The 288,358-nt window shown below is 48.7% G+C and overlaps 1 protein-coding gene across 1 annotated transcript; it reads right to left on the minus strand.

Annotated features, from left to right (window-relative positions):
* Window positions 1-30,325: 30,325 nt before the first annotated feature.
* On the minus strand, window positions 30,326-150,947 carry FLOT1 (flotillin 1). Its single transcript, XM_069241837.1, has 13 exons — window positions 150,836-150,947; window positions 112,565-112,627; window positions 111,762-111,837; window positions 100,884-100,974; window positions 97,942-98,085; window positions 64,951-65,070; window positions 63,522-63,617; window positions 62,634-62,786; window positions 61,507-61,688; window positions 55,237-55,282; window positions 48,974-49,111; window positions 48,072-48,236; window positions 30,326-32,736 (listed from the first exon to the last, which is right to left on the minus strand). Exons 2-13 carry the CDS (start codon window positions 112,608-112,610, stop codon window positions 32,704-32,706), a joined length of 1,290 nt encoding a protein of 429 aa, XP_069097938.1. The 5' UTR covers window positions 112,611-112,627; window positions 150,836-150,947; the 3' UTR covers window positions 30,326-32,703.
* Window positions 150,948-288,358: the final 137,411 nt, after the last annotated feature.

Consider the following 288,358-nt stretch of genomic DNA (forward strand, 5'->3'; position numbering starts at 1 on the left):
TACAAGACAGTCTAGCATAGTTGGTACTGAGGTGGAGTCACATCATACAGATGATGTGCTCTCACATTACACTGTCAGCCAAGCTGTTAGGGTGGCCTCTGTAAGGGACAGGTCTCCTTCTGTTCATTCCCATCATACCTCTGTATCTAGAAATGTCCCTCCCACCAGCCCTGATGACAGATTGTTAGAAAGGGAACTCAATAAGTTGAGGGTGGAACAAACCAGACTGAAGCTTAAAAAGCAACAGCTGGATTTGGATAGACAGTCTTTAGAAATAGAGAGGGAAAGACAGAAGTTGGGTTTAGAAACCCATGGTGGCAGCAGCAGTATTCCCCATAGTCATCCTGTAAAAGAGCATGATTCCAGGAATCTGCACAAGATAGTTCCCCCTTATAAGGAGGGGGATGACATTAACAAGTGGTTTGCTGCACTTGAGAGGGCCTGTGTTGTACAGGATGTCCCTCAAAGGCAGTGGGCTGCTATCCTATGGCTATCATTTAGTGGAAAAGGTAGGGATAGGCTCCTTACTGTGAAAGAAAGTGATGCCAATAATTTCCAAGTTCTTAAGAATGCACTCCTGGATGGTTATGGCTTAACCACTGAACAATACAGGATAAAGTTCAGAGAGACCAAAAAGGAGTCTTCACAAGACTGGGTTGATTTCATTGACCATTCAGTGAAGGCCTTGGAGGGGTGGTTAAATGGCAGTAAGGTTACTGTTTTTGAAAGCCTGTATAACTTAATCCTGAGAGAGCATATTCTTAATAATTGTGTGTCTGATTTGTTACACCAGTACCTGGTAGACTCTGATCTGACCTCTCCCCAAGAATTGGGAAAGAAGGCAGACAAATGGGTCAGAACAAGGGTGAACAGAAACGTTCATACAGGGGGTGACAAAGATGGCAACAAAAAGAAGGATGGTAAGTCTTCAGACAAGGGTGGGGACAAATCTAAAAATGAGTCTTCATCAGGCCCACAAAAACACTCTGGTGGGGGTGGTGGGCCCAAATCCTCTTTTAATCAGAACAAGGAAAAGAAACCATGGTGCTATTTTTGTAAAATAAAAGGCCATTGGACAACAGATCCCAGTTGTCCAAAGAAAGGCACCAAGCCTCCTACCACTACAACCCCTACTGCTACACCTAGTGTCCCTACTAATAGCAGTGGTGGTGGGAGCAAACCTACTAATAGCCAATCCAAGGGAGTAGCTGGGCTCACTATTGGTAACTTAGTTGGGGTTGGCCTTGTTAGGGAGGCCACAGAGGCTGTGTTAGTCTCTGAGGGGGCTATTGATTTAGCCACCTTAGCTGCTTGTCCCCTTAATATGGATAAGTACAAGCAGCTACCCCTAATAAATGGTGTTGAGGTTCAGGCCTACAGGGACACTGGTGCCAGTGTGACTATGGTCATAGAGAAACTGGTCCACCCTGAACAACACCTACTTGGTCACCAGTACCAAGTAACCGATGCTCACAACAACACACTTAGCCACCCCATGGCTGTTGTTAATCTCAACTGGGGGGGGGGGGGTTACTGGTCCAAAGAAAGTTGTGGTAGCCACAGATTTACCTGTAGACTGTCTACTAGGAAATGATTTGGAGACATCAGCTTGGTCAGATGTGGAGTTGGAGGCCCATGCAGCAATGCTGGGCATCCCAGGGCATATTTTTGCTTTAACCAGGGCTAAGGCCAAAAAGCAAAAAGGACAGGGAAGCTTGGATCCTGGAACAATGGACCAAGTGCTCCCTAAAGCTAGGGCTAGTAGAAGCAAACCACTTCCTACTATCCCTCCCTCTACAGTGGATTCAACTTCAGAGGAAGAAGAATTCCCTCCCTGTGCAGAACCTACACCAGAGGAGCTGGAAGCAGATACTGCTGAGCTTTTGGGTGAAGGGGGGCCTGCCAGAGAGGAGCTGAGTGTGGCACAGCAAACCTGTCCCACATTAGAGGGTCTGAGACAGCAAGCTGTCAAACAGGCTAATGGGGATGTCAGTGACTCTCACAGAGTTTACTGGGAGGACAACCTCTTGTACACTGAGCATAGGGATCCTAAACCTGGAGCTGCCAGGAGATTAGTGATTCCTCAGGAGTACAGAAAGTTCCTCCTAACTCTTGCACATGACATTCCCCTAGCTGGGCACCTAGGACAAATGAAAACTTGGGACAGGCTTGTTCCCTTGTTTCATTGGCCTAGGATGTCTGAGGACACAAAAGATTTTTGTAAGTCCTGTGAAACCTGTCAAGCCAGTGGCAAGACAGGTGGAACTCCAAAGGCACCCCTTATTCCACTGCCTGTGGTTGGGGTTCACTTTGAAAAGGTAGGGGTTGACATAGTTGGCTCCCTTGACCCTCCTACTGCTTCAAGCAATAGATTCATCTTGGTGGTAGTGGACCATGCCACAAGATACCCTGAAGCTATTCCTTTAAGGACCACTACAGCTCCTGCAGTGGCAAAGGCCCTCCTGGGAATATTTTCCAGGGTGGGCTTCCCAAAGGAAGTAGTATCAGACAGGGGAAGCAATTTCATGTCTGCATACTTAAAGGCCATGTGGAAGGAGTGTGGTGTGACTTATAAGTTCACTACACCCTATCATCCACAAACTAATGGACTGGTGGAGAGATTTAACAAAACTCTCAAAGGCATGATTATGGGTCTCCCTGAAAAACTCCGCAGGAGATGGGATATCCTTCTACCATGCCTCCTTTTTGCCTACAGGGAGGTACCCCAGAAAGGAGTGGGCTTCAGCCCCTTTGAACTTCTTTTTGGACACCCTGTTAGGGGTCCACTCACACTTGTAAAGGAGGGTTGGGAACAACCTTTAAAAGCTCCTAAGCAGGATATTGTGGATTATGTACTTGGCCTCAGATCAAGGATGGCTGAGTACATGAAAAAGGCCAGTAAGAACCTTCAGGCCAGCCAAGAGCTCCAGAAGCAATGGCATGATCAGAAGGCTGTTTTGGTTCAGTACCACCCAGGGCAGAAAGTGTGGGTCTTGGAGCCTGTGGCCCCAAGAGCACTCCAAGATAAATGGAGTGGTCCCCACACAATTGTTGAGAAAAAGGGTGAAGTCACCTATTTAGTTGACTTAGGCACTGCAAGGAGTCCCCTTAGGGTACTCCATGTAAACCGCCTAAAACCCTACTATGACAGGGCTGATCTCACCCTGCTCATGGCAACTGATGAGGGACAGGAAGACGACAGTGATCCTCTACCTGATCTCTTCTCTTCCACAGAACAAGATGCTCTTGTGGAAGGTGTAGTTTTGGCTGATTGTCTTACTGCTGAGCAGAAAGACAATTGCATAAACCTCCTAGATCAATTCTCTGAACTCTTCTCTACTGTGCCAGGTACCACTTCTTGGTGTGAGCACACTATAGATACTGGAGACAGCTTGCCTGTCAAAAGTAAGATCTATAGGCAGCCTGACCATGTCAGGGACTGCATAAAGCAAAAGGTCCAGAAAATGTTAGAACTAGGAGTGGTTGAGCACTCTGAAAGTCCATGGGCTTCTCCTGTGGTACTTGTACCAAAACCCCATTCCAAAGATGGAAAGAAGGAAATGCGGTTTTGTGTAGACTATAGAGGTCTCAACTTGGTAACCAAAACTGATGCTCACCCTATACCCAGGGCAGATGAGCTCATAGATACACTGGCATCTGCCAAGTATCTAAGCACTTTTGACTTGACTGCAGGGTATTGGCAGATCAAATTGTCAGAAGATGCTAAACCTAAAACAGCATTTTCAACCATTGGAGGACATTACCAGTTTACTGTAATGCCTTTTGGTTTGAAAAATGCACCTGCCGCTTTTCAGAGGCTGGTGAACACAGTCCTGCAAGGGCTGGAAGCTTTCAGTGCAGCATATTTGGACGATATAGCTGTCTTTAGCTCCAGCTGGGATGATCACCTGGTCCACCTATGGAAAGTTTTAGAGGCCCTGCAAAAGGCAGGCCTCACTATCAAGGCTTCAAAGTGCCAGATAGGGCAGGGTAAGGTGGTTTATCTGGGACACCTTGTTGGTGGGGAACAGATTGCACCACTACAGGGGAAAATCCAAACAATTATTGATTGGGTTCCCCCTACTACACAGACTCAGGTGAGAGCCTTTCTAGGCCTCACTGGGTATTACAGGAGGTTCATTAAGAACTATGGCTCCATTGCAGCCCCTCTTAATGACCTCACTTCCAAGAAGATGCCTAAAAAGGTATTATGGACAGCAAACTGTCAGAAAGCTTTTGAGGAGCTGAAGCAGGCCATGTGCTCTGCACCTGTCCTGAAAAGCCCTTGTTACTCTAAAAAATTCTATGTCCAAACTGATGCATCTGAATTAGGAGTAGGGGCAGTCCTATCACAACTTAATTCTGAGGGCCAGGATCAACCTGTTGCTTTTATTAGTAGGAGGTTGACCCCTAGAGAAAAGCGTTGGTCTGCCATAGAGAGGGAGGCCTTTGCTGTGGTCTGGGCTCTGAAGAAGTTGAGGCCATACCTGTTTGGCACTCACTTCATTGTTCAGACAGACCACAAACCTCTACTTTGGCTAAAACAAATGAAAGGTGAAAATCCTAAATTGTTGAGGTGGTCCATATCCCTACAGGGAATGGACTATACAGTGGAACATAGACCTGGGAGTAGCCACTCCAAATGCAGATGGACTCTCCAGATATTTCCACTTAGACAATGAAGACTCATCAGGTCATGGCTAGTCTTATTGTCCTTCGTTTGGGGGGGGGGTTGTGTAGGAAAGTACCATCTTGCCTGGCATGTTACCCCCATTTTTCACTGTATAGATGTTGTTTAGTTGTATGTGTCACTGGGACCCTGTTCACCAGGGCCCCAGTGCTCATAAGTGTGCCTGAATGTGTTACCTGTGTAGTGACTAACTGTCTCACTAAGGCTCTGGTAATCAGAACCTCAGTGGTTATGCTCTCTCATTTCTTTCTAAATTGTCACTAACAGGCTAGTGACCAATTTACATTGGCTTACTGGAACACCCTTATAATCCCCTAGTATATGGTACTGAGGTACCCAGGGTATTGGGGTTCCAAGAGATCCCTATGGGCTGCAGCATTTCTTTTGCCACCCATAGGGAGCTCTGACAATTCTTACACAGGCCTGCCACTGCAGCCTGAGTGAAATAACGTCCACGTTATTTCACAGCCATTTTACACTGCACTTAAGTAACTTATAAGTCATCTATATGTCTAACCTTTACCTGGTAAAGGTTAGGTGCAAAGTTACTTAGTGTGAGGACACCCTGGCACTAGCCAAGGTGCCCCCACATTGTTCAGAGCCAATTCCCTGAACTTTGTGAGTGCGGGGACACCATTACACGCGTGCACTACATATAGGTCAATACCTATATGTAGCTTCACAATGGTAACTCCGAATATGGCCATGTAACATGTCTAAGATCATGGAATTGCCCCCTCTATGCCATCCTGGCATTGTTGGCACAATTCGATGATCCCAGTGGTCTGTAGCACAGACCCTGGTACTGCCAAACTGCCTTTCCTGGGGTTTCACTGCAGCTGCTGCCAACCCCTCAGACAGGTTTCTGCCGGCCTGGGGTCAAGCCAGGCTTGTCCCAGGATGGCAGAACAAAGGACTTCCTCTGAGAGAGGGTGTTACACCCTCTCCCTTTGGAAAATGGTGTGAAGGCAGGGGAGGGGTAGCCTCCCCCAGCCTCTGGAAATGCTTTCTTGGGCACAGATGTGCCCAATTCTGCATAAGCCAGTCTACACCGGTTCAGGGACCCCTTAGCCCCTGCTCTGGCGCGAAACTGGACAAAGGAAAGGGGAGTGACCACTCCCCTGACCTGCACCTCCCCTGGGAGGTGTCCAGAGCTCCTCCAGTGTGCTCCAGACCTCTGCCATCTTGGAATCAGAGGTGCTGCTGGCACACTGGACTGCTCTGAGTGGCCAGTGCCACCAGGTGACGTCAGAGACTCCTCCTGATAGGCTCCTTCAGGTGTTAGTAGCCTATCCTCTCTCCTAGGTAGCCAAACCCTCTTTTCTGGCTATTTAGGGTCTCTGTCTCTGGGGAAACTTTAGATAACGAATGCAAGAGCTCATCCGAGTTCCTCTGCATCTCTCTCTTCACCTTCTGATAAGGAATCGACTGCTGACCGCGCTGGAAGCCTGCAAACCTGCAACATAGTAGCAAAGACGACTACTGCAACTCTGTAACGCTGATCCTGCCGCCTTCTCGACTGTTTTCCTGCTTGTGCATGCTGTGGGGGTAGTCTGCCTCCTCTCTGCACCAGAAGCTCCAAAGAAATCTCCCGTGGGTCGACGGAATCTTCCCCCTGCAACCGCAGGCACCAAAAAGCTGCATTACCGGTCCCTTGGGTCTCCTCTCAGCACGACGAGCGAGGTCCCTCGAATCCAGCAACTGTGTCCAAGTGGCCCCCACAGTCCAGTGACTCTTCAGTCCAAGTTTGGTGGAGGTAAGTCCTTGCCTCACCTCGCTAGACTGCATTGCTGGGAACCGCGACTTTTGCAGCTACTCCGGCCCCTGTGCACTTCCGGCGGAAATCCTTTGTGCACAGCCAAGCCTGGGTCCACGGCACTCTAACCTGCATTGCACGACTTTCTAAGTTGGTCTCCGGCGACGTGGGACTCCTTTGTGTAACTTCGGGTGAGCACCGTTTCACGCATCCTCGTAGTGCCTGTTTCTGGCACTTCTCCGGGTGCTACCTGCTGCTGAGAGGGCTCCTTGTCTTGCTCAACGTCCCCTCTACCTCCTGGTCCAATTTGCGACCTCCTGGTCCCTCCTGGGCCACAGCAGAGTCCAAAAACGCTAACCGCATGATTTGCAGCTTGCAAGGCTTGTTGGCGTTCTTTCGGCGGGAAAACACTTCTGCACGACTCTCCACGGCGAGAGGGATCCGTCCACCAAAGGGGAAGTCTCTAGCCCTTTTCGTTCCTGCAGAAACCTTTGCTTCTTCTGTCCAGTAGAAGCTCCTTTGCATCCACAGCTGGCATTTCCTGGGCATATGCCCATCTCCGACTTGCTTGTGACTTTTGGACTTGGTCCCCTTGTTCCACAGGTACCCTAGATTGGAAATCCACAGTTGTTGTATTGTTGGTTTGTGTCTTTCCTGCATTATTCCTCTATCACGACTTCCTTGTCTTTTGGGGAACTTTAGTGCACTTTGCACTCACTTTTCAGGGTCTTGGGGAGGGCTAATTTTCTAACTCTCACTATTTTCTAATAGTCCCAGCGACCCTCTACAAGGTCACATAGGTTTGGGGTCCATTCGTGGTTCGCATTCCACTTTTGGAGTATATGGTTTGTGTTGCCCCTATCCCTATGTGTTCCCATTGCATCCTATTGTAACTATACATTGTTTGCACTGTTTTCTAAGACTATACTGCATATTTTTAGTACTGTGTACATATATCTTGTGTATATTTCCTATCCTCTCACTGAGGGTACACTCTAAGATACTTTGGCATATTGTCATAAAAATAAAGTACCTTTATTTTTAGTATAACTGTGTATTGTGTTTTCTTATGATATTGTGCAAGTGACACTTGTGGTACTGTAGTAGCTTCACACGTCTCCTAGTTCAGCCTAAGCTGCTCTGCTAAGCTACCATTATCTATCAGCCTAAGCTGCTAGACACCCTATACACTAATAAGGGATAACTGGGCCTGGTGCAAGGTGCAAGTACCCCTTGGTACTCACTACAAGCCAGTCCAGCCTCCTACACTTGGGTATAGGCGCAAGGTTTGACTTTGATTTCAGGATCAAAGTGTGGTGATTTTTCGCCATCGACTCTGAAGTGAGCGGTGGACAGGGTTGTGCAGTGGTGAAGGTTTCGACCCGCGTGTGGTTGTACCTTATGTCCCGATGAAGCCTGTGGTTTCAACACCAAGAGTGGTCTCTCTACACCCTTTGGTGGTCTTGGTGCATGATGAGGGTTGGTGCCATTTGCTTTGCACAATGCCAATCCTATGTTTAGAGAAGCATGCATCAGGGCTTTTGGCTTTTTGGGATTAGGCTGTGGACTCGATGCCTAACTTGGGAGCAGTGCTCTACCTTGACAGCTGGTGTTGTCAGGGCGTGATGCTGACCTGCGTGCACCATCAAGGTGCGGGATGTTGACTTCGTATTCAGCACTCAATTGTGCACTTGCGCTTCTCGCTCTTTGGCATCTAGGGTTTGCTAGAGAAGGCCTCTGCCTCTTACTCAAATTGGCAGGTTGAGGGACCAGCCTCGCCATCCTCTTCTTGGTGCGTCCTTTGGAGATCTTTAATGTCTGGAATATCTTCGATGCCAAAGACGATGAGTATATCTGATAGGCTTTCACGTTGTATATTGTAATGCACCCAGTGCCTGTCCCTTCAGTGTTTCAGGTTTTTCCCAATCAAATGTGAGGCGGTCCTCACAGTCCCACTCCTTTGGTGGGGTGAAAGGCACAAGCTTCATACACTATGGTGGTCGAAACAAGCATTGTCTTGCGAAAAGTGAAAAGGCAGTCTGTCGGAAGTTGGCTCTGTATATACTATCTCAAAGTAAGATTGTTAGAGGTAAGATAGTGGCAAAATTAGATAATTCTAATGCTCTATTCTGTGGTAGTGTGGCCGAGCAGTAGGCTTATCAGAGGGTAGTGTTAAGCATTTGTTGTACACACACAGGCAATAAATGAGGAACACACACTCAAAAACTTAACTCCAGGCCAATAGTTTTTAGATAGAAAAATATATTTTCTTAATTTATTTTTAGAACCATAAGTTCAAGATTTAAATTAAATACATAAAATGCAAGGTACTCCACATAGGTAAGTTAGGAACTTTGAATTAGAGCAATATCATATACAGTTTTTGTTAAAATGGCAATAAGCTATTTTAAAGGTAAACTGTACTGCCATTTGATAAAGTTTGTTTTGACCAATGACTTTGTGTTTCACCACTGCGCATATTAGTTGCTCAATGTTCACCAGTAGCACATGGTATGTTTTGTTCAGTTTAGCCGCCTATGGGCTTTGACATGCTGTATCCAGTCTAGCCGCCTATTGGCTTTGACATTGCATTCCTATTGGCTTTGACATGATGTATTCAGTTTAGCTGCCTATTGACTTTGACATGCTATTAGATATTCTGCCTATTGGCTTTGACATGATATCATATATTACATTTTGTATTCAGCTCCGCTGCCTATTGGCTTTGACATGATATCATATATTACATTTTGTATTCAGCTCCGCTGCCTATTGGCTTTGACATAATATTATACATTACATTTTGTATTCAGCTCCGCTGCCTATTGGCTTTGACATGATATTATACATTGCATTTTATATTCAGCTTAACTGCCTATTGGCTTTGACATGATATTATATATTGCATTTTGTATTCAGCTCAGCTGCCTATTGGCTTTGACATGACACTAGACATTGCATTTGATACTTAGGTTAGCTGCCCATTGCCTTTAACGTGGAGTTAGACATTGCAGTTGAGAATCCAAGCTGTATTTTTCCAAGCTGTGTTTTTGCACCAGAGAACCAAGATGTTTTTCTCACAGTAGACTAGACATGATAAGAGAGAGTACATGGGTGTTATTTTTCTTCGCTTGAGCTTGGGAACAGGAGTAGTCTTGGAGACCTGGCCAGTCTCCAAAAGGCTTGCTCAGTTTCCCAGGTCTGAGAGGAGGGGGCACACCTTTGTAACGAATGTAACAGGCTGCAGAGGGTCAGATTCGAATCTGCCGGACCTCGTGCTGGAGCTTGGCGCCAGCTGCCAGCAATCCCGTGTGGGTAGATGAATCTCTTTCTCGCGGCTGACAGGGGTCATCAGCTTGCAGACCTTAGAAAGATGAAGCTGTAGATAGTTTCCCACACGGTGAAGTATTTGTTTTGCTTTGCATTCAATATCTTATAAATATAACCTGCTGTGTATATTGCAAACTGATATATTTTGTTTGATTAACGCGGACTTGAAAGCTACTAGTTAGTCATTCATAAATATTGTGGTTGGGGAAGAATTAACAACAATAAAAGTCTTCTTTGACCTCAGAAGTGCATTTCTGTTGTGTTATGTTAGTGCTTAGAAACTAGATAAGAGGAAAGCACTACAATTGGTACCAGGAGTCGTGGGGTCGGTCATTAAGAAGTGATTAAGAGGGTGTTGACGAGTTGGTAGATTTCTAAGTGCACACTTTAAAAGTGTAATTGTTTTTTTTGTTGTTTGGAGAATTACAGAAATTGTTTTTTTGTTTGGAGAATCACAGTAGCACTGCAGACCATGTCTGAAAATGCATGTGTAGCTAAAATGCCTGATAATGCTTTGAGAAATAATTTCTGTTGTACATATGTAGAAAACGTGTGTCTTGGAAGTAATGATGACAGAAAGGTCTGGATACCTTTATCTGCTTACAGAGAAATGCAGGAGAAATGTAGGAAGTTGGAACATGAAAATAGGAATTTACGTGAGCAAATTAGCCAGGATACAATAATTCAAAATAATGCTGAAAGTTATAAAAATTAAGAATCTTTCTTTTCCCATTCCAGTAATGAGGGGGTTAAGACAGCTCCGAGCTGCACTGAGTTTCCGTGTGAGCCAGGGTTTTTGGCAGACAAAATGCATTCCTTAACTGATAACACGAAGAGAGCTCAGAATGTGATTTACGAGTTACCGTTGCAAAATGCACAAGTAAAAGGAAAGATTTTAGGGAAAGAGACACCGAGTTGCATTAGCTTGTTTGATTTTTGGAAACAGAAAAGCCCTCATTTGAGTGAAATCCTAACACTTTTGTATATGGTCACTGTGAAAAATTATATGCAGTTGCGCGCTTGTGATTTGGCAAATGAAATAATGCAGACTTTAGGTTTCTGCGCAGTGCAAGAAGGAAATACTTATGTACATGTAATTCAAGAACAAGGGAAGAAAATAGTGCCCCTAGCTAGAATCATACATTGGATCTGGTACTTGCAAGACAGGGCTAGAGTACCACAGATAAAAGAGTTACCGATGAGTGCACCATTTGAATTCGTGTCCACTGAAGATAAAAAGCATGTTTGTTTTACTAATGATTCATTGACTGAAATGTTGCTTTCTGGCACAGTAGAAGGAACAGCGTTGTATAATGTGTGTCAGATTTTAAAGCAAGAGCTACGTGAGATGTGTCATTTTTACGCTGATTTTTGGTTTATTGCTAATGTTTTAGCACCTAACTGGTTCAATTACCTTGCAGATGTTAATGAGAAAAATTCAGAGAGAGAAGTGTTCACCCAGAATTCTGCCTTAGTGGGGATGGCTAAGTGAGTGCCCCAGAAATGTGAACAGCTGAGAGAAAAAGCCACTTACAGGTGGGCAGAGATGAGAGAGATGCACATTTCCCTAGCTTTGATAAAAACTGTGCAGCACGCACAAAAGCAATCTGTCATGCAAGCAGTCACAGAGCAGTTGGGGAGAGGAAAGTTACCAGGACAGAAATGGCAAATTGATCAGGTTTTAGGGAGAGTGATTGCTGCAAATTACCAAGGAAAAATCGAAATTATGCTGATACCTAGAAAAGAATCTGATTTAGTCATACAAATTGGAGACAGAATGGCCCAAATTGGCAAAAGTGCAGTGAATGGAGGTTTGTTAAAGAAGGAGTCTGCCCCAGCCCTTCTGACAGTGCAAGAAAAGGGAAGCTGTGGCGCAGCAGATAAAAACCTCAGTGCTGATGTGTGGGCTGAAGCCCCAAGTGACCCTCCAGAACCTGCAGAGAATATAACAAAGGGCCCCAAAAACGTCCTGCTGATTATAAAACAGGGAAAGAAAGAGGAAGGGTGCAGTTTAAATGAAAAATGTTATTTGCAAGAAAAGTCATACTTGTTTCTTTTGCAGATCCTACCACGTTTCGCCACTGTCCCTGAGTGTGCTGTGTGGTCCCCCTTTCCAGTGTGTGCGTGTGGGGTCGGGGAAGGGACCGAACCCCCAACCTGAACCTGGCTGAGTAAAGTGCCGGCACCATGGATCCATTTTGCGCAAACTGCGCCTTCAGTTCAAGTTCAACTTGTTTGATTGCATTCTTCCACTGGAACTAAGCTGTGTTTTTTTTTTTTTCCCTTCTCGTATGGAACTCAAACATTTCAGGTGGACCGTGCACCTTTACATGAGTAGTACTCATGCCACATCAAATTGCTAACACTGTTGAATTAGAGACTCATTCAGAGTACAAATTGCTCAGTCTTTTCTATGTAGATGTATCTGATGTGAAAAGTTATGAAATCAATGTGTTAATTCACTTCTATTGCTTTACAGGGATTGTTTTGATCATTCAAATGTGACTTGCTGATAATGTTTTTTTTTGTGCTGATGTTTTTTTTTGTTTTTGTTTGAAACAAGAGATATGTGAAACAAAAATTAATTGGTCAAAGGGCGGAATGTACTGCCATTTGATAAAGTTTGTTTTGACCAATGACTTTGTGTTTCACCACTGCGCATATTAGTTGCTCAATGTTCACCAGTAGCACATGGTATGTTTTGTTCAGTTTAGCCGCCTATGGGCTTTGACATGCTGTATCCAGTCTAGCCGCCTATTGGCTTTGACATTGCATTCCTATTGGCTTTGACATGATGTATTCAGTTTAGCTGCCTATTGACTTTGACATGCTATTAGATATTCTGCCTATTGGCTTTGACATGATATCATATATTACATTTTGTATTCAGCTCCGCTGCCTATTGGCTTTGACATGATATCATATATTACATTTTGTATTCAGCTCCGCTGCCTATTGGCTTTGACATGATATTATACATTACATTTTGTATTCAGCTCCGCTGCCTATTGGCTTTGATATGATATTATACATTGCATTTAATATTCAGCTTAACTGCCTATTGGCTTTGACATGATATTATATATTGCATTTTGTATTCAGCTCAGCTGCCTATTGGCTTTGACATGACACTAGACATTGCATTTGATACTTTGGTTAGCTGCCCATTGCCTTTAACGTGGAGTTAGACATTGCAGTGAGAATCCAAGCTGTATTTTTCCAAGCTGTGTTTTTGCACCAGAGAACCAAGATGTTTTTCTCACAGTAGACTAGACATGATAAGAGAGAGTACATGGATGTTATTTTTCTTCGCTTGAGCTTGGGAACAGGAGTAGTCTTGGAGACCTGGCCAGTCTCCAAAAGGCTTGCTCAGTTTCCCAGGTCTGAGAGGAGGGGGCACACCTTTGTAACGAATGTAACAGGCTGCTTAGGGTCAGATTCGAATCTGCCGGACCTCGTGCTGGAGCTTGGCGCCAGCTGCCAGCAATCCCGTGTGGGTAGATGAATCTCTTTCTCGCGGCTGACAGGGGTCATCAGCTTGCAGACCTTAGAAAGATGAAGCTGTAGATAGTTTCCCACACGGTGAAGTATTTGTTTTGCTTTGCATTCAATATCTTATAAATATAACATGCTGTGTATATTGCAAACTGATATATTTTGTTTGATTAACGCGGACTTGAAAGCTACTAATTCGTCATTCATAAATATTGTGGTTGGGGAAGAATTAACAACAATAAAAGTCTTCTTTGACCTCAGAAGTGCATTTCTGTTGTGTTATGTTAGTGCTTAGAAACTAGATAAGAGGAAAGCACTACATAAACACAGTGCAAAAATCAACAGTTCCTGGGGAGGTAAGTATTGGTTACATTGTGAGGTAACTAAGACACTTACAAGTCTCAGTTCCTGGGCATAGGCAGCCCACCGTTGGGGGTTCAGGGCAACCCCAAAGTTACCACACCAGCAGCTCAGGGCCAGTCAGATGCAGAGGTCAAAGAGGTGCCCAAAACACATAGGTGCCTATGGAGAACAGGGGTGCTCCGGTTCCGGTCTGCCTGGTCCCTGGGGGGGAGACCAGGTGAGTTTTGTAGAGCACTGGGGGGGACACAAGTAGGCACACAAAACACACCCTCAGCGGCACAGGGGTGGCCGGGTGCAGTGTGCAAAGCAGGCATCGGATTTCGTATTGGATTTAACGGAGGGACCCGGGGGTCACTCTAGCGGTGCAATCAGGGCACAGGGGGGCTTCTCGGGCCAACATCTGACTGGGCTAGGCAGAGGGTCACCTGGTGGTCACTCCTGCACTGAGGTTCGGTTCCTTCTGGTCCTGGGGGCTGCGGGTGCAGTGCTTGGTCCAAGCATCGGGTCCCTTGTTACAGGCAGTCTCGGTCAGGGGGAGCCTCTGGATTCTTTCTGCATGCGTCGCTGAAGGCGTTCAGGGGGGTTGTCTCAGGCTACACATGAGGTCGCAGTCGCCTGGGAGTCCTCACTGTGGTGTTGGTTCTCTGGATCTCGAGCCGGGGTCGTCGGGTGCACAGGGTGAAGTCTCACGCTTCTGGCAAGAAGAGTGAAGTCCTTTAAAAGTTTCAAGAAGTTGCAATATTGTTGCTGTTTTATTTTCTGTAATACTCATGACTTACCCGGTCAACTTGCAGACCGAAGAGGTGTTCTCTGTCAAAAGGCATATTGATGAAATATTGTTGCACTTCAGGTTTAAAAACAGGAGACGTCCGTGTTACCATTGGAAATTATCTTGCCTTTCCTCACAGTTTCCTCCCTTCTTTCATGGTTTTGGTCAGACAGGTGTTGGGAGAGACTCTCCATTTCCTCCCACTGTGCCCGGTCATGAAGTGACAGGTGCGCTACTGAACTACTAAGCCTTCTGCCCACTGTGTCTATTTTCTTACTCTCCTTGTCTGGAGATGCATCACGTGTGACCTGGGCTAAGGCGTGTTTGCGGGCGGGTGTGGACCACTAAGGCGTCTGAAGGGGCCTGTTACTTATTGTATGTGGGATCACTGGGTGGATGGTTTAAATTTCTTTTAGTCCTGCAGAGCGATAACTTTGGCTCAAATGGGTCTACATTTTTCTGAAGGTGGATTTTAACATCCCCTTAAGCATTAGGAAGAATTGAATGGTCCGTATGGCCTTCCAGAGGGTTTTGAAAAGGAAGTCGTCCTCGTCCTGGTAATATCCACCTTAAGGTAGGTGGCAGTATACCAAGTAACCTCATGATATGAGAATGGCATTATTCGGAAAGGAGGGTTTTACCGGGTAATGGTTGAAGTTAGGATCCCCTGGTGAGTCAATGTTATAAGGGTCCCAAGCATCATCTATTGGTTCCTATCCTGCTGGGTGGTAGTAAGGGTCAAGCCAAGAGGTTGAAGGAGAATATGGTGACCTTTGTCTGGAATATGAGAGGGGCATCTGTGGGGAGTGGCTCGTGGGAGAGGTAGAGGTGGTGGAGAGTGTGGCATGGGGTATAGGACTGGTGGAACTATCTCTGTGTTTCTTATGAATAGGCTCATATGTGGAAGGCTTTGGGGCAGTCTCTTCCTGGAAAGCCAGCTTCCTTTTACGTACTATAGTTTCTAGTGGTGGAGGAATGCATGTGGAAATTTTCCCTGTGAGCGGGCCCATAAAAAGATGCTGTTGTCTTGCATCCAGTACTTGCTATAGCCACTCAAGAATGGAGGCCTTGGCCACACCTTCCATGGAGGTTGGTGGAGGCTCTGTGTCTTTCTGGTCTCTAGAGTGATGCTGCTTTGGAGCAGAATGTGCCTTCAGTGGCAAGTGAGGCTTTGACATTGATGGCATCCTGGCCCCTACGGATTTCTTCAGAGCCAAGGGTGTGGTGCTCCAGGCTAAACCCTTCAGAGCCAATGAAGTTCACGGGACCAATGTGCGGGTAGCACCTGTTGCCTTTTGAGCCGATGTAGGTTTCAGTGTCGGAGCCGAAACCTACGAGTGGCTGGCTTTTGTGTCTGTGCAGCTATCTCTGTCAGTGCCGACCAGACTCTTTGGTGGGCGGTGGCCTTTCAGCAGCTTGATCTGTCCCAACAGGCTGGGGGGGCAGCGGTTGTGATGCCCTACTCTCTTGGGAGTGGTGCTATATCTTGGCTGTTGGAGCAACCTTGTGTACTCATGATTCTCAAAGTTGTTTTCATTCGAGGGCTGGGCCTGAGGTGGGGTATACTTATGGTCGTCGTCAGAGTTGCGTGGCAGTGGAATAGTGAGTCTTTGCACAACAGTGATTACTGAAGGCACTGCTTTTTCATTCTTGTGGGCATCAAATTCCTCTTCTTCTTATAGGGGGTCTCCACAATACCTTCTCATTGCAGGGTGCATACCCACTGATGCTCCCTATGACGGCCAATGGTCTTTTTTAATCTCTATGCTTGGCATGCAGGAGGTTTGTGTCATCACGGTCAGGTGGCAGGCAGATTGTAGACCTGATGGTGATTGGTCCATGGGTATTTCGCATGGCATCCAGGGCAATATTAGAACTTTGATTGTTTCATTACCCATACTCATTATTGGAGGGTGTGCCACGTGGAGTCTTCGAGCAATGATTGAGGATAGGCCCTGATGGTGCTCAACCATGGAGCAAGAGTCTGATGTGTAACCATCTGTGAGCTAGTATGAAAGAGAATTATTCAGAAGAATGCACAAAAAACAAAAAACAGATGAACACCGGAAGGCCATACTGAAACTTCGAGCCCACGTGATGTATGTCCAAACTCGATGGCGGAAAATACATTCTAAAATGAAGTCAGTCCCCATGTGAAATTTACTTAGAGAGGAGTCACACTGTAATCACGTGACCCAATAACTAATAAGATGGCCAGGTTAGTAGTAGGCAGCCTTTATTACGTGCAACCATCAATGCTCCAAGTGGACTGAAGTCAAATTTTCTGGCAACATCACTAGATGGGCGGTCATTGACTTTCTCCATGAGGTGTTTAACTGAGTGTTTTTTTCAGAGGAAATTGTAACAGTTAATGACACCCTGCTGGTTTCCTTAGAGATGAAGGCATTCTTAAACGTTGTAGGTATCAGGCATGTCAACACATTGTTGTACCATCCCCACAACAATGGCTTGGTTGAGAGGTTTGATTGAGTGGTTAAAGATTTCCTGCAAGTGGCTCTTATAAATAATGTAAATAGGAAGAAAGTCATGAGAGATATTTTGTGGGCATACAGGCCAACACTGTATATCAGTATGGGTGTCTCTCCTTCACGATGCTGCAGGGAAGAGTGGGGGCTTTGCAGCTGAATAGAGAATGGATGTGTCTGAAGCAGGTAAATAAGGATAAGTGGAGCAAGGTACTGGTTGTGCAAAATTCTGTGCCAAATAAATATGTGGATGAAATGTCTGGAAGGAAATTGTCTGTGAAGGTGGGTGATTTTGTTTAAGTCAAGAAACCAGTTTTCACTTCGAAAGTGCATGCTCGCTTTGCATCGCCTAAGCATGTCAAGGACATGAGGGAAGACATGGTGATGATGGAAGAATGTGGAATAAGAGAGCAACATCTGTGGTTCCAGGGTCCAAATATTTTGTATACAGTAAATTTGGTTAGGGGGGTGACTCTTCCATGGTCTATTAAGGAAACAAAGGTCCTCAGGGTGAATCCAGTTTGTGACAGTGTAATCCCTGCATGCTTTAAGGATTGTATTATGTGAAGTGGGAAGTATATGGTTTATGTTGACTTTTCTGTTATGGTGCTGGTGTGCTCTGTTTATATGTTTTCTGTTAGCATAGCATGTTTTGTGTTCATTTTGTTTTGTGAAGGAATGGGGATATGTCGGGAATGTGTGTCTCTCATGCACACAACACTTTTCTGGAATGCAATGCTTTAAAACATCCCTTAACACCAAGCCAAAAATATTTTTGAAACCCTAATGTAATCCAATATTGCTACTTTAAGGAAGGGCTTTAGTACTGAAATGCAGGCAGGTGGCATGATAAATTATGATTGTTAAACAATTTCTGAAAGCAATGGACCTTGTGTTATAAAATGAATTGGGTACACTCAAAATGCTGTTCAAGTTGACATGGCCCAGCATTGCAGCACCACTACATTCAAAATTACATCTGACATGGCCTAGTGTTGTTGCTCTCTGGGTGATTTCTACAGGAAACAGGAAATGATACGCACAAATGATGGGGTGATGAGCTCCCACATACTTGCCGAGGAAATTGCTGTACGGGTACCTTCCTTACTCCTAATCTTTCTCTCCACGTCGCTGTAAGTCTCGAGCTACCACTGAGGCAGCTTCACCTCTGGCGGGTTGACTCATTGGCTGAAACACTGACATGGACACACAGCTAACTATCAGCTTCCAGTCCTGTCTGTGTCATACACCAGGAAAGAGACAGGAGCACTAGTGGTCGTTTTCGCCACTAAGAATAAGATGACCAGGTTAATAGTATGAAGTGTTGTTATAGTGACCAACAATGTTGCCAACTATGGAGTTTCCATGGTGGAGAGGGCTCCAGAGCTTCCTCAAAGCTGAGCTGACTCTTAGGAGGTCAAGTGCCTGGCACCGGAGGTTTTGGGAGTTTTTGGCCCTTCTGGGGATGGATGACTATCTGCCTCTGGCAAGTATCAAATTCGTCCTGCAGCTTCTGGAGGACAGTTCAATGGGTTTGAGGGCTGATTTTCCAGTCAGCACCAGCGCCAACCTGCATTTCAACACCAATTGCTTTGTGGGGCTATAGCGACTAAGCGCCCCTTGCGGGGTGGAAGCTTGTAGTGCTGTCTAGGTCGAGGAGGGAGGGTAAGCAGGAGCTGTACTCACAACCTGTTGAGTGGACGGGAGGTCTTTGATATCTACATCAGAGGTGGAACTCTCCTAGGATGGAAAAAAAAAAAGAGTCCTCATCAGCTGCCAAAAGCTCAGAATGATGTTCCCCCTTATGGTCCTGGGTGTCAAAGAGTTAAGGGGTATCTTTGCGGCTTCTGCGTGACATCTTTAGTTGACAGGCTTGGTGGTCTCGAAGCGTCATTTTCAACAGGAAGACCTACATGAGTTGCACAAGGCCTCAGTTGAGAGGCAAAGATTACAGACCTGGTGGAGATCGGCTAAGGGATATTTCACGCAGAACATGCCACGAACAGATGTACACTGGGTAAGTGACATTTTCCATTCGATGGCATGTGTAGCTGCAGATACACATGCTGTGCATAGACTACAAAGGAGTTAGTCCTCTCATAAAAGCGGTGGTTAGCCTGTAGGAGTTTAAGTTGTTTGAAATAATGTTCTTAGTACATACAGCTTGACCTACTGTGGCTTGCTGCGCTGCTAACACATCTACACAATAATGTTTAGTAAATGTATGTGGTGTTGACCAAGTAGCTGCTTTACATATTTCAGCCATTGGTATATTTCCTAAGAAGGCCATTGTAGCCTCTTTTTTCCTTGTGGGATGTGCTTTAGGTGCAACAAAAAGTTGTCTTTTAGCTTTAAGGTAATATGTTTGGATGCATTTTACTATCCATCTTGCTAAACCTTGTTTTGAAGTGGGGTTACCAGTATGAAGTTTCTGGAAGGCCACAAATAACTGTTTAGTTTTTCTGAATGATTTTGTTCTATCTATGTAATACATTAGGGCTCTTTTAATATCTAATGTATGCAGGGCTCTCTTTGCCACAGAATCTGGCTGTGGGAAGAAGACTGGTAGTTCCACTGTTTGTTTGATATGAAAAGGTGATACTACTTTTGGAAGAAATTTAGGGTTAGTTTGTAGTACAACTTTATGCTTATGTACTTGTATGAACGGTTCTTGAATTGTGAAAGCTTGAATTTCACTAACTCTTCGCAATGAAGTAATTGTGACTAGGAAGGCTACTTTCCATGTTAAGAATTGTATTTGACATGAGTGCATAGGTTCAAATGGTGGGCCCATAAGTTGCGTGAGCACTATGTTTAGATTCCACGAAGGCACTGGAGGCGTTCTAGGTGGGATGATGCGTTTTAACCCTGCCACGAAGTCTTTGATAACAGGAACTCTAAATAAAAAGCTGTGCTGTATATTTTGCAAATATGTGGAAATTGCAGTGAGATGTATTTTTATGGAAGAAAAAGTAAATTAGATTTTTGCAAATGAAGCAAATAGCATACAATATCTTGTATTGATGCTGAAAGATGGGTCATTTGTTTAGATTGACAGTAATACACAAATCTTTTCAATTTGTTGGTGTAGCATTGCCTGTTAGTGGGTTTTCTTGCTTGCTTAATTACTTCCATACATTCAGTTGGTAGTTGTAGATACCCAAATTCTCTGATCTCAGGAGCCAAATCGCTAGATTGAGTGTGTTGGGATTTGGATGCCTGATCTGCCCTTTGTTTTGTGTCAATAGATCTGGTCTGTTTGGGAGTTTTATATGTGGTACTACTGACAGGTCTAATAGTGTTGTGTACCACGGTTGATGTGCCCACGTTGGCACTATGAGTATCAGTTTGAGCGTGTTTTGACGCAGTTTGTTGACTAGAAATGGAATGAGTGGGAGAGGGGGAAAAGCATAAGCAAATATCCCTGACCAATTGATCCATAGAGCATTCCCCTTGGATAGGGGATGTGGGTGTCTGGATGCAAAGTTTTGACATTTTGCGTTTTCGCTTCTTGCGAATAGGTTCATTTCTGGTGTTCCACACTTTTGAAAGTACTTGGGAGTGAATCTCCCATTCGTGAGTTTGTTGGTGATTCCTGCTTAGGAGATCCGCTAAATGATTGTGTATTTCTGGAATGTATTTTGCTAATAGACGAATGTGATTGTGAATTGCCCATTTCCATATTGTCTGGGCTAGCACAGACGGTTGAGATGAATGTGTCTGCCCTGTTTTTTAGATAGTACATGGTAGTCATGTTGTCTGTTTTTATCAGAACAGTCTTCTGTTTGAGAAGGGGTTGAAACGCTTTTAGGGCAAGAAACACAGCCAATAATTCTAGGTGGTTTATGTGAAGTTGTTTCTGTTTGGGATCCCATTCCCCTTGAATGGTATGATTGTTGAGATGAGCTCCCCACCTAACATGGATGAGTCTGTTGTGATTATGGTCTGAGGCACAGGGTCTTGAAATGACCGCCCCTTCATTAGATTACTGAGATTCCACCATTGAAGGGACGAGTGCGTTTGGCGGTCCATCAACACTAGATCTTGAAGTTGACCATGTGCCTGAGACCATCAATGTGAGAGGCATTGTTGTAAAGGCCTCATGTTTAGTCTTGCATGTGGAACTATTGCTATGCAAGATGCCATCCCTAGAATGTTCATGATAAATCTTACAGTGTATTGTTGATTTGGTTGTATATGCGGGATGAGATTTTGGAAAGTCTGTATTCTTTGTGTATTTGGATATGCTAGGGCTTTTTGAGTATTTAGAATAGCACCTAGGTGAGGTTGTATCTGTTCTGGCTGAAGGTGTGATTTCGGATCATTTAGAGTGAACCATTGTGTATGCAGGGTTTCTTTTACATACTGAGTATGTTGTTGGCATTGAGTAAAATTGCTTGATTTTATTAGCCAATCGTCTAGATATGGAATGACGTGAATGTGTTGCCTTCTTAAGTAGGCTGCTACTACTGCTAGACATTTTGTGAACACTCTTGGAGCTGTTATGCCGAACAGCAAAACTTTGAACTGGTAATGTTTTCCGGCTATGATGAACCTGAGGTATTTTCTGTGAGCTGGATGGATGGATATATGGAAATATGCATCTTTGCGGTCAAAAGCATTCATGTAATCTTGTTTCTGTAGTAGTCGAATGACATCCTGTTGAGTTACCATGTGAAAGTGTTCTGACAGGATGTATAAATTGAGAGGTCTGAGGTCTAGGATAGCCCTTAGAGTGCCATCTTTTTTGGGAATGAGGAATATAGTGAGTATACTCCTGTTCCTTGCTGAGAATGTGGGACCAATTATATTGCTTGTTTTATTAGTAGCAATTGTACCTCCTGTTGCAACAGAATGTTGTGTTCTGGGGACAGTTTGTCGTAATGTGGTGGAATGTTCGGAGGGGTGGAGATTCATTCTAGGAAATAGTAATTGCGGAAAACTGATAACACCCAAATGTCTGTCGTGATATTTTGCCAATGAGTGGAATTGCCGTAGTCTTCTCCCTACAGGACATGTGTGTGGTGGAGGGGTGGGAAAGAAGTCACTGTTTGGATACTGTAGTGGCTTGTTTTGAGGCTTGGAATTTGCCTCTGTTTCTGAAATATTGTCCTCTATAGGACCCTCTAAACCCCCCACTTTGACATTGTTGCTGCTGTTGTCCCTGCTTTGCCTGGGAGGTAGAAGCTTCAGAGGATTGTGGTTTGAATCCTCCTCTAAACTGTGACCTGCGAAAGGAGCCTCTATAAGGTGTGGTATATAATGCCCCCATTGCTTTGGCAGTATCAGAGTATTTTCTTAGTTTTTAAATGGTGGTATCTACTTCAGGCCCAAATAAGTGTTTTTTATCAAAAGGCATGTTAAGTACAACATGTTGAATATCTGGTTTAAAGCCAGAGGAGCGCAGCCATGCATGTCTTCTAATTGTAATGGCAGTATTTACACTCCTTGCAGCTGTATCAACAGCATCGAGGGCAGACCTTATCTGGTTGTTACTTATGGCCTATCCCTCTTCTACAACCTGTTGTGCTCTCTTTTGGGAGGTGCTGTATGATTTCTTGTATCTGATCCCAGTGGGCTCTATCATACCTGGTAAGAAGTGCTTGCGAATTTGCAATTCACCATTGGTAGCCGTTTGCGTGGCTACTCTCTTGGCAGCAGTATCAAACTTTCGAATCTCTTTATCAGGTGGAGGAGCATCCCCTGATGATTGGCTGTTAGCTCTTTTCCTAGCCGCACTCACCGCTAGTTTGGGGGAACTTGATGTGTGATGTAGTCTGGGTCTGTAGGAGCAGGTTTGTATTTTTTGTCAATTCTGGGAGTAGTTACTCTAGCTTTTACTGGCTCACTAAAAATGTGGTCGGCATGTTTGACCATTCCAGGTAACATGGGGAGGCACTGGTAGCTAGAGTGAGTGGAAGACAGAGTGTTGAACAAGAAGTCCTCCTCTAGGGGCTCAGTGTGCATAAGCACCCCATGATAAGTAGCTGCCCTAGAAATGACCTGAGAGTAGGCAGTAGTGTCCTCTGGTGGAGAAGGCTTGGAGGGGTATAGGTCAGGATCATTATCCGAAGTAGGATCTGGGTCATATAGATCCCAAGGATCCACTGTATCTCCATGAGAGTATTGTGAGTGAGTTGGAGAAGGCAAGGTTGGTGGACTATTGTGTGGAGGTGAAAAAGAAAGCTGTGGAGAACGAGGAGGAGAAGTAGGGACAGGTGCTGGTTTCTCCTTTTGTTTTTTTAACTTTTGCTGGTGGTTGAGCAGAGTCTAATTCCTCTTGAAAAGCCAGCTTTCTTTTAGTTTTTAAAGGAGGTGCAGTAATAATTCTGCCAGTCTCTTTATGTATATAGATCCTAGATTGTCTTTCATCCATAACCTCCAATATTGGCTGAATCTCAAGGCGCTCATCAGAAGGCTTGTAAGAGTCTTGCATCGACTTCGAGATTTGTTTAAGTGTGCTCGAAAGTCCTTGTTCCTCCGTGTATGAGGAATTTTTGGTTCCGAAGTCTGAATCTTTTTTGGTCCCGAAAATGAAGTTGGTTGTTTCGGCCCCGAAGCCGGGCATCGAATCTTCGACTCCGAGGAGTGAGGACGCTTACTGGAGTCCGAGGTGGAACTTTTAACCGACTTGCTCGACTCCGAAGTGGACGGTGGAGTGGCCTTTTTCAGCGCCGAACCTGAAGGTCGGTTGACGACAGTCTTTTTTCAGGTCGAAGCATGGCCTTCTGGCAGAGGTGTACCCAAGCCCTTTGGTAGTTTTTTATATATGGGCGTAGGGGCAGACGTACTGACGTGCTGGCCAGCAGTGATAGGCCTATCTTCTTCCGATTCTTGCTCGGAGTCGGTATCTCGGCTGGAGACTGCTGTATGTACCTGTTCTTCTCCATGACGTCGAGATGTTCTGTACTTTTCGACGCCATTTCTAACCTTCGGGCTCTGCGATCTCTTAATGTCTTCTTGGATCGAAACAATCTACACGCCTCACAATCTTCTTCTCCGTGGTTCGGAGAAAGGCACAAATTACAAACCAGATGTTGGTCTGTATATGGGAACTTCACGTGGCACCGATGGCAGAATCGAAATGGAGTCCGATCCAACAGGCTTCCACGCAGCAGGCCCGAACTGGCCCGAGTCGGGCGCACGCGCCCAGAAGGGCGAAATCTAGAACTATCTGTTCGATGCTAGATGGAAAACGCGATCAAAACAATACCGACGAATAAATAGGTTTTCTGATTCGAAATCTCGGAGTGGGAGGAAACACGTCAAAACCTGACAGTGGAAAGAAAACAATCTAAGAATGTAGTCGATGCCCATGTGCACTGTAACCGAGTGGAGGAGTCACTCGATCATGTGACTCCGAAAAGACTTCTTCGAAGAAAAACAACTTGTAACACTCCGAGCCCAACACTAGATGCCAGAAGAGCTATGCATAGCATGTGTATCTGCAGCTACACATGCCATCGAACATATATATGGAAAATGTCACTTACCCAGTGTACATCTGTTCGTGGCATGAGACGCTGCAGATTCACATGCTTTGCACATCCCGCCATCTAGTGTTGGGCTCGGAGTGTTACAAGTTGTTTTTCTTCGAAGAAGTCTTTTCGAGTCACGAGATCGAGGGACTCCTCCCCTTTCGGCTCCATTGCGCATGGGCGTCGACTCCATCTTAGATTGTTTTCCCCGCAGAGGGTGAGGTAGGAGTTATGTACTACAGTAATAGTGCGCATGCAATGGAGTAAACATGTATGTACATAATGTAGTTTAAGGTGATATATTTACAAATTTACAAATGTTCAAGATCAACTTCGAAACGGCTACAGGCTCCCGGGGAGGTGGGAGGGCGCATGTGAATCTGCAGCGTCTCATGCCACGAAGAGATGTACACTGGGTAAGTGACATTTTCCGTTCGATGGCATGTGTAGCTGCAGATACACATGCTTTGCATAGACTAGTAAGCAGTTATCTCCCCAAAAGCGGTGGTTCAGCCTGTAGGAGTTGAAGTTGTTTGAAACAAAGTTCGTAGTACTGCCTGGCCTACTGCGGCTTGTTGTGCTGTTAACACATCCACGCAATAGTGCTTGCTAAATGTATGAGGCGTAGACCATGTGGCTGCCTTACATATCTCAGTCATTGGAATGTTTCCTAGAAAGGCCATAGTAGCACCCTTCTTTCTAGTTGAGTGTGCCTTTGGTGTAATAGGCAGTTGTCTCTTTGCTTTGAGATAACAGGTTTGAATGCATTTAACTATCCATCTAGCAATGCCTTGTTTTGAAATTGGATTTCCTGAATGAGGTTTTTGGAAAGCAACAAATAATTGTTTTGTTTTCCGAATTTGTTTGGTTCTGTCAATGTAGTACATTAACGCTCTTTTGATGTCTAATGTATGTAGTGCTCTCTCAGCTACAGAATCTGGTTGTGGGAAGAACACTGGTAGTTCTACTGTTTGATTCAAGTGGAACGATGATATGACTTTTGGTAAAAATTTTGGATTTGTCTGTAGAACTACTTTATGCTTGTGTATTTGAATTAATGGTTCTTGTATGGTAAATGCTTGGATTTCACTTACTCTTCTTAGAGACGTGATGGCAATTAGAAATGCAACTTTCCATGTTAAATATTGCATTTCACATGAGTGCATGGGCTCAAAAGGTGGCCCCATGAGTCGTGTTAAGACAATGTTGAGGTTCCATGAAGGAACTGGTGGTGTTCTTGGTGGTATAATACTTTTTAGGCCTTCCATAAAGGCTTTTATGAATGGTATCCTAAATAGTGAAGTTGAGTGGGTAATTTGCAGGTAAGCTGAAATTGAGGTAAGATGTATCTTAATGGATGAAAAAGCTAGTTTTGACTTTTGCAAATGTAGCAAGTAGCTTATGATGTCTTTAGCAGATGCGTGTAAGGGTTGAATTTGATTATTATGGCAATAATAAACAAACCTTTTCCACTTATTTGCATAGCAATGTCTAGTGGTTGGTTTTCTAGCTTGTTTTATGACTTCCATACATTCCTGTGTAAGGTCTAAGTGTCCGAACTCTAAGACTTCAGGAGCCAAATTGCTAGATTCAGCGATGCTGGATTGGGGTGTCTGATCTGATGATTGTGTTGAGTTAACAGATCTGGTCTGTTTGGTAGTTTGATATGAGGCACTACTGAGAGGTCTAGTAGTGTTGTGTACCAAGGTTGTCTTGCCCAAGTTGGTGCTATGAGTATGAGTTTGAGTTTGTTTTGACTCAACTTGTTTACTAGATATGGAAGGAGTGGGAGAGGGGGAAAAGCGTATGCAAATATCCCTGACCAACTCATCCATAACGCATTGCCCAGAGACTGATCTTGTGGGTACCTGGATGCGAAGTTTCGGCATTTTGCGTTTTCTTTTGTTGCAAACAGGTCTATTTGTGGTGTTCCCCAATTTTGGAAGTAAGTGTGTAGTACTTGGGGGTGAATCTCCCATTCGTGGATCTGTTGGTGATCCCGAGAGAGATTGTCTGCTAACTGATTCTGAATCCCTGGAATGAACTGTGCTATTAGGCGAATGTGGTTGTGTATCTCCCAATGCCATATTTTCCGTGTCAGGAGACACAACTGTGTCGAGTGTGTCCCTCCCTCTTTGTTTAGGTAATACATCGTTGTCATGTTGTCTGTTTTGACAAGAATGTGTTTGTGGCTTATTATTGGTTGAAATGCTTTTAACGCTTAGAAATACTGCCAATAGTTCTAAAAATATATGTGAAACTGTTTTTGCCAAGAGTCCCATTGTCCCTGAATGCTGTGTTGATTGAGGTGTGCTCCCCACCCCATCATGGAGGCATCTGTAGTTATTACGAATTGAGGCACTGGGTCTTGAAAAGGCCGCCCTTGGTTTAAATTTATATTGTTCCACCATTGAAGCGAGGTGTATGTTTGGCGGTCTATCAACACTAGATCTAGAAGTTGACCCTGTGCCTGTGACCATTGTGATGCTAGGCACTGTTGTAAGGGCCGCATGTGCAATCTTGCGTTTGGGACAATGGCTATGCATGAGGACATCATGCCTAGGAGTTTCATTACTATTTTGACTTGTATCCTTTGGTTTGGATACATGACCTGTATTACATTGTGAAATGCTTGTACTCTTTGTGGACTTGGAGTGGCAATCGCTCTTGCTGTGTCGATTGTTGCCCCTAAGTATTGCTGTGTCTGACACGGCTGAAGGTGTGACTTTGTGTAGTTGATTGAGAAACCTAGTTTGTGTAGGGTTTCTATGACGTACTTTGTGTGTTGTGAACACTGTTCTAGTGTGTTGGTTTTGATTAACCAATCATCTAGGTACGGGAACACATGTATTTGCTGCCTTCTGATATGCGCAGCTACTCCTGCCAGGCATTTTGTAAAAACTCTTGGCGCAGTTGTTATTCCGAATGGCAACACCTTGAATTGGTAATGTACCCCTTGGAATACAAATCTTAGGTACTTTCTGTGTGAAGGATGTATTGGTATATGGAAATATGCATCCTTTAGGTCTAGTGTTGTCATGTAGTCTTGTTGTTTGAGCAGTGGGATTACGTCTTGTAATGTCACCATGTGAAAGTGGTCTGATTTGATGTGGGTATTTAATGTTCTGAGATCTAATATAGGTCTCAGTGTTTTGTCCTTTTTGGGTATGAGAAAGTACAGAGAGTAAACTCCTGTTCCTTTCTGTTGAATTGGTACTAATTCTATTGCTCCTTTTTGTAGCAATGCCTGGACCTCTAGTCCTAGAAGATCCATGTGTTGTCTTGACATATTGTGTGTTTTCGGTGGGACGTTTGGAGGGAATCTGAGAAATTCTATGCAATAACCATGCTGGATAATTGCCAGTACCCAAGTGTCTGTTGATATCTCCTCCCAATGTCTGTAAAAATTGCTTAGTCTTCCCCCCCCCCCACAGGTGTTATGTGTTGGGGATTTGTGACTTGGAAGTCACTGCTTGTTTTGAGGAGTTTTGGGGGTTTGGAACTTCCCTCTATTCTTTTGGAATTGTCCCCCTCTATATTGCCCCCGAAAACTTCCCCGCCGATATTGGCTTTGATAAGTGGGCCTTGTTTGTGAGATTGTGGGTTCTGTAGCTTGTCCTCGAAACCCCCCTCTAAACTGTGTTTTGCGAAATGTGCCTCTGCTCTGTGGGCCTTGGCCGTATCAGTGTCTTTTTTAAGTTTTTCGATAGCAGTGTCCACCTCCGGCCCAAACAACTGCTGTCCATTAAAGGCATATTCAGCACGGCTTGTTGTATTTCCGGCTTGAATCCTGATGTACGCAATCATGCGTGTCTCCTTATTGTTACTGCAGTATTTACTGTCCTTGCAGCTGTATCTGCTGCATCCATTGCTGACCGTATCTGATTATTTGAGATACTTTGTCCTTCCTCCACCACTTGTTGTGCCCTTTTCTGGAACTCTTTGGGTAAGTGTTCTATGAAATGCTGCATTTCGTCCCAATGAGCCCTATCATATCTTGCCAGAAGTGCTTGTGAGTTGGCAATGCGCCATTGGTTTGCTGCCTGTGCTGCAACCCTTTTCCCTGCGGCGACGAATTTGCGACTCTCCTTGTCTGGAGGTGGTGCTTCTCCCGAGGTGTGAGAGTTAGCTCTCTTGCGAGCTGCCCCTACTACCACAGAGTCTGGTGTTAATTGCTGCATGATATACACAGGGTCTGTAGGCGGTGGCTTGTACTTTTTCTCCACCCTTGGAGTTATGGCCCTGCCCTTCACAGGATCCTGAAACACCTGTTTGGAGTGTTTTAGCATTCCAGGTAGCATAGGTAAGCTCTGGTATTGGCTATGAGTGGAGGATAGTGTATTAAACAGAAAGTCATCCTCAATCGGTTCTGCATGCAAGGTGACATTATGAAAAGCCGCTGCTCTTGAGACCACCTGCGTGTAGGATGTACTGTCCTCAGGTGGCGATGGTCTCGCTGGGTAACAGTCTGGGCTGTTATCCGATACTGGCGCATCATAAAGGTCCCATGCGTCGGGATCATCTTGACTCATTGCAGTATGAGTTGGGGATTGCATCAGTGGTGGAGTGACTACCGGTGATGTGTGCATTGACGGTGGTGGAGATGGTGGCGGAGTTGTTTGACTTGCCACCTTTGCCTGTGGCTGCTTGTCCTTTTCTTGAAAGGCAAGTCTTCTTTTCATTTTAATTGGGGGAAGAGTGCTTATCTTCCCTGTGTCCTTTTGAGTGTGGAGCCTCCTTTGAGTGTAGTTTGGCTCCATTGATTCTAGTTCTTGTCCGAACTTATGTCCTTGCATTTGGGAGAACAATCCCTGTTCCTCTGTGTAGGAACCTGATTTCGGTTCAGAGGCTGGATGTTTCGGAATGGAAACCTTTTCGGTAGCCTTTTTCGGCTCCGACGACACTTTCTTTATTTTCGGTGCCGACCCATTTCGGTGCTGAACTTGCTCGGAGCCGCTGTCTCGGGCCCGAGATTGCTATGTGCCGGTATCTCGACCGGAGTCAGATGACTTCGACACAAGCGTGCCCTTTTTCGGTGCCGATGATCGGTCACCTATTTTTCGGGTTAAGCCATGGCCTGTTGGCGGTGGCGTCCCCTGGGCTTTTGTGGTCTTCTCGTGAGTTTTATGTTTCGACGTCTTACTCACGGTTTTAGGCGTTTCTTCGGGATCGAGCTCGTCCGAGTCCGACTCCTGGATGGAGAAGGTTTCTTCTTCCTCCTCCAAATGCCTTTGTCCTGTCGGCGCCGACGCCATTTGCAGTCTTCTCGCTCTTCGGTCTCTTAATGTCTTCCTCGACCAAAACGCTCGACAGGCTTCACAAGTATCTTCTCTGTGTTCTGGAGACAAACACAAGTTACAGACCAGGTGCTGATCTGTATACGGATACTTGTTGTGACATTTTGGGCAGAAGCGAATGGGGTCCGTTCCATCAGCCTTGAAGAGACACGTGGCCGGGCCGACCAGGCCCCGACGGGGGATCGAAAAAACACCGAAGGGCCACCGGAGCTCTTCAAAAGTCGGTGTTGATCTGTTGTAACTAACCCAATACCGAACGCAAACAATACCGTCGATTTTTCCGAGATTATAACTAACTTTCCAAACGGAAACACGGAGCGAAAAGGAACACGTCCGAACCCGATGGCGGAAAAAAAACAATCTAAGATGGAGTCGACGCCCATGCGCAATGGAGCCGAAAGGGGAGGAGTCCCTCGATCCCGTGACTCGAAAAGACTTCTTCGAAGAAAAACAACTTGTAACACTCCGAGCCCAACACTAGATGGCGGGATGTGCAAAGCATGTGTATCTGCAGCTACACATGCCATCGAACATATATATATATATATATACACATACACACACACACACACACAACTCAAACCACACTACAAGATTTTTTTCGCTGCTTCATTGTCAAGAATGTCAAGCAACAGAAAGTACACAGATCTTCAAGAAAATGTAAACTGATCCATATCATACATATTTATTTCACAAGACACAGGTGATGACATTACATGTACGGCGCAGACCAAGGAGCAGGGTCGCTCTGGTGAGGTGGAGAATGGGGAAAGATAGCTGACTGTAAGTCTATTTGTTGGAGAGCAATGAAGAACCTGTGATAATCGAAAAGGGTACGCCATATTGTACAGCCAACCAAGGCGTGGTGTTCCTGAGAGACTGGGGCAAAGCCGAGGCCAGTGTTTGTGGAGACAGGACACTCCAGCCCCCCCAATACATCTAACACCCCCCAGTCCCATTAGTCCATCTTATACAGCCCAACCCCACCAACCTCCCTCTGCGCTGCATTATTTAGATCTTATTCCACCTTCCTCAGGCCAAGCTCCCCTCCTTAATATACAAGGCCTCACTCCTCCACACACCCAGTCTCTCCTTCCTTCCCTTTGGGGTGTGTAGCCCCCCTCCTCGCCACAAGTTCATTCATAGTCCCAGCACAGTTACGACCCCTTACTCCTTGTTTCAATGGTACAGTCTGGCACCACAGTCCACCTTCCCCACCATTCCTCATCTCCCCTGTGTCAAAAGGAGCAAACTCAGGTGTGAACTCTAGAGAGCAGAGAAAGGGCAGGTCCTCCGACCCTCATTCAACATTTCAAGAATTCTGTTTTTTGATCTCTCTATATTGATCTCTCTATATTGAACTCAGTAAATATAGCACATTATGTTGTAGAACAATATTCCTAACACACGAACAGTCATATACAATAATATAAAAGACATTGATACATGTAACGTTCCTTTAAAAAGAAGGCTCCTTACAGCTCCGTCACCTCTGAAGCAGCGGCGCCCTCTGGTGGATGCTCCGTATAAGGCAGGCAGGCAGAGATTCCAGCAGTGACAAGTACCTCCCCTGGCCACAAGGTGTCAGGAAGGAGGAGCGGGTGGAGAAGCCGTTCCATCCAGCCCTGATACCTAGATGGAAAGGGGATGGATGGGAACGGGGTGGCTTATGATTTACTGCTTGCTGAAAGACAGAGTTGGGGCCATGGATATGAGTTGTCAGCACCCAAAGTCAGCCAATAAAATGAAAAGGTATAGCTGCCAAGTTTACCAGGTCCATGCGTGATGTGCTACTTCAGTTCAGATTTTTCCTTTTGAAGGCCTGGACTGGAGCACACATCATGCACAGAACTGGGAAACTTGGCAGGGCTGAAAAGGTAAAGTAGGGATTCAGGCTGCAGCTTTTATAATACATGAAGCCTTATACTTTGGTGGGTGAGAGGGACCTGGAAGTGTGTGCGTGTGACAGATATAGGGGGCAAAGGTATGACAGCAAGCAAGTCAGTACTATCCCTGCCTTCTTTTGATCTGTCAGGTAAATTGTATGGCACCAGAGGCAAAAGCAGTAAAACAAACCTTCAAAAATAATTAAAACACAGATTCACATTGTAATAAGAGTGGGCGTGCTAGGTTTCATGTGACCATAGGGTAGTGGGTGTCATGTGACTCTAGGGCAATTGGTGTCATGTGACCTTAGGGCAGAGGTGTGCCTGTACATAGTAGTTTGATAGAAAATATTTGGGATTTTGGAAAGGGATATCTTCGGCCAGTAATTGAGGGTAACCAGACTGAGAGTGTTCTTGAAGGGTGACAACCCACTCTATCACTGTCAGATCCCTTGAGTGCCCCCTCTCCAGGCGGCCTGGATCCCAGTGATGAAACATGCCCATTACTATCACTCACACTGCTTCACTGATCCCTGGCAGAGGCTTCTGGGTAGGCAAGCCTTGGAATGGCCAGAAGGCAAGGAGTTTTTAGGGCAGACATTGTGTGGGATTTGTCATTCCTTCATGTTTCTACACCCTATGCACTCCTGAACCCATTAGCAGCCACGGCAGAGGGATGCACTTCATACCCGGACAGTTAACACACCATGTAGTTTGGAAAACAGAAATCCTGCAGCCCACCCCAGTTCTGGGACAGAGAGAAGAGGGGAATCTTTAAGACGAAACAGATTGGGGGTCTTCAGAAAACTTAGAGGCCACAGAGGTTTGCAACAGTTTACACCAGGTTTAGCTGAGGTAGGGTAATCCAGTAAGGGTTAAACCACCTTTGCAAGTGGGTGAAGAGGGGGAACTCAGGAGATGCTGCAAAGCCATGCACCCCCGCTTGAGTGGTAGTGTCCATCTATGACCAGTCTGATTAGAACAGCCCCCACTGGCCTGAGGGGTGCACAATAAGGAACTAGTACTTTGGGGTGCTCATACATGGCGGGGTGAACTTGAAGAAGGAGTCCAGGTACATGGAAACAAGTGCTGAGAGGGTTGAGGGGGTTGCATGCATAAAGGCACCACGGAGACGCCGCTAACACCTCCTCCATTAGGCCATCCTTCCAGGCTTCATCTGAGAGCACTGCAGAAAGAGTGAAAGATGGGAGACAAAAAAACAATTAGATTACAAAATTATATTCTGCAGACATCTTCCCTGACCCTATGAGGAGGAGAAGGATGGAAAGGAAACAGGGATTCTAACAAAGGCAATGAATCCCATGATGTAGAGCAGAAAACCCACCAAAACCCGGCTTAAAGAGGAGTTTGTGCAATTATTCCCAAAAGACTAAATATCGAAGGAAGTTAACGTGCGACACAGAAATAAATTATGCCATGGATGGGAAACGTTACATACCCTGTAAGCATCTGTTTGTTGTGTGTACTGCTGTATATTCACATGCTCTGCTTATTCCTGGCATCTAGTGGTGGGCTGAGATGTTTTCAAATTGTTTTTCTTGAAAGAAGCCTTTTGAGTCATGAGGTATTAAAGGGACTCCTCCTTTAGTTGGCAATGTGCATGGGGCACCAAACTCTATATTAGATTGTTGTTCACACAGCGGGAATGAATTGTATGGAGTGGTAAGTAAACACAGTAAGGTGCACATCAGAATTGCAAAAGGAAGCTAGTTAATAAAGGAAGAGATCCGTCATCAAAGCTACATGCTCTCGGGAAGGAGGGTGGGCGCATGTGAATGTACAGCACTACATGCTATGAACAGATGCTTACAGGGTACGGAACATTTTCTACTTTAAGCGATGCTGTAGATACACATTCTCTGCATTGACTGTAAAGCAGTATCCCCTATAAGCGGCCAACCACAGCCTGCTGCCTCGCTATGGTAACCACACAATAATACTTAGTGAAGGTGTGTGGTGATAACCAAGCTTTACAATTTCCAGCTAAAGGAATATTTCATGTAGAGTGCACCCTGGGGGTGACAAGGAGAGCTCTTCTAACTTTGTGATAACAGGTATGGATGCATTTGACTATCCACCTGGCAATGCCTGTTTTGGTGTAGAACGGCCCTCAAGAGGTTTAGCAAAGGCAAACAATTTTACTGCTTTGTCAAAGAGCTGGTAATACATGACAGCAGGTTTGACATCTAAGCTTTGTAGAGCTTTCTCTGCTACAGAGACTGGTTGAAGGCCGAGCGCTCTATGGCTTGGTTGAGATGAAAAGGGAAAAAACACTTTTGGGACGAACTTTGGGTGAGTTCTGAGAACTACCTACTTTTGTGAACTTGAATGAAGGGGTCTTGGAGCGCGAGGGCATCTAATTACTAATACATCTAAGAGAGGTTATGGCCCATCCAAAGATGTCCTGGGTGTCTTTGAAGGCTTCTCTCTACATCACCTAATGTGCACACCTTCTACAAGTGCTGGTTTCAATTCAGAGGAGAGGCAGAGGTTACAAAGCTCGTGTCCGTTGGTCCTCGGAACTTCACATGGCACAGGGGACAGTCCTGGATGGGCATCCTATCCACCACCATGTGTGCATTCTGTGGGAAGGAGTTGTTGAGGAAGTTGATGAAGATGAGAGGCACATGGCCCTGACAGTTAGGAGTCAATTTCAGTCTGTGTCCGGGAAACAGTTGCAGAGAAAAAACGATGATGAAGCCTATTTTTCGAATTGACCAGATGGGCTTGAACAGGGGCGTGAGGAATGCATCAAACTCAGAGCCACGAGACCTCAACTGACTTTGGAAGAAGGAATAAAAGAGGACTGCCCGGCTGCACTGAGGGCCAGCAAAGAGGGGCTGCACTGCCAAAGACTGCACCTGGTGGCTAGCAAAGACAGGGACTGTGCCTGCTGTGTCCTGCTCAAGGAGGATCTGTCTCCAGAGCCCAGTCAAGCCAAAAGACTCCAAAGGCCAGCTGACTGGCCTCCTATTTGTAGCACAGGTACGCAACAACTGAAGAAGCCTGCTGGGGCAAGTTGGTAGTCCAAAGTTTTCAAGCCGCCACCACTGCCGACCTGCAGCACTAAGGACCAAGCCCCAAAAACACAAAGTTGCACTTGCATTCGTTGAGCCCAGGAGTGCTGTTGGAGAGTTGTAGGGACCCTCAGAAAGGTGGGTTATCAACACAGGAAGGATTGGCCTGTGACCGCGACAAAGGGCGATTAGTAGTCCAGTGGTGACCTGACTTAGGTAAGACCGGCGAGGGCTTTGTGGGATGTCCTGCAAGCAAAACCCCCATCACTACCTTTGTGAACTGAAGAATCCCTATAGGAAGCCCCCCCCATTGACGGTATCTCATCCACAGCATTCTTAAAGCATGTTCTGCATCCTTCATCGCTTGCATCTGGACCACGTCATAGGAATCCTGTAGGAAGTTGGCTCTGTATGTGCTATTTCAAAGTAAGGAATAGCATGCACAGAGTCCAAGGGTTCCCCTTAGAGGTAAAATAGTGGTAAAAATAGATAATACTAATGCTCTATTTTGTGGTAGTGTGGTCGAGCAGTAGGCTTATCCAAGGAGTAGTGTTAAGCATTTGTTGTACATACACATAGACAATAAATGAGGTACACACACTCAGAGACAAATCCAGCCAATAGGTTTTTATATAGAAAAATATCTTTTCTTAGTTTATTTTAAGAACCACAGGTTCAAATTCTACATGTAATATCTCATTCGAAAGGTATTGCAGGTAAGTACTTTAGGAACTTCAAATCATCAAAATTGCATGTATACTTTTCAAGTTATTCACAAATAGCTGTTTTAAAAGTGGACACTTAGTGCAATTTTCACAGTTCCTAGGGGAGGTAAGTATTTGTTAGGTTAACCAGGTAAGTAAGACACTTACAGGGCTTAGTTCTTGGTCCAAGGTAGCCCACCGTTGGGGGTTCAGAGCAACCCCAAAGTCACCACACCAGCAGCTCAGGGCCGGTCAGGTGCAGAGTTCAAAGTGGTGCCCAAAACACATAGGCTAGAATGGAGAGAAGGGGGTGCCCCGGTTCCGGTCTGCTTGCAGGTAAGTACCCGCGTCTTCGGAGGGCAGACCAGGGGGGTTTTGTAGGGCACCGGGGGGGACACAAGTCCACACAGAAATTTCACCCTCAGCAGCGCGGGGGCGGCCGGGTGCAGTGTAGAAACAAGCGTCGCGTTCGCAATGTTAGTCTATGAGAGATCTCGGGATCTCTTCAGCGCTGCAGGCAGGCAAGGGGGGGGGTTCCTCGGGGAAACCTCCACTTGATCAAGGGAGAGGGACTCCTGGGGGTCACTCCTCCAGTGAAAGTCCGGTCCTTCAGGCCCTGGGGGCTGCGGGTGCAGGGTCTCTCCCAGGTGTCGGGACTTTGGATTCAAAGAGTCGCGGTCAGGGGAAGCCTCGGGATTCCCTCTGCAGGCGGCGCTGTGGGGGCTCAGGGGGGACAGGTTTTGGTACTCACAGTATCAGAGTAGTCCTGGGGTCCCTCCTGAGGTGTTGGATCGCCACCAGCCGAGTCGGGGTCGCCGGGTGCAGTGTTGCAAGTCTCACGCTTCTTGCGGGGAGCTTGCAGGGTTCTTTAAAGTTGCTGGAAACAAAGTTGCAGCTTTTCTTGGAGCAGGTCCGCTGTCCTCGGGAGTTTCTTGTCTTTTCGAAGCCGGGGCAGTCCTCAGAGGATGTCGAGGTCGCTGGTCCCTTTGGAAGGCGTCGCTGGAGCAGGATCTTTGGAAGGCAGGAGACAGGCCGGTGAGTTTCTGGAGCCAAGGCAGTTGTCGTCTTCTGGTCTTCCGCTGCAGGGGTTTTCAGCTGGGCAGTCCTTCTTCTTGTAGTTGCAGGAATCTAATTTTCTAGGGTTCAGGGTAGCCCTTAAATACTAAATTTAAGGGCGTGTTTAGGTCTGGGGGGTTAGTAGCCAATGGCTACTAGCCCTGAGGGTGGGTACACCCTCTTTGTGCCTCCTCCCAAGGGGAGGGGGTCACAATCCTAACCCTATTGGGGGAATCCTCCATCTGCAAGATGGAGGATTTCTAAAAGTTAGAGTCACCTCAGCTCAGGACACCTTAGGGGCTGTCCTGACTGGCCAGTGACTCCTCCTTGTTTTTCTCATTATTTTCTCCGGCCTTGCCGCCAAAAGTGGGGCCTGGCCGGAGGGGGCGGGCAACTCCACTAGCTGGAGGGTCCTGCTGGGTTGGCACAAAGGAGGTGAGCCTTTGAGGCTCACCGCCAGGTGTGACCATTCCTGCCTGGGAGAGGTGTTAGCATCTCCACCCAGTGCAGGCTTTGTTACTGGCCTCAGAGTGACAAAGGCACTCTCCCCATGGGGCCAGCAACATGTCTCGGTTTGTGGCAGGCTGCTAAAACTAGTCAGCCTACACAGATAGTCGGTTAAGTTTCAGGGGGCACCTCTAAGGTGCCCTCTGTGGTGTATTTTACAATAAAATGTACACTGGCATCAGTGTGCATTTATTGTGCTGAGAAGTTTGATACCAAACTTCCCAGTTTTCAGTGTAGCCATTATGGTGCTGTGGAGTTCGTGTTTGACAGACTCCCAGACCATATACTCTTATGGCTACCCTGCACTTACAATGTCTAAGGTTTTGTTTAGACACTGTAGGGGTACCATGCTCATGCACTGGTACCCTCACCTATGGTATAGTGCACCCTGCCTTAGGGCTGTAAGGCCTGCTAGAGGGGTGTCTTACCTATACTGCATAGGCAGTGAGAGGCTGGCATGGCACCCTGAGGGGAGTGCCATGTCGACTTACTCGTTTTGTCCTCACTAGCACACACAAGCTGGTAAGCAGTGTGTCTGTGCTGAGTGAGAGGTCTCCAGGGTGGCATAAGACATGCTGCAGCCCTTAGAGACCTTCCTTGGCATCAGGGCCCTTGGTACTAGAAGTACCAGTTACAAGGGACTTATCTGGATGCCAGGGTCTGCCAATTGTGGATACAAAAGTACAGGTTAGGGAAAGAACACTGGTGCTGGGGCCTGGTTAGCAGGCCTCAGCACACTTTCAATTGTAAACATAGCATCAGCAAAGGCAAAAAGTCAGGGGGCAACCATGCCAAGGAGGCATTTCCTTACACAACCCCCCCCCAAACGAAAGAGGATGAGACTAACCTTTCCCAAGAGAGTCTTCATTTTCTAAGTGGAAGAACCTGGAAAGGCCATCTGCATTGGCATGGGCAGTCCCAGGTCTGTGTTCCACTATAAAGTCCATTCCCTGTAGGGAGATGGACCACCTCAACAGTTTAGGATTTTCACCTTTCATTTGCATCAGCCATTTGAGAGGTCTGTGGTCAGTTTGAACTAGGAAGTGAGTCCCAAAGAGGTATGGTCTCAGCTTCTTCAGGGACCAGACCACAGCAAAGGCCTCCCTCTCAATGGCACTCCAACGCTGCTCCCTGGGGAGTAACCTCCTGCTAATGAAAGCAACAGGCTGGTCAAGGCCATCATCATTTGTTTGGGACAAAACTGCCCCTATCCCATGTTCAGAGGCATCAGTCTGCACAATGAACTGCTTAGAATAATCTGGAGCTTTGAGAACTGGTGCTGAGCACATTGCCTGTTTCAGGGTGTCAAAGGCCTGTTGGCAGTCCACAGTCCAGTTTACTTTCTTGGGCATTTTCTTGGAGGTGAGTTCAGTGAGGGCTGTCACAATGGATCCATATCCCTTCACAAACCTCCTGTAATACCCAGTCAAGCCAAGGAATGCCCTGACTTGAGTCTGGGTTTTTGGAGCTTCCCAGTCCAGAATAGTCTGGATCTTGGGTTGGAGTGGCTGAACTTGGCCTCCACCTACAAGGTGTCCCAAGTAAACCACAGTTCCCTGCCCTATCTGGCATTTGGATGCCTTGATAGAGAGGCCTGCAGATTGCAGAGCCTTCAAAACCTTCCTCAGGTGGACCAGGTGATCCTGCCAGGTGGAGCTAAAGACAGCAATATCATCAAGATAAGCTGTGCTAAAGGACTCCAAGCCAGCAAGGACTTGATTCACCAACCTTTGGAAGGTGGCAGGGGCATTCTTTAAACCAAAGGGCATAACAGTAAACTGATAATGCCCATCAGGTGTGGAGAATGCTGTCTTTTCTTTTGCTCCAGGTGCCATTTTTATTTGCCAGTACCCTGCTGTCAAGTCAAAGGTACTTAGAAATTTGGCAGCACCTAATTTATCAATGAGCTCATCAGCTCTTGGAATTGGATGGGCATCTGTCTTGGTGACAGAATTGAGCCCTCTGTAGTCCACACAAAACCTCATCTCTTTCTTTCCATCTTTGGTGTGAGGTTTGGGGACTAAGACCACTGGGCTAGCCCAGGGGCTGTCAGAGCGCTCAATGACTCCCAATTCCAGCATCTTGTGGACTTCCACCTTGATGCTTTCTTTAACATGGTCAGATTGTCTAAAGATTTTGTTCTTGACAGGCATGCTGTCTCCTGTGTCCACATCATGGGTACACAGGTGTGTCTGACCAGGGGTTAAGGAGAAGAGTTCAGGAAACTGTTGTAGGACTCTCCTACAATCAGCTTGCTGTTGGCCAGAGAGGGTGTCTGAGTAGATCACTCCATCTACTGTACCATCTTTTGGGTCTGATGACAGAAGATCAGGGAGAGGTTCACTCTCTGCCTCCTGATCCTCATCTGTTACCATCAACAGATTGACATCAGCCCTGTCGTGGAAGAGCTTAAGGCGGTTTACATGGATCACCCTTTTGGGGCTCCTGCTTGTGCCCAGGTCCACCAAGTAGGTGACCTGACTCTTCCTCTCTAGTACTGGGTAAGGGCCACTCCATTTGTCCTGGAGTGCCCTGGGAGCCACAGGCTCCAGAACCCAGACCTTCTGCCCTGGTTGGAACTCAACCAGTGCAGCCTTTTGGTCATACCAAAACTTCTGGAGCTGTTGGCTGGCCTCAAGGTTTTTGGTTGCCTTTTCCATGTACTCTGCCATTCTAGAGCGAAGGCCAAGTACATAGTCCACTATGTCCTGTTTAGGCTCATGGAGAGGTCTCTCCCAGCCTTCTTTAACAAGGGCAAGTGGTCCCCTTACAGGATGACCAAACAGAAGTTCAAAGGGTGAGAACCCTACTCCCTTCTGTGGTACCTCCCTGTAAGCGAAAAGCAGACATGGCAGGAGGACATCCCATCTCCTTTTGAGTTTTTCTGGGAGCCCCATGATCATGCCCTTTAATGTCTTGTTGAATCTCTCAACCAAGCCATTAGTTTGTGGATGGTATGGTGTAGTGAATTTATAAGTCACTCCACACTCATTCCACATGTGCTTTAGGTATGCTGACATGAAGTTGGTACCTCGGTCAGACACCACCTCCTTAGGGAAACCCACTCTGGTAAAGATACCAATGAGGGCCTTGGCTACTGCAGGGGCAGTAGTTGACCTAAGGGGAATAGCTTCAGGATACCTGGTAGCATGATCCACTACTACCAGGATATACATATTTCCTGAGGCTGTGGGAGGTTCCAGTGGACCAACTATGTCCACACCCACTCTTTCAAAGGGCACCCCCACCACTGGAAGTGGAATGAGGGGGGCCTTTGGATGCCCACCTGTCTTACCACTGGCTTGACAGGTGGGGCAGGAGAGGCAAAACTCCTTAACCATGCTGGACATATTGGGCCAGTAGAAGTGGTTGACTAACCTCTCCCACGTCTTGGTTTGTCCCAAATGTCCAGCAAGGGGAATGTCATGGGCCAATGTTAGGATGAACTCTCTGAACAGCTGAGGCACTACCACTCTCCTAGTGGCACCAGGTTTGGGGTCTCTGGCCTCAGTGTACAGGAGCCCATCTTCCCAATAGACCCTATGTGTTCCATTTTTCTTGCCTTTGGACTCTTCAGCAGCTTGCTGCCTAAGGCCTTCAAGAGAGGGACAGGTTTCTTGTCCCTTACACAGCTCTTCCCTTGAGGGTCCCCCTGGGCCTAAGAGCTCAACCTGATAAGGTTCAAGCTCCAAAGGCTCAGTTCCCTCAGAGGGCAGAACTTCTTCCTGAGAAGAGAGGTTCCCTTTCTTTTGCTGTGTTGCAGTTGGTTTCCCAACTGACTTTCCTGTTCTCTTGGTAGGCTGGGCCATCTTTCCAGACTCCAGCTCTACTTTTTCACCCTGTGCCTTGCATTGTGCTCTTGTTTTCACACACACCAGTTCAGGGATACCCAGCATTGCTGCATGGGTTTTTAGCTCTACCTCAGCCCATGCTGAGGACTCCAGGTCATTTCCAAGCAGACAGTCCACTGGGATATTTGAGGAGACCACCACCTGTTTCAGGCCATTGACCCCTCCCCATTCTAAAGTAACCATTGCCATGGGATGTACTTTTCTCTGATTGTCAGCGTTGGTGACTGTGTAAGTTTTTCCAGTCAGGTATTGGCCAGGGGAAACCAGTTTCTCTGTCACCATGGTGACACTGGCACCTGTATCCCTCAGGCCCTCTATTCTAGTCCCATTAATTAAGAGTTGCTGTCTGTATTTTTGCATGTTAGGCGGCCAGACAGCTAGTGTGGCTAAATCCACCCCACCCTCAGAAACTAGAGTAGCTTCAGTGTGAACCCTGATTTGCTCTGGGCACACTGTTGATCCCACTTGGAGACTAGCCATACCAGTGTTACCTGGATGGGAGTTTGGAGTGGAACCTTTCTTGGGTCAGGCCTTGTCTCCAGTTTGGTGTCCATGCTGTTTACAGCTATGACACCAGGCCTTTTTGGGATCAAAGTTTTTACCCTTGTACCCATTGTTTTGTGAAGAGGCTCTGGGCCCACCCTCCTGTGCAGGTTTTTGGGGGCCTGTAGAAGACTCTTTACTATTTTTAGTTTTGGTTGTCTCATCACCCTTCTGCTGGGGAGTCTTTGTGACCCCTTTCTTTTGGTCACCCCCTGTTGAAGTCTTGGACACCCTTGTCTTGACCCAATGGTCCGCCTTCTTTCCCAATTCTTGGGGAGAAATTGGTCCTAGGTCTACCAGATGCTGATGCAGTTTATCATTGAAACAATTACTTAACAGGTGTTCTTTCACAAATAAATTGTACAGCCCATCATAATTACTTACACCACTGCCTTGAATCCAACCATCTAGTGTTTTCACTGAGTAGTCAACAAAGTCAACCCAGGTCTGGCTCGAGGATTTTTGAGCCCCCCTGAACCTAATCCTGTACTCCTCAGTGGAGAATCCAAAGCCCTCAATCAGGGTACCCTTCATGAGGTCATAAGATTCTGCATCTTGTCCAGAGAGTGTGAGGAGTCTATCCCTACACTTTCCTGTGAACATTTCCCAAAGGAGAGCACCCCAGTGAGATCTGTTCACTTTTTTGGTTACACAAGCCCTCTCAAAAGCTGTGAACCATTTGGTGATGTCATCACCATCTTCATATTTAGTTACAATCCCTTTGGGGATTTTCAACATGTCAGGAGAATCTCTGACCCTATTTATGTTGCTGCCACCATTGATGGGTCCTAGGCCCATCTCTTGTCTTTCCCTCTCTATGGCTAGGATCTGTCTTTCCAAAGCCAATCTTTTGGCCATCCTGGCTAACTGGATGTCCTCTTCACTGGAGTTATCCTCAGTGATTTCAGAGTTGTTGGTCCCTCCTGTGAGGGAACCAGCATCTCTGACTATTATTTGTGGAGTCAGGGCTTGAGAAGCCCTGCTCTCCCTAAGTAGGACTGGAGGGGGGGAATTTCCCTCCAAGTCACTATCTTCATCCTCTGAGTTGCCATCCTCAGAGGGGTTGGCCTTTTCAAACTCTGCCAAAAGCTCCTGGAGCTGTACTTTGGTAGGTTTGGGGCCCATTGCTATTTTCTTTAGTTTACAGAGTGACCTTAGCTCTCTCATCTGTAGATGGAGGTAAGGTGTGGTGTCGAGTTCCACCACATTCACATCTGTGCTAGACATTATGCTTCTAAAAGTTGGAATACTTTTTAAGAAACTAAAACTGGTTCTAGAATCTAATTCAAACTTTTACAAACTTTTAAACTCTAAAAGAAATGCTAAACAGGATCTAACACAAGGCCCTAGCAGGTCTTTTAAGAATTTAGAAAACTTTTCAAATTGCAAAAATCAATTTCTAATGACAATTTTGGAATTTGTCGTGTGATCAGGTATTGGCTGAGTAGTCCAGCAAATGCAAAGTCTTGTATCCCACCGCTGCCACCAATGTAGGAAGTTGGCTCTGTATGTGCTATTTCAAAGTAAGGAATAGCATGCACAGAGTCCAAGGGTTCCCCTTAGAGGTAAAATAGTGGTAAAAATAGATAATACTAATGCTCTATTTTGTGGTAGTGTGGTCGAGCAGTAGGCTTATCCAAGGAGTAGTGTTAAGCATTTGTTGTACATACACATAGACAATAAATGAGGTACACACACTCAGAGACAAATCCAGCCAATAGGTTTTTATATAGAAAAATATCTTTTCTTAGTTTATTTTAAGAACCACAGGTTCAAATTCTACATGTAATATCTCATTCGAAAGGTATTGCAGGTAAGTACTTTAGGAACTTCAAATCATCAAAATTGCATGTATACTTTTCAAGTTATTCACAAATAGCTGTTTTAAAAGTGGACACTTAGTGCAATTTTCACAGTTCCTAGGGGAGGTAAGTATTTGTTAGGTTAACCAGGTAAGTAAGACACTTACAGGGCTTAGTTCTTGGTCCAAGGTAGCCCACCGTTGGGGGTTCAGAGCAACCCCAAAGTCACCACACCAGCAGCTCAGGGCCGGTCAGGTGCAGAGTTCAAAGTGGTGCCCAAAACACATAGGCTAGAATGGAGAGAAGGGGGTGCCCCGGTTCCGGTCTGCTTGCAGGTAAGTACCCGCGTCTTCGGAGGGCAGACCAGGGGGGTTTTGTAGGGCACCGGGGGGGACACAAGTCCACACAGAAATTTCACCCTCAGCAGCGCGGGGGCGGCCGGGTGCAGTGTAGAAACAAGCGTCGCGTTCGCAATGTTAGTCTATGAGAGATCTCGGGATCTCTTCAGCGCTGCAGGCAGGCAAGGGGGGGGTTCCTCGGGGAAACCTCCACTTGATCAAGGGAGAGGGACTCCTGGGGGTCACTCCTCCAGTGAAAGTCCGGTCCTTCAGGCCCTGGGGGCTGCGGGTGCAGGGTCTCTCCCAGGTGTCGGGACTTTGGATTCAAAGAGTCGCGGTCAGGGGAAGCCTCGGGATTCCCTCTGCAGGCGGCGCTGTGGGGGCTCAGGGGGGACAGGTTTTGGTACTCACAGTATCAGAGTAGTCCTGGGGTCCCTCCTGAGGTGTTGGATCGCCACCAGCCGAGTCGGGGTCGCCGGGTGCAGTGTTGCAAGTCTCACGCTTCTTGCGGGAAGCTTGCAGGGTTCTTTAAAGTTGCTGGAAACAAAGTTGCAGCTTTTCTTGGAGCAGGTCCGCTGTCCTCGGGAGTTTCTTGTCTTTTCGAAGCCGGGGCAGTCCTCAGAGGATGTCGAGGTCGCTGGTCCCTTTGGAAGGCGTCGCTGGAGCAGGATCTTTGGAAGGCAGGAGACAGGCCGGTGAGTTTCTGGAGCCAAGGCAGTTGTCGTCTTCTGGTCTTCCGCTGCAGGGGTTTTCAGCTGGGCAGTCCTTCTTCTTGTAGTTGCAGGAATCTAATTTTCTAGGGTTCAGGGTAGCCCTTAAATACTAAATTTAAGGGCGTGTTTAGGTCTGGGGGGTTAGTAGCCAATGGCTACTAGCCCTGAGGGTGGGTACACCCTCTTTGTGCCTCCTCCCAAGGGGAGGGGGTCACAATCCTAACCCTATTGGGGGAATCCTCCATCTGCAAGATGGAGGATTTCTAAAAGTTAGAGTCACCTCAGCTCAGGACACCTTAGGGGCTGTCCTGACTGGCCAGTGACTCCTCCTTGTTTTTCTCATTATTTTCTCCGGCCTTGCCGCCAAAAGTGGGGCCTGGCCGGAGGGGGCGGGCAACTCCACTAGCTGGAGGGTCCTGCTGGGTTGGCACAAAGGAGGTGAGCCTTTGAGGCTCACCGCCAGGTGTGACCATTCCTGCCTGGGAGAGGTGTTAGCATCTCCACCCAGTGCAGGCTTTGTTACTGGCCTCAGAGTGACAAAGGCACTCTCCCCATGGGGCCAGCAACATGTCTCGGTTTGTGGCAGGCTGCTAAAACTAGTCAGCCTACACAGATAGTCGGTTAAGTTTCAGGGGGCACCTCTAAGGTGCCCTCTGTGGTGTATTTTACAATAAAATGTACACTGGCATCAGTGTGCATTTATTGTGCTGAGAAGTTTGATACCAAACTTCCCAGTTTTCAGTGTAGCCATTATGGTGCTGTGGAGTTCGTGTTTGACAGACTCCCAGACCATATACTCTTATGGCTACCCTGCACTTACAATGTCTAAGGTTTTGTTTAGACACTGTAGGGGTACCATGCTCATGCACTGGTACCCTCACCTATGGTATAGTGCACCCTGCCTTAGGGCTGTAAGGCCTGCTAGAGGGGTGTCTTACCTATACTGCATAGGCAGTGAGAGGCTGGCATGGCACCCTGAGGGGAGTGCCATGTCGACTTACTCGTTTTGTCCTCACTAGCACACACAAGCTGGTAAGCAGTGTGTCTGTGCTGAGTGAGAGGTCTCCAGGGTGGCATAAGACATGCTGCAGCCCTTAGAGACCTTCCTTGGCATCAGGGCCCTTGGTACTAGAAGTACCAGTTACAAGGGACTTATCTGGATGCCAGGGTCTGCCAATTGTGGATACAAAAGTACAGGTTAGGGAAAGAACACTGGTGCTGGGGCCTGGTTAGCAGGCCTCAGCACACTTTCAATTGTAAACATAGCATCAGCAAAGGCAAAAAGTCAGGGGGCAACCATGCCAAGGAGGCATTTCCTTACAAATCCATTGTAATGCGGATGAAGTGCCTGGAACTGCTGAAGGACTGCTACTTCTGTAAAGGTAACTGTTGTTGAAGACCTTGCTGGTCCCCCTGACTAGCTCCCTGCCGGAGTTGGTCACCCCAAATACTAACTGACCGCAATGACACTTAAGTTTTCTTTCAAAACATTTCCAAGTGTCCAATTCAGTGAGTTTGCCAAGGCTTGTTGAGTGAAATTGCTTTGATTTATTATTGCGTGCAAAATCGTTACCTTTGGAGCCTTTCAGTGAATCTTTTTCATTCTAGAGTCTACATTTTTATAAAAATACAGTCTATTTTTAGGAATTGGTGTTGGATTTCTTGAGTATAGTGTTGATTTCTTCTTCAATTGATTTGGAGCTGTTTAAATGCTTAATACTTGTTCACCTGTGTAGATCTTGTAGCTCAGTGCCACAGCTACCCAGGGTTGAACTGAGGAATTGAGGCACACGACACCTAGGGGACCTAAAGGGCTTGGTAAGTGTATTTCACTGTGGGGTTGCACAACCACACCATATAATACAGCCCATTTCCTTACAACTCTGTTATATTGACAGCCCGCTGTGTTATCCGTTTGCGAGGACTTCATACCATGACCATGAGCTGGGGTTCTCCTCCTCATCTAAGCTGGAAGAAAAGGCCACTTCCAGTGATGGATGGTGGGCCACAATGTCTGCAGGTCTGGCTTTTGGACTTCTTTGCCGCCAGGGTTCTTTCCTCGAAGATGTTCAGGGTGCTTCCTGTGGAGTGTCTGATATATCTGATGATGTGCCCAGTGTCTGCGTCTATGGTGACAAAGGTTCTCTGTCACACGTGGTACAATCGTGTTGTGAGGACTAATACAAGTTACGCACCTAGTGTTGGCTGGGGTGTTTTTGTGTTCCGTAAGCGGGCAGTGTTGAAAGTCTGCCCTACAAAAATTGATTGAACCTAAATTAACGATTGCAAACCGAACAAAATTTCTTTGATTCACTTCATCATTTTAAAGACGTATTTGCTTGACACTGTAGTACTGGAAATGCTGCAGAAGCAGCTCAAGATGTGACAGATGCTTTCGTTAAAGGGTTATTGCCAAAGGTATAAGAGCAATTGAAAAATACACGTATTGGATGGCAAGAAAAATCTTTAATTGTTTTCTGTGGCTTATCACTGTGTAATGGGTTTAGTGTAAGAAAGAATCCACGGAACCCAAAACAGTGTAATTTCAAATGCAATCCTTTCAGCAAAAATTCAAAGGGGATGGGGCATTAGGAGACTGGAATGAGAGGGTGAGCCACATGGGCAGGGTGGATGGAGGCAGGAGAGTGGGAGGGCTGAAGGGCAGTGAAGGAGAAAATTGGCTCCACCTAGTAACTCCTCATGTTTCAACTGTGATCATTTAAGGAACTGGAAACATGGTTCCCAATTCTGCCCCAGAATTCTCATGATCAGTCAGAATAATTTGACTTCCTTCCTCCTCCACCAAACAGCTACCTCTCATTTTCAGTCAGCCCAAGGGGAGTATTGTGCACGCTTTCATCCCATCAGCTGAGAAAGGGTGGTATGAAATATATGTTATCAGTGGGAAGCCCACTTCCTGCCCTACTGATCCCTTCCTCTCGTGGGCAATGTGGTCGGTGCATTTGGCATTTCTCACGTCATCGACCCTGTCTCTACTTCTTTGGCTCTGGTTACACAGCAACACACCTTCCACTTCAGTCCCACTTCTCCGGCAAGCCTTCTTAAAAGGGAACTACTTTGTGAAATGAACTGTACTGTGAACTCAACAGTGGCACTCTTTATTTGTATGTTCTGATTGAAAATGAAAAGGCTACTTTAGCTGGGTTATGTGTAAATGATTTGTTCATAATAGTATGAATACGACTCCCAAAACTATGGCCCAAATTCCAACCTCTTTTTGTTTGGTCCCAGCACACTTGTGATGTGGTTTGCATTTAAATGCAGATCCTGTCAAAACGAGGTTGGACTAAAAGAAGAAGCTGTCTAATCTGCCACAATGCCAATTGCATCCTGAGGCAGAAGCAGAAGTCCCCCCAGATATTGATGCTCTTTTAAAGTACAAGATTCGGTTTCTCAATGTAAGCATCTGAAACACCAATCCTGCCTACCAGAAAGGCTGGTAAAGATACATGTCAGTTTGTGCAGACTTACGCGTTATTAAGGCTAGTGTGTGGTCAAGTTTTCCTGCTGTGCCAAACCATGCTACCATTCTGTCATGTGTTCCTCCTATCACCTTCCGGTTTACTTTGTGGATCTAAGTTCCGTCTTCTTCTTTACCCCATACATCCTGATAATCGAATTCCTTTTACATTCTCTTTAGGCAGACCTCACGTAAAATGGAATCGACTTCCTCAAGGGTATACTGCATCACATTCCATCTTTACACAAGCACTCAAGAACAATTTAGACTCTGATTTTTTATCAGTGGTTCTCTGCTGCCTGTGCATCAAGCTGGGCTCTGTTTTCTGGCCGCATGCATGTTGCAGCCATATGAAAGGGCACATCCAGTTTCGTGCCACGTATACCAGACTGAGAGAACACTCGGCTCAGTAGTGGTCTGTGCATATACACAACAGATTGACAGCTAGCCACTGCCCAGGTTGGGTACCAATACTGGGTGATACCAACCTGATTAATGCTGATCCCGGTAAGCTTCTCCACAGTGTCCGGCAGCCGGTTGAGAATCTCCAGCACTTCTCCAGTAAGTTTGGCGGCTCCCACCTCCCCGTTGCCGCTCGACACCATCTTCACCTTTTTGACTTGGCTCAAAGGTTTACTGATCTCCTCTGCCATCTGAAAACACCAGAGAAGAGGTATAAGGCAATTCACACTAGCATAAACAGCAACGAGCAGCAAAGCTACATAAGGGGCCCTGCAGGTGTAGAGCTCAGCACTGAAATCAGAGGGGTATGCAGATTTGAATTTAAGGGTATTGGTAGCGCTCTGTGGAGGCACTTGTACTGGAATACCAGAGGGTGCACAGCAGGTCTGAAGTAAGTTGAACCGGTGAGTTCTATATGGTTTACAGCGCTTGGATAATAGGGGTGCTGCCAGTTGTGTTGATGAAGTGTCCTCATAAGAGGCGGGAGAGTGTGATGGGGCATCATGACCCAGGCACAGTACTTGTCAGGGTCCTGTGCTCCTCCAGAAAAATGTATGCAAAGATTTTTAAAGGAAGACAATCTTCTTTATTATTAATAAGGCAGGTTCTATGGCCATAACTGTAGATGGTGCCAGACTGAGAACTACAGTATTTCTGTTTCCCAGGATGACAAGTATGTTTTATATTTAACATGAGGTGCTCATTGCAGCTGGCAAAAAGAACAATAGGGCCTCAAATCTAGCTTTTGCACCATGCACCTCAAAAAGGTCTGAAACACCTGAACTGAGGTGCACGGTCAGTGCTGGGCATGGACCCTAGTACAGAAATCACAGGAAGTTCTGTAGTGTAGTGCATCGCTATAGCTACATCTCAGCAGAAGGAGCTGCAGGTCACTCCACTTGCCCCCTTTAGTGCCTTGGCCTCTCACCAGAGGAAGCTTCTCGAGCAGCATGTCCACCATGGCCACATCTTTGTACTGTTGGAAGGCCTCTCCCTTCTTTGCCATCTGCTCCGCATCAGCTCTGGCCTTAGCTTCAATGGCAAACGCTTTGGCCTCTCCCTTCACCTGGAGGGAAAATTCATAGTGTCAGCTCATAGTGGTAAAAACCTTGCAGGGAGAGCGCAGCATGCAGTGTGAAGCGAACAGCGCAGCATGCACAGTGTGAAGCGAACAGCGCAGCATGCACAGTGTGAAGCGAACATAGAGTGTGGCATGCAGAGTGTGAAACGAGCAGGGAGAGCCAAAAGCAGTGAGCAGCATGCAGGCAATATTCAAGGTACTGGGAAGTGTAAAGCATGCAGGTGGTCAGGCGTCAGTGAAGCCTCCCGGCAGAGCGCCGCAAACAGAGAAAGCGTAGTACACAAGAAGACACGAGTCACTGTGGCTGGCAGACGATGTGCAGCATGCAAGGCGAGAGCAGTATACAGGAAGAAAGTATCAGTCAATGAAAGAAACCAATTACTTGCCTGCAACAATGGTTTGGCAGCTTTAACGTTTCTAGGTTCATAGTCTGCCATCTACTAGCTGGATCCGGAAGTACTCGAATACAGATATTTTTTTACACTCTGAGGTGAACATTTTTCTAACAATTTCCTCCACTACCCTCCTTCATTGGGGAGGTGTGGGAGTAACATGCTACTCCAGAAGAATTTGAACGTCCCCCAAAAATTCTTAAAATTATTGGATTTTTTGCTGCGTGAAATCTCTTATAGAATCACATGGTGCGCATTGACAGTCTAGCGGTATCACTGCCCTTGTGGAGGGGGCCTAAAGAGGGGGTGGGAGAAAACAGATGCCTCAGTACTGATTGTCCCCTTGTTTCCTCTTTGTGCATGTCTAGATCTATGCAATAGTGCCTTATGGACCTGTGCTTCCATCACATTAGCCATGAAATGCAAAGTATCTGTTTCCCTTCCGTTGGAAGGTTCCGGGGCTTCCCTTACGATGTTAAGTGTCTTTTCCGGTGGGTTTAAGTGACTGAATTCAGCTACCTCGGGGGCCAGGCTGTTAGTTGCAGGTCCCCTGGATTTAGATGCTCTGAACTTCTCCAAAACCTCCGCAGTCAGTGCAACAAACTAAAATTGTACACACATTTCCTGTACCAGCTTAACAACCGTGCATTCTCCTCTGACTGGGAATTATAACAGCTGCATGAGAAGAATTGGTATTTTATTTTCAACTGTTGCAAATAAGTCTACTGGTGCCATGCCGCACCTGTAGAACAAGTTCTCTACCAGTGACTGTTGTAGTTAGACTCATAAGAGGTGCTTGATGTCTTCTTACCTTCTCTATATGCGTGTTTCTACCCCTGGTAGATGACTGACTCCAGATAGATGTTTGTTGTAACTGCCCACCTGCAGATGCTGTGCGCTGGTCTTGATGGTGGGAAGAGACGGCGTCCCAGCTTGTTCAGACAGAACCTTGCTGTTGTGTTGTCTGTCAAAATCCGAACCCTCTTGTTTTTGATTTGACTTTGAAAAGCTATTATTACTAGATAGATAGTTTTGAGCTCTTTCTAATTGGTGTACTTTTCTGTCCCCTGAGGGCAACCAGAGACCACTATCCTGAGCTATCCCATGTGTGCACCTCAGCCTACGTGTGATGGCTCTGTTGTCATCATGGCTTGCAGAAGAGGCGTCTTGAAGTGCCTCCTCTTAAGCACACTTGGGTTGTTCCACCATATCAGTACTTTGCTGACTCTGTACTTTAGAACCACTAGATCCTCCCGTCTGCCTTGAGTTTGGGACCACTGGTTGCTCAGCTGCTCCTCTGTGGGCCTCAGAAGTTGGTCTTGTGCTTTGGAACAAAATACTGCAAGAAGGCCTCATACCAAACAACTTCATAACTGCGGTGACCATCACAAACGTCTGTACAAGCGAACTGATCCTGCAGTTCCTGAACATGCTTCATGGTTGGGTCTGATATTGCCTTCACTGTGTCCAATTCTGACTCCAGAAGCGTCTTTTCTTCACCAGTACTGGGGAACATATCTTTACTGTAAACCCCAACTGGAAAAGCACCATTACCACTACCTGAATATTCCTATTGCATTGTTTGCATGAGTTTGTCTTTACCAGCCACTCGCGCACACAGGGGTAGACATGAATGGTGCGTCTCCTGAGCCGTGCTGCTCCTGCGGCTAGAATCTTGGTAAATAATCTTGTGGTGGCTACCACTTCATGTAGCCTGGGTGAACTGGCTCCCTGTGGTCTGTTGATGAAACTGAGGAGTGTAGAGCGGTCTTCCCTGATCTCTTATCTGCGACAACCTCTTTTTCAAGGGTTCCTGCAAAGCTCATATGGCCTTTGCCATTGTGTAAACGTTCCTCCTGCTCTCCCAGGATTGAGCTACCTCCGGACAAGTGCTTTCCCATGAGTGGAAGGTCTTTGGTGTTAACCTGTACTGCTCTGTACTTGCTGTGTCCACTGATTCAAGGGCTCATTTTCGACATGAGCCGATAATGTTTTCTCCTCTTCAGTCACGGACTTAGCCCTCTTTTGGTACTCCTCTGGGGGACGCTTCATAAGATCTTCCATGCAGTGCTTAATTTGTACAAGAAAGCGTACTGGTGCCCAAAGCTCTGCTCAGAAGTCCGCGACCGGTGCAATTAAGCGCCATTGTGCCCAATACCAAAACTGGGTACTGGTGAGTTGACCTCAGGCCTCTTTAATATACAACCAAATACTGTTGCTCCTTTATATCTCTCTTGCAGGTTCCAGATTTCTCCTTTTGTGATGCTTTTCTATCCTTCCTCCATCTTTCTGCTTTGTTTACATTTTCATCTCTTGCAGAAAAATAATTGCTGGTCCTCAAAAATAAGTGCCGGTGGCCACCACCGGCTCAAATTAAGCACTACCATGTCTTCACAATGCTGAATGGCATACCTATTTAATTGTGCATTAGGGCTGGTAATCCTCCGCTGGGTGACTACAGCCCTCTTCATTTCTTACCCAATGCGTCAACCTTTTATCGACCTTGTCTGATAACGGGCCCACAGTTGCTAGTGGTTCACCTCTCTTCCTGGTGGCATTGACTATGAGGAGGTCTGACTCTACATGTGTTTTACTTACTCCTGGTCCTGCACTGATGCCCTATATTTGTTTTCTATCAGTTATCCACGGCTGACTTTCCACCAACCAGACAGAAAACTCTGATCGACCTCCCTGGTTCACGTCCCAGGCATCCACCGGAGTCGCTGTGGGCTCGACGCCAAAGCATGGAACGACCTCCCCTCCACCTCAGAACCACACACCACCTCCCGATTTCAGGAAGAAACTCAAGACCTGGCTCTTGGATGCGAGGCCGCCAGTTACACAGCGGCACACCCAGCACCTGGATACCCCTCGGGTGACTGTGCTCTACAAATGCTGATGGATGGTGTCACAGCCTTTAGAGATTACTGGCTTATTACATTCCTCCCTGCTGCCCTGAAGTATACGAAGGAGCAAAGAGAAAAACGAATTTTTCTGATGGACTGGCTTTAAGGTCTCTCGAAGGAATCGTGCGCCTGCCTTTCCAACCTCTATTTTGTCAGCAAACAGATCTGCTGCCCTCTTAACTCCTCCATCATACACTGAAATGCAATCTGTTTGCCTCTTCCTGTGGTAAGTCTGCCGCAATATCCTCCCCTGGGGTCTTTTCTTCCTCCTCTATTTCGAACACCAAGTTTTCTGTGTCTGCCTCTATATGTGTAAGAAAGCCTCATCAACCTCTTGTTGATTGTCATTACTCCAACTCTTGTCTAGGCTTCCTGACCTCCAAAGGTTTAGGTATTCCTGGGTGCTGCCATAGATTCCTCAAAGAACCTCTTGTTTTTATTACAGACTCTATTTCTACCTCGAGTGCCCTTTTCTTCCTTTGATCCGCAGCTGTTACTTTGAGGCCACCTGTATCTCCTTCCGTTTTGAAGCGCAAACGTCGGTTGAAGTTGCGCTAACGCTCTTCAGCGACACCCTCTTAGGAACCTTGTCTTTAGACCCAAGAGGATGTCAAGTAATGGTAACGTCTACGACTGAAGATTTTCTTGGATTTGTGTGATCCCTCATCTTCGCTTGAAGCTTTCGACTTTGGAGCATCTTATCAGAAGCTTCTTACTTTGATGCACTGTAGGTTTAGGTTCAGACTTCCTGTGAGATGGAGCTTTGGTGTGAGTTCCTCAAGGTCTAGGTCTGCCTTTAGCTTTCTCAGCCTTTACATCCTCTTCCTTCGAGAAACCCATTTACTCCATTGACTGATTGTTTCTCTCCTGCCTTTCCAGTTCCAATTGTCCTAACATGGTTGTTGCTGGTCAGTGAGCAAGTGAAGCCTATCTTCTAGGTACCAGGGTTTTTAAAACGCAAAGCTGTGTAGCAATCCTTAGACATTTGATTCTTTGGAAGGGAGAACCCACTTACTGGATGCTGAAGGCAAACGTCTGATGACAATTACAGCAGAACTTGAAGCTTGTGCTCATAATACTAAACAGCGCTGAGGAATCTCAGGGACTCCCATTGCCACAAAGTTTCATTCTCGGAATACAGCATAGATCTGCCCACCCCCTCCCAGGATAATCCTGAAAACCTCCTTCCAGTGTCAACCCCTTCTACTCCCTTGGGGCCAGATGTACAAAGCTTTTTGCACATTGCAAACAGCGAATTTGGCTGTTTGCGACGTGCAAAAAGCACTTTGCAATGCACAAACCCCGTTTTGCGATTCGCAATGAGGAGGGGGAGCTCCCTTCCTAATTGCGAGTCGCAGTGCAATGCAGGATTGCTTTGTGACCGCGAACCAATCGCAGTTTGCACCCTTTTGTAATGGGTGGTAACCCATTCACTAAAGGGAAGCGGTCCCCGTGGGACCCCTTCCCCATGGGACCCCTTCCCCGTTGTGAATGGCACTGCAAAAAATTTTTCAGAGCAGGCAGTGCTCATTTTTCGTTTTTGTAATGCATCTCGTTTTCCTTTAAGGAAAACGGGCTGCGTTACAAAAAAAAAAAATGCTTTATTAAAAAGCAGTCACAGACATGGTAGTCTGCTGTCCGCAGCAGGCCACCATCCCTGTGAGGGTCGCCATTCCCAAGGGGGTCGCAAATTGCGACCCACCTCATGATTATTCATGAAGTGGACATTTGCAACCCCCTTGCGAGTCGCAGATGGTGTCAGGGACACCATCCAACATTCCGAATTGCGACGAGTCGCTCTGACTCACAATTTGCGGGTCGCAATTTGGAATGTACCTACATCTGGCCCTTGATAACTTTCAGCAATTCATTGCCTACCCTATATTTGTTTTACAAAAATTTCTGGAGCTCACGTGGTGCACCTTTGAATACAGTGGCAGAAAAAAATCTAAATGTCACTTCTGGGGGAAATTTGGTCTTCTAATCAGCATCACAGTGAATCAAAGGTGTTCCAACTATGTCAGCACATATCACCTCCGGCCCAACCGCGGGATGGTGGAATAATGTATGACATTTCATGCCACAAAAGGGATTCGCGCAGGGAATGCGCACTACAGAGAGTCAGGAGTTAATAAGCCTAGGATGAGACAGTACACAGCGAGCAGGGAATACAAATGAAATCAGGCGACAATGGAGTGTGCAGCATGCAGGGACTCGGGGGACAGTTGGTTCCCAAGGCTGCACAGAGCACACAGGGCGCCAGTAAGGGCAGCAGGTAGCACACATGAAGTCAGGAGACACAAGAATCGGCAGGGAGAGTGCAGTATGCAGGACACAGGAGGCAGGGAGCGCACTTGTTCTCATGGCTCAGGGAGGTCTGCAGAAAGCCTGCAGCACCAGGGGGTTAACAAGGACAGTAGATAACACATGTGGAGTTAGAGGGCCAAAGGTGTCTGCAGCACACAGGATGTCAGGGGTCAGTGGGGCAAGAAGAAAGTACAGATGAAGGTGTATTCCAATTGTGTCTTCAGAGTGTGTGAATCACAGAGGAACCAGGCATGGCCTGCAGGGAGGCCACAGCATGAGTGGAACTAGAAACACGGCCCAAGGAAGGGGAGCAACTGCATGACATTATTTGTGGTGCTCCTGTGACAAGACAACAAGATGGTGTCTCCATTTCCAGAGAGCCAGAAAACAGGATGAAAGACCTGGGCTTGTAAACACTACATATCTGCCACCCATGGGAAGGGCTTGAAATAGGTGATGACTCTTAAAGGACCTCCTTTGTGGGGTCACTGAAGTGACAACTCACCTTGACAGACTCAGCTTCTGCCTCCGCCTGCATAATCAGCTGTAACCTGGAGAGGAGAGAGAATGCAGGTAAACGTCAGTCTTCAGTAGTGGGAGCACAAAACAGAGAAAGCTCACAAGTGTGGCGGCCAGAGACAAGTGTGGCAGAGGCTTCAGAGGGAGGCGCCTTGGAGAAAATCCAAGAGCGGGGAGAAGTAAAAAGTGAACACATGGAAGAGTGTCTCAGATAGGGGAGACAACTCGCAGGGGAGCACAGAGAAAAAAGAGAAAAAGAGGGAATTAATTCTGTTCCAGGGAGTGGAAAGATGGAGAGATGAGCAGAATGACCAGAATGACCAGACGGCTCCATGTCAAGGCAAGGGCTTCCCTTCTTTTCTAACCAAATTTGGGTGTGTAAGTTCATCTGGCTCAATGCATCAGACCAAGCATCTAAAATTCACAATGCACTGATTTTGTACAATTCCTCCTAGGACTGGAAAAGTGGTGTTTTGGTGAGATGGTGTCCCTAGAGAGGATTGCACAGGAGAGCTTCTCACTGACTGGAGAGGCACCGTCCCTGTGTCGAGGGAGAGACAGGTCTAGCAGAGGCGGCCATGCTAACTGCCTGTGTTCATGGTGAGGCGAACCACGATAAGGCAAAGCACGAGCCAACATAGATGTCGCTGGGACCCTGGGCAATGGCTGCTCACACTGCTGAGCTTCAATTGGAGGGGACCGCATGGAGTACGAGGGAGGAAGGTGCCGGCAACATTCTGTCACCTCCAAGACACTCGAGCCACACAGCGCTCTACCACAGAAATGCACACACTTCACAGCCTCCTGCATCCGTGTGCATGCTTTGCCACTGACCGCAGGTGTGAAGAATGTGTAGGTCGGCCACTTCAGTATTATACATGGCTAGAGGTGCACCGGGGTATTCTGGTTCCTCCACACACAGGGTGTCACATCTGAAGGCTGACAAGCCTAAACACAGAGTACACACAAAAGGTGATGGGAGGAACTCTTGAAAATAGACTAACCACTGGCCATCGCTCAGAAAGCATTCCAACCCATCGTTTTACACCCACTGTGCCACTCTAGACAAAGGCCTGTCTTATGCAGATCAGTACTGACACTTCTCATGAGAACAGTCCACCCCGAACTGCCAGGCGAGGGCCCCTTCAAAAGGGCCAGCACCCAACACCACACCAGTGTTAGCCTAGTAAGATCTCAACAGTAAACTATAGCTCGTATGTCACAGTGAACAAGGGACCCACATCTCGCCACACCCTTGGCCACTTAAGGCGTTTCATAATACACAGAAAAGGTGATCGGAGAACGCCTGCAAATAGTCTAACTGCTGGCAATTGCCTGCGGTAGCATTCCAATCCATCTTTTTTCACCCACTGTGCACTCTAGACAAAGGCCTGTCTAATGCAAATCAGTGCGGACCCTGCTCCTCATGGGAGCAGCCCTTCCAGAACTGCACGGCGAGGCCCAACTAACTGTGCCACTGAAGCCAAGCTAAACTTGACTAAAGAGGCCCAATCAGGCCGAAACTGGTCTTGGGTTGCTTGTGTTCTGCTTTAGAGGGGACCTAGCTTGGCAGTTCGGAACGGTTTCGATTGGAGCAGGACCAAAAATGATTTGCATATGGCTGGGTCTAATCTGATGTAGGCAAAAGTACGAGGAGTTGGAAGGCTACCCCCTAGCGTTTGCCATTAGTTCGATCTATTGCAAGAATTCACACCCGCCATCATCTTTTGTGTGTGTGATGAATAAACACATTTCGAGTCCCAGATCGAGGGATCAAGCCAGCAGGGGAAGCTATTTTGAGAAATCCAGATGCCCAGATCATGAAAGTGTGAAAAGTCTACTCTCCAACGAAGACAATGATATCAACCTTACTGAACTAATACTAGATGTTAATGGTGTGAAAGGAGAATGATACGCTGTAAGCATCTGTTCGTACTGTGTACTGCTGTAGATTCCCATGCCGCGCACACTCCTGCCATCTAGTGTTAGGCTTAGAGATTTGCAAGGTATTTTTCTCTCAGCGGGTGAGCAGAGTGAGTGCAGTGCTCTGTCAATGACAAATGTAGTGCACTGTGAATTGTAAACTAAAAGCAAGAACAAAACATCTGGGATCATCGATGGCATCCATGGAGGAGGTGGACACATGTGACTCTACACCACTACACGCTATGAAAAGATGGCTAGAGGACAAAAAGTAAAGGCTGGTTTCAAAATTGTCATTTTGTAGCACAAGTCGTTGTAGATGCACATGCTCTGCACAGACTGTAAAGCAGATTCCCTCCAAAGTGATGGGTGGAGAGACGATGATACAGACATTTGGTGTAAAGTTTTAACACAGTCAGTTCAACTAAAGCCTTTGATTAGCTTGGATGTCCGCACAGTAGTGTTTGGTACGTGATGTTAACTCTGAAGCAGCTTTACAAGTGTCTGCTAAGGGTATGTTACACTTTTTGCATGTGGAACGTGCTTTACGAGGCACAGACAGTGTGTCCTTAGCTTTGGATTTCATTTAACAATCCATCTTGAAATACCTATCAGATGGGGTGTCTTATGTGAGGTTTAGCTTAAAGTTACAAAGAGTTGCTTTGTCTTATAAAAAGGCTTAAGCCATGACTTGGGTTTTGGCGATGGGGTTAATCCGTCACAAACGCGAAGGATAGCCTGTCGCTCCTGTCCGTCACGAATGTGACAGATATCGTGTCTGCTCCTCTGATTACGATCCCATTATATCCTATGGGAATCATAATAAGACGCACAGGATATTAGGCCATACAGCGAGAGAGAGACAGAAATCTCCCTTCCACATACAGGATGATTCATGAGCTGACAAAGTCTGTTGTTAGCTGGGAGAGTCATCCTCTTGTATTGACACATCTGTCGCACGCATGCCCCTTTACATACAAAGGACTCAGCTTTGGGGTGCCCTTATTGGTAGCAGAGGATTTCCCAGAAGTGATGATTTGCTCAAGTTTTCTGCGCACGTTTTCTCTACAAGCATCTGACACCCTGACCAGACTGAAGTACTCACCTTGGTGCCTGCTCCTGGCAGTGTTTTGCTCTTGATCCTGGGCGTGGGCAGTTACTGTAAATGGTAAAACCAGGACTGCGCTTCTGGAAGCACACCATCATTGCGTGATCGAAGAAAGACCAATCATACCGGTGCTAACACCACTGTTGAAACATTCAAGTCATGCGGTGCTAAGACAGAGACTGTGGCTTACTTTGACCTTGCTCTTCACACAGAAATAATTGTTGATGTCAATGTGGTTGGTCTCTGTGCTGGACTGGCCCAGCGTAACCTGATTCCCAAAGTCCCCAGGCAACTTACTGTCTCACCAGCCACAGCTTGAAGACCCTTAAAAGAAGCCTTCACAAGCACAGAGGGCATGTCTGTCAACAGTATGAGCTCGCACACATTACTATTTGTTCATTAGGGGAAGATAGTCATGATACTGCTTGATCGTGGTGCCCTTGTGTCCATTTCTGGAGATCCCAAGACCAGGATGACTCCTGCATTGAACTGTAACTACAAGAATACTGACTAGATTGTTCATAAGACTGGGAAGGGTCAGAATCCAGCTGATGTTTTCTCACACAGATGTTGTACTGAACATGAAATTGAGGAATAATAAATCAGAAATGTAGTAAGCCTTAAGTATACACGAGTTGTGAAGTTCACTCAGGACGGTAATCAAAGTATGTCGGCAAACAAGACTCTCTTGAGACAGAAGATGTGATTTCAATGTCTAGGTAAACTGTTGAGGAAGGTGTTTGGTACCCATAATGTTCTAAACAGAGGTGTTGGTAGACCGCTTTCTTCACCTCCAGTCAATGGCGTAGCTGCTGGAGGAAATCTGGGAAGAGGCTTCCATCGCCTTCTGTGCCCCAATCACATTGGGTCAACATCATTTTGCTGTGACACATGATTTCTTTGGGTTTCCTTAAGTCATGGCTGCTCCTAGCATGGTGCTTCTGGCTCTTAAGAACATATTCTCAACCTTTTGCATTCCTTCAACCATCAAGTCTGATTACAGACCACCCGCCATCTGCAAGGCCTTGAAATGCTTCCTATTATTTATGACGTTTCATCACTGTAAGTTTCCCACCCTCTCACATCTGGTACAATGAATTCAAGGGAGCTTTATGTCATGTTACTTGAGTACTGCAGCAATCTCAATGCACAACCCAGAGGTCGCCAGCTGAACTGCTACTGGTCCATAACCTGCACACTGCTCTTCCGCTGGCCACATCCACACATAGGTGAACGGAGGCCTCATCATCATCATCACAAGAAGACGATGGAGGGCAACATGTAAAATATTCAACAGACTGGCGAGGAGACCAAGGCCTGATTTAGATCTCAGCAGACGGATTACTCTGTCACAAAAGGTGATGGAGATCCTGTCCGCCAAAATCTACATAGCAGTGTTTTCTATGGGATTTAGATTTCGGGGGACAGGATATCCGTCACCGTTGCGACAGAGTAACCCCTCTGTCGAGATCTAGATCAGGCCCAAAGTGTTAGCCTGCTCAAAGTGTTTCCGCAAGGACAACCCATCTTTTGACCCTCAACTATATATGGAAACAGACATTCTTCACAGCCTGGACAGATGGTCCCACAATCACCCTTAACTCTCCGTACATCCAGATGCTGAACTGAGAGTCTTGTGAACTTTCATCGACAGAGAAGCTGTCAAAGGAGAAGACCTCAGAAAAAGTAGCCGTTTGTGATTTTGTGATGGGCTCTATTGTTCCAGCTCCCCTTCTCTCTTCACTTCCCGTCTCTCAGTTCTGAAACTGAACCTATTTCTCAACACTCTTGCCATCTGCAAGATATCTTTTCCCCTAACATATCCCTTGTACTGTAATGGACTGACTGCAAGAAATTGTTTAGTTAGATGGAATGTATGTCACTCCTGAGACGCTGGGTTCGAAACACCTACTATGTTCATCCTTGAGGCGTGTAAACAGTAGTGCAGTGCTGGGGACAGCCAAAGATTAACCTAGCACTTGGAGAACAAGGGCATCTGCTGGCATTCCCAGTGGATGGGCGACTGTAGTCTTGTTATCTGTGTACAGTACAATCTTTGTTGATTCCCTGTTTGTAGGACAACCTGCGGAGGACTGGTTACTGATTAAGCTTTATGAATAAGTCTCTATTCTAGTTCCCACAGTATGTGATGTTTTAGATTACACAGTAAGGCAAAGATGAGACAGAGGGAGAGAGAAAAAGAGAGAGTAAGAGTGCGCATGCGTGCAGATACATTGCCCATGTTTCTGTCTCTTGTCACTAATTTGGGGGCCATCTTGTCTGCCTGACCTCTGCCCAGAATTCCATGGTCAGTGTAGAAATGCAGAATGCCTACTTTTGCATGCTTCCTTATGATTTTAAATCTTGAAAGATAGGTGCTGTGGTTGTGCAGATGCATCTATAAATGTGAATTTTGCCAGTAGTGTGTACATTTGTGCTGGCTGGCACTTGGTGGTGACAGCCCCTGAAACAATAGTTGGGAGAGTGATGCCCATGTCGTGGGTGGAAAAATTATAGTGTGGATCATGGGACATAAGTTGTTTGAGAGAGATGAAAGGATGATGTTAAACAGTAGTTCAATCTGAAATCAGCCATTTGAACTCTTCTTCACTTGATGTTTAATGAAGAGGCTTTAGGAGAGCCTATGCATTTAGGGTCCATTAAGAGGTGCATGCGGTTGAGCCAAGCCTGGAACTAAGCTAAAACTGAGCCACCATTAATGAAGGCACTTACTTGGTTGAGTTTGAGTTGGAAGGCAGATGTCAAAGTTTGAATGGTGCCCTGGCAGAAACAAAGTTTACTGATCTATCTGGCTGTCTGCACTATGATGGGTATCATCATGTGATGCTGGAATATGCGTGAAGGGTGATGTTCTGTTGGCCGAGTGGTAATGCCAGCGGCCCATATGAAACAAAAGTTTCTAGTGGCTAGACTGCCAATGGTGCCAAATGCCACTGACAGGTCAAAGCCAGTGCCACGAAGTAGGCACATCATAGACTAGAAGGGCTGAGGTTGACTCCATGGTGAATATCTCCAATGAGCTGGTTGGTGGTGCCTGCTCGAAAATGTGCGTCTGGAAGGGAAGCAGTAACTGCATTGGTTTCTTGAAAGCTAACTAGTGCCTCAAAGAGCTACCTCTGACTCAATCATGATGCACCTCCTGGGCCACCTTTTGTCTTAAGCCCATGCCGCCCCTCTTCCACCTCTCCACCCTCCCGTCTTTACCTCTCCGCTTCGGCCAGCTTCTCCAGGCGGAAGCGTTCCGCCTCGGCCGGCTTCATGATGCGCGCCTCCAGCTCCTTCTCCTTGCGGATGATCTCCTGCTCCTGCAGCTGGATCTGCTGCGTGCGTTCCACCACCTGAACCTGCATCTTCTGCTCCTCGATCTTCTGCTTTGTCTTCGCCACCTGCAGGAGCGGGGGGGACATTGACAGGAGTCAGGCGGGGGGGGGTCAAAAATCACCTTCAACCACACACTACCTGGTCATGTCACTCTGCTCACTCACAGAAGGGAGACGAGAGATGGGAAACACACAACAGCGTCAATCACCCGTGTGACAAGGAGAACTCAGGAAATCAGTCTGTGAATCAACATCCACCTCCGCCACGCAGGATCCAGAGTAAACACATTTGGACTGGAACACAGACGCGACTCACAAAACAGCCCTTTTAGGAATCCTTATTTTAATAACGCAGACTATTTAGCAATACAGAGATACTGCAGAAAAGATAAAAGCAGTAGGATTACAGAGGAGCACATACTGAATCCCATTTAATTTTTCTCAAAGAGTGACCCATATATGGAATTTTACAGATGAATTTTAGGAAGCACAGAGAAGCAGAGAGACAATTACAAGGTGGCATTCAGAAACCAGAGCAGACATGTGACATACGGACTTTGTGGCCGTGAAACACGCCAGAGAATTCCTTTCTTTCCTTTTTGGATACTGTATGTCCCGTGAACATGAAATGATCTTCAATAAACTAATTTGAAATCTTTTTTATGAAATACTTTTGAGTGTGGTGTTAAACCACACTCACAACTGTTAAATTGATATTAGATTGGGTAGTGTTAGACTTCAGTCACTACTAGATTGAGCTCATGCATGGGGTTCCGAAGAACTATCTCCCTCATTCCTGCCTGTAGTGTGATAATACATGTCTGAGTTGAGAGAAACAAGGCACATAGAGATTTCCATGAACGCTTTCTCACACAGGTATTGATAACTCACTTGACTTAGGGCCCTAAAACAAAACACACCGGTGACCCCAGCCTTCTCCCCCTGCCACAGTGCTTCATCACTGAACTCACTCACAGAGCCTCACCCTTGATTCCTGTAAAGGTTCCTCACCTGCAGCTGGTAGGCCAGGTCTGACTCTGCCTTCCTAGTGTTCACCTCGATGTCATAGGCCGCTTTCTTCAACTCGAAGTCTCGCTGGGCTTTCGCCATCTCGATCTCGCTGACGTACTGCGCCGACACCTTCTCCTGCATGGCCCTTGCTTCCTGTAGAGGCAAGGAGGAGGGCACAGATTAGAAGAAGGACTTGTAGCGAGGAGGTACCAACCCAAAGGTGAGCAGAAGAGGGTCCTCGGTCCTCTGAAGTGCCGGCAACACTATGAACTGTGCATACTTTTAAGGACTGTCGGAAGAAGTAAAGAGCAGGGGCTGGGGGGGGGGGGAGGGGGGGGGAGTTGCCTGGGTTCAGCTCTTTGGAAGTGTAGCTCTAGGCACCTAGTGCAGCTCCTAGAGCACCTAGTGTAGCTCTTAGAAGGCATACGTTCAGATTGTCTGTTTATTGGAACTGCTTGGCAGAAGGGACATATCTGAATTGAATTTTACTCAGAACAGGGTATGTCCTCAGGTTAGATTGAGGAGTTTTATGCTCCTGAGCTTTCTACATGACTGTGATCATGTCTTTGTGTGAATGATGTGTTTGCTTGCTCTCGGGGATCATTCTAGGGCTAGCCAGAAGCTTCAGAACATTTAGAATGTTGTGATGTCACCAGGGAATGAAGACAGTGAGTGAGTCAGGGTTAAAAAGGAGGCTTAGCTCACAGATGGCAGATACCAGAAGTGCTGTTCTATCAGAAGATATTACAAAATTAGACCAAAAAACGTGATAATGGCGCTGTGGGAGAAGGTAAGAAGGTGTGAGGGAGACGAGTCCCGCTCTTTTCAATGATCAATATACTGAGACGAGACGCATGCTCAATTTCGGGAGCACCTGGATGGCCTCACCTTAATGCCTGCATCACGTTTCGCTTCTGCTTCTCCCATCCTGGCATCTTTCTGTACTTGTGCCGTCCTGGCTTTTCCCAGCGAGTGCAGATAATCCTAAGAGAAGGGTGAACAGAAGCAATATGTAAACATCAGCTGAGGGAGTTCAAGCAATCCTAAGAAAGGGAAGGGCAGTGGGGCACGGAATAAGCACATATAGGATTAGCGAGTGAGAAGCAGTCCCTCAAGCGAACCAAGTTATAAGAAGAGCCTTCTACATGTATAAACCCTTCAGTGCACCTCCCTACACCTAGGTTTACCGTAGAAGCTCCACTCAAGCATCTACCTAGTGCAGTCACACCTGGACTCCAAGTAGGTGCCCACTCTACCTACTTCAAGGAATCCAAAATGTGGCAGCCATAAAACTACTATATCTTTACATGCGTGACCACAATACCCGAGACCTTCACTGCTTACTCGTTGCCAGACGCTACTCTTCAAGGTACTATGCATCACCTAAGTGGACACCTATTGCTACGTTCCTAACGCCATCCAAATAAATCCTGCAAGTTCTCCCACTCTTATACACCCCACTGACTGTCCAACCCTACAAAAAGTTATACTTCAGCAGGAACCTCCTTCTCCACACAGGCAGCAAAATCATTACACTCTCTCCCACTAAAGCTCAGAGTCCCCCAAGACCACTGGAACTCAGGAAGGTGGTAAAATCAGGCTCTTCCCTAACCGACCCCACACAGAACCCTTCAGCATCACAAGAAGAGTATGACCTGCACAGGAACTCCATCCTACCCTCCAAGATCTAGAACCAAACCTTCCCAAAAGGATGATATGGAAAGACCACACTCTCACTAAACATGGCTCCTCTCCAAGCATGTGTGCACTTACCCGACCCCAGAGACACTAGGAAGACAACTCACTGCTCATCACAGGTGACATCGAAACGTGTCACACAAAGGCCAGACCAACAAACCACATCCTTCCCGCCAATCACAGCATTCATAGAAAACTCAAAGCCGACTTCCCCTCTCCTTTTCTGTGAAACACTCAAGTGTAGCAACAAATGACAAGGTAAGAGAACCATTCCAGCCATCACACACAGCACACAAACCACCCCACAGAAGCAACACAACAGCCATGAGCAAACTACAGAGTGGGGTGGTTTCTGTTCCCAGATCACTTTGGTGCCTTGGCAACGGCATGAATAGCTTTAGAAATATAATTAAAATATAATACAGATAATCACAAGAGAGGTAGGGAAAAGTAATACATATGTGTCAGCTGAGAGAGTGCAGGTAGTATGGCTTTGAAGAACACTCGCCCCTCCCAAGAGCCCCAAATCAGATGTCTCCAGTATGACCTACACTGATGGTCATGCAGTGCCCATCTCTAGACCCTCTTCTCACTGTAGGCAAAGATGCCACCTCCCTACCTGGTCATCGTGAATGTCCTTCAGAGTGTAGCTGACAACGCTGATGCCCATGTTCACAAGATCTGACGATGCCACCTTGAAAACCTGCTCTGAGAACTTCTGCCGGTCCTTGTAAATCTCCTAGAGAGAGAGGAACAAGAAAAGGTGATGGAACAAATCCAAAAGGAGAGAAGGACGAAACAAATGTACAGAAGACCTGGGATGGACATAGAGGATGTCATGTCAATGGCTTAAGGTTAGAGACCAGGTGGAGCTCTTGGTGAGAGATGGTGGTAGGACATTAGCAGCCACGCATGGCCTGGAGGACCAAGGTGACCTGTACAGTCTCGTCATCTAGGATCAAAGCACCTAAAGATCTAGGACCTAGTGTTATTCTGCTTACATTTACAACCCACCCTCCCACATGGAAGGAGCTACACATGGCTCCCCCAACCTGTTTTTTAAGAAGATTTTGGAAAAAGTTGGCGTGAGGCGTTTGATATTCCTTTCAACCCTTCCTGATGCACTTATTGAGGCGGCACTTACAGTGAAGCTCTTTTCTGTGCTTGATATCACACGTGGTTCGTCATTACTTGGTGAAATATTGCGAGACGTGATACCATGGGACGGTCTCCAAATCCCTTTGTTTTACAATGGGAAGTAACCAGTGTCCTACTGTCTAAATCTCAAGGAAATGCAGCGCTCTGCAGAGAAGATGAACTTTGTAGCACATAATCCCATCACAGCACCACAGTTCCTCACTGTGAAAGAAGTAAAGATTGTCCAAAGAAAGCAGTATACCCATCATGAAAGAATGGCTAAGATCTAGTCTCTATTGCTGGGATACCAAGCAATTCTTCTGGTGACGCAGAAAAAGAGCACATCTCCTCAAACCTGTCTTCAGAGTCAGAATTACTGTTTGCCTCTGAAGCCAGATGTATTAAAGTTTGAGAAACAGTCTCCAGTGCTTGAGAGGCTTCAGAAATAACAGTAGGGACCAGACTCAGCATACACCCCGGGAAGATCCGAGTCAAAATCCATGCAATGGAGCCGACCAATCAGGAATCTAACCTGAAGGCAAAACCAGTCTAACATCTTTTATGGCACAGTCTGCTGCAACCCATTTCCACTTCGATCTAGTACTTCTCAGACATTATCCGTCTGTATAGCTCCTAGGCGCTCTCTATGTGCACTCAGCTTTGCATTCCAACTGCGACCGACTGACGCAGAACTTTGCCCTGCACTTTTTTGTAGCACACCCTAATTTAATCTACAATAGGACAAGGGTTTTTGAGCTATTAGCAAAAAATGTTAACCTCATTCATGGATTTGGATTTTAGAGGCTGAGGAAACCCATGGATGCCGAGTCATGGGGAAGGGGGCCTAAACAGTAAACAGTCCCCTATCAAAGACTTTGTACGCAACTCGCAATGCAATGATATGTATAAAGGCTTTCAGGAGCATGTGTACTCTACAGAATATCTCCCACCCTGCACCGAAACCCATCACAGCCTCTTTTCTCTTGATACCCCTCTATCAACACCCGCCTTGTGCGTGGCACCATCATTTTTCGATAGATGGTACACCACTGTCAGACAATCTCAGAATCACAACTTCCATAATCACACCTCTAAGTCTCAATAGGAAACTAAATACCTAGAATAAGCTTTCCAGCTTGAAACTTTTCTTGATTTACATATTGAACACTATTATGCCATCTACTGGCAAATGTAGTTTCATTTTTAGGTGGAGACATTATGGCACTTCCAATGATGTTGAAAAGTCAACACATGAGTAGCAAGAGGGGCTTATGTTTTACATCTGTCCACCACACTTCCTGCCAAACACATGTAAACAAAAAAAAATGAGACCGGATCTACTGAGTATGGCGGGAAAGGTATCAAAATCCACTGGGATTAACCAGTGGTTCCACTGAGTTTGTTATTTAAAAGGACCCTCCCAGCAGTCTTGACACGCGTCATCATCGGGTTCCTACTCCTCACTCCAGACCAGGATGGTATCTTAGGTGGGTGTCAAGAAGGTGGGCTTGGACATGTTGATTGAATCCAAACTGTGAAGATGGTTTCTGTGCATAGCTGCCTCCTTACAACAGCATCTAATGAGGTTGTTATGACGTGTTTCACACCGCTTCACCCACTCGTACAACAGCCTCTGCTCCCTACAATCGTCCAACAGTTGTAGCACATCGACTATCATTCCCTGATGCCCAAACCTGTTTTTAAAGAGTTGAAGAGATGCAATGCAACATGTTAGTAGCAGCACCTCTCAAACTTTTTCACCACTAAATGAAGGAGTTTACAGACCTTGACCGACCAGTGGTGGTCACATAGCTGAAGATGGACTCCAAGGTCTCCGTATTGCTGTTGGCCGAAAATGAAGCCTGGCTAGCATGATCCCCGATGCACACAGGATCCTCTGGCAAAGACCTGGATTTGTAATTTATCAATCCTTGGGTTGAGAGATGTTGTTATAGTCAGCACCTTGCAAAATCTTTACTGATTTGAGCGATATAGCATGATAAATATGGCCATGCCCCTGAAAAGGGGGAGGGCACCACCACATCCCCGGAGCCTGAGAATGTTGAAGCGCTGTTCTATTGCAGCAGAGTGCATTTTGGACCCCCCAAAACACACACCAACAACTCAGAACAACTTCACCATCAGTGGCCAAGCTGTGGCAAAACGTAGTACGAATGCGCCTTAAGTGCGCTCCGTTGGTTTCTGTTGAACTTCAGGATTAAGCTCGAGTTGCAATGCACAAGAGAAAACACCTACGCGAGGCACTCAAAAAATATATAATAGAATAATATTCCGTATATAATATTACAATGCAGTAATGCGTAATGAACGATAGGCAACCAATCAGTTCATGGATGTATGGTCAAATTCTTATGATTTATTGAAGGAGAATCCTCAAGAAGCTGAAGTCCCAACAAATCCAGTAATTGGAAATTCACACAATATTCTGAAGAAAAACACAGCCAACACGTGTTTCATCACGAGAGAGTGATCCCACGGACTTCTTCAGGGCTCAAAGCTTAAGCTGGACCCGGATCTTGTTGCAGTGAACTACTGTGAATTGTGGAGGATTATTGTTTTGGGAATAAAATTTTTTGAGCCCTGAAGAAGTCCGTGCGATCACTCTCCCGTGACGAAACACATGTTGGCTGTGTTTTTCAACGAGCAAGGCATTCTGGAGCATGGGTAGTAGTCGCTGTAGATCAATATGCAAGGTGCTCTGGAGCATGGGCATATGTCCATGGCGATCAATACACAAGCCGCTCTGGTGCATGGATACAGGTCCCTGGATATCAATGTGCAAGGCGTTCTTGAGCACGTATACAGGACGCTGGATATCAATGCACAAGGCGTTCTGGAGCACGGATACAGGACGCTGGATATCAATGCGCAAGGCATTCTGGAGCATGGGTATAGGTCCACGGAGATCAAAGCGCAAGGCAATCTGATGCATGGGTATAGGTCCATGGAGATCAATGCGCAAGGAGTTCTGCAGCATGGATACAGGCCCCTGGATATCAATGTGCAAGGCATTCTGGAGCATTCCATTCCAATTGGATTTGTAAAGTGCTGCTAATCACTCGTGAGGGTATCAAGTTGGTGATATGTGTTGCTGCTAGGGCTCACTTGAACAACCAAGTCTTGAGTCCTCTTCTGAATTCCAGCAGGAAGGGTGAGGTACGTACGAGAAGTGGGAAGTTGTTCCAAGATTTCACGGCGAGGCAGGTGAAGGAGCATCATCCACATTGCTGCAATGTATGCGGGGGTGTGGGTGAAGAAGAGGGAGGCGGATCACAGGTGTATGGATGGGAGGTGGAAACTCAGTCTGTGGTTGATGTACTCGGGTCCTTGGTTGTGGAGGGCTTTGAAGGCATGGATCAACATCTTGAACTGAAATCTCTTCTGCATGGGAAGCCAGTGGAGCTTTCTGAGGTGGGGGTAATGTGGACCTGCTTGGGGAAGTCGAGGATGAGTCTGGCTGCCGAGTTCTATATTGCTTGTGGTCTCTTGGGAAGTTGTGCTGTGATCCCGCCATAGAGTGTGTTGCCCCAAGTTCATTCTGCTGGTGATCAGGGCTTGAATGACGGTTCGTCTAGAGTCAAAGGAAAGCCACTTAAAAATATTGCGGAGCGCGAGGAAGCAGAAGGAGGAGACTACGATGATGTGTTTCCTCATGGTGAGTCTATCGGCCAGGATGATGCCAAGGTTGCAGGCGTGGCTGCTTGGTGGAGTTTCTAGTTCAGGGGACCACCATGCATCATTCTACGGGGAAGTGTTTCCGAAGATTACTAGCTCTGTCTGGTCTGTGTTTCGTTGGAGGCAGTTGGTTCTCCTCCAGTCTGCGATGTTTGTCATGCACTTGTGGAGAAAGGATATTGCTCACTGAAGATCAATGCACAGGGGGTTCTGGAGCACGGGCTTAGGTCACTGGCGATCCATGCACAGGGGGTTCTGGAGCATGGATATAGGTCACAGCAAATCAATCCACAGGGGGTTTTGGAGCATGAGTATATCTCACTGGATACCCATGCAGAGGTTCTAGAGCATGGGTATAGGTCACAGCAGATCAATGCTGCACAGGGGGTTCTGGAGCATGGGCATAGGTCACTGGCGATCCATGCAGAGGGGGTTCTGGAGCATGACAAAGGTCACTGGAGATCCATGCAGAGGGGGTTCTGGAGCATGACATAGGTCACTGGAGATCCATGCAGAGGGGGTTCTGGAGCATGACATAGGTCACTGGAGATCCATGCAGAGAGGGTTCTGGAGCACGAGCATAGGTCACAGGAGATCAATGCCTGGGGGTTCTGGAGCATGGGCACAGGTCACAGGAGATCCATACAGAGGGGGCTCTGGAGCATGGAAGCATGACATAGGTCACTGGAGATCCATGCAGAGGGGGTTCTGGAGCATAGGTCACTGGAGATCCATGCAGAGGGGGTTCTGGAGCATGACATAGGTCACTGGAGATCCATGCAGAGGGGGTTCTGGAGCATGAGCATATGTCATTGGAGATCCATGCAGAAGGGGTTCTGGAGCATGGGCATAGGTCACAGGAGATCCATGCATAGGGGGTTCTGGAGCACGAGCATAGGTCACAGGAGATCAATGCCTGGGGGTTCTGGAGCACGAGCATAGGTCACAGGAGATCCATGCAGAGGGAGTTCTGGAGTATGGATACAGGTCACAGGAGATCCATGATCAGGGGGTTCTGGAGCACGGGTATTGGTCCTGGGAGATGGTGTCCCATTTCCATGCACTGAGCATAACCTCAAGCTGGTCAATATTGGCCTACTAATACAAATGCATGGGAGTGGATCAGTCATAGTGCAGGGCCTCAGACTCAAAAAATGATCCACCTAACACACAGCACAGCTAAACCACCTTCCTTTGGGAAACTAGGGTCCTTGAACACAGGGCTCCAGTAACAGGTGACAGTGACTGCACCCTGATAATTGCCAGACTAGTGAAATGCACAAATGACCAATCAATTAAATAAAGTGACTTTACTTGTAACTTCTGCACAGGGCACTTTACAACCATTCACATCAGATTCTTGCAAACCCAACTGAGGTACAGATGAACCCAGACTGGAAGGAAGGTACCTGTCAAGAGGGGGAAATCTGGCAAGTATTGGATTTAAGCTGAACAGTGGCACACAGTTACAGTTAGCGGGGAGGAGCCGGGTACTGAGGCCCTTCGTGTGGTCTGATCACACAGGACAGGGGCACTGATTGGGGATGCCATGTGTTGAGTTCTTCAAACACCCTCAAGAGCCACAGCATTATGGCAAGACGCAGAAAACCTACACTCTGAGAACATAGGAACACAGAAACCCCCACACCTTAGCATACAGCTCTGTACAGCTCTGTACAGTTGTACTTCAGGTTCACACTACACTGAAATCCAAGCCTTCTAGGGATGACGCAACAAGCTGCGTGCTTTCTCCCACCCAACAGCAGCAACAGAGGCGGCGCTCTCATAACAGCCACGACTCTCGCACCCACAGCCCTCTAGCATCTGGGCTGAGCTTGCTCTTACCGATGTGTTAACCACAGAGCTTGTTCCTGATTTGTCCCTTTTTACGCACTACTCGAAACGACTTGCACTCCTAGCTAGTGTACAGCCACCCTCGTTCTTGGTAAACTTCTCAGACACTGAATAAGTGAACGGAGGCTGTTCCTAAAGAGTCCCGGGCAGCAGTAGAACCACAGACCTGTTACGCCACATGGGGTCTGCTGTGAACTTACACCGTGGGACAGGAAAGGTGGTGGGGCAGCGGCGCTGGAAGCCAGACTCCTGCTGGACCGTCAGCAGGCACAACCGGCTCCTACGTGGTCCCGACAGCTGTTGATGACATAGGCTGGCTCCTACACTAGACCCGTGGTCCCCAACCTGTGGTCCTACGTGGTCCTGACAGCTGGTGATGACATAGGGTGGCTCCTACGCTAGACCCGTGGTACCCAACCTGTGGTCTGGGACCCCTGGGGGCCACGAAGCCTCCTCAGGGAAAATGAAATATTATTAAAAGATTAATAAAGTGTATAGAAAGTGGCTAAATCTACACTTGAAAATGTTAAAACGCACTGTAAATGTCAAGGAATTTGGAAACTGGAGGCTAACGGTTAAATTGGTATCCTCAGATTGATTGGTGGGAGCAGTGCGGGTGCATCCAACAGAATATAGTATGGACGATGTGTGGCTTCAATTTAATTTAGAAAAGCTCCAACCTTCCTATTAAAATTACATTTGTTATTTTTGTTTGATTTATATTTGTTTGCAAATTAATTGTGCTATCATTTGTGTGTGTTCGATGAATGCTTGTTTCTGTATTTTTTGTGTATTGCTTTGTAGTTCAAATCATCAAAAATGTTTAGGCCAGGGTTGCCGGCTTCCAGTGATGATTCAGTGGAGGGTTCCCAATTCGACTCATGACTCAGCAAGGGTCCCCAGGTTCTAGTAAGGACAAAGTTTGGGTCCACAGAAGTCAAAAGGATAAAACTTGCTGCCCTAAACTTCTCCACTCTGAACCAGGCTGGCCAAATCTTGCAAGAGGTCCTCTGGAAAAAGAAACTTTCTACAGCTCCCAGAGAATTTTGAACCTCCTCTATTCCTGGAGACCTGATTCTGTACAACTTGGCAGCGTTCCATTCACCATCAGCCCCTTCCGTAGGGCGTTCCTCTTACTATAAGGGTTCACATTGACATCACAAGAACAATTCCCAGGTGCACTTCTCATTGCATGTTGGTGAGGCCTACCCCAGCAGTTCCAGCGCCTGCATACCCTCACGGGTGACTAGGAGCGCTCTAATTGATTGATTAATTAATTGACCATATCTGGCAGCTCTAGACATGTCTATGGCTGGGAACTGAAAAACTTGAAGTCAAAGCAACCCTGATCAGCTCCTTGAGACATCTCCACTGAATTCTTTCGACCCTAAACCCACTTTATCTCTGTGATCTAAGTTGCATTTTGGACATCAGACTCACTCAGCGTCTGTGTGACAACTACAACATTCTGTTTCCACAAGAACTACATTTCAGGACCCCAATGTACACAAGTGAAACAACATCATCTACTCTAGTGTAATATCTCAACTAGGGCGGCCGCCGGGCTTGGAGGCAGATTCTGGCAGGACTGCAACACTTCAGGACAAAACGTCAATTTTACAGACATACTGGAGGAGGTCAGGCAAGAACACAAAAGTGAACTGATCAGACAGATCACACAAGTGCAAGTGAAAATAGGTCTATGCTCTTTGGCTTGTATAATAGCAATACTGACCAAATATCTACATGGAACTCAGCTTATTTAAAGGTAAGGCTCCCTGTTTACCATTTCTACTGATTTTTACAGATAAATACAGACAGAAAACAATCTATTACCTGTCTGTATTTAGTTTAAAAGGGGAAACATACAGAAAGTTGTGCTTATTGTGAGTGACTCTCCATGCTGTCCTTCACCAATTCCAGACCAACTGCTCAGCAGACAGACACCATGGGGAGTTAGAAACGGGATGAGATTCCGTACAATGCAGGCGCCTGTTAACATGTATCTGAATATAGTGCTAATATGGTGGATGTAGTGTTTTGTTTAGTTTGCTAAAACGCGACAGGAATCAAAGCATGAGTGCAAGTTTAATAGTGAAATAAATGTGGACATATACCAACTGTAGGAAGTTGGCTCTGTATGTGCTATTTCAAAGTAAGGAATAGCATGAACAGAGTCCAAGGGTTCCCCTTAGAGGTAAAATAGTGGTAAAAATAGATAATACTAATGCTCTATTTTGTGGTAGTGTGGTCGAGCAGTAGGCTTATCCAAGGAGTAGTGTTAAGCATTTGTTGTACATACACATAGGCAATAAATGAGGTACACACACTCAGAGACAAATCCAGCCAATAGGTTTTGTATAGAAAAATATATTTTCTTAGTTTATTTTAAGAACCACAGGTTCAAATTTAACATGTAATATCTTGTTTGAAAGGTATTGCAGGTAAGTACATTAGGAACTTTGAATCATTTCAATTGCATGTATACTTTTCAAGTTACACAAATTCACAAATTCACAAATAGCTATTTAAAAAGTGGACACTTAGTGCAATTTTCACAGTTCCTGGGGGAGGTAAGTTTTTGTTAGTTTTACCAGGTAAGTAAGACACTTACAGGGTTCAGTTCTTGGTCCAAGGTAGCCCACCGTTGGGGGTTCAGAGCAACCCCAAAGTTACCACACCAAATCAAATCAAATCAAATCATTAACATTTATAAAGCGCGCTACTCACCCGTGCGGGTCTCAAGGCGCTAGGGGGGAAAGGGGGGGTTATCGCTGCTCGAACAGCCAAGTCTTTAGGAGTCTCCGGAAAGCGGAGTGGTCCTGGGTGGTCCTGAGGCTGGTGGGGAGGGAGTTCCAGGTCTTGGCCGCCAGGAAGGAGAAAGATCTCCCACCCGCCGTGGAGCGGCGGGTGCGAGGGACGGCAGCAAGTGCGAGGCCAGCGGAGCGGAGGGGGCGGGTGGGGACGTAGAAGCTGAGGCGTCTGTTGAGGTATTCCGGTCCCTTGTTGTGGAGGGCTTTGTGTGCGTGGGTGAGAAGACGGAAGGTGATCCTTTTGCTGACTGGGAGCCAATGCAGGTGTCTCAGGTGTGCGGAGATGTGGCTGTTGCGGGGTACGTCGAGGATGAGGCGGGCCGAGGCGTTTTGGATGCGTTGCAGGCGGTTTTGGAGTTTGGCTGTGGTCCCGGCGTAGAGGGTGTTGCCGTAGTCCAGGCGGCTCGTGACGAGGGCGTGGGTCACGGTTTTTCTGGTGTCGGCTGGGATCCAGCGGAAGATCTTACGGAGCATGCGGAGAGTGAGGAAGCAGGCGGAGGACACGGCGTTGACTTGCTTGGTCATGGTGAGAAGAGGGTCCAAGATGAAGCCAAGGTTGCGGGCGTGGTCTGCGGGGGTCGGTGCGGTGCCGAGGGCCGTGGGCCACCAGGAGTCGTCCCAGGCGGACGGGGTGTTGCCGAGGATGAGGACTTCCGTTTTTTCAGAGTTCAGCTTTAGGCGGCTGAGCCTCATCCAATCTGCGACATCCTTCATACCCTCTTGTAGGTTGGTCTTGGCGCTGGCGGGGTCCTTGGTGAGGGAGAGTACAAGTTGGGTGTCGTCGGCGTAGGAGGTGATGATGATGTCGTGCTTGCGTACGATGTCGGCGAGGGGGCTCATGTAGACATTGAAGAGTGTCGGGCTGAGCGATGAGCCTTGAGGTACGCCGCAGATGATCTTGGTGGGTTCTGAGCGAAACGGAGGGAGGTAAACTCTTTGGGAGCGGTTAGCGAGGAAGGAGGCGATCCAGTCCAGGGCCTGGCCTTGGATCCCGGTGGAGCGTAGGCGGGTGATTAGGGTGCGGTGACAGACGGTGTCAAAGGCAGCCGAGAGGTCGAGGAGAATGAGGGCGACTGTTTCACCGTTGTCCATCAGGGTTCTGATGTCGTCTGTGACTGAGATGAGGGCGGTTTCCGTGCTGTGGTTGGTTCGGAATCCGGTTTGTGAAGGGTCGAGCAGGTTGTTGTCTTCCAGGAAGGTGGTCAGCTGTTTGTTGACGGTCTTTTCTATTACCTTGGCTGGGAAAGGTAGAAGAGAGATGGGGCGGAAGTTTTTCAGGTCGCTTGGGTCAGCCGTAGGTTTCTTTAGTAGGGCGTTGACTTCAGCGTGCTTCCAGCATTCGGGGAAGGTAGCAGAAGAAAAAGAAGAGTTGATGACGGTCTGGAGGTGCGGGGCGATGATGTCGTCGGCTTTGTTAAAGATGAAGTGCGGGCAGGGGTCCGAAGGGGCGCCGGAGTGGATAGAGTTCATGATGGATTTGGTTTCTTCCGTGTTGATGTGGGTCCAGTTGTTGAGGGTGATGTCCGGGGAAGCGGGTTCAGTGGTGTATGGTTGGGTCTGGTGTCCGAAGCTGTCGTGGAGGTCGCTGATCTTGCGATGGAAGAAAGTGGCGAGGGATTCGCACAAATCCTGTGAGGGCGTGACGGCGTTGGCGCTGGCGCTGGGGTTGGAGAACTCTTTGACGATGCTGAAGAGTTCTCTGCTGTTGTGGCTGTTTTTGTCTAGTCTGTCGGTGAAAAAGTTCCTTTTGGCAGTGCGGATCAGGTGGTGGTGTTCGCGTGTAGCGTTCTTGAGGGCGGTCATGTTGTCAGCGGTGTGGTCCTTGCGCCAGGCCTTCTCAAGGGCACGACAAGTTTTCTTTGATTCTTTGAGGGTGTCAGAGAACCAGAGAGGTTTTTTGGTGTTGGTCTGTCGATGCGTGCGTTTGAGGGGAGCAAGGTTGTCAGCGCAGTTGGAGATCCAGTTTGTGAGGTTGAGAGCTGCGTAGTTGGGGTCGGTGGTGAGGGTGGGTTGGTTGGCGGCGAGAGCGGAGAAGAGTTGCTCTTCAGGGATCTTGTTCCACTGTCGATGAGGGATGGGTTGAGTGCGGAGGTGGGAGGTCTCGCGTCGGAATGTGAAGTGGACGCAGCTGTGGTCGGTCCAGTGTAGGGCAGAGGTGTGGCTGAAGAAGACGTGTTTGCTGGCGGAGAAGATAGGGTCGAGCGTGTGTCCGGCGATGTGGGTGGCGGTGTTCACCAGTTGTTTGAGGCCGAGGTTGGCGAGGTTGTCGAGCAGGGTGGTGGTGTTGGGGTCGTTGTTTTGTTCCAGATGGAAGTTGAGGTCGCCTAGGAGGATGTAGTCCGGTGAGGCAAGGGCGTGCGGGGAGATGAAGTCGGCGATGGCGTCGCTGAAAGAGGCGCGAGGTCCGGGAGGACGGTAGACGAGGGATCCTCTGAGGGTGGTCCTTGGGTCGGTGCGAATCTGAAAATGCAGGTGTTCAGCGGCGAGGGGGGGGGTCTTCGGTGGAGGTGGTGACGCTGATGGAGTCTTTGAAGATGATGGCGACACCTCCTCCTACTTGGTTGGTGCGGTCTTTTCTGGAGATCTTGTAGCCTTCGGGGATGGCGGTAGCGATGTCTGGAGCAGAGGAGGCGTTCATCCATGTCTCCGTGATGAAGGCGACGTCCGGGGCTGTGGAGTCCAGGAGGTCCCAAAGTTCAACGGCGTGCTTGTGGACGGAACGAGCGTTGATCAGGATGCACTTGAGGTGGTTGATGGCGCGTGGGCTTGTGGTCGTGGTAGTTGCGTGGTGGAAGATGCGTTTGCAGGAGTTGCAGGCGAAGGGTCCATGGGTGCGTTTGGGGTGAGCTAGGAAGCAGGTTTTGGAGCGCCCTGGGTTGAGGGCGTGGAGGGTGGTGGGGTCGTAGCGGATCAGCGGGGCTTGGGGGAGCTGGGGACCAGGGGTCGTGGCGCTGGGCGCGGGCCAGGCGCGGACGGGCGCAGACGGGCTTGCCTCTGGCGCGCCTCCGGCGCGCCAGCGGCGTGCCCGCTGCGCGCGCCCGCTGCGCAGTCGCGCAGCGGCCGCCATAAGAGGTAGGAGGGGGGGGGAGGGGTCAGCTGGGGGCGAATGGGAGCTGGGGGGCGGGGGCGTGCAGGAGGTCGCGGCGGGAAAGCGCGAGGGAGGGGGGGGGGACAGGTAGAGTGAGAGGAGCTGGGGGAGGGGGTTTAGGGTGGAGGAGGGTGAGTGTTAGGAGGTTTGGAGATTAGGGAGAGAGATAGGAGTAGGGTTGTGAAGATAGGGGAGGGGGGGTTGTAGAGGTGGGTGAGGGAGAGAGGTAGAGTGAGAGGATAGGGAGATAGGTAGTAGAGGGGGTGGCGGGAGGGGGGGAGAGATAGAGAAATAGATAGAGAAAATAGATAGAGAAGTCGATAGATAGGGAAATAGATAGATAGACAGATAGGTAGGTAGGAGGAGGTGGAGAGTGGGGGAGTTAGATAGTGAGATAGGGAGCTAGAGAGATAGGAAGATAGGAGGAGTGAGGGAGGTAGATAGCGAACGGGTTAGCTAGGGGTGAGAGAGGGGGAGGCGAGTGAGGGAGGGGGATGAGGAAGGAGCAGGAGGGCAGGCTCGGGGGAAGAAGACGGAGGAGGTAGAAGAGCCGAAGACAGGAGAACAGAAGACAGAAGAGCAGAAGACAGAAGAACAGAAGACCGGAAGAGCAGAAGACAGAAGAACAGAAGAACAGAAGAACAGAAGAACAGAAGAACAGAAGAACAGAAGCACAGAAGCACAGAAGATCGGAAGAGCAGAAGAACAGAGAAGAACACAGAAGAACACAGAAGAACACAGAAGAACCGAGAAGAAGAACACAGAAGCACCGAGAAGAACAGAGAAGAAGAACACAGAAGACCGGAAGAACACAGAAGAACAGAAGGGAAGAACAGAAGAACAGAAGAGAAGAACAGAAGAACACAGAAGAAGATTGCAGAGGGGGAGCGAGGAGGAAGAGACAGAGAGGAGGAAAAGAAGCAGGAGCAGGAGAGAAGGTGAGTGGCGCGGGGCAGGGCGAGGGGCTGGGAGGAGGGGGGTACTTACAGTTAGGTGGGTCTCAGGAACACAGGAACTCGGGAACTTGGAGGAGCTGCAGCGGCAGGGGGAGCGACCTACCCTTGGGTCAAGGGTCGCTACCACTGTTGCGCAGCGGCCGCCATAAGAGGTAGGAGGGGGGGGGAGGGGTCAGCTGGGGGCGAATGGGAGCTGGGGGGCGGGGGCGTGCAGGAGGTCGCGGCGGGAAAGCGCGAGGGAGGGGGGGGACAGGTAGAGTGAGAGGAGCTGGGGGAGGGGGTTTAGGGTGGAGGAGGGTGAGTGTTAGGAGGTTTGGAGATTAGGGAGAGAGATAGGAGTAGGGTTGTGAAGATAGGGGAGGGGGGGTTGTAGAGGTGGGTGAGGGAGAGAGGTAGAGTGAGAGGATAGGGAGATAGGTAGTAGAGGGGGTGGCGGGAGGGGGGGAGAGATAGAGAAATAGATAGAGAAAATAGATAGAGAAGTCGATAGATAGGGAAATAGATAGATAGACAGATAGGTAGGAGGAGGTGGAGAGTGGGGGAGTTAGATAGTGAGATAGGGAGCTAGAGAGATAGGAAGATAGGAGGAGTGAGGGAGGTAGATAGCGAACGGGTTAGCTAGGGGTGAGAGAGGGGGAGGCGAGTGAGGGAGGGGGATGAGGAAGGAGCAGGAGGGCAGGCTCGGGGGAAGAAGACGGAGGAGGTAGAAGAGCCGAAGACAGGAGAACAGAAGACAGAAGAGCAGAAGACAGAAGAACAGAAGACCGGAAGAGAAGAAGAGCAGAAGAGCAGAAGAGCAGAAGAACAGAAGAACAGAAGAACAGAAGAACAGAAGAACAGAAGAACAGAAGACAGAAGCACAGAAGATCGGAAGAGCAGAAGAACAGAGAAGAACAGAGAAGAACAGAGAAGAACAGAGAAGAACACAGAAGAACCGAGAAGAAGAACACAGAAGCACCGAGAAGAACAGAGAAGAAGAACACAGAAGACCGGAAGAACACAGAAGAACAGAAGGGAAGAACAGAAGAACAGAAGAGAAGAACAGAAGAACACAGAAGAAGATTGCAGAGGGGGAGCGAGGAGGAAGAGACAGAGAGGAGGAAAAGAAGCAGGAGCAGGAGAGAAGGTGAGTGGCGCGGGGCAGGGCGAGGGGCTGGGAGGAGGGGGGTACTTACAGTTAGGTGGGTCTCAGGAACACAGGAACTCGGGAACTTGGAGGAGCTGCAGCGGCAGGGGGAGCGACCACCAGCAGCTCAGGGCCGGTCAGGTGCAGAGTTCAAAGTGGTGCCCAAAGCGCATAGGCTTCAATGGAGAGAAGGGGGTGCCCCGGTTCCAGTCTGCCAGCAGGTAAGTACCCGCGTCTTCGGAGGGCAGACCAGGGGGGTTTTGTAGGGCACCGGGGGGGACACAAGCCCACACAGAAATTTCACCCTCAGCGGCGCGGGGGCGGCCGGGTGCAGTGTTAGAACAAGTGTCGGGTTCGCAATGTAAGTCAATGAGAGATCAAGGGATCTCTTCAGCGCTGCAGGCAGGTAAGGGGGGGCTTCCTCGGGGAAACCTCCACTTGGGCAAGGGAGAGGGACTCCTGGGGGTCACTTCTGCAGTGAAAGTCCGGTCCTTCAGGTCCTGGGGGCTGCGGGTGCAGGGTCTTTTCCAGGCGTCGGGACTTAGGTTTCAGAGAGTCGCGGTCAGGGGAAGCCTTGGGATTCCCTCTGCAGGCGGCGCTGTGGGGGCTCAGGGGGGACAGGTTTTGGTACTCACAGTCGTAGAGTAGTCCGGGGGTCCTCCCTGAGGTGTTGGTTCTCCACCAGCCGAGTCGGGGTCGCCGGGTGCAGTGTTGCAAGTCTCACGCTTCTTGCGGGGATATTGCAGGGTTCTTTAAAGCTGCTCCTTTGGATAAAGTTGCAGTCTTTTTGGAGCAGGTCCGCTGTCCTCGGGAGTTTCTTGTCGTCGTCGAAGCAGGGCAGTCCTCAGAGGATTCAGAGGTCGCTGGTCCCTTTGGAAGGCGTCGCTGGAGCAGAGTTCTTTGGAAGGCAGGAGACAGGCCGGTGAGTTTCTGGAGCCAAGGCAGTTGTTGTCTTCTGGTCTTCCTCTGCAGGGGTTTTCAGCTAGGCAGTCCTTCTTCTTGTAGTTGCAGGAATCTAGTTTCTAGGTTCAGGGAGAGCCCTTAAATACTAAATTTAAGGGCGTGTTTAGGTCTGGGGGGTTAGTAGCCAATGGCTACTAGCCCTGAGGGTGAGTACACCCTCTTTGTGCCTCCTCCCAAGGGGAGGGGGTCACATCCCTAATCCTATTGGGGGAATCCTCCATCTGCAAGATGGAGGATTTCTAAAAGTTAGAGTCACCTCAGCTCAGGACACCTTAGGGGCTGTCCTGACTGGCCAGTGACTCCTCCTTGTTATTCTCATTATTTTCTCCGGCCTTGCCGCCAAAAGTGGGGGCCGGGGCCGGAGGGGGCGGGCAACTCCACTAGCTGGAGTGTCCTGCGGTGCTGTGACAAAGGGGTGAGCCTTTGAGGCTCACCGCCAGGTGTTACAGCTCCTGCCTGGGGGAGGTGTTAGCATCTCCACCCAGTGCAGGCTTTGTTACTGGCCTCAGAGTGAGAAAGGCACTCTCCCCATGAGGCCAGCCACATGTCTCTAGTGTGGCAGGCTGCTGGAACCAGTCAGCCTACACAGATAGTCGGTTAAGTTTCAGGGGGCACCTCTAAGGTGCCCTCTGTGGTGTATTTTACAATAAAATGTACACTGGCATCAGTGTGCATTTATTGTGCTGAGAAGTTTGATACCAAACTTCCCAGTTTTCAGTGTAGCCATTATGGTGCTGTGGAGTTTGTGTAAAACAGACTCCCAGACCATATACTCTTATGGCTACCCTGCACTTACAATGTCTAAGGTTTTGCTTAGACACTGTAGGGGTACAGTGCTCATGCACTGGTACCCTCACCTATGGTATAGTGCACCCTGCCTTAGGGCTGTAAGGCCTGCTAGAGGGGTGTCTTACCTATACTGCATAGGCAGTGAGAGGCTGGCATGGCACCCTGAGGGGAGTGCCATGTCGACTTACTCATTTTGTTCTCACTAGCACACACAAGCTGGTAAGCAGTGGGTCTGTGCTGAGTGAGGGGTCTCTAGGGTGGCATAATACATGCTGCAGCCCTTAGAGACCTTCCCTGGCATCAGGGCCCTTGGTACCAGAGGTACCAGTTACAAGGGACTTATCTGGATGCCAGGGTGTGCCAATTGTGGAATCAAAAGTACAGGTTAGGGAAAGAACACTGGTGCTGGGGCCTGGTTAGCAGGCCTCAGCACACTTTCAATTCAAAACATAGCATCAGCAAAGGCAAAAAGTCAGGGGGTAACCATGCCAAGGAGGCATTTCCTTACACAACCCCCCCCCAAACGAAAGAGGATGAGACTAACCTTTCCCAAGAGAGTCTTCATTTTCTAAGTGGAAGAACCTGGAAAGGCCATCTGCATTGGCATGGGCAGTCCCAGGTCTGTGTTCCACTATAAAGTCCATTCCCTGTAGGGAGATGGACCACCTCAACAGTTTTGGATTTTCACCTTTCATTTGCATCAGCCATTTGAGAGGTCTGTGGTCAGTTTGAACTAGGAAGTGAGTCCCAAAGAGGTATGGTCTCAGCTTCTTCAGGGACCAAACCACAGCAAAGGCCTCCCTCTCAATGGCACTCCAACGCTGCTCCCTGGGGAGTAACCTCCTGCTAATGAAAGCAACAGGCTGGTCAAGGCCATCATCATTTGTTTGGGACAAAACTGCCCCTATCCCATGTTCAGATGCATCTGTCTGCACAATGAACTGCTTAGAATAATCTGGAGCTTTTAGAACTGGTGCTGAGCACATTGCTTGTTTCAGGGTGTCAAAGGCCTGTTGGCATTCCACAGTCCAGTTCACTTTCTTGGGCATTTTCTTGGAGGTGAGTTCAGTGAGGGCTGTCACAATGGATCCATATCCCTTCACAAACCTCCTGTAATACCCAGTCAAGCCAAGGAATGCCCTGACTTGAGTCTGGGTTTTTGGAGCTACCCAGTCCAGAATAGTCTGGATCTTGGGTTGGAGTGGCTGAACTTGGCCTCCACCTACAAGGTGGCCCAAGTAAACCACAGTTCCCTGCCCTATCTGGCATTTGGATGCCTTGATAGAGAGGCCTGCAGATTGCAGGGCCTTCAAAACCTTCTTCAGGTGGACCAGGTGATCCTGCCAGGTGGAGCTAAAGACAGCAATATCATCAAGATAAGCTGTGCTAAAGGACTCCAAACCAGCAAGGACTTGATTCACCAACCTTTGGAAGGTGGCAGGGGCATTCTTTAAACCAAAGGGCATAACAGTAAACTGATAATGCCCATCAGGTGTGGAGAATGCTGTTTTCTCTTTTGCTCCAGGTGCCATTTTTATTTGCCAGTACCCTGCTGTCAAGTCAAAGGTACTTAAGAATTTGGCAGCACCTAATTTGTCTATGAGCTCATCAGCTCTAGGAATTGGATGGGCGTCTGTCTTGGTGACAGAGTTGAGCCCCCTGTAGTCCACACAAAACCTCATCTCTTTCTTTCCATCTTTGGTGTGAGGTTTGGGGACTAAGACCACTGGGCTAGCCCAGGGGCTGTCAGAGCGCTCAATTACTCCCAATTCCAGCATCTTGTGGACTTCCACCTTGATGCTTTCCTTAACATGGTCAGACTGTCTAAAAATTTTGTTTTTGACAGGCATGCTGTCTCCTGTGTCCACATCATGGGTACACAGGTGTGTCTGACCAGGGGTTAGGGAGAAGAGTTCAGGAAACTGTTGTAGGACTCTCCTACAATCAGCTTGCTGTTGGCCAGAGAGGGTGTCTGAGTAGATCACTCCATCTACTGAGCCATCTTTTGGGTCTGATGACAGAAGATCAGGGAGAGGTTCACTCTCTGCCTCCTGATCCTCATCTGTTACCATCAACAGATTTACATCAGCCCTGTCATGGAAGAGCTTAAGGCGGTTCACATGGATCACCCTCTTGGGGCTCCTGCTTGTGCCCAGGTCCACCAGGTAGGTGACCTGACTCTTCCTTTCTAGCACTGGGTAAGGGCCACTCCATTTGTCCTGAAGTGCCCTGGGAGCCACAGGCTCCAGAACCCAGACTTTCTGCCCTGGTTGGAACTCAACCATTGCAGCCTTTTGGTCATACCAAAACTTCTGGAGCTGTTGGCTGGCCTCAAGGTTTTTGCTTGCCTTTTCCATGTACTCTGCCATTCTAGAGCGAAGGCCAAGTACATAGTCCACTATGTCCTGTTTAGGCTCATGAAGAGGTCTCTCCCAGCCTTCTTTAACAAGAGCAAGTGGTCCCCTTACAGGATGACCAAACAGAAGTTCAAAGGGTGAGAATCCTACTCCCTTCTGTGGCACCTCTCTGTAAGCGAAAAGCAGACATGGCAAGAGGACATCCCATCTCCTTTTGAGCTTTTCTGGGAGCCCGATGATCATGCCTTTTAATGTCTTGTTGAATCTCTCAACTAAGTCATTAGTTTGTGGATGGTATGGTGTAGTGAATTTGTAAGTCACCCCACACTCATTCCACATGTGTTTTAGGTATGCTGACATGAAGTTGGTACCTCCGTCAGACACCACCTCCTTAGGGAAACCCACTCTGGTAAAGATACCAATGAGGGCCTTGGCTACTGCAGGGGCAGTAGTCGACCTAAGGGGAATAGCTTCAGGATACCTAGTAGCATGATCCACTACTACTAGGATATACATATTTCCTGAGGCTGTGGGAGGTTCTAGTGGACCAACTATGTCCACACCCACTCTTTCAAAGGGGACCCCCACCACTGGAAGTGGAATGAGGGGGGCCTTTGGATGCCCACCTGTCTTACCACTGGCTTGACAGGTGGGGCAGGAGAGGCAAAACTCCTTAACCTTGTGGGACATATTGGGCCAGTAGAAGTGGTTGACTAACCTCTCCCACGTCTTGGTTTGTCCCAAATGCCCAGCAAGGGGAATATCATGGGCTAAGGTCAGAATAAACTCTCTGAACGACTGAGGCACTACCACTCTCCTAGTGGCACCAGGTTTGGGGTCTCTGGCCTCAGTGTACAGGAGTCCATCTTCCCAATAGACCCTATGTGTTCAATTTTTCTTGCCCTTGGACTCTTCAGCAGCTTGCTGCCTAAGGCCTTCAAGAGAGGGACAGGTTTCTTGTCCCTTACACAGCTCCTCCCTTGAGGGTCCCCCTGGGCCTAAGAGCTCAACCTGATAAGGTTCAAGCTCCAAAGGCTCAGTTCCCTCAGAGGGCAGAACTTCTTCCTGAGAAGAGAGGTTCTCTTTTTCTGACTGTGTTGCAGTTGGTTTCCCAACTGACTTTCCTTTTCTCTTGATAGGCTGGGCCTTTCTTCCAGACTCCAGCTCTACTTTTTCACCCTGTGCCTTGCACTGTGCTCTTGTTTTTACACACACCAGTTCAGGGATACCCAGCATGGCTGCATGGGTTTTCAGTTCTACCTCAGCCCATGCGGAGGACTCCAGGTCATTTCCAAGCAGACAGTCTACTGGGATGTTTGAGGAGACCACCACCTGTTTCAGGCCATTGACCCCTCCCCATTCTAAAGTTACCATTGCCATGGGATGTGCTTTAGTCTGATTGTCAGCGTTGGTGACTGTATAGGTTTTTCCAGTCAGGTATTGGCCAGGGGAAACCAGTTTCTCTGTCACCATGGTGACACTGTGTAAGGAAATGCCTCCTTGGCATGGTTGCCCCCTGACTTTTTGCCTTTGCTGATGCTATGTTTACAATTGAAAGTGTGCTGAGGCCTGCTAACCAGGCCCCAGCACCAGTGTTCTTTCCCTAACCTGTACTTTTGTATCCACAATTGGCAGACCCTGGCATCCAGATAAGTCCCTTGTAACTGGTACTTCTAGTACCAAGGGCCCTGATGCCAAGGAAGGTCTCTAAGGGCTGCAGCATGTCTTATGCCACCCTGGAGACCTCTCACTCAGCACAGACACACTGCTTGCCAGCTTGTGTGTGCTAGTGAGGACAAAACGAGTAAGTCGACATGGCACTCCCCTCAGGGTGCCATGCCAGCCTCTCACTGCCTATGCAGTATAGGTAAGACACCCCTCTAGCAGGCCTTACAGCCCTAAGGCAGGGTGCACTATACCATAGGTGAGGGTACCAGTGCATGAGCATGGTACCCCTACAGTGTCTAAACAAAACCTTAGACATTGTAAGTGCAGGGTAGCCATAAGAGTATATGGTCTGGGAGTCTGTCAAACACGAACTCCACACCACCATAATGGCTACACTGAAAACTGGGAAGTTTGGTATCAAACTTCTCAGCACAATAAATGCACACTGATGCCAGTGTACATTTTATTGTAAAATACACCACAGAGGGCACCTTAGAGGTGCCCCCTGAAACTTAACCGACTGTCTGTGTAGGCTGACTAGTTCCAGCAGCCTGCCACACCAGAGACATGTTGCTGGCCCCATGGGGAGAGTGCCTTTGTCACTCTGAGGCCAGTAACAAAGCCTGCACTGGGTGGAGATGCTAACACCTCCCCCAGGCAGGAGCTGTGACACCTGGCGGTGAGCCTCAAAGGCTCACCCCTTTGTCGCAGCCCAGCAGGGCACTCCAGCTTAGTGGAGTTGCCCGCCCCCTCCGGCCACGGCCCCCACTTTTGGCGGCAAGGCTGGAGGGAACAAAGAAAGCTACAAGGAGGAGTCACTGGCCAGTCAGGACAGCCCCTAAGGTGTCCTGAGCTGAGGTGACTCTGACTTTTAGAAATCCTCCATCTTGCAGATGGAGGATTCCCCCAATAGGGTTAGGATTGTGACCCCCTCCCCTTGGGAGGAGGCACAAAGAGGGTGTACCCACCCTCAGGGCTAGTAGCCATTGGCTACTAACCCCCCAGACCTAAACACGCCCTTAAATTTAGTATTTAAGGGCTACCCTGAACCCTAGAAAATTAGATTCCTGCAACTACAAGAAGAAGGACTGCCTAGCTGAAAACCCCTGCAGAGGAAGACCAGAAGACGACAACTGCCTTGGCTCCAGAAACTCACCGGCCTGTCTCCTGCCTTCCAAAGATCCTGCTCCAGCGACGCCTTCCAAAGGGACCAGCGACCTCGACATCCTCTGAGGACTGCCCCTGCTTCGAAAAGACAAGAAACTCCCGAGGACAGCGGACCTGCTCCAAGAAAAGCTGCAACTTTGTTTCCAGCAGCTTTAAAGAACCCTGCAAGCTCCCCGCAAGAAGCGTGAGACTTGCAACACTGCACCCGGCGACCCCGACTCGGCTGGTGGCGATCCAACACCTCAGGAGGGACCCCAGGACTACTCTAAGACTGTGAGTACAAAAACCTGTCCCCCCTGAGCCCCCACAGCGCCGCCTGCAGAGGGAATCCCGAGGCTTCCCCTGACCGCGACTCTTTGAATCCTAAGTCCCGACACCTGGGAGAGACCCTGCACCCGCAGCCCCCAGGACCTGAAGGACCGGACTTTCACTGGAGGAGTGACCCCCAGGAGTCCCTCTCCCTTGATCAAGTGGAGGTTTCCCCGAGGAACCCCCCCCTTGCCTGCCTGCAGCGCTGAAGAGATCCCTAGATCTCCCATTGACTTCCATTACAAACCCGACGCTTGTTTCTACACTGCACCCGGCCGCCCCCGCGCTGCTGAGGGTGAAATTTCTGTGTGGGCTTGTGTCCCCCCCGGTGCCCTACAAAACCCCCCTGGTCTGCCCTCCGAAGACGCGGGTACTTACCTGCAAGCAGACCGGAACCGGGGCACCCCCTTCTCTCCATTCTAGCCTATGTGTTTTGGGCACCACTTTGAACTCTGCACCTGACCGGCCCTGAGCTGCTGGTGTGGTGACTTTGGGGTTGCTCTGAACCCCCAACGGTGGGCTACCTTGGACCAAGAACTAAGCCCTGTAAGTGTCTTACTTACCTGGTTAACCTAACAAATACTTACCTCCCCTAGGAACTGTGAAAATTGCACAAGTGTCCACTTTTAAAACAGCTATTTGTGAATAACTTGAAAAGTATACATGCAATTTTGATGATTTGAAGTTCCTAAAGTACTTACCTGCAATACCTTTCGAATGAGATATTACATGTAGAATTTGAACCTGTGGTTCTTAAAATAAACTAAGAAAAGATATTTTTCTATACAAAAACCTATTGGCTGGATTTGTCTCTGAGTGTGTGTACCTCATTTATTGTCTATGTGTATGTACAACAAATGCTTAACACTACTCCTTGGATAAGCCTACTGCTCGACCACACTACCACAAAATAGAGCATTAGTATTATCTCTTTTTGCCACTATCTTACCTCTAAGGGGAACCCTTGGACTCTGTGCATACTATTCCTTACTTTGAAATAGTGCATACAGAGCCAACTTCCTACACACTGGCACCTGTATCCCTCAGGCCCTCTACACTTGTCCCATTAATAAAGAGCTGCTGCCTGTATTTTTGCATGTTAGGCGGCCAGGCAGCTAGTGTGGCTAAATCTACCCCACCCTCAGAGACTAGAGTAGCTTCAGTGTGGACCCTGATGTGCTCCGGGCACACTGTTGATCCCACTTGGAGACTAGCCATTCCAGTGTTACCTGGATTGGAGTTTGGAGTGGAACTTTTCTTGGGACAGGCCTTGTCTCCAGTTTGGTGTCCAGACTGACTACAGTTTCGACACCAGGCCTTTTTGGGATCAAAGTTTTTACCCTTGTACCCAGGATTGTTTTGTGAAGAGGCTCTGGGCCCACCCTCCTGTGCAGGTTTTTGGGGGCCTGTAGAAGACTCTTTACTATTTTTATTTTTGGCTGTCTCACCACCTTTCCCCTGGGGAGGTTTTGTGACCCCTTTCTTTTGGTCACCCCCTGTGGAAGTTTTGGACACCCTAGTCTTGACCCAATGGTCCGCCTTCTTTCCCAATTCTTGGGGAGAAATTGGTCCTAGGGCCACCAGATGCTGATGCAGTTTGTCATTGAAACAATTACTTAACAGGTGTTCTTTCACAAATAAATTGTACAGCCCATCATAATTACTTACACCACTGCCTTGAATCCAACCATCTAGTGTTTTTACTGAGTAGTCTACAAAGTCAACCCAGGTCTGGCTCGAGGATTTTTGAGCCCCCCTGAATCTAATCCTATACTCCTCAGTGGAGAATCCAAAGCCCTCAATCAGAGTACCCTTCATGAGGTCATAAGATTCTGCATCTTTTCCAGAGAGTGTGAGGAGTCTATCCCTACACTTTCCTGTGAACATTTCCCAAAGGAGAGCACCCCAGTGAGATTTGTTCACTTTTCTGGTTACACAAGCCCTCTCAAAAGCTGTGAACCATTTGGTGATGTCATCACCATCTTCATATTTAGTTACAATCCCTTTAGGGATTTTCAACATGTCAGGAGAATCTCTGACCCTATTTATGTTGCTGCCACCATTGATGGGTCCTAGGCCCATCTCTTGTCTTTCCCTTTCTATGGCTAGGATCTGTCTTTCCAAAGCCAATCTTTTGGCCATCCTGGCTAACTGGATGTCCTCTTCACTGGAGTTATCCTCAGTGATTTCAGAGTTGTTGGTCCCTCCTGTGAGGGAACCAGCATCTCTGACTATTATTTGTGGAGTCAGGGCTTGAGAAGCCCTGTTCTCCCTAAGTAGGACTGGAGGGGGGGAATTTCCCTCCAAGTCACTATCTTCATCCTCTGTGTTGCCATCCTCAGAGGGGTTGGCTTTTTCAAACTCTGCCAAAAGCTCCTGGAGCTGTACTTTGGTAGGTTTGGAGCCCATTGCTATTTTCTTTAGTTTACAGAGTGACCTTAGCTCTCTCATCTGTAGATGGAGGTAAGGTGTGGTGTCGAGTTCCACCACATTCACATCTGTGCTAGACATTATGCTTCTAAAAGTTGGAATACTTTTTAAGAAACTAAACTGGTTCTAGAATCTAATTCAAACTTTTAACAAACTTTTAAACTCTAAAAGAAATGCTAAACAGGATCTAACACAAGGCCCTAGCAGGTCTTTTAAGAATTTAGAAAACTTTTCAAATTGCAAAAATCAATTTCTAATGACAATTTTGGAATTTGTCGTGTGATCAGGTATTGGCTGAGTAGTCCAGCAAATGCAAAGTCTTGTACCCCACCGCTGATCCACCAATGTAGGAAGTTGGCTCTGTATGTGCTATTTCAAAGTAAGGAATAGCATGCACAGAGTCCAAGGGTTCCCCTTAGAGGTAAAATAGTGGTAAAAATAGATAATACTAATGCTCTATTTTGTGGTAGTGTGGTCGAGCAGTAGGCTTATCCAAGGAGTAGTGTTAAGCATTTGTTGTACATACACATAGGCAATAAATGAGGTACACACACTCAGAGACAAATCCAGCCAATAGGTTTTGTATAGAAAAATATCTTTTCTTAGTTTATTTTAAGAACCACAGGTTCAAATTTAACATGTAATATCTTGTTTGAAAGGTATTGCAGGTAAGTACATTAGGAACTTTGAATCATTTCAATTGCATGTATACTTTTCAAGTTATTCACATATAGCTATTTAAAAAGTGGACACTGTGCAATTTTCACAGTTCCTGGGGGAGGTAAGTTTTTGTTAGTTTTACCAGGTAAGTAAGACACTTACAGGGTTCAGTTCTTGGTCCAAGGTAGCCCACCGTTGGGGGTTCAGAGCAACCCCAAAGTTACCACACCAGCAGCTCAGGGACGGTCAGGTGCAGAGTTCAAAGTGGTGCCCAAAACGCATAGGCTTCAATGGAGAGAAGGGGGTGCCCCGGTTCCAGTCTGCCAGCAGGTAAGTACCCGCGTCTTCGGAGGGCAGACCAGGGGGGTATTGTAGGGCACCGGGGGGGACACAAGCCCACACAGAAATTTCACCCTCAGCGGCGCGGGGCGGCCGGGTGCAGTGTTAGAACAAGTGTCGGGTTCGCAATGTAAGTCAATGAGAGATCAAGGGATCTCTTCAGCGCTGCAGGCAGGTAAGGGGGGGCTTCCTCAGGGAAACCTCCACTTGGGCAAGGGAGAGGGACTCCTGGGGGTCACTTCTGCAGTGAAAGTCCGGTCCTTCAGGTCCTGGGGGCTGCGGGTGCAGGGTCTTTTCCAGGCGTCGGGACTTAGGTTTCAGAGAGTCGCGGTCAGGGGAAGCCTCGGGATTCCCTCTGCAGGCGGCGCTGTGGGGGCTCAGGGGGGACAGGTTTTGGTACTCACAGTCGTAGAGTAGTCCGGGGGTCCTCCCTGAGGTGTTGGTTCTCCACCAGCCGAGTCGGGGTCGCCGGGTGCAGAGTTGCAAGTCTCACGCTTCTTGCGGGGAGATTGCAGGGTTCTTTAAAGCTGCTCCTTTGGATAAAGTTGCAGTCTTTTTGGAGCAGGTCCGCTGTCCTCTGGAGTTTCTTGTCGTCGTCGAAGCAGGGCAGTCCTCAGAGGATTCAGAGGTCGCTGGTCCCTTTGGAAGGCGTCGCTGGAGCAGAGTTCTTTGGAAGGCAGGAGACAGGCCGGTGAGTTTCTGGAGCCAAGGCAGTTGTTGTCTTCTGGTCTTCCTCTGCAGGGGTTTTCAGCTAGGCAGTCCTTCTTCTTGTAGTTGCAGGAATCTAGTTTCTAGGTTCAGGGAGAGCCCTTAAATACTAAATTTAAGGGCGTGTTTAGGTCTGGGGGGTTAGTAGCCAATGGCTACTAGCCCTGAGGGTGAGTACACCCTCTTTGTGCCTCCTCCCAAGGGGAGGGGGTCACATCCCTAATCCTATTGGGGGAATCCTCCATCTGCAAGATGGAGGATTTCTAAAAGTTAGAGTCACCTCAGCTCAGGACACCTTAGGGGCTGTCCTGACTGGCCAGTGGCTCCTCCTTGTTATTCTCATTATTTTCTCCGGCCTTGCCGCCAAAAGTGGGGGCCGGGGCCGGAGGGGGCGGGCAACTCCACTAGCTGGAGTGTCCTGCGGTGCTGTGACAAAGGGGTGAGCCTTTGAGGCTCACCGCCAGGTGTTACAGCTCCTGCCTGGGGGAGGTGTTAGCATCTCCACCCAGTGCAGGCTTTGTTACTGGCCTCAGAGTGACAAAGGCACTCTCCCAATGAGGCCAGCCACATGTCTCTAGTGTGGCAGGCTGCTGGAACCAGTCAGCCTACACAGATAGTCGGTTAAGTTTCAGGGGGCACCTCTAAGGTGCCCTCTGTGGTGTATTTTACAATAAAATGTACACTGGCATCAGTGTGCATTTATTGTGCTGAGAAGTTTGATACCAAACTTCCCAGTTTTCAGTGTAGCCATTATGGTGCTGTGGAGTTCGTGTAAAACAGACTCCCAGACCATATACTCTTATGGCTACCCTGCACTTACAATGTCTAAGGTTTTGCTTAGACACTGTAGGGGTACAGTGCTCATGCACTGGTACCCTCACCTATGGTATAGTGCACCCTGCCTTAGGGCTGTAAGGCCTGCTAGAGGGGTGTCTTACCTATACTGCATAGGCAGTGAGAGGCTGGCATGGCACCCTGAAGGGAGTGCCATGTCGACTTACTCATTTTGTTCTCACTAGCACACACAAGCTGGTAAGCAGTGGGTCTGTGCTGAGTGAGGGTTCTCTAGGGTGGCATAATACATGCTGCAGCCCTTAGAGACCTTCCCTGGCATCAGGGCCCTTGGTACCAGAGGTACCAGTTACAAGGGACTTATCTGGATGCCAGGGTGTGCCAATTGTGGAATCAAAAGTACAGGTTAGGGAAAGAACACTGGTGCTGGGGCCTGGTTAGCAGGCCTCAGCACACTTTCAATTCAAAACATAGCATCAGCAAAGGCAAAAAGTCAGGGGGTAACCATGCCAAGGAGGCATTTCCTTACACCAACTTAATTAGTCTCAAACCGCAAAATAAATATGGATAAATACTAATAAAATGGCCAAAAAATAAATAAGGATAAATACAGACGAAATGTTAACAAATACCATAAAACCGTGAGCCCTAGTTAAAGATTATGAGCGAGCAAATATATGCACATTAAGCAAAATCTGAGATAAGAGTGGTAACTAGATTCTGCCCCCTCCCATGAAATGATGGGTCTAGAAACCGTGCCCGGCCGCAGGTTCTGGCACTGTCCTTCAGGGACAGTGGTTGCAAGGCACTAGTTACAGGGCAGTTACAACTGCACTAGTTACAGGGCAGTTACAACTGCATTAGTTACAGGGCAGTTACAACTGCATTAGTTACAGGGCAGTTACAACTGCATTAGTTACAGGGCAGTTACAACTGCACTAGTTGCAGGACAGGTATAACTGCATTAGTTGCAGGACAGTCACAACTGCATTAGTTGCAGGGTAGTTACAACTGCATCAGTTGCAGGGTAGTTACAACTGCATTAGTTGCAGGACAGTTACAACTGCACTAGTTGCTGGACAGTCACAACTGCACTAGTTGCTGGACAGTCACAACTGCATTAGTTACAGGGTAGTTACAACTGCACTAGTTGCAGGACAGGTGTAACTGCATTAGTTGCAGGACAGTTACAACTGCATTAGTTGCAGGGCAGTTACAACTGCATTAGTTGCAGGGCAGTTACAACTGCATTAGTTGCAGGGCAGTTACAACTGCACTAGTTGCTGGACAGTCACAACTGCACTAGTTGCTGGACAGTCAACTGCATTAGTTACAGGGTAGTTACAACTGCACTAGTTGCAGGACAGGTGTAACTGCATTAGTTGCAGGACAGTTACAACTGCATTAGTTGCAGGGTAGTTACAACTGCATTAGTTGCAGGGCAGTTACAACTGCATTAGTTGCAGGGCAGTTACAACTGCATTAGTTGCAGGGCAGTTACAACTGCACTAGTTGCTGGACAGTCACAACTGCATTAGTTGCAGGACAGTCACAACTGCATTAGTTGCAGGACAGTCACAACTGCATCAGTTGCAGGACAGTCACAACTGCATCAGTTGCAGGGTAGTTACAACTTCATCAGTCGCAGGGCAGTTACAACTTCATCAGTCGCAGGACAGTTACAACAGGCACAATTGCATGGTTCTGCCTCCTTACCATGAATATTCTCATCAGAGTTGGCTGATACAAGACACAAAGCACCGAAGTCTTTGCATGAATAATTTAAATGCACCTGGATCTGAAGTTCCACTTTAACAAACTCAGCATCACACCGACCACCTTGAAAGGCCCCGGAGAAGGAAGAAACTTCTCTTCAATTCAGATTTAAGTCGGTTTATTTAAAGCACAGTCACTGCAAGTGGCCAGAGCCGGGGTCAGAACAACCGCTGCCACCGCAGCCGGGAAGAGACATCCACTGCTCCAGCAGCTGGGAACAGACAATCACTGCCCCAGCAGCCGGGGACAGAGATCCACTACCCCAGCAGCTGGGAACAGACAATCACTGCCCCAGCAGCCGGGGACAGAGATCCACTACCCCAGCAGCTGGGAACAGACATCACTGCCCCAGCAGCCGGGGACAGAGATCCACTACCCCAGCAGCCGGGAACAGACATCACTGCCCCAGCAGCCGGGGACAGAGATCCACTACACCAGCAGCCGGGAACAGACATCACTGCAGCAGCCGGGAACAGACATCACTGCCCCAGCAGCAGGGGTAAGAAATCCACTGCCCCAGCAACCGGGAACAGACATCCACTGACCCAACAGCTGGGCTCAGACATTCACTGCCCCACTAGCTGGGTTCAGACATCCACTGCCCCAGCAGACGGGAACAGACATCCACTGCCCCAGCAGCTGGGTTCAGATATTCACTGCCCTAACAGCTGGGTTCAGACATTCACTGCCCCAGCAGCCGGGTTCAGACATCCACTGCCCCAGCAGCCGGGAACAGACATCCACTGCCCCAGCAGCCGGGTTCAGACATCCACTGCCCCAGCAGACGGGAACAGACATCCACTGCCCCAGCAGACGGGAACAGACATCCACTGCCCCAGCAGACGGGAACAGACATCCACTGCCCCAGCAGCTGGGTTCAGATATTCGCTGCCCCAACAGCTGGGTTCAGACATTCACTGTCCCAACAGCCGGGTTCAGACATCCACTGCCCCAGCAGCCGAGAACAGACATCCACTGCCCCAGGAGCTGGATTCAGATATTCACTGCCCCAGCAGCCGGGTTCAGACATCCACTGCCCCAGCAGCCAGGATCAGACATCCACTGCCCCAGGAGCTGGGTTCAGATATTCACTGTCGCAGCAGCCAGGTTCAGACATCCACTGCCCCAGCAGCCGGGAACAGACGTCCACTGCCCCAGCAGCAGGGGACCTTCATCCACTGCCCCAGCAACCAGGAACAGACATCCACTGCCCAAACAGCTGGGTTCAGACATTCACTGCCCCACTGCCCCAACAGCTGGGTTCAGACATCCACTGCCCCAGCAGACAGGAACAGACATCCACTGCCCCAGCAGCTGGGTTCAGATATTCACTGCCCCAACAGCCGGGTTCAAACATCCACCGTCCCAGCAGACAGGAACAGACATCCACTGCCCCAGCAGCTGGGTTCAGATATTCACTGCCCCAGGAGCTGGGTTCAGACATCCACTGCCCCAGCAGACAGGAACAGACATCCACTGCCCCAGCAGCTGGGTTCAGATATTCACTGCCCCAGCAGCTGGGTTCAGACATCCACTGCCCCAGCAGCCGGGAACAGACATCCACTGCCCCAGCAGCCGGTTACAGACATCCACTGCCCCAGCAGCCGGGAACAGACATCCACTGCCCCAGCAGCCGGGAACAGACATCCACTGCCCCAGCAGCCGAGAACAGACATCCACTACCCCAGCAGCGGGGCTCTGTTCGCATCACATACTCATGCTCTTCCTGTGATGCACGCAGCTCGCGCAGGGCTCCAGGGTACACCCTAACACTTCTCTGCCCAGAAAGTCTGAAGCAGGGGGCACTAACAAGGTACGGTCTGCTACTCAAAAAAACCACAACAAAGGCCTTCCCAGCATCGAGCCCGCTTCTAGGCGTTTATAGCTCTGGGCGATCAAGATTTGAGAAGCAGGTAGACGCAGTTTGCCAAAGATCACACAATTTGGTCAAGTGGGGAAAGCTGGACTAAAATACAAGTCTTATAATTCCAAGGTCAACTGACTGGTCGAATGTTCTCTTTCTATCAGACACAAAACCTTAGATCCTGCTCCAGTGAGAGAGGGCAGCGAGCGGACAGGCTCGAGGGAGGTCGGCGTCAATAGCACAGACCTTATTTTAAAGAAACACTTTGGTAACAGAGGACGCAATCATCCCCTTAAAGCCCCCACTCCACCAGCATTGCAAACAGATCCTGCATCTGTTCATGGAAGGAGCACCGACAGATAGAGACTGGGGGGCACATTCCAAAGAAGTGCAGAGGGCGCTGCCGCAGGCGCCAAACCGGCCGGGCTGTCCTCCTGCTAATGGACAGGGCTGGTTCAGCACACGGTGGAGCCACCCCAGCTCCTCGCAGTGCCTGTTTTTACCCCACAAGCCTCTAATTGAAGGTGTGCGCTGCATCAGATCAGACCAGACCTACAACAAGCATTTGCAATGCAACGGGTCTCGCGTTTGCTCATGTTAGGGCTGATCGCGTTGTAAACTCCTAACCCGACTTTTCACCTATCGGGCAAAAGTGCATTTATATATGTGACCCAAAAAAGTGAAATTAACTATGTAAAGCGCTCGACTTCTGCCAAGCGAGATCGCGCTCGTAAATTAGAGAAAAAGAAGTCCACGAGCCGGACAGAAAACAGCGAGCCTCGCATGTTTTCTGTACTTGGTCGCTGCGCTCGGGGAGGGCTAGCCACCGGAAAAGGCATGACGTGTGCGTGCCTTCGACTAATGAAAGCAAGCAGATTTTATTAGGGAAGCCCACGAACCAATAAAAAACACTGACATGAAGTCGACAGGGATCCGAGCCCTTTTCTAAATACAAAAGCGTATCGCTGCGATACGCATGCGCGAGCGCATGCAACGCAGGCTCGGCCCTAACAAAAAAGCACAGAGATGGTCAAAAGGTTAATAACTTTGGGGAACACGCGATGCCCTGGAAACTCCCAGGGACCTGTAACTTTATCCCTGCAAGGGAGGAGGGCGGGCAACTGGAACGACTGGTCTTAGCATGAGAAAAGGAGACATGAGAGCGAGAGAAATACACCGTCTTGAGGGAGAGACATTGCTAGGCACCACGAAGATCACAGACACATGGCGTCTAGTACCGGGTGGATTACGGGGAAGTGAACAAGCCTGAAATAACGTGCTCTGTGATTTGTTTCTTCTTTTTGCAGTTTTGATATAGCTAGAAGTCGAAGGTATGGAGCGCTTTACATGAGCACCAGTTACACTACACAAGGACACATTTATTTCTTAGCAGGCACGGGGAGATTAAGCGATTTGCCGAGAATCACAGGGTGTTGCGCCGACGCTGAGACTCGAACCTGGCTCCCCAGCTCCAAGATCGGCAGCTCTGGCAGTTACCCACATCCTATCCCAATAACAGGCAGGAGGTCCCACCGAAGTTCGAGTTTCAACTCTAAAATCTTGTTAGAAAGAAGAAATCTTAAAAGCCAATCTGATCACAATGATAGTTCTTCCACTTGGTAACATTGGGCACTGAAATACATTTCTTGTGAGAAGAAGAGGGTTGCATCAGTAGTTTCCAGTGTGGGACAAACACCCTGTGTGTGAGAGGGGCTGGGGGAGGCAATCCACAACGTTTATGGTGTGTGCAGGTCAGTGCTTTAAATGGAAAAATAGAAGTGCAGGTACTCTGTGATAGAGCACCTGCTTGTTTCTGAGAAATGCCGGTACTCTCCAATTAAAAGTATTACGTTTTTCTTGAGATATGCCAGTACTCTCCCTCTCAAAATAAAAAAGTGCCAGTACTCAGTACCGGAGAGTACCGGCCCATTTAAAGCACTGGTGCAGATGGTCCTGGTCTTTCCTTTATTCCCAGGCTTCTAGTAGGGTAGGCTGAAGCACTCGCCCCCTCACCCCCCCAATGTCTGCTGGACAGCATCCAAACATGAAACAAGAGCGGAGGATGCATTGTTCACACCACTGACCGGGGATAATTTACGCCGTAAGATTATTCTGTCCACCCCTCAGATGATAGGAGGAAACAGATATTGGGGGGTGGAGGGGTCTGTTCGGAGAACCTTTCAAGATGCAACTTATGAATGAAAAACAGACCAGATATTAATTTAAGGCAGAAAGTAGATACAATCCCAGGCTTGTTTGCACCATGGTTACTACTGCTGTTGGTATCCCAACTTACCCAGTGGATCACATCTGACCAAGACATTGTACTCCGTGTGTACAACCACACTCATAGAAATTACGTCAGGTCAGCAGGCGGCTGGGAAGATCATGTGGGGACCGGTCATTCAATTAAATGTCACCAGTAACTTTGTACTGGAAAACAATTGCTGGACTCAAGGACTTGTCGAACGTGGGTTAGTAAAGGGATGTGAAGTCACGGCAACACAATATTTTGTAAGACCACATCTGAACGTAGCTACTGGACGACATCTCATAGCAGCTGCTGGCTTGCTCTCAGCTTAAATTTTATATGAAAACTAAACTTGCTACTAGGTTGCATGTCCTGCATTTGAAAGGTTTCTAAACTGTGTCCTCAACCCCCTTTTGCAGACCTTCCAGCTTCTAACTGGTCTTAGTCACAAAACAAAATAGTTTATTGTTGCTGCTTGAAAACATTTCTGGATTCACATGCTGTGCATTATTCTGCCATCTAGTGGTTGGGTCGGGATTCTTCAAAGTAGTAGTCCCTTTTCTACCTTTTTTTGAGTGCATCACATTAATAGCACTTTAAACCTGCACCTGAAACCTACACAAACAGAGCTGTGCCCCATTCCCGAGCTACTTCTGGGCTCTGACTCTACCGTCATTGATGATGGGACATAGAAGCCTTGGAGACCCCATGATAAGAAGTAAAACAGGAAGACAATGTCCGCACGGATGGCCACAACCAGGGAGGTGGTCCCACTGCAAGGCGCCTTGTATGGACCATGAACCGATCAAGTGGGGGAGTTGGACAGAGCAGGTGGCATGCTTCACAGGTAGCCACAGGATGCCTTACCTCGACAGTCATGTGAGCCATGATGGCTCTCTGGTGGCCTTCCAGCGTCTCCAGCGAGATGTGGGCTACCTCGTTCTCGGACTTGCCCAGGAACATCTGACATGCAGCCGCCAGCATCTCCTTATTCTGCCCCTGGATCTTGACCTGGGAAGGAGCAGGTGCCGCAGGGGGGGAGGAAGGAAAAAAGGTGGTGAGAAGTTAGAGCGAAGACCGAACATAAGCCTCAAGTGGCAACAACAACAACAAGCAGAAGTCATGTTAGGTCAGTCGGCACAAATGCTAAGTCGCTGGTGCCTGTTTATGCACTGGGGCACCCTGTGATCCAGAGAAGAGTTACTGTTCGCAGAGAGGTGGGCAACACTGGCCAGAAGGTACGCGTGGAGAGCAAAGGCAGGAGCACGGAATAATCAGTCTTCACTGGTGACCTCCTTGTTGAGTAAGAGACCGCAGGGCTGGGGCAGTTGCACTGGAGTCATAAGAGGAGGATGTGTAACCTGAGGGATAATTACTGTATGAGGAGCTGTGTAAATTGAGATCAGGTCTGCTGTCAGAAGCCTGAGCATGTAAAATGTGAGTCATATAGGGATAGCTCTGCTGTCAGAAGTCTGATGATATAAGATTGAGTAATATGAAAGATAGATCTGCTGTCAGAAGTCTGAGGATACAAGAACTGAGTAATTTGGGGATAGATCTGCTGTCGGAACTTCTACAATCTGAATACCCTTATGGGTACTTCAGTTGTTAAGAGTCCTAAGGTCTGTGTAGCCTGAGGGATATGTGTGCTATCTACATAATATCTGTTTGACCTGAAAGACACCTGTGAGATCTGAAACCTAAGGGTATAAGATCTGAGTAACTTGTGCGATCCCTTTACCTGAACATGAAAGACTTTGTTAATCTGAGGTCAGTTTTTCATATTGTATCCTTCAGGGTCTGTATGACCTGAGGAATAAGTCACTAGCCCATTCCTTTTTATTGATATGTTTTGCCATCTGATCCCAGAGTTGAGTTTTTATCAACGCGTCCAATATCTTGATGATACGTCACCTAATGAGGAAGCCTTGCCTCCCTTTTTACTCAAACTGTGCCAGAAAAACACTAGGATTACTTAAGAAGTTTTAATAAAGATGAAATGTGTATAAAACCACACAGGGGTGATAAGTTGATTTGAGTGGAATTGAATCCAAAAAAAGGATAATATCTAAGGATTATAAATTACCATACACCTCCATAGGTGAATAACCCCACTCTCTGCGCCTGTAAATTCTGTAACCTAAGGGATAACTGCTCTGTCAGACCCCATTTGATCAGTGTAACATGAGTGTTAGATGTGCTGCCTGTGCCTTAAAGATGTTTGTAACACGAGAGATAGCTCTGCTGTATGCACCTGTAAGATGTTTGTAACCTGTGTGATAGCTCTGCTCTTTGGGCTTCTAATATCTCCATAACATTGGGGATAGCTCAGCTGTCTGGGCTTGTAAGAGCTCCATAACTCAGAAGATATCTCAGCTGTATGTGCTTGTGAGATCTCTATACACATTAACATGAGAGACAGCTCTGCTCTTTGGGTTTCTAAGATCTCCATAACACTGGAGATAGCTCAGCTGTCTGGGCTTGTAAGAGCTCCATAACTCAGAAGATATCTCAGCTGTCTGTGCTTGTGAGATCTCTATACACATTAACATGAGAGACAGCTCTGCTCTTTGGGTTTCTAAGATCTCCATAACATTGGAGATAGCTCAGCTGTCTGGGCTTGAGAGATCTCCATAACATAGAAGATATCTCAGCTGTCTGTGCTTGTAAGATCTCTATACACATGTATAACATGAGAGATTGCTCTGCTCTTTGGGTTTCTAAGATCTCCATAACGATAGCTCAGCTGTCTGGGCTTGAGAGATCTCCATAACATAGAAGATATCTCAGCTGTCTGTGCTTGTAAGATATCTATACACATGTATAAAATGAGAGATTGCTCTGATATTTGGGTTTCTAAGATCTCCATAACACTGGAGATAGCTCAGCTGTCTGGGCTTGAGAGATCTCCATAACATAGAAGATATCTCAGCTGTCTGTGCTTGTGAGATCTCTATACACATTAACATGAGAGACAGCTCTGCTCTTTGGGCTTCTAAGATCTCCATAACATTGGGGATAGCTCAGCTATCTGGGCTTGTAAGAGCTCCATAACTCAGAAGATATCTCAGCTGTGTGTGCCTGTAAGATCTCTATACACATGTATAACATGAGAGATTGCTCTGCTCTTTGGGTTTCTAAGATCTCCATAACACTGGAGATAGCTCAGCTGTCTGGGCTTGAGAGATCTCCATAACATAGAAGATATCTCAGCTGTCTGTGCTTGTGAGATCTCTATACACATTAACATGAGAGACAGCTCTGCTCTTTGGGCTTCTAAGATCTCCATAACATTGGGGATAGCTCAGCTATCTGGGCTTGTAAGAGCTCCATAACTCAGAAGATATCTCAGCTGTCTGTGCTTGTAAGATCTCTATACACATGTATAACATGAGAGATTGCTCTGCTCTTTGGGTTTCTAAGATCTCCATAACACTGGAGATAGCTCAGCTGTCTGGGCTTGAGAGATCTCCATAACATAGAAGATATCTCAGCTGTCTGTGCTTGTAAGATCTCTATAACATGAGATATAACTCTGCTCTTTTGGGCTTCTAAGATCTCTATAACATTAGAGATAGCTCAGCTGTTTGGGCTTGTAAGATCTTTATAACATGAGAGACAGCTCAGCTGTCTGGGCTTGTAAGATCTTTATAACATGACAGATAGCTCTGCTGTCTGGCTTATAAGATAGCTATCCTGCCTGTGTGTATGAGATCCTGAACCAAATCCTCTCTAATGCCTCTCTGCTCGTTCTGTGCTCCATGTACTCGGCTGACCCGAACACTTGCCTTGGTCCATGAGCGCCTTACCTGGGCTATGCCAGTGACGGAGATGGGGACGCCGTGACGCGTGTACACCTTCTCGCTCTTCACGTTCAGTGTCAAGGTGTTGAGGGAGATCCTGGATGGGGGCACAAAGAAGTCATGGATAAAGTAAGGCTTATGGTACAGTGCGTCATACCACTAGCCGGAACTGTATATAAGCACTAAGTGAAGGGGCGGGGCCTGCCTACATGGCTGCGGCATCAGTCTGTTGGGTGCTCGGGTATAGCCACATGGCAGTGACCATAAGCAAGCAGCACTGACATGTATACGCGGATGGCAGTGTGACTGTACGCAGGTGGCAGTGACTCTACGCAGGTGGCAGTGACTAAGTGGTAGTGACTGTACGCAGGTGCAGTGACTGTAGGAGGTAGTGACTGTATGCAGGTGGCAGTGACTGTACACGGGTGGCATTGACATGTATACACAGATGGCAGTGTGACTATTGAGATGGTAGTGACTCTATGCAGGTGGCAGTGACTGTAGGTGGTGGTGACTGTACGCAGGTGGCAGTGACTGTAGGTTGTAGTGACTACGCAGATAGCAGTGAATGTAGGTGGCTGTGGCAGTGACTGTAGGTGGTAGTGACTGTACGCAGATAGTGACGGTAGTGGCAATGAGTGACTACACAGAAAGCAGTGAGTGTAGGTGGCAGTGACTGTACGCAGGTGGCAGTGACAGTAGGTGGTAATGACTAAGCCGGTGGCAGTGACTATAAGTGGCAGTGACTGTACGCAGGTGGCAGTGACTGCAGACAGCAGTGATTGTAGGTGGTTGTGACTGTAAGCAGAAGGCAGTGACTGTACGCAGACAGCAATGACTGTAGGTGGCAGTGACTATGCAGGTGGCAGTGACTGTAGGTAGCAGTGACAGTATGCAGGTGGCAGTGACTGTAGGTGGCAGTGACTGTACCAGGTGGCAGTGACTGTAGGTGGCAGTGACTGTACCAGGTGGCAGTGACTGTAGGCAGGTGGCAGTGACTGTAGGCAGAAAGCAGTGACTGTAGGTGGCTTTGACTGTACGCAGAAAGCAGTGACCACGCATAAAGCAGTGACTGTATGCAGACAGTATTGACTGCAGGTGGCAGTGACTGTACAAAGGTGGCAGTGACCGTATGCAGACAGCAGTAACTGGAGGTGGTTGTGACTCTACGCAGAAGGCAGTGTGACTACATGGGTGGTAATGTGACTTTACACAGATGACATTGTGACTGTACACAGATGGCAGTGTGACGCAGTGGGACTGTAAGTAGATGGCAGTGTGACTGTACGCAGAAGGCAGTGTGACTTTACACAGATGGCAGTGTGACTGTACGCAGATGGCAGTGTGATGGAGTGGGACTGTAAGTAGATGGCAGTGTGACTACATGGATGGCAGTGTGACTGTACGCAGATGGCAGTGTGATGCAGTGGGTCTGTACAAAGATTGCAGTGTAACTATGTGGATGGCAGCGTGAGTGTAGATGGCATTGACATTATGCAGAAGGCAGTGTAACTGTACACAGATGGCAGTGACTGTTCACAGCCGACTGTGGCTTTATGCGGATGCCAATGACTGTACGCGGGCAGCAGTGACTTATGTCCAGGGATGGCAGTGTGACTGTACACAGGTTGCAGTGTCACTACGCAGTTGGCAGTGTGACTGCGCGCGGATGCTAGTGTGACTCTATGCAGGTGCCAGTGACATGTGTATGCAAATGGCAGCGGGACTGTTTCAGGTGGCAGTGTGACTGTACGTGGATGGCAGTGTGATTATAAATGGTCCTGAATGCACGCAAAAGGCAGTGTGACTCTACACAGATGGCTGTCACTGTACACAGGCGACAGTGGCTTTATGCGGATGCCAATGACAACGCAGGTGGCAGTGACTTATGTACCTGAATGGCAGTATGACTGTATGTAAATGATAGTGATTATACACACAGATGACAGTGTGACCGCACACAGATGCAGTCTGATTGTAGATGGTATTTACTGTATGCAGAAGGCAGTGTGACTGTATGTGGATGGCAGGGTAAATGTTGATAGTACTGACTGCGTGTAGATGGCAGTGTGACTGTCGATGGCACTGCCTGTATGCTGATGACAGCGTGAGTGTAGATGGCACTGACTATGCAGATGACAGTGTGGGTGTAGATGGCACCGACTGTATACAGTGGCAGTGAGACTGTACGCGGATGGCAGTGTGACTTTAGATGGCACTGACTGTGCACAAAAGGCAGTGTAAATGTACACGGATGGCAGTGACTGTAACCAGACTGCAGTGTGACTGTAGATGGTACCGAATGCACGCAGAAGGCAGTGTGACTGTACGGGGATGCCAACGATTGTCTACAGGCAGCAGTGACTTATGTAGGTGCATGGCAGTTGGGAAGTATGCACAGATGGCAGTGACTGTATGCACACAACAGCGCGACTGTAGATGGTACTGAATGCACGTAGATGGCAGTTTGACTGTGGATAGATGGCAATGACTGTACGTAGGCGGCAGGTACTTATCAGTGGCGGCTGGCAGCTTTAGGAGGGAGGGGGGCAGGCGGGAAGCACACACACACACACTCATTCTTTCACACACAGACACGCATGCACGCACGCACATCCATTAACAACACTCATAACATTCAAACATGCATGCACCAAACATTCATTTTAAGAGTTCACACACACTCATTCCTTCACACACATCCATTAACAACACTCATACCATCCAAACATGCACGCACGCACCAAACATTCATTTTAAAACATCACACACACACACACACTCATTCTTTCACACACGCACATCCATTAACACTCATAACATTCAAACATGCATGCACCAAACATTCATTTTAAAACATCACACACACACTTACCTTCAGCCTTGAGGTCCCAGGAGGGTTGGGACTGCTGCCTTCCCAATGAGGGAAGGCAGCAGTCCCAACCTCGTCACAGAGTGGGATGAGGTCAGTGAGACTGCTGACCCCACCCTGGGACGAAGTGTCACTGATTGACACTCGCCCTGGGCGCATCAGGGCTTAAACCTGAAGCGCCCAGGGTGAGCGTCAATGGGTGATACTTTCCTCATAATCCAGGGGAGGGTCTCGAGGTACCTCTGCTGAGCCGAGGAGGTCACGCCCACAGGAGCTGTGACCTCCTCAGCCCAGTAAAGTTCAGCTCAGGCTGCGCAAATCGCGCATGTCTCACTCCTGGCTGTCTGAGCTGAAAACGAAGAGTGTCTGTCCGGCTGACCTTTGTTCAGTCTGACAGACACTCTTCATGAGGGGTAAAAGGCGGTGGGGGGGTGTGGCCCCTCCGCCCTAAAGGACGGCCATGCCTGGTACTTATGTACGTGGATGGAAGTGTGACTGTATGCAGATGGCAATGACTGAACACTGATGGCAGTATGACTGTACGCAGATGGCAGTGTGACTGTACTCTGATGGCCGTGACTGTGTGACTGTATGCTGATGGCTTTGTGACTGTACTCTGATGGTAGTGTGACTGTACACTGATGGCAGTATGACTGTATGCTGATGGCAGTGACTGTACTCTGAAGGCAGTATGACTGTACACTGATGGCAGTGACTGTACGCAGATGGCAGTGTGACTGTACTCTGATGGCAGTGACTGTGTGACTGTATGCTGATGGCCGTGACTGTGTGACTGTACGCTGATGGCTTTGTGACTGTACTCTGATGGTAGTGTGACTGTACACTGATGGCAGTATGACTGTATGCTGATGGCAGTGACTGTACTCTGAAGGCAGTATGACTGTACACTGATGGCAGTGACTGTACGCTGATGGCAGTGACTGTAGGCTGATGGCAGTATGACTGTACACCGATGGCAGTATGACTTTATACAGATGGCAGTATGACTGTACGCTGATGGCAGTGTAACTGTATACTGATGGCAGCCGATTGTGGCTTTTTGCGGATGCCAATGACTGTACTTGGATGGCAGTGACTGGACGCAGGCAGCAGTGACTCATGTCCAGGGATGGCAGTGTGACTGTACACAGGTGGCAGTGTCACTACGCAGTTGGCAGTGTGAATGCACGCGGATGGTAGTGTGACTCTACGCAGGTGCCAGTGACATGTGTATGCAAATGGCAGCGGGACTGTTTCAGGTGGCAGTGTGACTGTACGTGGATGGCAGTGTGATTATAAATGGTCCTGAATGCACGCAAAAGGCAGTGTGTCTCTACACAGATGGCTGTCACTGTACGCAGGCGACAGTGGCTTTATGCGGATGCCAATGACAACGCAGGTGGCAGTGACTTATGTACCTGAATGGCAGTATGACTGTATGTAAATGATAGTGATTATACACACAGATGATAGTGTGACTGCACACAGATGGCAGTCTGATTGTAGATGGTATTTACTGTATGCAGAAGGCAGTGTGACTGTATGTGGATGGCAGGGTAAATGTTGATAGTACTGACTGCGTGTAGATGGCAGTGTGACTGTCGATGGCACTGCCTGTATGCTGATGACAGCGTGAGTGTAGATGGCACTGACTATGCAGATGACAGTGTGAGTATAGATGGCACCGACTGTATGCAGTGGCAGTGAGCCTGTACGCGGATGGCAGTGTGATTTTAGATGGTACTGACTGTACACAAAAGGCAGTGTGAAGGTACGCGGATGGCAGTGACTGTAGGCAGGCGGCAGTGTGACTGTAGATGGTACTGAATGCACGCAGAAGGCAGTGTGACTGTACGGGGATGCAAACGACTGCATACAGGCAGCAGTGACTTATGTAGGTGTATGGCATTTGGGCAGTATGCAGATGGAAGTGTGACTGTACTCTGATGGCAGTGACTGTGTGACTGTACAATGATGGCCGTGACTGTGTGACTGTATGCAGATGACTTTGTGACTGTACTCTGATGGCAGTGTGACTGTACGCTGATGACAGTGTGACTGTACTCTGAAAGCAGTGTGACTGTACACTGATGGCAGTGTGACTGTACACTGATGGCAGTGTGACTGTACACTGATGGCAGTGTGACTGTACTCTGATGGCAGTGACTGTACACTGATGGCAGTATGACTGCATGTAGATGGCAGTGACTGTACGCTGATGGCAGTATGACTATGCTGATGGCAGTGACTGTACTCTGAAGGCAGTGTGACTGTACACTGATGTCAGTATGACTGTATGCTGATGGCAGTATGGCTGTATGCAGATGGCAGTGACTGTACTCTGAAGGCAGTATGACTGTACACTGATGGCAGTATGACTGTACACTGATGGCAGTGTGACTGTACGCTGAAGGCAGTATGACTGTACACTGATGGCAGTATGACTGTATGCAGATGGCAATAACTGTACTCTGAAGGCAGTATGACTGTATGCTGATGGCAGAGATGTACTCTGAAGGCAGTAGGACTGTACACTGATGGCAGTATGACTGTATGCAGATGGCAGTGACTGTACGCTGATGGCAGTGTGACTGTACGCTTATGGCCGTGTGAGTGTACTCTGAAGGCAGTGTGACTGTACTCTGAAGGCAGTACGACTGTACACTGATGGCAGTGTGACTGTACTCTGATGGCAGTGTGACTGTACGCTGATGGCAGTGTGACTGTACACTGATGTCAGTATGACTGTACACTGATGGCAGTATGACTGTATGCAGATGGCAATGACTGTACTCTGAAGGCAGTATGACTGTACACTGATGGCAGTATGACTGTATGCAGATGGCAGTGACTGTACGCTGATGGCAGTATGACTATGCTGATGGCAGTATGACTGTACGCTGATGGCAATAACTGTACTCTGAAGGCAGTATCACTGTACACTGATGGCAGTATGACTACGCTGATGGCAGTGACTGTACTCTGATGGCAGTGTGACTGTACGCTGATGGCAGTGTGAGTGCACTCTGATGGCAGTGTGAGTGCATTCTGATGGCAGTGTGAGTGCACTCTGATGGCAGTGTGACTGTACGCTTATGGCAGTGTGAGTGTACGCTGATGGCAGTGACCCTGCCACACTGCACCAGACAAAACAACATCACTCCCTGCCACACGCTACCAAAATGCAGAGTGAAGAACTATCGGCCCACATCCCTCTTATTCCTTGTTCCTAGCTGTTACCCCTAGGACTCAGGAAAGGAGCAAAACACTACCTCGATTTCAAGTGGGTAGTGTATGCAGCGCTTAAACAGAAAAAAAAATTAGGGCCTAATTACGAGGCTGGTGGGCCGCCCACCAGCCCCGTGGAGAGGAGACTGACGTGGAGCTGGAGGTTCCCTCACCCCTACCAGCTCCATTACCAAGTTTCCAATGGGACGATCAGCGGAAATCTCAGAAAACTGAGGTTTCCGCCAGTCAGCCCAGTGGAAACTCTGCAGCGGCATTGGCCTCTGCTCCTCATGGAGCCAAGTCAATGCTGACGCACAAAGGGGGCTCCCAGCACCCTCGGAATGCACACTGTCTGCCATAGCAGACAGTGTGCATTCCGAGGGAGCTGTGCAGGGGGGGCCCAGCACTGCCCACAACATGGCCGTGGGCACTGCAGGCTCCCCGTGGACCCCAGCACTGCCTTTCCGCCAGCCGTGGGGTCCCCTGGTGGAAAGTGGAGTCGTGCTCAGCAAAGCGGTGCTGCTGGCATGTGGCTGCCGTGGCTGAACACGATTCTGACCGCCACCATCCCATTGAGAACAACGTCCCTGGCGGTGATGGCCGTCCCCTGACAGTCTGACCGCCAGGGTCATAATTAGGTGATCGGACCGCCTGTCGTGCGACGGTCCAACCACCAACGCGAGTCTGATGAGATCACCAGGCTCGTAATTAAGCCGTAAGTGCCAGGGCCCTTGTCAAGAGGCCACTGCAGCTGGCACCACCCACTGCAGCAGCCACGACTGCCAATGACCGTACCAACACAACTAACCATCACACTCCTATAAGTGTGATAATTCGCACTATTCCAGGCACCCAACACTACAAGGATGGCTTGGGCAGCAGGTATTCATCCTTTTTAGTGCATATTGAATTGATAAACAACTGCTGTATAGTTAATTTCTACCTTAGGCAGACAGCGACACCATGTGGCAAACTGTCATAAGTGCCAGTGCTGTTGCCGAGCACCGGAAATCACTGGCTCAAGTTAAGCATTGAGTGTAAGCCAAAGGCTGTAGCAGTGAGTGGAGCACATCACAGTCCGAGGGCTCCTCCAAGGTATTGCCCTTCAACAGGCTACACGCCATCCTTGTGGGTCCAAATGGAACAGCAAGGCTAGTCCAACAATGTTTGTGTTCAAAAAGACAGCCAGCCTCAGAAATGTAATAAGGCGTTTCTACAGTCAGCGATAACAGAAAAAAAACATAATTTTAGTGAAATCTGGAAAATAAATTCCTCCCAAGAATCTTGAGGACAGATGTACTAACCTATTTTGTAGTCGCAAACACTCCGCTTCTGAAAACTGGAGTGTTTGCAACTGCGAAATAGGTATTTCTTACTCATGAAACCCATTTTAGTGGACAGTAAACTTTTACTAACTGCTAAGAAGGTTTCCAAATGGTTAATGATTCGGAATTTGGAAGTGGGGAGGGTTGTGAATCAGTACCATACCTATCAAAGGTTGCGGACGCCCAGGCTGGGGTGGTAGTGAAGGGGTTCCCTTTGGAAACCTTCCCGCTTGTGAATAGGAGGTGAAAGTTTAAGAGAGCGCAGACAGTGGCCAACTCGCTCCCATTCTTTTTTTTCAATATTTTTTTTTTCAAATGTAGCCTCATTTCTTTTAAGGAAATCGGATTACTTTTAAAAAGTTTTTGTTTTTTAAAATCATAGACATGGTGGTCTGTTGACCCTTGCAAGACACAATCCCTCTGATTTTGACAAAAATTGCAGTTGCGATTCACAAAGTACATAATGTGTATTAATTAGGTGGCTCATACTACAACTCACTTGGAATCTGTATTTTGCAAACCGAGCTATTAGCACGCATACCAGTTTGCAAAACAAGCGTCTTCTTGCCAAACGGCGGGTCATAATCCGCAACTGATTTTTGCAACCACAACAATAGTACATCTGGCCCTTGGTTTCTTAAGTGCATCCAAAGAAATTGTTATTTTTTTAATTATTACACAAAAATTTGGATAGCATGCCGTCCATCTTTTTTAAGTGAAGGGTGTATGTGCCAACATTCACTATAAACTGCAAACACTCGTAGGTTTTATAATTTTGTTTAAAAAAATGTACCTGCCTTTTCCTCACTCATCTTAAATTGAGATTGACAGCCCTATAAGAAATCATTTGGTTTATTTATTGCTTGCGAAAGCAATTTGAAAAGAAAAGCCTAGACAACTGATAAAATTGCTATTTTACATTTCATTCACTGAAATCAAAATGAAAAGCACGAACAGGACCCTTTCCAGGCATGCGGCTCGAGTACTCACAGCTGCCCATGGCCCATCCCTGACCTATGAACCCAATGGCCACTTCAGAGACTCTAAATGACCAACCTCCAGGTCTAATGATGTGCTCCGGGGCCCCAAGCGGACATCACTCTAGATTAGTGGTGCTTAACCTGGGTCCAAAGACCCCTGGTCCTCTGCTAGGCCTACTTAGTGGGTCCCCGACAGTTACCAAATGAAATATACTCAAATTAAAACTATTTAAGTATATACAAATAAAGAAGCAGAATTGAAAACGTGAAAACTTTTAGTATATTTGATTGAAAATTAATCAAAATATTCCAGTATTTTAGCATTTGTTTGGCTTATACTTGTTTTACTTTTATTGTTGTGTATTGTTTTGTGGTTCAAATAATAGAAATTGCTTGGGCTGGGGGTCCCCAGCTTCCAATATTGACTCAGTTGATGTCCCCGAATTCCAGTAATGATTCAGTGGAGGTCCCAAGATTCTATTAATGACTCAGTGGGGTTCCCTGAATTCCACTAATGATTCAGTGGGGGTCCCCAGATTCCAGTAATGATTCAGTGGGGGTCCCCAGCTTCCAATATTGACTCAGTGGATGTCCTCGAATTCCAGTAAGGATTCAGTGGGGGTCCCTGAATTCCAGTAATGATTCAGTGGAGGTCCCAAGATTCTAGTAATGACTCAGTGGGGTTCCCTGAATTCCACAAATGATTCAGTGGGGGTCCCCAGATTCCAGTAATGATTCAGTGGGGGTCCCCAGATTCCAATAATGACTCAGTGGGTGTCCCTGGATTCCAGTAATTATTCAGTGCCCCCCCCCCCCAGATTCCAGTAATGATTCAGTGGGGGTCTCCAAATTCCAGTAATGATTCAGTGGGGGTCCCTGCATTCTAGTAATGATTCAACGGGGGTCCGCAGCAGTCAAAAGGTTAAGAACTGCTGCTCCAGACAACATTCCCAAGACTGATGACCCCAAACCTCACCAGTACATCCAGCCTCTGCTGAAGCTCCAATATAGTCGGGGTGCAACCCTCGCTCCACCTGCAAACCAAACCATCAGCAGGGAGGCGGTGCTTGTACCAGAAGGGGGGACCCTCCCCCCCCCCACCCTGTGACCTGGCCAACAGCCCTCATTTATTTATGCAAATTAGGCCCTGGTGGTACTGGAAGGCCATGGGCGAGCGACACCGCCTCTCAGAGCCCTTGAAAATGTTATGCATTAAAAAATACATCTGACTTTTCTCTTAATGTGCCTTCAACAGCGATAATGATCTAATCTGCCCGTTAAACAGGAATGTGTCAACCACCCCATCCACCCCCGGCGCTGTGGGCCAATAAATACTGTTCTACAGTGAAGCATGTCTCTTTAAAACCAAACAGCTGCTAACTAGACACATAAATAAATTTGCAGAATGCAATCATTGATGACTAATTAGCACAGGTTAAGATAGTGTTTTAGAAGTTTATAAGCACTTGTTTACATGTACAATATGTTAAAAAATTTAATTTCAATTTTATCTTTGGAAGGAATTTTGCACTTATGTTAAATATGCCATTTTGTAGCATGGACTTCTGTAGGGTGAAAAGTTGTTCTACTGGTGTTGCTCATTTTGAGTGAAGCTGGGTTCATTACCTTATCCATGTTAGAGAATTCTCTAGGATTATTGAGAAATAATCTTCCTCTAAAACATGGGTACTCGCAAACATTTCCCCAGGGGCCACAAAACACTGTCTGTGGTACGCCCGAGGCCCGCACTGATGCCTGCTGGCCGAGAGTAGTGGGGTGATGGAAGGTGGGCACAAAGGGGTGGGTGGCGCAAAGTAAGGTAAAACTCTCATGCATTTAAACACTTTTCTGAAGTTTGCTGACAGTTTATGTGTTCTTACATGTCTAGTGCAACATATCTTTAAAACTAAACGTGTTCCTAAAGATAAGTTTTCTAGGCCACTTAGTTAATGTGTATATAAAGTATGCCCATTTCACAGCTTTCTGAATTTTTCTGCTCTGTCAAGTGAGCAGCAGCCTAGTGCTGCTGTTCACGAGGGGGCCGCAATTAAAGGTCAGGAGGGCCGCATGCGGCCCTCGGGCCCTACTTTGAGTATGCCTGCTCTAAAATATTTTACATAAGTACTGTTTGTTATTGGTATGTGTATCACACTCAACATTTATATCTCTATATAGGAATAACCTGACCTTGTGTGTCACTGTATTTGATTTTATTTCTCATCATAAATTTACCAATAAAATAATTGATACAAAAAAGAAAGAATTAAAAGCCCCTCCCACTGCCCTCTATATCTAGACAAAGAAAGAGAACCAATTGTCCACAGTGAGTGCCACCTTAAGCTATGACAACAGTGGGCGCTTCAGATGTCTCTAGTGGGCAGCGGGCGCAAGCTTGACCTAAGGATGGTCGAAGAGACGCAAGGAAAGTCTGGTCTCATAAGGTCCAGAGGGAGGTTCAGACAAGGGAAAGGGTACCTACCTCTGAATCTGCTGGACACACGGAAGAACGAACACACTTCCTCCAGCAATCATCACGGGTGGACTGCGACACAGCCCTGCAAGAAAATCCAAAGAGCGTAAGACCCAAAGTTGGAACATACTTCTGCAAGACCCAAGTTTTACTCCAAGCAGGACAAGAACTGACGCTGAGATCTTGAAGAACCCCTCCAGGCCATGAGTGGAGATGACGTTTCTGTCCTGAAGGAGAGAAGAGATGCTTTCAACGCCCCCCTCCCAATTCTGAATATTCCTACAAATGACACCAGCAACCAGCACCTGGTGGCTTAACCAGCTTACTGTACTCCAACTGGATGGCTCCACACCCCTGCCCTCCCCCGCATTCTGGGATATCCCTACACAAGACACCAACAAACTCCACCCAGAGTACCACAAACACACGGAAGGGAGGTACCAACTGGATGGTTCCTCACAGGCACACAGGGAACACTGGGGGGAAACTGCTTTTAAGACCCTGGCCTTGAAGAACCTGTCCCTCCCAGGGAACCGTACAGATGCTGTCAGGATGGCCTTTCGTTATCTTAACATGTCTTGTTATCCTACAGACTGTGGGAAACTTTTTGGAGTTTGAGGACCCGTCCATCAGAAGAAGTCAACAATTTTAGGCACAGCAGCACACATGAATACCGAGCGGCACACAAATACAAATGGCACACAGCCACAAAACAACCAGCAAGATACGGGTAAAGTCTAGGTAGAGTTGTGTTTGTGCCCCGACCCCATATTTCATCCTCTTCTAAAGATGTTTTGGAAATTCGTTCTTACCGGATACCACCATGGCCTCGTTGGGCCCGCACGTGTAGAAAGCCATCCTGACAAGGTGGAGACCTGGAAAGAAATGGACGAGAAGGTTAGGATGAAGTCTTTCTAGTGCTTTTATACATTTAGCAAAGGGTTTCTAGGCGCTAGCATTAATCACATTAGCCTGGAGGCTCTGTAAACCAGGAAGACGCTCGGAGAACAAGCCAGTAAGTTTCCCGGATCTCACGTCACTGGGAACTGATTGTGAAACAGGAGTGAACACTGTGCCAAAGGGTGGAGGTGACTAAGAGACAACCCGGCTTCCCCTTGTATGAAACTACGAGAGCACCGGACACATAAGTTAAGAGGGGGAATATCTGGAGATCACAGAGCTGGAACAAGGTAGAGAATGGTGAACCGAAGATGATTAAACCCACAAGGTTAATACGTGTCAATAAAATGCTCTATCTGTTACTTTTAGAGCTGTTTTGGCCACAATACCATTGCCTCTAAGGCTTGAGGAGGAACGGGGTGTGTGGGGAGGGAGCCTCGTATCCATCGGGGCACTCCACAGCAGGCTGAGGGCTTCGACCCAGGTCTCCCCTAACCCAGTCAGGCCCGGACTGAGCCTCTGGCGCTCAGGGCCTCGCCCTAGGTACATAGCTGACCTCTGACCCGAGGCCTCTGCCCAAGAGGGGTTTCACGGGAATCTCCAGACCCCGGATCCGAGACCCCAAGAACAGAGTGACTTGTATATGTGGCCCCACAGCAGGGGAAACCTATGTATGGATGTCAGGCCCCTCCTATAGGGCTGGAGTGGATGTGCGGCGCTAGAGATGGGCTTCTGGGCACTAGGCAGACCGTCTTTAGTCCCATCGGCTGACTGGGGGTGAACTCACTGATGTAAACCAGCCAGTGGGGCGCTTGCACCCTCCACACGAGCAAGGACCCCCGGAGAAGGTGTCAGGAACAGGTTGCCCCCCCCCCCTTTTAATCCCGCCCTCCCCTAACAGCAACTACCACCAGATGAGAATCCCTTTCAGACAGGAATCTATCACATGTATCAAGATAACATAGAACATACCACACGCATGATTAAAGGAGAGGCAAACACTACACGACCCCCTAATCCAAACAAAAACGACAAACAAACCATTAGAACATGAAATAACAAAGGAAAGTTATAATACAACAGGAAAGTCTCCATCCCACGACCTAGTCCTCCAGTTCTTAGAATTTACATCATGCCACCAGTTGTCCATTCCAATGTATTCTCACTTTTAACCCCCCCCGAGAGTTCACAATGACATAACTACAGGGTAATCCTGAGCAAAACGGGTCTCTCTCCCTGGTGCCATCGTGTTGTGCACTCCTCTACCAGACCCAGAATGTCTCTCCTCTTCATCCAACCTCCACGCCTTAATCCCAGCATCCGCAGACGGTCCGGTTTCATGTCCCCTTCGCATCTCAAGAGTCTGGCAAGATGCTACACCTTCCTATCAGAACTTGGCTGAATTACTCAAAGTTGTGGCTGCCCCCAAAAGTTGGGAAAGCTTGCAGCTACCTTCTGTAGGAGGCTGGCCTGGCTTGTAGTGGGTACCAAGGGGTACTTACACTCTGTACAAGGTCCAGTTATCCCTTATCAGTGTAGAAGAGGTGTTTCTAGCAGCTTAGGCTGATAGAAGGTAGCTATAGCAGAGCAGCTTAGGCTGACCTAGGAGACATGTAAAGCTCCTACTATACCACTGGTGTAATATGCACAATATCATAAGAAAACACAATACACAGATATACTAAAAATAAAGGTACTTTATTTTTATGACAATATGCCAAAAGTATCTCAGTGAGTACCCTCAGTATGAGGATGCCAAATATACACAAGATGTATGTACACAATAGCAAAAATATGCAGTAATAGCAAAAGGAAGTAATGCAAGCAGTGTAAAGTTACAGTAGATTGCAATGAGAGCACATAGGTACAGGGGCAACACAAACCATATACTCCAAAAGTGGAATGCGAACCATGAATGGACAGCAAACCTATGTGAGCTTGTAGAGGGTCGCTGGGTCTGTAAGAAAACAGTGAGGGTTAGAAAAATAGCCCACCCCAGGACCCTGAAAAGTAGGTGTAAAGTGCACCTATATTCCCCAGAGAGCACAGAAGTCGTGATAGGGGAATTCTGCAAGGAAGACCAACACCAGCAATGCAACAAAGCTGGATTTCCGGACGAGAGTACCTGTGGAACAAGGGGACCAAGTCCAAGAGTCGCGACAAAGTCAAGATTGAGCAGATGCCCAGGAAATGCCAGCTGAGGGTGCAAAGAAGCTGCCACCTGATGGTAGAAGCTGTGGATTATGCAAGAACGAAGAGGACTAGGAACTTCCCCTTTGGAGGATGGATGTCCCACGTCGTGAAGAAGCTTGCAGAGGTGTTCCCACGCAGAAAGACCGCAAACAAGCCTTGCTAGTTAGGGTTTTTGGATGCTGCTGTGGCCCAGGAGGGACCAGGATGTCGCCACTAGCGTGAGGAGACAGAGGGGGTGCCCAGCAAGACAGGGAGCTCTCACTGAAGCAGGCAGCACCCGCAGAAGTGCCGGAACAGGCACTACGAAGAAGAGTGAACCGGAGCTCACCCGAAGTCACAAAAGGAGATCCCACGATGCCAGAGGACAACTCAGGAGGTTGTGCACTGCAGGTTAGAGTATCGGGGACCCAGGCTTGGCTGTGCACAAAGGAAATCCTGGAAGAGTGCACAGGAGCCGAAGCAGCTGCAAATCACGCGGTACCCAGCAATGCAGTCTAGCGTGGGGAGGCAAGGACTTACCTCCACCAAACTTGGACTGAAGAGTCACTGGACTGTGGGAGTCACTTGGACAGAGTTGCTGAGTTCCAGGGGCCACGCTCGTCGTGCTGAGAGTGGACCCAGAGGACAGGTGATGCAGTTCTTTTGGTGCCTGCGGTTGCAGGGGGAGGATTCCGTCGTCCCACGGGAGATTTCTTCGGAGCTTCTAGTGCAGAGAGGAGGCAGACTACCCCCACAGCATGCACCACCAGGAAAACAGTTGCGAAGGCGGCAGGATCAGCGATACAAGGTTGCAGTAGTCATCTTTGCTACTTTGTTGCGGTTTTGCAGGCGTCCTGAGCAGTCAGCGGTCGATTCCTTGGCAGAAGGTGAAGAGAGAGATGCAGAGAAACTCTGATGAGCTCTTGCATTCGTTATCTAAAGAATTCCCCAAAGCAGAGACCCTAAATAGCCAGAAAAGGAGGTTTGGCTACCTAGGAAGGAGGATAGGCTAGCAACACAGGTAAGAGCCTATCAGGAGGAGTCTCTGACGTCACCTGCTGGCACTGGCCACTCAGAGCAGTCCAGTGTGCCAGCAGCACCTCTGTTTCCAAGATGGCAGAGGTCTGGAGCACACTGGAGGAGCTCTGGGCACCTCCCGTGGGAGGTGCAGGTCAGGGGAGTGGTCACTCCCCTTTCATTTGTCCAGTTTCGCGCCAGAGCAGGGCTGGGGGATCCCTGAACCGGTGTAGACTGGCTTATGCAGAGATGGGCACCATCTGTGCTCATCAAAGCAGTTCCAGAGGCTGGGGGAGGCTACTCCTCCCCAGCCCTGACACCTTTTTCCAAAGGGAGAGGGTGTAACACCCTCTCTCTGAGGAAGTCCTTTGTTCTGCCTTCCTGGGCCAAGCCTGGCTGGACCCCAGGAGGGCAGAAACCTGTCTGAGGGGTTGGCAGCAGCAGCAGCTGGAGTGAAACCCCAGGAAAGGTAGTTTGGCTGTACCCGGGTCTGTGCTAGAGACTCGGGGGATCATGGATTTGTCTCCCCAATGCCAGAATGGCATTGGGGTGACAATTCCATGATCTTAGACATGTTACATGGCCATGTTCGGAGTTACCAATGTGACGCTATACATAGGTAGTGAGCTATGTATAGTGAATACGTGTAATGGTGTCCCCGCACTCACAAAGTCCGGGGAATTTGCCCTGAACAATGTGGGGGCACTCTGGCTAGTGCCAGGGTGCCCACACACTAAGTAACTTAGCATCCAACCTTTACCAGGTAAAGTTTAGACATATAGGTGACTTATAAGTTACTTAAGTGCAGTGGTAAATGGCTGTGAAATAACGTGGACGTTATTTCACTCAGGCTGCAGTGGCAGGCCTGTGTAAGAATTGTCAGAGCTCCCTATGGGTGGCAAAAGAAATGCTGCAGCCCATAGGGATCTCCTGGAACCCCAATACCCTGGGTACCTCAGTACCATATACTAGGGAATTATAAGGGTGTTCCAGTATGCCAATGTGAATTGGTGAAATTGGTCACTAGCCTGTTAGTGACAATTTGTAAAGAGAGAGCATAACCACTGAGGTTCTGGTTAGCAGAGCCTCAGTGAGACAGTTAGGCATCACACAGGGAACCCATACATATAGGCCACAAACCTATGAGCACTGGGGTCCTGGCTAGCAGGGTCCCAGTGACACATAACAAACATACTGAAAACATAGGGTTTTCACTATGAGCACTGGGCCCTGGCTAGCAGGATCCCAGTGAGACAGTGAAAACACCCTGACATATACTCACAAACAGGCCAAAAGTGGGGGTAACAAGGCTACAAAGAGGCTTCTTTCTCACACAACCCCCCTCCCCCCCCCAAACAAAGGACAATAAGGCTAACCTTGGCCAGTTGAGACTTTATTGTCTAAGTGGTGATAAGTAGAGAGTAGCTCTGCCATAGACTGGTTACTCCCTTTATCATCCACTATATGGTTACTTCCCTGTGGGGATGTAAACCACCCTATTTGAAGTTTTTTAGCTAAGCAACAATGTGAAGATATATTTTCAGAGTTTCTATCAGTAAGTTTTAGTTTTGAACAGTGGGAATTGTCCACTGGACCTATTTCTAGTGATGAGAATGCCAGACAGGGATGCTGTCTCAGTAAAGCCATAGCTGGGCAAAAACTTTGTCCATATGGCTGGAATAGAGAACAGGGATGCTGTTTCTCTTGATTCAGAGCAGGGCAGGGATGCTGTCCTATGAGCTCCACACTAGGGCAGGGTTGCTGTCCTAAGTGTTGCGAGGCAGTGCAGGGTTTCTGCACTAAAGTTTCTCTGGGAGGGTTGGAGGGATGCTCCATGTTAACTAAAATCTTGCTCTTTTTCTCACCAATATTAGTTATCCCACAGAGAGGTACTTCCACCTCAGGGAGTACAGCTATGCCAGCTGATGATTCCCTTGGAACAGGTGCCACCCCAGGAGAGGTTTCTCCCACCACAGGAATGGTATCCAGATTGGCAAGGTGGTTAGGGGATACTGTGATACCCTTTTTTACCTGTTGTTGGAGAGGGATCCTGAGTTTCCAGGCCTTCTCTCCTTTGCTTTTTCATTTCAGTAGAATTGAGAGGGAACAATTCCTCAGGGATACCCAGCATGGCTGCATGGGTATAAAACTCTACATCAGCCCAACCTGAGGCCTCTAGGTCATTACCTAAGAGACAGTCTACAGGTAAGCTAGGTGATACTACCACCTGCTTAGGGCCAGTAACTCCACCCCAACTAAGCTGAACTATAGCTAAGGGAAGAAACTTAGTGGAGTTATGGACATCAATAATCTTATATTGTTGTCCAATGATGTGTTGTTCAGGAGCCACTAGGTTTTCAGTCACCAACGTGATACTGGCACCTGTGTCCCTGTAGGCCTGGGCCTCAACACCATTTATTGAAACTGTCTGCCTGTACTTATCCATTGTAAGGGGACAAGCAGCCAGTGTGTCAAGGCCAATGCCACTAGGTGTGACAGAAACTGTCTTGGGACTGACTACCCCAGTTTCTATGATGGACCCATAAGTGAACCCAACTACACCCTTAGCTTGACTGTTGCCAGCAGTCCCACCACTAGTACCACTACTGCTAGGGGCACTAGAGCTTGATGTATTAGTGGTGGTAGGCTCAGGGGGTTTACCTGGACAGGACTTATCCCCTGGCCTATGGCCTCTATTTTTACACACAAAGCACCAAGGCTTTTTAATGTGTGTAGGTTGTGAAGAAGAAGATGAAGAATGTGTTTTATCCCCACCCCCTGAAGAGTGTTTAGGATTTGAAGAAGGATCTTTGGTTTTACCCTTATCCCCATGCTTATCCTGAGATTTATCCCCATCTTTCTTCTTGCCATCCTTGTCACCACCTGTATGAACTTTTCTGTTCACTCTTGTTCTGACCCATTTGTCTGCCTTCTTTCCCAATTCTTGGGGAGAGGTCAGATCTGAGTCCACTAGATATTGGTGTAACAAATCAGACACACAGTTATTCAGAATATGCTCTCTCAGGATTAGATTATACAGGCTTTCATAGTCAGAAACTTTACTGCCATGTAACCACCCCTCCAAGGCCTTCACTAAATGGTCAACAAAGTCTACCCAGTCTTGTGAAGACTCTTTTCTGGTTTCTCTGAACTTAATCCTGTATTGTTCAGTGGTTAAGCCATAACCATCCAAGAGTGCATTCTTTAAAACTGTAAAATTATTGGCATCACTTTCCTTCACAGTAAGGAGCCTATCCCTACCCTTTCCACTGAAAGATAGCCATAGGATAGCAGCCCACTGCCTTTGAGGGACCCCCTGTACAACACAGGCCCTCTCCAGTGCAGCACACCACTTGTTAATGTCATCCCCCTCCTTGTAAGGGGGAACTATCTTATGCAGATTCCTAGAATCATGCTCTTTCACAGGATTACTATCTGTAATACTGCTGCTGCCATCATGGGGCCCTAACCCCAACCTCTGTCCTTCTTTTACTAAGTCTAAAGATTCCCTGTCTAGAGCCAGCTGTTGCTGTTTAAGCTTCAGCCTGGACTCTTCCACTCTCAATCTATTGAGCTCCCTTTCTAACATTCTGTCATCAGGGTGGGTGGGTTGGGCATGCTTTGACACAGAAGAATGATGTGAATGAACAGAGGGTGAAATGTCCCTTACAGTTGGCACTCTAACAACCTGACCTGCAGGAAGACCATCCCTACTGTGATGAGAGCTCACATTAGTACCAGTTATGCTAGGTGGTCTGCTAAGGGGCAGATTGGGAAGGTTATCATCTAACACTCTTACTGGGATTACCCCAGAGTCAGAATGTGAGCCATCTCCTAACTTCTCAACAGATGTGCCAGCTAAGGCCTTATAATTTTCAATGAGCATGTTATTTAACAGTTCTCTAGAGGGATTCTTCACTACCCCTAAACCTCTATCAATGCAGAGACTCCTCAAACCTTTCCAGCTAAGGAGGTCATAAGCTGTGCTGGCCAGATCAAGAGAAGGACATGTGCCAGACATGATAGAAAAGGGTTTAGGGACAGAAAAAAGAAAGAAAAAGTTTCAGGACTTTTTAAGGAAACAGAAAAAAACTTTTTCAACTTTTTAGAAACTTTTAGAAAGTTTAGAGGTACTTTTAAGCACTTAGCAATAGAGTAAGAAAAGAAAAGCAAAACTTTTTGGTTAGGTGTACATACACTGAACTTGTTTTGTATATTATTCTCTTATGAAAAGTACAAAATGACAAAGGGGTAAGTAGTTGCAAGTACTTATCCCACCGCTGCACAACCAATGTAGGAGGCTAGAAAGGGGTAAATACACTCTGTACCAGGTCCAGTTATCCCTTATTAGTGTAGAAAAGGTGTTTCTAGCAGCTTAGGCTGATAGAAGGTAGCTATAGCAGAGCAGCTTAGGCTGAACTAGGAGACATGCAAAGCTCCTACTATACCACTGGTGTCATATGCACAAGATCATAAGAAAACACAATACACAGATATACTAAAAATAAAGGTACTTTATTTTTATGACAATATGCCAAAATGATCTCAGTGAGTACCCTCAGTATGAGGATGCCAAATATACACAAGATATATGTACACAATACCAAAAATATGCAGTAATAGCAAAAGGAAGTAATGCAAGCAATGTAGAATTACAGTAGATTGCAATGAGAGCACATAGGTACAGGGGCAACACAAACCATATACTCTAGAAGAGGAATGCGAACCACGAATGGACCCCAAACCTATGTGAGCTTGTAGAGGGTTGCTGGGACTGTAAGAAAACAGTGAGGGTTAGAAAAATAGCCCACCCCAAGACCCTGAAAAGTAGGTGTAAAGTGCACCTATATTCCCCAGAGAGCACAGAAGTCGTGATAGGGGAATTCTGCAAGGAAGACCAACACCAGCAATGCAACAAAGGTGGATTCCCGGCGAGAGTACCTGTGGAACAAGGGGACCAAGTCCAAGAGTCACGACAAAGTCGAGATTGGGCAGATGCCCAGGAAATGCCAGCTGAGGGTGCAAAGATGCTGCCACCGGATGGTAGAAGCTGTGGATTATGCAAGAACGAAGAGGACTAGGAACTTCCCCTTTGGAGGATGGATGTCCCACGTCGTGAAGAAGCTTGCAGAGGTGTTCCCACGCAGAAAGACCGCAAACAAGCCTTGCTAGCTGCAAGGGTCGCGGTTAGAGTTTTTGGATGCTGCTGTGGCCCAGGAGGGACCAGGATGTCGCCATTTGCGTGAGGAGACAGAGGGGGCGCCCAGCAAGACAGGGAGCCCTCACCGAACCAGGCAGCACCCGCAGAAGTGCCAGAACAGGCACTAAGAAGAAGAGTGACCCGGAGCTCACCTGAAGTAACAAAAGGAGATCCCACGACGCCGGAGGACAACTCAGGAGGTTGTGCACTGCAGGTTAGAGTGTCGGGGACCCAGGCTTGGCTGTGCACAAAGGAAATGCTGGAAGAATGCACAGGAGCTGGAGCAGCTGCAAATCACGCGGTACCCAGCAATGCAGTCTAGCGTGGGGAGGCAAGGACTTACCTCCACCAAACTTGGACGGAAGAATCCCAGGACTGTGGGGGTCACTTGGACAGAGTTGCTGAGTTCCAGGGACCACGCTCGTCGTGCTGAGAGGGGACCCAGAGGACCGGTGATGCCGTTCTTTTGGTGCCTGCGGTTGCAGGGGGAGGATTCCGGCGTCCCACGGGAGATTTCTTCGGAGCTTCTAGTGCAGAGAGGAGGCAGACTACCCCGACAGCATGCACCACCAGGAAAACAGTCGAGAAGGCGGCAGGATCAGCGATACAAGGTTGCAGTAGTCATCTTTGCTACTTTGTTGCGGTTTTGCAGGCGTCCTGAGCAGTCAGCGGTCGATTCCTTGGCAGAAGGTGAAGAGAGCGATGCAGAGAAACTCTGATGAGCTCTTGCATTCGTTATCTAAAGAATTTCCCAAAGCAGAGACCCTAAATAGCCAGAAAAGGAGGTTTGGCTACCTAGGAAGGAGGATAGGCTAGCAACACAGGTAAGAGCCTATCAGGAGGAGTCTCTGACGTCACCTGCTGGCACTGGCCACTCAGAGCAGTCCAGTGTGGCAGCAGCACCTCTGTTTCCAAGATGGCAGAGGTCTGGAGCACACTGGAGGAGCTCTGGGCACCTCCCCTGGGAGGTGCAGGTCAGGGGACTGGTCACTCCCCTTTCCTTTATCCAGTTTCGCGCCAGAGCAGGGCTGGGGGATCCCTGAACCGGTGTAGACTGGCTTATGCAGAGATGGGCACCATCTGTGCTCATCAAAGCATTTCCAGAGGCTGGGGGAGGCTACTCCTCCCCAGCCCTGACCCCTTTTTCCAAAGGGAGAGGGTGTAACACCCTCTCTCTGAGGAAGTCCTTTGTTCTGCCGTCCTGGGCCAAGCCTGGCTGGACCCCAGGAGGACAGAAACCTGTCTGAGGGGTTGGCAGCAGCAGCAGCTGCAGTGAAACCCCGGGAAAAGTAGTTTGGCAGTACCCGGGTCTGTGCTAGAGACTCGGGGGATCATGGAATTGTGTCTCCCCAATGCCAGAGTGGCATTGGGGTGACAATTCCATGATCTTAGACATGTTACATGGCCATGTGCGGAGTTACCAATGTGACGCTATACATAGATAGTGAGCTATGTATAGTGCACACGTGTAATGGTGTCCCTGCACTCACAAAGTCCGGGGAATTTGCCCAGAACAATGTGGGGGCACTCTGGCTAGTGCCAGGGTGCCCACACACTAAGTAACTTAGCACCCAACCTTTACCAGGTAAAGTTTAGACATATAGGTGACTTATAAGTTACTTAAGTGCAGTGGTAAATGGCTGTGAAATAACGTGGACGTTATTTCACTCAGGCTGCAGTGGCAGGCCTGTGTAAGAATTGTCAGAGCTCCCTATGGGTGGCAAAAGAAATGCTGCAGCCCATAGGGATCTCCTGGAACCCCAATACCCTGGGTACCTCAGTACCATATACTAGGGAATTATAAGGGTGTTCCAGTATGCCAATGTGAATTGGTGAAATTGGTCACTAGCCTGTTAGTGACAATTTGTAAAGAGAGAGCATAACCACTGAGGTTCTGGTTAGCAGAGCCTCAGTGAGACAGTTAGGCATCACACAGGGAACCCATACATATAGGCCACAAACTTATGAGCACAGGGGTCCTGGCTAGCAGGGTCCCAGTGACACATAACAAACATACTGAAAACATAGGGTTTTCACTATGAGCACTGGGCCCTGGCTAGCAGGATCCCAGTGAGACAGTGAGAACACCCTGACATATACTCACAAACAGGCCAAAAGTGGGGGTAACAAGGCTAGAAAGAGGCTTCTTTCTCACACCTTCCCCAACCTTGCATTTGCTCATCACACGTACAAATTGTCTCTTCAACGTTTACTTCTCGTGTCTTTCTTCTAGTGTCAGTTCCTGGGTCCATGCGCATCATCAGAATATTCCTTGTAAACTGCCTGAGTCTCCACAATATTCTTTTCCATCCCCTCTGGAGACCTAACTTCCTGTCTCTCTGTGTCTCCCAATGCAAGCTGTCCTTGGTACAGGAAGTCCCGCCTCTCAAGGTTTTGAAAGGGCTGTACCCACCTGAGTTAGGAGTCAGGTGCTACTTTTTTCCCACTTCCTAGAACTTACTATTCTTAATAGTCATTTCAAAGACACCTATAATTATTCTATTAATTCTCTCGACAGACCCATTCCTCGCAGGGTGGTTTAGCGATGTGATCCACTGCACTATTCCATTCTGTGACAAAAAAATTCTTAAAGATTCAAGGACCAACCTGAGCAAGAGAACACGTCATCTAAAAACGTAAACATCGTATCAGATTCCAATCTTTTCACAAGACAAATTTAAGATAGTTTAGAGCAAGAAATCCAACACCACAATAATACATGTGGAATCCCTATTTACAACTTGCATGGATTACAACATGTCAATACTCAACACTTCCCAAGGCATGTCCGGGCACACTATGGCATTAAGCAGAGGTTTGCAATAAATACCTTGGGACTTATGTATGTTAATACACTTGATACAACTCCGAACTGACTGTTCAATTCCTCAAACCTTACCCAGCCACCAGTATCAGCCCTTAGCTCTTTTTTTGTTTTTAACTATACCAAGGTAGTCCTCATGACTAAGCCGCAAAATCCCCAGTCTTAAACTTAAAAGCAATATTACGTTACCTCTTCTCAGCAAAAATCCATAATTATCAGTGTAGGAAGCTGGAGCTGTATGTACTATATCAAAATGAGATATAGTGTGCATAGAGTCCAGGGGTTCCCCCAAGAGGCTTGACAGAGGCAATAATAGATAATACTAATGCTCTATTTGTGGTAGTGTGGTCGAGCAGTTAGGCTTATCAGAGGGTAGTGTTAAGCATTTGTTTTACCCACAGGCAATAACAGAAACACACATTCAATGACTAACTCAAGACCAATTGATTTTTATATAAAAAATATTCTTTCTTAATTTATTTCTAGAACCACAAGATTCATTTAGCAGGTAAGTACATTAAATGAAAGGTACTTTGCATAGGTATAAACAGGACTTTGAATGGAATCAACAATGTATACAGTTTTTCTTAAAATGGCAAAATCTATTTTAATAGTGGACACTGCAATTTTCAACAGTTCCTGGGGGAAGAAAGTACAGTACAGTTTTGGAGGTAAGTAATCGGAATGGAAGAGCTCTAGACCTTTGCACTCAGTCCTTTTCTGCTCGTACTCCAGGTTCGTATCAGTCACTTCCAGTGACTGGAGACCTTCACGGACCAGGTGGAAGTGAGTTCTGGGCTTTGGATACGGGGCAGAGGTGGAGAGCGGCGGCCTCATCCAGACTCACAATCTGAGAATCTGTTGAGGCGCCGGCGACCTTGGCTTCTCCCAACGCCATCTCCACCTCCTTGCCTGGAGGAGCTCCAACCAATGGTTCTTAGAGGGAGGGTCTTCTTTTATCCCTACAAAGTTGGGTACTGTTTAGGCTGGGGATGGCCCCAGTTTCCTTGGGTGTTATCCCCCATGATGTATGTTATTGATTTGAAATGCATTCATTCCCACCGATGAGCGAAGGTTATAACGCTTTGCCTCTTCCAGAGACAACTCAGGACGGTTTTTAAGAGTTTGCTTTCTGTTGTGCAATAATACAACATCTCATGTGGTTGAAGGTTGTCCTGATTTTGCTGATTTTGCTGATAGGTTGGCGAGGATTTCTGGAAGGCTGAATTAAGCATCATATAAGTAAAGCTATATTGTGTGGACCGCATGACCCTTAGAAGAGAAATCAGTGCTCTAGCTCACAAAGGACATCTAAGTAGGAATCTGACCAAGAGCAGAGAGACAGATATATTGGTGTCTCCTGTTCAGCCCTTAAGGGGAAGGCTGGCGGGGACCAAACTCACTCCTCTTTGGTTAGGGTCGCAAAAGAAGTTGTTGGTGAGAGATCAAGTAAGGTGAGAGACCAATAAAGGGAGTTTTGTGAAAGTTTTACCACGGAGTATTTTGTGGCGTGGAGCAAGTGAGTGTGGCCGGTCTGGCATGTGTGAAGAGACCAGTGTAGGCTCCTTAAGACACATCCAGTTAGAAGGGACCTTTCAAAGTTACGGAAGTGAAAAAGAATGCGTTGGTGTTGGATGATAGTATGGAGCTCGTCAGGCTCGGCTGAGTGTGTGCATGGGATGGAAAAGGGAGGTGCTCGTCCAAGTACCAAGCAGGCCATGGTGGAGCACTGGGATGCGTGACCCGTGTGCTCATGGCTGCCGGCTGAAGGAAGAAACAAGCTTGAGATGGAAACCAGGACAGAGCGGGAGTCAACACATCACACAAACCGCAACACTTCCCTCTAAGAGCCTGGAGTCAGGGGAAGATCTGTCCCAATCGGGCTCCGGATGCCTTATGGGATCCGGAGTAGCGTGCTACTTGCAGAAAAGCGCTTTGACCCCTCATCAGGGGTAGTAAGCACTATATAAGTACAATTACAATTTATAATCATGTGTCTGTCGCCCGCTGGTGGTGGGGCTGTAAGTTCAGGCTCCTATGAAAAGAATGATGAGGAGGTGTCAGGCACCGAGGAGGGCGGGGGGAGTAAATACAGAATCACCCCAACTCCGAATACATGATGTCTCCAAACAGAGGGGTTCAGACAGATATGATAAGCACCTAGCCATGAAGGATCCGCAGAGGAAATTACGATTCTAAGGCAAATTAGCTGAGAGTCAATGAAGCAGGGAACGAGCGATGAAAGACAGACATCCAGACCCAGAAGCCAAAAATATAAAATCAGACAACGAAGAAACTTCAAACAATCCAGGAGAAAAATGCTGCTAATAAAAGGTCCTTTGGCGCAGGGAGGGAGGCTTAGGCATGAGCGAGCTGGGCAAAGGCCCAGGGCACCTACATTCAGAGGTGCACACCAATCTTACCCACAAACGTTATTTTAATCATTACGTTTTCTCCAGGCCTCTGGTGGCCGTCCTTTGTCTCCTTCGGCTGCATAACTGACGCTGCTCCCTGCCACGTAACTCCTCATATTTATAGCGCTTAGAGGAGAACAGAGGGGAAACGATGATGAAGGGCGCCAAATCTGGTTCGCCCAGGGTGCTTTCTCAACAAAGACCAGAGGAGGAGGGGGGTGGTTGGGTGTGTGTGTGGTTTTTAGTGCTGCGGGGTGCGAGTTGTAGTGTCGGGGCGCGCCTGCACGTGCTACAGCACTACCACTGTGCCTGTTCCTATGGGGACCGTACAGCTGAGTGCACGTTATTTACCATTATTGCTATTAAGGCCTACAGATGACTCGGACACACTCGTAGGGTTTTAGTGCGATTCCGGCGGGCCGCTAATGACCTCACCGCCCCTTCGGGTCCTGTCTTTATTACCCTGGTCACCTGAGCAGGAGCACCACTCATATAACCCAGTCACACAGGGGTGGCTGGCTCAGCACCCCTAACGTGAAAACACATAGGGGGTTATTCTAACTTTGGAGGAGTGTTGATCTGTCCCAAAAGTGACAGTAAAGTGACGGATATACCACCAGCCGTATTACGAGTTCCATAGGATATAATGGACTCGTAATACGGCTGGTGGTAAATCCGTCACTTTTCCGTCACTTTTGGGACGGATTAACACCTCCTCCAAAGTTAGAATAACCCCCATAATGTTCTCTTCCACGTAGTGCGCGTTCGTTATGTCACGAAACACAGCACTACAATTCTCCTTAAATTAAATAACATTGAAAAGAAACACTTCACACAGTCTTGCCTCAACTTTGGTGTGGTGACCACCAGTCACCCAACCAGTGTCAATCATACGTTACGTGATTCTGCAGCAACAATGATGGTGTCGGGTTGGCTCTCAGGTTAAAGCGGGTCTTCTCACTCCATCCTTCGGTCACCAGAGGAGCGGTAACTCCTCCCGCTGGTGGGGATCATGTCGAGTCAGGACCCCCCTCCACGCGAGGCCTGGCCACTTCGTGGGAGTCACCTGGTGAGAAAATGTCTTCTGGGTCACTGCCCAGATCACCACCCACTGACTCTGGGGTGAGAGATAAGGGCGCATGGAATTTCTTGAAGTGGGACAAGTTCCGGGACACATCTTTTTCCACCTTGTTTAGCAGTCACTTTGGTGCCATGAATGCAGATGATGGTCCAGGGAGACCGTTCGAATGGTAACTGAAATTTGCTGCCAGTACTCTGCCCCTTCACGTGAACTGAGTCTCCTACCTGGAGATGTGATGGTCGGGCTTTTCACTGGCGATTTGCCCGGATGTTTGACTTCTAACGCTGGGCAATGGATCACTTCGGGTCCAAAGGGGTTGGAGTCCACTCAGGATAGTGGGGAATAGAATCATGCACCACTCGGCCCAACAGCAAATGTCCTGGGGCTTGACCAGTGGTGGAGTGAGGCATCTGGCTGTATTCTCGCAAGAAGGCATAGATGGCCCAATCATAATTTTGGAGAGTGGCATGAGCGATCCAGATTACTTTAATGATGGTGAGCATAAAACTTTCCACTTCTCTGTTGGCTTGTGGCCAGCGGGGAGTGATGCATTTGTGGTAAATGTTCCATCACTTCAGATACTCGGCCACTTCATGACTGTGAAAAGGAGGCCCATTGTTTGTTTGCAGTTCTTTGAGCAGTCCGTGCATGGCCATTATTTTCTCAAGCTGGGGTAAGACCTCCTGAGCTGTCAACGAGGTCAGAATCTCTACCTCCTGGTATTCAGAGTAATCATCAATGACCACCATGGTGTGCCTCCCATCAGGAAGGCTACCGAAGTCAAGAGTTGCATATATCCAGGGTTGCCCTGGCCCTTCTTCGGTCATGACGGGCTCCGGACGAGGGGGTGCTCCGGTGGCCTGGCACCAGGGACACATTCTAACTAGAGCTACAACTTGTTCATCCATCAGGGGAAACCAAACTTTGGTCCGCAACTGGTTATTAGTTTTCACCATGCCTTGGTAACCAGTATGTGCTAGCTGTATTACTTGGGCTTGGAGACAGGCTAGGATGACTAGCCGATGGCCTCGCAGTAGGCATCCTCCTGAATCAGCTACCAGTTCTTGACAAACATGATATAAGCTCTCTAGAATCCTTCAGGATTCTGGTATTTTCTGGGCCCTGCTCGCCTTGAACTTGTGGCACTGATTGGTCTCTATGGCTTTCAACGCCTGCTGCAGGCACACATCTTGGGCTGTGGCGTGTTGTATCTGCTCCAGAGATAGAGGAAGGGGCTGAGACCGGTCCACCACATAGCGAACTTATTCTCCTGTTTCTTGAACTTCTTCTTCGGCCGGGGTGTCTGGACAGGTAGTTGGCTGGGTTGCTGGAGCCTGGTCAATTCTCCACCTGGAAGTCATATTCTTGCAATTGCAACAGCCACTCTTCTATCTGGGGGAGGGGTGGTTTTGACGAGGTCACTCGAAAGAGCAGTATTAGTGGTTTGTGATCAGTAGTGACCACAAACTGTTGGCCACGGACATAGATGTAAAAGTGCCGGCACCCCCAATGGACCGCTATCGCCACTTTCTCCATTTGAGAGTACCGCTGCTCCATACTCGTGCGAGATCGACTTGCAAACAGCACCGGTGCCCATTCTCCATCTGTTGGTTGTTTCATCAACACTGCATCTAATCCTTTCGGTCGGCTTCCACAGCAAGTGTAGTTTCCTTTTGCGGGTCATAGTATAGAAAGTTGGTGTTTGCTGAGAGGGCTGCTTTGGTTTCTTCAAACGCTTGCTCTTGGGCAGTACCCCATTGCCACGGGGCAGTGGCTTTGGTTAGCTCACATAGTGGTTGCGTTTGAGTGGTCAAATCTAGGATGAACCGCTGGCAGTAGTTCGCCATCCCCAGGAAGCTGCGGACCTTAGATACGGTGGTAGGCGCTGCGGCCTCCTTAATGTCACAAACTTTCTAAGGGTCTGGGGCGATCCCCTCAGCGGAGAAGGTGTACCCAGAGAAACTGATCCGCTGAGTCAAAAACTCACACTTGTTCCCATGTAACGCGAGCCCAGGTTCTTGTAGACGCTGGAGTACTCCTCAAAGTTGACTGTTGTGCTCAGGGATGGATTTGGCATAAATCAGGATATCATTATTGTAAAGAAATGGCTCCCTGTTGCAGTTACCCCCCACTTTTTGCCTGATACTGATGCTGACTTGACTGAGAAGTGTGCTGGGACCCTGCTAACCAGGCCCCAGCACCAGTGTTCCTTCACCTAAAATGTACCATTGTATCCACAATTGGCACACCCTGGCATTCAGATAAGTCCCTTGTAACTGGTACTTCTAGTACCAAGGGCCCTGATGCCAAGAAAGGTCTCTAAGGGCTGCAGCATGTCTTATGCCACCCTAGAGACCCCTCACTCAGCACAGACACACTGCTTACAAGCCTGTGTGTGCTAGTGAGAACAAAATGAGTAAGTCGACATGGCACTCCCCTCAGGGTGCCATGCCAGCCTCTCACTGCCTATGCAGTATAGGTAAGACACCCCTCTAGCAGGCCTTACAGCCCTAAGGCAGGGTGCACTATACCATAGGTGAGGGTACCAGTGCATGAGCACTGTGCCCCTACAGTGTCTAAACAAAACCTTAGACATTGTAAGTGCAGGGTAGCCATAAGAGTATATGGTCTGGGAGTCTGTTTTACACAAACTCCACAGCACCATAATGGCTACACTGAAAACTGGGAAGTTTGGTATCAAACTTCTCAGCACAATAAATGCACACTGATGCCAGTGTACATTTTATTGCAAAACACACCCCAGAGGGCACCTTAGAGATGCCCCCTGAAACTTAACCGACTGTCTGTGTAGGCTGACTAGTTCCAGCAGCCTGCCACACCAGAGACATGTTGCTGGCCCCATGGGGAGAGTGCCTTTGTCACTCTGAGGCCAGTAACAAAGCCTGCACTGGGTGGAGATGCTAACACCTCCCCCAGGCAGGAGCTGTGACACCTGGCGGTGAGCCTCAAAGGCTCACCCCTTTGTCACAGCCCAGCAGGGCACTCCAGCTTAGTGGAGTTGCCCGCCCCCTCCGGCCACGGCCCCCACTTTTGGCGGCAAGGCTGGAGGGAACAAAGAAAGCAACAAGGAGGAGTCACTGGCCAGTCAGGACAGCCCCTAAGGTGTCCTGAGCTGAAGTGACTCTAACTTTTAGAAATCCTCCATCTTGCAGATGGAGGATTCCCCCAATAGGGTTAGGATTGTGACCCCCTCCCCTTGGGAGGAGGCACAAAGAGGGTGTACCCACCCTCAGGGCTAGTAGCCATTGGCTACTAACCCCCCAGACCTAAACACGCCCTTAAATTTAGTATTTAAGGGCTACCCTGGACCCTAGAAAATTTGATTCCTGCAACTACAAGAAGAAGGACTGCCTAGCTGAAAAACCCCTGCAGAGGAAGACCAGAAGACGACAACTGCCTTGGCTCCAGAAACTCACCGGCCTGTCTCCTGCCTTCCAAAGATCCTGCTCCAGCGACGCCTTCCAAAGGGACCAGCGACCTCGACATCCTCTGAGGACTGCCCCTGCTTCGAAAAGACAAGAAACTCCCGAGGACAGCGGACCTGCTCCAAGAAAAGCTGCAACTTTGTTTCCAGCAGCTTTAAAGAACCCTGCAAGCTCCCCGCAAGAAGCGTGAGACTTGCAACACTGCACCCGGCGACCCCGACTCGGCTGGTGGCGATCCAACACCTCAGGAGGGACCCCAGGACTACTCTAAGACTGTGAGTACAAAAACCTGTCCCCCCTGAGCCCCCACAGCGCCGCCTGCAGAGGGAATCCCGAGGCTTCCCCTGGCCGCGACTCTTTGAATCCTAAGTCCCGACACCTGGGAGAGACCCCGCACCCGCAGCCCCCAGGACCTGAAGGACCGGACTTTCACTGGAGAAGTGACCCCCAGGAGTCCCTCTCCCTTGCCCAAGTGGAGGTTTCCCCGAGGAACCCCCCCCTTGCCTGCCTGCAGCGCTGAAGAGATCCCTAGATCTCCCATTGACTTCCATTACAAACCCGACGCTTGTTTCTACACTGCACCCGGCCGCCCCCGCGCTGCTGAGGGTGAAATTTCTGTGTGGGCTTGTGTCCCCCCCGGTGCCCTACAAAACCCCCCTGGTCTGCCCTCCGAAGACGCGGGTACTTACCTGCAAGCAGACCGGAACCGGGGCACCCCCTTCTCTCCATTCTAGCCTATGTGTTTTGGGCACCACTTTGAACTCTGCACCTGACCGGCCCTGAGCTGCTGGTGTGGTGACTTTGGGGTTGCTCTGAACCCCCAACGGTGGGCTACCTTGGACCAAGAACTAAGCCCTGTAAGTGTCTTACTTACCTGGTTAACCTAACAAATACTTACCTCCCCTAGGAACTGTGAAAATTGCACTAAGTGTCCACTTTTAAAACAGCTATTTGTGAATAACTTGAAAAGTATACATGCAATTTTGATGATTTGAAGTTCCTAAAGTACTTACCTGCAATACCTTTCGAATGAGATATTACATGTAGAATTTGAACCTGTGGTTCTTAAAATAAACTAAGGAAAGATATTTTTCTATATAAAAACCTATTGGCTGGATTTGTTTCTGAGTGTGTGTACCTCATTTATTGTCTATGTGTATGTACAACAAATGCTTAACACTACTCCTTGGATAAGCCTACTGCTCGACCACACTACCACAAAATAGAGCATTAGTATTATCTCTTTTTACCACTATTTTACCTCTAAGGGGAACCCTTGGACTCTGTGCATGCTATTCCTTACTTTGAAATAGCACATACAGAGCCAACTTCCTACAATTATTGATGTTGATAGCGACAGGCAGTCTCCTGAAATGTGTTCTGAAAAACTTCAGCGGCGCTGGAGATGCCGAAATTCAAACGACGATATCGCCGGAGCCCTATATACGTTGAAAAGGTAGTGATATACCTTGATTCTTCAGCCAGTGTGAGTTGGTGATACCCCGAGCGAAGATCTACTTAGGAAAACCAGCATGCGCCGTTCAACTCAGAGAGAAGGTCATCAACGGTGGCTGTGAGATGTCGTTCACATTTAATAGCAATGTTGGGCAGTCGCATATCTACACATATGCGGACGTCTCCTGGCAGTTTCGGTTTTCTTGTCACCCCTATGGGGGAAACCCACGGGGTGGGCCCCGCCACTCTTTCAATAATGCCCTCTTCTTCCAATTTGGCGAGTTCTCTTTCGACTTGGGGTCTCAAGTGGAATACAATCCGGCGGTGCCTCAGGGCTACTGGTTTCACTGTTGGGTCAATGTGAAGTGTCACTTCCTTCCCTCTTAGGCACCCAATTCCTGTGAATACATCCGGAAATTTCCTCGATAATGTGCGTGACTCTTTCCTGATGGACCCCAATGGCGAACATGACTATTCTCAGGGCCTCAGCGATTAGACATCCCAAAAGCATTCCATGTCCTTCCCCTGTGACATAGATGGTTGAGTTGCATACATCCGATCCGTGGGTGATGGGAGCATGGAACTTCCCATGGATGTGTAGCGGCTGGCTTTGGCCATATGCAAAAAATGTCACCTGCGTCTTGTGTAGCTGCGGCGGAGGGCGTAGGTTGTCGTATACTTCTCTTGAAAGCAAGTTGATGGATGCCCCAGTGTCTACGGTGGCTAGCACCATCTGTGTGCCTACCCATATGTGACCTTGCGGTAGGTGTGAGGGGTCACAGTCGTTAGTGTGAAGTTTGGTCCAGCTGCAGTATCCAAGTCCTGAGTTAGCGTCCAGTCAGTGAAGTGGACCTCACTGGCTTGATGGTTCCTTTTGGGTTTAGGGTGGTACCTCCAATCTTTAGGGAGTTCTCAGGGAATCTGCAGGCCGGGAGGCCCTCTGGGGTTCTTTAGAGTTTTTCCAGTTTTCCAGCAGCTCCTCAGCGGCAATTGTCAGATCCTGGATGCAGCAGGCAAGGTTTAGCACCTTTTCTTTGATGCAACAGGTCCATAGTTCGCATAACTTGAATCTTCTTGGTGATGGTCTTCCTCTGTCCGTCGAATCAGAGTTCTTGGTCTAGGGATGCCCACTAAATAATGAATTTAGTGGACGTTTTAGAGGGGAACCTGGTAGTGACCAATGGGTCATCTACTTTAGGGTGACTACACCCACTAAGTGACCACTTCAGGTGGGCAGAGGTCACTTCCCTACATATGATTGGCTACTTTCCTACCATCCAAGATGGAGGAAAATGAAATGGAGAGTCCACCTGACATGCAACACCTTAGAGGTGGTGCATGCCAGGTAAGGCCACTCCCCCTATCCTTTGTTTGAATTTCCCGCACTGCTCCCGCCAAAAGTGGGGGGTTTCAACGGGGACAGCCATCTGCTGCTAGCACACTGGGAACTCATGGTTGGGACTAAGCTCTGATTGAGAACACAGGTTTAGAAACAAAGTCCGATTGAGAACAGTTGACTGGGAACTCAGGGCTGTGACTAAGGTCTGATCACAAGTGCACACTGAGAAGGTGGATGGGGAGTTCCGGGTTTGGACCAATTTCTGTTCGAGAACACAGGCTGGGTTAGCTTGGAGCTATGTCTGATCAAGTGCACAGGCTGGGGACGAAGGTCTGATGCCGAGTGTGTGCTGGGATCTAGGTTAGTAAGAACACAGTGCCTAAATTAGAGGTCGGTGGATGAGTTACTCCGACGCAAATGTGACGGACATCCAGTCTGCATAATACAACTGCATTATATCAAATGGCACTTGCAAAAGGCGCACGGCATAGCCATCACGTTTGTGACAGAAGTAGGCCCATAATCTGATGAAGTTACCACTGGGATTAAACCCAGATACAAAATAGGGGTGATGTCCAAGGTCTGAATGTACTGGAATCAGGTCAGAGCACGTCTCATCCAGCGCCTAAAGAAATACAACCATTTCACCACCACACATGTGCGCCTACAAACTACTGCTGCCGCTTTTTTGTCAGTTGCCAAATAAAAAGAAACAACTTTTGTGAAAGTGTTTTTTGGGGGTGTTTTGCAGGGAGAAGCAACATGGGTAGGGGCATGGAAACAAAAAGGGGGCAAAGTGCGGGGGAGCAATGTGGTCAGGGGGGTGCAAAAGAAACACAGGGGCCAGCGGGCTGGAAGCAACATGGCAGGTGCAGGTGTGGCAGAATCAACATGAAGGTTGCGGGGGAGCAAATACTTAAGTGGGACAGCAATGTGGGCGCATTGGGTGTGGGAGAAAAGCAAATGGGGGAGAAAGACAGCAATACAGAGCAGGGAGGAGGAATAACTACATGGCCGAGAAAGCAATGCGGTGCATTATCACACAGGGGGAAATGCATCACAGAGGGGGCCGGGGAGAACCATGTGAGCGAGAGAGAGCAGTGAGAAGCACACTAGGGAAACATCGGGAAAACACACACTCCGGAGGTCTGCCTAAACAAAAAGAAAAAAAGTAGCGCTTGAAAAAGCAGGCAGTGTAGGGACACAGTTATGTGTCCTTTCTCCAAGGGAAGGACAAAAACAAGAAGAGGAAGAAAATCCCTCACTTACAAACGAATAAGCAGCAAGCAAATGAGAGTGACTAATGGTAAGAAATGGGCTGGCTCTAAGCTCACTGTAAATTAACAATGCGCCTCGCAATATGGAGGACACGTGCGGTCTAGTAGGCGAGACCTAAAAAGACAAGGCAGCAGGCTTTTTTTCATCTAGCACAACCTCCCTTTATCCATCAACCCACCTCACCACTGCTCCAATTAAGGAAAGAATTGAAGACTCACCCCTTTAAAGAAAACTACGTCATGATGCATTAACAGTAAACTACTGATCCCAGAACACAACTACCTCTCTAATCACTCACTGATTGTATCTTTGCCTTTGACACTGTACAGCGCTTTGCTGCCTTTTGGCTAGGTTCACTTTTTGACTAGGTCCGCTCTACACAAACACCAAAAATATATACATCAAGAATCTGTGCTGGGATCAAATTGTGATCAATATCAAGGTCTGATCACAATTGTAGTCAGGGATCAAAGTCTGATCAAGAATGGGGCCTGGGAATAAGGTGTGATTGGGAACATAAACTGGGGGCTGAGGCCTAGGACCAAGTGGGCATGAGCTAAGAACAGCTTCCAATTGAGAGCAGGGGCCAGAACCAAACACTGATCAAGAAAGTGACCAGAGATCACGGTCTCATTTAGAATGCAGGCTTGGATGAAGAAATCTGGCTAGGACCAAGGTGTAATGAGCAGCGGTGGGTGGGAGTATGCTGTGGTTGAGAGAACAAGCTGCAGCCAAGTTCTGAACAGGAACATGAGTGGGTATCAACAGCAGATCAAGAAAACAAGGTGGGACCAGGGTCAGAAGGAGAACGCATGCTGTACAATCAAGGCTGATCATAAATGAGGCATTAAGGTCCGATTGAGAACGCAGGCTGGAAGATCATAGTTGATCAACCGCATAAGCTGGAAACGAGGTCTCAACGAGAATACATTCTCGAAGATCAGGAATACAAGCTGGGACCAAGGTGTGAGAGAAAACTAGCATGTCACCAGGGCCTGATTGAAAATGCGGGCCTGGATCAGAGAAGTACACAGGAATATCAGAGAGGGATTTGGGTCTGATCGAGAACACAAGCTGGAATCAAGGGTTGATGATGTCTACGTCAGCTGACAGCTCAGGCAAGGGGTAAATATGTGATCGGGAACATGGGGCCTGATTTGATCTTGGAGGATGGGGTACTCGGTCACAAAAGTGACGGATATCCCGTCCGCCATGTAGGAAGTTGGCTCTGTATGTGCTATTTCAAAGTAAGGAATAGCATGCACAGAGTCCAAGGGCTCCCCTTAGAGGTAAAATAGTGGTAAAAAGAGATAATACTAATGCTCTATTTTGTGGTAGTGTGGTCGAGCAGTAGGCTTATCCAAGGAGTAGTGTTAAGCATTTGTTGTACATACACATAGGCAATAAATGAGGTACACACACTCAGAGACAAATCCAGCCAATAGGTTTTGTTATAGAAAAATATATTTTCTTAGTTTATTTTAAGAACCACAGGTTCAAATTTTACATGTAATAGCTCATTTGAAAGGTATTGCAGGTAAGTACTCTAGGAACTTTGAATCATTACTTTAGCATGTATACTTTTTACATAAAACACAATAAGCTGTTTTAAAAGTGGACACAGTGCAATTTTCACAGTTCCTGGGGGAGGTAAGTTATTGTTAGTTTTCACAGGTAAGTAAGTCACTTACAGGTTTGAGTTTTTGGTCCAAGGTAGCCCACCGTTGGGGGTTCAGAGCAACCCCAAAGTTATCACACCAGCAGCTCAGGGCCGGTCAGGTGCAAAGGTCAAAGAGGTGCCCAAAACACATAGGCTATAATGGAGAGAAGGGGGTGCCCTGGTTCCAGTCTGCCAGCAGGTAAGTACCCGCGTCTTCGGAGGGCAGACCAGGGGGGTTTTGTAGGGCACCGGGGGGGACACAAGTCAGCACAGAAAGTACACCCTCAGCAGCGCGGGGGCGGCCGGGTGCAGTGTGCAAACACGCGTCGGGTTTTCAATGGAAGTCAATGAGAGATCAAGGGATCTCTTCAGCGTCGCAGGCAGGCAAGGGGGGGGCTCCTCGGGGTAGCCACCACCTGGGCAAGGGAGAGGGCCTCCTGGGGGTCACTCCTGCACAGAAGTTCTGTTTCTTTAGGGGCTGGGGGCTGCGGGTGCAGGGTCTTTTCCAGCGGTCGGGAAATGGAGTTCAGACAGTCGCGGTCAGGGGGAGCCTGGGGATTCCCTCTGCAGGCGTCGCTGTGGGGGCTCAGGGGGGACAACTTTGGTTACTCACAGTCGTAGAGTCGCCGGAGGGTCCTCCCTGAGTTGGTTGTTCTCCACCAGTCGAGTCGGGGTCGCCGGGTGCAGTGTTGCAAGTCTCACGCTTCTTGCGGGGAGTTGCAGGGGTCTTTAAATCTGCTCCTTGTAACAAAGTTGCAGTTCTTTTGGAGCAGTGCCGCTGTCCTCGGGAGTTTCTTGTCTTTTTCGAAGCAGGGCAGTCCTCAGAGGATTCAGAGGTCGCTGGTCCCTTGGAAAGCGTCGCTGGAGCAGGTTTCTTTGGAAGGCAGGAGACAGGCCGGTAAGTCTGGGGCCAAGGCAGTTGGTGTCTTCTGTTCTTCCTCTGCAGGGGTTTGTCAGCTCGGCAGTCCTTCTTCTTGTAGTTGCAGGAATCTAAATTCTAGGTTCAGGGAAAGCCCTTAAATACTAAATTTAAGGGCGTGTTTAGGTCTGGGGGGTTAGTAGCCAATGGCTACTAGCCCTGAGGGTGGGTACACCCTCTTTGTGCCTCCTCCCAAGGGGAGGGGGTCACATCCCTAATCCTATTGGGGGAATCCTCCATCTGCAAGATGGAGGATTTCTAAAAGTTAGAGTCACCTCAGCTCAGGACACCTTAGGGGCTGTCCTGACTGGCCAGTGACAACTCCTTGCTATTCTCATTATTTTCTCCGGCCTTGCCGCCAAAAGTGGGGGCCGGGGCCGGAGGGGGCGGGCAACTCCACTAGCTGGAGTGTCCTGCGGTGCTGTGACAAAGGGGTGAGCCTTTGAGGCTCACCGCCAGGTGTTACAGCTCCTGCCTGGGGGAGGTGTTAGCATCTCCACCCAGTGCAGGCTTTGTTACTGGCCTCAGAGTGACAAAGGCACTCTCCCCATGGGGCCAGCAACATGTCTCTAGTGGGCAGGCTGCTGGAACCAGTCAGCCTACACAGATAGTTGGTTAGGTTTCAGGGGGCACCTCTAAGGTGCCCTCTGTGGTGTATTTTACAATAAAATGTACACTGGCATCAGTGTGCATTTATTGTGCTGAGAAGTTTGATACCAAACTTCCCAGTTTTCAGTGTAGCCATTATGGTGCTGTGGAGTTCGTGTTTGACAGACTCCCAGACCATATACTCTTATGGCTACCCTGCACTTACAATGTCTAAGGTTTTGCTTAGACACTGTAGGGGCACAGTGCTCATGCACTGGTGCCCTCACCTATGGTATAGTGCACCCTGCCTTAGGGCTGTAAGGCCTGCTAGAGGGGTGTCTTACCTATACTGCATAGGCAGTGAGAGGCTGGCATGGCACCCTGAGGGGAGTGCCATGTCGACTTACTCATTTTGTTCTCACTAGCACACACAAGCTGGTAAGCAGTGTGTCTGTGCTGAGTGAGGGGTCTCCAGGGTGGCATAATACATGCTGCAGCCCTTAGAGACCTTCCCTGGCATCAGGGCCCTTGGTACCAGAGGTACCAGTTACAAGGGACTTATCTGGATGCCAGGGTGTGCCAATTGTGGAATCAAAAGTACAGGTTAGGGAAAGAACACTGGTGCTGGGGCCTGGTTAGCAGGCCTCAGCACACTTTCAATTCAAAACATAGCATCAGCAAAGGCAAAAAGTCAGGGGGTAACCATGCCAAGGAGGCATTTCCTTACACGCCATATTACGACTCCCATAGGATATGATGAGATAGTAATACGGCAGATGGGATATGTGTCATGTTTGTGAAGAAGTAACCCCATCCACCATACTCTAAATCAGGCCCTTGGTTTGGAAACTCCGGAGTCCGGTCGGGGACTCAAGGGTTTCGGTCCTAGCACTGGGTGAGGGTCTTGGAGTGGCGGCGAGTTCATGGTCTCGAGTCCAGCTGTGGAAAGGAGGTGGATTTAGAGGTGAAAACATGGAGCTCAGGAAGCGATGAGGAGTTCTAGGCGTGCTTTGAATAAGTGATGGGTACAAGTGTTGGGAGGTCAGGGCTAGGGTCCTAATCTATTGTGAGTTAGAAAGTCAGGATAGGAGGAAAGGGTCAACGAGTTCTCACCCTGACATGAGTGCACTGCAAGGAACAAGCACACGTTTAAATGTGCACACCACTACTGGCAACACAATCCCCAACCTTGCAGGCAGGAGATGGCAAACAATGACAAGACCAGTCCCCTAAACAATAAGATACAACACAACCTGCAGATAATAGCCAGGAGTCACCTAGCACACAAAGAACCAATGTCTCAACAGACTTCTTCAAGAAGACATGTGAAGCGCAACACAATTATTCACAGGAATTTTTAATCTGCCACAGCCGCTCTATCCCTGCGGAAATAACCCACTGAAAACTTCTCGCAAAAGATAGGGATTCCAAGTAAAATATTACAAATTTGAAACATTTTTTGTTTTGGAGGTTAATATATATATTTTTTTACGTAATTGTAGTCTCAATTCTTTTTTTCCAGTCATTACAGGTTCTATTATTAGAGACTTCTCTGCCATGAGTCGCGGCACGCGAAAGACCCCCAGAATTTTTAAAACCATAGTTTTAAAGTCACTCAAGTCCTATATAGTTAGTCTAAGGAAGAGTTTGAGCAAAAGTTAATACTTTAAGGCAGTATATCACAAATTTTGATGGAGCAGGATTTCATTTGTTGTGGACTTTTGCAACGTATTTTTATATTGTCTAATCAAGTGATATTTCCTTTCTCTGTTAATACAAATTCTACTCTGGGAGACATCACCACTGTAAATCAGGGCACACAATAGATCCACCGAAATTTCTGAGCCCTTCTTACCAGAAATCACTTTGGGCACATGGAGAAACCCTAGTAAAGACTTCAAATAACAAGCATTTGCAATGCAATGGGTCTTGCGTTTGCTCAAGTGAGAGCTATTGGCGTTGTAAATTCCTAACTGGACTTTTCTTGCCACATAAACTGAAAATGAAAAGTAAAACAGTTGACATAAGCGAGCCGATTCGAAGCGCCATGGATGCCATGAGCGTGAAGGGGAGTTCACCGCAGTCAAACGTATCAGCAAAGGTGCAATAATCCAAGCAACAGGGCCAGTGTTCAAGTCAGTAACAAAACCGCCCTCAAAGAGGGGCAAACGTAAAGCATTTACCAATGATGATGAAGGATTTTTGAAAGACAAGCCCATGGATGTGTGAAAGTGATGGGCGTGCTGTGAGCGTGGTTAAAAGACCACAATACTTACAAACAGGTCAAATTGCTTGCACGCTTGACCTAAAAACTAGTGCTTTCAGGTAAAATACCAGAATTTGTGAGGAATTAGACACTCCCTCGGGCTAAGTGTGCCCTCTATGTATACATCTGTTTCACAAGCGTTCAAATACTTAATTTTCCCAAATTACTCCACAAAATAGTCCCAGATACTTGTTAAGTAATGTCTTGTGATTGGTTGGGAACCATGAATATAGGCACTTTTTCATGTGCTGGTCCTAATCTTGGTCCCAATCTGACTCTGTGCAACACTCACCCAAAGGTCCACCAATTTGCTGGACTAGGTTCGAGGAAGACCACAGACCCCTGGACTTATCCATAGCACAACCTCCAGAGAACATGGTGGTGGCTTGGACACCCTGAGAAACCTGCGTGCAATGACAGGGAGGCTAAAGAAGCCGCGTGAAGCCCATCCAGGTACAGTCTATACCAGGGCCTGAGAGCAGACCAGTGACACGCCACACCACAGTCCACCCTCCAGACCACTCAGGTACCATGGCCTTCAGCCCTGAGATGCAGGGTAAGAGCACACAGCCGTGGAGAGGTCACATGACTGATCTACGTCCCCGCCACCTGCCCTGTGGCCACACCCCACAGCGGGACAACCCAGTACCCGGCTCTCTCTGTCACCCAACACCACCAGCAAGTGCTGAAACAGCAAACTGCGCTACATGCAACTGTGTAACATGACAGAACGTACCACCCCTAACCATTAATACAACTGTGTAACATGACAGAACGTACCACCCCTAACCATTAATACAACTGTGTAACATGACAGAACGTAACACCCGACCATTAATACAACTGTGTAACATGACAGAACGTAACACCCCCGACCATTAATACAACTGTGTAACATGACAGAACATAACACCCCCGACCATTAATACAACTGTGTAACATCAATCAATCACTGCATTTGTAAAGCGCGCTACATACCCGCAAGGGTCTCAAGGCGCTGGGGAGGGGGGGTGCTACTGGTCGAAGAGCCAGGTCTTGAGGAGTCTTCTGAAGGCCAACAGGTCCTGGGTCTGTCGTAGGATGGCGGGGAGAGTGTTCCAGGTCTTGGCGGCGAGGTAGGAGAAGGATCTGCCGCTGGCGGTGGTTTTTCGGATGCGGGGGACTGTGGCGAGGGCGAGGTTGGCTGAGCGGAGGCTTCGGGTGGGGGTGTGAAACCTGAGTCGGTTGTTGAGGTAGGTGGGTCCGGTGTTGTGCAGTGCTTTGTGTGCGTGGATCAGGAGCTTGAAGGTGATCCTTTTGTTGACGGGGAGCCAGTGCAGGCCTCTCAGGTGGAGTGTGATGTGGCTGCGGCGGGGGACATCGAGGATGAGGCGGGCCGAGGCGTTCTGGATGCGTTGGAGTCGTCTCAGGAGCTTGTTTGTAGTTCCTGAGTAGAGGGCGTTCCCGTAGTCGAGTCTGTTGGTGATGAGGGCCTGGGTAACGGTTTTTCTCGTGTCAAGGGGGATCCATTTGAAGATCCTGCGGAGCATACGGAGGGTGTTGAAGCAGGACGCGGAGACGGCGTTGACTTGCCTGGTCATGGAGAGAGTGGAGTCGAGGATGACCCCCAGGTTGCGTGCGTGGTCCGTGGGTCCCGGGGCTGTGCCTAGTGACGTGGGCCACCAAGAGTCGTCCCAGGCTGATGGGGTGGGTCCGAGAATGAGGACCTCCGTCTTGTCTGAGTTCAGCTTCAGTCTGCTGTCCTTCATCCAGTCGGCTATGGCCTTCATTCCTCGGTGGAGGTTAGCTTTGGCGGTGTGGGGATCTTCGGTGAGGGATATGATCAGCTGGGTGTCGTCGGCGTAGGAGATGATGTTGAGGTTGTGTTGTCGTGCAACATGGGCGAGGGGGGCCATGTAGATATTGAACAGTGTTGGGCTGAGGGAGGATCCCTGTGGGACGCCGCAGATGATCTCAGTGGTTTTGGAGCGGAAGGGTGGGAGGCGGACGCTCTGGGTTCTGCCGGAGAGGAAGGATGTGGTCCAGGCCAGGGCCTTCTCTTGGATACCGGCGTCATGGAGGCGTGCTGATAGGGTGCGGTGGCAGACCGTGTCAAAGGCTGCTGATAGGTCCAGGAGGATGAGGGCGGCTGTTTCTCCTTTGTCCATCAGGGTCCGGATGTCATCAGTGGCGGCGATGAGGGCGGTCTCGGTGCTGTGGTTACTGCGAAAACCAGATTGGGACGGGTCCAGGATGTTGTTGACTTTGAGGTAGCGGGTCAGCTGTTTGTTGACAATCTTCTCGGTCACTTTTGCCGGGAAAGGGAGCAGGGAGATGGGACGGAAGTTCTTGAGGTCCTTGGGGTCCGCCTTGGGCTCCTTCAGAAGGGCGTTGATCTCGGCATGCTTCCAGCTTTCTGGGAAGGTTGCTGTCTCGAAGGAACAGTTGATTGTTTTCCGGAGGTGGGGCGCGATGGCTGCGCTGGCTTTGTTGAAGACGTGGTGAGGGCAGGGGTCCGATGGGGATCCGGAGTGGATGGAGTTCATGGTTTTGATGGTGTCTTCGTCGCTGACGCTGGACCAGACGGTCAGGCGACTGGTGCGAGTGGTAGTCGCAGGGGTGGTGGACTCGGTGGTGGGTGCGGGGGGTCGGGGTTGAAGCTGTCGTGGATGTCGGTGATCTTGCGGTGGAAGAAGGTGGCCAGGGAGTCGCACAGGTCTTGAGATGGCGGGATGTCGTTGGTGATGGAGCTGGGGTTGGAGAGTTCTTTCACGATGCTGAAGAGCTCTTTGGTGTTGTGTGCGTTGTTGTCTAGGCGGTCCTTGAAGGCGGTCTTCTTGGCGGTCCTGATGAGTTGGTGATGTCTGCGGGTGGCGCTCTTGAGGGCTGTGTGGTTGTCTGGTGTTCAGTCGTGGAGCCATTTCTTCTCCAGCTTCCGACAGCTGTGCTTGGAGATCCGGAGGTCCTCGGTGAACCAGGAGGCTTTCTTGTTGGTGTGGTTGGTTGTAAAGGTCTTGAGAGGGGCGAGGGTGTTGGCGCAGTCGTTGATCCACTGTGTGAGGTTGGTCGCGGCAGTGTCTGGGTCGGTGGGTGGTCTCAGGGCGAGGGCGGTAGTCAGTCGGTCCCCGGTGACCTTGCCCCAGCAGCGGCGTGGTAGCTGTTGGGTGCAGTGGTGTGTGGTGGGTTTTCTGAAGGTGAAGTGGACGCATCTGTGGTCGGTCCAGTGTGGTTCGGTGGTGTGGTTGAAGGAGACGTGGGGGCTTGCGGAGAAGATGGGGTCGAGCGTGTGTCCAGCGGCGTGAGTAGTTGTCGTTACTAGCTGTTTGAGTCCGAGGTTGGCGATCAGGGCGGTGGAGTTGGCGTCGTTGTTGTTCTCGAGGTGGAAGTTCAGGTCCCCGAGGAGGATGTAGTCCGTGGAAGCGAGGGCGTGGGTGCTGATGAGGTCAGCGATGGTGTCACTGAACTGTGGACGGGGTCCGGGAGGTCTGTAGATGAGAGTTCCTCTGAGGGTGGTGTTGGGGTAGGTGTGGATCTGGAAGTGCATGTGCTCGGCGGTGGTGAGGGTGTCATCGGTGTTCGTTGAGATTTTGATGGAGTCTTTGTGGATGATGGCGATTCCTCCTCCCACTCCGTTAGTGCGGTCTCTGCGGGAGATCTTGTAGCCCTGTGGGATGGCTATGGCAATGTCTGGTGCTGAGGTGGCGTTCAGCCAGGTCTCCGTCAGGAAGGCGATGTCAGGGGCAGTGGAGTCTAGGAGGTCCCAAAGTTCGATGGCGTGCTTGTGAGCGGAGCGGGTGTTGAGGAGGATGCAGTGGAGGTGGTTGGGTTCTCTGGCTGGTGGTGTGGAGGGTTGGATGCTGGTGAATCTGCAGTTCCGGCAGGTGAAAGGCCCCTGGGTGCGTTTCGGGGTGGCCCGGTAGCAGGGGTGGTCTCGTCTGGTGTTGAGTGCGTGGAGGGTGCTTGCGTCGTAGTGCAGTCTGGCGTTGCGGGGGGGTGCGGGTTCCAGGGGTTCTGGTGCTGGGTGCGGTCCAGGCGCGGACGGGCGCAGACGGGCTTGCCTTAGGCGCGCCTGCGGCGCGCCCGCTTCGCGTCCTCCATATGAGCGCAGAAGGAGGGAGGAGCAGCTGGGAGGTGGGAGCGGGGCGGCCAATGGGAGTGAAGGGGGCGGGGCAGCAGGGGCTCAGCAGCAAGGGAAAAACCCGGGGAAAAACCCAGGGGAAAAACAGCGGGAAAGGGATAACAGAGCACAGGGGTACAGAAAGCAAAACACAGGGGCACAGAATGAAAAAAACAAGTGGCACAGAAGCACAAGCTCAGGGGAATAGAAAAAAGGGAGCGAGTAGTCAGGCGGCAAAAGCGGCAACGGAGGTTCCATCCACAGGGGGCTACGTGGCAGATGGGGGGAGCGACCTGCCTGGTGACCGAACGTAACACCCCCGACTATTAATACAACTGTGTAACATGACAGAACGTAACACCCCGACCATTAATACAACTGTGTAACATGACAGAACGTACCATACCCGTGGCCATTAATACAACTGTATGACATGTTAGAACGTACCTCACGCGTGGCCATTAATACAACTGTGTAACATGACAGAGCAAACTACCCAGGCGAACATTAATACTAATGTAAGATAAAAGAACCCCGAAACCATTAATATAATTGTGTAACATGACTCAACATACAACCCCGTGACCATTTGTACGACTGTGTAACATGACAGAACACGCCACCCCTGCAACCATTTGTATAACTCTATAACATGACAGAAAATAAGTGCCACAGCAACCATTAATACGACTCTGTAACATGACTGAACATACCACCCTGGTGACCATTAATACAACTGTGTAACATGACAGAATATACCTACACAGTGAACATTAATACGACTGTGTAATATGGCTGAACATACAAGCCCCATGACCATCAATACAACTGTGTAACATGACAGAACATGGCAACCTCATGACCATTAACACAACTGAATAACATGACTGAACATACCAACCCCGCAACATTTAATACAACTGTGTAACATGACATACCATGCCTACCTGTGACCCGTAATACAACTGTGTAACATGACAGAATACACAACCCGCAACTATTATCCTCCTGGGAATTATACACACAACAACACAGTAAGCTATCCCCCTCCTATGAAAGCGCTTATACAATAATTCACTTACTAGTTCCAATAAACATTTATCTTTCTGGAAAATAGATGCTCCCTTTTCAAGCTAACTACCCCAAATAACTATGTAATATAAAAAACATAACCAGTAACTTGTGTCATATAACCCTACACTGCCCTTCGGATTGCTAAGGACATTTAGAAACCAATGAGACTTCGGTCTTGTGCTTTAGGATGTCACAATGTCTCCTCAATGGCAACACTGAACCATGTCACATGGTCCAGTGTGGTACATGGACCGTATTGTCCGTTATTTATCCTCGTGTTTTACCAGCGAAAGCAGAAGAATGCCTCTCTACAGAAATGTGTACACACACACACAGCATGCTATCTCTTTCTTAAGAATATGTATGCATCCACACAAAGTAGGCTGGCTCTCACCGAAGAATATGTACACACAGCATGCTATCTTTCTTAAGAATGTGTGTATACACACAGCATGCTATCTCTTTCTTAAGAATATGTATGCATCCACACAAAGTAGGATAGCTCTCACCGAAGAATATGTACACACACACACACAGCATGCTATCTCTTTCTTAAGAATATATATGAATCCACACAAAGTAGGATAGCTCTCACCGAAGAATATGTACACACACACAGCATGCTATCTTTCTTAAGAATGTGTATGCATACACACACACACACACAGCATGCTATCTCTTTCTTAACAATGTGTATACACACACACAGCATGCTCTCTTTCTTAGCAATGTGTGTATACACACAGCATGCTATCTCTTTCTTAACAATGTGTATACACACAAACACAGCATACTATTTATTTCTTAAGAATGTGTGTATACACACGCACACACAGCATGCTATCACTTCCTTAAGAATGTGTATACACACACACACACACACAGCATGCTATCTCTTTCTTAACAATATATATATATGCATCCACACAAAGTAGGATAGCTCTCACCGAAGAATATGTACACACACACAGCATGCTATCTTTCTTAGGAATGTGTATACATACACACACACACACAGCATGCTATCTCTTTCTTAACAATGTGTATACACACAAACACAGCATACTATTTATTTCTTAAGAATGTGTATACACACGCACACACAGCATGCTATCACTTCCTTAAGAATGTGTATACACACACACACAGCATGCTATCTCTTTCTTAACAATATATATATATATGCATCCACACAAAGTAGGATAGCTCTCACCGAAGAATATGTACACACACAACATGCTATTTTTCTTAAGAATGTGTATGCATACACACACAGCATGCTATCTCTTTCTTAGCAATGTGTATACACACACACACAGCATGCTATCTCTTTCTTAAGAATGTGTGTATACACACATAGCATGCTATCTCTTTCTTAAGAATGTGTATGCACCCACACACAGTAGGACAGCTCTCACCAAAGAATATGTACGTACACACACACACAGTATGCTATTTTTCTTAAGAATGTGTATGCAGCCACACACAGTAGGCTGCCTCTCTCCAAAGAATATGTGTACACACATACACACACTGTATGCTATCTTTCTTAAGAATGTGTATGCATCCACACACAGTAGGATAGCTCTCACCTAAGAATATGTACATACACACACACACACACATACACACAGTATGCTATCATTCTTAAGAATGGGTAAGCATCCACAAACAGTCGGCTGATTCTCTCCAAAGAATGTACACACTCGGGAGGCTACCTTTCCTAAGAATGTGTACATATACACACTAGGCTTTCTCCCACGAATGTGTGTACACCTAGGTGGCTCCCTCTCTCCTATGACTGTTTACACATACAGAGAGAAGGCTGTCTCTCTCCTGAGTATGTGTATATATACACACATGCAGTAAGCTGCCTCTGTCCTAAGAATGTATACACACTCTGGCTGTCACTCTCCCAAGAATGTGTAGACACGTATACAGTAGGCTTTTTCTTTCTAAGAATGTGTAAACACACACAGTAGGCTCTCACTCATAAAAACACACACGTGGTAGACTGTCTTTCTAAGAACGTTTTACACACACACAGCAGTCTGTGTAACACACACAAAGAATGTAAAATCTTTCCTAACAATGTATATACACACAAACACACAGCAGGCCCCCTCTCCTACAGGTGTCTACTCATTGGAAAGATCACCCTGTAGAAATGTGTGCAGACTGAGTTTGCATCTCACCACAGCATGTCCACAAACCCACCTCGTTCTAGGGGGTGTACAAACACACACACCTTGCTGTTCTCCTGGGTGTAGGTACTCACACAGCCTGCTTATTTTAGGGGGTATACACACACACCTTGTCTCTTGGGAGTATTTACTTTCTAGTAGGTATACACAGACCCTGCTTGTATCCAGAGTATATGCACTCACACAGACCCTTCTTTCTAGTAGGTACACACAGACTGCGTGTCCGCCTGGGTGTATGCACCCACATAGACCCTCCTTTCTATGGGGTACACACACACCCCTTGTCTCTTGGGAGTATTTACTTTCTAGTAGGTATACACAGACCCTGCTTGTCTCCAGAGTATATGCACTCACACAGACCCTTCTTTCTAGTAGGTACACAGAGACTGCGTGTCCGCCTGGGTGTATGCACCCACATAGACCCTCCTTTCTAGGGGGTATACACACACCCCTTGTCTCTTGGGAGTATTTACTTTCTAGGTGGCATACACCGACCCTGCTTGTCTCATGAGTATATGCACTCACACAGGCCCTGCTTTCTAGGAGGCATACACAGACCCTGCTTGTCTCTCTGGTGTATGCACTCACACAGACCCTTCTTTCTAGGAGGATTACACAGACCCTTATTGGCTCCTGGGTGTAGGTACTCACACAGACCTTTCTTTCTAGGTGGCATACACAGACCCTGCCTGTCCCATAGGTATACGCACTCACACAGACCCTTTTTAATAGAAGGGAGTACACAGATCCCGCTTGTCTCCTGGGTGTATGCACTCACACAGACCCTCCTTTCTAGGAAGAGGTACACACACACCCTGCTTTTCTCCTGGGTATATGCACTGACAATTACCCTTCTTGTACGCACTCACACAGACCCTTCTTTCTAGGAGGAGGTACACAGATCCTGCGTGTCTCCTGGGTGTATGCACTCACACAGACCCTTCTTTCTAGGAGGAGGTACACAGATCCTGCGTGTCTCCTGGGTGTATGCACTCACACAGACACTTCTTTCTAGGAAGAGGTACACACACACCCTGCTTTTCTCCTGGGTATATGCACTTACAAGTACCCTTCTTGTCTCCTGAGTGTACGCACTCACACAGACCCTTCTTTCTAGGAGGAGGTACACAGATCCTGCTTGTCTCCTCGGTATATGCACTCACACAGACCCTGCTTGTCTCCTAGGTGTCTGCATTCACACAGACCGCGCTTGTCTCCTGGGCATATGCACTCACACAGACCCCGCATGTCTCCTGGGCGTATGCACTCACATAGACCCTGCTTGACTCCTCGGTGTATGCACTCACACATACCCCGCATGTCTCCTGGGCATATGCACTCACAGAACCCGCCTCCTTCTAGGAGGTACGCACAGGCCACGATTGTCTCCTGGGTGTATGCACTCACACAGACCCTGCTTGTCTCCTAGGTGTATGCACTCACGCAGACTCTGCTTGTCTCATAAGAGTAGGCACTCACATAGATCGCTTCTTTCCAGGAGGAGGAGCACAGACCCTGCTGGTCTCCTATGTGTATGCACTCACACAGACCCTGATTGTCTCCTTGGTGTGTGCACTTACACAGACCCTGCTTGTCTCCGGAGTGTGTGCACTCACACAGACCCTGATTGTCTCCTTGGTGTGTGCACTTACACAGACCCTGCTTGTGTCCGGAGTGTGTGCACTCACACAGACCCTGCTTGCCTCCTGGGTGTGTGCACTCACACAGACCCTGCTTGCCTCCTGGGTGTGTGCACTCACACAGACCCTGCTTGTCTCCTTGGTGTGCGCACTGACACAGACCCTGCTTGTCTCCTGAGTGTATCCACTCACACAGACCCTGCTTGTCTCCTGTGTATACACACACTCACACAGACCCTGCTTGTCTCCTGAGTGTGTGTACTCACACAGACCCTGCTTGTCTCCTGGGTGTGAGCACTCACACAGACCCTGCTTGTCTCCTACGTGTATGCGCTCACACAGACCCTGCTTGTCTCCTGAGTGTATACACTCACACAGACCCTGCTTGTCTCCTGTGTATACACACACTCACACAGACTCTGCTTGTCTCCTGAGTGTATACACTCACAGAGACCCAGCTTGTCTCCTGTGTATACGCACACTCACACAGACCCTGCTTGTCTCCTGAGTGTATACACTCACACAGACCCTGCTTGTCTCCTGTGTATACACACACTCACACAGACTCTGCTTGTCTCCTGAGTGCATGCACTCACACAGACCCCACTTGTCTCATAGCTGTATGCATTCTTACAGACCCTGCTTGTCTCATAGGTGTATGCACTCACACAGACCCTTCTTTCTAGGAGGAAGTACACAGACCCTGCTTGTCTTCTGGTGGTGTGCACTCACACAGACCCCGCTTGTCTCATAGGTGTGCACTCGCAGAGCCCGCCTCCTTCTAGGGGCTGTGTAATCACGTGCACGCTGCATCTCTCCCAGGGGTGTGTGCACACAGTCGGGCTGTTTACAGTTATGTGTGTTTACAGTGGTTTGTTTACACAATAGCAGCTGACTCATACATGCCCCCTTGGCATGTGCCAAGGCAGATTACAAGCAGCGTTCACAGGCCCCATGGGGCAGCAACATTAACATGTGCTCCAGGAAGCCCCTACCTGCTTCATGAGGCGCCATACTGCCCCGCCCCCTTTCATGCGAGTCTTAGGCCTACACTACTGCCCCACCCACCCTTCTGCCATGCCCCGGACTGCTCTGATGCCCAGGCACGCCTCATGCCACAGCCCGTCAGCGCCTCATAGCGACCCTTAATACCTCAAAGCACTGTAGCATCAAGTGCCCCGGGATTTTACCGTCAACTTTTTACTGCCCCAAAACAACAACCCTGCACTGACCGTAGAATCAGTGTACTGCCCCTCCCCGCACCCCGCTTCTCCTCTCGGAACAGCTCCTAATTCCCCCCCCCCCCCCCCCCCCCCGCACCAGGGTAGTGCCTCTGGTGTTCCCACTGCCCAGCAAGGCACCACCGCACCTCTCTACTGCCCAGAGAAGGTTCCACTGCCCCATGCTGCCTGTACTGCCCTGGGCACGGGCCCCCTGACCCCCGGTACCCCTCAGCCCGGTCCAGCACCCCCCTGGTCCCACCCTGCACCCCCAGTCTGGCAGCCCTCACCTTCCTCTGATGCAGCAACAACCAGCAGCAGGAAGCAGCTCCTTGTGCCAGCCCCCCTCTCCTCCTCCTCCCCTCACCCCTCCGTCTCTCCTCTCCCTCTGTCCCTCCCCTCTCTCCTCCTCCCCTCACCCTCCGTCTCTCCTCTCCCTCTGTCCCTCCCCTCTCTCCTCCTCCTCCCCTCACCCCTCCGTCTCTCCTCTCCCTCTGTCCCTCCCCTCTCTCCTCCTCCTCCTCCCCTCACCCTCCGTCTCTCCTCTCCCTCTGTCCCTCCCCCCTCTCCTCCTCCTCCCCTCTCCCTCCGTCCCTCCTCTCCCTCTGTCCCTCCCCCCTCTCCTCCTCCTCCCCTCTCCCTCCGTCCCTCCCCTCTCTCCTCCCAGGCTGGCACGTCCCTCCCCTTCCAGGCAGGCTGCCCCCTCATGCTGGGACCGGGGCTTCTCAGCCCCCTCCTGCTGGGACCGGCCTCTCCTGGCCAGGATGGCCCGGGCCCTCCAGCAGACCCCTCCCTCTAGCCTGCCCCCCCCCCCCCAGCAGACCCCCCTCCCCCAGCCTAGCCTGCCCCCCCCCCAGAAGGCCCCCCTCCCCCAGCCCAGCCTGCCCCTCCCCTCCCCCCCCCCCCCCCCCCAGCACACCCCACCCCCTCAGCCCAGCCTGCCCCCCCCCCCGCGGCCCCGCCCTCCCTGCCCGAGGCCCCGCTCTCCACCGAGACTCAGCCCTGCCCCACCCAGGATCCTGCCCGGGAGCTCCTGCGGCGCCATTTCAGGAGGCAGGAGAGGCAGAGCAGGGAGGGGAGGCAGAGCAGGCAGGAGAGGCACAGCAGGCAGGAGAGGCAGAGCAGGGAGGAGAGGCAGAGCAGGGAGGGGAGGCAGAGCAGGCAGGGGAGGCAGAGCAGGCAGGAGAGGCACAGCAGGCAGGGGAGGCACAGCAGGCAGGAGAGGCACAGCAGGCAGGAGAGGCAGAGCAGGGAGGGGAGGCAGAGCAGGCAGGAGAGGCACAGCAGGCAGGGGAGGCAGAGCAGGGAGGGGAGGCAGAGCAGGCAGGAGAGGCACAGCAGGCAGGGGAGGCACAGCAGGCAGGAGAGGCAGAGCAGGCAGGAGAGGCACAGAGGCAGAGCAGGCAGGAGAGGCACAGCAGGCAGGAGAGGCAGAGCAGGGAGGAGAGGCAGAGCAGGCAGGGGAGGCAGAGCAGGGAGGGGAGGCAGGGGAGGCAGAGCAGGCAGGGGAGGCAGAGCAGGCAGGAGAGGCAGAGCAGGCAGGAGAGGCAGAGCAGGGAGGTGAGGCAGAGCAGGGAGGGGAGGCAGAGCAGGCAGGAGAGGCAGAGCAGGGAGGGGAGGCAGAGCAGGGAGGGGAGGCAGAGCAGGCAGGAGAGGCACAGCAGGCAGGGGAGGCACAGCAGGCAGGAGAGGCAGAGCAGGCAGGAGAGGCACAGAGGCAGAGCAGGCAGGAGAGGCACAGCAGGCAGGGGAGGCAGAGCAGGGAGGGGAGGCAGAGCAGGCAGGAGAGGCAGAGCAGGGAGGGGAGGCAGAGCAGGCAGGAGAGGCACAGCAGGCAGGGGAGGCAGAGCAGGCAGGAGAGGCACAGCAGGCAGGAGAGGCAGAGCAGGCAGGAGAGGCACAGAGGCAGAGCAGGCAGGAGAGGCACAGCAGGCAGGGGCGGCAGAGCAGGGAGGGGAGGCAGAGCAGGCAGGGGAGGCAGAGCAGGCAGGAGAGGCACAGCAGGCAGGGGAGGCAGAGCAGGGAGGAGAGGCAGAGCAGGCAGGAGAGGCAGAGCAGGGAGGGGAGGCAGAGCAGGCAGGAGAGGCACAGCAGGCAGGGGCAGAAGAGGCACAGCAGGTGGGACAGGCACAGCAAGGGAAGAGGCAGAGCAGGCAGGAGAGGCACAGCAGGCAGGGGAGGCAGAGCAGGGAGGGGAGGCAGAGCAGGGAGGGGAGGCAGAGCAGGCAGGAGAGGCACAGCAGGCAGGGGAGGCAGAGCAGGCAGGAGAGGCACAGCTGGCAGGAGAGGCAGAGCAGGCAGGAGAGGCACAGCAGGCAGGAGAGGCAGAGCAGGCAGGAGAGGCACAGCAGGGAGGGGAGGCAGAGCAGGCAGGAGAGGCACAGCAGGCAGGGGAGGCAGAGCAGGGAGGGGAGGCAGAGCAGGCAGGAGAGGCAGAGCAGGCAGGAGAGGCAGAGCAGGCAGGGGAGGCAGAGCAGGGAGGGGAGGCAGAGCAGGCAGGGGAGGCAGAGCAGGAAGGGGAGGCAGAGCAGGCAGGAGAGGCACAGCAGGCAGGGGAGGCAGAGCAGGCAGGAGAGGCAGAGCAGGGAGGGGAGGCAGAGCAGGGAGGGGAGGCAGAGCAGGGAGGGGAGGCAGAGCAGGCAGGGGAGGCAGAGCAGGGAGGGGAGGCAGAGCAGGGAGGGGAGGCAGAGCAGGCAGGGGAGGCAGAGCAGGCAGGAGAGGCAGGGGAGGCAGAGCAGGGAGGGGAGGCAGAGCAGGCAGGGGAGGCAGAGCAGGCAGGAGAGGCAGAGCAGGAAGGGGAGGCAGAGCAGGCAGGAGAGGCACAGCAGGCAGGGGAGGCAGAGCAGGCAGGAGAGGCAGAGCAGGGAGGGGAGGCAGAGCAGGGAGGGGAGGCAGAGCAGGCAGGGGAGGCAGAGCAGGCAGGAGAGGCAGAGCAGGGAGGGGAGGCAGAGCAGGGAGGGGAGGCAGAGCAGGCAGGAGAGGCAGAGCAGGGAGGGGAGGCAGAGCAGGCAGGAGAGGCAGAGCAGGGAGGGGAGGCAGAGCAGGGAGGGGAGGCAGAGCAGGCAGGAGAGGCACAGCAGGCAGGGGCAGAAGAGGCACAGCAGGTGGGACAGGCACAGCAAGGGGAGAGGCAGAGCAGGCAGGAGAGGCACAGCAGGCAGGGGAGGCAGAGCAGGGAGGGGAGGCAGAGCAGGCAGGAGAGGCAGAGCAGGGAGGGGAGGCAGAGCAGGCAGGAGAGGCACAGCAGGCAGGGGAGGCAGAGCAGGCAGGAGAGGCACAGCAGGCAGGAGAGGCAGAGCAGGCAGGAGAGGCACAGCAGGCAGGAGAGGCAGAGCAGGCAGGAGAGGCACAGCAGGCAGGGGAGGCACAGCAGGCAGGGGAGGCAGAGCAGGGAGGGGAGGCAGAGCAGGGAGGGGAGGCAGAGCAGGCAGGAGAGGCACAGCAGGCAGGGGAGGCAGAGCAGGCAGGAGAGGCACAGCAGGCAGGAGAGGCAGAGCAGGCAGGGGAGGCAGAGCAGGGAGGGGAGGCAGAGCAGGCAGGAGAGGCAGAGCAGGCAGGAGAGGCACAGCAGGCAGGGGAGGCAGAGCAGGGAGGGGAGGCAGAGCAGGCAGGGGAGGCAGAGCAGGAAGGGGAGGCAGAGCAGGCAGGAGAGGCACAGCAGGCAGGGGAGGCAGAGCAGGCAGGAGAGGCAGAGCAGGGAGGGGAGGCAGAGCAGGGAGGGGAGGCAGAGCAGGCAGGAGAGGCAGAGCAGGGAGGGGAGGCAGAGCAGGGAGGGGAGGCAGAGCAGGCAGGGGAGGCAGAGCAGGGAGGGGAGGCAGAGCAGGCAGGGGAGGCAGAGCAGGGAGGGGAGGCAGAGCAGGGAGGGGAGGCAGAGCAGGCAGGGGAGGCAGAGCAGGGAGGGGAGGCAGAGCAGGCAGGGGAGGCAGAGCAGGGAGGGGAGGCAGAGCAGGCAGGGGAGGCAGAGCAGGCAGGAGAGGCACAGCAGGCAGGGGAGGCAGAGCAGGCAGGAGAGGCAGAGCAGGGAGGGGAGGCAGAGCAGGGAGGGGAGGCAGAGCAGGCAGGGGAGGCAGAGCAGGGAGGGGAGGCAGAGCAGGCAGGGGAGGCAGAGCAGGCAGGAGAGGCAGAGCAGGGAGGGGAGGCAGAGCAGGGAGGGGAGGCAGAGCAGGCAAGAGAGGCAGAGCAGGGAGGGGAGGCAGAGCAGGCAGGAGAGGCAGAGCAGGGAGGGGAGGCAGAGCAGGGAGGGGAGGCAGAGCAGGGAGGGGAGGCAGAGCAGGCAGGAGAGGCACAGCAGGCAGGGGCAGAAGAGGCACAGCAGGTGGGACAGGCACAGCAAGGGGAGAGGCAGAGCAGGCAGGAGAGGCACAGCAGGCAGGGGAGGCAGAGCAGGGAGGGGAGGCAGAGCAGGCAGGAGAGGCAGAGCAGGGAGGGGAGGCAGAGCAGGCAGGAGAGGCACAGCAGGCAGGGGAGGCAGAGCAGGCAGGAGAGGCACAGCAGGCAGGAGAGGCAGAGCAGGCAGGAGAGGCACAGCAGGCAGGGGAGGCAGAGCAGGGAGGGGAGGCAGAGCAGGCAGGAGAGGCAGAGCAGGCAGGGGAGGCAGAGCAGGGAGGGGAGGCAGAGCAGGCAGGGGAGGCAGAGCAGGAAGGGGAGGCAGAGCAGGCAGGAGAGGCACAGCAGGCAGGAGAGGCAGAGCAGGCAGGAGAGGCACAGCAGGCAGGAGAGGCAGAGCAGGCAGGAGAGGCACAGCAGGCAGGGGAGGCAGAGCAGGGAGGGGAGGCAGAGCAGGCAGGAGAGGCAGAGCAGGCAGGAGAGGCACAGCAGGCAGGGGAGGCAGAGCAGGGAGGGGAGGCAGAGCAGGCAGGAGAGGCAGAGCAGGGAGGGGAGGCAGAGCAGGCAGGAGAGGCAGAGCAGGCAGGGGAGGCAGAGCAGGCAGGAGAGGCACAGCAGGCAGGAGAGGCAGAGCAGGCAGGAGAGGCAGAGCAGGCAGGAGAGGCACAGCAGGCAGGAGAGGCAGAGCAGGCAGGAGAGGCACAGCAGGCAGGGGAGGCAGAGCAGGGAGGGGAGGCAGAGCAGGGAGGGGAGGCAGAGCAGGCAGGGGAGGCAGAGCAGGCAGGAGAGGCACAGCAGGCAGGGGAGGCAGAGCAGGGAGGGGAGGCAGAGCAGGCAGGGGAGGCAGAGCAGGGAGGGGAGGCAGAGCAGGGAGGGGAGGCAGAGCAGGCAGGAGAGGCAGAGCAGGGAGGGGAGGCAGAGCAGGGAGGGGAGGCAGAGCAGGCAGGGGAGGCAGAGCAGGGAGGGGAGGCAGAGCAGGCAGGGGAGGCAGAGCAGGCAGGAGAGGCAGAGCAGGGAGGGGAGGCAGAGCAGGGAGGGGAGGCAGAGCAGGCAGGAGAGGCACAGCAGGCAGGGGCAGAAGAGGCACAGCAGGTGGGACAGGCACAGCAAGGGGAGAGGCATAGCAGGCAGGAGAGGCAGAGCAGGCAGGGGCAGGAGAGGCACAGCAGGCAGGGGCAGGAGAGGCACAGCAGGCAGTAGGGAGGAGAGGCACAGCAGGCGGGACAAGCAGAGCAGGCAGGGGCAGGAAAGGCACAGCAGGCGGGAGAAGCACAGCAGGCACTATGGAGGAGAGGCACAGCAGGCAGGAGCAGGAGACGCAGAGCAGGCAGTAGAGGCAGAGCAGGCAGTAGAGGTTCAGCAGGCAGTAGAGGCAGAGCAGGCAGTAGAGGTTCAGCAGGCAGGGGCTGGAGAGGCAGAGCAGGCAGGAGAGGCAGAGCAGGCAGGGGCAGGAAAGGCACAGCAGGCAGCAGGGAGGAGAGGCACAGCAGGCAGGAGAGGCACAGCAGGCGGGGGCAGGGGAGGCACAGCAGGCGGGGGCAGGAGAGGCACAGCGGGCAGGAGAGGCACAGCAGGCGGGAGAGGCACAGCAGGCAGGGGCAGGAGAGGCACAGCGGGCAGGAGAGGCACAGCAGGCGGGAGAGGCAGAGCAAGCGGGACAGGAAAGGCACAGCTGGTGGGAATGGCACAGCAGGCACTATGGAGGAGAGGCACAGCAGGCAGGAGCAGGAGACGCAGAGCAGGCGGGGCAGGAGAGGCACAGCGGGCAGGAGAGGCACAGCAGGCGAGAGAGGCACAGCAGGCGAGAGAGGCACAGCAGGCAGGGGCAGGAGAGGCACAGCAGGCGGGAGAGGCACAGCGGCTGAGGCATGGGCGCAGAAGACATGCTTGCGGTAGCAGGCAGAGGTACAAGAAGTGGAATCAAAGAAGGCAGGGGAACAGGAGACACTGGATAGACGCCGGAGCAGGCTGGGGCAGAAGCGGATAGATGCACTGTGTGTTACACGTCTGCTCCTCTTGCCAGCACCTGTGAGAAATCAGAAACCAGGGCCATTTCTTTCTCACTCCTCCCATGCTGCACCCGCATTCCGCAGTGCGTTATGGGAGATGTAGTCCAGTGTATTCACCTTTATTTTTCAGTTCATTTGACTCCGACTGCATTCATTTTAGCAGCTAAATGCTTTGTTTTTGGCTTTTATCAGAACTAGTGTTCCCTTGTTCGTGGCGCTTGCAGTCAGGTCACCAAACAGGAATCTATCTGCAGTTCAGTGACTTTGCAGCTGCTGCAAGGTAACTATTAGAGCCAGACAGCGCTGTGCAGCTGTTGCTCCCATCAGGAGGCGCTGTGTGGGACTCACATGAAGGACATGAGCCGGATGCCCTTGGGGCCAGGAGCTGAAGGGCAGTTACCCCAGGCCCGCCCAGGACTCCCTGCAGTGCTGCCCCAGACCTCAAGTACCCCACTGAGCCACCCTACCGAACCCTAACTAGGAGCCAGGCAGGAGGAGGGACTTCCGCCGGAAGCGGTGTGACCAGAAGTAGGGTGAGCCAGGGGCGGTGATGTGGGGTCAGAGACCCAGAACTCAGTGTAAACATTAACAGCAGGAAGCTCAGTGGGGCATCCTTCCTCCACTGTGCAACTACCTCCTGGCCGGGCAACTGCTGCCTTTCCTGGGCAGGTTTATCCACCCCTAGTGGGGCAGCACCACGAGTCTTGGAATCATCCCTGTTGGGTTTGACGTGGCCCTTCTCTCTTTGTTTTCCTTAATTATTCACTGGAGCAGCTCTAGGACACAAACCAACTTTAGGTGCTTTTCCTATTTTTTTTATACCAGCAGGACATTAACATGAGTATCATGCCGCTGTAAAACCGGGAAGGTGGCGACCCTAGGGAGGGTTAGCCCACCAGCACAGCACCACTCATTAAAGCTCCCTAGACATGTGAGTAAAATCGAAACATAATTTTATGATTACAATATTGGCCAAAACAACAAAAATTGTATCAGTCACTGCAAAGTTATAGCTCCTTAATGTTAGTTTCATTCCTCATAGCTCCTCCGTTCAGCATGATCAGTCAATGAAAGCTCCTTCCTGGTTCTCACACGTGACTGCTGGTGGCTTCTCCCTCCAGTTACAAAGCGCGAATCTCAGCTCCTGACTAGCCTCAGCCTCGCCAGAGGGGCTGGATGAAGGTTAGTCGCCTGGTGCTGGGGGGCTCAGTTCACAGCTTCCAAACTTGAGAGTTCCTGCAGGGATGTCTCTGGCTTGCATCTCCAATCAGGCAGTCTCTGTGCTCTTCCGGGGTCTCTCTAAGCCAGTCAACAGGGCCTAAGCCTCGTCTTCTCTGCTTCCAGCCCAGTGCTTGACTCCAACGTCCTTGCAAGAGGCTTCATTCACTCTGTTTGTAGTCAGTGTAAGGTAGCTTGGTCACTCAGTTTCCAGTTCCAAAAACACATCTGCACCAAGTCCACTGCCAGACCAGTTACAACTGTCCCGCATGAGAGGAAGAGTCCTTGGGTGCCGGTTGATGGCCGCCTGGATGAGCCAACCAGTGATCAGTCCTCAATGAACCTCCTGTAGCATAAAGCACACAAGTCTTTTAGGCCTTGGTGGTCACACTCCCACCCACGGTCCAAACAGATTCCGCCCTCTCCCACATCCGGCCCCAGGCACCCCTGTGTGGCGCTGTCTATCTCCTCAGACTTCCAGCTGTGTGCCAGTCCGGTCTCAGTAGCTATCTGTCCCCACACAGAAATTAAAATACACATTTATGCATCAATCGTTTTTTAAACTGGCAGGGAGTGTGAGCCAAAGGCTGAGGGTGCTGGGCAAAGCACAAATGAAGCAATACTTTGATAAAAGTAACTTCCTTCCATAAATGGGTGTGAGGGCTGCAATCTTCTTAAAACGGTCTGAAGTTGTCAAAAGAGGGAAGGATCATGGCATGGCTGTGATGTGTGAAAGCCACAAATACATAAAAGGCATTCAAGGAAAAAACTCAGTGTTTACGTATCTTACCTCTAACCTGAAGTTTGCTGTGTTGGCCCAGCATGAGACCACAACCAAAAGGCCATACAGAGTAGGACGTGCAGCGCCATCAGCATTTTTGTAGCATCATGAAATCCACTGGCTTGACTTTTGTATGCTTTTCTTCAGGCCAGAAGGGAGGGGGCATACGACATAGGGAGAGGGAGCCGGACATGGCAAGCAACAATGGAGTGGGGGGCAAGGGCAGACCGGACGAGCAACAACAAAGGATAGGGCTGGGGGATGGAGAAAGCAACATTGCAGAAGGGGGAAAGGGCAAAAGGTGGTTCAAGTAAAAGGAAAAAAATACCTTTGAAAGTGGCAAGCAGTGGAAGGACACGGAGCAAAAGAACCAGTACTTGGGCCATGCTCCAGTGTAGGGATAGACAGACAAAAAGGAAGTGAAGCCGGTGCTCACAAACCAAAGAGAAGCAAAGAAATGAGCATGACGATGAAGCCAACCAATGGTAAGCAATGGGTGGGCTCTATAAGAAAACAAAATGTCTCGCAAGCGACAGCTCATGCACTGTCTCAAGCAAAACCTAAAATATGACACGAGGGGAGGTAGAGATGGGGTGAACTGTCAAAGAAGTGGAGGTATCCACCAAAAATACAGAAGGGTGTAAAACAACCCCCTAAACATTTAGGGGCGCTAGGGTGAACGCAAGAGAGTGTTTAAGGAGTGGGCGGCAATGTGCCCTGTCTTAGGGGAAACAGCATTTATCACGCAGTGCCTATACCACGCAGGTAAGTACTTTTTATTTAAATAACATAATTTTCATGTTATTTAAAAAAAAGGATTTTAGGGTTTAGGGGTGGGTAGAGGTAAAAGGAGGTAAGAGTGATTTTAGGGTTTGGGGATGGGTAAAGGTGATTAGAGGTGTTGGAAATGGCTCTCTCTACAGGGAGACCCCCAAACGTTTTGTCTTCCTTCTTCTAATTTTTGCTGGATTTTTGCTTGTTGGCATTGGGACTCTGTGCACTTCACGACTGCTAACTGTTGCTAAAGTGCTTGTACTCTTGCCCTAAAACATGGCTTGATTGACATATACCCGATTGACATATTTAATTTACATGTAAGTCCCTTGTAGAGTGGCATAACATATACCCAGGGCCTGTAAATTAAATGCTACCAGTGGGCCTGCAGTTCTTATTGTGCCACCCAATTAAGAAGCATCTTAAAACTTGTCCCAAGCCTGCCATTGCAGCCTGAAGGCAGTGTCCCACTGCCATGTCGACTTGGCATTTAAAACCCCTTGCAAAAACCTTACACTCCCCTTTTATTACGTATAACTCACCCCTAAGGTAGGCACTAAGTAGCCCATAGGGCAGGGTGCTATGTAATGAAAAAGTAGGACATGCACCTTTTAGTTTTACATGTCCTGGTAGTGAAAAACTACCAAATTTGTTTTTTCACTACTGAGAGGCCTACCCCTCTCATAAGGTAACATTGGGGATTCCTTATTAAAATTAATACGTTGTCATTCCGAAAACAGAGGTGGTAGATCGCTTATGTTTGGTATCTATGAACTTATAATAATAAACCCTCTTCAATGTTAAAGTCGGATTTATTAATACAAGTTTGAAAAGGCCACTTTTAAAACGTTGGCCTTTTCCCCTTAGAACTCTGTGCCTGTAACCTGCCTTAGGTCACATGACTGGGTGTAACTGACAGTTGGGACTTTGTGAATTCACCACATACAGTCACCGAATAGGGCGATTAGCAGAGCCTGAATGGGCCATTAACTGACTTGATGGTGAGGGGGCGGAGCTAAGCACAGTCCCACTTGCAACTGAATAGGCTAGGCTCTGACACCACACAGTAGGATTAACAACCCTTTATTGTCAGCGCAGTTTGCTAGGAGCCAGAGCAGGGGAGGCAGGAAATTCCTGAAACTTCAGAGAGCCCTTCTGGAAACTTCTCCCAACATCTAGGAGCAGTACACCAGGGTATAAAAACAGAGCTCTCAGACCTGCTCCTCAGTTCACTACTGGACCTGCGGAATGACTCTCAGAGAACTGCCTGCTGCTGTGACCTGTGGTGCACTCTGCCAGGCTGCGGCTGTGCCTGGAAGGCCTGCTTTACTGGCTGGAAACTGCTTGGAACTTTCAGAGACCAGCCCTGCTGTAGAGCCCTGCATCCCCACCTACACCCAGGACTTCAGAAGTGACTCCAAGAGCTAGTTTAACTGGTCTCCAGGGACATAACAGGCTCCCACCATCTTAAACCTGCTCCTGGACCCAGCCTGAGTGAGCCTTAAACCCCTAAGAGGTCTCCATCCACTCCTGGACCCTTGGTTGTGGTACTAAAGTGGCCTTGGTGGTCATTTTCTATAACTGAGAACTTGCTATTTTGAACTATAAACTTTAAAAAGCATGCATAACTCTGGTTCTACTAATTGGATTTTGATGGTTTTGGTATCAAATAATTTATTAACATGTTCTCCATTTGTCTAAATTGCTTTTGGATTTGTATTATGTTGTGTTCTCACTGTGTTGCTGTTTGTGTACTACATAAATACTTAACACATTGCCTCTAAGATTAGCTTGACTGCTTTTTGTGCAAAGCTACCCAGGGTTAATCATAGATTAAATCAGTGACTTTTCGTGGTTCACCCTGCAGGGGACTGTGGCCGTTGCTTGACCAGGGCTCACACCCCAGTCAACCAACAACCCAAATTCTCACAGGAAGTAAGTATTCATTTTGGGTTTAGGGGTGCGTAGAGGTAAAGGGATAGAACGGTGAATTAGATTTCAGGGTGGATAGAGGTAAAGGGTAGTAAGGGTGATTGTAGGGTTTGGGGTGGGTAGAAGGTAAGGGTGATTTTAGGGTTTATAGGTGGGTAGAGGGAAAGGGAGGTAAGGGTTTAACATAAACAGGAAATTACAGCACACTCAAAACACCTCTACCAGACTAATCCTGGACATTCCCCTCCGCGAACATATCTCCAATCACCTAAGAGACCTCCACTGGCTTCCTATTGAGAAAAGATTTAACTTCAAGCTCCTCGTCCATGCATACAAGGCCCTCCACAACCTAGGACCTGCCTACCTCATTCACTGAATCACCTTCTACTCCTCCACCAGACCTCTCCGCTCTGGTCAACAAGCTCTAGCCACTGTACGCCGCATACAGAAGGCCTCGGCTGGTGGAAAATCATTTACCTGCCTCGCGGGTAAGAGCTGGGACTCCCTGCCTCTGCAGCTCAGGCAGTCACCATCACTGACTCAATTCAGGAAGGACCTTAAAACCTGCTGTTTAACTGAAGCTCAGAGGACAAACCCTCTAGTGCCTTGAGACCCTTAGGGGTAAGTAGTTGCGCTTTATACACCCTGATTTGATTTGAGAAACCTTTGGAAAACACTGTGTGTTGATGAATGAAACAGCCTCTAAATTATAAAATCTGTAACTAACAAATAAGTAAATGTGACAACACTAAATGTTAATTCTGAAAAACACATACTGTATGGGAACAATCTGAAACGAAGGGAGTATATTTACAGCTTTATCATCAATCAAAGCAATAGGGGACAAAATGTATGTTTTGAAAATTGGTCACCTGCGACAAAGTTTCGTTATTGATATTTGTTTGTGTTCAGCTTTTGGAAATACCAGAAAGCACAAGCTTCAGCTCTGAAGTTTTCTTACAAGCAAAAGCAAAAAAAAAAATGGACCACAATCTGAACGAAAGCAGCGCAGAAGAACATTATTCAAGAGATCAATCAGTACTTGGTCCGTGCTCCAGGGAAGAAACAAACACATGAGATGGATTGAAGCCGACATGCGTGGACACTCACCAATGAAACAGAAGGAAATAAGAGTGACAATGAATGCAACCAACATTAAGTAGTTGGTGGGCTAAAAGCCTCTTATTAGTTTTTTTTTGTTTGTTGAAGAAGCCAAACATCATTGCAATCGACAGCGCTTGTGCTATCTCAGACGAGCCCTAAAAATATATCTTGCCCCTCTAAAATCCCAGCCCTGCCAGTCCCGTTGAAAATTCGCTGAAATACATTCCTTTCTTATCTTTAACAGGCCTCCTAAGAAGGTGGCCACCCCCTCTTGTCTTTCTCTTCAGACCCCAGCGAGGTCAGAATGCCTGACGCTCTTTCCTGCAAATAACAAACAGGTTGTGTGCCTGTGGCTGAGAAACTGAATGCAATCAAACTATACACCTTAAAGCAAACACATGCAGGCAATGTGAAACTAGTTAATGGTTTCTCAATGCGCAGAATCAAAATACCAGCGGAGTCCAGCAGAGAACAAGTGTGGAAGGTGAAAAACCTTTGCAGTTTTGTTGTTGGAAATGAATACACCCCAACGCTGGTAAAGTATACCTCAGTCTTTCACTGACGTCACCACAGTCTGAACCAGCTAGAACTCCCTCAAACAAAACAAGATAAATAAAAAAAAAACAGAGTCAATGAGCAAAGTGTGGCGCTGCGCTGGTGTGTGGTCGAGCACTCCTCACCGCCTTCATCATGTCGTGATTGATGCACAACGAGAGCTGCTGCGCCTCTGCTCCGGAGGCTGCAGCAGAGCTCTCTTTGCACAGGAGTCTAAATCACCCCAAGATAAACAACAGAAGTGGGTGGGAGCGGGGAATTCACCACACGGACAGCATGAGGAGGGGGAGGGAAGGGCTAAAGGCAACATGGATAACGGACGAATAAAAAGCGGGATGCGGGGTGGTGGTTAGAGATACGGAGCAGGACACAAGCAAGAAACTAACAAAGCAAGCCGAGGCAAAATAAAAATAAAAAGTAGTGCGCCAACACTAATTTATATGGCCGATCATGCAATAATCCATGTAACAGGGTCAGTCTCCTGGGCAGAAACAGATCAGCGAAAAGGCGGGACACACGTAAAGCATTTTCCAATTAAACCAAAGGAATTTTCAAAGGCAAGTCAAAGAATGAATGAAAGTGATGGGTGTAGTGAAAGTCCACAGAAGTAGATACAGCATCTCAAGAGACAGCCCACGCGCGCGGCCTAGGCTCGACCTAAAAGAGGCCAGTGTTAAAATGTGTATTTCCTACACGGGCAATAATAAGTCAATGTCTATCCAGTTATTTAAAGGAAACTGCTTTATTTTGCTATCAGCATGATGCTATACATGTAAGGACAGAGAGCAAGATACTTACACACTTGATCTGAGGACATCTTAAGGTTATCATTACCAGTAGTCAGGCTTTCCCAGCCCTGAGAGTTTGCCCGCTGTAGGCCCTGCTCCCATCTTTTTGAGATTCTGGATCACTGCCATGGAGCACTCTGTCCCTTCTGACAATGAGGACCCATGCATGGGTCACCCGACAACAATGGACTGTGCCTCTCCAGTGCCCTCTCCAACTCCTGAGCATCTTTAAGTTAGCATGCCCTCACCCTCCATAGCTGTGGGTGCTGACCACGGTTTCAGCCGGCTGTGCTGCTCTCATGCCGCACCGCTTCGATGCTGCACCGCTCTGATGCTGTGCGCTCCGATTCTGCACTGCTCTGATAGAGCGCTGCTCCAGTGCTGCACTGCTCTGATGCTGCGCTGCTCTGCTGCTCCGATGCTGCACTGCTCTGATGCTGCACTGCTCTGATGCTCACCGCTCTGATGCTGTGCCGCTCCGATTCTGCACTGCTCTGATAGTGCGCTGCTCTGATGCTGCACTGCTCCGATGCTGTGCCGCTGCACTGCTCTGATGCTGTGCCGCTCCGATTGTGCACTGCTCTGATAGTGCGCTGCTCTGATGCTGCGCCGCTCCGTTACTGCACTGCTCTGATAGTGCACTGCTCCAGTGCTGCACTGCTCTGATGCTGCACTGCTCTGCTGCTCCGATGCTGCACCGCTCTGATGCTGTGCTGCTCCGATTCTGCTCTGATAGTGCACTGCTCCGATGCTGCACTGCTGTGATGCTGTGCTGCTCTGATGCTGTGCCGCTCCGTTACTGCACTGCTCTGATAGTGCACCGCTCCGATCCTGCACTGCTCTGATGCTGCGCTGCTCCAGTGCTGCACTGCTCTGATGCTGTGGCGTTCCAGTGCTGCACTGCTCTGATGCTGTGGCGTTCCAGTGCTGCACTGCTCTGATGCTGTGGCGTTCCAGTGCTGCACTGCTCTGATGCTGCGCTGCTCCAGTGCTGCACTGCTCTGATGCTGCGCTGCTCCAGTGCTGCACTGCTCTGATGCTGTGGCGTTCCAGTGCTGCACTGCTCTGATGCTGTGCTGTACACAGCTTGTTATTACTTCACAAGTACTTAAGAGAGGCACGGTTTCAACGTTGTTCTGTCCCTTCATATGATACATGTATGCACTGTAAGAATGTCAGGTGTGGTGATCTGTCCCAGTATGTACACAAATGAGTTAAATATCACTATTTCGTTTTGTTTCTTTTTTAGCGCTACTCATCCCAACGCAGGGTGTTAGAGCGCTTCACATCACACGTACACATTATACATTGACAACAAACCATGTGTGTGTAAATTAATGTGCAGGGTGTGTTACATAGGACAGTCAGGGTTGCGAGGTGTAGAAGTCGCATGCCCTTCATAGCTCACTGTTCTATACTAGGACCACGATTTATAAACTGCAAGTAACAAAGGATCTCTTTCTTAAAAGCAGTGACCCACTTACCGAGCTACATAAAACGGAAATCTGTCATGTGCATGTCAGATGATGTGCTTTGCAGGAGACACATTAATCCTCGAAGCTACTTAGATTCAAAACTGGGACTACACATAACACAGGTCTTTCTAGCAAATGCATTACACTCCAGAGTTTTCTTACCATTATTACTGTTCCCTGAAATTTACTGGGCACACAAAGATTTCTCCAAAAGGTGCCTTAACCCCAAATTATATTTTAAAATGCAGACTTTGCAACCAATTAAGCAGAACAGTTTATGCCACATTTCTCCTTACTGCCAATATGTTTGTGGCTGAGTTTAAAAAAAATAATTGTATAAGATGAGGGCAGGTTTTTGTGTCAGGGTTGCGTCATTTTTTTAGTACAACCCTGACACAAAATCTTATTTGTTAAATCTCGCAATGTGCTCAAATCTACTCATGATAGACCTGCTAAGCATTTGTTTGAAGTTTTAAGATGCCATGTCACATCTTGTGATGTCCCTTCCTGTGATGTCTCCTCCTGTGAGTCTGTGCTGTGATGTCACGCACCATGATGTCACTTGCGTACTCCCTATCTTGGTTAGTCCCCCCACTTCTTTTTTTAGGACTCATGCCCTTCACCTGGTCTTTCAGCTCCTCAGGTGATGCAGGTGCCCTTGGGCATCTCCTTAGCTGACCCACCACAGAACGCCCCCACCCAAATGATCAGAGAGCTCATCCCAAAATAATTTTCATTCTGGGTCATTTGGTGGGGTTGTCGATGATGTACTACAGATGCCACCTAGTACTCTTGCACCCGGATCCCGAACTCATAGCAGAGGTCCCACAGGTACGATCAACACAGGTTTGTAGACCACCTTGTGGCTCTGGGAGTTCCAGCAGCGATGCCGAAGTTCAACGGGTCACATTGCACACACGCCTGACCTCACTTTAGAGGGGTCCCTCCTCCTCCTGAGATAGGCCAGGGACCTGCTGAGGGAGGAGCCAAGCGGTGCACAAACAGGTGGGTGTATTACAAGCCTCCCACCCCAGCTCTGGGTGACATAGCTCCGCCCAACCACCTCTCACAGTGGTTTTTGATGTTACTTGTTTCCTCTTCCACACGACCATGCACGCCAGTTCACCAAAATGCCAGGGGTAGCGGAGGTGACGTCACACACCCTTTGACCTTCATTTTCCCATGGACACACATTCACAAAACAAGGTGAATGGCGCCCCAACAGACATCCATAAGGTTGCGCTATGGACGAGCTGCTGCTCTATTCCAGACACTGGTCTTGGGATCCTGAGGCCAGCGGTCACATAGGAAGTGCCAGGGGTCACAATTGCAACCCCTAAATGACGTCCATGCACAGGACCTCCTTTTTGCAGGTACTTGACTGCAGATTGATCTTCTAGACTGTGCTCGCTGTGGAGTCAGCTCCAGTACCCCCTTCTCCTTAGCGACAGCCGACAGCCAGGGACGGCCTTTCCCCAGACTCTGCCCCTGGGGAAATTAAATTTGGTGCCGGTCGTTCTGTACTCCTTCCCCATCTGCCCGCCCCCTCCCATTGGTGAACCTAGTGAGGGGCCTTTTTGTACTCATAGGTCATGTCTTGTTTGAACACCTGACAGTGGCTGCAGATACACATTCACACCTTGTCCACTCACCTCAGTCATCTATTCAGTTGCTAAACTGGAAGTAAGAGTCCCTGGGAGAGGCTGTGGGAGAAGGAAGGGGGAGTGGGAGAGAGGTAATGAAGAAAGGCTTAAATAAAAAGTTAAAGAAAGCAGGAATTTACAGACAGCAGGAAGGCAATGACTGAACTGGCGGTCTGGAATAAAACATTTCCTGCCAGTTCAGGTAAGTCAGCTACCTGTGCGCCCCTCCAACTGTAAGTGCCCTGGGCCTATGCCCAGCTCACCCACGCCCAAAGCCAGCCCTGCCTACAGCCTCCTCTCAGCAGTATTCCCAGTGCTTAGTTTGCAGAAGAAAGCTTTGCTTTGAAGCCCAAGGCAGGTGCTATTAAATGCCGTGTGCCAGAGAGCAAGGCTGGGTAGTCCTGAATCCACCTAGTCCTCTTTAATCTGCTATCAGACTCGGCCCCTTTAACTCCCTGTTATCGAGCCCTTGAGGCTGTTTTTCCATCCGTCCCTCCTTCTTTGTCCTTTACGCTTTTCCTTCTCTAGCTGTTGGTAAATGTCTTATGAGGAAAAATAAGTGTCAGTCCCTAAAAATGAGTGCTGGTGGGCCCCACCGACCAGCAACCATTGGCTCAAAGTAAGCACATAGGGCCCTATTCACAAAGGGAAACTTGGACCAAAAGTCTAACCTTACTCGTAGTAAAGTTAGACTTTGGGTCTAAACATAGACTTTTGATCTAAACTTAGACTTTTGGCCTAAGTTTACCCTTGTGAATTGGGCCCTGAGTATTCCTACTAAGATTGTAGCAGGACTTCAGGGTATGTGTCTGACATGAGAAGGGAGTTGGCTGCCCAGAAGCACCAGCTCTGGAAATCAGAAATCTTCCCTTTCTGCAGTTGTGGACCCTCTGACACCAATACCAGGGAAATACCTTGACAGATCTGGGATGCCATCATTTACATTTACTAGGTTGCCATAATAGAAATGTGCATTCAGCCAACCTGCTTTGTTGAGAGTTGTCTGGTTTCAGGGGGTGGGTTTGACCTCACAGCTAGCCACTCAGCCACAAGTCATTATTGTGTAAATTGTAAATATTGTCGGCAGGAGGGCGGACCAGAGTATTCCTATGCAGGGTATTGCAAGACAAGTCGTTGTTACAACAGGAATGTCTCGTGCAATGACATAAGTCATATCCCCTGCATGCCCAAGCTGCAAGAACCTGTTTGGGTTTTGGCCTAATGTAGTGAGTGCCCAAGGGCCGAGGCCTGTTCTTGAATACAGCAGACTCTGGACTTGTCCTGAATCTGGAGGGGCGTCCAAAGTGAACCTTCATCATGACAGAAGGACTGCTGTGTGTGTTAATGGTTTCACACATGTAGTGCTGTGGTGGTAATGCACCATGGGGGTTATTACAACTTTAGAGGAGGTGTTAATCCGTCCCAAAAGTGACGGTAAAGTGACGGATATACCACCAGCCGTATTAAGAGTTCCATAGGATATAATGGACTCGTAATACGGCTGGTGGTATATCCGTCACTTTACCGTCACTTTTGTGACGGATTAACACCTCCTTCAAAGTTGTAATAACCCCCCATGTTTTGTAAATGATTATAGTGACCAGGCCTTCATACCCGAGTCTTCTGAACGCAATACTACCAGACCATTTTTCTGAAAGTTCTGCAGCTCCTGGTGAACCCGGAATCCTAGTGCTGAGATCCCGCGCATGTGCGTGTGCTAGTATGTAGTGGTGTTTGAATGTGTGCAAATGTACACGTGTGTCTGAATGAGCCAGAGTGATTCAGGCCTGTGGGTTTCTATTTTGGAAGCCCCTGGCGTGGTGGTTTGGGGACGTGCACAAGATGGAGGTGAGGTTGCTTTCTCCAGGTGGCAGAAGTGTATGGCTGACATTCCTGAGATGGGGATGGTGGATGACCAGACACTAAAGTGCAGAAAGAGGAGATAGGCTTTACCTTGGAATTTAATTGGTCTCTTTCTGATTCGGGGGGGCTGTTCATTAGTCCTGTACCGCCATTTGAGGAATAGCGGGGTGACGTGTGGGGACAGCAGTGTCTTTGTCAGGGATGAAGGTCTCCCTTGAAGGGGACCTGACCTTGGTCTCTTCCTGGTCTCTGTCAGAAGTGGTTGTAGACAGCAGGGTGCAGCCTGCGGACAGACCCAACCCCATTCCATGAAGGCAGCATTGGCATCCTCATTACCTGCTGGACCTGCTGGACTAGTTGTTGTACCAGTTCCAAGTTCTCTTTGACCGAGGAATGCTGAAGCATAGCTTCAAGGGGTGTGTTTGGGGTGCTACACCGCCCTAGGAAGTGTATTTCCCAATAAATAAGTGAGGCACTGGTCCTTTCAGTCGGGTATGGTAAGGTTTGTCGGATTTCACCAGGAATGTTTACAGACAGACAACAACTCGCGTACACTCGCTCCTTCTCTGTTTGGAAACTCCTAAAAAATGTGGGTTATTTTACAAAATATTGGGCCAGATTTAAGAAAAGTGGCGCTGCACCCAATGCAGCGCCACTTTCCATGTGCCCCTTAGCACCCCCATAATGCCACTATGTGTGCACTGTATGTAAGATACGGTGCACCATGGTGGTAGTTAGAGAACTAGCGTCAGACTTTTTGGCTCTAGTTTCGAGCTTTGCAGGATTACCGCCAATTTTTTTTTCAGCCCTCCCTAACAGGGGAACGCCCCATTTGCATACATTATGCCTGGCACAGCCATAATGTAGCACAAAGGGTTAGAAAGTTTTCTTGTGAATTTGGCGTGGCAATTCTGGCCTCGTTGGGCCACATTGGCGTAAAAAAAAATGATGCTAATGTGGACACGCAGACGCTAGGGGCTCTTAAATCTGCCCCATTGTGTTTTCTCCCCCTTCGTACCCTACTAATCCACATTCCGCTGTCTTTCCAATTCCCTTTAAGTCACCCTCATGCACCCTGCTTGTCCTATAATGTATTTTAACATAACATGTCAACGTGATTGTTGAAAATCTGAAGTTCATACCCCACAATCTTACTGGCCAAGCTATACCCCTGGAGGAGGGGATAGTCTGAGGTCTACAGTGCAACCAAGGATTGGGGCCCGTGTGACAGCCAACTTCCCAGAGGTAAGGGAACATCATCTGAAGGGGCAATTGCTGAACTTGTCCTTCAAACCAAGGAATCTGGTCAAGAGGGAAGGAAGCACCAGCCCTGCAGGAGGAGGTGACGGAGGAAGGAATTGCAGTAATTGACCACAGCGTAGTGGTCACTCCACCAGACTCGCAAACTAACAAGACCAACTACATTCGGAGCGCCAATCTGTCTGTGCTGCTTCATGAATGGAACCGTGTGATGGGCGATATCTGTGCCTTATCCTAGCCCTCTCAACCAAGGCACCAGGAGCCGGTGCCTGATTGTTAGGCCTGACTGTAGCTAGGAGACGTGCCTGGTTGTGGCACCCGCTGTCCGCGTGTGCCCAAGAATGTGGATGATGTGACCGCGACACTGCCAGTCCATTCTGTGTGGTCCTGGCCATTGCCCCAGAAGTAAAGACAACCAAACCTGAGATGCCCGCAGGTGCCCTTTAATGAGTAGAGGACCCTGCACTGCACAGAAGGACCCCAGGTTCACCCTGCTCAGAGCCTTCCAGGATTTGACCTCGTAGATAGATAGCGCCCGACAGCTGAGAGCCAGAAGCCTTCAGTGCTTGATTGAGTGGCTGCTGACGCATCCCAGGACAGTGTCTAGAAATGTGTCACTGTGAGTAAGAGCCCCAAACTGGGAGAAGAGGCCTGTCAGCTGCCTCCTTCCAGGGAGGCCCCAGTGCGATTGACACCAAGAGACTTACTGGAATATCATCTGATATCGATACAGAGAAGAGGACCATCGCCAGACGTACCAGATCCTGCCATGGCCTTCGGGAGCACCCACTGCTTAGCCGGCAGCTGCTTGCAACCAGTGGGACTGCCAAATGCCACGTGGAGAAGGCCCCACCTACTGCCAGTGAACCCACCACTGCGGGAAGAACCAATACACCCCCAGACAAATGAGATGCTCCTACGGGCCTGTGCCCTAGGGATTGCGTGTGCCAAGAGAAGGGGAAGGAAGTGCACGGCACCCTATCAGGAAGCTAGGCTTTGCACCCTGAAGACCTAGCGACAGAGAGGTAGGGGTAGAGGGAGTGGATCCACTTTGCAGAACCTAAAACTCACACCTATGTAGCAGGTATCCAACATGATTGTAGTGTATAGTATTTCTGCTTTCTGTGAAATAAACCACTTCTTTTTAATGAAGAGAAACACTAGGCTGAACATTGACCTTATTACACTGCTGGGGGGCATTGAGTGCTGAGCCTGGGACCTCTGTCACTAACCGCCCTAAGAAGCCTGTGACCTCTCCCCTTCACTGCCACTCAGAGATATCTGCTGAAAGGGTTGTACTTAGTCCAGTTTGCAGAGGCATAGTAGGACAGGCCCCTCAACGGCAGAGGCAAAGGAGCCGAAACCCCACAGATGTGGCCCAGAAGCCCCTGCCTGCCCCGTCACCTCCCAAACGGGGTCTGACAATGGTGCAGGGCTTCCCTCACCTGACTGATACACAAAACCGTGCACCGTGCCTGTCTCCTTCATTTCACAGGAGCCTTGTCCACCTCAGAGGCCTACGCAATGTTCTAGAGATTACCTCCAATACTCATCCCTTGTCTGGCAAGCTCACTCTTACCCAGGAGATCCAAAATAGAGAGGAGACATAAAAACACACTCACTCTCTCATTAAGCCACAAACCTACAGAGCAAATGGGTGAGATGATTTAGCAGAGTTGGAAATTTCCATACATAAAGTCGAAAAGCCTAAATACTTTTTTATCTCTTTTAAATCTAAACATGTCGGGAACCCAACGACAATAAGGAAGGCACCTTACCAATGAAACCTCTTCAGTGACCCTCAATATCCCTAAAATCAACAAAAGCAGAAATGATGGAAAAATGGCGCAACTTTGATATGTTCATGGAATATTGCCGGAATTCCTTGACAGCTCAACTCAAATTGTAAAGACCCAGAATTATTCCTAAACAACCACCATATTGTTTGCCTTCAACAATTCTGCTAAAATGAAAAAAATATTTTATCAAATTTTTCGTTATACAAGAAAAAGGAAACAAAAGCTAAGATTGGCCAATATATTGAAGGACGTTCAAAAAATAATTAATCTAATTTTCAAGGCACTAAGATTAAGATAAACTTTAAGTATTCTCTGGCAGAATTAAGAAAAAACACAAACATTGAAAGACCTGACAGTGCTTGTCACAATCATAGTTAATCTTGAAAATATCATAAAGTGATATAACAACTTCCCACTCATTATAACTGGTGATTTGTTAGACCTGACAGCCTTAGGGTAGTCACCCCTAACTTTTTGCCTGCCTCCCTCCACTTTTTGGACGCTGTTTTTGCTGGTTTTTAGACTCTGCGCACTTTACCACTGCTAACCAGTGCTAAAGTGCATATGCTCTCGCCCTTAAAAAATGGTAACCTTGAATCATACCTGATTGGACTATTAATTTACTTATAAGTCCCTAGTAGTGTGCACTTCATGTGCATAGGGCTGGTAAATTAAATGCTACTAGTGGGCCTGCAGCACTGGTTGTGCCACCCACTTAAGTAGCCCCTTTTCCTTGTCTCAGGCCTGCCATTGCAAGGCCTGTGTGCGCAGTTTCACTGCCACCTCGACTTGGCATTTAAAAGTACTTGCCAAGCTTAGAACTCCCCTTTTTCTACATATAAGTCACCCTTAATGTGTGCCCTAGGTAACCCCTAGAGCAGGGTGCTGTGTAGGTAAAAGGCAGGACATGTACCTGGGTAGTTATATGTCCTGGTAGTGTAAAACTCCTAAAATCGTTTTTACACTACTGTGAGGCCTGCTCCCTTCATAGGCTAACATTGGGGCTGCCCTCATACACTGTTGAAGTGGCAGCTGCTGATCTGAAAGGAGCAGGAAGGTCATATTTAGTATGGCCAGAATGGTAATACAAAATCCTGCTGACTGGTGAAGTCAGATTTCATATTGCTATTCTAGAAATGCCACTTTTAGAAAGTGAGCATTTCTTTGCACTTAAATCTTTCTGTGCCTTACAATCCACGTCTGGCTGGGCTTGGTTGACAGCTCCTTGTGCATTCACTCAGACACACCCCAAACACAAGGTACTCAGCCTCACTTGCATACATCTGCATTTTGAATGGGTCTTCCTGGGCTGGGAGGGTGGAGGGCCTGCTCTCACACAAAGGACTGCCACACCCCCTACTGGGACCCTGGCAGACAGGATTGAACTGAAAGGGGACCTGGTGCACTTCTTAGCCACTCTTTGAAGTCTCCCCCACTTCAAAGGCACATTTGGGTATAAAACAGGGCCTCTGCCCTACCTCATCAGACACTTGATTAGAAGAAACCTGAACCAGAAACTACATCCTGCCAAGAAGAACTGCCTGGCTGCTCAAAGGACTCACCTGCCTGCTTTCTACAAAGGACTGCTGTCTTGCTGTTGCCCTGCTGCCTTGCTGAACTCTTGTCTGGCTGCGAAAGTGCGCTCCAAGGGCTTGGATAGAGCTTGCCTCCTGTTCCCTGAAGTCTCAGGACCAAAAAGCCTTCTCTTTTTCACTTGGACGCTCCGTACGCCAAAAATTTCGACGCACAGCTCGTTCCGCTGCGAGAAAAACGCTGCACACCGAAGCTGACCGACGCGACGCTCTGGGGACGATCGAAAATCCGACGCACGGCTTCGCACGGATAACGCAGCCCGACCTCTAGAGGAGAAATCGACGCGACGCCTGGCGTGAGATCGTAATTTCAACGCGCAGCCCCGCAGACCGACATCTAGAGGAGAAATCGACGCGACGCCTGCCGTGAGATCGTAATTTCGACGCGCAGCCCCGCAGACCGACGCGCAGCCGGAGAACTAGCAGGAAAATCCACGCACAGACCCGGGACATCTGGTAATCCCCGCGATCCACAGAAAGAGACTGTCCGCGCGCCGGAAAACGACGCCTGACTTCCCCGCGTGGAAAATAACGACGCAAGTCCGTGTGTGCTGGGGAGAAATCGACGCACACACCCTTTTTCCACGCACCTCTTCCTTTGTGGCCCTCTGAGGAGATTTTTCCACTCCAAACCAGGTACTTGTGCTTGAAAGAGACTTTGTTTATCTTCTAAAGACTTAAGACACTTTGGGGGTCATTCTGACTCCCGCCGGGCGCGGTCACCGCGCGCCCGGCGGGAGCCACCAAAATACCGTACGGGTATTTTGAGGTTTCCCCTGGGCTGGCGGGCGGACTCCAAAAGGCCGTCCTTCCCACGATGAAGCCGGCTCGTAATCGAGCCGGCGGAGTAGGAAGGTGCGACGGGTGCTACTGCACCCGTCGCATATTTCACTGTCTGCTAAGCAGACAGTGAAATACAAGCGGGGCCCTCTTACAGGGGCCCCTGCAGTGCCCATGCCATTGGCATGGGCACTGCAGGGGCCCCCAGGGGCCCCGCGACACCCCCTACCGCCATCCTGTTCCTGGCGGGCGAACCGCCAGGAACAGGATGGCGGTAGGGGGTGTCAGAATCTTGACGCTGCGCCGCCTTGGAGGATTCCAACGGGCAGTGGTAAACCGGCGGGAGACCGCCGGTTTACCCTTTCTGACCGCGGCTGAACCGCCGCGGTCAGAATGCCCTCGGGAGCACCGCCAGCCTGTTGGCGGTGCTCCCGTGGTCGGTGGCCCTGGCGGCCACCGGCCGCCAGGGTCAGAATGACCCCCTTTATATCACTTTTCAGTGATATCTCTACAATTTCCCATTGCAACTTTATTCTTTTTGACCTACAATTATCCTGATAAATATTATATATATTTTTCTAAACACTGTGTGGTGTATTTTTGTGGTGCTATATAGTGGTATTGTATGATTTATTGCACAAATACTTTACACATTGCCTTCTAAGTTAAGCCTGACTGCTCGTGCCAAGCTACCAGAGGGTGGGCACAGGATAATCTTGGATTGTGTGTGACTTACCCTGACTAGAGTGAGGGCTTTTGCTTGGACAGGGGGTAACCTGACTGCCAACCAGAAACCCCATTTCTAACCTGATTGTAATGGAAATCTGTCTAACTAGTTGCTGAGACCCGTCCCTGAGAAGACGCTGCTGATAAAGCTTTGTATATTTTTCAACCAATCTGGGTAAGATGCTAGCAGAAGCTAATAAAAAAATCTAAAACACTTTAAAATCTTTGGGCCTGATTTAGAGTTTGGCCGAGCGGGTTACTCCATCACAAACGTGACAGATACCCGTCTGCCATATTACGATCCCATAGTAGCCTATGAAGATCGTAATACGGCAGACGGGATATCCTTCATGCTTGTGATAAAGTAACACGTCTGCCAAACTCTAATATAGGCCCTTTATCTTATAAACAGGGTTTCAATGTCTCAATGGGTGTTTTACTAAAGATCGACCTGCAAAAATGAACTTTGTTGTGACCACAGCAAAACCTGTTTTTGACTTCAGCTTAATTCACTTCTCCAACTACCATACCTGCAAAAACCTTGACAACGAGGTAAAGTGATCATAACATAAATCACTGTCAACTTTGGAACTCCCCTTTTAAGACTTTAACAAGTCTGCTTAATGAGACATTTAACTTTACAACTGTTAGAAATGGCCTCTCTAGTTGGCAGTGTTTTGCACCCTAATCCATTAGGGACCCTCACTCTAGTCAGGGTAAGGGAGTCACACAGCTGAGATAACTCCTGCTCACCCCCTTGGTAGCTTGGCAGGAGCAGCCAGGCTTATCTCAGAGGCAACATGTGAAACGTTTGCACATAACACACAGTAACACATTAAGAACACTACAAAATGACACCTCACCAGTTTAAGAAATATAGCTAATAATTATCTGTGTAAAACAAGACCAAAGCGAGGAAAATCCAACATACAGTAATAAAGGTACACATTTTGTAAGAGTTAGCTTAAAATACAGTTCCTTGAAGTCGATAGCTCTGTCTGGGGCTATCATGGCGTCGTGAACAACAAATCCAACAGTTAGGCCGTCCACGAGGTCATGGGCCAGCTACGGTGTCATAGAGACCCACTAACAGTACCTTGGAAATGCAGGGCGTTGTGGTCCTCGCGATGAGATCGGAAGTTGCAATATTGCCGGCCTTGGTAGACGTCAGTTCCGAAGGACAATGCAGGAGTCGTTGGGCTCTCGAAGTCAAACACGTTTATAGTTCGAACTCCATGAGGGTGAAGTCAGGAGTGTTGGCGTTGGGGCTGCCATGCGGGCGGGATGATGTGATGTGCTGGGCCTGCAGGTCCCAGTGCAGGTAGCGGCTCGGTGACAGCATTCAGCGGCGTCAGTGAAACCAGGGCTGCGGTATGAAGCGGGGCGATGCGACATGCAGTATCTACAGGTCGCAGTGCAGGCAGCTGCATGATGTTGCTGAAGCACTGTCATCGGTAGACTCATGGTTGTGATGCGAAGCTGGGCGATACCTTGTGTGGTGCCCACAGGTTGCGGTGCAAACAGTGGTGTTGGTTGACGAGGCTGAAGTCGATGGCACTGATGTTGGTGGACCAGGGCGATGCTTCTTGTACCTCAAGAGGGGTGCCCACAGGTCACCGTGCAAATATCGGTGCAATGACGGTGTCGCCGTTATTGTCAGTGAGACCAGGGTTGCATTGTGAAGTGGGGCGATGCTTCTAGAGGAGTCGTCAGGTCATGGTGCATGCATCTGCCTCATTGATGATGTTGTAGTTGTTTTTTTTCCTGTTACAGAACAAAACACACATTCCCCAGTGCTGTTGGCAGATGAACTTGAAGTCTTTAATGTTTCTGAGACTTCCAACAGAAGGCAAGCTCTACTTCAAGCCCTTGGAGAAACTCAGGCAATAATTTGCAGAATGTTGAGTCCAGTCCTTTCACTGCCCAAGACAGAAGCAGCAAGCAGCAGGCCAACACAGCAAAGCACACAGCAAAGTGGAAGTCCCTCCTGACAGCTTCTCCAGCTCTTCTTCTTGGCAGGTTCCTTAGTTCCAAAGAGTTCTAAAGTTCTGGGGTCAGGGCCCCCCTGCTTATACTAGTCCTGGCCTTTGAAGTAGGCAAACCTCAAAGGAAAGTCCTTCCTCCTCACAAGATCCAGTTCTGTCCTGCTCTGTCCCAGACACTCTCCAGGAGGGGAGATGTGTATCTGCAGGACAGGTCCGGCCCTATTCAGGTGCAAGTGTCAGCTCCTCTCACCACTCTAGTTCAGGAAGACCTATCAGGGTATGCAAGGCACACCTAAGTTCCTTTTTGTAACTGTCTAGAGTGTATGCAAGAGGCCCAGCTGTCAGCTACACAGCTGCATTTTCAAACCTGCAATTTAAAAACCATCTTCACTAAAAGATGTATTTTTAAATTGGGAGTTCAGAGATCCCAAACTCCAGCTTCCTATCATCTTCCCATGGGAATCTGCACTTGAAAGATGTTTCAAGGCAGGACCATGTTAACCTATGGAAGAGATAGCCTTTCAATAGTGAAAAACAAAATGCACCGGATTTCACTATCAGGACATGTGAAAACACACTACTACATGTCATACCTTTTAAATACACTGCACCCTGTCCATGGGGCTGCCTGGGCCTACCTTAGGGGTGACCTATAGGCAATAAAATGGAAGAGTTAGGCCTGGGAAGTGGGTGCTCTTGCCAGGTTGATGCAGCAGTTTAAAGCTGTGCGCACAGAACCTGCAGTGGCAGGGCTGAGACACATTTGTAAAGCTACTTGTGTGGGTGGCACAGCCAGTGCTGCAGGCCCACTAGTAGCATTTGATTTACAGGCCCTGGGCCCCTCTATTGCACTTTACTAGGGACTTACTAGTAAATCAAATAAGCCAATCATGGAAATATCAATCCGTAGCACACTTTGCAGAGGGAGCCCTTGCACTTCTAGCACTGACCAGCAGTGGTAAAGTGCGCAGGGACAATAAACCAGCAAAAACAGAGTCCAGCATATCATAAAAAAATGGAGGTCAGAAAGTATAAAAACAAAGGAAACATGCCAAAAGACGCCAAAAACTAATAAAGAGTTGCAAACTGAGCCCTAAACTATAACAAATGGGAGCACCTGCTCTTATGAGTGCAGCCTCTGTCATTACCACATATTGTTCAATCACGTCCCTTCCTCCGGTCAGGTACCCCCTTCTTGGCAAGGGTCAATAATCCAGCCCTTTTATAAAGGGGGTCCCAAAAACAAACCAGCAAGTTTCACCTGATAGCCCTTCTGGATGCAGAAAGAAAATTATTCGTAAAACATCTGAAGCCAGATTTCACCCTGGATGTACAAGAGTAGATCATATAATGGGTTAATCAGATCCAGAGGAGGAAGGCTGAAGAACTCTAATACCCAAACAGTCGAGAATAATGATCCGATCCTGACCCCCACACCGGGGGAGGGACCAGCGGCTCAACCTGGAGACCAGACCTCGAGGGAGGAGCAGCGAGTGGACCGTTTGAGCCAGTCTCCCGAACGTGATTGACTCTAATCTTCGTGCGCTGAGCTTCTTCTGCATTGGTCAACACTAACAGAACTAGATGGTGTCCACGTGATTGGTGCGCTGCACGCCCGCGGCGGTACTATGCCAAGCACCCCAACAACTTTATTACGGACAGGGACTTTTCATTAATCAACTGCAATTGATCCGACACACAGGAGGGGTCCACCACTCCACTCGATGGCAGTCTGCACGGCTGCGTTGGCCCCGTTGGGCAGTAGGGCGACAGATGCTTCAAGGGTAGAAGTATGGGGTGGGGGGGAGTTGGGAAGTTTAAAGCTCACGTTAGGGCTTAGTGAATGGTTTGTGATAAGTTACTATAGCAATACATACACCCACCGCATAGATCCCTTCCACTCAAGGTGCCTATCTCTGGCCCTCTGGTCAGGTCTCCGAATCCCTGTAACGCAACTATGGCACACATGGTCCCCGCACTGACACAGATTCTCTCATGGAATGTTAATGGCCTCTTAGATAAAATCAAAAGATCTGCAGTGTTCAACACCCTGCGCAGGTATGCCCCTTCAGTGGTCCTCTTGCAGGAAACCCACCTATTGGGAACTAAATGCCCTATCCTAGCACGGGGAGGGTTTGACAAAGCTTTCCATGCAGGTTTCTCGAGAGGTTCCAGAGGGGTGGCCATCTTATTCCATCGTTCATTACCCATAGTGATTACAGCCACACAGTCAGACCCACAGGGTAGATTTGTAACAGTAACCGGTATACTACATGGGTCACCAATAAATTTCATATGTGTGTACGCTCCCCCAACTGGCTTTGACATATTCCTATCAACTCTCCGCCGGACGATTGTAGGTCTCCCACAGGGGCTCACACTTATTGGAGGGGACTTTAATTCGGTCCTAGATCCTAAGATAGACGTATCCGGACCAAGTTCTTCCACCCGAGTAGGGAGAGCAGCCAAATTAAAAGGTTGGGCAACGAGTCTAGCCCTGTGCGACGTTTGGAGGACATGGCACCCCAAAACACAACAATACACACACACTTCAGCGGCTCACCAATCTCAGGCAAGAATTGATCTGGTGCTCATGCCCGCCCTGGATGTTCCTAGAGTCACTGGCGCTGAGGTATTATCTCGGGGAGTCTCGGATCACTCTCCAGTCAGAATCCGAATAGGGGACATAGCCCCAAATCAGCGTCCCATGTGGCGCATGAACGCATGGTACTTGCAGAATAACGATTTCATTCTTGAAATAAGAGACCACCTCAATCAGTACTTTGCGCAAAATCTGGGGTCTGTACAATCCCCAGGCATAGTTTGGGCGGCTTGTAAAGCCACACTCAGAGGCTATGCCAAGTACCGTGTGCGCGCTCGCGAACGAGCTCGAGAATTACAAGTGACAACCCTTGAAGCCAAAGCCCTGGCCCTGGAGCAGTCAGGGACTACAGTGGCATCAGCATCTGCCTTGAGGCGTTTAACAATGGTTAGAGAAGAAATAAGACAACTGGTGTTCGAAGCCGCGAAACACACATGGAGGGCGTCGGCGGCTCGTGTGTATGGATGGGGCGATAAAAATGGCAAACTCCTGCACTGGCTGGCCTCACGGCCGCTAGCCGACAGAGTTATCCCGGAGGTCGCGGACGGGGCGGGCTCAATTGCGAGGACCCCCTGGGAAATCGCTAAGAGCTTTGCCTCATACTACGCCCAGCTATACGCTGAGCGCCCCCGCCCGCAAATTGAAAGGGAGTCTCCCCTACTAGACGACATAATCCTCCCTAAAATCCCGCAGACAGTCAAGGAGGTCCTGGAGGAACCCATAACTCTGGCCGAAATAACAACGGCCATGTCCAGGCTAGCATCGGGCAAAACTCCTGGGCCGGATGGCTTTCCAGCCGAGCTCTACAGCAAATGTGGGGACATTTTAGGTCCTCATCTGCTTAACATGTTTATCGAAGCAACAGAAAAAGGACGCTTCCCCGCAGAAATAGACCAAGCCACAATAGTGGTGATTCCGAAGACGAGCCTACCGGCGCCCGACCGATCAGCCTATAGGCCCATCTCCCTGATAAATGCGGAAATTAAAGTGCTCTCAACATTACTGGCCAATAGGATAAGGGAAGTGCTCCCCTCGCTAGTACATCCAGACCAGTGCGGCTTCATGCCCTCACGCAGCACTAGACATTGCATTAGAAGGTTGCACAATGCCCTAGCTCGACGTGACACCTTGACCAGGTCCCCCCTTGTGCTCCTGCTAATAGATTTTGAGAAAGCCTTTGACACTGTGGACTGGACGTACCTAGAACACGTCTTAAAGAAAAACGGTTTTGGACCTAAGTTCCGAAACCTAGTAAAACTACTTTACTCCGACCCGACTGCTCGTATTCAGGTGAACGGGGTGTCATCCGATCCATTCCCCATCCGTCGCGGGACCCGCCAGGGTTGCCCCCAATCACCGTTACTCTTCGCCCTGGCAATTGAGCCCCTGGCAAAATTGCTGAGAGAAGACCCACTGATAACAGGCTGGGTATGGCCTACGGGTCCAGAGGACAGAGTGGCATTGTATGCTGATGACCTCCTCCTTTACCTCTCCAACCCGACAATGAGCGGCCCGCGGGTCCTAGAACTCCTAGAGCTCTTCTCACAAGCCTCGGGGCTTACCCTGAATGCTAACAAATCCCTACTGATCCCACTACACCCCTCGAGAGACTGTGTTAGCTGGCAGGACAACATCCCAATCCGCTGCAATAGTTTTAAATATCTGGGCGTCCACATAGCCCTGCTCCCAGAGCTAGCCTGGGAACTGAACATCACACCGCTTCTTAAAAACTCTAGGAAGGACCTCCAACGCTGGCGGAATCTACCACTCAACACATTGGGGAGAATAGCTCTATACAAAATGATGGTACTCCCCAGATTCCTATACCAACTACAAAACTTCCCTCACCTAATCCCTCGGAAATGGTTCAATGAGGTCGAGGCTATTGCACGGCAATTTTTGTGGCATGGCTCGCGCCCCAAACTAGCTCTAGCCACGTGTCAAAGAAACGTCTATGACGGGGGATTGGGGATGTCTAACATTTATTTCTACTACCTAGCTATGCGTCTACTAGTGATTAACGACTGGCTAGCCGGGGGTTGGACCGATCCCGCATACAGACTGGAACTTCATGAGATGGGTTACAACAGGGTTTTCAACGCCCTGTATGGAGGCGCGATTCCGAAATCCACTCCAGAGGTGACCAAGCTGGTCCTCACGGGATGGCGCACAGCACAGAAGGCCACGGGGTGGTGGGGCCGCCTAACTCTCCAGACGCCTCTTTGGCAGGGGAAATGGCTAAAGTAGGTCTCCACCCTGGAGGGCTTTCGAAATTGGGACAATATTGGAATAACTACGATCGGCGACATCTGGGGCAACTCGTACATTCGATCATATGAAGAACTCCAGAAAACATACTCTCTACACAACACCCAGTTTCACAAATATCTACAGCTCAGGCATGCTCTAAGGGTACACGTACGACCAGGAGACAGCATCCCAGAGTATAGCCCGCTTGAGGCTATGAATATGATGGGACATCTAAATAAAGGGGGAACCTCCCAAATATACCGCTCCATCCTCACTAATACATCCCCTCCCCTTGGGGAACTGCGCCGGAAATGGGAGGAATGGGTGGGTCCCATGGAGGATTTAGATTGGAGAGAGGCTCTAATGGCTCCCCGAACACTGGCCATATCCACACGGTTTCAATTGTTACAGTCCCTTTATTTACACGCAGCTTACCTTACGCCTAAGAGGCTCCACCGGGCGAATCTTCGAACCACAGACGAATGCCCCCGGTGCTCTCAGCCAGGAGCTGATTTCTTCCACATGGTCTGGGCCTGCCCAATTATAGAGTCATACTGGAGGGCGGTTATAAAAGAAGTTTCCGAGGTAATGCAGTCTACGATGGAGGTATCCCCAACACCACTTTTACTGGGGGCACTGGGCGAGACAGGGCTAAATAGATCGAGCCGTACGTTTCTGGGAGTGGCCTGCTTAGTGGCAAAAAGGGACATTATGTCGGCATGGAAGGCCGTAAAAGCGCCGTCCCTTAATAAGTGGAGAAGAGGAGTGGATTGGTGTGCAGGTTGCGAAAAACTGGTGTATGAAGCGAGAGGGTGTCCTGAAAAATATAATAGAATATGGGGGAGATGGGTGGGTTTGTTGACTGACTGATTAAACTATGACGACAAGAAGCTCCATACACACCCGAATAAAAGTCACCCAGGGTCCATGGGGCAGATATGGCTGAAGTCCTTGCTCTGTGTGTGGGGTGACCGAACACTGGCCATAAAAGGGGAGAGCATACCGACCCCCTTGGAGTAGTTTCAGGGAGAGACGGTCACTTACTCTAAAGTCATAAAGACAGGACCATAATCTCTGGAATCCTGCAAACCTTAAAAACCTAAATTTAACAGGTCCCCGGACTCCACAGGAAGATTGAGACAAAGGTGGCAGATGTTACATCATGATAAGAGTGCTATGGTATTGAAATCGGTGTTTCTCAGGTATTGCTATAGTGTATGTTCGTTGTGTATTTTCTATTTGTACTTCAAAATAATAAAAATATCTTTATAAAAAAAAAAAAAATAATGGGTTAATCACCTATGGTGGGCAAAGCTCTACATTAAAAACTGGTACAGTATATTTATTTAATCGATTACAGCACAGCCTTCGACAAACCGAACCAAAATCACCACTGGGCCAAACTTCCATCATTGGGCTTTGATAGTGCTCTGATACATGTTGTAATCACGCCACACTCTGACACTCAGTTACAGTTCAAACTTTTGGTTAGTTCTGCAACATCCCCAATGGTTCCTGTAGGGAATGGACTTAAAGAGGGACCATTCTAGTCCCCCTGCCCTTTTTCTCTTTATAGTTTGGAAATTAGTTTTTACATCCACAAAACAACGTTTTTTCTCCCAAACTAGGAAATCACCAGACAAATCATTTAGCCCTGTGGTCCGAGGACCCCTGGAGGTCCGTGAGGCCAACTCAGAGGGTCTGCAACAGTTTTACTAAATTAAATAATAATCAAATATTCAGTTAAAATGAATAAAGTATATACAAATAAGGAAGAAATTATACAAACTATTTTAATATTTGAGCATTTATATGGAGTGTACTTGTTTTTGTATTTTTGTGTATTGTTTTGATGTCCAAATCATAGACATTGCTTAAGCAGGGGGTCCCCAGCTCCCAACAATGTCCCAGTAGGGGACTGCAGATTCTAGTAATGATTCAGTGGGGGTCCCCAGCTTCCAACAATGTCCCGGTAGGGGTCTGGGGATTCTAGTAATGAGTCAGTGGGGGTCCCCAGCTTCCAACAATGTCCCACTAGGGGTCCATGGATTCTAGTAATGATTAAGTGGGGGTCCACAGATTCTAGTAATGATTCAGTGGGGGTTTGCAGATTCTAGTAATGATTCAGTGGGGGTCCCCAGCTTCCAACAATGTCCCAGTAGGGATCTGGGGATTCTAGTAATGATTCAGTGGGGGTCCCCAGCTTCCAACAATGTCCCAGTAGGGGTCTGCGGATTCTAGTAATGATTCAGTTGGGGTCCCCAGCTTCCATCAATGTCCAAGTAGGGGTCTGCGGATTCTAGTAATGATTCAGTGGGGGTCCAAAGATTCTAGTAATGTTTCAGTGGGGGTCCACGGATTCTAGTAATGATTCAGTAGGGGTCCCCAGCTTCCAACAATGTCCCAGTAGGGGTCCGCGGATTCTAGTGATGATTCAGTGGGGGTCCCCAGCTTCCAACAATGTCCCAGTAGGGGTCTGGGGATTCTAGTAATGATTCAGTGGGGGTCCCCAGCTTCCAACAATGTCCAAGTAGGGGTCTGCGGATTCTAGTAATGATTCAGTGGGGGTCCCCAGCTTCCAACAATGTCACAGTAGGGGTCCACAGATTCTAGTAATGATCAGTGGGGGTCCACAGATTCTAATAATGATCAGTAGGGGTCCATGGATTCTAGTAATGATCAGTGGGGGTCCACGGATTCTAGTAATGATTCAGTGGGGGTCCCCAGTTTCCAACAATGTCCCATTAGGTGTCCATGGATTCTAGTAATGATTCAGTGGGGGTCCATGGATTCTAGTAATATTTCAGTGGGGGTCCACGGATTCTAGAAATGATTCCGTGGGGGCCCACAGATTCTAGTAATGATTCAATGGGGGTCCCCAGCTTCCAACAATGTACCAGTAGGGGTCCTCAGATTCTAGTAATGATTCAGTGGGGGTCTCCAGCTTCCAACAATGTCCCAGTAGGGATCCATGGATTCTAGTACTGATTCAGTCGGGGTCTACAGATTCTAGTAATGTTCCAGTGAGGGTCCACAGATTCTATTAATGATTCAGTGGGGGTCCACAGACTCTAGTAATGATTTAGTGGGGGTCCACAGATTCTAGTAATGATTCAATGGGGGTCCCCAGCTTCCAATAATGTCCCAGTATGGGGTCCACAGATTCTAGTAATGATTCAGTGGGGGTCCACAGATTCTAGTAATGATTCAGTGGGGGTCCACTGATTCTAGTAATGATTCATTGGGGGTCCCCAGCTTCCAACAATGTCCCAGTAGGGGTCAGCAGATTCTAGTAATTACTCAGTGGGGGTACCCAGCTTCCAACAATGTCCTAGTAGGGGTCCACGGATTCTAGTAATGTCCCAGTAGGGGTCCACGGATTCTAGTAATGAGTCAGTGGGTGTCTATAGATTCTAGTAATGATTCAGTGGGGGTCCACGGATTCTAGTGATGATTCAGTAGGGGTCCCCAGCTTCCAACAATGTCCCAGTAGGGGTCCGCAGATTCTAGTAATGATTCAGTAGGGGTCCCCAGTTTCCAACAATATCCCAGTAGGGGTCCACAGATTCTAGTAATGATTCAGTGGGGATCAACTGATTCTAGTAATGATTCAGGGTGGGTCCCCAGCTTCCAACAATGTCCCAGTAGGGGTCCACAGATTCTAGTAATGATTGAGTGGGGGTCCACAGATTCTAGTAATGTCCCAGTAGGGGTCCACAGATTCTAGTAATGATTCAGTGGGGGTCCCCAGCTTCCAACAATGTCCCAGTAGGGGTCTGCGGATTCTAGTAATGATTCAGTTGGGGTCCCCAGCTTCCAAAAATGTCCCAGTAGGGGTCCACGGATTCTAGTAATGATTCAGTGGGGGTCCACAGATTCTAGTAATGTTTCAGTGTGGGTCCACGGATTCTAGTAATGATTCAGTAGGGGTCCCCAGCTTCCAACAATGTCCCAGTAGGGGTCCGCGGATTCTAGTGATGATTCAGTGGGGGTCCCCAGCTTCCAACAATGTCCCAGTAGGGGTCTGCGGATTCTAGTAATGATTCAGTGGGGGTCCCCAGCTTCCAACAATGTCACAGTAGGGGTCCACAGATTCTAGTAATGATTCAGTGGGGGTCACCAGCTTCCAACAATGTCCCAGTAGGGGTCTGCGGATTGTAGTAATGATTCAGTGGGGGTCCCCAGCTTCCAACAATGTCCCAGCAGGGGTCCATGGATTCTAGTAAGGATCAGTGGGGGTCCACAGATTCTAATAATGATCAGTAGGGGTCCATGGATTCTAGTAATGATCAGTGGGGGTCCACGGATTCTAGTAATGATTCAGTGGGGGTCCCCAGCTTTCAACAATGTCCCATTAAGTGTCCATGGATTCTAGTAATGATTCAGTGGGGGTCCATGGATTCTAGTAATATTTTAGTGGGGGTCCACGGATTCTAGAAATGATTCCGTGGGGGCCCACAGATTCTAGTAATGATTCAGTGGGGGTCCGCAGCTTCCAACAATGTCCCAGTAGGGGTCCTCAGATTCTAGTAATGATTCAGTGGGGGTCTCCAGCTTCCAACAATGTCCCAGTAGGGGTCCACGGATTCTAGTACTGATTCAATGGGGTCTACAGATTCTAGTAATGTTCCAGTGAGGGTCCATGGATTCTAATAATGATTCAGTGGGGGTCCACAGACTCTAGTAATGATTTAGTGGGGGTCCACAGATTCTAGTAATGATTCAGTGGGGGTCCCCAGCTTCCAATAATGTCCCAGTATGGGGTCCACAGATTCTAGTAATGATTCAGTGGGGGCCCACAGATTCTAGTAATGATTCAGTGGGGGTCCACTGATTCTAGTAATGATTAATTGGGGGTCATCAGCTTCCAACAATGTCCCAGTAGGGGTCCGCAGATTCTATTAATGACTCAGTGGGGGTACCCAGCTTCCAACAATGTCCTAGTAGGGGTCCACGGATTCTAGTAATGAGTCAGTGGGTGTCCATAGATTCTATTAATGATTCAGTGGGGGTCCACGGATTCTAGTAATGATTCAGTAGGGGTCCCCAGCTTCCAACAATGTCCCAGTAGGGGTCCGCAGATTCTAGTAATGATTCAGTAGGGGTCCCCAGCTTCCAACAATATCCCAGTAGGGGTCCACAGATTCTAGTAATGATTCGGTGGGGGTCCACGGATTCTAGTAATGATTCAGTAGGTGTCCCCAGCTTCCAACAATGTCCCAGTAGGGGTCCACAGATTCTAGTAATGATTCAGTGGGGGTCCACAGATTCTAGTAATGTCCCAGTAGGGGTCCACAGATTCTAGTAATGATGCAGTGGGGGACCCCAGCTTCCAACAATGTCCCAGTAGGGGTCTGCGGATTCTAGTAATGATTCAGTTGGGGTCCCCAGCTTCCAACAATGTCCCAGTAGGGGTCCACGGATTCTAGTAATGATTCAGTGGGGGTCCACAGATTCTAGTAATGTTTCAGTGGGGGTCCACGGATTCTAGTAATGATTCAGTAGGGGTCCCCAACTTCCAACAATGTCCCAGTAGGGGTCCGCGGATTCTAGTGATGATTCAGTGGGGGTCCCCAGCTTCCAACAATGTCCCAGTAGGGGTCTGGGGATTCTAGTAATGATTCAGTGGGGTCCCCAGCTTCCAACAATGTCCCAGTAGGGGTCTGTGGATTCTAGTAATGATTCAGTGGGGGTCCCCAGCTTCCAACAATGTCACTGTGGGGCCCACAGATTCTAGTAATGATTCAGTGGGGGTCCCCAGCTTCCAACAATGTCCCAGCAGGGGTCCATGGATTCTAGTAATGATCAGTAGGGGTCCACAGATTCTAATAATGATCAGTAGGGGTCCTTGGATTCTAGTAATGATCAGTGAGGGTCCACGGATTCTAGTAATGATTCAGTGGGGTCCCCAGCTTCCAACAATGTCCCATTAGGTGTCCATGGATTCTAGTAATGATTCAGTGGGGGTCCATGGATTCTAGTAATATTTCAGTGGGGGTCCACGGATTCTAGAAATGATTCAGTGGGGGTCCACAGATTCTAGTAATGATTCAGTGGGGGTCCCCAGCTTCCAACAATGTCCCAGTAGGGGTCCACGGATTCTAGTACTGATTCAGTGGGGGTCTACAGATTCTAGTAATGTTCCAGTGATGGTCCACGGATTCTATTAATGATTCAGTGGGGGTCCACAGACTCTAGTAATGATTTAGTGGGGGTCCACAGATTCTAGTAATGATTCAGTGGGGGTCCCCAGCTTCCAACAATGTCCCAGTATGGGGTCCACAGATTCTAGTAATAATTCAGTGGGGGTCCACAGATTCTAGTAATGATTCAGTGGGGGTCCACTGATTCTAGTAATGATTCATTGGGGGTCCCCAGCTTCCAACAATGTCCCAGTAGGGGTCTGCAGATTCTAGTAATGACTCAGTGGGGGTACCAAGCTTCCAACAATGTCCTAGTAGGGGTCCATGGATTCTAGTAATGTCCCAGTAGGGGTCCACGGATTCTAGTAATGAGTCAGTGGGTGTCCACAGATTCTAGTAATGATTCAGTGGGGGTCCACGGATTCTAGCAATGATTCAGTAGGGGTCCCCAGCTTCCAACAATGTCCCAGTAGGGGTCTGCGGATTGTAGTAATGATTCAGTGGGGGTCCCCAGCTTCCAACAATATCCCAGTAGGGGTCCACAGATTCTAGTAATGATTCGGTGGGGGTCCACGGATTCTAGTAATGATTCAGTAGGGGTCCCCAGCTTCCAACAATGTCCCAGTAGGGGTCCACAGATTCTAGTAATGATTCAGTGGGGGTCCACAGATTCTAGTAATGTCCCAGTAGGGGTCCACAGATTCTAGTAATGATGCAGTGGGGGACCCCAGCTTCCAACAATGTCCCAGTAGGGGTCTGCGGATTCTAGTAATGATTCAGTTGGGGTCCCCAGCTTCCAACAATGTCCCAGTAGGGGTCCACGGATTCTAGTAATGATTCAGTGGGGGTCCACAGATTCTAGTAATGTTTCAGTGGGGGTCCACGGATTCTAGTAATGATTCAGTAGGGGTCCCCAACTTCCAACAATGTCCCAGTAGGGGTCCGCGGATTCTAGTGATGATTCAGTGGGGGTCCCCAGCTTCCAACAATGTCCCAGTAGGGGTCTGCGGATTCTAGTAATGATTCAGTGGGGGTCCCCAGCTTCCAACAATGTCACAGTAGGGGTCCACAGATTCTAGTAATGATTCAGTGGGGGTCACCAGCTTCCAACAATGTCCCAGTAGGGGTCTGCGGATTGTAGTAATGATTCAGTGGGGGTCCCCAGCTTCCAACAATGTCCCAGCAGGGGTCCATGGATTCTAGTAAGGATCAGTGGGGGTCCACAGATTCTAATAATGATCAGTAGGGGTCCATGGATTCTAGTAATGATCAGTGGGGGTCCACGGATTCTAGTAATGATTCAGTGGGAGTCCCCAGCTTTCAACAATGTCCCATTAAGTGTCCATGGATTCTAGTAATGATTCAGTGGGGGTCCATGGATTCTAGTAATATTTTAGTGGGGGTCCACGGATTCTAGAAATGATTCCGTGGGGGCCCACAGATTCTAGTAATGATTCAGTGGGGGTCCGCAGCTTCCAACAATGTCCCAGTAGGGGTCCTCAGATTCTAGTAATGATTCAGTGGGGGTCTCCAGCTTCCAACAATGTCCCAGTAGGGGTCCACGGATTCTAGTACTGATTCAATGGGGTCTACAGATTCTAGTAATGTTCCAGTGAGCGTCCATGGATTCTAATAATGATTCAGTGGGGGTCCACAGACTCTAGTAATGATTTAGTGGGGGTCCACAGATTCTAGTAATGATTCAGTGGGGGTCCCCAGCTTCCAATAATGTCCCAGTATGGGGTCCACAGATTCTAGTAATGATTCAGTGGGGGCCCACAGATTCTAGTAATGATTCAGTGGGGGTCCACTGATTCTAGTAATGATTAATTGGGGGTCATCAGCTTCCAACAATGTCCCAGTAGGGGTCCGCAGATTCTATTAATGACTCAGTGGGGGTACCCAGCTTCCAACAATGTCCTAGTAGGGGTCCACGGATTCTAGTAATGAGTCAGTGGGTGTCCATAGATTCTAGTAATGATTCAGTGGGGGTCCACGGATTCTAGTAATGATTCAGTAGGGGTCCCCAGCTTCCAACAATGTCCCAGTAGGGGTCCGCAGATTCTAGTAATGATTCAGTAGGGGTCCCCAGCTTCCAACAATATCCCAGTAGGGGTCCACAGATTCTAGTAATGATTCGGTGGGGGTCCACGGATTCTAGTAATGATTCAGTAGGGGTCCCCAGCTTCCAACAATGTCCCAGTAGGGGTCCACAGATTCTAGTAATGATTCAGTGGGGGTCCACAGATTCTAGTAATGTCCCAGTAGGGGTCCACAGATTCTAGTAATGATGCAGTGGGGGACCCCAGCTTCCAACAATGTCCCAGTAGGGGTCTGCGGATTCTAGTAATGATTCAGTTGGGGTCCCCAGCTTCCAACAATGTCCCAGTAGGGGTCCACGGATTCTAGTAATGATTCAGTGGGGGTCCACAGATTCTAGTAATGTTTCAGTGGGGGTCCACGGATTCTAGTAATGATTCAGTAGGGGTCCCCAACTTCCAACAATGTCCCAGTAGGGGTCCGCGGATTCTAGTGATGATTCAGTGGGGGTCCCCAGCTTCCAACAATGTCCCAGTAGGGGTCTGGGGATTCTAGTAATGATTCAGTGGGGTCCCCAGCTTCCAACAATGTCCCAGTAGGGGTCTGTGGATTCTAGTAATGATTCAGTGGGGGTCCCCAGCTTCCAACAATGTCACTGTGGGGCCCACAGATTCTAGTAATGATTCAGTGGGGGTCCCCAGCTTCCAACAATGTCCCAGTAGGGGTCTGCGGATTGTAGTAATGATTCAGTGGGGGTCCCCAGCTTCCAACAATGTCCCAGCAGGGGTCCATGGATTCTAGTAATGATCAGTAGGGGTCCACAGATTCTAATAATGATCAGTAGGGGTCCTTGGATTCTAGTAATGATCAGTGAGGGTCCACGGATTCTAGTAATGATTCAGTGGGGTCCCCAGCTTCCAACAATGTCCCATTAGGTGTCCATGGATTCTAGTAATGATTCAGTGGGGGTCCATGGATTCTAGTAATATTTCAGTGGGGGTCCACGGATTCTAGAAATGATTCAGTGGGGGTCCACAGATTCTAGTAATGATTCAGTGGGGGTCCCCAGCTTCCAACAATGTCCCAGTAGGGGTCCACGGATTCTAGTACTGATTCAGTGGGGGTCTACAGATTCTAGTAATGTTCCAGTGATGGTCCACGGATTCTATTAATGATTCAGTGGGGGTCCACAGACTCTAGTAATGATTTAGTGGGGGTCCACAGATTCTAGTAATGATTCAGTGGGGGTCCCCAGCTTCCAACAATGTCCCAGTATGGGGTCCACAGATTCTAGTAATAATTCAGTGGGGGTCCACAGATTCTAGTAATGATTCAGTGGGGGTCCACTGATTCTAGTAATGATTCATTGGGGGTCCCCAGCTTCCAACAATGTCCCAGTAGGGGTCTGCAGATTCTAGTAATGACTCAGTGGGGGTACCAAGCTTCCAACAATGTCCTAGTAGGGGTCCATGGATTCTAGTAATGTCCCAGTAGGGGTCCACGGATTCTAGTAATGAGTCAGTGGGTGTCCACAGATTCTAGTAATGATTCAGTGGGGGTCCACGGATTCTAGCAATGATTCAGTAGGGGTCCCCAGCTTCCAACAATGTCCCAGTAGGGGTCCGCAGATTCTAGTAATGATTCAGTAGGGTTCCCCAGCTTCCAACAATATCCCAGTAGGGGTCCACAGATTCTAGTAATGATTCAGTGGGGGTCTACGGATTCTAGTAATGATTCAGTAGGGGTCCCCAGCTTCCAACAATGTCCCAGTGGGGGTCCACGGATTCTAGTAATGATTCAGTGGGGGTCCACAGATTCTAGTAATGTCCCAGTAGGGGTCCACAGATTCTAGTAATGATTCAGTGGGGGTCCACAGATTCTAGTAATGATTCAGTGGTGGTCCGCAGATTCTAGTAATGATTCAGTGGGGGTACCCAGCTTCCAACAATGTCCTAGTAGGGGTCCACGGATTCTAGTAATGATTCAGTGGGGGTCCACAGATTCTAGTAATGGCCCAGTAGGGGTCCACGGATTCTAGTAATGAGTTAAAAGCTTTAAATGAATTCAACCTAAAGAATGGCTTAATGGTTAATATTACAATGACCAAAATAATTTCATCTGGAAAGGAGAAAATGCTTGGAACTTAGGTCTGTAGGTTCCTATGATTATCTCGGCTTTACATACATCTAGGCTAATGCTTCTCAACATTTGGCAAAGTTAAAGCCCAAAGCCGCATCCAGTTTAACCAATAAAAATGTTGGCACAAATATAAGTAAGGCTTCCAGTTTTCCATGTTTACTGATGTTTAGGGATAAATACAGATAGAAAACAAAAGTGCAAAAATAGAGTAAATTTGGCATTTTTGTCAGTGTCTTTGAATGTTGTTCATGAATTCCCAGCCACTAGTTGCAAAGCTTAAGAGCATGTGGGATTTTAGAAAAGGATGTGATTTCCTTTAGTAGCTTCATATTTTAACGTATGTTTGTGCTATTATGCAAATGTTTCCATTTTTTGTGTTTATTGTTTCATTATATTTGGCCATCAATATGATAAAACTGGATGGGCATCAAAATATGAGTGTAAATTGTTTTGTTTAAATAAATGTAAAAATATACGTGTTACTGTTTTATTCACAAAAGCACAAAATAAATATGGATAAATACAGATGTAAATGTTAAAAAAATAAAACGCATAAAACCGGGAGTTCTAAATACAAAGTGGCAGAGCATATATCCGCCTATTCGAGCTCCAAATGCAAAACTATTCAAGAACCTCAAGAATCTTGAAACTATGTACATACAAAACACAAGAACATTACTTAATCTCATCCCGTGGTTTGTTTGGAGTTTAACCTGTTGTCGTTAAACTCATTCATTTATCTTAAAAAATAAATATTTTTGTGAATATGCCACTGCAAGAAAAGACACTGTGAGAGCATTGTTAACCTGGATCTTGTAACTGACCCGTTGATTACTCTTCCATTTTCTGTTGCTGATGTCACATCTATAATTAGAGTTCCTGGTTTTATGGTATTTATTTTTTAACACTTCTGACTGTATTTATCCCTATTTATTTTTGGGCCATTTGATTGGTATTTAACCATATTTATTTTGTGGTTTGAAACTAAATGAAGTTGTAAAATGGTATATGTCCACATTTATTTCACTAATAAACATGCCCTCATGATTTGATGCCTGTCGCGTTTTAGCAAATTAAGAAAAAACACTACACCCACAGGTAAATATTAGCATTATATTCAAATATATGTTAACAGGCGCCTGCATTGTACGGAATCTCATCCCGTTTCTAACTCCCCATGGTGTCTGTCTGCTTAGCAGTGGGTCTGGAATTGGTGAAGGACAGCATGGAGAGTCGCTCACAATAAGCACAACTTTCTCTGTGTTTCCCCTTTTAAAACTAAATACAGACAGGAAATAGATTGTTTCTGTCTGTATTTAGCTGTCAAAATCAGTAAAAACGGAAAACAGGGAGCCTTACTTATTATTCAGGAACAGAAGGTACCACCAATGGAAGACTTGCTGAAGTCGATGATACTCAACCGTAAAATGTCCATTAGAAAGGCACTCGGAGTCTCAGGGCCTGAGTACGGTCTTGGCAGACGTGGTACTCTGTCACACATGTGACGGATATTCCATCCACTGTATTACAAACTCAATCGGATATCATGGGATCGTAATATGGCGGACGGGATACCCGTCACGTTTGTGATGAAGGAACCCCGTCCGCCAAGATCGGAATCAGGTCCAAAATCAGAATGAGGGACTGAGTGGGTGTGTCTTATTTTAAACACACCTATAGGAATCCGACTTTCAACTTAGACGGCAATACATTGACTACAATATGAAAGTCGCTATTAAGTAGAACTATTTAAGATTTTGGGCTTGAGTTATACTTTTTTAGCGCCGCATTTGCGCCCCTTTTTTTACGCAAAAGCGGAGCAAACTTGCAAAATTCAATTATATTATGCAACTTTGCGCCGCTTTTGTGTAAAAAAATGACGCAAATGCGAAGTTAAAAAAGTATAAATCAGGCCCTTCATCTTTTTTACATTCGCTCCTGGAATAACAATCAAAAACTTGCATTCTGGGTAACAGTACACGAGAAACCTTAGAGCACATTGTATGTATCCGCCCGCGCTTGTGAGATATACTAGTAAATATCTCCTACCAACGTTCAGGAAGTTAGCGCTACGCACAATAAAATAAGCATCAGACCTTTAGTCTGCAAACATATAGTTTTATTGGGAACTTGGCGAAGTTCCTGGTCCATATCTACAACAGACTCAAAACTGATGATGGCTGGTGATTCGGTCCCGTGACAAGGTCTTAGAATCAGCCTACCCTAGGAGCGTTTAACTTTACGCAATTCTTATTCATTGCACTGCTCGTGTTTTTAAATTGTTTCGACATTTTATTGTTGTGGGATAAATTTTTTAAAACTGATTAGATTTGGGGGGAATATGTTTTTTGAAAATTGCTTTTTAGATTTACATTTTTGTATTTCCTATGTTGTCATGAATGTTAATAATTTACACAATAAAGCAATACTTCTGCAGAGCCAACATTCATGCATGATCAGGGACTGTCCCCTTGCTTTAGCCAGAGAGGCTGGGAGAGATCTCTGTCCCTGCAGCATATAGGGGACAATGCTTCCCTCCAGTACTGGGGCTGCCCCTGTCACAACTGCCAGGCTCTGAGGGAACTTCTACTCTCACCAGCTGAGTCTGAGAGGGTTTATTAACCAGTGGATCACAGATTGAGGGGCATCCAGCGAACCCCTGGAGGCCGCTCTGCCAGCAGAGGCAACGCGCACACTTTGGAGGTTTACGCACTGGGTGGCAATGGAGGCACGTGGTGGAGTCACACAAAGGGCGCAAACTGGACACTTGCAACCCAAAGACTTCCTCTGCTCTGGGCCAAGATGTGAACAACACGCTGGACACGTCAGGGACAGGCACTTCCTTCAGGCACTTGTTAGACGAAGCAGGGAAACATGGCGGCAGCAAGACACAGGGTGCTGATGAAACAATATATTTCACCCCCACACCCCTCAGTTCTGTTGAGTTTGTCCGCCCTGGGGTGCTGGCTCCGTGGCTCGGGCAGAGGCCACGAGGAGAGCAGAGAGCTGTGGGGAAGGCAGGGGGCGGAGCCATTGTTGGAGGGTGGGGTCTGTGGGCTGGGAACCTCCCATTACTACTGGTTTATTACTGGTTGGATTTGTGGGGGTAGGAGGAGCCTCTGCTCGCAGGGACTCTTGGGATTCCTGTGGTGCACATGCGCAGCATCTTTTAATCTATACACTGGCTGGTAAAGACTCGATGCTGAGAACTGTGTGACTGCTGGTTTTTACATTTTTTATCCATGGCATGGGGTTTACGCAGAACATTAACAACTGGAAGCCACGACCAAAGGCACAAGAGGCCCATGTATTACACCTACCAGTGAACCCCAAACCACCAAAATATAAGTGACACCAAATAAACAGAAGGACGGCAGGGACATGGAAAAGCACACAATGTAATGTTTTTTGCTGAGGCCTCTGTCCTTTGTGCGATTAGGCTTTAAAGCTCACTGATTCTTTCTTTAATTACACCAGATTACTCAGGGGCGTATTTACAAGCCGCTCACGCTCCTTACCGCCACCGTAGCGTCCTTTTTTTAAAGCTACCGCAATGCTAAACAGGCCCTCACCCTGTGCCACATTTACAAAGTGGCACAATGGTACCATTGCACCATCTTGTAATCCGTTGCGCCACATTATACCTGCGCCGTGCATACTGTATGCAAGGGAGGCGTTCCCCGCAGGGAGGCCCAAAAAATAGTGCAGTGAAATGTACAAGATTTCACTGCGCCATTCTACCGTAGTTTTTTTAAGCGTTAAAGTGACGCTAGTACTCTATCCTACGGGCCTCCCTGAGCATTACTGGACTAGCGCCAACATGTTTGGCGCTAGCCCAGCAAAGCGCCACAACTGCACCAAAGATTTTGGTGCAGCTATGCAAATGAGCGCTATTGTATGCTGTATTGTAAATACACTGCTACCATGGTGTCATTAGGGGGGCGCAGGGATGCGCAAGGAAACAGGTGCATTGTAGCTGATGCACCAGTTCCTTATAAAAATGCCCCTTTGTGTAAACCAACATGGACGAACGGCTCCTAGGAAGCTTGTGGCCCTGTTTCTTCATAGCTGGGCCCTTGCAATCTAATTCCACTGTGTTCTCCAGCAACAGGTAAGAAAATGCCCTGTCTGGATACTGAACAGGCAGAAAGTAGTCCAACAAACTTCACATAATATTGGTAGGGAGAGTTTAAAATGAAATTTAAATTACACATTACAGTGCAAACCGCTGTAAAACACCTTTTTTAACATTTCCCTGCCTAGTGAGTGCAGAAGCAACACTATTTTCTGTTTTTTTTATGACTACCTGAAGTAGTTGCATCACACTGCACAGAGGTTAAAAGCTAAAAAATGTTGATTAAAAAATGTCTTTTTCAGCAAAGGCCTGTTAATCGCTCACACTCTTCTGTAGTTCTGCAATGTGCACCTAAATCAGTCTGGCAATATGTCTCAAGTAGTGTGCAGCCCCCAGTATTCAGTGAATTATTGCATAGGGCTAAATGCATCCCATCCTTTATTCTATCCTGTTTTATGTCACTGAGAATTTGCCTTCCCACCGAGTCCAACTACTAGCTCAAAGTTAGACTCATGGAGCCACTCTGTCTGCCTTTGCCTGCCTGGTGAATGCAAAACAATGACCCCCTGCACCTACCTATTTGTCTAGCTTATATATTGTTACAAATCAATGGAGTGCCACAATATAAACATATATTGACACCTGACTAAAATTCATTGCTATCTACTCTGCACCTTCATGGCTTTGTGTCTTAGGTTTTCATTTACTTCTCCTACTGACTTTAAGTCACTGCCGCAGGCCTTCATTTTCTCTCATCCGAGTGGCCTTCTCAAGCTTTAGATTTTTATACAAATTCCTTACCAACATTTTTTCACAGAATTACCCAACCCTCGCCCCCCAACCTCCAACCCGTCTTGCATCTACTGGTTCTAGTCACTTTTTGAAAGTTGGAAAGAACTATTACGCCCCAAAATGTTCAAAAGTCGCAAACCACCACTGGCCAAAACTCTGTGAATCCACTTCAACCTTCTTTTCACTGAAAGTGAGACCAGACCCAAATTTTTACAGAACAAAGCTTCAAATATATGTCAGACTATGAGAAAGAACCAGATTTAATTTCTTGAAATTGATGAGAAAAACAAACATCCTCAATCTCTGAACAACCCTTGCAATGTATGCCGTCAACGTTTGGGCAGAACTGGAAACCATGAGCAGATCGTCCAGATAAGGGTGTATCTGAATATTCATCTTGGGCAGGATAGCAATCTCTGGATACAAGCTCTTGGTGAATACCCATGGAGAAGTCTTGAGACCAAAGGGGAGGACCCGAAACTGACACTGAGTCTTTCCCACTGCAAACCTCAAAAACCTTGGACGATCTGGGGCAATGGGAATGTGTAGGCTTGCCTGCAGAAGGTCCACTCATGCTTAGAAATCCCCCAAATAAACCAATGGAGTTACTTGTTGTTATTTTGAAATGAATTGAATTTAGAAATAGATTCAGATCTTTGAGGCCTATGATAGGGCGATACTCGCCTGAGGATTTTTTTTAACAGAAAGATAAGAGAGTATGACCCTTGAGCCCTTTCTGAATTTGTTACAGAGACTAGCTGTGTTATGGACCAGGGATGCAACATTCCCCCTCAAAGCTTAACCTTTTTCATGGGGACTTGGGGAGATGAGTCAATATAAAATAATTCATTGGAGGAGAGGTCGAAAATTCTAGGGAGCAACTCTTTCAAACCACTTGAAGAACTCAGTTGTCTCTGTTCAGATCTTGCCAATTACTGAAAAATTGGCAAAGTCTTTTGCCAACAACCTTACCCATCAGGAAGCACTTGGCATAGTCAGAAGCGCTGAATGAAAAATAAATAAGAGCAAATGGCCCTCTTCTGGAGGACACTGCAGCTTGAGCCAACCATTGCACCAGCCATCGCTGTCAATGATAGTACCAACATAACTACTGACCATCACATTCCTACAAGAGAGACGATTCTGACTATTCCAGGTCCTGAAGCTATAAGAATGGCTTGGGAGCAGGTACTAGCCATTTTTAATATAGAATGGATGAATTAACAACTGTTTTTGCCCTCATCTCTAATTTAGAGAGACAGCGCCACCATGTGGTAGACTGTCATAAGTGCTGGTGTTGGCAAAAAAGTGCAGTGCTGAGCACAACTGGCTCAAATTAAGCACTGGCTGAATGGTTTAGGAATCCTGAAAATTTGGGTTGGAACCGATTTGTTTTGAAAGCATGATCATATTTCTTTGCTCTGGGATTACTGGAATGCTTTCTTCTCTTAAATAAAGTCTTTGAGTCATGTTTGGAGGAAGAGTACGCTTCCTACTCTTTAAAGATTTTCGAATTGCATTCTGAGGCTCCTTTCAAACCGGATTATCACCCAAAACGGCATCTTCCACAGTCACATCTGTTGTGAGGGATCCGTCTTCCGTCCTCTGAGATACAATTGTCTTCTAGCAACCGCAATCCACTTGCTGTCATGAAGGATGATTTTATATTATCAAAGGTAATATCTGAAAGAAGTTTTTCCTGCTTTTCTGTAGCCGCTAGCAAAAGCGCGGTGTCTTCTCCCATCTGGATGCAGACTAAGGGGCTGGGAAATCTATCACCAGAGACTAGGATGAGTAAACTGAATATAACCCTGCTCTCAACACTAGGGGCCAGATGTATCAAAGGGTTTTACCCATTCTGTGTCTATGGAAAAATGTGTTCATACATATGGCCCTAGATTCAGGCCAGAATACGCTTATTTTATTGATGCTTCCACCCTCCGGTCAACTGAATCTGGGATCACCACCTCATTAGGCAAAACCTTGGCCAACTGGCCTGTTAATTTGTTCAGGAAAGTGTCAAAAGAGCTTTTGGCGAAGTTCCAATCTCCTGCACATGTTCGATGGGGGAGTGTGGGTGCTGTGTCCGTCCTTGATAGACCTTCAAACTGCAAGAAGGCCCTGCCTGAGACTTGGGGGGACAGAAAGGAGAGGCGGGGTGAGGCCCCATCCATAGGAAGGTTCAAATTAGAGGGGAAATTCTTTCTCTCAGATGTACTTTCCTCTCAGAGTACCAGACTCAACCTCATCAGCGTCTCAGGTGTGAGGGGACCAAGAAGAAGATGGAGGTGAGCAGGAATCCTGGGAGAAAGTGGTTCCAGCAGGCGACAACGAGCCACTCCCCTCCTGTTGTCTGGAAAAGGCATCGGAGATAGGCTTAATCATAAGCTTGAGCTGCTCTCCCGAACAACGCCTCTTGGACAGAGTTTTAGCTGCTCATCGGAACCCCTTATACTAGACAAAGAGTGTCGACAGCCGCTAATCTCAAGGGTAAGGGTGGGGGGAGTGGGAGAGTGGGGGGTACGGAGGGAAATAAGATAAGTGAAAAAAATAAACTTACCGTTTCAGAGGCGCACCCGTCCACCACAGTCCTCTTCCCTCGATGGGGTTTGTGTTGCAGCAGTCCCTGGGACACTGGCACAGGCTCCCCAGCAATCTTGGCACTACTCTCATGCTATGGCTAGCATGAGCGCAGCATCAGGTTTGGTCTGAGAAGCTTGGTCTGCCGCTCAGACAGTGCACAGGGGTCTGTGCAGTTTCTCCAACGTGACTGTGCACCTAAGTGTGCATGTCAGTGTGAATGTTTGGCCAGCCATAGACAGCTGGCCAAACTGACATGTGCACTAAGTGCACTGACTCTATTCACCCTCCTCCCCTCTCCCATGGCCCAGCCCCACCCCTCCCTACACCTGCTGGATGAATCGACTGAACCAGCAGCTGAAAAATGAAATTATCAAAATATTGTTTTATTTTTCAGCTGCTGCCTTGGCCAGTGGGGCGACCCTCCTTCGCCATTGCAAAGGAGCTGCTCCTGGAGAGCAGGGGACAGGTTTCTCCTTTATCGCTGAGTTTCCCCATTGTGAGCACCCACACAAACAAAAACAGGAAAAAGAGAGGCAAACTATATACTTCCTGAAAGGTACTCAGGTCAAAAGAGACTTCAACTTCAAATCAATACAAAACAGTACTTACAAAGTACCTTAAATACATATATATATTTTAAAAAAAAGTAATTTCAGACATATGTAATAAAGGAAACATCCCTTTCCTATCTTTCAAAGGGAGAAACAAAGACCACAACATTCAGTGTGCATGAAAGGGGGCAGCCCTTCACCTGCTTCTTTAAAAGTGAAAGGAAGAGTCAAAAAATGGGTTTCCTTCTCAAGCTCACACCAGCAGCTTAAAAACCACCCAAGTAAAAACATGAATCCTTAAATGTAATGTACAGAAATGCCTTCCCTTAGAATCAGGAATGAAACGCATGACCCACAGAGTCCTGTGCTGACACAGCAATGGCTGTCAGGAGATTCAAAGTATTAAGAGCTTCCAAAACACAGCAGCAGGCGCTCTGCCCTGCCTTAGCTACAAGAAATACACCCCAGGGCCCCGGGCCCCAGCTCTTCTTCTTGGAAAGAGCAGAACCCATGAGAAAACGAACGTGAGATCCCCTCACTTCAAAAGAGCAGCCCTGAGTCACCTGATTTACTGCCAAATAAATAGAACAGACACCAGGAAATGTTGCAGGAAATAAAAATGATTTCCAAACAGCATTCCTTCACTCACCAGAAGCAGGGCCTCAGCACTGCTCTAAACAAAAATATGAAGGAACATATTAATCACCTAAAAAAAACAGAACAAACCTGGGTCAATGCCATCGTGTTTAAAAACAAAACCCGTACAAGTGTAAACACATCACGTTTTCTTACGCCCAAGGACATTCACACATCTCGTGTCTTTAAGCCCAAGTACGTTCACACATCTCGTTTCCTTAAGCCCAGGGACATTCACACATCTTGGGTCTTTAAGGCCAAGTACGTTCACACATCTCGTTTCCTTAAGCCCAAGTACATTCACACATCTCGTTTCCTTAAGCCAAGGGACATTCACACATCTCGTTTCCTTAAGCCCAGGCACATTCACACATCTCGTTTCCTTAAACCCAAGTACATTCACACATCTCGTTTCCTTAAGCCCAGGGACATTCACACATCTCGTTTCCTTAAGCCCAGGCACATTCACACATCTTGTTTCCTTAAGCCCAAGTACGTTCACACATCTCGTTTCCTTAAGCCCAAGTACGTTCACACATCTCGTTTAATTAAGCCCAAGTACATTCACACATCTCGTTTCCTTAAGCCAAGGGACATTCACACATCTCGTTTCCTTAAGCCCAGGGACATTCACACATCTCGTTTCCTTAAGCCCAGGCACATTCACACATCTTGTTTCCTTAAACCCAAGTACGTTCACACATCTCGTTTCCTTAAGCCCAGGCACATTCACACATCTTGTTTCCTTAAGCCCAAGTACGTTCACACATCTCGTTTCCTTAAGCCCAGGGACATTCACACATCGTGTGTCTTTAAACCAAGGGACATTCACACATTTCGTTTTCTTTAGCTCAAGGACATTCACACATCAAATTTCCTTAAACCCAAGGACATTCACCTTGCAAAATATTGTCAGTTGATTCTCAGTTTATGTAGGCATTAAGGCAGAAAAGGGGCCACAAGGCACCTGTGGCCTCCTGGACTATGGCGGACTAATCACACCTCACAAGATAAGATTAATATAAGCCCAGTCATGTTTAAAGTAAGGAAACGAAAGATTTTAGATGGGGGAGGCCCAAGTACCACCTTCCCCAAGAAAAAAACACAGGTCGTAGCACTATGGAGAGTCTGCTCGAAGGAATGCACACAAAGAACAGGAGTCCTACTACAGATAGGGCGAACTGTTTCTGTTTGCACCATGGCGCACCTTACCGCAGGTACCAAGAAGGACAGTGCACCTTATTAGGAAGGATGCGCTGTTCTCAAGGCGCTGTTCTCACGAACTCACACTGCCCCCAGAAGAGCGCATTCAAGAGAAATACAGAGCAGGTGTGCTGTGCAGGCAGCAAAGCACCTGCCCTGTCAAGAGGGGAGAGATCCCCTTGCAGGCAGGTGCAGTGAGGGACGGCACCCGTCTGCAAGGGGGTGTCTGGTGGGAGACCATGTCATCTCTCCAGAGGGCTGCCTTTGGGAGGGGCACTGAAAGTTTTGTAGCGCACTTTCAATGCAGCTCCTAAAGGCATGTTTGTTTCTACGCCCACGTCGCAATACAGCACAGGCGCAGAGGCAAAGAGTTTCCCTCATTTCCATGGGGCCACACCCCCCCAAATCAGCAAACACCCTCTCCCGATAGTGCTGAAGCTATATGTGCGTCAGGGCTATCTGCATTACAGAAGGGGCCGCACAAGCATCTGCCGTGCCTTCTGTAATACCAAGTGGACCGGGTGCACGCAAAGTGGGCGCAAGCACCTGATGCGTCCCCCGGGGGCACTTCTGTAATACGGGCCCAGGGCTACTGGAGGGCTCGTTCCCTTTAATAGTTAAAGGGGGCAGGAGGATTTTCTTCTTTGATTCCTCTGATGAGAGGTGCTTGCGACGGGCGACTAAAATGAGGAAACTTCACATAAATACGTGGAGTAAGTAATGGGATGAGGAATGAATGAAGAGGTACAAAAAGAAATAGTAAGCGCTATTTAATTAGTTTTTTGTTAATTACTCATACAGAGGTGTATAGTAAGTGATAATAATATTTAGAACCGCCAACCTGTCAAGATAAAGCCCTAACTGAGTTCACAACGCGTCCTCTTCCACAGTCTAGGAATCAAGGCCACTTGCAGCAGACGCACCATTTTTTAGGGCAAATTAAGCACCACTGTTTTCTTTATGTGCTATATAATTTCACTTTCGTTTTAAACCAAAGTATAGATTCATGTACTTCAGGTTCATCACTCACACCACCTAAAATATTCTCTAATTCTTGCTGAATGCCGGATTTTCTTTTCTCAGTCACAACAGAGTGCAAATTCAGTCATAGCAACTCCCCAGCAGACCTCCATCCATGTGCAAAGTCTCAACAAGTGTGAATGAAAAATGTCCTAGCTAACGAGAAGGAAAGTTCCAGTTCTATTAAGGACACGTAGATGAAGATTATGCACATCTTTCTTAATTTCTTTTATCAGCAGATTCAAAAAACAGTACCAACATTTTTTTACGTTAACTACATTTCCCATGAATCATTAGGAAATAAGTTTCCATAGCAACCACTGTCCAATCACGTTACAGCCCCTTGTGTATATATATATATATATATATATATATATATATATATATGTACATATACATATGTACATCCTTTCCTGTTCCTCCTCTTCGCTGGAGGAAGTAAACCCTGAACACATTTGTCATTCAAGCTTCTGATCATAAACTACAGAATAAAAAAGTAAAAGATGTTATCTAGGTCTATAAATATCCGTCAAAACCAACAGCCAATTCATTGCATGGTTAAGACCAGAAAACATTTATTCGAGGAACAATTAATGTGTAGGATGAAACCAGTACAGAAAACACATTTCTGAGACAATGAAAAAAACATATTGTATTGTTACTTACTCTACATCAAATTAACCTTGGGGAGGAAGAAATGTCTTCCTGGTGTCTCCGGGTGGGATAACCCTCGCCTCCGTGTCCTTAGTAGAATTGAAACTTTCCATCTTGTTAGCTAGGAAATGTTCATTCTATGCCAGGACTAGAGTTGAGGATTATGCATCAGAAATAAGTTTGAAGTAAAACTTCTTAAAAGTTGATTCGGATGACCAGTTTGCAGGGTTCATGATATCCTCCAATCTACCACCTACCTGGATGGCCTTAAACACCATGCCCCGCCTTGTACAGTCGACCACAAAATACTGTATATCAATTTCAGCCTCCACCATGATCCATTTTACCCACCAGGCAATGGAAGGAGAGAATACCTCCTTTAAAGGCTTCTTTAGAGCAATAAGTAGTTGTCTGACCAGCCAGCCTAATCCCCGCCATCATATCTTTGTATGCGTTAATGCTTTGAACCATGCACAACTTCGTATTTTCACCAAAAGCAGGGTAAGATACCTACCTGATATTCTTCTTTGTCCTCACCCCTCTGGGGTGAATACTCATGCTGAGATATCCAATGCTCTCACATTGGAAACTCTCTTACACTGAATCATGCATAATAGAATAGCCAGCTTAGTAGAAAGCTCCTTTCTGGAGAGGTGTTGACTATCTTGCCAATTCATAGGAAATCGTGGGACTAAATTTACATCCCACTGACCTACGTATCTGGGTTCCGGAGGTCTCATGAGCCTAATGCCTTTCATGAATTTACATACCCAAGGGTCCCCCCCCCACCCCCTGGGGAATTATTGATGGGACCATGACCTGCAGTAATGGCTGACCTAAAGGAATTCGCTCTAAGATAGGCTAGGCCTGCTTGCCCCAGTTCCGCCAAGAAGTTTATGATCTCTGTAACCTCTGTCCCCATAGGATCCAGATATCTCGCCACACACCAGTGAACCAATTGTCTCCACACAGATCAATACCTCTTGACTATATCTGCGGCCCATGCTTATTGGATAAAGTTTGTAGCGACATATGAAAGTCTGTTGTTCTTCAAGCATAGCTGGAAATCTTCCACACCATTAGCTTGAGATGTTCCTGCAGAACTAACGGGTTTTTGCAACCTTGGGGGCCCTGCAGAATGGTATGGAAGAAGGGCAACTCTATTGGATGGTCCCATGATAGTTCCATTAGGATCAAGAACCATACTTCTGACTTACACATCCGCGTCAATAACACCAACAATGCTTTCTGCTGCCTGACTTGAGCAGTTACTCTGGAGATCATCAAGGAAAGTGGAAACGCATAATGTTGGCTTCTTGACCAGTCCAGGGGAATAACATCCACCGCCGTTGCCTCTGGATCCGGATGCCAACTCACATACTGGGGGAACTGAAAATTCAGTCTGGATGTGGACAGATCCAGTTTGCATGGATCCCGTCTGTCCATCAAGACTAAGAAGATTTCCCAATCCAGCTGCCAGTCGCTGTTGTCCGTGATATACCTGGAATTCCAGTCTGCCACTGTGTTCTGGGTTTCTGGGAGGTATTTTGCTGTCACTGAAATCTGATGCTGGAAACAATAATCCAGTAATCCTTTCCTAGCTCCGACAAGGGTTTCGAGTGCGTGCCCCGGAACGAGTTGATGTACTGGACTGCCAAGACATTGTCCGTCCTCAGAATAATACAGCAGGAGATCTTGTCCTTGGTGAGGGACTTGATCGCAAAAGAGCTAGCCAGGAGCGCCAAGCAATTGATTTGGAACTTCAGTTCCTCCTTCGCCCATCTGCCTCCCAGGGAGGTGTTGCCCTACCTGGCTCTCCAGCCCTGAATGGCTGGCATCTGACTCTATAATCATATCCAGTGTGGAGCAGGAGATCACTCTGCCATTCCAGGCTTCCATGTGATCTAGCCACCAATGAAGTTCCATCCTGGCGTCGGGCAACAAGCAAATCAGTTCTGAGTAGGTGAGGCCCCTCTTGAGATGTGTCACTTTCAGGTGTTGCAGTGCCCTGTAGTGTAGTGGGCCTGGGAAGGTGGCTTGGATTGACAAGGCTAAAAGTCCCACGATCCTGGCCAGTTGACGAAGAGAGAACCTGTCTCATCTCAAAACCTCTGTTATTTCCTTTCTTATCTTGAAAATCTTTGATTCTGATAGGCTCAGTGTAACCGAGGTATAGTCTATGGGAAACCCAGGAAGGTCATGTTCTCAGAGGGTTCCAATTCCGACTTCTGGCCATTGATCACAAAGCTCAAATCCTGAAGGTGTGCAATAGTCATGTTCAAATTTGAGATAAATCAGGCCTGAGATTGATCCATCAGCAATTTATTGTCCAAATAAATGATCAGTCGCATCCCCCTCGTTCTGAGGACTTCCACCTCTGGATGTAGGAGCTTGCTAAAGCACCAGGGGGCCGAGGATAGACCGAAAGTGGGTGCCTGAAACTTGAAGATCTGCTGTCTCCAAAAGAACTGGAGGAGCGGCAGTGAGGAGGGTATATCGCAACAGTGAGGCAGGCATACTTTAAGTCTGGCCTCACCAGCCAATCCCCGGCCAGGTGGAAATATCTTAAAAGATGGATACCTTCCATCTTGAAGTGCAGATACACCAACCACTCATTGTATTCCTTCAGGTTTATGACTGGTCTGAAGGACAAATGTATGTACATTTGTCCTTTTTCTCCACCAAGAATATATTGCTCAAAAACCCATTCGGGTGCAATAATGACCTCCAAATTGTGGCTTTGCTCAGAAGGTCTGACACCTTGGAGTCTATCAGGCACATTTTGTGTGCTGAAAAGTTTAAAGGTATTGGTAGTACCACCTGTGTTGCAGATCCACATAACTCCATGTGGTATCTCTGAACTGTCTGTAGGACTCATGGGTCCAATGTGATTTCTCTCGAACTGTGAACAAACCTTCGGAGTCCCCCCAGGTCTTGAGGGAAAGAAAGGATGTTGCTTACTGGTAAAGCTTCCGGGAGTGTTTGAGCCTGTTGACTCATCCTTTTCCTGCCTCTCTGTTGGAGAACAATGTCCCTTGGGGTCCATCGTGCCAGCCATTGTTACATTTGAGTTGTCCTCTAGCTGAGTCTTGCTGAAAGGAGCGGCCGGCCATCCAAAAACTTTCCCTGCAAAGATCTTTTTTTATTGATGTTTGGGCTTTGTCTAAGGCAGAGAAGGTAGCCAAGAATTTGCCCAAATCCTTGATGAAAGGCTCCACAAATAGGTTTCCCTGCGCTATGGCCCCTGCCTCTGAAGCAGATAATTCTCCCAGCTTGGGGGCAATTTTAATAAGGAATGATCTGTGCCATTCTGCAGATAACGCACAGTTTGCGTTACCCAATAAACAGATGGCTCTCTGAGCTCAATCTGCCACAATATCCGTTGGCATGGATGTCTCTGAATGATTGGCCTGTTTTGCCAACTCAGTAATCTTACTGAGGGGTCCTACCACATCTAAGAGTTTGCCCTGACATGCTCGCCATGAGCAGTCAATGGTCTTCTTTGGATCCTTCATATACTTGCTGAAGAAAGTGCAGTTTGGTATCTCTGGTGTAGAGGGCACCTTCCCTCCTAAAGAGGGTCTGGGACACTTCACCCTCAACCGGGCCCTGACGTCCTTCTCCAGAGGTTGTCAGGTTTTACCAACCATATAGTCCGCACCTTCTGATCTGGGTCCACTTGGAGGACCCTGGATGGTAAATACCATCAGGTTAGAACATATCCATGTGAATGGATTCCCCTTCTAGCGATTTGGATTTATTAGGCCCAGGGCGCCACGGTCTACTGGAGTCATGTTCCTCATTCGAGGTAACTTCCTCATCAGAATCACCCACCCCTTTTTGCATCTTTGATGTGCACACACTCTCACTAAAGACTTTGCATAATTTGTCGACGCCATCCAGGTGCCCTGTGTCACGTTTAGGGGCCCTCCTGGCTCCAGAGGGAGAAAGCCCACTAGGACAAGCGCCTAAGCCTCAGGATCGTTCGCAATCCCGGGAATCAGGAGAGCCAACCTATCTATCCGGTCCTGCAGGGGGCAATAGCCTTATAAATAAGCTGTGCTACCACCTTGTCTGCCCCTGCAGGCAGGCATCCTCCCTCAGGTGGCCATTCCTCCTCAGTTTCATAATAGGTGGAGTGTTTGTGGTCCTTGAAGGACTCCATAAGATAGAGGGTAGGAGCACACTTTCACAGACAGAAAGAACCACTCGTAGGGAATCACACTGGCAGTCCCCTCGCTGGTGCTCTGATAGAACCAAGCAGGTGCACGGCAATGAACTTGCCACAAGGTGGCATTCGAGGTCGAGTCAGCTGAGGAATTAATCAGAACGAGAGGACACTTACTGCTACGTGGTGTCAGGACGGTAAGGGCTGGGGAAAGCCTCAGTGGGGTTTCTCCAATGTGTGTCACAAGCCTAAGAGAGCTCAGAGACCTGCTTTGTGAGGTCGTGGCTCACCGGACAGATTCCTGGGGGACCGATGAGGGAGAAAAATAAACGCACTCGGTCTGAAAAGGCTACTGTGCGGGACAGCAGATAAAGCAGCAAACTACCATAAAGCAAAGAAGCACAAGAAACACCAATAAAGCAGTCTTTAGAAGTGTGAGTTGAGAATGCAATTGACTTAACTGACGGGCAGTGAAGAAAGAGAAACAGGAAGGGACAGCATATATATATATAAATACACAAGGGACTGTAATGTGACTGGATGGATAATGGTTGCTAGGGATACTTATTTCCTGATGCTTCATGGGAAATGTAGTTAATGTTATATTCTTTGCTACTACTCTTTGAATCTGCTGTTAATAAAAGTGAAGAAAGATATGCATATCCTCCCCTCCGGTCCCTACACAGATTTTAAACTGACAGGACAACAAGCTCTCAGTCCTCAAACCCCTTTTATTTTAACTTGCGCTCTCTTCTGGCCAGTGCTGAAATCTTATATTGATGACTCAGACTTTGGTTAGCTGCTGGCTCAAGTTGTTCTACTTACTGCCGCAGCACATTTCCTGTTTAAAATGGTTTATTTCAAATATATTCTTTTCTCCTGGCTTCTAAGCTTTGTAAGTGACAGGTGTGACTACAGAACAGTTTAAGGATCCTCAATTAATTACCGCTCCGCACAAGGAACAGAAGAAATTCCTTTCTGGGATGCCAGCATCTGTGACCGCCAGAACTTAGTTCTTCTCATCGGCTGGCATGTCAACGTACAGGTAAATATTTCTTTCTATGAAGCAATGAAGCGCTGCCAGTTTTTCATACTACTGTGAGAAACACAGCGCTCTGCATCCAACCCACGACATGTAAGAGGGGGGCCTGTCCCGCCAACATATCTATGGCTGCAACGCGGCCGTCCGACACTGCTGTGCACTCTCCTACCCATAAATCCTTTTTGTGATTTTCTCCTCACGTGTTTCGGTCGTACTCGGCTAGTCGCTGAACTAACAAGCAGTTGCAATGCAATCGGTCTCGCATTTGTGAGAGTTGGAGCTATTGGCGTTTTAAATGACACAACAATGATTACAACCTTGACGGATGGGATATTCTGCACAAACGTGATGGATATCCCACCCGCTGTATTACAAGTTCCATTATATGGAACATGGGACACTCCAACAACACAACTTCCAAAACCTCCAGCTACCGTGCCCACTCACTACTCCCGCTGGAATGGGTGCGGCAGTGGAGCCGCAAATCAACAAGGAGCCAATGGAAAAAGAGCGGCCATTTTAAAGGTGCACATTACGTTACCACGGCGCTCTACATATTCTTAAAGTTAAACACCAAAATGTATTTTATTAAATGTTACTTTCACAAAAATAATACACATAGTGTTTGTACTACTGAAAGCAGGTTACTTTTTACAATGATAAAAGTGCAATAACATGCTTTTAAGCTTGAGACATTAATATTGAAGTAAACCCTCATGCTGTATGGAAATTATAGTTTAGATTTTTGTCGTGAATATAATTATAAACAAAAAATTAAGCACCCGTTGGCTACAGGCAGGATTCAATCAAAATGACTTCCTCTTATTTAAGCTACGCTTTAAATCGAAAATGGTGATAAGATGTTGCGAGAGCCTTCGTGCGGGGAAGGGTAGCGAAGGGAAGAGAGCGAGAAAGAGGGGCAATTAGCGGGCATGTAGTTCAAAGGCGCACGGCCTCCAAATTAAAATAATAAAACCCGCAAAGATGAAAATGAAAGCAGGCGTGTAGTTTAAATGCGTGCAGCATCCAACAAAGTTTGTTTACACACGCTACCTTCCGTCAGCTGACAAGTGAGTGCATTTCACACCAAAAGCACAAAAACACCACAATCTAACTCACGAGCCAAGAAGAAAAAAAAAAAAAGATATACAGGCTTGTTTTCAATCACATTCTTTACAGACCTGTTTTCAATGAAGCTTGAAATCGAAAGGCAGGGGGAGCAGCTGTACAACCAGAAACCCAGACCAGCCTTCCCATGCCGCCTCCAGAAACAAAAGAAAAAAATAGTTCCAAGAACAAACACATCAACTCACTGGTGGAAAACTAACTGTAGTCAGGCATTGCTCTCTGGGCGTTACCAAACAACTAAAAGGAGAGAATAAAACACAGATCGGCCACTTCAAAGGAAGAGTTTTTTAAAGACAATTGAAGTTACCAATCAAAAGCCAATGGGCAGACTGTCGACCCACATACTGATTACAGCATGTCTTCGAGAGACAGCACGTGCGCTACCTAGGCTCGACCTATAAAGGGGCAGTAGACGGAGCTTTCCAGAGCTGTGGTCCGCACTCGTCTCAGCAGTACACAATTGCCTCACTTTCTCACACAGCAGTGGCGTCACCCTACAATTCAGTGCCGGAAACAAACAACTTCATTTTGCACTGTGTGTCTTCAAAATTTGTGATGCTATACTATGCAGACTAGATTTCTCTGTGCCCTGTCTGCAGTCTCGACCCACCTGTCCTGTGACGAATTGGGAAAGAGTGGGGTGATTTGGCAGTCTAGACCCCGATTGACGTGCAACCCCTGGTGCTACAGGACTTCAGACTGAAGTGCTTAGGGCTATCTTTGCCTCAACATCATCGGAGTGGAGATTGGTCCCTGTGGCTATGCTTTGCCGGGCTGATGAACTAACAGACCTCAGGGCTGGGAGATCCTCGGCCCAGCGAATTCTATTCTATTTGCAGACAGATGTCAAACATGTGCATGTGTTTGCCTACAGAATAGAGGACGCAAGATGACTGGGGTGAGTACAGCCGCCCCAGCCAGTGAGCAAGCGCCTGTGTTTGCATTTAGAAGGAAGTACTATTTATTTCAAATGAAAATAAAGCAGTGTACACACCCAAACTGAATTTTTCCTGAGGAGAAAAAAAACATAAAGAAGGCAGAGCCCCGACGCCCACTTCACAAAACTGCCCCTGCTATTGTAAAGTAAACTCTATATGAGTTGAACTAGAGAGGGTGGAATCTAGTCTCAGATCAGAGGCTTACATCAGCTGAAGCATATAACCTGTTAACATAGGTGACCAGTCCACGTTATCTCTCAGGACAGGTTTTTCAGTACAGTGCTCACCCAGACCTTTTGCGATCAGGTACCACATTTTAGGCACATTTTCTTGAGTCGCTGCAGATTGTAGTAGAAAATGAAACTTGGCCACGCTGTTGTTGTTAAATAGCTTCCTTTGAGATTTAGGGACTGATTCTGACCCTGGCGGCCGGTGACCGCCAGGGTCACGGCCACGGGAGCACCGCCGACAGACCGGCGGTGCTCCGAAGGGCATTCTGACCGCGGCGGTTCAGCCGCGGTCAGAAAGGGTAAACCGGCGGTCACCCGCCGGTTTACCGCTGCCCTTCTGAATCCTCCATGGCGGCGGAGCGCGCTCCGCCGCCATGGGGATTCAGACACCCCCTACCGCCATCCTGTTCATGGCGGGAAACCCGCCATGAACAGGATGGCGGTAGGGGGTGCCGCGGGGCCCCTGGGGGCCCCTGCAGTGCCCATGCCAATGGCATGGGCACTGCAGGGGCCCCCGTAAGAGGGCCCCGCAAAGTATTTCAGTGTCTGCTATGCAGACACTGAAATACGCGACGGGTGCCACTGCACCCGTCGCACCTTCCCACTACGCCGGCTCAATTCTGAGCCGGCGTCCTCGTGGGAAGGTTGATTTGCCCTGGGCTGGCGGGCGGCCTTTTGGCGGCCTCCCGCCAGCCCAGGGCAAATCTCAGAATCACCGCAGCGGTCTTTCGACCGTGGTGCGGTGTTCTGACGGGGTTACTTTGGCGGGCGGCCTCCGCCGCCCGCCAAAGTAAGAATGACCCCCTTAGTGAGTTTATGAATCCTACATGGCAAAAATGTATTTGCTAGTTTGTCTGAAATATTAGGGAATTTTGCTCCAACAGATAAAAAGTCTCTCAATGAGCCTAATAGTTCTTCAAAGAGAGTAATAGTTGTATAGGAGGGAAGAAAAATAATGTTTGTTGTAACCACAATGTTATAGTAACCTCTAAATTTTCCTTCCGAATATGTACTATTCGTGTGACACTTTAGAACAGAAGGAGTTTCTTCCTGGACCCAACTTCCTTTAGCATAATTGTAATATAGAGGTGAGAATTATCCCTCCTTGACCCTGGATAGATGGTTACTGTCAGGACCTCCCCTGCAGGCAGTGGGAGACGAGGGCACAGCCAGTCTCCCAATGACCTCAGCACCCTCTGGTAGCTGGTCCCACCCACAGTTGTCCTACACACAGCGCTGTAAATGGGCCGGTACTGTCCGGTACTGAGTACCGGCAGCTTTTTATTTTGAGAGGGAACGTACCTGCACTTCTTGGGAAAAACGTCATACTTTTAATTAGAGAGCACCGGCACTTCTCAGAAACAAGCTCCTGCACTTCTATGTTTCCATTTCAAGTACTGCATACAGAAATCATGCAAGTGCTAATGTGTGTCAACAGCCCAGAACGAACACTGCAAGAAACGGAGAGCGTCGTATGTTCACATCAGCTTAAGTATATAATCAAAAATGTCTTAAAAAGCATAAAACATGCATTATGAGTTCAATTAAAAACATCCCATAGGAACTGCGCGAAAGGAAGATATTTCCAAGAGAAAAGTCTTGTACCATGAATGACCACTGGAGGGCGCCAGCGCATCACAAATCTAGGCCGCAGAGTCAAAGCGTTTTTCTGTGGGCCAGTATGGCTGGGTGAAGGCACTCACCTGGGACAGCAGGCTGCGTCTGTCAGGTGCGGCTGTTAGTAAGGATACTCTGTAGGTCTCACGAAGAAGTGTCCGCGGGTTATTTCTAGAAGCATTTAATGAATGCCGGTCCTCTTGAAAGAGTTGCATTGGGCTCCCCACACCTGAAGAACCTTTCCTGCACCCCTCTCTGCCCACAACCGACGGGAGTTCTAGGGACTGCTCAATGGGCTCAGCTAGGGGGGCTGATTTTCAGAACCAAAAAAAAACGGGACAGCCATTGACATAGAAATAGAGCTAACTCTTGACATTGCACTGGTCATACCAACTATAGCCCTATTCATATGGAACACAGCACAGCGTGGCCAGGGAAGTCTTTAATGTTCATGCTACATAAACACTCGCCTCTGTAGCGTGAAAAGTAAAGACTTCGTCGGCTGTGCTGCAGTGTGATGGGCTCTGCAGGGGTTGATGACTGACTCACCCTCATTAAATTCTGCCAGTGCTTAATTTGTACATAAAAATGTGCCGGTGCTCAGAGCCCTCCTCTTAAACATGCAGCTGCTGCAATTAAGTGTGCGAACACGGAATACTGAGGCAGCGTAATCCTGAAGCCATCTCTGACCTCTTCAATCCATTTACAGCCACTCCCTGCCCCTTCAGCTCACTCTTGCAGCTTTCTGCTTTCTCCGATTGTGACGATTTTTAGTTTTTCTCTTCCTCCGTCTTTCCCATATGTCTTTTGCTCGCAGCAAATGCTTAAGGCAGAAAAATAATCCCGACCCTCAAAAATAAGTGCTGGTGCTCAGCACTGGAAACAACAAGCACTAAATCCTGCGGAATTAAGTCAGGCAGCACAGAACCAAGCAGGAGAATCTTTGGAACAAAACTCTTCCCCTGGTGTAAAGAGAGGGCCGGTGTGAACCTGAGACTTCACAGCACAGTGATAAATGTGCGGGACATTTATCCATTTTTGTAACAAGTGTCAGGACTCCGAGACAGTCATCCGAGGCAAATCCGAGACGTCGGGTCACTCTACCATGAGTCTGGTCCACTTCTATAAACCAGTCCGGCCTCTCCTTGTGCTACAAGGTCCCATCAGCCAGTTTCTGTCCCCAGGAGGTACTGTGCCAGTCAGGTGGGGGCAGTGCTGGGGCAGGACTCTCTCAGCACTGCAGGAGCACAAGTGTGCACTTTTCCCCTGAAGAGGGGGCGCAGAGAGTTTGCACATGGCCTGCCGGATCTAAAGCATACCCTCACTTGTTGTTCCCCTTTAGGCATCATTCCATCTCACATACATATAAAGTATTTGGTATACACCTCTCTTGCCTCTATGCCATCCAGAGTTTACACTTAGTCCCATTAGGTACCACTAAAACCTAGATAGTGAGCAAACCATGCTTCAAACTCTCTTATACGGAAGATAGGCCCAATACTTGCTAAGGTGAGAATGATGCTATGAATTATGAAAGCATTATGTGGTCCTGTCCACCCCCTGCCATCTTCCAGGGGTCCATTTAGTAATCCTTGTGTCCCGGTCAGCACCAGACTAGTGGCACGGCCAGAATGAAGCAGCCCTGCAGAGCAGGAGCTACACTGACAGGAAAAATCACACTATTGGAAGAGAGCACAGGTGGCTGATGGTGGACACCAGACAGCAGCCACCTCTGAAGTTCAGACAATCCAGCAGATGAATCTAAGAATACAGGGGAAATCAGGTGGCAGGTGGATTTCCTACATATCAGAGAAGATTGTTTCTGCACATTAAGGCCCAGATGCACAAAAATCAGGATTTGCGCTTTCCAAATTGCGATTCTTACCGAATTGCAATTAGGAAATCATCATTCCTAATGTAAGAAACCTTATAACATTTAATTTACGATTCCTAGTGAGTCTCAAATTGACGTATCTCATGAATATTAATGAGGTAGCTCATAGTTTGCGAACCATTAGGAATGACAGTCATCACAGGGATGGTGGCCTGCTGAGGTCAACAGACCACCATGCCTCTGTTTTTGCTTTAAAAAAACATTTTTTTAAACACAGCCCTTTTTTCTGAGAAGAAAACACCATGCAAATCAAAAACAAAAAATGAAAGTTTAAGTTTCATTTTTTTAAGAGTAAGCATGGGGTACGGGAACACTGCCTGCTTTTAAAAATATTTTGATAAACAGTCTCTAAACGGAAGGAGTCCCTTGGGGACCCCTTTCCATTTGGAATGGTTACCAACGCCTTCGAGGTCTCTGTGAAAAATTATTATTTACAACCATAATTCAGTCCCAAAACATTTATAAATACCACTGCGATTCACTATTTGGAAGGGACACTCTAAACTCACCTCTTCCAAATATCAAAATGCAAAACTAAATTGCGACTTACTAAGTTTCTGAACCGCAATTTGGCTTTTGTACATTTAAAAATGCTTTTTTTGCTGTTGAAAACGGCCTGATTCTGTGCATTGGGCCAGTTGCGACCTCCAAAAAAGTTTTGTACATACAGCCATAAGTTACTTGTTAAATCAAGCCTCAAAAGGATACTTTCAGAGGCTGGATCAGAAAATAAAAAACATATTTATTTGTTTCTAGTCAAATTATTAGATACAGATATTTGATAAGTACATCTTTCTACATCCAAATTTGCTCTGAAATGTGAGGTAAAAATGGAAGAAACTCTGCTCTTGTATCACTTTTCATCCTATGTTACTGGAACACAGAGTGGTTCAAATACCCAAACTTTGTTTCCTACTCCAACATTCAAAGCTTGGGAATTGTAGGTCCGTCCATATCTTGTCTTTCTCCATGACTTTGGAACAATGTTTCCCTTAAATCCGAACCTCCCCATCCCTCCTCGAGTTCTGTAAGGATCTGAAGACCTGGCTATTCAACAGGAGCCCGATCAGTCTACTAGTCTACTCCACCGCCTGTCTACCCCTCGGTGATGAGTGTGCTCTACAAATCCACATAACATAACATGAAATAAAATGAATCTCTTCCCATTTGATGTTTGTTTAGGAAAGCCTTAAAAACTCACCTCTTCTGCTAGAAGTAGTGATCCTACTTTGTGAGGAAGGGCCTCTTTTTGCATGGTTAGCCCCCCACTTTCTGCCTGGAAAATGATGTGGTTTTGATTTGTGAGTGCCCGGGGCCCCTGCTGAACAGGTTCCCAGGGCCAGATCTTGTTTCTCAAAACTGTACTAAGTATTGACACTTCACCCACCCTTATAAGTGGTACCACTGGTACTTAGGGCATGGGTACTGAAGAGGGCACCTCAGAGCTGCAGCACCAAATGTGCCACTCTGGGAGGCCCCACACTAGCCGCACCCAGACTTCCATTGCCAATGCATCACAAGGTATACCCCAACATAGCAAACTCGACATGGCACTCACCCTGACTGCCATGCCCACTAACACTGCATGCAGTACAGGCAAGTCACCTTTCTGGCATGCCTTGCAGCCTCAAATCATGGCGCACTATGATGCATGTGAGGGTATACATGTGCATAAGCAAATATGCCCCTACTGTGTCTTTATAAATGCGTAAGACATAGTAAGCGTACAAGGAAGCCATAGCAAGTGCATGTGCTGGATACTGGTCATTACAAGTTCCGCAGCCACATGGCCTCTCTAAACCCTTGGTGGTTTGATATCATATAACTCAGAATGATAAACCCACACTGATGCCAGTGTGGGATGTATCCTAAAATGTACCCAGAGGCACCTTAGAGGTGTCCCCTGCAAAACCTAACAGCCCTGGCATGGTTGCTGACTGATCTTATCCAGCCTGCCACCACCAGACACAGATCTGGACACAAAGGCCCTCCTTAGGACCCTGGCAGTCTCACGACTGCCAGGTTCACAAATGACGGTCCGAGCACCATATTATGACGGCGGCGGTCCTGCTGTGGTCGGACTGCCAACACCGCCAGGATTAGTCATCCAGGCGGTCGCGGCAGTCCTAATCCACCAGGGCAACGCTGCAAGCAGCGCTGTCCTGGGATATAACTTCTCAGCCAGCGATTTCATGGCAGTAGCACCGTCATTAAAAGGCAGGTGGAGAATGGGTGCAGGGGGCTCCTGGGGGGCCACTGCACTGCCCATACACTTGGCAGGGCCCCCCCTGGCCAGCACAGTTGCAACATTGCGAGGGTGCTGGTGCACCCTGTGCTCTACAGCATTGCCGTCGGCTCGATTACGAGCCAGAGACAATGCTGTAGGGTGTTTCCCGCTAGGCTGGCGGGCAGAAACTCAGATTTCCTCCCGCCGACCTAGCAGGAAACTCATAATGGGTCCAGTGGGAAGATAGCCACATTGGCAGCAACCTCCCCGTTGGCGTTTCGGCAGACAGCTTAAACCGTCTGCTGAAATCATAATGAGGCCCAAAGTCTTTCCTAGGTGGAGTTGTTACCCCTCCTCTCCAAGGCAGGCACCTTGCACTAGCGGTCAGCTTCAAAGGCTCCCTGCCATTGAAACCTAACCCCCACCTCTACTGCTGGCAGCAGAAGACAGCCCAATGGTTTTTCCCCTACTTTGAGCAGGAATAACTGGTGGGAAAACTTAGCAAGAGTAGGGGGAGTGGCCACCCTCAGCGTGCACCACCCTCAGATGTGGCAGACGAGGGGCCCACTCCATTTAGTTTTCCTCCATCTTGGATGGCAGGAAATTAGCCAATCAGGGAAGGGATGTGAACCTTCCCACAGGAAGTTGTCAGTTAGTGGGTGTAGCCACCTAAAGGTAGGGGGCCCATTGCCAACTACCAGGTGCCCCGCAACACCCTCTAAATGCAGTGTTTGGTGGGTACCCCTAGACCAACAGATTAGATTTGATGGGCACAAGAAGGCCAGTGACAAAGGAGACCCAAGGCTCGAGAGCAGAAGTCCGGCTGCAAGAAGAAAAAGGTGCCAAACCCTGCCCGCTGCACCCAGGACCCGGCAATCGCCGCAGAGGGGTCCACTGGACATTGGGCAGACTCCAGGAAACCCCAGAGGTCCTCCAGCCTTCTCAAAATTGCAGAGAACCTCTGTAAAGAAATGGCTCCCTGTTGCAGTTACCCCCCACTTTTTGCCTGATACTGATGCTGACTTGACTGAGAAGTGTGCTGGGACCCTGCTAACCAGGCCCCAGCACCAGTGTTCTTTCCCTAAACTGTACCTTTGTCTCCACAATTGGCACACCCTGGCACCTAGGTAAGTCCCTTGTAACTGGTACCCCTGGTACCAAGGGCCCTGATGCCAGGGAAGGTCTCTAAGGGCTGCAGCATGTCTTATGCCACCCTAGGGACCCCTCACTCAGCACAGACACACTGCTTGCCAGCTTGAGTGTGCGGGTGGAGAGAAAAAGACTAAGTCGACATGGCACTCCCCTCAGGGTGCCATGCCAACCTCACACTGCCTGTGGCATAGGTAAGTCACCCCTCTAGCAGGCCTTACAGCCCTAAGGCAGGGTGCACTATGCCCCAGGTGAGGGCACCAGTGCATGAGCACTGTGCCCCTACAGTGTCTAAGCAAAACCTTAGACATTGTAAGTGCAGGGTAGCCATAAGAGTATATGGTCTGGGAGTCTGTCAAAAACGAACTCCACAGCTCCATAATGGCTGCACTGAAAACTGGGAAGTTTGGCATCAAACTTCTCAGAATAATAAACCCACACTGATGCCAGTGTTGGAATTATAAAAAAATGCACACAGAGGGCATCTTAGAGATGCCCCCTGTATTTTACCCAATTGTTCAGTGCAGGACTGACTGGTCTGTGCCAGCCTGCTGCTGGGAGACGAGTGGCTGACCCCATGTGGTGAGGGCCTTTGTGCTCTCTGAGGACAGAAACAAAAGCCTGTTCTGGGTGGAGGTGCTTCACACCTCCCCCCTGCAGGAACTGCAACACCTAGCAGTGAGCCTCAAAGGCTCAGGCTTCGTGTTACAATGCCCCAGGGCACTCCAGCTAGTGGAGATGCCCGCCCCCTGGACACAGCCCCCACTTTTGGCGGCAAGTCCAGGAGAGATAATGAGAAAAACAAGGAGGAGTCACTGGCCAGTCAGGACAGCCCCTAAGGTGTCCTGAGCTGAGGTGACTCTGACTTTTAGAAATCCTCCATCTTGCAGATGGAGGATTCCCCCAATAGGATTAGGGATGTGCCCCCCTCCCCTCAGGGAGGAGGCACAAAGAGGGTGTAGCCACCCTCAGGGTTAGTAGCCATTGGCTACTAACCCCCCAGACCTAAACACACCCCTAAATCGAGTATTTAGGGGCTCCCAGAACCTAGGAAACTAGATTCCTGCAACCTAAGAAGAAGAGGACTGCTAAGCTGAAAAACCCTGCAGAGAAGACGGAGACACCAACTGCTTTGGCCCCAGCTCTACCGGCCTGTCTCCCCAATTCTAAAGAAACTGCTCCAGCGACGCTTTCCCCAGGGACCAGCGAACTCTGAATCCTCAGAGGACTGCCCTGCTCTAGAAGGACCAAGAACTCCAGAGGACAGCGGCCCTGTTCACCAAAGACTGCAACTTTGAAACAAAGCAGCAACTTTGAAACAACTTGCGTTTCCCGCCGGAAGCGTGAGACTTGACACTCTGCACCCGACGCCCCCGGCTCGACTTGTGGAGAACAATCACTTCATGGAGGACTCCCCGGCGACTGCAAGACCGTGAGTAGCCAGAGTTGCCCTCCCAGAGCCCCCACAGCGACGCCTGCAGAGGGAATCCCGAGGCTCCCCCTGACAGCGACTGCCTGCTCCTCCGATCCCGACGCCTGGTAAAGACTCTGCACCCGCAGCCCCCAGGACCTGAAGGATCCGAACTCCAGTGCAGGAGTGACCCCCAGGAGGCCCTCTCCCTTGCCCAGGTGGTGGCTACCCAGAGGAGCCCCCCCCTTGCCTGCCTGCATCGCTGAAGAGACCCCTTGGTCTCCCATTGCTTTCTATTGAAAACCCGACGCTTGTTTGCACACTGCACCCGGCCGCCCCCGTACCTCTGAGGGTGTACTTTCTGTGTGGACTTGTGTCCCCCCGGTGCCCTACAAAACCCCCCTGGTCTGCCCTCCGAAGACGCGGGTACTTACCTGCTGGCAGACTGGAACCGGGGCACCCCCCTCTCCATTGAAGCCTATACGTTTTGGGCACCACTTTGACCTCTGCACCTGACCGGCCCTGAGCTGCTGGTGTGGTAACTTTGAGGTTGCTCTCAACCCCCAACGGTGGGCTACCTTGGACCCAAACTTGAACCCCATAGGTGGTTTACTTACCTGCAAAAACTAACAAACTTTTACTCCCCCATGTACTGTTGAAAATTGCACTGTCTAGTTTTAAAATAGCTATATGTGATTTATGTGAAAACTGTATATGCTATTTTGCTCATTCAAAGTTCCTAAAATACCTACCTGGAATACCTTTCATTTGAAGTATTACATGTAAATCTTGAACCTGTGGTTCTTAAAATAAACTAAGAAAATATATTTTTCTATACAAAAACCTATTGGCCTGGAATTGTCTTTGAGTGTGTGTTCTTCATTTATTGCCTGTGTGTGTACAACAAATGCTTAACACTACCCTCTGATAAGCCTACTGCTCGACCACACTACCACAAAATAGAGCATTAGTATTATCTCTTTTTGCCACTATCTTACCTCTAAGGGGAACCCTTGGACTCTGTGCATGCTATTTCTTACTTTGAAATAGTGCATACAGAGCCAACTTCCTACAACCTCCCTCTGAGTGAAGGCTTCACTCCCTTCACACCTCAGGCAAGAAACCAGTGAAGTCCAGTTCACTGACTGGACACTTACCAATGAAGTGGACGTGTCAGCCTGACTAAATTTCACCCAAGGGACCTGAAGACCAAAATCTACTAGTGTGCCAAGCTTGGTGGCACTGTGACTTTCAGGGCCTGAGAAGTCCCAAAACCCAGGGTACTGGACCCCCAACCTTGGACAGCCATAATTAAAGTCCACTCCAAATCTCCAAGGGCCAGAATCAAGCAGCAGTCGAGGGACTTCAGGAGAGTGGCCCTGCTGATCTGCAATCCACCCTCCAAGTGACCGGCACCTGGCTCTAAAGACTCCTTGACGCACAACCCTTGACTGACGGATCTGCACTGCACCCGGCCTCCCTGGTCCCTGCATTGGGAAACCAGCTGTGCTCTAGAGGTCCTGAACCCCTTGTGACCGCTACACTACCTGGGGACCCAACGGACTTACCTTTTAGACCATTTGTGCAGTGTGTTTCCAAGTGGTCTCCTTCTCCGTTGTGCACTAGCTCCAAGACTTTCAACCTCCACTCCGGCCAAAACCAGGAATCACCCGAACTTCTCCTGTTGCACCATTGGACATCTTTGCGACCTCGACCTAGGAAAAAAAGGTGACACTTGTGAGAGCATTGCCTGATTTTATACGCAATTTTAAACTTTGTTCCCATTGATTCCTATGGTGCGCAATTACGCACAGAAACAGAATGTTTTGCAAACTTTGAAAAGTCATAACTTAAAAAGTACTTACTCGATTTTGATGATCTTGGTCTTGAAAATGATGTAAAAATCTGAGGTAGTTTTGTAAATTGGTCTTGAGTCATTCTTTTGAGTGTGTGTCCACATTTACTGATACAAGGTTTTCAACAAATGCTTCGCAAATCACCTGGATTAGCCTAACTGCTCAACCAAGCTACCACTAAAATAGAGCATTAGGTGGCCTATTTTTACCTCTGGCTATCAAACTGGGGTTGCTCGGACTCTGCACGGTGCACGTCATTTTCGTACACTACATAGAAAGCTAGCCTCCTATATACCTTATCTCGTTTCTAGTGCCAAGATGCCTTTGTTGGCTAACAGGTGACTGATAAATTATAAAATGAGTGGATCTGCATACAAGGGTTCGCTGAGGCATGCCAGGAGTCCTCCTAGTTATATCTGTCTTTTTGTCACCAGGCGATGAAGGTTAACAAACCTGGCCACGGGTGCTGAATGTTTTTGTCCCGAGGGTCATTCCTACAAGTGAGGCACTGAGGACCAGCAGCAGAGGTTTATATGTACCTCCTATTGTGAGATATGCACTTTGTATCTGCAATGAGTGTCCCACGTACTCAGTGAGGCCTGACCGAAGTCAGGTCACCCTTATTCAGTTCATAGTGCACACATTTGTAGTAAAGTATCCCACAAAACTGTTCAGCAATAACAGACTGTATCACCCAGTAACCTGCTTCTTTGTTCTCGGGTGAGAAGGCATCACCTTCACTGGTCCAGGGTTGTGTGGGTGAATGTGATGGAGTGCGAATGAACATCACTTTGTGACGTCATAGGCGTGACCCTCTGAGCAGAGACAGAGAAAGAGGACTAGATCAGCACTCCAGGAGCCTGACATACAATACTTACACATAAGACACTTAAACCTCAGGAGTACAGATTGTCCCATTGATGGCTACAGAAGGGTTTCCAAGTTTAGGTTACAATTTACAGCAGAGGTCCCTGAAGCTCCCAAACTACCCTGTTGTAGATGCTGTGGCTTCCGGAGGGGAGATAGAGCCCCCATGTAGTATGTTTCTATTGAATTCAAGCCAAGAAAACTCAGTGGCTTGGACCAATTTCCCAGTCCATAAAAGTCAGAACTAAGAGATTGTGTACAATGCGTTAGCAGGGGACTCTGCAACTAAGCAGACGTGTGGAAAGTTTCCAAACCTTGTACTGGAGCGGCTGCCTGAAAATTCTGACTTCATAGTATCGGGCCTGCTTTAGATCTCGGCGGATGGAATACACGTCACAAACGCAATATATATCCCGTCCGCTGTATTATGATCTGCATAGGATATAATGGGATTGCAATACGGCGGACGGGATGTGTGTCCCATTTGTGACGGAGGGTTCCCCTCCGCCAAGATCTAAACCAGGGCGTAGGTCTGCTAAGAACGTCATTTTACAATACTATTTTTAAAAAGACAACAAAATAACAGCTTTGAACTATTCTTTTGAATGAATGGTCGTCTGTGCCTACACCTTTATGTAAGCAAATACATGTTTTAATATTTGGGTGTACTGGGACAGCTGCACAGTGCAGTTGCTTTTAGCTTTGGGGTAAATGAGAGGCATTAGACTGGCGGTATCATTTCAGAATCACTATGAACCAATCCTCTTTGAACTTGACATCAGAAAACGCATCACTATTAGAATCTGCCATCACTAACAAAATCTGACATCATGCTGTAACAATGCTTTGTGAGCCCGACATCAGACTATGACATCACTATCGGAATCTGACATCACCCTGAAACAATGCTCACAAGCCTGACATCAGACTCTGACATCACTACCTGAATCTAACATCATTAACACAATCTGACATCACTCTGAAACAATGCTTCATGAGCCTGACAGACTATGACATCACTATCGGAATCTGACATCACTAACAAAATCTGACATCATGCTGTAACAATGCTTTGTGAGCCCGACACCAGACTATGACATCACTACCAGAATCTGACATCATTAACACAACCTGACATCACTCTGAAACAATGCTCACAAGCCTGACATCAGACTCTGACACCACTACATGACATCATTAACACAATCTGACATCACTCTGAAACAATGCTTCATGAGCCTGACAGACTATGACATCACTATCGCAATCTTACATTACTCTGAAACAATGCTTGGCCAGCCTGACAGACTATGACATCACTAACGAAGTCTGACATCACTATGAACCAATCCTCTTTGAGCTTTACATCAGAAAACGCATCACTATTAGAATCTGACATCACTAACAAAATCTGACATCATGCTGTAACAATGCTTTGTGAGCCCGACATCAGACTATGACATCACTACCAGAATCTGACATCATTAACACAATCTGACATCACTCTGAAACAATGCTTCATGAGCCTGACAGGCTATGACATCACTATCGGAATCTGACATCACCCTGAAACAATGCTTTGCCAGCCTGACAGACTATGACATCACTAACGAAGTCTGACATCACTATGAACCAATCCTCTTTGAGCTTGACATCAGAAAACGCATCACTATTAGAATCTGACATCACTAACAAAATCTGACATCATGCTGTAACAATGCTTTGTGAGCCCGACATCAGACTATGACATCACTACCAGAATCTGACATCATTAACACAATCTGACATCACTCTGAAACAATGCTTCATGAGCCTGACAGGCTATGACATCACTATCGGAATCTGACATCACCCTGAAACAATGCTTTGCCAGCCTGACAGACTATGACATCACTAACGAAGTCTGACATCACTATGAACCAATCCTCTTTGAGCTTGACATCAGAAAACCCATCACTATTAGAATCTGCCATCACTAACAAAATCTGACATCATGCTGTAACAATGCTTTGTGAGCCCGACATCAGACTATGACATCACTATCGGAATCTGACATCACCCTGAAACAATGCTCACAAGCCTGACATCAGACTCTGACATCACTACCTGAATCTAACATCATTAACACAATCTGACATCACTCTGAAACAATGCTTCATGAGCCTGACAGACTATGACATCACTATCGCAATCTTACATTACTCTGAAACAATGCTTGGCCAGCCTGACAGACTATGACATCACTAACGAAGTCTGACATCACTATGAACCAATCCTCTTTGAGCTTGACATCAGAAAACGCATCACTATTAGAATCTGACATCACTAACAAAATCTGACATCATGCTGTAACAATGCTTTGTGAGCCCGACATCAGACTATGACATCACTAATGGAATCTCACATAACTCTGTAACAATGCTATGTGAGTCTGGCATCAGACTATGACATCACTGACAAAATCTGACATCACTCTGTAACAATGCTCTTTGAGTCTGACAGACTATGGGCCTGATTACAACTTTGGAGGACGTGTTAAACCGTCCCAAAAGTGGAGGATATACCACCTACCGTATTACGAGTCCATTATATCCTATGGAACTCGTAATACGGTAGGTGGTATATCCACCACTTTTGGGACGGTTTAACACCGTCCTCCAAAGTTGTAATCAGGCCCTATGACATCACTAGGAAAATCTGATATCACTCAGTGACAATGCTCTGTGAGTCTGGCATCAGACTATGACATCAATAAGAGAATGCGATATCACTCTGAAACAATACCCTTTGAGTCGGACATCAGAATATGACATCACTATTAGAATGTGACATCACTAACATAATTTGACATCACTCCATCAGAATATGAGCCTGACATCAGAATATGACATCACTATTAGAATCTGACCTCACTAAAAGAACCACACATCAAGCTGTAACAATGCTATGCGGGTCTGGCATCAGACTATGACATCATTAACAGAATCTGACATCACGCTGTAACAATGCTTTGTGAACTTGGCATTACACTATGACATCACTAACAGAATCAGATATCACGCGGTGTCAATGCTATGTGAGTCTGGCATCAGACTATGACATCATTAACAGAATCTGACATCACGCTGTAACAATGCTTTGTGAACTTGGTATTACACTATGACATTACTAACAGAATCAGATATCACGCGGTGTCAATGCTATGTGAGTCTGGCATCAGACTATGACATCATTAACAGAACGTGACATCATATTGTAACAATGCTCTGTGACCCTGACATTATTCTATGACATTATTAACAGAATCAGACATCGTGCTGTAACAGTACTCTGTGAGCCTGACATCAGGCTATGACATCATAGCAGAATCTGATATCACACTGTAATAATGCTTCACGAGCCTGACATCAGACTATGACATCACTATCAGAATCTGACATCACTATCAGAATCTTACATCACTAAAAGAACCACACATCACGCTGTAACAATGCTATGCGGGTCTGGCATCAGAAGACGACATCATTAACAGAATCTAACATCATGCTGTAACAATGCTATGCAAGTCTGGCATCAGACTATGACATCATTAACAGAATCTGACATCATGCTGTAACAATGCTATGCAAGTCTGGCATCAGACTATGACATCATTAACAGAATCTAACATCATGCTGTAACAATGCTATGCAAGTCTGGCATCAGACTATGACATCATTAACAGAATCTGACATCACGCTGTAACAATGCTTTGTGAACTTGGCATTACACTATGACATTTCTAACAGAATCAGATATCACGCGGTGTCAATGCTATGTGAGTCTGGCATCAGACTATGACATCATTAACAGAACGTGACATCATATTGTAACAATGCTCTATGACCCTGACATTATTCTATGACATTATTAACAGAATCAGACATCGTGCTGTAACAGTACTCTGTGAGCCTGACATCAGGCTATGACATCATAGCAGAATCTGATATCACACTGTAATAATGCTTCACGAGCCTGACATCAGACTATGACATCACTATCAGAATGTGACATCACTAAAAGAACCACACATCACGCTGTAACAATGCTATGCGGGTCTGGCATCAGAAGACGACATCATTAACAGAATCTAACATCATGCTGTAACAATGCTATGCAAGTCTGGCATCAGACTATGACATCATTAACAGAATCTGACATCATGCTGTAACAATGCTATGCAAGTCTGGCATCAGACTATGACATCATTAACAGAATCTAACATCACGCTGTAACAATGCTATGCGGGTCTGGCATCAGACTATGACATCATTAACAGAACGTGACATCATATTGTAACAATGCTCTATGACCCTGACATTATTCTATGACATTATTAACAGAATCAGACATCGTGCTGTAACAGTACTCTGTGAGCCTGACATCAGGCTATGACATCATAGCAGAATCTGATATCACACTGTAATAATGCTTCACGAGCCTGACATCAGACTATGACATCACTATCAGAATCTGACCTCACTAAAAGAACCACACATCAAGCTGTAACAATGCTATGCGGGTCTGGCATCAGAAGACGACATCACTATCAGAATCTGACATCACTATCAGAATCTTACATCACTATCAGAATCTTACATCACTCTGAAAACAATACTTTGCCAGCCTGACATCAGACTGTAACATCACTAACAGACTCTGACGTCACTCTGAAACAATGCTCCACAAACCTGACATCAGAATATGACATCACTAACAAAATCTGACATCACTCTGAAACAATTCTCTTTGAGCCTGATATTAGAATGACATCACTATTAGAATCAGACATCACAAACAAAATCTGACATCACGCTGTAACAATGCTCTGTGCGTCAGGCATCAGACAATGCCATCATTAGCAGACTCTGACATCACGCTGTAACAATGCTCTGTGAGTCTGACATCAGACTATGACATCAGTAACAGAATCTGACATCAGTCTGAAACTATACTCTTCAAACCTGGCACCAGAATATGACATCACTAACAGAATCTGCCATCACTCCGAAATAATTCTCTTTGAGCCTGACATCAGAATATGACATCACTATTAGAATCTGACATCACTAACAGACTCTGACATCACACTGTGACAATGCTCTATGAGCCTGGAATTAGACTATAACAGAATTAAAAGAATCTGACATCATGCTGTAATAATGCTTCATGTGCCTCACATCTGACTATGACGTCACAAACAGAATCTGACATCATGCTGTAACAATGCTTTACATGTATGACATCATACTATGATGTCACTAACATAATCTGACATCACTCTGTAACAATGCTCTGTGAGCCTGGCATCAGGCTATGACACTACTAACCAGTGTGGGGGGGGGGGGGGGGGGGGAGGGTTCATTAGGGGCGGGGGATAAATAACAAAACAAAAATAAAATAAAAAAGTACTTACCTGACGCTGCCAGCTGCCCTCTCTCTCTTCATCTGTTTCGGTCCAGACTCTCGATTCCCCAAGGGCTGGTACACACTGCGCAGGCTCCCAGATGCCAATCAAGATAGTGCTCTCTTGCTGGTAATACTGATTACCAGCATGAAAGCAGCAGTGTGATTGGCCTGAGCGGGCTGGTTTAACGCTCCATCAGGGCCTGGGAGCCTGTGCAGCACAGCTGGGTGGAGGGATCTAAGTGCGCATGTCTGGCCGTCCTTGGACATCTGGCCAAACAGACATGCGCACTTTCTGTGCGCACTGCTCCTACTACCCCTGCTGCCATAATGACCCACCCGCCCTCGACTCGGCTGGCTCCAGTGCTGTAAGAAAAATAAAATGATAATAAAATTGTTTTATTATCATTTTATTTTTCAGGTTTCTGTCTGCTGGCTCACAGCTGTGGGGGCAACGCTTCTCCACCATAATGGGAGAGTCGCCACTGTCACTAGCAGAATCTGACATCACTCTGAAACAATTCTCTTTGAGCATGACATCACAATATGACATCACTGACAGTATCTGGCATCAATCTGAAACAAATGTCTTCGAGCCTGACATCAGACTATGACATCACTCACAGAATCTGATATCACCCCCCACTCTGAGACAGTTCTCTTGAGTCTAACATCAGAATATCGCAGGCTCACAGAGAATTTTTCATCAGAAGTTTCAAGAAAATAAACGAAAAACGCAATTAGATTTAAACACAATTCTGATGGCTACTCATGGATACTGTCACATTCTTGTGGCATTCCAGACAAGTCTGATCCTTCTCAGGAGTGTTGAGGGTAAGGGGGCAACCTCTATGATGTGACATTAGGACACTTCCTAGGCCATTTACCTAAAAACCGACTGAGGCCTATGCGGTTTAGAGGCAGTAATTTGACATTTCAAGATGCATAAGGCATTGATTTTCATTTAAATACTGTGACATCCCTGTAAAGTCCCTGATGTCGGGTTCATGTGACATCCTGATCCGCATTTCAACTGTTCTGGAACAAGTCTCTTGGCCGAGGATCTGCATGGATGTAGCTCTACTCACTAACAGCTTACTAAACTCTGATGGTGTTTAGAGGCCCACCCAGACTTTTCAGTGTGTGGGCCACCACGTGACTAGCACTTGGAGGCAACTGATTTTAGCAGGAAGGCACATGCCCTTTTACCTGAGCCTCACAGGGGATATTCTTCCGGGCTCACCCCTGTAAATCAGTGTTGCATTTCATTCATGGATTCCCTCGCCACCACCAGTAGAGCATGGTACCTGTGGGTGTGAGCGCTGGGATACATCTCACCTTGGATACCCAGGTTGGGTGTCCTGTATGCAGGAAGCATCTGGAAGGGCAGGTACTTTATAAAGTTAGAGGAAGTCAGAAGGAACTGTCCACCTTTTTCCTGTGTCTCCCTCCACGCTGCTCCCGCCCTCTGGAATTCATTGTAACACTTGTGCAGTCTTACTTCCAGTGTGGGGTCCCAGGAAGGACCGTTTGGGCCTGATTCAGGCCTTGGTGGGGGGATACTATGCCACAACGGTGATATGGATTTAGATTTTGGCAGACAGGCTATCGGCTACTCTTGTGACGGAGTACCCCGTCCGCCGAGTTCTAAATGAGGCCCTTTGTGCTCTGGTTGGAACCAGGAAACAGTCCCAGCAGGTCAGGGTGTGACCTCAGAAAGAGCATCACTTGGTGACCTGGCAAAATGTCACACCTCACTGTCTGGACAATTGTCACACTCCCTGTGGCAAGGAGTGAGCTATCACTCCCCCCCAGCATCCTGGCTGTGCGCCGCCGGCAGGGACTGTCTTCCTGCAGTGTGCATGGGGCAAAGAGAAAGCCTCGCACGGTATGTTTGCCACGGAGGAGTACCTGCGGGAATACAATCTTGATTTTGATGGGACATTTGAGACACCAGCTGCACCCAGCACTACATGCAGCCGACCCCTCTCCCTACCCAGTGTTCACTCACTGAAGCTCTGAACACCTGTGTAAAGAATGGGCCGTATTTATGGCAAGGTGGCCCAGGGCAGCGCAGCGTTACCTTCCTGCGTCCCTGGTAAAGGGCAGGTGTGCGCCATATTTATGGCATAAGGCGCATTCCTGTCCCTTCCTCCTGCGCTGGCGCACAGGGGCTGCCTCGTGCCAACTTAGGAACTCCGGCAAGTGTGCCTATGTTGCATGCAGAATTGTATTTGCGCAGGAAGGGGGACCTTCCTGCACAAAAACAATCCTTAGAGGCAGCTCACCTCCGAGGCGGAGAAGCGGGTGTCCAGAAGGATGGACAAGGAGAGCCCCTTTTAAAGAAGGATGCACGGGGAGAGCCCCTTGTAAAGAAGGAAGGATGGGGAGCCCCTTGTGCAGAAGGATGGACGGTGGGGAGCCCCTTGTGCAGAAGGATGGACGGGGAGAGCCCCTTGTACAGAAGGATGGACGGGGAGAGCACCTTGTACAGAAGGATGAACAGGGAGAGCCCCTTGTACAGAAGGATGGACGGGGAGAGCCCCTTGTACAGAAGAATGGACGAGGAGAGCCCCTTGTGCAAATGATGAACAGGGAGAGCCCCTTGTGCTGAAGGATGGACGGGGGGAGCCCCTTATGCAGAAGGATGGACGGGGAAGCCCCTTCTACAGAAGGATGGATCGGGGCGAGCCCCTTGTGCAGAAGGATGGACAGGGAGAGCCCCTTGTACAGAAGGATGGACGGGGAGAGCCCCTTGTACAGAAGGATGGACGGGGAGAGCCCCTTGTACAGAAGAATGGACGAGGAGAGCCCCTTGTGCAAATGATGAAGAGGGAGAGCCCCTTGTGCTGAAGGATGGACGGGGGGAGCCCCTTGTGCAGAAGGGCGGACCAGGAGAGCCCCCTGTGCAGAAGGATGGACAGGGTAGAGCCCCTTGTACAGAACGATGGATCGGGGAGAGGCCCTTGTGTAGAAGGATGGACAGGGTAGAGCACCTTGTACAGAACGATGGATCGGGGAGAGGCCCTTGTGTAGAAGGATGGACAGGGGGAGCCCCTTGTACAGAAGGACGAGGTGAGCCCCTTGTACAGAAGGATGGACAGGGAGAGCCCCTTGTACAGAACAATGGATGGGGAGAGACATTGTTGTTAATCTGAAGATGGATAGAAGAGACTTTGATAACTGTATAGATTCGGAGGCAGGATACCTCCAGGGGCGCAGACAGGGCCGTGTGTTACCATCCTCCAAGCAGGGGAGTACCACAGCAAAGGCCAAGGCAGCCTTATGTGGAGTGGGCAGCTGGAGGGTTGCCCCTGGTAGCCACAGGTGTGTTCTTGGCCACTGCATTTCTTTGGAGCGAGAAGGGCTTGTAGGCCCAGATGAAGCCCAGACCTAGAGTGTGTGGGTACTTCCACCTACCCATAGGTGGGGATGGGCCCTTCATACAAGGGGGTAGGGAGTGGGGGTGAGATGCAATGGGCATTTTACAGGGGGCAAAGAAAAACAGCTGCCTGCAGCCTGCGGTCGGTGCAGTTTACAAAGTGTTGTCACTCGAAGAACGTTGTGTAAATGTTTCTGAAGGGGAACCTGTGCAGCCCGAGTCCAATGGAATTGTGAATTTGTGCACATTGGTGTGGGACTTGGAATAAACGTGCACCCTACCAACCCTCTGGCTGCGCCCACTTTCTTGTGAAATGATATTCACTGGAGGGAATGCCCAGTTGGTGCCACTGAAAGCGTCAACGCTGGGCTGGTACTTGGCACAGCCCTTCTGGGTACAGTTTTTGAAAGGGCAGCTGTTGCCAGACCTTATGTGATCATCAGAACACACCCCCTGGGAGCAGCCCTGAGAGGACATATGCCTCTGCACATCTTGTATTCTTCTTCTGAAATCTGATTGGTCAGGAGTTGTGGGAGTCTGCTGATAGTGCTAGAACCGCACTTGTACCTTGTGGGATTTGTTTGATACATTGGGCCTGGACTGGTTATGGTGACAAGCAAGTGATGAAGGGTATTGGCCTGACTGTTTTATTGGAAAAAGTGTGCCATGTGCCAAAAGTCTGATCTCTATTATGAAACATTATGACAAAGGCAGTTGGCCTGGCTTATCTGTTGTGAAAGGGGGTTGTTAAAGCCAGTAGGCCTTTAAAGATGGATTGCTGTTAAAGCCTTTAGAGGGCTATTTTGTTGCCTGGAAGCTCACACTTTAGTATGATAGGCAAGGGTTTTGGTGATGATTGTGACATAGCTGGACTGGTTATGCTGCTGCTCTGGGATTTTCCTGGTGGGCTCCAGTCTAGGAGACTACTCTCAGAGCAATATGGGCTGCCATGACCTAATCATGGAAACCCCCGCTGACCCATTCTATTTGTGGCCTCTTGAAGTGCATGCTGGTGTACACATTTTTCCTTGTCCTGAATTTAATTTCCCATTGATTACTTCCTTTCATAAACCAGTGGGAGATGACCACCACAATAATACATGTTACCCCTCTTTAAAGATGCTGTATATTGCTTTGACAAGTATACCTTTGTACAGATTTGTAATTGTGTGACTGGTGGTTGATCTTATGCTCAATACAGCAGCCCGATTTGGTTATGGTGAGAAGCCAGTGATAAAGTCTATAGGCCTAGCTGGTTCATTGGTAAAGCCAGTGTAAGATGCTGCAGTGCTGATCTGTTTATGAAGAAACGTTATAACAAAAGGCAGTAGGTTTCACCCTATTTATTGGTTACACCTTTTAATAAAGGAAAAAGGCCTTTGAGGGTGGATTATATTCCACTGTGTCACAAAGAAAGTCTGGCTGTAACAGTGGAAATGATGTAGGGTGCTCCACTGTTAGAAATACTGACTGCTTAACTTGTGCCAGTGGTTGCCAGTGGTGGGCACTTTCCAGTGCTTAAATTGTAAATAAAAAGGTGCCAGTGCCCAAAGCCCTCCTCTTAAACACGGGGTTGCTGCATTTAACTGTGCGAGCACGGAACTCTGAGGCAGTGTAAACCTGAAGCAATCTCGGACCTCTTCAATCCATTTACAGCCACTCCCTGCCCCTTCAGCTCACTCTTGCAGCTTTCTGCTTTCTCCTTTCTCCCATTGTGACCCATTTTCTATTTTTTCTCTTCCTCTGCCTTTCTCATGTGTCTTTTGCTCACAGCAAATGCTTGAGGAAGAAGAATAAGCCCCGGCCCTCAAAAATAAGTGCCGATGCTCGGCACTGGAAACAACAAGCACAAATTAAGCACTGGCACTTTCGCTCATTTTGGGGACCAGGACTTATCATCAGACTTTGCCCCAGAGCAAAAGAGAGAAGGGCAGAAAAACAGAGTGAAAGAGGAAAGGAAAGATAGGAAAATAGTGAAAACAGAGAAAGCGGGGCTGAAGAGGAAGCCGCTAGAGTATGATTACGAGTGGAGGTGTAGGGTGGAGGAAGAGAGGTATGGGTAGAATCTAGACTAGGAGGTCTTCTTACGATGGCACTTGGCCCTGGTGGTGGATAATGCGACTGGTCTGAAGGAGAGCAGAGAGAGACAGTAGCGTGTGGACTCTGGATGGGTCATCTATCGGTCCATTGATGGGGTTAGTATTTTTCAGCTTTGTGCTGTAAGTGCAACCCTCTCACATTAAAAACACGGCTCAACACACACCTTTATAGCGACCTGAATATGATCCTGCGCCCAGTAGTGGCCCCCGGCCCGGCGCCTTTAGCGAACAGCTAGGCCGGGCACTATGCTGGTTGGGACCAGGTCACAGAGACCAGGAAAGATTACAGAGAAGTTTACCAGTGTTTGTGAGCGTGCTAAATGTTATTTATTTATTATTACGCTAGCAGGATACACCGTGCCACCACAGACCTACTGCAGAGGGTCAGTCTATGTAAGACACCTTCAAACCAGTGACCTTTACAATCACTCACTGACTGATCTTCACCTTTGACCCTATACAGAGCTCCACTGCCTATTGGCCTGATTTGAACTATACAGCTACCACATTAAGCCAGCAATTCAGAACAAGCACTTGCAATGCAATGGGGCTCGCATTTGCTTGAGTTAGAGCTATTAGCATTGTAAACTCCTAATCCGACTTTTCTTGCCACATAAATTGAAAATTAAAATTAAAACAGTTTCAAATAAGCGAGCTGATTCACAGCGCCACGGCCGCAATGAGCACCCAGCATGAAGAGACACACAAAAGGAGAAAGAAATTTGCTTGCAGTCAAACTTATCAGCAAAAATACAATTGTCCATGTAACAGGGGCGATGGCCAAGGCGGTAAAAAAAACTCCCCAAGGAGGGACAAAGGTAAGCCATTTACCAATGTCATCTAAGGATTTTTGAAAGGCATGCCCACGAACGAGTGGTACTGATGGGCATGAGGTGGGCGTGGTTAAAAGCCCAGATACATACCAACACGTCGGAAAAGCAGCACTTGCGTGCTGCCATGCTCGACGTAAAAAGGCACTACAGGGGATGCTCTCATCATTCTAAACACATTGTCTGCTTCCCTTCAGTGGTACGTAGCAAGAACTGCAGTTAAAAAGGAATCTAAACACTTATCGTCTGCTTTCCTCCAGTGGTAAGGAGCTAGAACTGCACCTAAGAAATAATCCAAACACTTATTGTCTGCTTCCCTCCAGTGGTAAGGAGCAAGAACTGCAGCTAAGAGGAATCTGAACACGTATCATCTGCTTCCCTCCAGTGGTAAGGAACGAGGACTGCATCTAAAGAGGAATCTAAACATTTATCGTCTGCTTCCCTCCAGTGGTAAGGAGCGAGAACTGCAGCTAAAAAGAAATCTAAACACTCATCGTCTGCTTCCCTCCAGTGGTAAGGAGCGAGAACTGCAGCTAAGAAATAATCCAAACACTTATCGTCTGCTTCCCTCTACTGGTAAGGAGCGAAAACTGCAGCTAAGAGGAATCTAAACAGTATTGTCTGCTTTCCTCCAGTGGTAAGGAGCGAGAACTGTGGCTAAAGAGGAATCTAAATACTTCTCGTCTGCCTCCCTCCAGTGGTAAGGAGCGAGAACTGCAGCTATGAATGAAGTTAAAGCTGTGCTCGGGCAGGAGTGAGGCTAGACTATACCATACATAAAGAGAGGAGCACACTGCAGTTAAATTATGAAATCTAGCATATGCATGAAGACAGCAGCTCACTTTAGTTACATCATGAGAATCAATTATACTTGTAATGTTTGACATTATACTGAGCGGTGCAAAAGTTGTCACCACACCACTGCACATGTATGGGGTTATGAGGTATGTAGTGTTGAAAAGGCATTCTTTCATTCGTCCCTTTGTACCCACCAAGGAGACCGCGCCCCCTGGTGCAGGAGGCTGTGCCAGGCACGAGCCAGTTAGTTCTTTAGGTCAGTGTGGAGCATTAAGGCTCCACCCCGCTACAATCCATGAACCACTGCTCTGTACACCCAGCGCAAGCTGGACAGATGCAAGCAGACGCCATTTTATTTTCCACTGTCAGGTATTGGCTTTATTGTGTTCACAAAAGAGAGTATGCAGGTGGAAGACAAGTGTGAAGCTGAAACAAGGCGGCTTCGTCATCACTGTGATTACAATACAAAGTATTGGGGTGTCAGGCCGCAACGGTGCAAACAGATTGCTCACCTTACAAAGTCAAATGTGGGGTTGACCCAGAGCATGTCTCATGTCACAGGCTGTTACCTCATAAGTACACAGAAGCAGTTCAGTGGGTGTACTTGGGAAGTGGGTGCAGGCTTTGTCAGTTCTGCACCCACCTGTGTACATATCTGAACAGGATACACAGATTCTAGGAGCTGAACCATGTTGTATGTGACATCACAGCAAACCACCTGGCTTCTGGAAACTTTAATAACATGTGAGTGATATCACAACATGACAGAAGACTTAAGAAAACCACTTGATATTACACTATAATTCAGACTTCTTGGAGCTTTAGCATTGAGTAAGCGATTTTACAATAGTATACAGGGTTTTTAGCACTTTAATACTACATGCAATATATAAACAGTTTACAAACTCCAAGGAGCTTTAGCACTCAGCATGCAATGACACAAGGAGGCTTGTGGCTTCTGGGAGCTTTACGCTTTGTGTATGATAACAACAATGTACAAGGCTTCTAAGATCTTGATCACTGCCGTCATAGGTGACACGGCAACAAGACACAGGGCTTCTGGGACCTAAACACCTCTGTGGTTGATGTTTTGCAGACAGGCTGTGCAGTTTGTGAATTCGTTATATTGGTGAAAGCTTCTCCAAAGGAACATGTGCTGAAACTCTTGAAGAAGAAGAAAGAGACAGAAACATCTCACCCTAAATAAATATCCATGAAATATCAAATGAACACTAATTTAACTGCATTATTGATGAAGTCACTACCCCCTCCACGCTGCAGCGGTCCTGATCCCCAGCGGCCTCCCCATTGGCCCTTTCTCCGCTGTGACCAGGATGCGCCTTTTAATGTTTTAAAGGCCTCCCTAAGAACACTTTGAGTTAACAAACACATCCTTGGATGTCAAACTCCATCTCGGCCCACAGACGGCTCGAGTGACCGCAGCTTTCAAGCTATGCTCAGTGAATAGTTATTGCTTTGAGCCTTGAAGCGACCATGCTTGTACGCAGCGCTTGGTGCCACGTTCCTCGTGTCCACAGATCCTTCTGTCCAGGTCCCTCCCTGTCCATCCTCTGATGTCCAGGGTCTGTAACGCGCACAGGTGGCCCTGATGCTCAAGGCATACAACGGGTGGCTTGTGGTCTCCCACAGTCGGCGGCCTCCACTGGCCCATGGCTTGTAACCCCCTCCGGACCTCAGTAGAGGTCACCCTTCTGCTTCAGGAACCAGGTGATGTCCACTGGCCCCTCCGAGGGCCCTGCTTCCTCCTCCCCAGGCACGGCCCCAGTGGAGGACACATTGGACGCATCTTCGGGCGCAGGCCCTTCTGGGAGCTGGCTAGGGACGGGCTTCTGTGGCCCCCCAGGGGGGCTTGCCGGACAACCCCAGGCATCGGCTGGGCACCTCGCCTGGTCCAGTGGGTACCTCGCCGTGTCCAGAGAGTACCCGGCCTGCTCAGCGCCAAAGGCCTCTTCGGTCTCGTGGGCGTTATAGACCTGGAGGAAGACGACGGACAGCAGCAGGAAGAGAGCTTTGCGGGCAGTGCACTTCTCCTCCGTGGGCAGGTACCGCCTCACCTGTGGGGAGAGAGAGGAGACAGGTCAGCACTACCCTTCAGATGGTCCCCTATGGCCCCCATCTCACATGCTCCCCTCCAGCCATCTCACATGGTCCCCTCCAGCCCCCAACTCATATGGTCCCCTCCAGCCCCCATCTCATATGGTCCCCTCCAGCCCCCATCTCATATGGTCCTCTCCAACCCCCATCTCACATGGTCCCCTCCAGTCCCCATCTCACATGGTCCCCTCCAGTCCCCATCTCACACGGTCCCCTCCAGCCATCTCACACTGCCCTCGTCCCTCCCACCACAGCTTGCGATTGGCCAGTAGCAGGTATTGTTTCTGCCTTCACTGCCCTGGTCAGTGTCCTGCTATTACCCCTGCTGCCTCTCATGCACACCCCTGCACAACTGCCCTCCCACAGCCCCAAGCCATTGACTGCACAGCCCTGCACCTCGTCTGCACAGCACTGCACCTCTTCTGCTGAACCCTGCACCTCTTCTGCACAGCCCTGCACCTCCTCTGCACAGCCCTGCACCTCTTCTGCACAGCCCTGCACCTCTTCTGCTGAACCCTGCACCTCTTCTGCACAGCCCTGCACCTCTTCTGCACAGCCCTGCACCTCTTCTGCTGAACCCTGCACCTCTTCTGCACAGCCCTGCACCTCTTCTTCCGAGCCCTGCACCTCCTCTGCACAGCCCTGCATCTCTTCTGCACAGCCCTGCACCTCTTCTGCTGAGCCCTGCACCTCCTCTGCACAGCCTTGCACCTCCTCTGCACAGCCCTGCAGCTCCTCTGCACAGCCCTGCACCTCTTCTGCTGAGCCCTGCACCTCCTCTGCAGAGCCCTGCACCTCCTCTGCACAGCCCTGCACCTCTTCTGCAGTCCTGCACCTCCTGTGCACAGCCCTGCACCTCCAATGCACAGCACTGCACCTCTTCTGCACAGCCCTACACCTCCTCTGCACAGCTCTGCACCTCCCATGCACATCACTGCACCTCCTCTGCACAGCCCTGCACCTCTTCTGCACAGCCCTGCACCTCTTCTGCTGAACCCTGCACCTTTTCTGCACAGCCCTGCACCTCCTCTGCACAGCCCTGCGCCTCTTCTGCACAGCCCTGCACCTCCTCTGCACAGCCCTGCACCTCCTCTGCACAGCCCTGCACCTCTTCTGCACAGCCCTGCACCTCCTCTGCACAGCCCTGCACCTCTTCTGCTGAGCCCTGCACCTCCTCTGCACAGCCCTGCACCTCCTCTGCACAGCCCTGCACCTCCTCTGCAAAGCCCTGCACCTCTTCTGCACAGCCATGCACCTCCTCTGCACAGCCCTGCACCTCTTCTGCACAGCCCTACACCTCCTCTACACAGCCCTGCGCCTCTTCTGCATGGCCCTGCACCTCCTCTGCACAGCCCTGCACCTCTTCTGCTGAGCCCTGCACCTCCTCTGTACAGCCCTGCACCTCTTCTGCTGAGCCCTGCACCTCTTCTGCACAGCTCTGCACCTCTTCTGCTGAGCCCTGCACCTCTTCTGCACAGCCCTGCACTTCTTCTGCACAGCCCTGCACCTCCTCTGCACAGCCCTGCACCTCCTCTGCACAGCCCTGCACCCCTTCTGCTGAGCCCTGCACCTCCTCTGCAGAGCCCTGCACCTCCTCTGCACAGCCCTGCACCTCTTCTGCTGAGCCCTGCGACTGTTCTGCACAGCCCTGCACCTCTTCTGCTGAGCCCTGCACCTCCTCTGCACAGCTCCGCATCTCTTCTTGCACAGTCCTGCACCTCTTCTGCAGTCCTGCTTCCGACCTCTCCTGCACAGCCCTTCACCTCTCCTACACAGCCCTGCACCTCCTCTGCGACTGGACTGCTCTTTGCGCCTCTAGCACTCCGCCTTGTGTGACCTGCCTGACACATCTCTCCCTCTCTTAGGCTGGCACTCTCCCCTCTCTCTCTTAGGCTGGCACTCTCTTTTAGGCTGGCACCCTCTCTCCTCTCTTAGGCTGGCACCCTCTCTCCTCTCTTAGGCTGGCACCCTCTTACCCTCTCTTAAACTGGAACCATCTCCCCTCTCTTAGGCTGGCACCCTCTTACCCTCTCTTAAACTGGCACCCTCTCTCCTCTCTTAGGCTGGCACCCTCTCCCCTCTCTTAGGCTGGCACCCTCTCCCCTCTCTTAGGCTGGCACCCTCTCTCCTCTCTTCGGCTGGCACCCTCTGCCCTCCCGCTCTCAACAGTTACTCTTACAGGCTGTTCCAATCCCAAACTCAGGACAAAGCTATCAGTTCCCAGACATCAAACCTGGCGCTGTCCCTTCCAGGGATACACAGTGCATCCCCTCATAGATGCCAAGCGCTCCTTGCCATGGGTGGCATCTACAACCAGCGGTGCCTTCTGGGACCTATAGTTCTACTTTTAACACCAAGTATGGGCTCAAAAGTCCCAGCACGAGGAAAGGAATGTTAACTCAGTGCCCATTCAATCCTTGGCCTCTCTGCTGCACAGCTGAACCTTGTAATCCTCCCACTAAGGGACAAGAGGAGGGGGGTGCAGGACTCACCACGGGTGGGTACAGCACTCTCCGGGGGCGCTTCTTGGACTTGCTGTGGGTGAGGTCTGGGCGCCTGTGCCCACGGGTGGTCCTGGCGATGGCATCAAAGGTGAACACTTGCGCCTCTGGGTTCCGTCGACTGGTTGCCACGGAGTGGGCAGCATCAGGTGCCCCCACCAGTCTCGACCACCCGGGGGGTGGAGGACCAGCCCCCGCTGGCTCCTCCGTCGGCGGGAGGGGGGCAGCGGAGCCCACCAGGGTGCGGGCACAGGGTCGACGGCACATGGCCAGGTGGGCGGGTTCGGTGTGAAGTCTGCTGTGTGAGGTGGGGCAGGCTGTGAGGGTGGAGGTCTCTGTGAGGGTCAAAGATGCAGTGGTGTGAAGGTAGAGATCCCTGTGAGGGACAGAGATGCTGTGCTGTGAGAGTAGAGGTCTCTGTGAGGGCTGAGGTTTCTGTGAAGGCTGAGGTCAATGTGTGGGACGCGAAAACTGCTGTGCTGTGGGGTCTCTGTGAGGGCTGAGGTCTCTGTGAAGGTTGAGGTCCCTGTGAGGACTGAGGTCTCTGTGACGGCTGAGGTCTCTGCGAGGGGTGAGGTCTCTGTGAAGGATGAGGTCTCTGTGATGTGAGGTCTCTGTGAAGGTTGAGATCACTGTGAGGGCTGAGGTCTCTGTGAGGGCTGGGGTCTCTGAGGGCTGAGGTCTATGTGAGGACTGAGGTCTTTGTGAAGGCTGAAGCCTCTGTGAGGACTGAGGTCTCCGTGAGGGCTGAGGTCTCTGCGAGGGGTGAGGTCTCTGTGAAGGATGAGGTCTCTGTGATGTGAGGTCTCTGTGAAGGTTGAGATCTCTGTGAGGGCAGATGTCTCTGTGAGGTCTCTGTGAGGGCTGAGGTCTTTGTGAAGGCTGAAGCCTCTGTGAGGGCTCAGGTCTCCATGAGGGCTGAGGTCTCTGTGAAGGATGAGATCTCTGTGAGGGATGAGTTCTCTGAGGGCTAAGGTCTATGTGAGGGCTGAGGTCTATGTGAGGACTGAGGTCTCTGTGAAGGCTGAGGCCTCTGAGGGCTCCGGTCTATGTGGTGGCTGAGATCTCTGTGAGGACTGAGGTCACTGAGGCCTCTCAGCTCTGTGTAACAGTCCGTTGTGGGCGCCTTGCTCTCCACTGCCCGCTACTTATAGGAGGAGAGCGCCCCTCCACCCCCACCCTCCATCCTCCACCCCCCGCCGAGGCTCGGTGCACACCCTGGCCCGGGCCCACCACACTCCGGATCTTTCCGCTCCACGGGGAAACACTGTACAGCCCTGGGGGGAGAGAGCTGGGGCATGCACCAGTGCGCACCGCCGAGGCTGAGAGGCCACAACAAGAAGGGGCCTTACACAGTCATGGGGTGGGGGGGGTGATACAACACTGAGAGGCCACGTCACTGAGAGGCCTCATAACTGAGAGGCCACATCACTGAGAGACCACAACATTGAAAGGCCACATCACTGAGAGGCCACAACACTGAGAGGCCACAACACTGAGAGACCACGTCACTGAGAGGCCACGTCACTGAGAGGCCACGACACTAAGAGACCACAACACTGAGAGGCCACATCACTGAGAGGCCACACAACTGAGAGGCCTTACAACTGAGAGGCCACATCACTGAGAGGCCACGTCACTGAGAGGCCACACAACTGAGACGCCACGACAGTAAGAGGCCACAACACTGAGAGACCACATCACTGAGAGGCCACAACCCTGAGAGACCACAACACTGAGAGGCCACATCACTGAGAGGCCACAACACTGAGAGGGCACAACACTGAGAGGCCTTACACAAACCGCGGAGGAGAAAGCTGCTGCCTGCACTAGTGAACACAGCTCTCATTCCCTGACCCGTGGGTGCTGTCTGCCCTCATTCCTTGTCCTGTGGGTGCTGCCTGCCCTCATTTCCTGCCCTGTGGGTGCTGTCTGCCCTCATTCACTTTCCCGTGTGTGCTATCTACCATCATTCCCTGTCCCATAGGTGCTGTCTGCCCTCATTCCCTGTCCCGTGGGTGCTGTGTCCTTTCAGTCCCTGTCCTGTGGGTGCTGTCCCCACTCACTCCCTGTTCCTTGGGTGCTGTCTACCCTCGTTCCCTGTCCCGTGGGTGCTGCCTACCCTCATTCTCTGTCCCTGGCAGCCTGATTGTGCCCCGATGGTAGGTAGAGAGATGAGTGGCGCTGGCAGCCTGATTGTGCGCCGGCGGTAGGGAGAGAGGAGATGAGTGGCACTGGCAGCCTGATTGTGCACCGGCACCAGGAGATGAGTGGCGCTGGCAGCCTGATTGTGCGCCGGCGGTAGGTAGAGAGGAGATGAGTGGCTTGGCAGCCTGATTGTGCGCCGGCGGTAGGGAGAGAGGAGATGAGTGGTGCTGGCAGCCTGATTGTGCGCCGGCGGTAGGTAGAGAGGAGATGAGTGGCTTGGCAGCCTGATTGTGCGCCGGCGGTAGGGAGAGAGAAGATGAGTGGCGCTGGCAGCCTGATTGTGCGCCGGCAGTAGGAGATGAGTGGAACTGACAGCCTGATTGTGCGCCGGCAGTAGGAGATGAGTGGCACTGGCAGCCTGATTGTGCGCCGGCAGTAGGTAGAGAGGAGATGAGTGGCGCTGGCAGCCTGATTGTGCGCCGGCGCTAGGAGATGAGTGGCACAGGCAGCCTGATTGTGTGCCAGCGGTAGGGAGAGAGGAGATGAGTGGCACTGGCAGCCTGATTCTGCACCGGCAGTAGGAAGAGAGGACATGAGTTTAGTTTAGTTTTAAGGATTTATAAAGCACGTAGTTACCCTAAGGCATCCCAGCGCTAACGTAACATGACTAATGCCAGCAGCAGGAGAATTCAGAAAGTTACCTACAGAAAAGAATAGTCTTAAGTTTTTTTCTAAAAAGCTGCTCTGAGGGTTCATGACGAAGCTCAGAGGGAAGATCATTCCAAAGCCGTGCGGCCTTGGTGGAAAAGGAATTGTCTCCCCAAGCTCTCTTGGACCGCAAGATGATGACATGTCGGGAGGAGGAAGACCTCAAACTTCGAGAGGGGGCATAGAGATATAGCCGCTTTCTAAAAAACATCGGACCCTTATCCTGAAGGGCTCTGTGAACAATACACAGGGCTTTAAAATGGGTACGCTGCTTAATGGGGAGCCAGTGAAGTGTTACAAGAGCAGGCTTTGCAGATAAATGTCTGGGAAGATTAATAAGAAGCCTGGCTGCTGCATTCTGGACTGTCTGCAGCTTCTTTATGACATAGGCCGGGGAGCTGAGAAACAGCGAGTTCCCATAGTCCAGACGGGAAAGGATCAGAGTTTGAACAAGGATTCTTCTGGCTGTAGAGGGAAGAAGATTAAAAATCTTCCTAAGGACTCTTAAAATGCCAAAACATGTAGACAAGACTCTTTTTGCTTGATAATCCATAGTCAGGCGGGAATTCAACCAAAAACCAAGGCTTGTTGATAGCCTCAGAGTGCAGTGAGAGGGGAGAGGCTGGGGAGCCATTGCCTAATACAATGACTTCTGACTTTCCATCATTAAATTTAAGCTTAGACTGGATCATCCAACCTCCAATAGCTTCCATACAACACGAAAGGTTGGCCGCGGACGAGTCCCCAGAACTAGATAGTGATACCACAAGCTGAGTATCGTCGGCATAAGTGACCAAGGACAGATTATAGGGAGCGATCACTTTAGCCAGTGGGGATAAATAAACATTGAAAAGAGTTGGGCTAAGGGAGGAGCCCTGAGGGACTCCACAAGTCAATGGAAAAATATGGGAAAAGAAGGCTCGATCCAGAACTTGAAAAGATCTTCCTTTGACAAAAGCGGACAGCCAGGACAGTGCTAAACCTCCTATCCCTAATTCAGAGATCCTACAGCAGAGAAGGTTGTGGTCCACCGTATCAAAAGCTGCGCTAAGATCAAGTAAGATCACGGCTACATAAGCCCCTTGGTCCAAAAGTTGCTGGGCTGACTCCGTCACTGTAAGGAGGGCTGACTCCGTGCTATGGTGGGCTCTAAAGCCCATTTGAGTAGGGTGGAGAAGTTCATGGCTCTCTAGAGAGCTGGTTAATTGGTAGTTAACATGTTTCTCCAGGATTTTTTTTGAGATGGGAAGGAGAGCAATGGGTCTATAATTCTCCAACAGAGAAGGGTCCAATTTAGGCTTTTTTAACAGAGGCTTAATGATGGCATGCTTAAAAAATGAAGGGAGAGAACCTGAGGATAAGGAATGATTCAATATTTTTGTAAGGGGAGGGACAACAATATCTGAGACCCGCGAGAGGATGGCAGGAGGGGCTGGGTCGAGGGGGGAGCCCGATTTAATTTGAAGAAGGAGGTTGGTAGTTGCAGCATCCGTGAGAGGTGCAAAGGCAATTAATATGCTTCCGGAAAGTGCGGGACCCATCGTTTGATACTCTGATGCCTCCAGGGAAGGAGAGGAAGAGAACCCGGAATATATCTCAATGACTTTATCATTAAAGTAAGATGCCAGGCGATTACTGTATTCAATGGAGGGCTCTGTGGGAGGGGCAGGCATAGGGGTTATGGTTAATTCTTTAAAGATCTGAAAAATTTCCTTTTGTGAGCAGGAGGACTTTTCTATTTTTGTGCCATAGTAAGAGGACTGGGCGGCTTTAATATTTTGATGGTAAAGTCTGATAGATGGCCTATATACTTCAATATCGGTGGGGCTGTAGTTCTTTCTCCAGGATCTTTCTAACTTTTTGCACTTCTTTCTTAATTCTAATAGAAGAGGAGAGAACCAAGGTTTGGCCTTGTGAGAGGGCTTGTTGACTCTTGATTTAATGGGCAGAATACCATCCAAAGAAGAGGAAATCCACTCATTAAATAAGTCTGCGGAGGTAGGAGAGCTGCTGACCCCGAGGGAGGCCTGGAGAACAGCACGCCACTCCCTAAGAGACAACTTTGACCAAATACGCCCAGAGGTTAAAGAGGTAGAATGTAAGTCTAGTGTGACCTTATAAGGAAAAGAGAAAGATAGAAGGGAATGATCTGTCCAAGTTAAAGGCAGGGACGGCAGGGTGGTGAGAACAGGGAGATTACTGAATAAAAGGTCCAAAGTATGGCCTTTGGTATGAGTAGGTCCTATTACGTGTTGAGTTAAATCAAGCGCAGAGAGGGAAGCAAGTAGAGATCTAGCATGCGGACAGTTTTCATTATCAAGGTGGATGTTAAAATCCCCAAGAATAGTAAAATTAGGGGATTTACAAATAAGACTAGCTACGGCTTCCGGTAGGGAATCTAAAAAGCGAGTGCCAGGTCCCGGGGGCCGGTAAAGAAGCATTCCGGAAAAGGTAAAAGTGGGGGAAAGATATAGAGATAAAATTAAGCTTTCACAGTCCGAGATATCAGAGGGGAATGTGATGCACCGAAAAGTATTTTTGTAAATAATGGCTATGCCACCACCTCTTCCAAGGGGTCGATCTGCATGCGCCATAGAGTAGGTGGAGGGTAGAGAATTGCAAATATCTACAGCTGAATCATTACCCAACCAGGTTTTGGTAAGAAACAGGGCATCGGGAGAGAGGTCTTCTAAGAGGGTATAGATGTGTAGGGAATGGGCTGGTAGAGAGCGACAGTTGAGGAGCAGTATTTTGCTCATTTGGGTTAGAGGGGAATCGGAAGGTAAAGCAACCATGGGGGGTTTAGGGCAGCCCGGGCAAAAGGGAGAAGCATGGGACCCAGGGGATACTGAGAGGGATGGGCAAAACTCTGCCCCTCTCAGTGCGTGGAGCTGCAAGGGAGAATAGACTAACCTGTTTATAATGGAAGGAGCAGCATCTCTGGGCTCTGGGCACTTCAGGGCGCGAACGGGCGCAGACGGGCTTGCCTTTGGCGCGCCTTTGGCGCGCCAGTGGCGCATCCGCTCCGCGACCGGCGTCCGGCCGGCATTAAATAAACCGGGGAAGCCGATCGGGGCTCAAGGGACGAAAAACAACTAGACCGCTAACAAAAATGGCGGTCTGGTTGGTCCCAACCAGGAAATAGGGAAGTTAAAAGGACGGAGCTACCGGAGGCCACTGAACACGGGCCCCGAAGCTCCAATAAAAGAAAAACCAAGTTATGCCCCCAATAACACAAATGTACACAAGAATGTGCCCCCAATACAAATGAGTCTGACAAAATAAAAATAATTGTTTTTTAAAAATGAATTGCCCCGGAAAAATAGTGAAGGCAGAACATATGGCCTTCAAGAATTAAAATGCCCAATAAAACAATTAGTTTTGCAGCTAAAACATTATTTTCCCAAGAGAATTAAATAAAAATGCTCACACAGTGGCACTTGCAGCCTGATTGTGCGCCGGCGGTAGGGAGAGAGGAGATGAGTGGCTTGGCAGCCTGATTGTGCGCCGGCGGTAGGGAGAGAGGAGATGAGTGGCTTGGCAGCCTGATTGCGTGCCAGCGCTAGGAGATGTGTGGCGCTGGCAGCCTGATTGTGCGCCGGCGGTATGGGAGAGGAGATGAGTGGCGCTGGCAGCCTGATTGTGCGCCGGCGGGAGGGAGAGAGGAGATGAGTGGCTTGGCAGCCTGACTGTGCGTCGGCGGTAGGGGAGAGGAGATGAGTGGCGCTGGCAGCCTGATTGTGCGCCGGCGGTAGGGAGAGAGGAGATGAGTGGCGCTGGCAGCCTGATTGTGCGCCGGCAGTAGGAGATGAGTGGAACTGGCAGCCTGATTGTGCGCCGGCAGTAGGAGATGAGTGGCACTGGCAGCCTGATTGTGCGCCGGCAGTAGGTAGAGAGGAGATGAGTGGCGCTGGCAGCCTGATTGTGCACCGGCGCCAGGAGATGAGTGGCACTGGCAGCCTGATTGTGTGCCAGCGGTAGGGAGAGAGGAGATGAGTGGCACTGGCAGCCTGATTCTGCGCCGGCAGTAGGAAGAGAGGACATGAGTGGCACTGGCAGCCTGATTGTGCGCCGGCGGTAGGGGAGAGGAGATGAGTGGCGCTGGCAGCCTGATTGTGCGCCGGCGGTAGGGAGAGAGGAGATGAGTGGCGCTGGCAGCCTGATTGTGCGGCGGCGGTAGGGAGAGAGGAGATGAGTGGCGCTGGCAGCCTGATTGTGCGCCGGCAGTAGGAGATGAGTGGCGCTGGCAGCCTGATTGTGCGCCGGCAGTAGGAGATGAGTGGAACTGGCAGCCTGATTGTGCGCCGGCAGTAGGAGATGAGTGGCACTGGCAGCCTGATTGTGCGCCGGCAGTAGGAGATGAGTGGCACTGGCAGCCTGATTCTGCGCCGGCAGTAGGAGATGAGTGGCACTGGCAGCCTGATTCTGCGCCGGCAGTAGGAAGAGAGGACATGAGTGGCGCTGGCAGCCTGATTGTGCGCCGGCGGTAGGGAGAGAGGAGATGAGTGGCGCTGGCAGCCTGATTGTGCGCCGGCAGTAGGAGATGAGTGGAACTAGCAGCCTGATTGTGCGCCGGCAGTAGGTAGAGAGGAGATGAGTGGCGCTGGCAGCCTGATTGTGCGCCGGCGGTAGGGAGAGAGGAGATGAGTGGCGCTGGCAGCCTGATTGTGCGCCGGCAGTAGGAGATGAGTGGAACTAGCAGCCTGATTGTGCGCCGGCGGTAGGAGATGAGTGGCACTGGAAGCCTGATTGTGCGCCGGTGCTAGGAGATGAGTGGCACTGGCAGCCTGATTGTGCGCCAGCGCTAGGAGATGAGTGGCGCTGTCAGCCTGATTGTGCGCTGGCGGTGGGGAGAGAGGAGATGAGTGGCGCTGGCATCCGCATATTCCTAGCTCAAAATTCACCACCCACAGCTAATCTTCCGTTGGATATTTCTTGTATCTTAGTTTTTCATTGTCACTTTTCCTTCCTTCAGTTTTTCTTACTCTTTCCTTACATCCTAACTATCCCTCCTGCCCCTGTCCATTTTCTTTCTAACTCCCTTTGTTCCCTTGTTTTCCACTTTCATCTCTGTTTTGTTTATTTTGAATTCCTTTTCGTCTTTTTGTTATTTCCTTCACTTTTACATTCAAATGCCTGCAGTATTTCTGTCCAAGAGGAGCATGGCCTTGGAGCAGCCCCCTTCACTGTGGGTGGTGGGGTGGGGGGTGCTGCCGTGTGTGAGAGGAGGGGGGGTGCACATATTAACACTTTCCTGTGCTGCCGAAGGCCCGGAGGCAATCTGACTTCTGCAGTTTAGCAAGGCCACGATTTTCTGGCTCAGTCATTGTAATATTTACACTTGCCTGCCACCGCACTTGTTCACTCCCAATGTCTGGCCCAGCGCATTCCGTCTCTGCCTTAGCATAGAGGTCTCTCTCTCTCTCCCTGTCTCCCCCTCTCTCTCCCCTCTCTCTCTCCCTGTTCCCCTCTCTATCCCTCTCTCTCTCTGTCCCCCCCTCTTTCTCTCTCTCTCTCTCTCTGTCTCCCCCTTTCTCTCTCTCTCTGTCTCCCCCTTTATCGCTCTCTCTCTCCCCCCTCTCTCTCCCTGCCCCCCTCTCTATCCCTCTCTCTCTCTCTGTCCCCCTCTTTCTCTCTCTCTCTCTCTCTCTCTCTCTCTCTCTCTCTGTCTCCCCCTTTCTCTCTCTCTCTCTCTCTCTGTCTCCCCCTTTCTCTCTCTCTCTGTCTCCCCCTTTATCGCTCTCTCTCTCTCTCTCCCCCCTCTCTCTCCCTGCCCCCCTCTCTATCCCTCTCTCTCTCTCTGTCCCCCTCTTTCTCTCTCTCTCTCTCTCTCTGTCTCCCCCTTTCTCTCTCTCTCTCTCGCTCTCTCTCTTTGTCTCCCCCTTTCTATCTCTCTCTCTCTCGCTCTCTCCCTGTTCCCCTCTCTATCCCTCTCTCTCCCTGTCCCCCTTTCTCTCTCTCTCTCTCTCTCTCTCTCTCTCTCTCTCTCTCTCTCTCTCTCTCTCTCTCTCTCTCTCTCTCTCTCTCCCTCTCTCGCTCTCCCTGTCCCCCTCTCTATCCCTCTCTCTATCTGTCCCCCCTCTTTCTCTCTCTCTCCCCTTTCTCTCTCTCTCTGTCTCTCTCTCTCTCTGTCTCCCCCTTTCTCTCTCTCTCTCTCTGTCCCCCTCTCTATCCCTCTCTCTCTGTCCCCCTCTTTCTCTCTCTCTCTGCCCCCTTACATCCCCCATCTTTCTCTCTCCCACTTTCTCTCTCTGTCACCTCTCTCGCCTCTCTCTCTCCGTCTCTCTTTCTGTCCCCCTCTCAATCCCTCTCTTTCTCTCTGTCGCCTCTCTCTCCCTCCCGCTCTGTCCCCCTCTCTGTCCCCCTCTCTCTCTCCGTCACCTCTCTCCCCTCTCTATCGCTCCCGATTTCTCTCTTTGTCACCTCTCTCGCCCCCTCTCTCTCTACCACCCTCTCTCTCTCTTTCTCTCTCTCTCCCCCTCACTCTCTCTCTAAATCCCTCCCTCTCTGTCCCCCTCTCTATCCCTCTCTCTCTGCCCCTCTCTATTTGTCTCTCAATTGTTCCCACTCTCTCTCTCTGCCACCTCTATCCACTCTCTACCTCTCCCGCTTTCTCTCTCTGTCATCCCTCTCGCCTCTCTCTCTCTCCCCCTCTGTCTCTCTCCCCTTCCCCTTTTCTCTGTTCTCTCTCTCCCTCCCTATCTCTCTCTCTTTCCCTCTCTCTCTTCTTCTCTTTTTCTCCCCCCTCTCTCTGCCCCTCTCTCTTGATCCCTCTCTCTCTCTGTGTCACCTCTCTCTCTCCCTCTCTCCCTCTCTCTCTCCCTCTCTCTATCCCTCTCCCTCTTTCTCTCACTCTCTCTTTCTGTCCCCCTCTCAATCCCCCCTCAATCCCCCTCTCCCTCCCATTTCTTCCTCCCTCTCTCTTTCCTCTCTCTCCCTTTCTCTCCCCTCTCTCTCTCCTTCCCTTTCTCTCTACCTCTCTCTCTGTCCACTCTATCCCTCTCTCTCCTTTCTGTCTCTCTCTATCTCTCAGCCCCCCCTCTCTCTCTCTCCTTCCCTTTCTATTCTCCCTTACATTTGTCTCTAACACTCTTCCCATCGATCTCCCTCTCGCCTTTAATTTCACTCAGCTTTTTTCTATTTTTCACACCATTTCCCTTTTCTCTCTGCTCTCTTTCTATCTCTCCCTGACGTTCTTGTGCTCTTTCTCCCCCCTTGTGGGTCTTGTCTTTTTAGGTGTGGGTTTTGCAACTGGACCTCTCAACCAGACCCAATTTTTAACAAGCATTTGTTGGGACCTACTGGCTTTGCCAATGCTTTTTGGTGATGCTGTACAACATCAGTAAAAAGCAATGCTTTTTTCCAGTGCCATTTAAATTTGGGGAAAAAAGGCGCGATATTGCGGCCGCTGGTGGTGGGCGTGTCATTCTGTAGGCGCGCGCATGCGTCATCATACATGGGTTCACATACAGAATGACATTTTTATTGACCGATCTAAGAAGCCGGTGCCACTTAGATCAGTCAATAAAAAACAGAAACTGTAAGTGTGCAAATTAGCTTTCGTGGCAGGTTAGCAGCAAACTGCTAAAGACCAGTGGTGACATTCACAAGCAAGTCACTAAAAACATCACCAGGAGGGATGAAACAAGATTTTGGAGAGGTCGCTTCACCCACAACTTATCTTGTCCTGCTTCATCCTCGGGGACCCCCCACACCAGAGTAGGACAGTACCACTTTGTTGCCTCCACCGTAGAGGGAGTTCTTAAATATTCATGTAGTATAGGTCAAATGCAGGGATCCAGGTTTAATAAATATATATATATTTTTTTTAAAGCTAGCCAATGATAAGCAGTAGACGGGTTTAAACCCACTGCAAGTCCTGGGTAACCTGCAAATTGGTCTTTTGCAAACAGATAGCTGCACTGTCTGGTAAGCACGACCTTAAAATAACGTTATATTTGTAAACGGTGAGTGAGTGCTCTTGAGCAGTAAGTGACTGCTGGGTAAGAGGTGTATGAGTAATGGGTGAGTGCAGAGTGAGTGGTGTGTGTGCAGAGTGAGCAATGGATGAGGACAGGGCGAGTGCTTTGTGGGTGCAAGGTGAGAGGTGTCTGAGTGCAACATGAAAGTGTCTTGTGCAGGGTGAGTGGGGTGTGAGTGGGTATGGTGAGTGGTGTGTGAGTGTACAGGGTAAGCTGTGAACATGCAGGTTGAGTGGTGTGACTGCAGGGAGAGCCTATCTCTGTGAGTGCAGGGTGAGTGGAGTGTGAGTGCAGGTTGAGTGGTGTGTGATTCCAGGGAGAGCCTATCTCTCTGAGTGCAGGGTGAGTGGTGTATGAGTGCAGGTTGAGTGGTGTGTGATTGCAGGGAAAGCCTATCTCTGTGGGTGCAGGGTGAGTGGTGTGTGAGAGCAGGTTGAGTGGTGTGTGATTGCAGGGAAAGCCTATCTCTGTGGGTGCAGGGTGAGTGGTGTGTGAGAGCAGGTTGAGTGGTGTGTGATTGCAGGGAGAGCCTATCTCTGTGGGTGCAGGGTGAGTGGTTTGTGAGTGCAGGTTGAGTGGTGTGTGATTGCAGGGAGAGCCTATCTCTGTGGGTGCAGGGTGAGTGGTGTGTGAGTGCAGGTTGAGTGGTGTGTGATTGCAGGGAGAGCCTATCTCTGTGAGTGGTGTGTGACTGGTGTGTGAGTGCAGCTCAGAATGCACAGTGTCTGAACACAGGGTGAGCGGCATCGGTGCAGGGAGAGTGTGCAGAGTGAGCGGTAGATGAGCATGTAGGATGAGCGGTATCTAAGCAAACAGAGTGTGCAGTTTGTGAGTGTGCAGTGTGAGTGGTGTGTTAGTAGCGACTGAGCTGGGTATGAGTGTGCAGAGTGAGTGTGCAATGCGTGAATGTGCGGGGTGAGTGGTGCATGAGTGTTCATGGCGAGAGGTTTGAGTGTGCAGGGTGAGGTGTGTGTGAGTGAAGGATCAGTGTTGTAATTGATCTGTTATTGGTGTGTGAGTGCAGACTGAGAGGTATGCGGGCAGTGTCAGTGCAGTGTCAGCAGTGTGAGTTCAGGAGCGTGGAGAGTGAGTAGTGTGTAAGAGCAGCATGAGCGGGGTGGGAGTGCAGGGTGACAGGTGTTAAGGACGAGGTGAGTTGTGCCTACATTTAGAGTGAGTGATGTCTGAATGCACGGTGAGCGGTGTGTGAGTGCAGGGTGAGTACAGGGTGACAGGTGTTAGACACAAGGTGAGTTGTGCCTGAGTTTAGAGTGAGTGATGTCTGAATGCACTGTGAGCCGTGTGTGAGTGCAGGGTGAGTACAGAGTGACAGGTGATAAGGACAAGGTGAGTTGCGCCTGAGTTTAGAGTGAGTGGTGTCTGAATGCAGGGTGAGCGGTGTGTGAGTGCAGGGTGAGTACAGAGTGACAGGTGTTAAGGACGAGGTGAGTTCTGTCTGAGTTTAGAGTGAGTGATGTCTGAATGCACGGTGAGTGGTGCGTGAGTGCAGGGTGAGTACAGGGTGACAGGTGTTAAGGACAAGGTGAGTTGTGCCTGAGTTTAGAGTGAGTGATGTCTGAATGCAGGGTGAGCGGTGTGTGAGTGCAGGGTGAGTACAGGGTCACAGGTGTTAGACACGAGGTGAGTTGTGTCTGAGTTTAGAGTGAGTGGTGTCTGAATGCAGGGTGAGCGGTGTGTGAGTGCAGGGTGAGTACAGGGTCACAGGTGTTAGACACGAGGTGAGTTGTGTCTGAGTTTAGAGTGAGTGTTGTCTGAATGCAGGGTGAGCGGTGTGTGAGTGCAGGGTGACAGGTGTTAGACACGAGGTGAGTTGTGTCTGAGTTTAGAGTGAGTGGTGTCTGAATGCACGGTGAGCAGTGTGTGAGTGCAGGGTGAGTACAGGGTGACAGGTGTTAAGGACGAGGTGAGTTTACAGTGAGTGATGTCTGAAGGCATAGTGAGCGGTGTCTGAGTGCAGGGTGAGTACAGGGTGACAGGTATTAGACACGAGGTGAGTTGTGCCTGAGTTTAGAGTGAGTGATGTCTGAATGCACTGTGAGCCGTGTGTGAGTGCAAGGTGAGTACAGGGTGACAGGTGTAAAGGACGACGTGAGTTTTCTCTGAGTTTAGAGTGAGTGGTGTCTGAATGCATGGTGAGCAGTGTGTGAGTGGAGGGTGAGTACAGGGTGACAGGTGTTAAGGACGAGGTGAGTTGTGCCTGAATTTAGAGTGAGTGATGTCTGAATGCACGGTGAGCGGTGTGTGAGTGCAGGGTGAGTACAGGGTGACAGGTGTTAGACACGAGGTGAGTTGTGCCTGAGTTTAGAGTGAGTGATGTCTGAATGCACTGTGAGCCGTGTGTGAGTGCAGGGTGAGTACAGAGTGACAGGTGTTAAGGACGAGGTGAGTTGTGTCTGAGTTTAGAGTGAGTGGTGTCTGAATGCAGGGTGGGCGGTGTGTGAGTGCAGGGTGAGTACACGGTGACAGGTGTTAGACACGAGGTGAGTTGTGTCTGAGTTTAGAGTGAGTGGTGTCTGAATGCACGGTGAGCAGTGTGTGAGTGCAGGGTGAGTACAGGGTGACAGGTGTTAAGGACGAGGTGAGTTTAGAGTGAGTGATGTCTGAAGGCATAGTGAGCGGTGTGTGAGTGCAGGGTGAGTACAGGGTGACAGGTGTTAGACACGAGGTGAGTTGTGCCTGAGTTTAGAGTGAGTGATGTCTGAATGCACAGTGAGCAATATTTGAGTGCAGGGTGAGTACAGGGTGACAGGTGTTAAGGACGACGCGAGTGGTCTCTGAGTTTGGAGTGAGTGGTGTATGAATGCACGGCAAGCGGTGTCGGAATGCATGGTTAGCAGTGTGTGAGTGCAGGATGAGTACAGGGTGACAGGTGTTAAGTACAAGGTGAGTTGTGCCTGAGTTTAGCGTGAGTGTGTCTGAATGCATGGTGAGCGGTGTGTGAGTGCAGGGTGAGTACAGAGTGACAGGTGTTAAGGACAAGGTGAGTTGTCTCTGAGGGTGAGTTGTCTCTGAGTTTAGCGTGAGTGTGTCTGAATGCACGGTGAGCGGTGTGTGAGTGGAGGGTGAGTACAGGGTGACGGGTGTTAAGGACAAAGTGAGTTGTGTCTGAGTATAGCGTGAGTGGTGTCTGAATGCAGGGTGAGCAGTATGTGAGTGCAGGGTGAGTACAGGGGGACAGGTGTTAAGGACAAGGTGAGTTGAGTTTAGAGTGAGTGGTGTCTGAATGCACGGTAAGCAGTATGTGAGTGCAGGGTGAGTACAGGGTGACAGGTGTTAAGTACAAGGTGAGTTGTGCCTGAGTTTAGCGTGAGAGTGTCTGAATGCAGGGTGAGCGGTGTGTGAGTGCAGGGTGAGTACAGGGGGACAGGTGTTAAGTACAAGGTGAGTTGAGTTTAGAGTGAGTGGTGTCTGAATGCAGGGTGAGCGTGTATGAGTGCAGGGTGAGTACAGGGTGACAGGTGTTAAGGACGAGGTGAGTTGTGTTTGAGTTTAGAGTGAGTAGTGTCTGAATTCACAGTGAGCGGTGTGTGAGTGAAGGGTGAGTACAAGATGACAGGTGTTAAGGACAAGGTGAGTTGAGTTTAGAGTGAGTGGTGTCTGAATGGATGGTGAGCTGTGTGTGAGTGGAGGGTGAGTACAGGGTGACAGGTGTTAAGGACAAGGTTAGTTGAGTTTAGAGTGAGTGGTGTCTGAATGCAGGGTGAGCTGTGTGTGAGTGGAGGGTTGTGAGAAAGTAGCCTCTTTCTAGCCTTGTTACCCCCACTTTTGGCCTGTTTGTGAGTGTATGTCAGGGTGTTTTCACTGTCTCACTGGGATCCTGCTAGTCAGGGCCCAGTGCTCATAGTGAAAACCCTATGTTTTCAGTATGTTTGTTCTGTGTCACTGGGACCCTGCTAGCCAGGACCCCAGTGCTCATAAGTTTGTTACCTATATGAATGTGTTCCCTGTGTGGTGCCTAACTGTCTCACCGAGGCTCTGCTAACCAGAACCTCAGTGGTTATGCTCTCTCTGTACAAATTGTCACTAACAGGCTAGTGACCAATTTCACCAATTCATATTGGCATACTGGAACACCCTTATAATTCCCTAGTATATGGTACTGAGGTACCCAGGGTATTGGGGTTCCAGGAGATCCCTATGGGCTGCAGCATTTCTTTTGCCACCCATAGGGAGCTCTGACAATTCTTACACAGGCCTGCCACTGCAGCCTGAGTGAAATAACGTCCACGTTATTTCACAGCCATTTACCCCTGCACTTAAGTAACTTATAAGTCACCTATATGTCTAACCTTTACCTGGTAAAGGTTGGGTGCTAAGTTACTTAGTGTGTGGGCACCCTGGCACTAGCCAAGGTGCTCCCACATTGTTCAGGGCAAATTCCCCGGACTTTGTGAGTGCGGGGACACCATTACACGCGTGCACTACACATAGGTCACTACCTATGTGTAGCTTCACAATGGTAACTCCGAACATGGCCATGTAACATGTCTAAGATCATGGAATTGCCCCCCCCCCCAATGCCATCCTGGTATTTGGGAGACAATCCCATGATTCCCGGGTCTCTAGCACAGACTCAGGTACTGCCAAACTGCCTTTTCAGGGGTTTCACTGCAGCTGCTGCTGCTGCCAACCCCTCAGACAGGCTTCTGCCCTCCTGGGGTCCAGCCAGGCTTGGCCCAGGAGGGCAGAATAAAGGACTTCCTCAGAGAGAGGGTGTTACACCCTCTCCCTTTGGAAAAAGGTGTTAAGGCAGGGGAGGAGTAGCCTCCCCCAGCCTCTGGAAATGCTTTCATGGGCACAGATGGTGCCCATTTCTGCATAAGCCAGTCTACACCGGTTCAGGGACCCCTCAGCCCTGCTCTGGCGCGAAACTGGACAAAGGAAAGGGGAGTGACCACTCCCCTGACCTGCACCTCCCCTGGGAGGTGCCCAAAGCTCCTCCAGTGTGCTCCAGACCTCTGCCATCTTGGAAACAGAGGTGCTGCTGGCACACTGGACTGCTCTGAGTGGCCAGTAGCAGCAGGTGACGTCAGAGACTCCTTCTGATAGGCTCATTCAGGTGTTGCTAGCCTATCCTCTCTCCTAAGTAGCCAAACCTCCTTTTCTGGCTATTTAGGGTCTCTGCTTTGGGGAATTCCTTAGATAACGAATGCAAGAGCTCATCAGAGTTCCTCTGCATCTCTCTCTTCACCTTCTGCCAAGGAATCGACTGCTGACCGCGCTGGAAGCCTGCAAAACTGCAACAAAGAAGCAAAGACGACTACTGCGACACTGTAACGCTGATCCTGCCACCTTCTCAACTGTTTTCCTGGTGGTGCATGATGTGGGGGTAGTCTGCCTCCTCTCTGCACTAGAAGCTCTGAAGAAATCTCCCGTGGGTCGACGGAATCTTCCCCCTGCAACCGCAGGCACCAAAGAACTGCATCACCGGTCCTCTGGGTCTCCTCTCAGCACGAAGAGCGAGGTCCCTTGAACTCAGCAACTCTGTCCAAGTGACTCCCACAGTCCAGTGACTCTTCAGTCCAAGTTTGGTGGAGGTAAGTCTTTGCCTCCCCACGCTAGACTGCATTGCTGGGAACCGCGTGTTTTGCAGCTACTCCGGCTCCTGTGCACTCACCGAGGATTTCCTTCGTGCACAGCCAAGCCTGGGTCCCGGCACTCTAACCTGCATTGCACGACCTCCTGAGTTGTCCTCCGGCGTTGTGGGACTCTCTTGTGCAACTTCGGGTGAGCACCGATTCACTCCACTTCGTAGTGCCTGTTCCGGCACTTCTGCGGGTGCTGCTTGCTTCTGAGTGGGCTCTTTGTCTTGCTGGACGCCCCCTCTGTCCCCTCACACAATTGGTGACATCCTGGTCCCTCCTGGGCCACAGCAGCATCCAAAAACCCTAACCGCAACCCTTGCAGCTAGCAAGGCTTGTTTGCAGTCTTTCTGCGGGAAAACACTTCTGCACAACTCTTTACAATGTGGGACATCCATCCTCCAAAGGGGAAGTTTCTAGCCCTTGTCGTTCTTGCAGAATCCTCAGCTTCTACCATCTGGTGGCAGCTTCTTTGCACCCACAGCTGGCATTTCCTGGGCATCTGCCCACTCCCGACTTGATCGTGACTTTTGGACTTGGTCCCCTTGTTCCACAGGTACTCTCGTCTGGAAATCCATCGTTGTTGCATTGCTGGTGTTGGCCTTTCCTGCAGAATTCCCCTATCACGACTTCTGTGCTCTTTGGGGAACTTAGGTGCACTTTGCACCCACTTTTCAGGGTCTTGGGGTGGGCTATTTTTTTAACCCTCACTGTTTTCTTACAGTCCCAGCGACCCTCTACAACAACGGTACTCAAAGTACGGCCCGCGGGCCGCCAGCGGCCCCACGGACCTAGCTTGGCGGCCCGCGAGACGCACACCAAACGCCACATCATAATGGCAGCAGTATGTAAACATAGAAGAGGGCCGCAGGAGCATGCTCCCGCGGCCCTCCTCTATGTTTACATACGGCGGCCATTGTTTATGGCGTTGCCCTGACGATCCTGGAAGCCAAAGCCCCATAAAAGTCAGCGCTTGCAGCTAACTTTTATGGGGCTTTGGTCGTCTGCTTCCTGTCACCAGCTCTACGTCTGCTGCCCGCCTGCCTGCCTGCTGTTCCACATTTGTGGCATCTTTACAGTGCTTTGAGTCAGGTAAGGCTCTTTGGTTATTTATTTATTTGTTTTTAATGTAGTGTGTGTTACTGGGGTAGGCGTGAGAGCAGATTGTGCTGTGTGTGTGCGCTGTGTGTGTGTGTTACTGGGGTAGGGGTGAGAGCAGATGGCGCTGTGTGTGTGCGCGCTGTGTGTGTTACTGGGGTAGGGGTGAGAGCAGATGGCGCTGTGTGTGTGCGTGCTGTGTGTGTTACTGGGGTAGGGGTGAGAGCAGATGGCGCTGTGTGTGTGCGCTGTGTGTGTGTGTTACTGGGGTGGGGTGAGAGCAGATGGCGCTGTGTGCAGATGGCGCAGTGTGTGTTACTGGGGTAGGGGTGAGAGCAGATGGCGCTGTGTGTGTTACTGGGGTAGGGGTGAGAGCAGATGGCGCTGTGTGTGTTACTGGGGTAGGGGTGGGAGCAGATGGCGCTGTGTGCAGATGGCGCAGTGTGTGTTAATGGGGTAGGGGTGAGAGCAGATGGCACTGTGTGCAGATGGCGCAGTGTGTGTTACTGGGGTAGGGGTGAGAGCAGATGGCGCTGTGTGCAGATGGTGCAGTGTGTGTTACTGGGGTAGGGGTGAGAGCAGATGGCGCTGTGTGTGTTACTGGGGTAGGGGTGAGAGCAGATGGTGCCGTGTGCAGATGGCGCTGTGTGTGTTACTGGGGTAGGGGTGGGAGCAGATGGCGCTGTGTGCAGATGGCGCAGTGTGTGTTACTGGGGTAGGGGTGAGAGCAGATGGCGCTGTGTGTGTTACTGGGGTAGGGGTGAGAGCAGATGGCGCTGTGTGCAGATGGCGCTGTGTGTGTTACTGGGGTAGGGGTGAGAGCAGATGGCGCTGTGTGTGTTACTGGGGTAGGGGTGAGAGCAGATGGCGCTGTGTGTGTGCGCGCTGTGTGTGTTACTGGGGTAGGGGTGAGAGCAGATGGCGCTGTATGTGTGCACGCTGTGTGTGTTACTGGGGTAGGGGTGAGAGCAGATGGCGCTGTATGTGTGCGCGCTGTGTGTGTTACTGGGGTAGGGGCATTGTTTTGAAAAAGGGGGTGGGGTGGTTGTTCCCCCTCTAAGCCCCGCCCCCTCTAAGCCCCACCCCCCCGCATGTTACTTCAGTGCGGCCCTCGGACGCAAACCATACTGCAATTTTGGCCACCGAGAAAAAGTTTGTGAGTACCCATGCTCTACAAGGTCACATAGGTTTGGGGTCCATTCGTGGTTCGCATTCCACTTCTAGAGTATATGGTTTGTGTTGCCCCTATCCCTATGTGCCCCCATTGCATTCTATTGTGACTATACATTGTTTGCACTGTTTTCTATTGCTATTACTGCATATTTTGGTATTGTGTACATATATCTTGTGTATATTTGCTATCCTCGTACTGAGGGTACTCACTAAGATACTTTTGGCATATTGTTACAAAAATAAAGTACCTTTATTTTTAGTATATCTGTGTATTGTGTTTTCTTATGATATTGTGCAAGTGACACTAGTGGTACTGTAGGAGCTTCACTCGTCTCCTAGTTCAGCCTAAGCTGCTCTGCTAAGCTACCTTTTCTATCAGCCTAAGCTGCTAGACACCCCTCTACACTAATAAGGGATACCTGGGCCTGGTGCAAGGTGTAAGTACCCCTTGGTACTCACTACAAGCCAGTCCAGCCTCCTACATTGGTTGTGCAGCGGTGGGATAAGTACTTTGCAACTACTTACCACTTTTGTCATTGTACTTTTCATAACAGAAAAATATACAAAACAAGTTCAGTGTATGTACACCTAACCAAAAAGTTTTGCTTTTCTTCTCTCACTTCTTTGCTAAGTGCTGAAAAGTACCTCTAAACTTTCTAAAAAGTTCTTAAAAAGTTGTAAAAGTTTTTTTTTCTGTTCTTTAAAAAGTTCTAAAAACTTTTTCTTTCTTTTTCTATCCCTTAAACACTTTCTAAAATGTCTGTCACAGGCCAAACTGTTGATCTGTCCAAACTTGCTTATGATCACCTTAGCTGGAAAGGAGCAAGGAGTCCCTGCATTGAAAGAGGTTTAGGGGTAGGGAAGAATCCCTGTAGAGAACTGTTGGTTAATATGCTCATTGAACAAGATAAGACCAGAGTTGGCACTTCTGTTGAGAAATTAGCTGATGGTTCCCAATCTGACCCTGGGGCACCCCTAGCAAAGGATTTAGAAGGGAACCTTCCCAACCTGACCATTAGCAGACCACCTAGCATAACTGGTACTGATGTGATTTCACACCACAGTAATAGTGTTCCTTCCCATCATAGTAGGAGTGTTACTTCTGTTAGCCAGGTTGTTAGAGTGTCATCTGTTAGGGTCAGGTCTCCCTCTGTTCATTCTCACCATACTTCTGTTTCAAGACATGCCTCACCCACCCACCCTGATGACAGAGTGTTAGAAAGGGAGCTCAATAGATTGAGAGTGGAACAATCCAGGCTGAAGCTCAAGAAGCAACAGCTGGATTTAGATAGGCAGTCCTTAGAGATAGAAAGAGAAAGACAGAAATTGGGGTTAGAACCCCATGGTGGCAGCAGCAGTATTCCAAATAGTCATCCTGCAAAAGAGCATGATTCTAGGAATCTGCACAAGATAGTTCCCCCTTACAAGGAGGGGGATGACATTAACAAGTGCTGCACTTGAGAGGGCCTGTGTTGTACAGGAGGTCCCTCAAAGGCAGTGGGCTGCTATCCTATGGCTATCTTTCAGTGGAAAGGGTAGGGATAGGCTCCTTACTGTTAAGGAAAGTGATGCCAATAATTTTACAGTTCTTAAGAATGCACTCCTAGATGGTTATGGCTTAACCACTGAACAGTACAGGATGAAGTTCAGAGAAACCAAAAAGGAGTCTTCACAAGACTGGGTAGACTTTGTTGACCATTCAGTGAAGGCCTTGGAGGGGTGGTTACATGGCAGTAAAGTTTCTGACTATGAAAGCCTATATAACATAATCCTGAAAGAGCATATACTTAATAATTGTGTGTCTGATTTGTTGCACCAGTATCTAGTGGACTCAGATCTGACCTCTCCCCAAGAATTGGAAAAGAAGGCAGACAAATGGGTCAGAACAAGAGTGAACAGAAAAGTTCATACAGGTGGTGACAAGGATGGCAAGAAGAAAGATGGTGAGAAATCTCAAGATAAGCATGGGGATAAGGGTAAAACCAAAGATCCCACTTCAAATCTTAAACACTCTTCAGGGGGTGGGGATAAAACAAATTCTTCCTCTTCTTCTCAACCTACACAATTTAAAAAGCCTTGGTGCTTTGTGTGTAAAATCAGAGGCCATATGCCAGGGGATAAGTCCTGTCCAGGTAAACCCCCTGAGCCTACCACCACTAATACATCAAGCTCTAGTGCCCCTAGCAGTAGTGGTACTAGTGGTGGGACTGCTGGCAACAGTCAAGTTAAGGGTGTAGTTGGGTTCACTTATGGGTCCATAATAGAAACTGGGGTAGTTAGTCCCAAGACAGTTTCTGTCACACCTAGTGGCATTGGCCTTGCCACACTGGCTGCTTGTCCCCTTACAATGGATAAGTACAGGCAGACAGTTTCAATAAATGGTGTTGAGGCCTTGGCCTACAGGGACACAGGTGCCAGTATCACTTTGGTGACTGAAAACCTAGTGCATCCTGAATAACACATCATTGGACAACAGTATAAGATTATTGATGTCCATAACTCCACTAAGTTTCTTCCCTTAGCTATAATTCAGTTTAGTTGGGGTGGAGTTACTGGCCCTAAGCAGGTGGTAGTATCACCTAGCTTACCTGTAGATTGTCTCTTAGGTAATGACCTAGAGGCCTCAGGTTGGGCTGATGTAGAGTTTTATGCCCATGCAGCCATGCTAGGCATCCCAGAGGAATTGTTCCCTCTCATTTCTACTGAAATGAAAAAGCAAAGGAGAGAAGGCCTGAAAACTCAGGATCCCTCTCCAACAACAGGTAAAAAGGGTATCACAGTATCCCCTAATCACCCTGCCAATCAGGATATCATTCCTGTGGTAGGAGAAACCTCTCCTGGGGTGGCACCTGTTCCAAGGCAATCATCAGCTGGCATAGCTGTACTCCCTGAGGTGGAAGTACCTCTCTGTAGGATAACTAACATTAGTGAGAAAAAGAGCACCATTTTAGTTAACATGGAGCATCCCACCAACCCTCCCAGAGAAACTTTAGTGCAGAAACCCTGCACTGCCTCACAACACTTAGGACAGCATCCCTGCCCTAGTGTGGAGCTCATAGGACAGCATCCTTGCCCTGCTCCAAATCAAGAGAAACAGCATCCCTGTTCTCTCTTCCAGCCATATGGACAAAGTTTTTGCCCAGCTATGGCTTTATTGAGACAGCATCCCTGTCTGGCATTTTCATCACTACAAATAGGTTCAGTGGACAATTCCCACTGCTCTAAACTAAAACTTACTGATAGAAACTCTGAAAATACATCTTCACTTTGTTGCTTAGCTAAAAAACTTCAAACAGGGTGGTTTACATCCCCACAGGGAAGTAACCATATACTGGATGATAAAGGGAGTAACCAGTCTATTGGAAGGCTACTCTCTACTTATCACCACTTGGACAATAAAGTCTCAACTGGCCAAGGTTAGCCTTATTGTCCTTCGTTTGGGGGGGGGGGGGTTGTGTGAGAAAGTAGCCTCTTTCTAGCCTTGTTACCCCCACTTTTGGCCTGTTTGTGAGTGTATGTCAGGGTGTTTTCACTGTCTCACTGGGATCCTGCTAGCCAGGGCCCAGTGCTCATAGTGAAAACCCTATGTTTTCAGTATGTTTGTTATGTGTCACTGGGACCCTGCTAGCCAGGACCCCAGTGCTCATAAGTTTGTGTCCTATATGCATGTGTTCCTTGTGTGGTGCCTAACTGTCTCACTGAGGCTCTGCTAACCAGAACCTCAGTGGTTATGCTCTCTCTGTACAAATTGTCACTAACAGACTAGTGACCAATTTCACCAATTCATATTGGCATGCTGGAACACCCTTATAATTCCCTAGTATATCGTACTGAGGTACCCAGGGTATTGGGGTTCCAGGAGATCCCTATGGGCTGCAGCATTTCTTTTGCCACCCATAGGGAGCTCTGACAATTCTTACGCAGGCCTGCCACTGCAGCCTGAGTGAAATAACGTTCACCTTATTTCACAGCCATTTACCACTGCACTTAAGTAACTTATAAGTCACCTATATGTCTAACCTTTACCTGGTAAAGGTTGGGTGCTAAGTTACTTAGTGTGTGGGCACCCTGGCACTAGCCAAGGTGCTCCCACATTGTTCAGGGCAAATTCCCTGGACTTTGTGAGTGCGGGGACACCATTACACGCGTGCACTACACATAGGTCACTACCTATGTGTAGCTTCACAATGGTAACTCCGAACATGGCCATGTAACATGTCTAAGATCATGGAATTGCCCCCCCCCAATGCCATCCTGGTATTGGGGAGACAATCCCATGATTCCCCGGGTCTCTAGCACAGACCCGGGTACTGCCAAACTGCCTTTTCAGGGGTTTCACTGCAGCTGCTGCTGCTGCCAACCCCTCAGACAGGCTTCTGCCCTCCTGGTGTCCAGCCAGGCTTGGCCCAGGAGGGCAGATCAAAGGACTTCCTCAGAGAGAGGGTGTTACACTCTCTCCCTTTGGAAAAAGGTCGTTAAGGCAGGGGAGGAGTAGCCTCCCCCAGCCTCTGGAAATGCTTTCATGGGCACAGATGGTGCCCATTTCTGCATAAGCCAGTCTACACCGGTTCAGGGACCCCTCAGCCCTGCTCTGGCGCGAAACTGGACAAAGGAAAGGGGAGTGACCACTCCCCTGACCTGCACCTCCCCTGGGAGGTGCCCAAAGCTCCTCCAGTGTGCTCCAGACCTCTGCCATCTTGGAAACAGAGGTGCTGCTGGCACACTGGACTGCTCTGAGTGGCCAGAGCCAGCAGGTGACGTCAGAGACTCCTTCTGATAGGCTCCTTCAGGTGTTGCTAGCCTATCCTCTCTCCTAAGTAGCCAAACCTCCTTTTCTGGCTATTTAGGGTCTCTGTTTTGGGGAATTCCTTAGATAACGAATGCAAGAGCTCATCAGAGTTCCTCTGCATCTCTCTCTTCACCTTCTGCCAAGGAATCGACTGCTGACCGCGCTGGAAGCCTGCAAAACTGCAACAAAGTAGCAAAGACGACTACTGCGACATTGTAACGCTGATCCTGCCGCCTTCTCGACTGTTTTCCTGGTGGTGCATGCTGTGGGGGTAGTCTGCCTCCTCTCTGCACTAGAAGTTCCAAAGAAATCTCCCGTGGGTCGACGGAATCTTCCCCCTGCAACCGCAGGCACCAAAGAACTGCATCACCGGTCCTCTGGGTCTCCTCTCAGCACAACGAGCGAGGTCCCTTGAACTCAGCAACTCTGTCCAAGTGACTCCCACAGTCCAGTGACTCTTCAGTCCAAGTTTGGTGGAGGTAAGTCCTTGCCTCCCCACGCTAGACTGCATTGCTGGGAACCGTGTGTTTTGCAGCTACTCCGGCTCCTGTGCACTCACCGAGGATTTCCTTCGTGCACAGTCAAGCCTGGGTCCCCGGCACTCTAACCTGCATTGCACGACCTCCTGAGTTGTCCTCCGGCGGCGTGGGACTCTCTTGTGCAACTTCGGGTGAGCACCGATTCACTCCACTTTGTAGTGCCTGTTCCGGCACTTCTGCAGGTGCTGCTTGCTTCTGAGTGGGCTCTTTGTCTTGCTGGACGCCCCCTCTGTCCCCTCACGCAATTGGTGACATCCTGGTCCCTCCTGGGCTACAGCAGCATCCAAAAACCCTAACCACGACCCTTGCAGCTAGCAAGGCTTGTTTGCGGTCTTTCTGCAGGAAAACACTTCTGCACGACTCTTCACGACGTGGGACATCCATCCTCCAAAGGGGAAGTTTCTAGCCCTTGTCATTCTTGCAGAATCCTCAGCTTCTACCATCCGGTGGCAGCTTCTTTGCACCCACGGCTGGCATTTCCTGGGCATCTGCCCACTCCCGACTTGATTGTGACTTTTGGACTTGGTCCCCTTGTTCCACAGGTACTCTTGTCTGGAAATCCATCGTTGTTGCATTGCTGGTGTTGGTCTTTCCTGCAGAATTCCCCTATCACGACTTCAGTGCTCTTTGGGGAACTTAGGTGCACTTTGCACCCACTTTTCAGGGTCTTGGGGTGGGCTATTTTTCTAACCCTCACTGTTTTCTTACAGTCCCAGCGACCCTCTACAAGGTCACATAGGTTTGGGGTCCATTCGTGGTTCGCATTCCACTTCTAGAGTATATGGTTTGTGTTGCCCCTATCCCTATGTGCCCCCATTGCATTCTATTGTGACTATACATTGTTTGCACTGTTTTCTATTGCTATTACTGCATATTTTGGTATTGTGTACATATATCTTGTGTATATTTGCTATCCTCATACTGAGGGAACTCACTGAGATACTTTTGGCATATTGTCACAAAAATAAAGTACCTTCATTTTTAGTATATCTGTGTATTGTGTTTTCTTATGATATTGTGCAAGTGACACTAGTGGTACTGTAGGAGCTTCACTTGTCTCCTAGTTCAGCCTAAGCTGCTCTGCTAAGCTACCTTTTCTATCAGCCTAAGCTGCTAGACACCCCTCTACACTAATAAGGGATACCTGGGCCTGGTGCAAGGTGTAAGTACCCCTTGGTACTCACTACAAGCCAGTCCAGCCTCCTACAAGGGTGAGTACAGGGTGACAGGTGTTAAGGACAAGGTGAGTTGAGTTTAGAGTGAGTGTTTCTGAATACAGGGTGAACGGTGTGTGAGTGCAGGGTGAGTACAGAATGACAGGTGTTAAGGACAAGGTGAGTTGTGCCTGAGTCTAGAGTGAGTGGTGTCTGAATGGATGGTGAGCTGTGTGTGAGTGGAGGGTAAGTACAGGGTGACAGGTGTTAAGGACAAGGTGAGTTGAGTTTAGAGTGAGTGGTGTCTGAATGCAGGATGAGCAGTGTGTGAGTGGAGGGTGAGTAAAGGGTGACAGGTGTTAGACATGAGGTGAGTTGTGTCTGAGTTTAGAGTGAGTGGTGTCTGAATGCACGGTGAGCGGTGTGTGAGTGCAGGGTGAGTACAGGGTGACAGGTGTTAGACACGAGGTGAGTTGTGCCTGAGTTTAGAGTGAGTGATGTCTGAATGCACTGTGAGCCGTGTGTGAGTGCAGGGTGAGTACAGAGTGACAGGTGTTAAGGACAAGGTGAGTTGTGCCTGAGTTTAGAGTGAGTGGTGTCTGAATGGATGGTGAGCTGTGTGTGAGTGGAGGGTGAGTACAGGGTGACAGGTGTTAAGGACAAGGTGAGTTGAGTTTAGAGTGAGTGGTGTCTGAATGCAGGGTGAGCAGTGTGTGAGTGGAGGGTGAGTAAAGGGTGACAGGTGTTAGACACGAGGTGAGTTGTGTCTGAGTTTAGAGTGAGTGGTGTCTGAATGCACGGTGAGCGATGTGTGAGTGCAGGGTGAGGACAGGGTGACAGATGTTAAGGACAAGGTGAATTGTGCCTGAGTTTCGAGTGAGTGGTGTCTGAATGCACAGTGAGCAGTTCGTGAGTGGAGGGTGAGTACAGGGTGACAGGTGTTAAGGACGAGGTGAGTTGTGCCTGAGTTTAGAGTGAGTGGAATGGATGGTGAGTGTTGTGTAAGTGGAGGGTGAGTACAGGGTGACAGGTGTTAAGGACAAGGTGAGTTGAGTTTAGAGTGAGTGGAATGGTTGGTGAGCTGTGTGTGAGTGGAGGGTGAGTACAGGGTGACAGGTGTTATGAGGTGTGTAAGTGGTGCCTTGAGTGCAGGGTCAGCAGTGCCTTGAGTGCAGGGTGAGCAGTGTCTTGAGTGCAGGGTGAATAATGTCTCTGTGCAGGGTGAACAGTGCATAAATTCTGAGTGAGCGGTGTCAGTGCAGGGTGTGTGTGCCAAGTGAGCTGTGTGAGTGTGCACGGTGAGAGGTGCGTGAATGCATTGTGAGAAATATGTCAGCAGGTAGCTGAGTCCAGGGTCAGAGGTGGAAGAGTGTGGGGTAAGCATTATGTAGTTAGAGGATGTGGTGTGTGATCTGAGAGTTGTGTGTATTTGCAGGGTGAGCTGTGTGCAGGGGGGTCAGTGAGTGAGTGTGCAGGATGATTGGTGTGGGAGTAGAAGATGACCGATGTGTGAGTGATGGATAAGCGATCACTGTAATTGGTGTTTTGTGGTGTGTGGGTGCAAGGTGAGGTATGTAGTGTCTGGGTTCAGGGTGAGGAGTGTCAGTGCAGAATGCACAGTTGGTGGGTGTAGACTGAGAGGTGGCTGTGTCAAGGGTGGGAGGTGGGTGAGTGCAGGGTGATCAGTGGATGAATGGTGGGTGTGCAGAATTTGTGGTGTAAAAAGGCCGGGTACGTGGTGTGTGTTAGACCTGACAGCCTTAGGGTGGTCATCCCCCAACTTTGTGCCTGCCTCCCTCCACTTTTCTGGCACTCCTTGTTTACCAGACATCTCTGGACCTACACCTGCAACCTGTCAAGAGGAACTGCTTGGCTGCCCAAACGACTCTGGCCTCTGACTGTGCTGAGAAGGACTCTACCTTCCCCAAAAGTACTCTCCAAGGGCTTGGATTGAGCTTGCCTCCTGTTTTGACGTCTCAGAGCCAACAAAGACTTCACCAGCTAGCTTTTTGCTAGTTACCAACTTCACTGACGCCAGAACGACTTCAGCGACGCCGCAGCCTGTTCCCACTCTGTGGACCTCATTGCACGCAACAACCGTGGCCTGCAAAGCAAGTCCGACATTGCCACGACTCCAAGACATCACTCAGGGTCCTCGCGACACTGCAAAGTCGACACATCACATCCTGAGGGACCGGAACCAGCAACCCCGCCAGGTCACAAAGGATCGATGCATTGCGGACGATGCCGTATCATCTTCCCCAGCATCTGGACAGAACCGAGGCCTCACCTCCACCTACCTCACAGCACAGAACCGACGCCTCATCTCCTCGGATGCCACAAGGGACTGATGGCGCACTGACTCCAGCTACGCCTCTTTCCCACTCCGTGAGACGTCCTTGTTCTTCGTTTTCCAAAGGTACTGTACCTGGTGTCCGCGTGAAACCGTGACTGGCACTGATGGCGTCAGATTGTTGGGAATGACTTCATCAACAACGCCGTGATAGCCCCAGTTGGAGCTATTGTGTTTCTAGGTGCTTTAGTTGGATTTCATCTTTAAAAATTCATTACTCTGCTTATGTACATATGATTGTCATAGCTTTGACCTTATTTTATTCAGATTAATATTATCTATTTTTCTAAATCTGTCTGGTGTATTTTTGTGGTGTTTTCACTGTGTTACTGTACAAATTTATTGCACAAATACTTTACACATTGACTTCTAAGTTACTCCTCACTGCTCGGTGCCAAGCTACCAGAGGGTGGGCACAGGATAATTTGGATTGTGTGTGACTTACCCTGCCTGGGATTGTGATCCCTACTTGGACAAGAGTGTATACCTCTGCAAACTAGAGACCCAATTTCTGTGCAGAGTTAGAGGTTTGTCTGTATAAGTGCAGAGTGAGAGATGTGCCATTGTGAAAGCAAAGTGAGCTGCATGTTTTTGTGAGTGCAAGGTGCAGCACATTAAAGCAGAGATGTTACGATTGCCAAAGCCTGTTTACGATTTGGGCAAACAAAGCTTTGTAGCAGTCACATTCCCATCACACACGCCTGCACCTGTCTTCCTGAAATATTTTTAGCTACTCACATACATTTTTTTGAGGATTTGCTATTGGTAGGAATGCATGTACACAACAGAGGTTACATTTCCTTGTTGTTAAAAGTATTCATTTTTTTGCTCCATTTCCTGGTTTTCAATGGCTGGTTTCGTTGCCAGTTTCTTTTTGGGACTTCGGTACTACAAATAGTGTTTGTATATTTTCATTTCAGGACACAGGAAGGAGAGCAGTACATTTAGGGGACATCAATTTGCAACTCTGAGGCAGGCTGATTGGGACCTTTTTGAGGGCCGAATCAGAGCATTTCTTGTGCTGTTGCCTGAGGCAGGTAGCAGGTAGGCCAGTCCTCAGAGACTCTCCTTATCACTGATACCAATCTTCCCCTCAGCGAGGGTGGACAGTAAGTAAACACCCCTCTTCTCTGCTGCATACACCTTTCAGGGAATGTGTATAAAGGCAGAGCAGGCCCCAACAATACAAGCAGCGCCCATCTTTGGGGCCCGGCAAAGGGCCCTCTGTTCAAAACAACTTTGGGCCTGATTTAGAGTTTAGCGGAGGGGGTTACTTTGTCACAAATGTGATGGGTATCCTGTCCATCGTATTACGATCCCAATATATCCTATGGACATAGTCAATCAATCAAGTAATTTCTTAAGTGCACTACTCACCTGGTATGGTCTCAAGGCGCTGGGGGGGGGGGGTTACTGCTCGAAAACCCATGTTTTTAGGCGCTTTCTGAAGGTGAGGAGGTCCTGGGTCTTGCGTAGGTTGATGGGGAGGGAGTTCCAGGTCTTGGTGGTGGGGTGGGAGAAGGATCTGCCGCCGGAGGTGGTGCGTTGGATGTGGGGGACTGTAGCGAAGGGGAGGTCAGCGGAGCTTCCAAGTTGGTATGTGGAAGTTGACTCGTTCGATGCGGTAGGCCGGTCCAGTGTTGTGGAGGGCTTTGTGAGAGTGGACAAGGATTTTGAAATGATCCTTTTGTTGATTGGCAGCCAGTGTAGAGATCTGAGGTGGGTGGATATCTGTTTGTGGCGAGGATGAGACGTGCGGCTGCGTTCTGGATTCGCTGGAGTTTTCTTTGAAGCTTGTCTGTGGTCCCTGTATAGAGAGCGTTGCCGTAGTCCAGCCTGCTGCTTATGAGGGCATGGGTGACTGTTTTTCTTGTTTCTAAAGGGATCCATTTGAAAGTCTTGCGTAGCATGCAAAGGGTGTTGAAGCAGGAGGATGATATGGTGTTGATTTGCTGGGTCATGGAGAGAGACAAGTCCAGTATGATGCCAAGGTTGCATGCGTAGGTGGTGGATGCTGGGGGTGGTCTGAGGGTGGTGGGCCACCAGGAGTTGTTGGCTCATCCATTTGGCGATGTCGAGGAATCCGGCGGGCCGGTTCTTCTTGGCGGCGGATGGGTTCCTAGTGCGGGAGATGATGAGCTGGGTGTTGTCAGCGTATGAAATGATGGTGATGCCGTGGGGGTGGAGAATGTTGGCGAGAGGAGCCATGTAGATGTTGAAGAGGGTGGGGCTGAGGGAGGATCCTTGGGGGACCCCACAGATGACCTTGGTGGCTGTAGACTGGAAAGGAGGGAGGTGAACTCTTTGGGCTATTTCGGAGAGGAAGGAGGTGAGCCAGTCCAGAGCCTTGTCGCGAATTCTGGTGTCGAAAAGGCGTGCACAGAGGGTTTGGTGGCATACAGTGTCAAAAGCTGCAGAGAGGTCTAGGTGGATGAGGGCGACGGTCTCGCCCTTGTCCACTCTGGTCCTGATGTTGTCTGTGCAGGCAATGAGGGCGGTCTCAGTGCTGTGGTTCTTAAGGAATCCAGACTGGGAGGCGTTGAGTATGTTGTTCTCTTCTAGGAATCGAGGCAGTTGTACGTTTACTATCTTCTCAGCGACCTTTGCGGGGAAGGGGAGAAAAGAATTAGGTCGGTAGTTTGTGAGGTCTTCAGGGTATACAGTAATACAGCGGATGGAATATCTGTCACATTTGTGGCAGAGTAACCCGCCCGTCAAACTCTAAATCAAGCCCATAGTCTCCAGCTTCACTAGGTTGTCCAGGAGTGGCACTGTCAGTAGTGCAGCCGCTTCAGTGGCACTGTGGCATAGGGACAATAGGAGCCCACTGAGGCCCAAGTATGTCTTCCTCTAACTACTCTACTGAAGAAGGAGGCGGGGGACAGGGGAAGGGATGTGAGGACATTTTGCAGGATTACATTGGGCCCATGGCACTCTCGCTATGCCTCTGGTGGTGACTGGCACACTGATTCTCCCTGCGAACCACTTAAACTCCAACCAGGTGCCCTCATCAGCTGCGAGGTTGCATTGCTATATAATAATGAAACTTTCTTGTGTGGTTCTCAGTGGTCCCTGCGTGGGTTTTTTAGCCGGCCTGCCCTCCAGCCCGGTTGGCCTGAACTTTGGATTTGCATCGGACCCTCGTGACCTCAAGTACTTGTTGGACCGCTAGTGACTTCTAAGCACTGCTTTCACATTTAGGGCCGGATTTAGAACTCTGCGGACGTGTTACTGCATCAGAATGGTGATGGACATCCCGTCCGCCGAAATGTAAATCCCATAGGATAGAATGGGATTTAGATTTTAGCGGAATAGATATCTGTCACCGTTGCAACAGAGTAACCCGTCTGATGAGTTTTAAATCAAGCCCTTAGGGGCTGGAGTTCGGCAGAGGGGGATACTCTGTCACAAACGCTGTATTATGATTCCATAATAGCTCGTGGCGATCGCAATGCGGCAGGCGAGATCTCCGCCATGTTTGTGACGGAATAACCCGTCCGCCAAACTCTAAATCAGGTCCTTAATTTTTTTAAGATTGAATTATATGTTAAACTTTTGCAAACAGGAGCAGCAAAAGCTGCTAAAACCTGAAGCTGCCTCGCGTCTGCCAGCCAAATAGCACCAAAAAAATCATTGAACGAGCACTGAGAGACACACTTTTTCCACTTGGATCTAGAATTTTTTAACGCCTTCCAAAAATGATATTTTATGTGGAATTCATTGCATAACCACCTTGTTCGTCTCATTGAAGGAAAACACTTCCAGGGAGATCTGGGGGATGTTTAGTGAACTGACAAATAACATTAAATAATATTTTTAAAAATGTAGATTTATTTGCAAGATGTAGATTTATTTGCAAGATATTCCTCACCATAAATACTTATCTTTTTTAAATAATTGTCTTCACAACTGCCATTATCACTGGATTCCTCCCATTAATTTTTTGTTTTCTTCATTCACTGCAACAGCGGAAACCAAAGCGTTGCTTTAAAGTTTTTCACCATTTCAACAGGTGAAATCTGATTTTTTCCTTATTAATTATTTTATCCTGTTTGTCCCTTCTTTCCTCGAAAATAATTGAGTTGAAATTTCCTTTTTGTCAAAGGTATTCACTTTTTTTTGCTCCATTTCATAGTTTTGAGAGCGCACTGGAATATGTATCACAATCACTTAGTGAAATTGTCAAAGATTTTTCCCATTGGTCATATGGACATTTGTTAGTTGACAAGAAGCATTTAAAGGGAGAAACCATCAAAAATACATTTTCTATCTTGTGAACCAATGAGACTCCACAATAAGGACAAGGAATCAATAATCTATGTGGAGAATTCTCTGGGTAAACAGTGCCTCTGACTCTCTTCAGCTAGAGAAATGCAGGGGCCTGAGGCAGGAGCACAGAAGGGCAAAGAGACCTGTACAGTGAGAGGGTGAACTAGCGGGAGAGCGAAGGTAGATACACACGAGGTACAGAGACAGTCGAGGGTGGGCGAGACTCGAAAGAAGAGAAAAGGGAGAGGGAGCCAGAGAGGATACAAGACGGTATAAGGAGGAAGGAACAGATTGACAGAGAGAGGTATGGTTTTAGAGTGAGGTGCAGAAAACTACAGATTGAGAGAAGGAGATGTAGAAAAAGAGAGAGATCTAGGGAAGAAAGAGAGGAGAGCTAGAGAGAGGTAGGGAGGTGAAGATGCAAGGTAGAGACCACAATGAGGTAGAGAAAATAGCAAAAGGAGATAAGACAAAGAAAGAAAGGTGAGGCAAAGAGGGGACCATGATACATCTTCCTGATGGACAGAAAGTTGGGACTGATCATGTATTGTGCATTTTAGTGTCTGATTACATATTGCAGCATCGACTTGTGAATCACAATGTTTGTGTGTAAACCAGATCTGAGTGTAACAGTGACTGAGTGAGTGTCACCGCCTAACACGGGCCTATTGCGCCTGACAGTTTTGGGAGGTACATGTCTGTCCAGCTGTGTGGTTGAAAGGGATGAGGGAGGGAGAGAGATGGTGAGGGAGGGAAGGTAGAGGGGGCTGAGAGTGGTAGAGGTGAGGTGTGGAGGGATGGAGGAGGAAAGCAAGCTGAGATAAAGGGAGATTGGTGAAGTAGATGCAGAAGAGATGCAGAGAGTTGACAAGGAGAAGAGAGGCGTGCGGTAGAAAGTTGAGACAGAGAGTGGACAGAAAGGAGCTAGAGAAGTTATGATTTACAGAGAACAGTGGGGTTGAGAAAGGTGTTTTGAGAGACAGGTTAGGCAGAGAGAATTAAGATGGAGAGGGGGTAGAGATGCAGAGACCAAGGTGGGTAGAGAGACTAGAGTGGGTGCTGTCGAAGAGCTGAGGTGACGAAGACAGACAGATCATTTTTGATTTATTTGCACCAAGCTGCTGGAAGTGTGAGGGTTAAACATCAACAGTTATGGGGGGCGACGCTCTCATATTACTAGCACTGGCAAAGCCAATAGATCTCACCTTTGGGACTGTGATTGCCTTTTAGCCTTGGTGAACAGCATCGGCAAGATGTGCTGCGTGGCGAAAAGATCAAAAAGGAAACAGGACCAGAAAGGTGCGATGTCGCCTCGGCGTCCTTTGGTAGAGATGTGATGCTATATCACACCTGCAAACCTCCAAGCAACACAGTTGCCATTTAGTTTCATTTACCAATCCGAGATCTGTGAATAAAAGGAGGGAACTACTTTTTCCGTTTGGTTGAGCACTGCACCAAAGGGCGTGAGTTGTCTTTCTCTCTCCCTCTTGTGTTTCTCTCACCCTTCCTTGTCGAAAACCTGCCTCCATGCTCTGTGTTTGCACTCTCCCCATGGATGCTCGGTTTCTCTCTCGTTGACTTCTCCCCCCTCTCCCACTCTCCATGGCGCCCTCTCCCTTGTGCTTCTCCCGCCGCCCCCATCTTGATGACTCCCTTGTGTGCCTCTCCCTCTACTGTGTTTCCTCTCTCGTGACCCTTGCCCACCAGGAGCGGCTCGCGGCAAGGTGAAGGGGCAGGGCGGCGGGCCGAATTAAAATAAATGTAAAAATAAAATTAAAAAAAAACTTACCTCAACGCTGCGCACCGCTCCGCTCCTGTTTGTCCTTCTCCTCGCTGCAGGCGCAGGCTCCCAGCCTGCCCTGAGGCCAATCAGAGCCCACAGCACATGTGTGATTGGCCGCCCGAGACTGCCGGCCAAACACACATGCGCTGTGCACTCCCCTCCCTGCTCGGCACCCCCAATGCCCATGGAGGAGCCACCTCTGCTGCCAACGCCGTACTCCTTGTTTCTCACCCAAACCCCCCCCAACTCCTTCCTTACAACTCACCCCTGCAGTTATTTTTATATTATATGTATTTCTTTGGTAAGACCAGGCAGCAAATTGCGGTCAACCCTCCACAAAGCACCTTCTCACACTTACAAATATATTTTTGACCGCTCTAAGTGCCACCCACCATCTTAGCTTGGTCAGTAACAAAATAAAACACAATCGTCAGCAGCAACAGCATCATTGTGCCTTTTTTGTCAATACTAAACACCATCAGCAAAAGCATTGCTTTTTATTAATGTTGTTCAAATTTATCAAAAAGCATTGGTAAAGCCAGTGGGTCACAAAGACAAGACCTTTTGGCTTTGCCAATGCTTGTTTATTTTGGCCCTAGCCACACACTAATCTAGTATGTGCACAGAGGTTTAGGGCTGACCCTTGACATGAGCAAGGTTCGGGATCTGTCCTGTTGCCAGCGGGGTGCACCAAGCGTGCCCTAATTTTACTGACACCGGACTATTGTCAGTCATTGATTTAACACGAAGAGTGGTGGAGGTGGCATTATTCCATAATGTGTGATTGAATAATTGTGTAGAGACCTTTTTAACTGTGCCATTTTAGTGGAAGCATACTGGCCCACTCCTGTAGAGCTCCGCTGCTCCGTGCTAACCCAGATCAGAGGGCTACCATCAGGTGTATCTTATGCATGTTTGCATATGTGCTCTGCGTGGCATATGTATTTTGTGCATACGTGAGGCAGAGTAATTGAGTTCTCTGGGTTCCATTTTTGAAGCGCCTGTGTCTGTGCATAAGAGAGAGTTGGAGTTGTTTCCCCAGTTGGTGAAAGTGTATTGCTGACAATCCCAAAGCTGTAGAGAGGAGACCAAGACTCCTTTAGAAATTGAGTAAGGCCTTTTACTGAGAGGGGCTGCTGATTGGTCGTCCTGTAGCGCTGACGTTTGGTAGATGGAGTGGGTGAAAGGTTGCTACTTTAGAGGGGACGGCCTTTTGTCTCTTTCCTGATCACTGATCTCTGTGGCTGTTGGTAGCCAGGTGCAGCAGGGTTGCACTCCTTGTGCCTTTGTAGTGGATACTCAAGGCTGGTGACCACCCTGCTGTGAGTAGCCTCACTCCAATGCAAAGGTTGTGCCTGGACAGAACACTTGAAAGAAGAACCACCCCAACTTGGTTCTGGAAGTGCTAACAAGGAATCCATATCTCCTGTCTGGTTTGACTGCATAAAAAGGGGAGCCACGCACCAGCTTGTTGTTCCAGTTTCCAGTTCTCTTTGAGAAGAGAGGAGTGTTCTGCAGAATACTCAGAGAAAGCTTTGCAACCTGAGCTGGTGTCTGCTTGATGGCCAGATCCCTAGAGGTGAGAAGACATCAACTGACGTCTTGCTGGAAGAAGCTGGTCCTCTAACGTGAAGTGCATAGAATCCAACCTTCCTGCTAATAGAGGGAAGGAGCCTGCTAACCCTACAGAAGGTGTAAAATTCCAGGTTGTGCCATGGGCAGCTTGACCCTGGTGGTGTGGGCCCGCCAGAAGAAGGAAGACTGCGAAGAGGGGTCTACATGTCTTGAGAACCTAGCGGTTCTGGGTAGGAATCCAAGACAACAGTCAGTGCTGCTTTGTACAAGAGCTGTGCCTGAGGTGGACTACGCCACTGCAACCAAGAACCTGCCTCATTGTGCTACCACCAACAAACTGTGCATGAGGCAGACCATGCTGCCACCATTGAGAACTGTGCCTGTGGCATGTTGTGCCTCTGTGACCAAGAGCTCCATTCAAGGAGAACCCTGATGCTGCAACCAAAAATCCTGCTGTGGGTGCCCTTGAGCAGCTGTAATCCTTGACCTAGGTGGCCCATTTACTGCACTCATCAATGGCCCAGAAGTGGGACCTCCAACAGCTGGAGACCTCTGTTCGTCCAGAGTCAGAGCCCATCTCTGAGGTTGTGGGCCCCTACTGGTATTGTGCTGTGGCCCTCCTGTGGATCGGGGGCCATATCTCAAGCCAGCACGCCTTCACTCAGAAGCGGGAGCAAAGGGAGACTCATGCTGTGTACCCTCACTGGCTGCTGGGAGAGGACTCTGATGTGTGTGCTGTCTGCACCTGAGCCATGATAGGTGCCATAGAGAAACTCTATGTCCCAGGTTGGAGCTTGACCAGAATTGCCAAAGGTGGAGCACCCACACAGAGGCAAATAACTCAGCCCCTACAGCAGACACTCCCCCTATTTCGAGAGGCGGCTCCTCCTCTATGGCGGGGGAGCGTCGCCCCCTGCCAGCAGCAGCAGGAGCTGCAAACCTTTAGAAATAAAAGAACAACAAACAGTGTTTATTATCGTTTTATTTTTAAAGGGGTGGGGCCATGGGGTGACGAGCAGTGAGGGGAGTGCACAGAGCACTCCCCTCAGTGCGCATGTATGTTTGGCCGGCCAGCTCGGTCCAACCCGGCACTGTGTTGGCGAGTTGGAGAGAGCAGGCCCAGGCTCCCAGTCTGCATTGGAGTGCCCAGCCAGGGCATTCCAGCCAATCATAACGCTGCTTTGAGCAGTGTCATGATTGGCGCATTGCAGGCTGGGAGCCTGTGCGGCGGTGGTGGCGACTTTAAGGTAAGATTTATATATATATATATATATATATATATATATATATATATATATATATAAACAAATATATATATATATATATATATATTTTTATTATTATTATTTATTTATTTTTGCTCCCCCTGCCCCACCCCACCACTTTGCCCAGTTGCGACTGCCTATTTACCTTGTGCACTTTTGCTCTCATTTGGTATGTATTGGTATTTATAAAGGGCAAACCTAGCTGTAAAGCAGCAGAGCACTGCACATTACATGAGGGTTGGGAGACAATAGATCATGTACATCAAGCAGGAAATTACACAAATACATTTGCCCACATTTAGGCACAGGGAGATTAAGTGATTTGTCCACAATAACACAATGTTGATTTAGTGCCAAGGTCAGGATTTTAAACTGGGTCTCCAGGCGGCAGCACAAACCTTTATTCCACATCTGTAGGAGGCTGGACTGGCTTGTAGTGAGTACCAAGGGGTACTTGCACCTTGCACCAGGCCCAGTTATCTCTTATTAGTGTATAGGGTGTCTAGCAGCTTAGGCTGATAGATAATGGTAGCTTAGCAGAGCAGCTTAGGCTGAACTAGGAGACGTGTGAAGCTACTACAGTACCACTTAGTGTCATATGCACAATATCATAAGAAAACACCATACACAGTTATACTAAAAATAAAGGTACTTTATTTTTATGACAATATGCCAAAGTATCTTAGAGTGTACCCTCAGTGAGAGGATAGGAAATATACACAAGATATATATACACAATAGCAAAAATATCCAGTATAGTCTTAGAAAACAGTGCAAACAATGTATAATTACAATAGGATGCAATGGGGAAACATAGGGATAGGGGCAACACAAACCATATACTCCAGAAGTGGAATGCGAACCACGAATGGACCCCAAACCTATGTGACCTTGTAGAGGGTCGCTGGGACTATTAGAAAATAGTGAGAGTTAGAAAAATAACCCTCCCCAAGACCCTGAAAAGTGAGTGCAAAGTGCACTAAAGTTCCCCTAAGGACAAAAGAGTCGTGTTAGAGGAATAATGCAGGAAAGACACAAACCAGCAATGCAACAACTGTGGATTTCCAATCTAGGGTACCTGTGGAACAAGGGGACCAAGTCCAAAAGTCACAAGCAAGCCGGAGATGGGCAGATGCCCAGGAAATGCCAGCTGTGGGTGCAAAGAAGCTTCGACTGGACAGAAGAAGCTGAGGTTTCTGCAGGAACAAAAAAGGCTAGAGACTTCCCCTTTGGTGGACGGATCCCTCTCGCCTTGGAGAGTCGTGCAAAAGTGTTTTCCCGCCAGAAGGACGCCAACAAGCCTTGCTACACGCAAATCGTGCGTTTGGCATTTTTGGACACTGCTGGGGCCCAGGAGGGACCAGGAGGTTACAAATTGGACCTGCAGAGAGAGGGGACGTCGAGCAAGACAAAGAGCCCTCACTAAAGCAGGTAGCACCCAGAGAAGTGCCAGAAACAGGCACTAAGAGGATGCGTGAAACGGTGCTCGCCGAAGTTGCACAAAGGAGTCCCACGTCGCCGGAGACCAACTTAGAAAGTCGTGCAATGCAGGTTAGAGTGCCGTGGACCCAGGCTTAGCTGTGCACGAAGGATTTCCGCCGGAAGTGCACAGGGGCCGGAGTAGCTGCAAAGTCGCGGTTCCCAGCAATGCAGCCCAGCGAGGTGAGGCAAGGACTTACCTCCACCAAACTTGGGCTGAAGAGTCACTGGACTATGGGGGTCACTTGGACAGCGTCGCTGGATTCGAGGGACCTCGCTCGTCGTGCTGAGAGGAGACCCAAGGGACCGGTAATGCAGCTTTTTGGTGCCTGCGGTTGCAGGGGGAAGATTCCGTCGACCCACGGGAGATTTCTTGGGAGCTTCTGGTGCAGAGAGGAGGCAGACTACCCCCACAGCATGCACAAGCAGGAAAACAGTCGAGAAGGCGGCAGGATCAGCGTTACAGAGTTGCAGTAGTCGTCTTTGCTACTATGTTGCAGGTTTGCAGGCTTCCAGCCCGGTCAGCGGTCGATTCCTTATCAGAAGGTGAAGAGAGAGATGCAGAGGAACTCGGCTGAGCTCATGCATTCGTTATCTAAAATTTCCCCAGAGACAGAGACCCTAAATAGCCAGAAAAGAGGGTTTGGCTACCTAGGAGAGAGAAAAGGCTACTAACACCTGAAGGAGCCTATCAGCAGGAGTCTCTGACGTCACCTGGTGGCACTGGCCACTCAGAGCAGTCCAGTGTGCCAGCAGCACCTCTGTTTCCAAGATGGCAGAGGTCTGGAGCACACTGGAGGAGCTCTGGACACCTCCCAGGGGAGGTGCAGGTCAGGGGAGTGGTCACTCCCCTTTCCTTTGTCCAGTTTCGCGCCAGAGCAGGGGCTAAGGGGTCCCTGAACCGGTGTAGACTGGCTTATGCAGAATTGGGCACCTCTGTGCCCAACAAAGCATTTCCAGAGGATGGGGGAGGCTACTCCTCCCCTGCCTTCACACCATTTTCCAAAGGGAGAGGGTGTCACACCCTCTCTCAGAGGAAGTTCTTTGTTCTGCCATCCTGGGACAGGCCTGGCTGGACCCCAGGAGGGCAGCTGCCTGTCTGAGGGGTTGGCAGCAGCAGCAGCTGCAGTGAAACCCCAGGAAGGGCAGTTTGGCAGTACCAGGGTCTGTGCTACAGACCACTGGGATCATGGGATTGTGCCAACTATGCCAGGATGGTATAGAGGGGGCAATTCCATGATCATAGACATGTTACATGGCCATATTCGGAGTTACCATGGTGAAGCTACATATAGGTAGTGACCTATATGTAGTGCACGCGTGTAATGGTGTCCCCGCACTCACAAAGTTCAGGGAATTGGCTCTGAACAATGTGGGGGCACCTTGGCTAGTGCCAGGGTGCCCTCACACTAAGTAACTTTGCACCTAACCTTTACCAGGTAAAGGTTAGACATATAGGTGACTTTATAAGTTACTTAAGTGCAGTGTAAAATGGCTGTGAAATAACGTGGACGTTATTTCACTCAGGCTGCAGTGGCAGGCCTGTGTAAGAATTGTCAGAGCTCCCTATGGGTGGCAAAAGAATTGCTGCAGCCCATAGGGATCTCCTGGAACCCCAATACCCTGGGTACCTCAGTACCATATACTAGGGAATTATAAGGGTGTTCCAGTAAGCCAATGTAAATTGGTAAAATTGGTCACTAGCCTGTTAGTGACAATTTGAAAGTAATGAGAGAGCATAACCACTGAGGTTCTGGTTAGCAGAGCCTCAGTGAGACAGTTAGGCACCACACAGGGAACATATACATGCACACCTATGAGCACTGGGGCCCTGTGTGACAGGGTCCCAGTGACACATACATATAGGCCACAAACCTATGAGCACTGGGGTCCTGACCAGCAGGATCCCAGTGACACATAACAAACATACTGAAAACATAGTGTTTTCACTATGAGCACTGAGGCCTGGCTATCAGGATCCCAGTGAGACAGTGAAAACAGTGACAAACACCCTGACATACACTCACAAACAGGCCAAAAGTGGGGGTAACAAGGCTAGAAAGAGGCTACCTTCTCACAACATCTGCTTCCTAAAACCAAAAAGTGGGCTTTACTGAAGCCTCCCTCTCTTCCTGTGGCATAACAATGGCCGCCACAGTGTGAAGGGGCCCCCAAGCTTCAAGGGGCCCCCTCCGACACTGTGCATGGGCGGCGGGCCTGAGAGCTCCTGACTGGGTCCTGAGCTGGGAGGGTGGTGATCCATGCACTTTGCAGGAGGGTTCCCTCAAGTTTCATTACACCACTGCTCTCTTCAGTGTAGTGCTCCTTTCTTTCAGTGGTGGATGGCAAGGCAGCCTCCATTAGAGTCCTTATTGTTTACCTTCATTGTAGAAACTAATAAGAAACATAATGAAAGCTTCCTTGCCATCCAACCTTGACTTTAAATAGAAACCAACACAGGACTGTTTCACAAGCAGGGCAGTCTTCAATGCAGTTCACCTTTTCCTTCTGTTTCTGACTTTAAGGTGCTTTTCCTGCATGCATTAGGCCATTAAACATAGACCTATTGGCTTTGCCAATGTTTATTTGCCTGTGTCTGGCTCTTTGCTTCTCTCTTTCTCCTTCTGTCTCTTTCTTTCTCTCCCTCCTTTCTCTTTATTGTCATCTCCCTTTCAATCCTTTATTCCCTTTCTTTATTTCCCTCCATCTTTCTTTCTCTTGCTTTTTTTTACCTCTCACACTTTTTCCCATCTTGCTTTTAGTTTTCCAATGTCTTTATTTCCCTTTCATTACGGTCACTCCCTCTTTCTGTCCCTCTCTCTCACTGCCTCCCTTGTGCTGTCTCTCAGCTTCCTTCCTTTGTTTTTTCCTCCTTACAATTATTTTAAGTAAGTTGCCTCCCTTCCCACACCCGCCCCTCTGTGACGCATTTCCTCGGAATCCTGCGGCGGTCGGCATCTGCTGTGTCAGGGTGGGCACTGCTGCGTCACTGCTGCTGTCTCCGGTCCTTACGCACTACTGCGCTTCAGCTGGATGACGAGGACCTAAATTAGAACTTGGCAGACGGGTTACGCAGTCACAATGGTGCCAGATATCCCGTCTGCCGTAATCTAAATCCCATAGAAGATAATGGCATTTATATTTCGGCGGACGGGATATCCGTCACCGTTGTGGGGGAGTAACCTGTCTGCCGAGTCCTAAATCAGACCCTGGGTCACTTCCTTTGAACACTTGGCTTGCGCAGGGAAGGGAGCAGTTGAGGAGGGGCTAAAACTCAGTGTTTAACACAAGTAATTACTCTCCAGTATTTCAATGTTTACTATAGCCTTGCAGTCTGCCGTTGTTGTTAATCACCCTGAACCGTAGTTATTGGCCTAGGCCACACACAAGGGCCTATAACGAAGGAGAGGGCCTTTAACAACCAGTATATCCCGAGACAGAAGGGCCATAAGGCTGTCTTAACATTCCATCTACTGAGGGTAGAATGTTCTAAATTAAAAAGTGGCATCACAGTGACAAACTGGAACTGACGGCCTCTACCAGCCATTATTAGTCCTCAGCCACATCATTATCTTCAATGGAGCTGCCAACATTCCAATGTTCTAATAACGCTATAGCTCCTACGCTCATTCTAAGCGGCTGATTAATCACTAGAACACGGCGGGTCTGGCGGTTTTCAAGTAGACCCTTTGCCGGCCGTCTCATGAAAGCCGACAAAGAGCCTGAGTGAAAACTGGGCATCAACATGCGGGAATCAATGCAGAAACACAGATTCCCATACGCGATTCCCTAATAACAGTTAATAGGGAGTAATCCCATGCCCCCTGAAATTGCTAATCTCCGTTGTAACAGTATTTCCCATCAGGGGGTGTCCTGATTATTTTCCAGCCGCTCATAATGATTTCCACAAAATGAAGAGGTTTTTGAATAAAAGTGAAGTACCCAGAACTAGTGCTGCATCGAATGCACCTAAACCCAGCATACTACCTCCAAGAAAAGGACGGGATCCTAAGCCACAAGTGCAGAGGTGCTCCTGCTATAGTGCCACAAGTGCAGAGGTGCTCCTGCTATAGTGCCACAGACGCGGAGGTGCTCCTGCTATAGTGCCACAGGCGCAGAGGTGCTCCTGCTATAGTGCCACAGGCGCAGAGGTGCTCCTGCTATAGTGCCACAAGCTCCTGCTATAGTGCCACAAGTGCAGAGGTGCTCCTGCTATAGTGCCACAAGTGCAGAGGTGCTCCTGCTATAGTGCCACAGGCGCGGAGGTGCTCCTGCTATAGTGCCACAGGCGCAGAGGTGCTCCTGCTATAGTGCCACAGGCGCAGAGGTGCTCCTGCTATAGTGCCACAGGCGCAGAGGTGCTCCTGCTATAGTGCCACAAGCTCCTGCTATAGTGCCACAAGTGCAGAGGTGCTCCTGCTATAGTGCCACAAGTGCAGAGGTGCTCCTGCTATAGTGCCACAGGCGCAGAGGTGCTACTGCTATAGTGCCACAGGCGCAGAGGTGCTCCTGCTATAGTGCCACAGGCGCAGAGGTGCTCCTGCTATAGTGCCACAAGCTCCTGCTATAGTGCCACAAGTGCAGAGGTGCTCCTGCTATAGTGCCACAGGCGCAGAGGTGCTTCTGCTATAGTGCCACAGGCGCAGAGGTGCTCCTGCTATAGTGCCACAGGCGCAGAGGTGCTCCTGCTATAGTGCCACAGGCGCAGAGGTGCTCCTGCTATAGTGCCACAGGCGCGGAGGTGCTCCTGCTATAGTGCCACAGGCGCAGAGGTGCTCCTGCTATAGTGCCACAGGCGCAGAGGTGCTCCTGCTATAGTGCCACAGGTGCAGAGGTGCTCCTGCTATAGTGCCACAAGCGCAGAGGTGCTCCTGCTATATTATGTAAGTTCACAGAAAAAGGAATACAAGAAACCAAATTCTAGGGACCCCCAGAAAAATCACAAGCCTCCCAGGTTGTTCCCTGAAAAACATGGTGACCCCTTACTTATAACAGGTGAAGAAACAGAAATAGTTATAAAGCCCATCGCCAGAAAATATGATCTAATTGACATAAAGTGTTGCTGATAAATTACTGTAACCTGAAGGCAATGTAGAATAGAGAAAAAAAAGCATTGGCAAGGTAAAGTGATGGCCCACTAGCTCTGGCATAGAAGGTGAATGTGCACATGTGACCTGGAAAGATGCTGTCACTCACAGCGCAAAAGAGCCAATATTTGAAGTGGGTTAATTGATCAATCTCTCCATGCTATATACTGTGGTGTGTAGAATCAAAAAGTGAATGACAGTTGACTAGACTAATAGATGAACTTTTATACACATGTATATGTAGGTACTTTTCATTTATGATATTTGATTATACGAGGCTGCGATTAACAGGTGAAGTTGTGTCTAGGCCAGACCTAAAAGAGTAAAACAGTTCCCAGTGACAGGAAATGGAAATGGACGTGGATAAGCAGAAATAAAGACCAATACACATTTTCAAGAACCTGTTTTCAAGATTAATCACTACACTATAAAAATAATAGTGATGGCAATTTTGAAACAATGATTGACAATGCCAGTAGGCTTGTCTTGTATTTGATAGTGTGCATTTAGTTACTGGTGAATTTCGGCACCTAAAAATTCATAATACAAGATCTATGTCACTCCGCCTTGCACGCATGCATCCATTCATCCACCCACTGACTCATTTTAGCATTCACCGCTTCCTTACCCACAATAAAACATATAGGCAAACATAGGCACACACATATACACATACATATCTCACCAGACATATGATAAATTAAAAAACTGAAAGTAAAAATAGAAACATGCCGCTCCCTAACGTGGAGAGCATGTGCTTGCAATGAATAATAAAATTATACCTATCAGCTGGCAGTCATTTCGCGATAGTATTGTACACAATGTATCATTGTTTTCAAGTTCCAACGTGGGTGGCAAGCAACACGTTGGCCATCTTGGAGTTGTAAAAACAATGATACAATATGCAAATACCATTAGAAGATAATCACTTAATAAACATAGAGTGCGAAGCCATTTTGCAATTGTATTGTGCCTAATGCACCATTGTTGTAGTGATCACATATGGCCTAAATGATGCTTCTAAAAGCGGCTGCCATCTTGGAATGGTAAATCAACGATTCTCTATGAACAAAATCATTCCAAGGCGGCTTCTCGAGTTAGAAGCAGTGATTGTGCGGGGTGCAGCGCACTGCAGATAAAATGATCAGCAAGCGAGCTACCCAGTAGCACTGTCTGGAGAACTGCAGGATGCCCTTAAAACATGATAAAGTAGGAAAAAGAAATGCATTAAAGGAGACATATAGAAACACATAATGGTAAACTAAAAAAAAAAATAGCCAACCAGCCCTGTCCGTGAAGCACACCTATTTTCCGGAGGATGTGCACATATGATAAGACACAATGCCATCACTAACAGGGAAATATAACCAATCATTGAAATAGGTTGTCCCAATGCATTAAACAGCCATGGGCAGAAGCAAGATGTGTATGACATTCGAGCAATATATGTATATATACCCATGCATGTATTTTTTTATTAATTGTTTTGATTACAAAGGAGTGTCAAAACACTAAACCTGTCAGGCCATCCATCAGGTTCCATGTAATAAAACACAGTGTAATAACAATTTACCCTTGCAGGCCTACTGGCTTTAATAAACTTTAATAAATACTTTTCTTAATATGTAAGTCAGACCTACTGCCTTTGTCCAAACCTTTCATATTAAACAGAGCAGGTCTATTATATCTAACATAACCTTTCCAATGACTGAATCTGGTCTATTGCCTTTATCACTAGTTTATCACCATAATCAACTCCAGTCAGTGGTATTGTTCATAAGCTTTTTCACAAGGTTCAGGCATACACACACAGAATTACATTTATGAAAACAATTACAGTTGGAAAACAATATACTAGCCATTCTAACAAAGCACCACTAGGGATTATTCGCAGTGCAAATATTCCACTCCCAGGGCTTGTCAGAGGGTGCCAGCAACACTAAAACTTTTGCCTACTGCAGTAATCTGTGGGATTTTGTGTAAATAAAAATGTGTGTAAGGGCTTTAACATGGTGTGATAACAATCTTTTGCACAAGGCTACCATAAGGCTCAGAGTCATAAGCTTCCATATCTGCTCAAAATACCAGTCGGCAAAAAAATATACAATTCCTCCTATAAGGGTTTAACAAGGATCATCAAAGTGCATATCTTCAGTCCCGAGATTCAGAGGGGGGTAAGCAAAAAACAAACCCTCGCCTACTACAGTAATTTGTGAGATTCATAGAACAAAATGTCTGCCTACAGATTTTAAGAGTGTAATGCCGATCCAGCTTTAAGGCATTTGACATGTTTTCACAATAAATTTGTCAGACCTTTTGCCTTTTTCGTACCTTTTTGCAATGACCGGATGAGACCTTTAGCATCACGTTTCTCCATTAAACAATTAAACCTCTGGCTAATATCATTGGCTTATCACCATAGCCACTCACACTGGCATAACAATAGTGCCCTCAGCCTCCGCGGCACAGGGGGGCGAGCTCCAGGTAGCCCACTCAGCATAGTACACTGTGCAAGGGTGGCAGCCCACTGGCCTGAAACCTCCTGACTGGGTTGTGGGGGGCCTTCATGTACTTTGCAGGGGACCACCCTTGGCCACTCAGGCTGCTGCAGTGCACATACGCTTTTCTCCAAGGCAACCATCAGGTGTGCAGTCATAAAATTACAACTATGAATACCATATATAAGTTAACAAACAGTATACAACCTGTTTCAAGAGTGTCTAACAAGCTTTATCACAATGCAATCCGCTGCCACAAAGGGTTGTCAGAGGAGGCACCCAAGACCAAAACCCTTGTTTACTACAGTAATCTGTGAGATTCGACATTACAAGATGCCTGTCTGTATCCTTTAACACAGAGTAACGCAAACAAATCTTTAAAGGCCTATTGACTTTATCATACAATCTTATCAACTTTCGAAGACAAAATTGAGGGTGAGATCTGCCCTCCACTGGAGGCGCAGAGATACAAGGGATCAGGAAAGGAGCGGCGGAGGGGGCCACACGAGGATTTTCTGTAAATTGTGTGAAATGGTGTTTTTTACATAATACTGGCCACAACTGATATGCCTTATACATCTCTTTACAGAGAAATGTATGGTCATTGGGTGATGAATGGTCTGATGCACACTTGACTATTAGTTTTGACCGTAACTGATATGGATCAAAGAACAGTTTATGAAGGAGGCTTTGGGTACCTCTTCCCCAAGGAGAACTTTGAACGTGTTGTGAGAAATTGTTAACCTTAAAGCACTTGATAATAGTCATCAGAACTCAATGGCATTTCAAGATAAAAAGATAATTTGCACTGCGGGCTTTATCCAAGGATTGTCTTGAAGATGTGAAATTTAACAAAAAGTGGGGCAGAACCAACAGCAAAACTTGATAAAAATATGAATTAAATATACCTTGCATCATATGCGGCCTGGGATCTAGCGCTTTCCCTTTAAAAACGTTTGGGACAACTACATGGTTGATGGTGCTTTTAAAGCACACTGGATCTGTCAGCAAACGTATGCGTTCCCTCCTTCCACTTGCAAGACTGATCAGACTGTCTTAGGGGGCAATCAGGCAGTGCTCAAAGGGCTGGTCTGACCGACCAGTGTGTGGGTCAGTTGTTTGGCTGTTTGAGGCCTTTTTAGGTTGAGCGCAAGCACTTTGACCTGTTGTAAGTATTGTGGGCTTTTAACCATGCCCACCGCACGCCCATCACTTTCACTCGTTCCTGGGCTTGCCTTTCAAAAATCCTTTGTTATCATTGGTAAATGCTTTACGTTTGTCCCTCCTTGGGCAGTTTTGTTACCACCTTGGACACCGACCCTGTTACATGGACAATTGCATGTTTGCCGATACGTTTGACTGCGAGTGAACTTCTTTTTCTTTTGTGTCTCTCCTTCGCGCTCATGGCGGCCATGGCACTTTGAATCGGCATGCTTATGTCAACTGTTTTTTTTTTTTTTTTTTTTATATATGTGGCAGAAAAAAAGTCCTTTTAGGAATTTACAACTTCAATAGCTCTAACTTAAGCAAACGCGAGACCCACTACATAGCAAATGCTTGATTATGAGCTGCTGGGCCGGTCTTTACTATTGACTTCCCCAATATTGAAAAAACATTCCCTGCAGCAAGCTCAAATCCATGCAATTTTCCATACCTTGCAAAACACTTATAGAGCGTGTATCTACATGTTCAAAACAGCCCCAATTTGCAAACACGGGCCCTTGTTTACCTATGTAATTCACTATTGGGGGCCACTTTTATTTTGGTGCCCAGGTCTATTTTCTGTCCCAGTGTGATCTTGCTTGTACGTCTTGGCCTTTCACTTCCCACATCTGAAGGGGCTGTTGAAAATTGGGCACTGCACTATAAAAAAACACTGTAAGAAAACAGGACAGTATTTCCCTCACAAAGTCACTTTGGACTAGAACCAGAGATTCCTGAAGGGTCACTGTGCTCTGGCTGGAGTTTACAAAGTATTTGCAATTGCTGTTTAAAAGTTCAGACTATGGGCATGAACGACACAGCCTACAAAACCTTAGCAAACCTTACGCATGCAGGAGTACTGTGCAATGCCTCCTCTCCTTTTAAGTCTCAGGAACTCACAACCATGAACGTAGCTGTTATCATTGCCAGATCCAGCTCTCCCCGTTCTGCTGCTGTCCTGTTTTCTTCTTGCTTTTCCCCTGTTTTTTATGTGCCCCCTCCTTGCTTTTCCCTCATTTTCACTGCTTTCCCCTTGTTTTTCCCCCATTTTTTATGTGTCCCCCTCCTTGCTTTTCCCTCGTTTTCACTGCTTTCCCCTTGTTTTTCCCCCATTTTTTATGGGCCTTCTCCTTGCTTCTCCTTCGTTTTCACTGCTTTCTCCTTGCTTTTCCCTTGCCGGTCCTGCATGCCGCCTGTTATTTCCTACCTCACGCCTAGCCCCGCCCACCTCCTCCCAGTGCCCCTCCCTCCTCCCAGGACCTCCTTACTGGAGGCCACAGCATGACCCCATTGAGCAGGTCCCAGGCCCAGCTCTCCCCATGTTGCTGCATTGGTCTTGTTCCTGTCTTCTCCTGGCGTTTTCAGAGCCTGAAGACCCTCATGGGTGATTTGCAGTGCTTTAGAAATCCTTGATTGATTGATTAGTGTCCATTCAGATCCTTTATGGGCCACCACTGGCCATCTAACACACCAACCTCAGGTTTCCCAAGTCTATGAGTGAGCAATTCATCCACTACAAGTTTTACTGCTTTGCAGTCTGGGGCCTTTAGTCCTGTTTATTCTCTTTTAAAATCAGGACTACTAGCCCCAGAATGCAAAGCAAAAACCTGGACAGGATGAGCTGCTCATGCTTGCACCTGGGAGACCTGTGGGCAAAAGGCACTAATAGGATCATCAGTCCTGTGAAAATTAACTGACAAGCAGAGCGGAAGAGAAGGTGTAAGGGCTCTACCTGCATGGAGTGTTGTGACCTTGGATCAACTCTCCCAGTTCACCTCAGCTCTCCTGTCTCCTGAATATTCATTCCCTTCTTGGCCCAGCTAAGCAGCTTCTGCATTCTCTGTCCAACACCGCAGCATTGATGCCCAACCTTCTCCCTCTTTCTTACCTACTCCCCTTTCCCTTCAACTACAAGCCCTCATCGTCTTCACCTAGCTACTCTTTCCTTCCAGTGAGAACAGCCTCCTCTTCACCTGAACTCACTGCTCCCTTCTACTACCCAGTTCTTCTTTCTGTATTCTCCCTTTTACCCCAGTTCCTCTTTCCCTCCTTTAGCCCCCTTAGAAGCTTCCTTCTTTCCTTTCACTGCGTACCTTGTCTCCTCCAGCCTAG

The sequence above is a fragment of the Pleurodeles waltl genome, chromosome 6 (assembly GCF_031143425.1).
Source record: "Pleurodeles waltl isolate 20211129_DDA chromosome 6, aPleWal1.hap1.20221129, whole genome shotgun sequence".
In the NCBI taxonomy this organism is placed as follows: Eukaryota; Metazoa; Chordata; class Amphibia; order Caudata; family Salamandridae; genus Pleurodeles; species Pleurodeles waltl.

Bases quoted from the DNA above. Each gene is read 5' to 3' on its own strand.
- FLOT1 (XM_069241837.1), bottom strand. From the start codon at position 112,610: ATGGCTTTCTACACGTGCGGGCCCAACGAGGCCATGGTGGTATCCG. The intron at 100,975-111,761 runs GTAGGTACCCTT...GCCCCCATCCAG, and splicing joins TGTGTCCAGCAGATTCAGAG to GATCTCCCTCAACACCTTGA. The intron at 65,071-97,941 runs GTAAGGCATCCT...CTCTCTCTCTAG, and splicing joins TGGCTCACATGACTGTCGAG to GAGATTTACAAGGACCGGCA.